General features: G+C 44.5%; 1 long non-coding RNA gene across 1 annotated transcript; it reads left to right on the top strand.

The window, feature by feature from the left end:
- The first annotated feature begins 71,547 nt into the window (after positions 1–71,547).
- On the top strand, positions 71,548–269,055 carry LOC146870425 (uncharacterized). Its single transcript, XR_014959387.1, has 3 exons — positions 71,548–71,692; positions 267,603–267,974; positions 268,710–269,055. It is a non-coding gene; the product is annotated as an uncharacterized LOC146870425 (long non-coding RNA).
- The last annotated feature ends 19,303 nt before the right edge of the window (positions 269,056–288,358 follow it).

The following is a 288,358-nucleotide window of genomic DNA, read 5'->3' as shown; positions in this document are numbered from 1 at the left end:
ATGCGAGTGTACGGTCCGTACCACTACGGGTACGCATACGCGTGCAGACCCATAGTGATAGTAAGAGTAGATGCGAGTGTACGGTCCGTACCACTACGGGTACGCATACGCGTGCAGACCCATAGTGATAGTAAGAGTAGATGCGAGTGTACGGTCCGTACCACTACGGGTACGCATACGCGTGCAGACCCATAGTGATGGAGAGCGTAGATGCGAGTGTACGGTCCGTACCACTACGGGTACGCATACGCGTGCAGACCCATAGTGATGGAGAGCGTAGGCATGCATGTACGGGCCGTTGCCATGCATTTGGGGTGCCCTAGGGCCCCCACACGCACCGTACCTGTGTGTGATGCTCCAAATTACATAGGGGACAAGTATTAAGGCCGACATGCATGCTGGTTGTCATGGAGACCAAGTTCAAAATTCGAAATTGTTCTGGAAGGTGCACAGCAGAAGTCAGTTGGAATTTGTCTACTTTGTTGCAATGTGTTTGTGGGGCTGACATCATGCAGGAGAATGAAACCGATAGAGAACCCACAGACTGCTAGGTTTGAAGGGATTGGTGGAAACATAGGATGCAAATGTGAGTGACCAATCTCTCTGTACTCCTGTGCATGAGACTGGGCAGAAGGGCACATATAAGGCAGCCATGTCCCATGAGGGAGCACTTGCCTGCACATCTTTGCATTCGTCGACCCAGCTGCTGCTACTGATTCCCTGGAACCATGTCAAGGGCTGTGGAGAGGACACAGCCATTCACCCTGGAGGAGAACATGGCTCTGCTGGATGTGATCCTCCCACAGTACTCCATGCTGTATGGGCGACCAGGGTATCAGGTGAGTGCATAGGCCACTGCCACAGACTGTCCCTATGTGGTGACTGTGACTTCTGCCATTGCGTCCAGGTGTAACACACATGCCATGTACTGTCGGGGGGGTCCCAGGGGTGGGGGCCTATCACTCCCAGCAGTGCCCTGAGACAGGAGGGGTGGGGGCCTATCACTCCTAGCAGTGCCCTGAGACAGGAGGGGTGGGGGCCTATCACTCCCAGCAGTGCCCTGAGACAGGAGGGGTGGGGGCCTATCACTCACAGCAGTGCCCTGAGACAGGAGGGGTGGGGGCCTATCACTCCTAGCAGTGCCCTGAGACAGGAGGGGTGGGGGCCTATCACTCCCAGCAGTGCCCTGAGACAGGAGGGGTGGGGGCCTATCACTCACAGCAGTGCCCTGAGACAGGAGGGGTGGGGGCCTATCACTCACAGCAGTGCCCTGAGACAGGAGGGGTGGGGGCCTATCACTCACAGCAGTGCCCTGAGACAGGAGGGGTGGGTGTGATGCACAGTGTGAGCCTTGATCATTGATTGTGACATTGCCATCATTCCACCTGTGTACCCACTGTGGCACGTAGTGCTTTTTCCCTCACCAGGGGATGATGTCCCTATGACAAAGGTGCAATGCGTTGGCTGCATGACATGCCTTGTTGTAACCAGCTAATTTGTACCCATATGTCTCTCTGTGACATGTGGCTGGTGTATTGATGTGGTGTCACTTGTTCCTCCTCACAGGTAGGCGCCACTGCCAAGGAGCAGATCTGGCTGACCGCCGTCAGTGCCGTGAGGGGTGTGGATGGTCGGAGGCGGAGCCTGCCCCAGGTGAGGAAACGCTGGCAGGATATCCGGTGCTGGACGCGGAGGATTGCACGGCTCCTGCTGGGGGACTCACCTGAGAGCCACAAGAACCGCGGCCGCCGCCGTCTGAGCCACCTCCACAGGCGTGTGCTGCCGGTGGTCTTTCCAGACCTGGAGAGGCGCTTACAGGTGATGCAGCAGCCGGAAGGGGGTAGGTACATGTGTGTTTGTTGTGTGTCACCGGCATTTGTAAGGGCACAGTAGCATGAATTCACTGGCAGGGTTTAAAGGTGCTGTGCAGATCCTGTTTGCCCCAGTATAGCGCTGTGCCCCTGCCACACTTCCCCTCCTTGCAATGTGTTCCCTGGTCTGTGTGTAGTCACTCCTTCACAGGGTAATGTAGGCTGGCGCTTTGTCCACGGGAACAATGACTGTAGCATCATGTGTGGGGGTGGTGTGTAACAGGTTGTGGGACCTTGCCTGTGCACTGTCAAGTTCACTGCATGTGGGTTCCATGTCAGTTGGCACTGATGCTGACTCCAGACATGGGAGTTGGTCTCTCATGTGTCATGCCTTACAGCGCGCATGTCCCATGTAGTGGCCTGTGACATGATGTGCATGAGTGTGCGATACACATAGTGCAGGGATGGTGACGTGTGTTGCAGTCATTACCATTCAGTAGCATGTAGTTGCGTGCCCACTACTGTCCCCTGGGGCACCTTTTCCTCAGTGGTGTATGTGTCATCATAAACGTGGCCACTGTCAGTGTCTACAGCGTAAGTTGTGCTCTGTGCCATTGTCCCCTGTCACCATGTATATAGACGTGCTATTTTGTACAGGTGTCCACTGTGCAGCCTGACCTGATTGTCCTTCTTCATACTCACAGTTGCCAGTGCCTGTGTGTCTTGTTATACTCATCTGAGGATGGGCACTGGTACCTCATTATTTGTACAGGCGCACCTTGGCTGTTTGGCGTCCAATCTTGCTTTTTGCCTGCCCCTGTGTGTATCACCCAGACTATGAGATGTTGGTGCCACCTGTGTCTCAACAATTTGCCTCGTGTAGGGTCTTGTTGGGGCGGGCAATGCCTATGTGTTAAATCCTGATTACCACTTGCTGGGTCTGGGCAGTGTGTGATGTGTCTGGACACACACGCAATGTGCAGTGACCGAGTCATGTTGTGCATGTTTTCAGCATTACCTATGCAGCATGTGTCTCAAGTTCATGGATATGGTCCCTGGTCATCGGTATTTTCGCCAACGCTGTGTGGTGCAGATGCAGTGCTGGATTGTCCCCAGGGCCTTGGTGCTATGTCAGACTCCTTTTCCTGTGTTTAGCTATTGTCTCATGCTCTCCATGGTATTTCAGTGGCATGGTGGCTCAACCAACTGTGTGTTTCATGCCCTACATCGGTACCCTGTTCAGTAGATGTTAGGGATCTTCCTTTTCAGGCCATGCAATGTTACCTATGTAGATTGGACTCATGTGACAGATGTGTACAGGTGTCTGATTAATTTCTGTCTCTCCACCCTGCCCACAGCATCGTCGGGGGACACAGAGGGAGACATGGACACAGACCAGGCGGAGGGACCGAGCACCAGTGCCAGCCGTGACATCGGGTCTGGCACATCGAGTGGGACAGAGGCGGAGGAGAGTGTGGCCGAGGACCTGTCGACTGGCACATCAGACTACGAAGCTGACAGGTCCGGGGACGATGTCTCCGAGTGGGCGGAGGCTGCACCAGCAGCTGACAGCGGAACAACACCTCGCACCGCCCCCTCAGTTTCCACCAGCCGCCTCCCACTTGCTCGTGTCCCTTCCCAGCGTGCCCGGTCACAGCATGTCTCCTTCCTGCCAGGCACCGCACCCCCTGCCCCTGTCTCCACTGCTGCCGCCAATGCAGAGTCTGTGGACATCCAGCGGCAACTGCAGGTTGGTCAGGCTGCGATCCTTAATGTCCTCCATGCCCACGGCAAAACCCTCACCAACATCGAGGCTTTCTTGGAGGGCATTCATTCATCGCAGGCTGACCAACGCAACTTGCTGAGGTCCATCGACTCCACACTGACTGCAGCAGTGGGTCTCCTGCAGCGCGACCTCCCCCCACCTACCCCTGCCCCATCCACACTTCCCACTCCCATGCCTGTCACACGTACACCCAGACGTCGGCATGCACCCACATCAACGGACACGGGCACCACACCAGCAGGGAAGGTCCACCGCACTCCTCCTGACACGCACACACAGGGTGAGGTAGGCACACCCACTGGGTCGGGGGGCAAACGTGTGACACGCAGCCATAGTGGGAGTCCGCATTCCACCCAGTCCACTCCCTCCAAATCCCCTCCCCTCAGCTCTCCTGGCCACATCTCCCCCAAGGACTCCTTCATGGCCGCTCTGTCCCTGAGCCCCACAGTTACACCACCACGCAAGCGGTCAAGGAGGTCCCCGGTCAGGGTGGTTGAGTCTCCCCCCCTGTCTACACCCTCCCCCGGTGGCGCTGCGACCCATCCCTCTGACCCCCCCCCTCCTTGGGGCCTGAGGTCCCTTCGGGTGCAGGGGACTCCCTGGAGGACCTTGCAAAGGTGTGTAGTGCCATCCTGGCCTCCGCCTTTGGCACTGACCCACCCCCTGTGGTGGAGTCCTCCATCCCTGCACCCACAACGCCGCCCCTTTGCCCTGATGTCCCTGCGGTGCCTGTTGCTTCCCCCCCCCTGATGCCCTCACCAGTGTGGAAGACGATGCCATTTGACTGTGCAGGCAAGGTAGGGGACACACATCCCACTGTGTCCCCCATCCAGCTGAGAATCATTGACTGCCCTATGGGCTTTGTGAAGATTGAACTGCCTGCGATCCACGGACATTGTGCTCATGCTGAATAAAGCTTAATTTTGTTTTCATTATCACACTACTGCTATGCTGGTATTGGTGTTGGTGGGGCTGCTACATGGTTTTGGGTGGTGTGTAAGGGTTTGGGTGTGTGGGATATGTAGTAGTGTACTGCTCATTGGTGGGACCCTGTGATCTGTGTGCCATCACAAGGTGTTGGCTAACTTTCTTTGTTCATGTAAGCAGTTACTGCATGGTGCACTTGTCCCAGGGTGTATTCCTTCCTCTGTGTACCCAGCTTTCTTCCCTGCAGGGTGTTCCCAATGTTTAGCGCAGAGCTGTGTCTACATGAGCTGTGTGTGTGACGGAGCCCTTCTACTTTGGCCATGCATGCAGGGCCATGTCTCCACCTGCGACAATCGTGGCATCCTTGGTGATCACTGTACTTGTGTGTGGAGTCTGTTGACATGAGTTCATGGGGACATGTTCCCTTGTAGCCAGTATGCATGTGGATAATTCTGGCCTCACACACATGTGTTACACCCCTCCTGTCTCAGGGCACTGCTGGGAGTGATGGGCACCCACCCCTCCTGTCTCAGGGCACTGCTGGGAGGACTCTGCACACACCCCTCCTGTCTCAGGGCACTGCTGGGAGTGATAGGCACCCACCCCTCCTGTCTCAGGGCACTGCTGGGAGGATTCTGCACCCACCCCTCCTGTCTCAGGGCACTGCTGGGAGGACTCCACACCCACCCCTCCTGTGTCAGGGCACTGCTGGGAGGACTCCACACCCACCCCTCCTGTCTCAGGGCACTGCTGGGAGGACTCTGCACCCACCCCTCCTGTGTCAGGGCACTGCTGGGAGGACTCCACACCCACCCCTCCTGTCTCAGGGCACTGCTGGGAGTGATAGGCACCCACCCCTCCTGTCTCAGGGCACTGCTGGGAGGACTCCACACCCACCCCTCCTGTCTCAGGGCACTGCTGGGAGGACTCTGCACCCACCCCTCCTGTTTCAGGGCACTTCTGGGAGGACTCCACACCCACCCCTCCTGTCTCAGGGCACTGCTGGGAGTGATAGGCACCCACCCCTCTTGTCTCAGGGCACTGCTGGGAGGACTCCACACCCACCCCTCCTGTCTCAGGGCACTGCTGGGTGGACTCTGCACACACACCTCCGATTTCAGGATATGTGCGCTTGGCACATACACGGTGGGGGTACGCTCAATGCATTCGAGGTGAGGGTACGAGTCTACTGACACTGGTGTGGTGGGGGTACGCTCCTTGCATTTGCGGGTGTGGGTACGGGTCGTACTTACACTGTTGGCATGGGGGGTACGCTCCTTGCATTTGCGGGTGGGGGTACGGGTCGTACTTACACTGTTGGGCTGGGGGGTACGCTCCTTGCATTCGTGGGTGGGGGTACGGGTCGTACTTACACTGTTGGGCTGGGGGGTACGCTCCTTGCATTTGCGGGTGGGGGTACGGGTCGTACTTACACTGTTGGGCTGGGGGGTACGCTCCTTGCATTTGCGGGTGGGGGTACGGGTCGTACTTACACTGTTGGGCTGGGGGGTACGCTCCTTGCATTTGCGGGTGGGGGTACGGGTCGTACTTACACTGTTGGGCTGGGGGGTACGCTCCTTGCATTTGCGGGTGGGGGTACGGGTCGTACTTACACTGTTGGGCTGGGGGGTACGCTCCTTGCATTCGCGGGTGGGGGTACGGGTCGTACTTACACTGTTGGGCTGGGGGGTACGCTCCTTGCATTTGCGGGTGGAGGTACGGGTCGTACTTACACTGTTGGGCTGGGGGGTACGCTCCTTGCATTCGTGGGTGGGGGTACGGGTCGTACTTACACTGTTGGGCTGGGGGGACGCTCCTTGCATTCGTGGGTGGGGGTTCGAGTCGTACTTACACTGTTGGCATGGGGGTACGCTCCATGCATACGCGGGTGAGGGTACGGGTCGGACTTACACTGTTGGGGTGGGGGTACGCTCCGTCCGTCCGCGGGTGGGGTACGGGTCGTACTGACACTGTTGGCATGGGGGTACGCTCCTTGCATACGCGGGTGGGGGTACGGGTCGTACTTACACTGTTGGGCTGGGGGGTACGCTCCTTGCATTCGTGGGTGGGGGTTCGAGTCGTACTTACACTGTTGGCATGGGGGGTACGCTCCATGCATACGCGGGTGAGGGTACGGGTCGGACTTACACTGTTGGGGTGGGGGTACGCTCCGTCCGTCCGCGGGTGGGGGTACAGGTCGTACTGACACTGTTGGCATGGGGGGTACGCTCCTTGCATACGCGGGTGGGGGTACGGGTCGTACTTACACTGTTGGGCTGGGGGGTACGCTCCTTGCATTCGTGGGTGGGGGTTCGAGTCGTACTTACACTGTTGGCATGGGGGGTACGCTGCATGCATACGCGGGTGAGGGTACGGGTCGAACTTACACTGTTGGGGTGGGGGTACGCTCCATGCCTACGCGGGTGGGGGTACGGGTCGTACTTGCACTGTTGGGCTGGGGGGTACGCTCCTTGCATACGGGGTGGGGGTAGGGTCCATACATATCCGTCCCCACGCTATGTGATGTTTGTGCGGCCCGTACCCAGGCCTTTGCCACGTGGGTGCGATCCGTCCCGCCATTGTTGGGGTGACGTGTGTGGGCGTGGTCCGACTCGTACCCACGCTCTTCAAGCGTGGGTACGGGACGTACCTGTCTGGTTGTGTTGCCGGTTCGCGTGGTGACGGACTTCCGTTGTGGCGGTCGCTGGCTTATCAGGACACGCCCCCACCCCCTCGTGGTGACCAGGGCATGGGAGTCAGGTATGTCCAGGCCATGTGTGGTGTGTGACTTATGTGGTTGTTTTGTGGCCTGCCCTGGTCGTGCCACCCCCACCCCACCCCACTTTCCCCCTCCCTTAGTTATTCTGACCTTCTGCGGCGTCTGCGTCGTAACCTGTAGAGGAGGTGTACTGCTATGAGGGCAGGGATGACTCGTAGGTTCGGGTCCATGTCTGTCCGTCGCGTACTGGTACTCCTTGCTCGCGTCGTCCTGTCGCGTACGGGTCCTCCTTGATCGCGTCGTCCTGTCGCGTACGGGTCCTCCTTGGTGGCGTCGTCCTGTGTGTCCGTCACGTACTGGTCCTCCTTGTTCGCGGCGTCGTCTGTCCGTCGCGTACTGGTGGTCCTTGTTCGCGTCGTCCTGATTTCCCGGCAGTTTTTGGCTGCCGCAAAATATTCACCGTGCGGGGTGACGTCGGTGCGAATCGTGATTCCTGGGTCGTGAATGGCTGGCTGCGAGCGTCCCGACGTCAGGTCGGCGCTTTCCCGGATCGCATTGGTAGGTGTTTTTTGTTCGGTCGGGCTTTTTTACGACTCGTACGGTAATGGTGTACCCGTGCGAATCGTAATTCCTTGTTTGTAAAAATTGACGACCGGGTACGCGTCGGGCGGAGATTATGCTCCGTCCGACGGTTCGTACCCGGTTTTTGCCGGATCGTGATCGGCACCATAATCTTGATCCCACTCTAACATAGTTATTTTTATGACTATCCTAGATTCTGTGGAGTAATGGGTCAGTCTTTACTGCCATGCACAGCCCCCCGACAAAATGCTCGATGTCATAAGGGATGCTTCTTTTGGGGTTGAACGACTGTTTACTCAAAAAAGACTTCTTCCCCATTGGAACCTTAAAGCGACATAAAATCTTCTCCTCTGCTGCTTTCTGTACCATCACATCTCAATCATCCCAAAACAGCCTAGGAACATTGTATGGGAGATTTTGGATAATAGACCTCGGTGCTGCGTCTAACTTCCAGGATTTCATCAAAAAGAAAGCAACATCCAGAAATGGATGCCCCCGCAGTCAAAGTAGCAGGCCATAAAGTACCAAGCAATACCTCTGAAAGAAATTGCCAAAATTCCAATTTGTGCAAGAATACAAGTTGGATCATCATTTGCTTGTATACGGTCAAATTATAGCTTGCTTGGCATAGCTGCATATGAAGTCACTCCAATAGCAAAATGTGCAGTGAAATATAATTTCTTAAATGCAGCTTCTGTCTTTCTGTCCACAATATCTGGCGGTGTGGTGCCTTCGGATGCAAAATTAAATGTGGATGCCTATATAGTTATCACCTTGGAGGTTTGTGGGAATTCTTAACAAAAACCGTGCAAGAGATCGCTTTTATTTAAAAAATTCGGAATGGAAGCCTTATTCATGTCCTTCCATTCCTTCATATCTTGTCCCATGGGACATCATGAAAGGTTAACTCATCAGCCTGTACCCCACTGTATTTGCAATAAAAGCTGTCTATTTCTTGAGGTTTCGCCTAAAAGTCCGTGGATTCTCTAATATTTGCATGGAGACCTCGCACATATTTTGCCCTCTGATCAGACTCTAGAGCATCATTTTGATCCTCTTCTTGTCTCTTGGCTCTGGGTTCCACTAAGGCAGAGTCTACTGCACCCTCTTTATCAAGGGCTGGAGGACAGATCTGGAGATTTTCCTCCTGAGAAGGCTACAAGTCATTTGTTTCTCTGTAGCCTTTTGTGACTCCATAGCAGCTGTACAGCATATCAGCAGTATAAGATCACAAGATGTGCTATAGCATTGTCCTTTCTACAAGGCTATAGGCAGGGAAAGTATCACTCCTGCGAGGCAAACATGCAAAGCCGGATGCCTCCCCTCCGCCACTGTGTTCAGAAACGCTGGCGCGTGGTGAGGACACCACACAGGCTTCTTCAGTGCTGACCGCTGATACCAAGGAAGCTCCTACCCCGGCACATGTGTGGGAAGCTTATCGGCAGCTGGCGGAAATGCAAAAGAAATCAAGTTATGCATAACGCCCGCACTGTGCCCATTCCAGGATGGCAGGCATTTTTATGTATCTGTATTACCAAACACAGCCAACAGTCGTTGTATTGTGTGGTCATTGTTGGCCGCAGTTTATTACTTATTACATACCTCATACATATAAAAAGACCCCTGGACACTTTTTTGTGGCCAAGGTCTCCTTGTCAGGCTCTGGCGTTCATTATGGCGCCGGCCCTCGATGCCCCCTTCACAGACGGCTTCTGCTAGTAAGAACGTGGAAACTTTAAAGTCTTACCTCTGTCGGAGAAAAAAACGAACAGGAGGGGGAATTTAAGGATGGAGGTTCTTCTACCTTACTATAGAGATAGAAAAAGGGCTAAAGAAAACGTGGAAGTGTATCCAAGTACATGGAAACCCTCTATCAGGAGGCAGAAACTCCTCACAATGTACGGAATGGGACGAGGAGGACAAGGCGAGGCGGTCATTTTGTACACCCCTGCTAATCAGGGGTGTAAGTGTAATGTTGAGTTGCGTCAAAGCAGTGAGAAGGCGATGAAGCTATCAACGTTTTAATAAAGTTTAGTCTAAAGAAAGGGCTGCTAGAAACCCAATTTATCAAAAAATGCCAAAGGGCTCTCATTTCAACTGAATGATGTTTTAGGAGAATTTAGATAACAGTTTTTTAAATGTTATTATTTATGTGGACATTGTAGTTTTGTGCTTTTAAATTCACAGGACGACTGCTAAAAACTGCCAACCGGTTACCTCTTAATTATCCGGCCCTTGAGAGGTGATTTGTTGTAGGCTGACCTGAGAAGAATGAGTGGGTGAGTGAATCAGTGACATTTGCTAAAGCCTTAAGCCACAAGCCTTCAAACCTACCGGATTTTCCCGGGTCCTGGCTCCTGAGCAGGCCATTGTTGACGGGGTGTCAGCGCTGTGTGTTTCTCCCGCCGCCGGACACCGCTATCGGCCGCAGGTGGGGGAACTACAGCTCCCGTGGGCCCCTGTGGTTCAGCCTAATTCCGCCCGCCAGCGCGCCCGGAGGCGCTTCAAAAGCATCGGCTCCCTCGGTGGAGCGGGGGACATTTGCTAAAGCCTTAAGCCACAAGCCTTCAAACCTACCGGATTTTCCCGGGTCCTGGCTCCTGAGCAGGCCATTGTTGACGGGGTGTCAGCACTGTGTGTTTCTCACGCCACCGGACAACGCTATCGGCCGCATTTGGGGGAACTACAGCTCCCGTGGGCCCCTGCGGTACAGCCTACTTCCGCCCACCAGCGCGCCCGGAGGCGCTTCAAAAGCATCAGCTCCCTCCGCGTCACGGGACGCGCGTGGGCGGCGCCGGGCTGAGCCCGGGCAGAGGGCGGGCCGTCTGTGGCCGTCGGGGGCCGGAGGAGGCCGGGCTGGGCCACCCCTTTTGGTTACCACATCCACATCTGGAGCACTGACAGTGAGTCATGATAGATTGAATTAGGACTGTAAAAACTAACACATATCTCTTCATTGTGAGACTCTGCCATTTGTTACGGCACCGTGCCAGTATTGTATTGTGCGCATGCTGTGATAGGGGAGGAGGGGTTAAAACTGCATCTATTCCAGGCTGGGTGTAGTGAAGGTCAGGACTAGCGTGGGGTGAATAAGTACCATTACGACATTCTCAAGGGCAGTGACTAACTGTTGTTGGGAGTATGACAGGCAAAACGGTCACACGCTCGACAAGAGCAAAGCTCAACACTTCCTCTGTTCCCCAGGCGCATAAAGCTGACACTAGTTCACCTTTCCCTGCAATTATGCAGCCTACAGCTATTGATCGTATGCTCAAAAGAGCACTAGGGGTCGTGTCCAGCGAAATTGAGCGTACAGAGAGACGTCTGTCCCTAACTCCAGTATTTGACCCACTTGTCGCTACCCAAGATCAGGACCAGGAGGTTGAGTTAATTACATCGCCCAGCCCCTCAGAGCCTAGCGAGCAGGATATCCAGTGTGCCCAACAGACCACCATAAAGAATAGGGAGGACTTAGTCGCAGCCAAAAGCGTCACAGGCGGCCTAAAGAAGTGAAGGACTAAAAATAGCATAGTGACTTCCTCCCACCCTGCGAGTAGAAACTACACTGGGGTAGAGTGAGCAGTACAGACATCTTATCGAGTAGACCCACCAATATGGTTGACCCAAATCACGTCAGATTTACAAGCTCACCTAGAAACATTTATTGTAAATCAGATGAAGCCACTGGCAAGCAGGTTGGATAAAATCCTGAGCGAATTAAAAAATAGGGAGAAAAAAGGTACCCTAGTAGGGGAATCAAGTAATTCGTTTAGTACCTCAGTTACTAACCTAGTGCCCCAAAGGGAGAGGAACATCAGTAATACAGGAGATGCACAATCAAAAACTATACAGACCCACAAAGTCCCGGCTCCCCAGTTACAAGTGGACAAGCCCACTAACCAAATTGATAGAGGATCACACACATTTAATGGTCCAGGTGTGCAACAACTGGATAAGCGATCCCAACTACCGGCTGATCCCAATGTAAGAACAGTACGCAATGTAGAGAGGGCCACCACAATAAACCCTACCAAGGCCCTACCCACTGTATATTTACCTCCTGAGTCATGCCCATTGGTGGTAGTTTTTGCTGGGGTCCCCGACTTAAAACACGAGCAGAGAGAAACACATCAGGAGTTAAATAATAAACTCATTCATTGGTTGACCCAAAATAGACCATTAGCAGATAACAAAGATGGGGAAATCCTTCTGGTTAGAAGAGTGAATTGGATAGGAATCAGACCCAAAAACATCGTAGGTAATTGTATTATTGCCAATTTCAGGGATAGTGGGGTTGTTGAGCATATCCTCAGACAGTGGACAATTACTCGTGTTTGCGCTATAAGGCCTCTGTCACTTAATTATTTCTACCCAAGGCAGCACGAAACACATGATGGACAGTACAACACCTGGAGAAGTTGGGAGGGATTAAATCTGTACCCAAACAGGACCCCAAATGGCACACGAGGAATGGCAGGGATATGGGAAGGGGGACCCCCATGCTGGGTAAATAGGTTCAGCCCACTAAGGTCTCTAGAGGAGACTGATTGACTAATCGCCCCACACACCCCGGAAAAGCAGGCCGATAGAGAATATAAGAATCTTGACTGGGATGTACTGATTGGGGGAGGCCCGAAAAACAGAGGGGGGACACCACTCACACACTCCTTGGACAAAGAGGATAGACAGTCGACATCAGGGGAGCGTAGGTGCAGGAGCCTAGTAAAGACTCCAGAAGCCTCTAACTCCATCGCTAAGGGACAACTGCAAGTAATCTTAGGGACAGGATCTATAGCCCCAGTTTCAATATTACAGGGTAGGGAACCGCAGAGGCCACACGCTAGGAACCAAGATGGGTTGGTTAACATCTCTCAAGGTATGACTGGGCCAGGGAAAGTTAACACAGCGGAAGAGGGACTGAGAACTATTTCCTGGAACATAGCTGGTCTTGCAAGCAAATTTGACAATGAGGACTGGCGGCAATACATGGCCCATTTCCACATAATTTGCTTGCAAGAAACCTGGGTAACGGACAACACCCACTTTCACATGGCTGGGTATAAATGCTTTTTCATCCCAGCTCAGAAAACCACTTCAGGTAGAGCCAAGGGTGGATTATCCATGTATGTAGATTTAAATATACAAGGGAAATGGTCCAGTGTGGACTGGTTCGCATGGAACCTCCAGGCACTGAGGTTTAGGAGTAAAGGGTTAAGGCTTGTGTTGTTTAACGTGTATAACACAGGTCTTCCCGGAGATGATATTCCAATTCTGGGGGAATTAGATTCTAGACTGAGCCAAGAGCTTGCGCCTGTTAACGGGGCCCAGGCCTCACTGATATTAGTAGTGGGTGATTTGAACTGCCACTTATGCCCCCTGTTGTTTCCGATCAATGTGAATTGGTCACAATGCCCAGTGATAAAAGGTCCTCATTTTATTCACTCATCGAGTGGCACAGACTCTGGCAAGCTCCTTCAATTTTATGACCTGGAACACACGGTTGACATGATACCTCTGGGGCCAGAGGGCACACTCCCTCCCACTTTTAAAGGGAGAGGGTGTTCTTCCTACATAGATTATATTCTTGCTTCCAGGTGCTTAAAGAACCGGATCACTGAAGTAGGAATTGAGTGGAGCCCTTTCAGTGACCACAATCCCTTGATAATTGAGTTTTTGTACCTGGCGAAACAAAAGACCAATTTAGCTGGGGGCATTACCGAGAGAGTGGCGGACCAAGGCAGAAGACTTAGGTGGGCGAAATTAGACGGGGAAAGATTTTACCGGTCCCTAATGGAAAAAGCTAAATCACTCATTGATGAGTGCTTAGATCTCTCTGTTGAAGGGGCCCGACTAACAAACACATTTGGCCAAATAACTAGCCTGGTGGAGGGGCTATTGTGGACCAAGGCCCCAAAGAAAACCAACTCGAATACTCCGAGATGGTTCGATGGGGACTGTACACGAGCCTTGAGGGAGCTAAAAAAAGCCCTTAGCAGTAAACCTAGGGACACAGCAAATGTCACCATGTGTAGACTAAAATATAGGAAGGAACTGAAGAGAAGGAAAGCAGCACTGCAGGGGGAAGCGTGGGCGGCCTTGAGGGAGGCCTCCGAAAAAAGGGATATCACAGAATTCTGGAGATTAATAAATACCCCTTGTTTTCAAGATAACAACGCCCCCGAGATAGGCACAAACATCTTGCCGGAACAGTGGACAGCCCACTTTGAGGGCCTGTACAACCATGGGGCGGAAGATCGGTCAGAGGAGATGGGGGTGGTTACTCAGGGACAGGTACTGGAGTTTACCTTAGAAGAAATTGTTGTGGGCATTGAGGGACTAACTAAAAATGAATGTCTGACAGAATATCGACAGACAGAAAATCGACCTACAAAAATATCGACACAAAAATATCGATGACAAGAATATCGAGATCCTATCTACAACATGGTAAGTACAAAAATATCGAAAATAAAATATATAGAATGTCAAAAATATCGTTATTTAGAATATAAAGTATTTTTTAGTTAAAAAAAAAAGTAAAATAAACCAAATAATACTTATAAATAAAATAAACATAATTAAATATATGTTATGTTTAAAATTAATAATTAATATATATAATGTAATAAAACATTAATTGAACATATACATATAATATATAATATATATACTTACTTAATAATACATTTTAATAATTATTTTAATAACTTATAACTTGTTAAAAATTATTATAAATTACAAATACATCATACACATAAAACAATGACATGAACAAAAATTAAATAATTATATATAACACATTAAAAAAATTACATTTAATTTGAATATTGTTAAAATTAATTATATATTACATTAGCTAAAATAATACAAAAAATATTAAATAGCACCGACAATCGAACTACTACTTCAGCTCCAAAAAAAAACAGTAAAGAAAATGTTGGATAGCGTAGAGCTAAAAATTACTATTTCCACTCCAGGGAGTGTAACAATAGGGAAAGTGTTGGATAGCGTAGGGGTAAAAATTACTATTCCCACTCCAGAGAGTGTAACAGTAGGGAAAGTGTTGGATAGCGGAGGGGTAAAAATTACTATTCCAACTCCAGAGAGTGCAACAGTAGGGAAAGTGTTGGATAGCGTAGGGGTAAAAATTACTATTCCAACTCCACAGAGTGCAACAGTAGGGAAAGTGTTGGATAGCGTAGGGGTAAAAATTACTATTCCCACTCCAGAGAGTGCAACAGTAGGGAAAGTGTTGGATAGCGTAGGGGTAAAAATTACTATTCCCACTCCACAGAGTGCAACAGTAGGGAAAGTGTTGGATAGCGTAGGGGTAAAAATTACTATTCCAACTCCACAGAGTGCAACAGTAGGGAAAGTGTTGGATAGTGTAGGGGTAAAAATTACTATTCCAAAACCACAGAGTGCAACAGTAGGGAAAGTGTTGGATAGCGAAGGGGTAAAAATTACTATTCCAACTCCAGAGGGTGCAACAGTAGGGAAAGTGTTGGATAGCGTAGAAGTTAAAAATAACATAGTTATAAATAAAATAATTATTTAAAATAATTAGTGATTTAATTATTAAATAACTCAAAATTATTTACAAATACCAATAAATAATTATTACAAACATAACTACCAAAGAATAATTAATTAACAATACATTAATAATAAATACCAATAAATAATAATTAATAAATATTAATTACCAAATCATAAATATTAAACGATAAAATATTTTTCATAACCAAAAACACATGAATTATTAAAAAGTAAATACCAATTAAAATATATTTAACCATTTAAAAAAATATATACCGCAAAATAATAATTATGAAACATTAATTACCAATTAAAAAATATTGAACTATTAAATATTTTTCATACGCCAAAATATTAAATATTACACATTAATTACCAATTAATAATTACTTATTAATATATTAATTAGAAATATCAATGCATAATATTTAATTATATTTAATTCACAATTAATGATTAATCAACAATTAATTATTTTTCATAACCAAAATATTATAATTTAAAATATTTACCAATTAATAATTATTGTCCAATTAATTAATTATCAATACCCAACAACTAATTTAATAATTACTTAATTAGATTTCAATTACTTCCAACACTATTCCCCTATAAACGCACCACACACTCCACTAATAAAATAATACACTTAACATAATTATCAATTAATCAACTAATTAAAACTAATTGCCAATTAATAAACATTAATTACCAATTAATACTTAATTAACAATAATATAATTATCAATACCAATAAATGAAAATAAATTATTAATTAATTACAATTAAATTACTTCCCACCCTATTCCCCTATTAACCCACAACCCGCTACAGAACTTAAACGCAAACATTTATTAAAATCAATTTATAATTCCTAAAAATGTATAATTAATTCCATATAATTAAATTACTTCCCACCCTATTCCCCTATAAACCCACAACCCGCTACAGAACTTAAACGCAAAAATTAATTAAAATTAATTTATAATTCCTAAAAATGTATAATTAATTCCATATAATTAAATTACTTCCCACCCTATTCCCCTATAAACCCACAACCCGCTACGGTACTAAAACACAAAATTGACTTAAAAAACCATTGTTAACATATAAAAATTGTATACATAAATGTTAAAACCAGTAGAACACTTAACTAAAAACATATAACACATACATATTAAATACATAATAAAATACATAACAATAATATAAATATCGATATTAGTAACATCAATATTAGTAAAATCGATATATTTGATGTCGATATTACTAACTTCGATATTACTAACATCGATATTAAAATACTTACCTTAGGATCGATATTCTGTCCATAGATATTATTGACATCGATATTCTGTCCCTTCGATATTTAAAACTCGATATTTGTGTAGGTAGATATTTTAGTTTCGATATTTTGGCTGCTCACCACTAAAAATAAATCCCCGGGCCCAGATGGGACCCCACCGGACTTGTTCCTGAGTAATGTGGAGTTATGGGCCCCTATTTTAACCAGAGTTATAAATGCGGCCATTAGGGTTGGTCTGCCCCGTTCCTGGTGGTTGGCTATTATAGTACCTATTTTTAAAAAGTGCAACAGAGATCATTCCCAATGTTATCGTCCAATCTCTCTGATAGATGTTACAGCTAAAATCCTAGGGAGAGCAATACTGAATCGGCTGACTGAATGGGCCGAGGACAATAAAATTATCTTGGATGCTCAGTACAGTTTTAGGAGCGGAAGGTCTACCAGCGACCAATGCTTGAACCTCTATATGTTGGTCGCTAAGTATATTAAAACCAGCAACAAAGCCATTTACCTGGGGTTCATGGACTTGGCCGCTGCATTCGACCACGTTAATAGGAACAAGCTTTGGGCTATGATGAATCACCTGGGAATTGATCCAGGTTTAATCTGTACCCTGAGGGAACTGCACAGAGAGACCTATGCCAGAGTACACTACAATAAGGAAGGGGGGTTGACTGACTCTTTTAGATGTACAAGCGGTGTGAGGCAGGGTTGCATACTTGCCCCTTTCTTATTCTCGTTATACATCAACAATTTAGAACAGTCCCTGACCAACTTAAAAACAGATTGCCCAAGGGTGGGGACACGCAATATCCCGGTGCTACTATACGCAGACGATGCGGTTCTCTTGGCGCGAACCCCTAAAAGCTTGCAGATTCTAATTGATGGGTTTGTTAAATTCATGGACGTGCTAGACCTGTCTGTCAATTTAAAAAAATCTTATGTAATGACGGCAGGTCACAACCAACGGACCAGCTTCTGATATAGAATTGGAAATCACACACTAGAAAGGGTGCAATCTTTCTCGTACCTAGGCTTGCTCTTTGATGAGTCACTGAAATTTACCCCTTTGGTACAGGAAAGGTGTGGTAAATTGGTGGCCTCAACTGGAGCCATAGCGGGTTACGGGAGGAGAGTCGGCCGTTGGTGTCCGGAACAAACAATGAACCTTTATGGCTCAATGTGTTGTTCCAAAGCCATGTACGGCTCAGAAGTGTGGGGTTTTACAAATCTTGACTCACTGCAAAGGGAGGAAAACACATTTTTTCGTTCAATACTGAAAGTTCCCAATTGCACCCCAGCTGTCATAGTACACAGTGAATTAAGAAGACCTTACATAGAGGATATGATAAAATTTAGACCAATTCTGGCCTGGCTCAAAATTTGGACAAACCCTGAAGCTGCGTTGAGTAGGCAGATCCTTAAAGATTGCCTTGGAAGAGATAGAAGCCTGAACATCCCATGGCTTAACTACGTAAAAACCGGCCTGGAAAATATAGGCTGTAAGGAGTTTTACTCAAACCCTTCAGTGATCACAACACAGGATAAGCTTAAAATCAAGAGAATTTTCCTTGACCAAAGATCGACTGTCAGAACCACAGTAGAAGGGGCCAAACGATCAGTGAGTGCTTACAGCAGACTTGAAACCACTGAAGGGATGGAACTGTACCTTTGTGTTATGTATAATGCCCAAGAAAGGTTTTTAATGTCACGTTTTAGGCTCAATTTTGTATCATATTTGTTAGCTGACCCAGCTGGCTTTAGTCAATCAATTGAGCAGAAGGGTGCCTGCGGCTGCGACAATAGGTCTCCGCAGGACACCCTTCATTTTGTACTCCTATGTCCTTTTTATGCAACACCAAGACGTAGATTTTTTAATGAATTTTTTTTTAAAAAAGGCCAGGTTTACTCGAGCCAAAGATGCATTGACCTTCCTACAAAGGGCCAGTGACCCGTTAACACTGTGTTCTGTTATAAGTTTCTTGAAATTTGCACTAAGATTAAGGGTAACCAGAGGTTTGAATCATTTGTGAACTTGGCAGGCCTCCCCACCCGCTATTCCCATTAAGCTACCAAAGTGGATTTGCTGTGAATAATGAATTTTTTTTATGCATATAGATTCAGTCAATGTTCTTGTATGATGATTTAATATTTTTTTAACTGTATATAATGTGTACTCTTTTATGATGGTTTTTAACCACCTAATAAAGAATTACTGAACTGAACTGAGTGAATCAGTGAGGTACAGATTGTGTAATTGGAAATATGAACGACTCACCTGGGGACTTGATGTTTACGTGATCGAGCTTCATCTGAGTAAGTGGGTGACTGAATGAGTAATAGGCAAAAAAAAACCTTGGGCAGATTTACAAGCCCCTTGCGCCACTTTTGCGTCACTTTTCCCATGTTAAAAATGACACAAAAGTCACGCAAGGGGCTTGTAAATCTGCCCCCTTGAATTTATGACGTAGGTTGCCGATAGAGTAAAAAACAATAAAACATTTCTTCTCATTTCTCCCAGTGGTGGGAGGTTTGTTATGCGGTTGTGTGGAATGTAGTAAACAGAGAGGGCATATTTTATGATGCTCCGAGAACAATGCGCGGCTTGCTGCTGTCTCAATAAGGCGATGCGTGAACGAATAATGCCGAATAATGAACCCTGCTTCTCGTTCTCGCGTGAGATATAAAAGTGGATTTTTTTATTTTCAATGTCAGCAAATGAGTGAATAACTGCTTAGTTTTACGTGGCAAGGCACAGGAAGAGCTATGTGACCCCGGATCGGATTTTCCACAGTGAACATGTTAGTGATAAATAAAATATGGAGGAATGTTAAGATTTCATGTTTGACTGGCGCGATCGTCGCCAGGGCTGCATTTTAATTCTCGTTTCAGAGCGCACACTTTTTCCACATAGAATTAGCCTAAAAAATATTTCCGGTGCTCTATCTAATTCTATTATTATTCCTATGTGTTTTTGCAGTTCTAGAAGGAACTAATACAGGTAAACTGAAGGTACCGAAGTGCAGAGTAAAAGCTACAACGTAATAACTGGAAATCAAAGGCACATGGAAAGCAATGAATTACTGCACAGCATGGTTGGATACAGCGTAGAACATATACTTCATATGATAGTCAGGCAAAGGAAATCTGATAACCCAGTACTCTCCTTTAGAGTTCATTTAGAAAATGGTTTTATGTAAGCTAAACAATATTGTAAAAAAATCTTTTTATTTCACTGAAAATAGCATTCAATATTAATGGTCAGGAACCAAATTACATCATCTAGGCAACAGTGTAAAATGTAGAAAATTCTATTTTGCGCCATCTTCAATTCTTGCATATTTGGAACATTGAAAACCGGTTAAGCTTTAATCCATACTGTAGAAAAAAAAGTTTTGAAACAACTGCAAGAAAACAAACAATCACTACCTTTTAAATCATTTCTTATACTGGTGCCAAGTCTCATTTTAGGCCTGTCATATTTGCGTTATAATTGATAGATGCTGAGCACTCCGTTTATCTAGTAGGTGACACACATCCCCTTTTCCTGTAGGGTTGTTGCATCTCATTTTAAGTATCACCTTCAGCTGTCTATTGTCAAAGACCAAGAACACACTACAATATATATTTATATATCAATTACGAATGTTCCCAGCCTTCCTTCCATTTGAGATGTCATCAGTGGTGTCATGAGTGATGTCTCTGACCATGTCATGAGTGATGTAATATGTGACGTCATCACCAGTGCATTGCGGGCGCGCGAGTTATAGTTAGCTGAACTAACTATAACGGGGGAATTTCTATGGTTTTGTAAGAGTGAAATGTCGAACTAACTATATCGCCCCTGAAACCTATGTTTTTTTCAGTGAATTTCTAAGGTTTTTTAAATGCTAATTTCTAACTATAACGTGTCTGAAACCTATGGTTTTTTCAGTGAATATATATATATTTATTATACTATGTATACATGTGAAAATGTCTCGGTCTGCCTGTTTGCCTCGGTGGCACAGAAAAAATGGGTGGAACTGATGTCAGCACGCCAACAAGGTCCTCTTATGGCTCCGATGACGTCATACGGTGTCGCAAGCGGAGCTGTGCTATTATGACGTCCTTGTCGACGTGGGAGAGCTAGGAAAGAATTTCCGTGGAATGCTGGTGCAGGGGATATTCACCTAAGTGTTCAGGCTAGTCCTTTGGGAGCAACTGTTTATGTTGCCACTCCAGAAACCGAAACCAGTGATCTGAGGGCAGAGTCCCTGCAGATGGCACATGAGGTGGGGTGCCTAGTCGTGTGCACCAGCGGGCCAGCCAAGTGACAAGCACCACAACCCACAAAAAAGGTAACGAGGGCACTGAATAACTCAGGCTCTTCTCTTTGTATCTGGCAGAACCAACAAAGTTAAAATGCCCTAGTACCAAAATGTAGAATTAGTGCTACAACGGTCTTCAAGAGGACCTACGATGCCGCTTCTGCCTCCCGTACCCTGGAGGCGGCACATGGGTCACGCGGTACGGTCATACTGCGGTTGGACGCACACTCATTGACTTCTCATGACACTGCTTCCCACTTCAGGGAGGACGCTTTCCATTAGCTAAGTTCTGATGACGTGTCGTGCCGGCCCCGTCCAACAACAGAACTCCTTTAGATACAAACAGACTCTTCCACTTTCTCACCGGAAGTGAAACCAGGCCACGCGGACACTTTCACAATACAACAGCTGGGAATGCACTTTTCGGTAAAAAAAACACATTCCTTCCTCCTAATTAATCAAATAAACGTCTCACTGAAGAACAGGGGCCAGCTTCGATCGGTAAACAGCCGTTACAATGACTTTTTTACTTCGTGATACCATTACAACGCATGCATTACCACGCATGCGTTGTACATCGCGAAGTCATGCATGCCTTTACAACAAATGACAACAATTTACAAAAAAGGTATGTATGGTAAATGACCATGCGTTCTAAAAAACATGTAGATGATCCACGTTGTTGTAAGAAAACAGAGGCTGTTCCGTTTCCTCACAACGACGTGCACCGCCCCTCAGAGACGACGTGAAGCAGGAACCACGAGTAGAGAGGAACCATGAGGAGTGAGAGGTAAGGGGGATAGGGCATGGGGTGTTTTTTTTTCTAGGGTTTAGGGTAGTGCAGTGGTGTTTGGGTAGTGTAGGGGCTCGTGCTGAAGGTAGTGTTTTAGGGTTTAGGGTAGTGCAGTGGTGTTTGGGCAGTGTAGGGGGTTGTGTTGGGGTGGTGTTCTAGAGTTTAGGTCAGTGCAGTAGTGTAGGGGGTCATGCTGGGGTAGTGTTTTAGGGTTTAGGGTAGTGCAGTGGTGTATGGGTAGTGTAGGGGGTCATGCTGGGGTAGTGGTTTAGGGTTTAGGGTAGTACAGTGGTGTTTGAGTAGTGTAGGGGGTCATGCTGGTGGTAGTGTTTTAGGGTTTAGGGTAGTGCAGTGGTGTTTGTGTAGTGTAGGGGGTCGTGCTGGGGGTAGTGTTTTATGTTTTAGGGTCGTGCAGTGGTGTTTGGGTAGTGTAGGGGGTCGTGCTGGGGTAGATTTAGGGTTTAGGGTAGTGCAGTGGTGTTTGCGTAGTGTAGGGAGTCGTGCTGGGGCAGTGTTTTAGGGTTTAGGGTAGTTCTGTGGTGTTTGTATAGTGTAGGGGGTTGTGCTGGGGGTAGTGTTTTAGGGTTTATGGTAGTGCAGTGGTGTTTGGGTAGTGCAGGGGGTAGTGCTGTGGTAGTGTTTTAGGGTTTAGGGTAGTGTAGTGGTGTTTGTGTAGTGTAGGGGGTAGTGCTGAGGGTAGTGTTTTCTGGTTTAGGGTAGTGCAGTGGTGTTTGTGTAGTGTAGGGGGTAGTGTTTTCAGGGTTTAGGGTAGTGCAGTGGTGTTTGTGTACTGTAGGGGGTTGTGCTGGGTTCTAGTGTTTTAGGGTTTAGGGTAGTGCAGTGGTGTTTGTGTAGTGTAGTGGGTAGTGCTGGGGGTAGATTTAGGGTTTAGGGTAGTGCAGTGGTGTTTGGGTAGTGTAGGGAGTCGTGCTGGTGGTACTGTTTTAGGGTTTAGGGTAGTACAGGTATTTTTGGGTAGTGTAGGGTGTCGTGCTGGGGGCAGTGTTTTAGGGTTTAGGGTAGTGCAGTGGTGTTTGGGTAGTGGAGGGGTTAGTGTTTTAGCGTTTAGGGTAGTGCGCCCAACCAGCCATAATATCCGTGAACAAAGGGGATCCTGACTCTTTTGAATGCTCTGCCAATTGAATAATTTGGGTCAAGACCTATCAATTCCTTTCTTGGGATCCCTCATATACTTGGAGAAAAAGGTACATATTTTCTCATCAATTTCAGGCATGTGTGCCACCTTCCCCTTTAGTGAAGGCCTGGGCATTCTCCCCTCAACCTATTCCTGACCTCCCTTTCAAGGGGTTGATGGATTTTCCCCACCACATACTCTGCGACTTTGGTGTCAGGGGTCCACTCCGCCGACCTAGGATGGTAAATTTGGGTAGGCTCGAACATATCTGAGTGGACCCCGTTTCCAACCCGGGACTGAGAGGAGTGGGACTCTGAAAGTCAGGGACACCCCGAGTCCTTATCCTCATCGGAGGAGAAATCGTCCTCCGATACACCCTCTCCCTCTAAGGGAAACCCCCCGTCGGGGTCTAAAATAGTGGTGACAGCGTCGCAATTTTCTCTGGACTCCTTCTCTTCCCGGCAGGGTGCATGTTTTAGCGTTCGCGCATTCTTGAGGAAGGTCTCCGTAAGTTTATCAAATCCTTCCAAGTGCCCCGCGTTATGCTTAACAGCCCTTTTATTCCCCATCTGGGAGCTACTGGGAACCGCCACAACCAGATCTGGGTCACTGAACACCCCAGGGATGCTTTTCGCCAGCTTTTGAACCTGATCCCTAAGAGGAGCCAGCACCCTAGAAATAGCCAGAGAGAGGGCTTGGTCCACTGCTGGAGGGAGAAGTTGGGGGGACATTCCTCCACTACCTGGTAGGGGGAGTAAAAAGGGTCTTCTGGAGAAGACATCATAGCAGAGGGTGTGAGCACAGAACAAATGCCCTTAAAATCCTTAAGGCAGCCCCCTTGCCGGTGCTCCAACAGCTGGGCTTTCCCCGAAGCTGTTATAAGAATAGACTGAGGCGCAATACCAATTACCACGACCAGGTGGCGCCGATCACTAATGTGGCTGTGTGGGGATGACACCGCATAGCGGTGTCAAAATTAGGTGAGGGTTGGTCGGGAATCAAGCGGATACTAAAGGAGTGACCGGATTCCCAAACGCGCGTAAAGACCAGCGGGAGCGCTCGACAGATCTGCCTCGCTCGGACCAGACGCGCCTGACAGGATCTCACCGCGCGCAGAGAGCACAGTGGGAGAAACTGCGGAGGGGGAGAACGCTGTCGGGCAAGAGCCTGCTGCGTAGGGAATATGAAACAATACCGAGGGAATAATGCTAATAACATGCACAATAAACCGCTATACAAACAGCAACAACGTCAGATTAAGCTAAGAATGTAAGGAATGCACTTAACTGACGAGCAGTGAAGAAAGAGGAAGCGGAAGGGACGTCACAATATTATATACGATGGACTGTGATATGATTGGACTATAGTTGCCTTGGAGACTACCCCTCTAATGGTTCATGGGTTGTGTAGTCTTTTGTTTAATGATTGTTGTGTTACGTTTTCTTTGAGTAAGGAAAGATATGCATAATCCTCGCCTCCGTCCTGCCATAGAATTCATTAAACTTTATTCGATCTGATTTAGAAACATAGATCATAAAAGTGTACTTAAAAACACTAAATCCTCTTTCCTAATACAACACAGTGAGAATTAATTAAAACCAGTAGGTAAAAACGGGTGTTACAAAGCCCGGTTCAGAGAAACTTCAGGTTAACAGAATCGTACAGTTCAATGTTTCGCAAGATCACTCTTATGTACTTCATGCAAAATACGCAATATGGGGCCCAAGTAAGATGTAACGCTCCAATACCTGACCAGACTGCACTATATAAAACTGCAGAAAAACTAAAAATAAAAACTGTTTTGCACACTTCTGTCATTGGGCTATATGTGGGCTACATCTGGGTGATATTTGTGCTACATTTGGGTCTTTTTTCTCTGGTGGCCATCTTGGGAGACTTATTTGTTATGAAGTTTCCTAATTTCCTCATATACTGCAGTCTCCTCAGTAGGAAATGCTTTCAGTTTTTTACTTTGATTCCATCAAGAAGGCATTCAGATATGTCAGGAGTGCAGTTCCTCTAGGAGAGGGGGGGGGTTAAGAGAGGGGGGAGAGCGATTAGTCTCTATAGAATGCCCTCACACACCTAGCAAGGTGTCATGCTTCATCATAGGGCTGTGCTCCTCGTCGGGCCGGCGCTGCAATGCCCGACGGGCTCCCGCGAAGGGGCTCTTTATCGGAGATCTTTTTAGAGACAGCCATATAGGTGGGTGGGGGTAGGTGCAACAAGTGTAGTGAGTGATAGTGAGGTGAGTTAAAATAGGTATGGTATTGCCAATCGATGAACCATTTTATTCTGGTGGTATACCAGCCTAAGTAAAATCGGTGACCCCCGAGGGATTATAATGCTCCCTAGGGAAGTAGAGAGGTCGACATTGTTCTCGATACCTTGGAGCACTGTGCAGGACCTCATTAAAAAGCTCTTGGTTCCTCCCTTTTTGAAGCATTCAGATATGTCACACATTTGCCATAAATTCAGAATGTTAACACTCTGGTTGTTCATTAGATCACTGTAGTAAAGCTACTGCTCACCAGGGAGTTAACTGGAAGTCTACAGCTGGTATTGAAAGTGATTGTTTCAGTCTGCATGTCAGAATTTTCTAATGAAATAGAAGAGGATTTGAGATCACAGTAGAACACAATGGCATCAACTGACAGGCTGCTCCTGTTGAAATATCACAGGAAGACATTTGAGATCACACTTGAAACATGTCCTAATTTTTCTTGCTACAGCACTAACCATAATTTCTATGACAAAATGAACCCCATCATTTTGTTGCTTTTTAAATTAAATGTTTTAAGTGTTACCAGTTTATTCCAATCAAGATGGTTTCAGGTGTGCCATACTTTTGTCATAAGTAAGGCTGTTAGCGCTCTAGTTGTTCTTTAGAACACTCTCGGAAGCTACAGTAGAACACAAAGGCATCAACTGACAGGCTTCTCCTGTTGAAATATAACAGGAAGATATTAGAGAGCTCACATAAAACGTCCTAATTTTTCTTTCTTCAGCACTAACCATAATTTCTATGACAAAATGAACCCCCTCATTTTGTTCCTTTTTAAATTAAATGATTTAAGAATTACCAGTTTATTCCAATCAAGATGGCTTCAGGTGTGCCATAATGTTGTCATAAGTAAGACTGTTAGCGCTCTAGTTGTTCTTTAGAACACTCTGGGAAGCTGCAGTAGAACACAAAGGCATCAACTGACAGGCTGCTCCTGTTGAAATATAACAGGAAGATATTTGAGATCACACTTGAAACATGTCCTATTTTTTCTTTCTACAGCACTAACCATAATTTCTATGACAAAATAAACACCGTTATTTTGATCTTTTTTAAATTAAATGTTTTAAGTGTTACCAGTTTATTCCAATCAAGATGGCTTCAGGTGTGCCATACCTTTGTCATAAGTAAGGCTGTTAGCGCTCTAGTTGTTCTTTAGAACACTCTGGGAAGCTGCAGTAGAACACAAAGGAATCAACTGACAGTCTCTACCCTTGTTGGATGTACATGATTTACTGAGAATGACAGACTTCATTCTCACATGACTGAGAAAGATAATGTGAATTTACAGAAAATATGCTCTCATTGTAGCTTCAGTTTTCTCTCAAACATGATTCATGATATCCCAGCAGAAGGTTTTTCACAGGGTAAAATCACCTTAGAACACACCACAATTCCTGAAATTAGTATGGTATCATCAACAAATGAATTCTAATATAACTAAAGTCTGTTATCACCCTTAATAGTTCTCCTTTTGGTAACTCTCAAAATCTTCGATTCACTACAATGCATTTCAATGGGGTACTATCATGTATATTGGTCCCAAGATGGCTGCCAGCAATTCCAGGATGAAGTGCTGACAGCCAATCAGATCTCACGATGAGATGTGTCGTTAGGCTCCGCCCAGATATTGAAACATTTTCTTTTTCTAATTTCTCATGAACTACTGAACGGATTTGCACCATTTAACAAAAAGGGATCTTTCTGAGCCAGGGGCTACCTTTTCACCAAATTTGGTGTAATTCCGTTCAGCAGTTCGGGCTGTAACCGTGTCTAAAGTTTCCTATGGGAATTAACATGGAGTAAACACGTTTTTGGACCCCCCCTTTTTTCTCGGCCCCCGCTTGCTGAATCACTCCGAAACTTTTAAGATAGGAGCTAACCAGAGTGCCCCACGAGTTTTTAAAATTTCGCGAAGATTCGTCAACCGACACCAAAGTTATTGGGAAAAGAATGTTACGATTTTCCTATGGATAATAGGTCCTAACTATAACTACATACTGGCGACCACCAGTAGGATATATATATATATATATATATTCACTGAAAAAACCATAGGTTTCACACATGTTATAGTTAGCTGGACATTTCACTCGTAAAAATGAAATTCCCCCGTTATAGTTAGTTCAGCTAACTATAACTCGCGCGCCCGCAATCCACTGCTGATGACGTCACATATTACATCACTCATGACATGGTCAGTGACATCACTCATGACATCACTGATGACATCTCAAATGACATCACTGATGACATCACTGATTACATCATCCATGTGATAAATTACCACATCTTCTCACACCCTAATATAACCTTTGATACACCGACTCAAAATTTAAGAGTTCCATTCTCAAAACCATACATACTGCAATACCAATAACTACATACCCACTTATTAACTCTTAGGTCTACATACACCTCCACTCATTCACCTGTACAGTCACTCATACTTACAGTCACTCCATACAAAACTATCATATGCATTTATACACCTATATAGATACTCACACACTACCAATCATCCATAGAGGTACTCTCACACCTATTCAGTCATGCAAATAATCACACTCCCATTTACTCACCTATGCGGTTATACACACTCAAGTTCACTTACTCATAAAAATAGTATCACATTCTTACGCTCTTATAGAATCATTGATACAAGCACACACTCATCCATACAGTCACTCTCACAATCACACACTCTCACATCTACCCACTTATATACTCTTACACGCATATATACTGCCTTTCACATACGTAGTTAATCACAAATGTACCACTGAGATATACATTCAATCCCTAACACACCCATACATACACTCACTCAACCATAGTCATCACAGATGCACTCTTAAAACCATGCACCCATAGAATCACCCACTCACACATCTATGCATAGAGTCACACACACCCTACCCACACAAACACTCAGGAACCCATACAGATACTGAGACAAGCAATCAATAACTCATATAGACACTTATATAGGTATTCACAAAACCATGCCGCCACTTATACACTAACATACAGACACATACAAACATTTACACAGTTTAGTCACTAGTCTGCAGTAAGATACAGATTTAATGACTCACTTATAGAGTCAGTTACACACCAAAGAAAATCATACATTTACACACTTGTACACCCACTCATTCTTCAACAGGCCTTTCCCTATATATATTAAACATATTAAAATTGTTCAGAAACACATACTCAATGGATAATGTCATCAGTGATGTCATCAGTGATGTCATTTGAGATGTCATCAGTGATGTCATGAGTGATGTCACTGATCATGTCATGAGTGATGTAATATGTGACGTCATCAGCAGTGGATTGCGGGCGCGCGAGTTATAGATAGCTGAACTAACTATAACGGGGAAATTTCATTGGTTTTTTACGAATGAAATGTCCAGCTAACTATAACATGTGTGAAACCTATGGTTTTTTCAGTGAAAATATATATATATATATATACATTCCAAACACAAAAGAAGGAGCACTCTGCGGGTTCAATTGATCCAGTTTATTGCACCAGAGACGCGTTTCAGCAAACATGCCTTTTTTAATGCGAATGCGCAAAGAAAAAATGGTAATCGCCTGACCAGCTTTTAAATCTGTCTTTGCGTACTCTCATTGGGAGATGAGTGGTAGCTAGAGAGAGCAAACTTTTAATTCACCATGGAGCTTTTCCAACAGTGTGTGGCCATCATTGCATGTGTTAAATTCCATGTCTTTAATTGGTTAGTGACGGGTCCCGTGAGAAAGGAGCAGCTGCTCCGAAACGCGTCGGGCGATTTTGCCATTTAACTAATAAACTACTTGAATCATGCTGGCGGATCTGGGCTCGGTTATTCTTGGTGAGGAACACAATACCGAGGAGTGTAGTTTATATTTGAGGTTCGCTACCTCAACCGAAAGCCGCCACTTAAGAGGCAGAGGAATCGCGAATAAAAAAAATGTATATATATGAATTTCGAACCAGTACTCCTTCCACTTCCACCAGAGAACCCCCGGCGGCGAAGAGAGAGACACGAACCACTTCTGATTTCAGGCAAGATGTTTTAATTCACCAAACAGCAGTCGACAGATGACGCGTTTCGGGCTCAGGCGCCCTTGTTCACATAAAGGCTGTGTGTAATAGATGCCATTTTTAAATAAAATGCCCTTCCCACTAAGGTCACATGTTCACAGAACAAACCAACGGACATAGCAGAAAGACTTAATGGTGTGTTATGCATCACTGTACTAACGCTGTTCCATCAGAACTAAATTCATTGTTCAAAAAAAGTTTTGATGCTGAAACTACAAAATATATACATTGAGGAATTCATTTGTAATATTAGGGCGTTAGTGGTTATGAAATTATAATTAGTATAATTTCAAAAGTACTTAATGCAACAATAGCATTAAACCAGCATTCCAGGATAAATCCAAATACACCAAAAAACACTGCTATAGTTCACTTATAACTGCTTAAATGCATGTTGTTGTACTTCGAGTAGTGACTTCTGTGACAAAAAGGGAAGAAGGGATATATACAAGGCTAAGTGCATGAAGAAGCTGCATGATTAGATTTCTCTGCAGAACATAGATACCCAGTGTAAATAATAAGTTACGTGAAAAATGTGTTAAACCAAGTGAAAAGATACAATAGTATCCATCACCATAACCTCGACTAATACGAGACATGATACAGTATCTCTACCATAGTGACAAAAAGTGAGGTGAAAAGAATATATAAAAAATAGGTTATCATAATTCATATACCCAAGGACAATTTATGTCTGTAATATGGTCATGAATATGACTAGACACATTTAATAAATCGGAAGATATTAACACGATTTACTTTAAGAAATACATTCAATTTCCAATCCAAATGATGCACAGTATATTACACACAACGTATGGGGGCTGCACACAGAGTATCGATTTACAGGCATGTGTACATGTCTTCGGTGTTGTTCAAACCGTTAGGGCACTTGCTATCGAAGTTTAGTATAAATTTGGTCTCTAATCTTCTCAGCGAGGCTTCTCGGTTACCCCCTCTACGTGGTTTGGGAACTGCTGATACCACGAAGTATTTCAAACAAGATAAGTTGTTATTATGTACTTGTTTGAAGTGGCGTGCCACTGGGTAATTAGGATCACTATGAAGGATGGCACGGAGATGTTGGAGTATTCTCTCGTGTACCTGTAACTTCGTGCTCCCAATGTAATTTAGCCCACAAGTACAGGTAAGAACATATACTGCAAAATCGGTTTTGCAGTTATAGTTACCTATTATCTTGTGAGGTGTGGGGCTAAATGGGGTGTTATATTCAGTGGTGCTGATCCCAAACTTACACGCCCGGCACGAGGAGCATTTGAAAAAGCCATCTTTGGGTTTTAACCAAATAGAGCTAGTTTTGATTTCGGGGCTCGTTGGATCTAATTCCGCTCCCATGGTTCTACCTCTACTGAATGTTATAGTAGGGCTGGAAGGTAAGCTGGTTTTTAGAACTGGATCAGTAAGAACTATTCTCCAGTTCTTGTTAATGATGGATCTAATTTTGCGCTCGTTCTCACTAAAGGCTGTGATTAGTCTTGGACATTGGACCTGTTCAGCTACCCCCGATGTTCTAGATAGAACCGCAAGATCATGTGATGCAGGTTCTGTGTTGTCAGGATCAGGTAGCAAGCTATCTCTAGATCTAATGGAAGCCTTAGCTAAGGCAGATGTTACCATTTTGTCCGAGTAGCCTCTAGCCTTCATGCGACGCATGGATTCTGCTGCACAGATATTGAATTCAGCTTCCGTGCTGCATATCCGCTTCAGGCGTAGCATTTCCCCATAGGGGATACTGGCTATCAAGTGTCTGGGATGGGCACTGGTGGCATGAAGTGTGACATTTCCAGCCGTGGGCTTTCTAAATAATGTACTTTCTATTCTGCCATTGGCTATATATAGCTTAACATCAAGAAATTCCAAATGGGAATTACTAATGTGGTGGGTAAAGTGGAGATTCACATTGTTGTTATTGATGTTATTGATGAATTCCACCGCCTTATCTTTGCTGCCCTTCCACACCATGAAAATATCATCGATAAATCTATAATAGTGCATGATATTTTCCTCAAAAATTGCAGAATAGTCTTTTTTAAGTACCTGCTCCTCCCACCAGCCTACGTGCAAGCACGCATAGCTGGGGGAGAAGCAAGCTCCCATGGCCACACCCCTTAGTTGTTTAAACAACTCCTTTCCAAAAAGAAAGAAGTTGTTATGGAGACACCAACGCATCATGCTGGCTATAGCTTTGTTGTGCTGGTAAAATTCGCACGGTCTTAGGTTCAAAAAGAATTTGACAGCTGACAGTCCTGCCTGATGGTCTATGCTGGTGTACAATGATTCAATGTCTAAAGAGATTAAATACATCCCTTCTGACCATTGAATGTTCCTAATTTTACCGAGGAAGTCACCAGTGTCTTTGACATAGCTAGGCAGTGTGGTTACATGGTTTTGCAGAAAGAAATCTATATATTGGCCAACCTGTTCCGCTGCGCTGCCTATAGCAGAAATGATTGGCCTGCCTGGAGTGGGAAGAACACACTTATGCACTTTCGGTATTAAATAAAATACAGGTGTGATAGGGGTTTCATTGTGCATAAATTTGAACTCATCATTGGAGATAAGGCCATCACTACGTAATTGAGATAACAGTTTCTTTAATGAATCTGTAGCCTGCTTGTATTTTTTGGTGTTAGATGGTTCATAACAGTCAGTGTTACCAAGCTGGCGTTTAGCATCCTTGATGTAGTCTCCCGGGGCCAGATAACTGGATTGCCTCCTTTGTCTGATTTTTTTATGATGATTTCATTGTTTTTTCCCAATTTTTGCATGAGATTGGCATAGTCCCTTTTCTTTCTTTCAACCTGTTTCCTTTGTTTGAATTTCTCAGACTGTACTTGCTTGTTCAATTTTTTAATGTCTTCGACCACACAGTCGTGGAACGTGTCCAAAGCATCCCTCGGCATCATGGGGATATATTTGGATTTTTTCTTGAAAGGGCTGAGCCCAGCACCTTTCTGTAGCAAATTGATGTTACTCATTCTTCTTTGTGTGGATGGGTCACATTCGTTGTCACTGTCCTCTGCTTCGGCAGTGTTCAAATCATGAAGGTCTAGGTACAGAGGGATATCTGCTGCTCTGATTCCTAGGCTGTCAACATGAGTAGCTCCATCCTGTCGTGACTCCCCGTCTTTGTCTTTGACGGTTTTCAGGAGAAAATGCTTTTTTAATTTTAGTTTTCTCACGAACTTAAAGACATCGATTCTTGTGGAGCTGTAATTAAAAATGTGGCCAGGACAGAAATTAAGACCCAAGGACAACAGTCTTTTTTCAGCTTCGGACAGCGGTACATTGGACAAGTTGATGATAGTTTTGTCCATGTCTACTTCCTCTTTGTCCAATTGCTTTTCTTTTTGTTTTTTCCTTTTTTGTTTGTTGGCTTTTCTTCTTTCCTTTCTTCGTCTGTTTTTCCTTGTGTTTTTTGCTGTGGTCTGTTCTCCTTTCTCGGTCTCAAGGACCTCAGTCTCTCTGCTACTAAAAAATCCAATTCCTCTCCTGCATCAAGTACAATTGCGGGTGTAGGTCTCTCTCCGCTCTCTATGCTTGATTCACTGGATATGGAAATAGTGTCAGAGCTGATACTTTCAGCTGCTGCTCCTCCAATTGCTGCAGATTTTTGTGTGTTTTGCTCTGCACTACTTTTGCCCTTTTGTTCTCCGAATTTCCTGCGGTTTTCATTGTTGTACTTTCGGGCAAAAGTGAAAATCTGCCCGTTGTTGTAGTCTGCTTCATCCCTGGCAAACTTATGCGCTTTGCGTTGTTTGATTTTCTCCTCATGCTTGCGCAGTCTTTCTTCGATAGCAGTTCTTGCTGTTCTGATGTAATCAACCTTGGCAGACTTTTTCAGCTCTTCCTCAATATATATATATATATATATATATATACATATATTACCTACTGGCGGTCGCCAGTAGGTAGTTATAGTTAGGACCCCTTTTCCATAGGAAAACCGCAACATTCTATTTTGATTAACTTTGGCGCCGGTTGACGAATCCTCGCGAATTTCTCAAAATAGGTGGGGCGCTACGCTCCGCTCCTACCCTGAAAGTCTCGGGGGGATTCGTCAAGCGGGGGCTGAGATAAAAGGGGTGTCCCAAAACACGTTTTCCCCATGCATTTTTCCATAGGACCTTTAGAACGAGCTACAGCCCGAACGGCTGAACAGAATTACTAGAAATTTGGCAGAGAGGTAGTCCTCAGGTCAAGGAAGTGCCTTTTGTAGGTTTGGTGTAAATCTGTTCAGTAGATTCTGAGAAAATAGCCTTTAAATCAATATATATATCTGAGCCCGCTTACGGTACGCTTACCGTAAGCTTACCGTACGCGTACGGTGGCGTGCGTGAGCGCGATTCTGATTGGCTCTTAGATCTTAGTAAACATTCGAATCGGCCGAAACCAGGAAGCGGCGGCCGCCATTTTGTGTATTTCACTCTGAAAAAAAAGAGTGAAAACAAGAAAAGGGGGCAATGAGGAGAGTTACAGACCCCCTAACATTTGTAAGGGGGTCAAAGAAGGACAGAAAAGTACAAAAAAAACATTTATTGATTTTTAAAAAAATCGCGGGGTACGCGTACGGTAAGCTAACCGTACGCGTACGGTAGAAAAAAAAAATAAAAAGAAATAAAATTCAGATTTAAGTGTTTAGATATTAGGGGGCTCTAAAAAGAGCCGTTGTGTTTTTGAAGTGATTTTTTAGTGGTACCTACAAGTAAGTACCGATGCAGAGTCTAAGGTTCAAAAGGAAGACTCTGTTCCCTTCATCATTGAAGTGCACACCATCTCCTCTATAAATGTCTTGCATGTCATAACGCAAGTTGTTGTGGTAAATGGCACCCATACCATAGTCACGGAGGAAAGCAGAAACAGATTTGTTGACGTGCTTTCTTGCTTTGTCAATCTGCGGACAGAAATGATTGGACCAGTTCCATTTTTGCCTTTGGCATATGTTGGAAAACACAAAGGCAGTTTTAGGGAAAAGTGAAAACAGTTGTGCAAAGGTGTCCTTCATAAGCATTTCCAGACCTACCCCAGTCAAAGTGCCTAGGTCATTGCCACCACAGTGCACTATTATGAGGTCAGGGTGTTGGATTTGCATGAAGGATTTCACCAATGGCATCAACTGGTGCCACTTTAACCCTCTCTGACCAATCCATTTAATGTCTACATTTGGCAAAGCAAGGTCTCTCACCATATCTGTTTTCTCTGCAAACTTTTCACTCCAGAAGACATAGCTGTGCCCTACAATCCACACTGTGAACATCTTCAAAGGAGGACTGGATGCACTCAGGAGGTGTCTTTCAGTAGAATGGCAATATGAAAAGAAAGACAGTTTGGAAATGGAGGCATACATATTTTTTTCAAAACAAAAAGAACTGATTGGCTGTTTCATACCATTCTAGAATAAAAACTAGGCTGTATGTGTAAAATAATAGAAGCATGTTTTGTATTGGTACAGAAAAATATGTTACCAAAGAACAGTACTATGGATTTGCTGTTAGGTTTGAAAAGTCAAGCACTCTTGCTCTGTGGAATTGAAACATTGTGTGGCGAACTTCTGACCTAACTCCACACAGCAGTGTTCCATGAGCTGTTGCTATGGTAGCAGGCAGAAGTCAATTTGGGGGAAGGGTACTAGGCAGAAGTCAAGTTGGGGGCAGGGTACTTTTGGAAAAGGGTTGGTTTTCAACCAATAGAAATGTGTGATTACATTTGAAAAAAAGGGGGAAGCACTGAGAATTGAAACTTACATGTATATGTGTGGAAAAATAGAGGGAAAGTTTGCCATTATCTGGTTCTGCTGAGAGGAGAGAGGTGAACACAACAGAGATCCTGGCTCTGATAATCTGCTGTTTGAGTGCCACATTTCTTTCACAACTAATTAATTTTAAAGGTGAGGATAGAGTTTGAGAGGAGATGTATATGGTAAATTAAGAAATGAATAATAGAAATGGAAATTCTTTTTGTTGAAGTTGTGTTTATTATTTTCTGTTTTGGGAGAAATTTAAATGTGAGGAACATGTAAAATAATATGGACTATGTTTTCACGATAAATTAAGGTGTAAAAAATAAAAAAAAAGTACGCGCACCGTACGCGTACGGTAAAAAAAAAAAAAAAAAAGTTTTTAAAAACATATATAAAAAATAGATGAAAGGTAAGGTTGGCTCTTAAAAGAGCCGTTGTGTTCATGCAGGGACAGAGGAAAGAAAGATTGGGAATATTAGACGGTACGACAAGTGTGCTGATCTATTTTACTGTTCACTAGGGAAACACTGGTCTCCCTATAAGTAATTAGATAGTGACAAGTGGCGCACCGTACTTCAACCCTCGCAAACCGAGGGTTAATTTCCAGAGGGCCAGCAAAAGGAGATGCTCCCCCCACAGATGAAGGGCTCACCTGACCTGCAGAAGAAGGAGTCAGCTCTGCAGATGATGGTCCAGGCTGAGCTGCTGTGGATGTACTTGCTTGTCTTTCTGAAGAGTTACCTCCAAAAAGATGACCATGTGTCCTTTTGTGTACATCCTTGAGGTGTCTCTTCATGGTGTGATTCCCAAAGGAATACTTCCTGTCAGGATTACCTCTAGAAAGTACACGCTGACACAGCCTGCAAGTTACTAAGGGTGCATTCACCTTTTGCTGGCCTTCAGGAAAAGTAAAATAATCCCATACATAAGAGGGCTTTTGTTTCCTCGATCTCTGCCTCAAGACAGTGCTGCTAGTGCTAGCCTCACTCTCAGAAGAGCTCTGCTGTTCTGCCATCGTATCCCAAAGACAAACCAGCTCCTTCTCCTAAGGGATCACAAGCAGAAATGAGGGGAATGGGTGTGGTGTAGGAGAGTTCTAGAACTGAAAGTAGTTTCAACCAATCAAAAGTTGTGTTTCATGATCACATGACCTACCGTACGCTTACGGTACGCTTACGGTACGCTTACGGCAAAAGTGCGCATGCGCGTAAAAAAGACACGCGCTTGCGCGCATGCGCATAACAGACACTACCCGACACTTCCGCGTAACGTGCGCGTGTAGCGCACACGCGTACGCGTCCCACGCGGAGTACGCGCGGCTACGCAAATTGCGTAACTATACGCAAGCAGCGTGGATAAATTACGGACGTAGCGTAAACCGTACGCTTACCGTGAGCTTACGGTACGCGTACTAAAAAAATAATAAAAAAAATAGAAAAAAAGTACTGCAAATAAATTTTACATGTTTATTTTAAAAAAAATATAAAAAACAAACATATTAAAGAATTTTAAAAATTTAACAATAGTCTTTATAAAAGGTAAGAAAAATAAAATAAAAATATGTTAAAAAAAATAGAAGAAAAAAAAAACAATTAGCATTTAAAAAACCTTGCAAATTCACTGAAAAAACCATGGGTTTCACACACGTTATAGTTAGGACTTAGCATTTAAAAAACCATAGAAATTCAGTGAAAAAACCATAGGTTTCTCACACGTTATAGTTAGGAATTAGCATTTAAAAAACCTTAGAAATTCAGTGAAAAAACCATAGGTTTCACACATGTTATAGTTAGCTGGACATTTTACTCGTAAAAAACCAATGAAATTCCCCCGTTATAGTTAGTTCAGCTAACTATAACTCGCGCGCCCGCAATGCACTGCTGATGACGTCACATATTACATCACTCATGACATGGTCAGTAACATCACTCATGACATCACTGATGACATCTCAAATGACATCACTGATGACCTCACTGATGACATCATCCTTGTGATAGAGTGTCAGACCTCCTCTTCCCCTAATAAAACCTTTGATACACACAATCAAAAATAGAGACTAAAATTTACAAAACAATGGACATACCAATAACAGTTACAACACCCTCTTCAGTAATTCTAAGATCCACATACACATCCACTCATTCACCAACAGTCCAATACAGTCACTCATACATGTACTCACTTATCATATGTACTCATACACCTATACATCCTATTACACAACGCCACTCATCCATAGAGCTACTCACACACATAGTCACTCATGCCAATAAAGAATCAAACATCCATTTACTTGCATATACAGTTAAACACACACCACCACACTTACTTCTACGGAAACTTACACATACTTAGTCTTTTTAACAATCACTTATAGAAACACATACTTATTCATACAGGAACTCTTTCAATCTCTCACTCTCACATATACTCACATATATAAACCAATAGTCACATATACTAGTTTTAAACATATGTAGTTACTCATAAAGACACTATTGAGACAGTCATTCACTCACTAACACACCCATGCACACACTCATCCACCCATGCAGTCCTGCACACATGCTCTGTTCAACACATACAAACAGTGAGTCACTCATTCATGCACCTATGCACTACGTCATACCCCCCACCGAACCATGCAGACACTCATACTGATACTCAAAAAACCAACTAATAACCTATATAGACACCCATGTAGCTACTCTCCAACCCATGCAGCCACTTATACACAAAGTGAGAGACTGATACAGATATCTATATATTTAAACATTACTCACTAAGCCATGTATTCACTATGATACACTTAATCAGTCAGTTACACAATCAATTTTTCAAAAAGAAATCATCCATTTAGACAGTAATATACCCATTTATTCTTCCATCGACCTTGAGATATACATATGTAAAACATATTTAATTTTCAGAAAAATACACATTCACTGGATGATGTCATCAGTGAGGTCATCAGTGATGTCATTTGAGATGTCATCAGTGATGTCATGAGTGATGTCACTGACCATGTCATGAGTGATGTAATATGTGACGTCATCAGCAGTGCATTGCGGGCGCGCGAGTTATAGTTAGCTGAACTAACTATAACGGGGGAATTTCATTGTTTTTTTACGAGTAAAATGTCCAGATAACTATAACATGTGTGAAACCTATGGTTTTTTCACTGAATATATATATATATATATCTATATATACTCAGAAGGTTTTGAACTTCAGAAATGAAGGGGTATTTGTACCTGAAAATCACCAATTGCACTAGAATATGGCGGTATTTTATTAAGCATTTTGTTACCTTATGTATACCAGCTGGTATTTGAACCGGTTTTTACTCCATCCTATGCTGTTTTTTGCACTTAATTTGCCAGTTTGCACATATGCTCTTCTTTGCACAAATAGTAGGAATTGTTATTACATCAGATGTGTGAAGTTTCATGTCCTGCACAACATTGACACATTGTAAAAATTTGGACGCATTAGTATATGTGCTCTTTGGCTGAGAAACATTGTGAAACGAGCTTGTATCAGCGCTGTTAATAAGATGAATTGATACAGTTTAATGCTATATAATCATGATTGATAAATGTACCTTTGCGTTTCTGACGAGGAAATGTAGAAAGAATATAATGCTTTGTCAGTACTGTTTCTATGTTTGTGACTTTGACGATGTACGTCACGCATTTGTGCCCACACTGTACCTTTAAATTTAGTTCAAGCCTCCCCGTTTGTTAAGTGAACAAGGACACAGCCCAGTGTCCGAAACGCGTCTGAGGCAGCACCTTTTGGTACACATGAAATAAAGAAAATCCTGGCAACAGCAGAGCAAAGTGTTTGTGTTCCTGTCTTCGGTGCGATGATGCACTAGGGAAAAGCGGAATTGAGATATATATATATATATATATATATTCAGTGAAAAAACCATAGGTTTCACACACGTTATAGTTAGGAATTAGCATTTAAAAAACCTTAGAAATTCAGTGAAAAAAACCATAGGTTTCACACATGTTATAGTTAGCTGGACATTTTACTCGTAAAAAACCATTGAAATTGCCCCGTTATAGTTAGTTCAGCTAACTATAACTCGCGCGCCCGCAATGCACTGCTGATGACGTTACATATTACATCACTCATGACATGGTCAGTGACATCACTCATGACATCACTGATGACATCTCAAATGACATCACTGATGACATCATCCTTGTGATAGAGTGGCAGACCTCCTCTCACCCTAATATAACCTTTGATACACACATACAAAAATAGAGACTAAAATTTACAAAAGAATGGACATACCAATAACAGTTACAACAACCTCTTCAGTAATTCTAAGATCCACATACACATCCATTCATTCACCAACAGTTCAATACAGTCACTCATACATGTACTCACTTATCATATGTACTCATACACCTATACATCCTGTTACACAATGCCACTTATCCATAGAGCTACTCACACACATAGTCACCCATGCTAATAAAGAATAAAACATACATTTACTTTCATATACAGTTATTAACACACCACCACACTTACTTCTACGGAAACTTACACATACTTAGTCTTTTAAACAATCACTTATAGAAACACATACTTATTCATACAGGAACTCTTCCAATGTCTCACTCTCACATATACTCACTTATTTACACCAATAGTCACATATACTAGTTTAAAACATATGTAGTTACTCATAAAGACACTATTGAGACAGTCATTCACTCACTAACACACCCATACACACACTCATCCACCCATGCAGTCCTGCACACATGCTCTGATCAACACATACAAACAGTGAGTCAATCATTCATGCACCTATGCACTACGTAATACCCCCCACCGAACCATGCAGACACTCAGACTGATACTCAAAAAACCAACTAATATGCTATATAGACACCCATGTAGATACTCACCAACCCATGCAGCCACTTATACACAAAGTGAGAGACTGATACATATATTTATATATTTAAACATTACTCACTAAGCCATGTATTCACTATGATACACTTAATCAGTCAGTTACACAATCAATTTTTCAATAAGAAATCATCCATTTAGACAGTAATATACCCATTTATTCTTTCATCGACCTTGAGATATACATATATAAAACATATTTAATTTTCAGAAAAACACACATTCACTGGATGATGTCATCAGTGATGTCATTTGAGATGTCATCAGTGATGTCATGAGTGATGTCACTGACCATGTCATGAGTGATGTAATATGTGACGTCATCAGCAGTGCATTGCGGGCGCGCGAGTTATAGTTAGCTGAACTAACTATAACGGGGCAATTTCAATGGTTTTTTACGAGTAAAATGTCCAGCTAACTATAACATGTGTGAAACCTATGGTTTTTTTCACTGAATTTCTAAGGTTTTTTAAATGCTAATTCCTAACTATAACGTGTGTGAAACCTATGGTTTTTTCACTGAATTTCTAAGGTTTTTTAAATGCTAAGTCCTAACTATAACGTGTGTGAAACCCATGTTTTTTTCAGTGAATTTGCAAGGTTTTTTAAATGCTAATTTTTTTTTTTTCTTCTACTTTTTCTAACATATTTTTCTTTTAATTTTCTTACCTTTTATAAAGACTATGATTAAATTTTTAAAATTCTTTAATATGTTTTTTTTAATATATTTTTTAAAATAAACATGTAAAATTTATTAGCAGTACTATTTTTCTATTTTTTTTATTATTTTTTTAGTACGCGTACCGTAAGCTTACGGTAAGCGTACGGTTTACGCAACGCCCGTAATTTCCCTACGCTGCTTGCGTATAGTTACGCAATTTGCGTAGCCGCGCGTACTCCGCGTGGGACGCGTACGCGTGTACGCTACACGCGCACGTTACGCGGAAGTGTCGGGGAGTGACTGTTATGCGCATGCGCGCAAGCGCGTGTCTTTTTTACGCGCATGCGCACTTTTGCCGTAAGCGTACCGTAAGCGTACCGTAAGCGTACGGTAGGTCATGTGATCATGAAACACAACTTTTGATTGGTTGAAACTACTTTCAGTTCTAGAACTCTCCTACACCACACCCATTCCCCTCATTTCTGCTTGTGATCCCTTAGGAGAAGGAGCTGGGTTGTCTTTGTGATACGATGGCAGAACAGCAGAGCTCTTCTGAGAGTGAGGCTAGCACTAGCAGCACTGTCTTGAGGCAGAGAGCGAGGAAACAAAAGCCCTCTTATGTATGGGATTATTTTACTTTTCCTGAAGGCCAGCAAAAGGTGAATGCACCCTTAGTAACTTGCAAGCTGTGTAAGCGTGTACTTTCTAGAGGTAATCCTGACAGGAAGTATTCCTTTGGGAATCATACCATGAAGAGACACCTCCAGGATGTACACAGAAGGACACATGGTCATCGTTTTGGAGGTAACTCTTCAGAAAGACAAGCAAGTACATCCACAGCAGCTCAGCCTGGACCATCATCTGCAGAGCTGACTCCTTCTTCTGCAGGTCAGGTGAGCCCTTCATCTGTGGGGGGAGAATCTCCTTTTGCTGGCCCTCTGGAAATGAACCCTCAATTTCGAAGGGTTGATATTCGATGCACCTTTTGTCAAGATCTAATTTGCCATAGGGAGACCAGTGTTTCCCTAGTGAACAACAAAATAGATCAGCACATTTGTCGCTTTGAATAATTTTCCCATGCTTTCTTTCCTCTGTCCCTGCATGAACACAACGGTTCTTTTAAGAGCCAACCTTATCTTTCATCTTTTCTTACATATGTTTTTAAAAACTTTTTTTTTTTTTTTTTACCGTACGCGTACGGTGCGCGTACTTTTTTTTTTTTTTTTTTTTTTTAAAACACTAAAAATCAATTATCACATTACAAGGTCCTTGAGAGACTACAATTATTATTATTGACTTACCATACCCACTCAAAAAAATATTTATTCATTTGTTTTTTAAATTTCTTTGCCAATTTGAATGCACACTTACTGCTCTTTTTTTTTGGCAAGTGATAATCACTTTTACAGACTGACACATTATGAATCCACTGTTCAGATTTTTTTAAATGCCCATGTCCAGACTGCTTTTTCAGACCAGCACCATTTGTAACCTGGGTGACTGCCTACACTCCTACAAGGGCAACCAGCCTTACTGATGCTGAATGTATTTGCATTACTGACTGAAACCTCAAACCCCACTCGCTTGTGAATACTGTGCATGATTCCACATGGTAAGCAGCTGGGTGTGTGCTAAGAGTCTGCTTCTGCACCAAAAAATGGCTCCCCCTTTCCATCTAATGCAACTGTGAAATCACCAGAGCAATACACAATAAATCTCTGCCTGTAATTCCTATTTGCACACAGAGTCATGTTTTCACATTAGTCACAAAACGAAATTTCTTTGCCAATTTGAAAGCACACTTACTGCTCTTTTTTTTTGGGCAAGTGAAAATCACTTTTACAGACTGACACATTATTAAACCACTTTTTTGATTTTCTTAAATGCACATGTCCAAACTTCTTTTTCAGACCACCACCATGTGTAACCTGGGTGCCTGCCTACACTCCAGCAAGGGCAACCAGCCTTAGTGATGCTGAATGTATTTGCATTACAGACTGAAACCTGAAAACCCCACTCGCTTGTAAATACTGTGCATGATTATACATGGCAAGCAGATGGGTGTGTGCTAAGAGTCTGCTTCTTCCCCCAAAAAATCGCTCCCCCTTTTTCCTGCTAATGCAACTGTGAAATCACCAGAAAAAAACGCAATAAATCTCTGCCTATAATTCCTCTTTGCACACAGAGTCATGTTTTCACATTAGTCCCAAAACGAAATTTCTTTGCCAATTTGAAAGCACACTTACTGCTCTTTTTTTTTGGGCAAGTGAAAATCACTTTTACAGACTGACACATTATTAAACCACTTTTTTGATTTTCTTAAATGCACATGTCCAAACTTCTTTTTCAGACCACCACCATGTGTAACCTGGGTGCCTGCCTACACTCCAGCAAGGGCAACCAGCCTTAGTGATGCTGAATGTATTTGCATTACAGACTGAAACCTGAAAACCCCACTCTCTTGTAAATACTGTGCATGATTATACATGGCAAGCAGATGGGTGTGTGCTAAGAGTCTGCTTCTTCCCCCAAAAAATCGCTCCCCCTTTTTCCTACTAATGCAACTGTGAAATCACCAGAAAAAAACGCAATAAATCTCTGCCTATAATTCCTCTTTGCACACAGAGTCATGTTTTCACATTAGTCCTAAAACGAAATTTCTTTGCCAATTTGAAAGCACACTTACTGCTCTTTTTTTTTGGCAAGTGAAAATCACTTTTACAGACTGACACATTATAAAACCACTTTTTTGATTTTCTTAAATGCACATGTCCAAACTGCTTTTTCAGACCACCACCATGTGTAACCTGGGTGGCTGCCTACACTCCAGCAAGGGCAACCAGCCTTAGTGATGCTGAATGTATTTGCATTACAGACTGAAACCTGAAAACCCCACTCGCTTGTAAATACTGTGCATGATTATGTTATGTTATGTTATGTTATTTGTACACTTCTATAGCGCACGGCCACTCCACTGGAGTATCCCGGCGCTTTAACGAAGACTCCCAACCGAAGATGGGGAAAAACATAACACCAAAAGGGCATACAAACACAGAAACAGCATCAAGATTACGGGAAGAGCAAAGTCTTAAGAGCCTTGCGGAAAGACAGAAGACTAGAAGTCTGTCTTAGAGAGATTGGAAGATCATTCCAGGCATGAGGGGCTAAGTGACGAAAAGACCGTCCTCCTGCTCTTGCTCGTTTGATAGTGGGAACACTCATCTTTGATAAGGACGAGGATCTAAGAGATCTGGGAGGGGTATACCAAGACAGTCGTTTGGAGATATATTTGGGGCCTATGCCATGCAAGGCCTTGAAAGTCGTGGTCAGAGTTTTAAATAGAATCCTTTTTGCAACTGGGAGCCAATGCAATGTGGCAAGAAGATCCGTGGCTCTGACTTTCCTTGGAAGACCAAAAATGGCTCGGGCTGCAGAATTCTGGGCGATTTGCAGACGCCTGACCAAATATTTGGGAAGTCCCAGAAACAGAATGTTTGCATAATCCAGCCTGGAGCAGATCAGTGCCTGGACAATAATTTTTCTGTGCTGGATAGAGACTAGAGGGAGAAATTTGCGAAGCATCCGCAGGATGCCGAAACATTTCCCAGTAAGAGATGAAATATGTGGTCCGAAAGATAGCTTGTTGTCAATCACCACTCCCAAATTTTTGGCTTTCACAGACGAGCTAGTGGGAGGAGACATATCTTTCGGCCACCAGGTTTTCCAATCGGGTTCAGATGTACAGCCAAAGAAGAGCAGCTCCAACTTGTCGGCGTTGCACTTCAGCCCATGGCGTCCAAACCACTCAAAGACAGCACTCAAACATCCGTTGACCTGGACACTATCAAACTGACCATCCCTGTTACTTACAAAGAGGAGCTGGGTATCGTCAGCATAGCTGACAATCCGGGCGCCAAAAGCCTCCGCTGTCACCGCCAGGGGGGCCATAAAGATGTTGAACAGGAGGGGGCTCAAGATGGAACCTTGAGGGACCCCCACTTCAAGTGGTGACATTTCAGCAGAGAAGGGTGGCGCCCAGATTGTCTGCCGGCGGTCGGCTAAGAAGGATTTAAGCCAATTCCACACCGTTCCCCGCAGACCAAAGTCCCAGAGTCTGGAGAGAAGAAGTGCGTGGGGAACGGTGTCGAACGCCGCCGACAGGTCCAGCATAATCAGTACCACTTTTTTACCAACATCCAACTCCTCCCTGATGGCATCTGTGACTTCAAGGAGCGCGGTCTCCGTGCTGAAATTTGCACGGAAACCAGATTGAGTATTATGCAACAGACCCCTTTCCTCAATAAAATTGGAAATAGATCTGTGAGCAAACCTTTCAGTCACTTTCGCCAGAGCAGGGAGTAAGGAGATGGGTCTGTAATTTGCATAGACTGCAGGGTCGAGCGCAGGTTTTTTTATAAGTGGCAAGATCATGGCACTCTTCCAAGCTTTGGGAACTACCCCGGAAGAGAGTGACAGATTCAAAATGGGATTAATCAAATCATTAAGAACAGGTGCCATATTTGCTAGACACTTGGCAGGGCAAGGATCCTGTGGAGATCCGGATTTGAGACTTGTCAGAATAGCAAGAGAGCTCTCATGATCTAATAGGGGAAAATTAGACAGAAAGGGGCCATGATCTGGCAAGGGACACCCCAGACTTGTCGTATGCTGCTGGAAAGTGGCCTGGAGAGATGATTGAATAGAGGTGGTTTTCTGTACAAAATAGACAGCTAATTCCTTCAACCAAATTTCAGAGTGAGCATGGATCGGAGTATAAGCAGAGGGGGAGGTGAAATCTTTAACCACCCTGAAAATTTCCTTGCAAGAATGCTCCGCTTCATTTATTCTAGATTCCAGATAGGATTTTTTACCATCCCAAATTAATTTATGGTAGGCTCGAGTCAGCGTCTTAAATTTTTGCCTCTCAGAAAGATCATAGGATCGCCTCCATGCTCTTTCTGCTTTCTTAAGATCTTGTCGTGCTTTTTTTAGATGAGGGGTAAACCAAGGGGCAGATGTTCTCTTATCTGCAGAGTTTTGTTTCATGGCCGGAACCAAGCTCTCTAGACGGTCTGTGAACCAATTATGGAAGAGATCACTGTACTCCTCTACATTGTCAGAGGTGGGACACGGGAAGTTAGTTAGAACATTTGATAGCATCTCTGTAGTAAGAAGATGGAAAGATTTAGAGAGATGCTTTAGCGACCCTACTGGTTTAGACCGTGATGGAACCATGACAGAGATGGAAAAAGTGATGAGAAAATGATCTGACCACAAAACTGGCATGGGAGGGTCAACACAGATAGGAGAAGTAGAAAAAATCTGGTCGAGCGTGTGGCCTTTATTATGAGACGGTCCTGCCACATAAGGAGATAGGCCAAACACGGAAGTAATATCTAACAGTTTTAGAGTGTCCGGATCCGAGCTATTATCCATATGGATATTTAAGTCACCTAATAAAAAGCAATGATTGGACCTAAGGCATGGTATTGATAGGGCTGCCTGTAGTTCTTCCAAAAACAGCCCCACCGAACCTGGTGATCTATAGACCAGGATACCAGTACAGGCCTGGGAAGATGAGAGCTGGAGAGTAAAGCCTAATGCTTCGCAGCCCTGTATATTATCTACTGAGAAAGTATGGCATACAATATTCTTATTAACTATAATAGCCACTCCACCACCTCTACCAGATGACCTATCTTTCCTATAGATGTTATAGGCAGAAGGTACGGCATTTGCCAAATCGGGTGAGGAAGATTCGGACAGCCAAGTTTCCGTAAGGAACAGACAGGATATCTTAGAATCCTGTAACATATTCCAAATGTCTAGAGCGTGGCCGGGTAGAGATCTAGTATTCAGTAGTAAACATTTATGCAGAATAGGTGGGCTGACCTGTGTAAAAGAATTCCGAGCAGGAAGGCGCCAGCCACAAGTACTACACCCTGTCTTCAAAGCCCGCCCTCCCGGGAAAACATGATGGCAGTGACCACACGGGGGGCGGAAGGAGCGTAGCTCGAGGCTGGAATACCTGAGTATACAGCGACACATAGTGCCACTGGCACAAATAGAGGGTATATACGTAGACCGTCCGGCACCGTCCGCCTCCGTGCCGCGGACTGGCGCAGACTGGCTACTCTTTGGCGCCTCTTCGGCGCGTATTCGGCGCTACCGCTGCGCTAGTCTGTGAGGGGTCTTATAGATTAGGTGAGGGTGGAGACTAGTCCGCTGACCTCTCCAAGATGGCTGACCAGGATGGAACAGCCAGGAACCAGGAAGTGATGACGCTCCAAAGCTCCCTCCACGACAATCAGCACAGAAGCTGTGGTGGACCGGGGAGTAGCGAGCAAACTGCAAGTATGGGCAGAGCAAAAGTTTTCTAAAACACAGTATTACATTTAAAGCACACAATCAATAAATCACGCTCGAAAATGTTTTAAAATCCTAAGAGATCAATAAAATGCTATAAGTTGTTTGTAGTAATTCTAGTGCGAGTATAGCGCTGGTAAAAGTGTAGCGCTGGCGCTGCAAACTTCGTTTAATCAATGATTGCGCGCGTGAGACTCCCGCCCTCAAATATATTATACATGGCAAGCAGATGGGTGTGTGCTAAGAGTCTGCTTCTTCCCCCCAAAAATCGCTCCCCCTTTTTCCTACTAATGCAACTGTGAAATCACCAGAAAAAAACGCAATAAATCTCTGCCTATAATTCCTCTTTGCACACAGAGTCATGTTTTCACATTAGTCCCAAAACGAAATTTCTTTGCCAATTTGAAAGCACACTTACTGCTCTTTTTTTTTTGGCAAGTGATAATCACTTTTACAGACTGACACATTATGAAACCACTTTTTTGATTTTCTTAAATGCACATGTCCAAACTGCTTTTTCAGACCACCACCATGTGTAACCTGGGTGGCTGCCTACATTCCAGCAAGGGCAACCAGCCTTAGTGATGCTGAATGTATTTGCATTACTGAGTCCAACCTCAAACCCTTAAACTATTCTTTTTTTTTCCAGTACACCTTAATTTATCGTGAAAACATAGTCCATATTATTTTACATGTTCCTCACATTTAAATTTCTCCCAAAACAGAAAATAATAAACACAACTTCAACAAAAAGAATTGCTTTTCTATTATTCATTTCTTAATTTACCATATACATCCCCTCTCAAACTCTAAACTCACCTTTAAAATTAGTTAGTTGTGAAAGAAATGTGGCACTCAAACAGCAGATTATCAGAGCCAGGATCTCTGTTGTGTTCACCTCTCTCCTCTCAGCAGAACCAGATAATGGCAAACTTTCCCTCTATTTTTCCACACATATACATGTAAGTTTCAAATCTCAGTGCTTCCCCCTTTTTTTCAAATGTAATCACACATTTCTATTGGTTGAAAACCAACCCTTTTCCAAAAGTACCCTGCCCCCAACTTGACTTCTGCCTAGTACCCTTCCCCCAACTTGACTTCTGCCTGCTACCATAGCAACAGCTCATGGAACACTGCTGTGTGGAGTTAGGTCAGAAGTTCGCCACACAATGTTTCAATTCCACAGAGCAAGAGTGCTTGACTTTTCAAACCTAACAGCAAATCCATAGTACTGTTCTTTGGTTACACATTTTTTTGTACCAATACAAAACATGCTTCTATTAATTTACACATACAGCCTAGTTTTTATTCTAGAATGGTATGAAACAGCCAATCAGTTCTTTTTGTTTTGAAAAAAATATGTATGCCTCCATTTCCAAACTGTCTTTCTTTTCATATTGCCATTCTACTGAAAGACACCTCCTGAGTGCATCCAGTTCTCCTTTGAAGATGTTCACAGTGTGGATTGTAGGGCACAGTTATGTCTTCTGGAGTGAAAAGTATGCAGAGAAAACAGATATGGTGAGAGACCTTGCTTTGCCAAATGTAGACATTAAATGGATTGGTCAGAGAGGGTTAAAGTGGCACCAATTGATGCCATTGGTGAAATCCTTCATGCAAATCCAACACCCTGACCTCATAATAGTGCACTGTGGTGGCAATGACCTAGGCACTTTGACTGGGGTAGGTCTGGAAATGCTTATGAAGGACACCTTTACACAACTGTTTTCACTTTTCCCTAAAACTGCCTTTGTGTTTTCCAACATATGCCAAAGGCAAAAATGGAACTGGTCCAATCATTTCTGTCCGCAGATTGACAAAGCAAGAAAGCACGTCAACAAATCTGTTTCTGCTTTCCTCCGTGACTATGGTATGGGTGCCATTTACCACAACAACTTGCGTTATGACATGCAAGACATTTATAGAGGAGATGGTGTGCACTTCAATGATGAAGGGAACAGAGTCTTCCTTTTGAACCTTAGACTCTGCATCGGTACTTACTTGTAGGTACCACTAAAAAAATGACTTCATAAACACAACAGCTCTTTTTAGAGCTCCCTAATATCTAAACTCTTAATTCTGCATTTCATTTTTTTATTTTTTTATTTTTTTACCGTACGCTTACCGTAAGCTTACCGTACGCGTACCCCGTGATTTTTTAAAAAATCAATAAATGTTTTTTTTGTACTTTACAGTCCTTCTTTGTCCCCCTCACAAATGTAAGGGGGTCTGTAACTCTCCTCTTTGCCCCCTTTTCTTGTTTTCACTCTTTTTTTCAGAGTGAAATACACAAAATGGCGGCCGCCGCTTCCTGGTTTCGGCCGATTCGTATGTTTACTAAGATCTAAGAGCCAATCAGAATCGCGCTCGCGCACGCCACCGTACGCGTACGGTAAGCGTACGGTAAGCGTACCGTAAGCGGGCTCAGATATATATATTGATTTAAAGGCTATTTTCTCAGAATCTACTGAACAGATTTACACCAAACCTACAAAAGGCACTTCCTTGACCTAGGGACTACCTCTCTGCCAAATTTCGAGTAATTCTGTTCAGCCGTTCGGGCTGTAGCTCGTTCTAAAGGTCCTATGGAAAAATGCATGGGAAAAACGCGTTTTGGGACCCCCCTTTTATCTCAGCCCCCGCTTGACGGCTCCCCCCGAGACTTTCAGGGTAGGAGCGGAGCGTAGCGCCCCACCTATTTTGAGAAATTTGCGAGGATTCGTCGACCGGCGCCAAAGTTATTCCAAATAGAATGTTGCGGATTTCCTATGGAAAAGGGGTCCTAACTATAACTACCTACTGGCGACCGCCAGTAGTTAATATATATATATATATATATTAACTGAAAAAAACATAGGTTTCATGCACGTTATAGTTAGGAATTGGCATTTAAAAAACCTTAGAAATTCACAGAAAAAACCATAGGTTTCAGGGGCGTTATAGTTCGCTGGACATTTCCCTCACCTCATACAAAACCCTAGAAATTTCCCCGTTATAGTTAGTTCAGCTAACTATAACTCACGCCCCCGCAATGCACTGCTGATGATGTCACATATTACATCACTCATGACATGGTCAGTGACATCACTGATGACATCTCAAATGACATCACTGATGACATCACTGATGATGTCATCCAGTGAGTGTGTGTTTCTGTAAAGTTTAAATAAGTTTAATATACATAGGGAAAGGCCTATGGAAGAATGAGTGGGTGTATAAGTGTGTGAATGGATGAATGGTGACTGACTCTATAAGTGAGTCATTAAACGTATCTTACTGCAGACTAGTGACTAAACTGTGTGAATGTCTGTATCTGTCTGTCTGTCTGTTGGTGTATAAGTGGCTGCATGGTTTTGTGAATAGCTATATGAGTGTCTATATGAGTTATTGATTGGTTGTCTGAGTATCTGTATGGGTGCCTGAGTGTTTGTGTGGGTGGGGTGTGTGTGACTCTGTGTATAGATGTGTGAGTGGGTGATTCTATGGGTGCATGGTTTTAAGAGTGCATCTGTGATGGACTGTATGGTTGAGTGAGTGTATGTATGGGTGTGTTAGTGAGTGAATGTATATCTCAGTGGTACATGTGTGAGTAACTGCATATGTGAAAGGCAGTATATATGTGTGTCAGAGTATATAACTGGCTATATGTGAGAGTGTGTGATTATGAGAGTGGCTGTATGGATGAGTATGTGCTTGTATCAGTAATTGTATAAGAGTGTAAGAATGTGGTAGTATTTTTATGAGTAAGTGATCTTGTGTGTATAACTGTATAGGTGAGTAAATGGGAGTGTGATTAATTATTTGCATGACTGATTAGGTGTGTGAGTACCTCTATGGATGATTGGCGGTGTGTGAGTGTCTATATAGGTGTATAAATGCATATGATAGTCCTGTAAGTGACTGTAAGTATGAGTGACTGTACAGGTGAGTGAGTGGATGTGTGTGTAGACCTAAGAGTCAATGAGTGGGTATGTAGTTATTGGTATTAGAGTATCTATGGTTTTGAGAATGGCTGTCTGAAATTTTGAGTTTTTGAGGTTTCCCTGCTCTCTCTTTCAAAATCCAAACGAAGTTTGCTATGGGAGGGTGGGGGACTCCCGCCCTCTCATAGCAAACAACAGTGTCCTGGGGGTGGACACCCCAGGACACTGTAGGAGCCGGCCCTGGGGGGTGGCGGTCCCCAGGGCCGTCAAGGGCTCCAGGAGGGGGGCCACACAGCCCCCTCCCCCATTCATTTTGAAAGATTTTGCTCCCGGGATTTTGCCCCCCCAGGGGCTAATAATTAGCGAAGCGCGGAAGCCCACGCTTCGGGGTTTTTTTTTCTGTCCAGATCCGCGCACCCTGCGCACATTTTGCCGTTTAAAAAAAAAAACGGGGCCCTCTAAGCAACACTAGAGGATCAGAGTCTTTCTACCCTGCCCCCTTTACATATTTCACACACTTATTTCCCTTACTTAATCAACCTCGCTTCAACCGAGGCACAAAATGGCTGCCAACAGTTCCTGGTTTCGAATGTAGACAGACACTTGACAGCCAATTAGCATTCAGCGCATGATCGGGAGGGTGCGCGCTCGGTTCGCAGAGGGTGCGCTTAGGGTGCGCATAGGGGGCGCGGATCTTCCGAGGCCATAGATATATCTATCTTTTTTCCTCTAATTTTCTCAGGAACTACTGAACAGATTTACACCATTTATGCAAAAGGCACGAGTCTGAACTGAAGACTACCTCTTTGCCAAATTTGGTGCAATTCCGTTCAGCAGTTCGGGCTGTAGCTGCTTCAACAGGTCCTATGGGAAATTGCATTGGGAAAACGCGTTTTGGGACCCCCCTTTTTTCTCGGCCCCCGCTTGATGAATCAACACGAAACTTTCAGGATGGGAGCAGACCAGAACTGGCCAAAAGTTTGGAAAATTTTGCGAAGATTCGTCAACCGACGCCAAACTTATTGGGAATAGAATGTTGCGGATTTTCTATGGAAAATAGGTCCTAACTATAGCTACCTACTTGCAACCGCCAGTAGGTAATATATATATATATATATATATATATATATATATTATCTACTGGCGGTCGCCAGTAGATAGTTATAGTTAGGACCACGTTTCCATAGGAAATCCGCAACATTCTATTTTGAATAACTTTGGCGCCGGTCGATGAATCCTCGCGAATTTCTCAAAATAGGTGGGGCGCTACGCTCCGCTCCTACCCTGAAAGTCTCGGGGGGATTCGTCAAGCGGGGGCTGAGATAAAAGGGGGGTCCCAAAACGCGTTTTTCCCATGCATTTTTCCATAGGACCTTTAGACAGAGCTACAGCCCGAACGGCTGAACAGAATTACTAGAAATTTGGCAGAGAGGTAGTCCCTAGGTCAAGGAAGTGCCTTTTGTAGGTTTGGTGTAAATCTGTTCAGTAGATCCTGAGAAAATAGCATTTAAAAGCATATATATATGTGGGCGGAGCCTAACCACACATCTCATCCTGAGATCTGATTGGCTGTCAGCACTTCATCCAAGAAGTGTTGGCAGCCATCTTGGGACCAATATACATGATAGCACCTCATTAAAAAGCATTGCAGTTAATAGAAGGTTTTAAGACTTTAGTTACATTATAAATCATTTGTTGATGGTACCATACTCATTTTAGGAATTGTGGTATGTTCTAAGGTGATTTCACCATGTGAAAAAGCCTTCTGCTGGGATATCATGATTGAGAGAAAAATATTTTCTCATGCTTTTACCACAGAGGTTTGGAAGGTGATCTTATAGGCTAAACTGAGAGCTTATTTTCTGTAAATTCACATTATCTTTCTCAGTCATGTGAGAATGAAGTCTGACATTCTCAGTAAAACATGTACATCCAACAAGGGCAGAGACTGTCAGTTGATTCCTTTGTGTTCTACTGCAGCTTCCCAGAGTGTTCCAAAGAACTACTAGAGCGCTAACAGTCCTACTTATGATAAACGTATGGCACACCTGAAGCCATCTTGCTTGGATTAAAGTGGTAACTCTTAAAACATTTAATTTAAAAAGGAACAAAATGAGGGGGTTCATTTTTCAATAAAAAGTATGATTAGTGCTGCAGAAAGAAAAATTAGGGCACATTTTGAGTGACTTCTCAAATCCTCTTCTATTTCATTAAAAAATTCTGACATGCAGACTGAAACATGCACTTTCAATACCAGCAGCAGTTTTCCCTGGTGAGCAGTAGCTTTACTACAGTGATCTAATGAGCAAAAAGAATGCTAACATTCTGAATTTATGGCAAATGTGTGACACATCTGAATGCCTTCTTGATGGAATCAAAGTAAAAAACTGAAAGTATTTCCTACTGAGGAGACTGCAGTAAATGAGGAAATTAGGAAACTTCATAACAAATAAGTCTCCCAAGATGGCCACCAGAGACAAAAGAGCCCAAATGTAGCCCAAATATCACCCAGATGTAGCCCAAGTATAGCCCAATGACAGAATGTCCCAGAATGTTCTTAAAAACAACTAGAGCGCTTACTGTCTTCATTATGACAAAAGTATGGCACACCTGAAGCCATCTTGATTGGAATAAACTGGTAACACTTAAAACATTTAATTTAAAAAGGAACACAATGAGGAGGTTCATTTTGCCATAGAAATTATGATTAAAGCTGAAGAAAGAAAATGAGGGCACATTTTGAGTGACTTCTCAAATCCTCTTCTATTTCATTAAAAAAATTCTGACATGCAGACTGAAACATGCACTTTTAATACCAGGAGCAGACTTCCATGGTGCAGTAGTTTTACTACAATGATCTAATGAGCAACTAGAGTGCTAACATTCAGAATTTATGGCAAATGTGTGACATATCTGAATACCTTCATGATGGAATCAAAGTAAAAAACTGAAAGCATTTCCTACTGAGGAGACTGCAGTACATGAGGAAATTAGGAAACTTCATAACAAATAAATCTCCCAAGATGGCCACCGGAGACAAAAGAGCCCAAATGTAGCCCAAAATCACCCAGATGTAGCCCAAATATAGCCCAATGACAGAAGTGTGCAAAACACTTATTATTTTGTGTTTTTGCAGTGTTATATAGTGCAGACTTGTCAGGTATTGGAGTGCTTTACATGAGCATTGGTTACATCACACAAGAACACATTCATTTTGGTTGTAGACATGGGGAAACTAAGTGATTTGACCAGAATCACAGAATGTCGAGCTGAAGCAGAAACTTCAACCTGGTTCCCCAGTTGCAAAGTCTGCAGTTCTGGAAGTAACACCACATCATCTCCCCTAAGTGCAACATTTAATCAAGTGGTCAACTGGATAAAAAAACATAAAGATAACAAATAATTTAAAAGTGCTTTGTCGCTATTTGAAAACTCAGAAAATATGTCCTTATTTTAGCCTTTTAGAGCACTAACCATAATTTTGATGCCAATAAGACCCTCTCATATATGTAATTTCTAAAGGAAATGCTCTAGGTATTACAGTTTTGATTACATCAAGATGATGTCAGGCGTTCCACACTTTTGTGATAAATATAGAATGTTAGCAATCTAGTTGTTCATTAGGATACTGTTGAGAGGCAGAGGCCAGGGGCACGGACTCTGAAAATTGAAGGCAGGTAGGAGGGTGCAAAGGCAACAATTTAACCACACTGAGCAGGCAGGAAGGGCCGTGGAAGCACAACAGACTATGGAGGGCAGTGGAAAGGGGGGCAGGGGCAACAAACCAACAATACAGGACTTGCAAGAGAGGCTGTTGGAGGCAAGATCTATTACGGGTCAAGGAAGCTAGGGGCGGTCCCCAGATCCCCGGGAGCCACCACAGAACTGAGCAGGAGAGTGAGTCAGGGACAAAAGGGGCACCTTAATTTGAGCCGGGGTGCCTAGGAACGCTTGCTCCAAAAATGAAGAAAACAGACATATGAGACATGGAATTGGAGGCAGAATACAATGGCAGTTTAATGAGAAGATGCAACTTCAAAGAAACCGCAGAATAGAGACATAAAGTACAAAATACAGAATCCAGATAATCATACAGCTGTCATGATATTCTCTGTATCTCAATTAATGTACTGACAGAGAGAGAGAGAAAACACATCTATAAATGCATCATGAGAAACAAGTTACACCAAGGAAAATGTTACCTAGGAACACTCACGTTTACTCTTAGAGCAAGCATTCCTGCAATTACAATACAAAATCTTTTAAATGCTAAAGTAAAGAGAACAATGGTTAAACATAACATGACATTTCATATAGGTAAAATAGAATAAGATACTTCAAGCAAAGCAGAGCAAGACATTTTAAGCAAAGGAAGACAAGAGCTCCCAGCTCTTGGGGAAAACCTGCACTGCCTGTTAACCTACATACAGACGGCGAGGTAGTCCGTCGATATCTGTGGGTGCTCCCTTTTTATATCATTTTGTGGGCTCCTTTGCACGCTACATCTACCTACGTATGCTACCCAAAAGCTTCGTCTGCAGATTTTACCAGACATTTCGTCATTTACCCACTTAATGCTGACAATGGACTGGGTGAAAAGGTCAGTCTCTCAGGCCAATCGCTTATCGTAAGTTCCATAGAGCAAGCAGAAAATAATGGGTATTGTACGGGAATTCAATATATTCATGTATAAAATCTCCTCAGTTCTCCTAACCTGACGCTCTGCGGTTGCCACTTCCTTAAAAGCGGGAAACCTGCCCAGGAAGCAAGTACCAGTCCAGGATGCAGCCTACTGTATGTCGACAGCTTCAGGGGGATGTTGAACTTTGATACCGAGCACGGAGCACTCGGGTAGGGTGGGGGCTACTGGTTTGGAGCAGAAGGCCTCGCAGACCTGCCTTCAGACTGCTATACACTAAAATTGCAGAGCTATGGTCAATTTAACAAAGAGGCCTACATATTGAACAGAAGGGCCTACACAGGGGTTTTATACTGGCTGAGTGGTAAGGATGTCTCAGGATAATTATATAGCAACACAGGACCCGCTGGTCAATTTAATACGGCCTACAAATGCAGCTGGCAGGGCAAGGACAAGGGTCTCATACTTCAGGTGTGGACAGAACGGGCCAGGGGCCCCCTGTGATACAAAATCTACCCTCCTTCAAGCCTGTGGCAATGTAATAGACCATTGTGGGCAGAAGGAAGAGGCAATGGTAGTACAACCATACATGCCAACAGACCCGATTCAGCCAGGAAACGTCCAATGTTTTTAAGCTCAAATGGGCTTTATTTGATCTGTCTCCTGTCTACAATATCCTCTTTTTCAATGTAACTCAAAGGGGAAAATCAATACCCCAGTTTTTTTTCAAAATCTCCCTCTTACCAAGTTCAAAATGTTCGCAAGTATGGTACATTGGATCATGGAAGGAAATGGGATAGGGACATGGACTTGGATAACAGAGGACAGGAGGGACATGGAGAGGTGCACCAAACTGACCCTGCAGGGCAGGCATCAGGGTTTGCAGCAGCACAATACACCACACGGGAGTGCAGCACAACAATCCATAGAAAGCAAGAGGGAGGGGACAGGACTATGCACATGGACAACAGAGAACAGAGGGGCAAGAGGCAATGGTAGCTAGCTGACCATAATGGACAGACAGGAGAGAAAGCTGCAGCATAACAGACCATAAAGGGCAGGAGGGACGGATCAGGGGCATTACAATGGAACAGACAAGCCAGGAGGGAGGGAGTAGGGCTGGGGGCAAGGGGGCAGGGCAGGAGCAGCAAGATAGCCATGGAGGTCAGGCAGGATGGGCACTAGAAGCAAGACACACCATGAAGAGCAACAGTGAGACTGTGATGGCATACACACAGACCATGGAGGGAAGGTGGGAGGGGGTCAGGGGCAGCTAACTGACCACACAGGGAAGGTGGGAGGGGCCATGGCAGCACAGAAGACCATGCATGGCAAGTGGGAGGGTTAGTGGCAGCACAATGGCTATGATGGGCAAGAAAGAGGGTGGAGGGGCATGCACAAAGGACGATGGAGGATAGAAGGGAGGGTCAGGACCTGTGCACAGACAAGAAAGTTCAGGGGAAGGGACCTCACAACAGACCACACGGGGCAGGCAGGAGGAGCAGCTGCAGCACAACAGACCAGGGAGGGCAGAAGGATGTGGCAGTACAATGGACCATGTAGGACAGGAGGAAGAGGATAGGGGCATGGCATGTGGACAGGCAGGGTGGAGGTGACAGGGACAGGTTACAGTCATCTGACAATGCTAGGCAGGTGGGAGGGGAGTGGCAGCTCAACAGAACACTCAGAGTAGATAGGAGTGGCAGGTCCATGGGACATGGTGGGCAAAAAGGATGGAGCAGGGGCATGCACAAAGACATCGGAGGGCAGGGGGAAGGAGAATAGGGGCAGCAAGCTAAGCACAGAGTTTAAGCAGGAGGTCAATGATGGGGCATAGAATTGGGCAATGGAGGGCAGGAGGAGTGGACTGGTGCATCATACTGAGGGCAGTGGCAGCACATCAGACAATGCATGGCAGGAGGGAGGAGGCTAGTCCATGGATTCACACAACAGAGGATAGGGAGGAAGGGGATGGGGCAGCAAGCTAACTGTTCAGAGAAGGCGGGTATTAGGAACTTTATTGTTTTTAAAACATTGTGTCTGTGCGAACTACTTAAAATATGAACAAGTATGCAGCATAATCTCACTTTTATTCAGGAAGAAGAGGACGTTTGTGACTGTGACTCCGGGCTCACTTGGCAGAAACACCCCCTGACCCTCCACCCCGTATCGCAAAATGTAATGCCCGTGAAAAGGGTAGGTGAACACAGTGTTATATAGAACATAGTCCTGAGAGCACGATTGAAAATGAAAACTAGATATAGTGTATGGTATAAACTATGCACCAAAAAGTGTGATATAAGATGAACCAGGCGTGAAATATAATATGCAATACATTGTGCGCAATGACAGATTCATTGGAGTGCGCGAGATAGCACAGGCACTAGCGCGTGCTATGCGATATGCGCCTTGGAGTGTAATATGCACAGGGCAGTGTTGTGTAACCTAACTAGTCTCTAAAGTTGTAATATAAAATATGTGCTGGGGAGTGTAAGGTTGCATATGCACTGTGAGAAAGATATGGATCCCAGATTGTAATATGTATGGCATAGCGCTGTGCTTTATAACATAGGCTCTGTGGCGCTTACTGGAGGTACCTAGTGGTATAGTTTGACCCTAGGGACCCTTAGGATTCAAGGGGACTTAATCTCTCAACTTAGAACAGCCACAGGGCGCATTTACACAGTGGTGAAGGGAGGGGACGGGGCCTGAGGTGACATGTGCAAACACGCACTATGGCACGTTTTAAATTGGGGATATAATTTCCCTTCAATACTGAGGGCCCCTGGGGGCTAACTAGCCCACCAAGTGCTTCCAGTAAGCGCCACTGAGCTGCATTGCAGAGAGGTGGTCCAGGCCGTGCCACTTTTTACACCTCTCTGCAACGCAGCTCTGTGGCACTTACTGGAGGTACCTAGTGGGCTAGTTGGACCCCAGGGACCCTCAGGATTCAAATGAACTTAATCTCCCAACTAAAAACGGACACAGGGCGTGTTTACACAGTGGTGAAGGGAGGGGACGGGGCCTGAGTTAACGTGTGCAAAAACGCCCTGTGGCCTGTTTTAAGAGGTAGTTTTAATCCCCATGCCCTCTTATATACTAGGGGCTTACAGAGGAGGTCATGCTAATCACAGGGGGACCCCAACGCATAATGTTCCCTAGTGTATGTAGGTGTTTTCACTGTATTCTAAGTGTCTTTTAACATAGCACTGGCTCTAGGACTGGTTAGTCAGGCTCAGTTACCACCAGTATCCGTCTGAAAAAGTTGAGGGTACAGGATGATTTTGCAACAAGGCTTCTTTCTGCTCTTCTTTTTGTTCTTTCTGCACGTTATCCTTCTTCCTGCACTTATCTTCGTATTTGAGGACTTCTGTTGCTTCTTTCTGCACTTCTTTTGTTTCTTTCTGTGCATTTTTCTTCTTTCTTCACATGTCCTATCTCTGTAGGCATAGTTAGAAATTAGCATTTAAAAAACCTTTGAAATTCACAGAAAAAACCATAGGTTTCAGGCACGTTATAGTTAGGAATTAGCATTTAAAAAACCTCAGAAATTCACTGAAAAAACCATAGGTTTCAGGGGTGTTATAGTTAGCTGGACTTTTCACTTGTACAAAACCATTGAAATTCCCCCGTTATAGTTAGTTCAGCTAACTATAACTCGGGCGCCCACAATGCACTGCTGATGACGTCACATATTACATCACTCATGACATGGTCAGTGACATCACTCATGACATCACTGATGACATCTCAAATGACATCACTGATGACATCACTGATGACATCATCCTTGTGATAGAGTGGCAGACCTCCTCTCACCCTAATATAACCTTTGATACACACATTCAAAAATAGAGACTAAAATTTTCAAAACAATGGACATACCAATACCAGTTACAACAACCTCTTCAGTAATTCTAAGATCCACATACACATCCACTCATTCACCAACAGTCCTATACAGTCACTCATACATGTACTCACTCATCATATGTACTCATACACCTATACATCCTGTTACACAATGCCACTCATCCATAGAGTTACTCACACACATAGTCACTCATGCTAATAAAGAATCAAACATACATTTACTTGCATATACAGTTATACACACACCACCATACTTACTTCTACGGAAACTTACACATACTTAGTCTTTTAAACAATCACTTATAGAAACACATACTTATTCATACAGGAACTCTTTCAATCTCTCACTCTCACATATACTCACATATATACACCAATAGTCACATATACTAGTTTAAAACATATGTAGTTACTCATAAAGACACTACTGAGACAGTCATTCACTCACTAACACACCCATACACACACTCATCCACCCATACAGTCCTGCACACATGCTGTGTTCAACACATACATACAGTGAGTCACTCATTCATGCACCTATGCACTACGTAATACCCCCCACCGAACCATGCAGACACTCAGACTGATACTCAAAAAACCAACTAATAACCTATATAGACACCCATGTAGCTACTCACCAACCCATGCAGCCACTTATACACAAAGTGAGAGACTGATACAGATATTTACATATTTAAACATTACTCACTAAGCCATGTATTCACTATGATACACTTAATCAGTCAGTTACACAATCAATTTTTCAAAAACAAATCATCCATTTAGACACTTATATACCCATTTATTCTTCCATCGACCTTGAGATATACATATATAAAACATATTTAATTTTCAGAAAAACACACATTCACTGGATGATGTCATCAGTGATGTCATCAGTGATGTCATTTGAGATGTCATGAGTGATGTCATGAGTGATGTCACTGACCATGTCATGAGTGATGTAATATGTGACGTCATCAGCAGTGCATTGTGGGCGCCCGAGTTATAGTTAGCTGAACTAACTATAACGGGGGAATTTCAATGGTTTTGTACAAGTGAAAAGTCCAGCTAACTATAACACCCCTGAAACCTATGGTTTTTTCAGTGAATATATATATATATATATATATATTCACTGAAAAAACCATAGGTTTCAGGCACATTATAGTTAGGAATTAGCATGTAAAAAACCTTAGAAATTCACTGAAAAAAACCATAGGTTTCAGGGGCATTATAGTTAGCTGGACTTTTCACTCGTACAAAACCATTGAAATTCCCCCGTTATAGTTAGTTCAGCTAACTATAACTCGCGCTCCCGCAATGCACTGCTAATGACGTCACATATTGCATCACTCATGACATGGTCAGTGACATCACTCATGACATCACTGATGACATCTCAAATGACATCACTGATGACATCACTGATGACATCATCCAGTGAATGTGTGTTTTTCTGAAAATTACATATGTTTTATATATGTATATCTCAAGGTCGATGGAAGAATAAATGGGTATATAAGTGTCTAAATGGATGATTTGTTTTTGAAAAATTGATTGTATAACTGACTGATTAAGTGTATCTTAGTGAATACATGGCTTAGTGAGTAATATTTAAATATGTAAATATCTGTATCAGTCTCTCACTTTGTGTATAAGTGGCTGCATGGGTTGGTGAGTAGCTACATGAGTGTCTATATAGGTTATTAGTTGTTTTTTTGAGTATCAGTATGAGTGTCTGAGTGTCTATGGTTCGGTGGGGGGTATTACGTAGTGCATATGTGCACGAATGAGTGACTCACTGTATGTGTTAAAGACAGCATGTGTGCAGGACTGTATGGGTGGATGAGTGTGTGCATGGGTGTGTTAGTGAGAGAATGACTGTCTCAATAGTGTCTTTATGAGTAACTACATATGTTTTAAACTAGTATATCTGACTATTGGTGTATATGTGAGAGTGAGAGATTGAAAGAGTTCCTGTATGAATAAGTATGTGTTTCTATAAGTGATTGTTTAACGGACTAAGTATGTGTATTTCTGTAGAAGTAAGTGTGGTGGTGTGTGTATAGCTGTATATGCAAGTAAATGGATGTTTGATTCTTTATTAGCATGAGTGACTATGTGTGTGAGTAACTCTGGATGAGTGGCGTTGTGTAACAGGATGTATAGGTGTATAAGTACATATGATGAGTGAGTACATGTATGAGTGACTGTATAGTACTGTTGGTGAATGAGTGGATGTGTATGTGGATCTTATAATTACTGAATAGGTTGTTGTAACTGGTATTGGTATGTACATTGTTTTGAAAATTTTAGTTTCTATTTTTGAATGTGTGTACCAAAGGTTATATTAGGGGGAGTGGAGGTCTGCCACTCTATCACAAGGATGATGTCATCAGTGATGTCATTTGAGATGTCATCAGTGATGTCATGAGTGATGTCACGGACCATGTCATGAGTGTTGTAATATGTGACGTCATCAGCAGTGCATTGCGGGCGCGCGAGTTATAGTTAGCTGAACTAACTATAACGGGGAAATTTCAATGGTTTTGTACGAGTGAAAAGTCCAGCTAACTATAACGCCCCTGAAACCTATGGTTTTTTCAGTGAATTTCTAAAGTTTTTTAAATGCTAATTCCTAACTATAATGTGCCTGAAACCTATGGTTTTTTCAGTTAATTTCAAAGGTTTTTTAAATGCTAATTTCTAACTATGCCTACAGAGATAGGACATGTGAAGAAAGAAGAAAAACGCACAGAAAGAAAAAAAAGAAATGCAGAAAGAAGCAACAGAAGTCCTCAAAGACGAAGAAAAGTGCAGGAAGAAGGATAACGTGCAGAAAGAACAAACAGAAGAGCAGAAAGAAGCCTTGTTGCAAAATCATCCTGTACCCTCACATTTTTCAGACGGATACTGGTGGTAACTGAGTTTGACTAACCAATCCTAGAGCCAGTGCTATGTTAAAAGACACACAGAATACAGTGAAAACACCTACATACACTAGGGAACACTATGCGTTGGGGTCCCCCTGTGATTAGCATGACTTCCTCTTTAAGCCCCTAGTATATAATAGGGAAGGGGATTAAAACTACCTCTTAAAACGCGCCAAAGGGCGTGTTTGCACATGTCACCTCAGGCCCCGTCCCCTCCCTTCCCCACTGTGTAAACACACCCTGTGGCAGTTTTAAGTTGGGAGATTAAGTCCCCTTGAATCCTGAGGGTCCCTAGGGTCCAACTAGACAACTAGGTACCTCAAGTAAGTGCCACAGAGCTGCGTTGCAGAGAGATGTAAAAAGGGGCATGGCCTAGACCACCTCTCTGCAACGCAGCGCAGTGGCGCTTACTGGAAGCACTTGGTGGGCTAGTTGGCCCCCAGGGTCCCTCAGGATTGAAGGGGAATTATGTCCCCAACTTAAAACATGCCACAGGGCTTGTTTGCACACGTTAACTCAGGCTCCGTCCCCTCCCTTCACCACTGTGTAAACACGCCATGTGACCATTTTTAGTTGGGAGATTAAGTTCATTTAAATCCTGAGGGTCCCTCGGGTCCAACTAGCCCACTAGGTACCTCCAGTAAGTGCCACAGAGCTGCGTTGCAGAGAGGTGTAAAAAGTGGCATGGCCTGGACCACCTCTCTGCAACGCAGCTCAGTGGTGCTTACTGGAAGCACCTGGTGGGCTAGATAGCCCCCAGGGGCCCTCAGGATTGAAGGGGAATTATTTCCCCAACTTAAAACGCGCCATAGGGCGTGTTTGCACACGTCACCTCAGGTCCCGTCCCCTCCCTTCCCCACTGTATAAACACGACCTGTGGCTGTTTTTTAAGTTGGGAGATTAAGTCCCCTTGAATCCTGAGGGACCCTAGGGGCAAAATAGCCCACTAGGTACGTCCAGTAAGCGCCATTGCAGAGAGGTGTAAAAAGGGGCATGGCCTGCACCACCTCTCTGCAACGCAGACCAGTGCCGCTTACTGGAAGCACCTGGTGGGCTAATTGGCCCCCAGGGTCCCTCAGGATTGAAAGGGAATAATTTCCCCAACTTAAAACGCGCCACAGGGCGTGCTTGCACACGTCACCTCAGGCCCCGTCCCCTCCCTTCACTACTGTGTAAACGTGCCCTGTGGCTGTTCTAAGTTGAGAGATTAAGTCCCCTTGAATCCTAAGGGTCCCTAGGGTCAAACTAGCCCACTATGTACATCAAGTAAGCGCCACAGAGCTGCGTTGCATAGAGGTGTAAAAAGGAGCGTGGCCTCAGAACACCTGTCTGCAACGCAGCTCCCTGGCTCACACTGGAGATACCTGTTGGGCTAGTTGGCCCTCAGGGACCCTCAGCATTGAAGGGGAATTAATTCCCCAACTTACAACTGGCCAGGGGGCACGTTTGCAGAGTGCTGCAAGGAGGGGGCGTGGCCTCCGGCACGATGTCGGTCTTTTATTTATTTATTTTTTTAAAGGAGGAGGGCTGTGTGGCCCCCCTTCTTTTTCTAATTTATTGGCCCTGGGGACCCCATCCCCCAGGGCCGGCACCCTATTTTTTTTGTTGAAAAAAATTAATTTGGCCCTCCCAAGGAGGCCTTAATCGGCCCCGAGGACCCCAACCCCCGGGTCATGGTCTTTTTTTTTTTATTCTTTAGGAGGGGGGCTGCGTTGCCCCCCTCCTCAGGCCACTTATGGCCCCGGGGACCCCATCCCCAGGGGCTGGCCTTTGTTTTTTTTAAATATATTTATAGAAACACTAGGACATGCTGGACAAACCTTATGTACCTATCACCATGACGATTTGCGTGATATTCATTAAAAGGCGACTATGCATACAATGAATCCACGTGGAATGTACTTACACCGCTAGTGAAGCTCTGACGTGTCTGACGCCCTACCGTGCCTAATCCCGGCACCCCCGTCGGTGGGTACTCTCCAAGTAGACACCCTTGTCGTTTATTTATACAAACATGGGTAGCTATTGACGGGCACATTTAATACACACGCACACCAAGCCATTCAAAGGGGATTTGACAAAAATTCGACCAAACTATGCAAGAAACCCCCGTCATGGTTAATAAAACACACATCCACCACCGGATGTGTAATACTTTTTATTTTACTCTCTGGAAAGGAGACGAACCTCACTTGAGAGTCACAGCGTGCTCCTGGCTGAGCCCAATGCTGTGTTACACCCACCAGTGCCCGCCGAGTACCACACACCTCTGTGTTGTATTTCACCAGCTAGTGCGTATGCTATGACACTCTCTAGCCCATGTGCACTGTAACACCACCCCGTGAATATGTCATGCCACACTTGCCTTCACACGGGTTATATTGCCCCATCTAACATGCCTTCCTCGATGCCTATGTTATAACGCACAGCGCTATGCCATACATATTACAATCTGGGATCCATATCTTTGTCACAGTGCATATGCAATGTTACACTCCCCAGCACATATTTTATATTACAACTTTAGAGACTAGTTAAGTTACACAACACTGCCCTGTGCATATTACACTCCAAGGCTCATATCGCATAGCACGCGCTAGTGCCTGTGCTATCTCGTGCTCTACAATGAATCTGTCATTGCGCACAATGTATTGCATATTATATTTCACGCCCCGGTTCATCTTTTATCACACTTTTTGGTGCATAGTTTATACCATATACTATATCTAGTTTTCATTTTCAAACGTGCTCTCAGGACTATGTTCTATATCACACTGCGTCCACCTACCCTTTTCACGGGCATTACATTTTGCGATGGGGGGTGGAGGGTCAGGAGGTGTATCTGCTAAGTGAGCCGGAGTCACGTCACAAACGTCCTCTTCTTCCTGAATAAAAGTGAGATTATGCTGCATACTTGTTCATATTTTAAGTAGTTCGCACAGACACACATTTTAAAAACAATAAAGTTCCTAATACCCCGCTTCTCTGAACAGTTAGCTTGCTGCCCCATCCACCTCCTCCCTATCCTCTGTTGTCTGAATCCATGGACTAGCCTCCTCCCTCCTGCCATGCATGGTCTGATGTGCTGCCACTGCCCTCCATTTAGCATGATGTACCAGTCCACTCCTCCTGCCCTCCATTGCCCAATTATATGGCCCATCATTGACCTCCTGCTTAGCCTCTGTGCTTAGCTTGCTGCCCCTATTCTCCTTCCCCCTGCCCTCCGATGTCTTTGTGCTTGCCCCTGCTCCCTCCTTTTTGCCCACCATGTTCCATGGACCTGCCACTCCTATCTACTCTGAGTGTTCTGTTTAGCTGCCACTCCCCTCCCACCTGCCTAGCATTGTCAGATGACTGTAACCTGTCCCTGCCACCTCCACCATGCCTGTCCACATGCCATTCCCTTCCTTCTGTCCTCCATGGTCCATTTTACTGCCACTCCCTTCTGCCCTCCCTTGTCTGTTGTGCTGCAACTGCTCCTCCTGCCTGCCCCGCGTGGTCTGTTGTGAGGCCCCTTCCCCTGAACTCTCTTGTCTGTGCCCAGGTCCTGACCCTCCCTTCTATACTCCATGGTCCTTTGTGCATGCCCCTGCACCCTCCTTCTTGCCCATCATAGCCATTGTGCTGCTACTAACCCACCTGCTTGCCATGCATGGTCTTCTGTGCTGCCATGGCCCCTCCCACCTTCCCTGTGTGGTCAGCTAGCTGCCGCTGATCCCCTCCCACCTTCCCTCCATGGTCTGTGTGTACGCCATCATAGTCTCATTGTTGCTCTCCATGGTGTGTCTTGTTTCTAGTGCCCATCCTGCCTGACCTCCATGGTCATCTTTCGGCTCCTGCCCTGCCCCCTTGCCCCCAGCCCTCTGTTTCCATGTGCAGACCCCTATTCCCTCCCTCCAGGCTTGTCTGTTCCATTGTAATGCCACTGATCCATCCCTCCTGCCCTTTATGGTCTGTTATGCTGCAGCTTTCTCTCCTGCCTGTCCATTATGGTCAGCTAGCTACCATTGCCTCTTTCCCCTCTGTTCTCTGTTGTCCATGTGCATGGTCCTGTCCCCTCCCTATTGCTTTCTATGGATTGTTGTGCTGCACTCCCGTCCCGCATGCCCTGTGTGGTGTATTGTGCTGCTGCAAACCCTGATGCCTGCCCTGTAGGGTCAGTTTGGTGCACCTTGTAATAAAGTAAATCCACACCAGATGAAGATATGTGGTGAGAGGTATTTATTACAGCCTCAACCAACAGCCAGCATATCAACTGTCATCATAGAACCCTCACATGACAGAACCTCAGAACAAGCTGGTTCCATGCCTAGTGTTCTGGCATGGAGCCATGTTACATCATTACACTTCTTCCTCTTTACATTAGAACAAAAGTAACATGAGAACAATAAACACATTTGAACAACAAGAAAAAGAAGGTAGAAAGAACTACACAAAATCACGTAAATGCAAAGGAAACCTGCGTGTTCTGACACCCCTACAAGTACTATCAGACCTTACATCAATGTCTGAGGGAAAACGATAAGAAGTATCATCCCTCCTGTCGGCCACACCACACCCCCGAAAATGTGCTACACGACTATGATTCCAGATGCGACCATCATCCGTCTTGACAGCATTTTTAAACAGCTTAATGATAGTTTTTGGAGAGGTATATTTTGACCAATTTTGACACCCAACAGGAGCTTTGACCTTTACTTTATCTCCAACCTCAAAATTTGTAACTTTCGCATTATTCCTTCTATCAACATAAATCTTCCTTTTGTTTTGCAGAGACACTTCTTTGTCTCTCCATTCCCCAATACCATTGTTTTTCAAACCCTTCCCAGCAACCATCCAGCCAGGACACAAACAAGTATTTGGAGACCTTCCCTGAGCAGTTCAAAAGGAGTCTTCCCCGTTGATGCATGAGGAGTGTACCTGTAGGCTGTTATACGACACTGCAGTTCTTTTCTCCAATCTAAACAGTTTACCTTTGCTAATTGTATACTCTCCTTTAAAGTCCTGTTAAATCTCTCCAAAGCACCATTCGCCTCTGGATGATATAATGCAATTTTTTTATGTTCAATTCCACATTTTACAAAATACTCCTCAATCTGAGCAGAACAGAACTGCGGACCATTGTCAGAAAGAATAGAGTTAGGAAAACTCTTGCGTTTGAACACAGATTCTAAAAAACTGATCACAGAAAGAGAAGTGATCTCTCTCACCAAACTCACCTCCACCCATCGTGAATACAAATCCAGCAACACCAACAGGTAAGGAGTCCGATGTTCTCCATGCAATGGTCCCACAATATCGATAGCTAATTCATCCCATGGACTTTTTGGTAAACTTCTACAAACCATAGGTGAATATCTTGGTTTGAGCACCTTATCACTAGCTTGACAAGGTGTACACTCCCTAACAGTACGTTCCACCATCAAATCTAATCCAGGCCACCAGAAATCCTGTCGGATGTGCTCTTTGGTTTTAGAAATGCCCAAATGCCCTTCATGAGCCATGTTCACGATGACTTCTCTCAAACTCAATGGGGGAATCATTCTTGTGCCCCTCATTAGAACCCCATCAACAACAGCTAACTCATTCGCAACTAAGGACCAAGGTTTAACCAGACTTCGAGACTTATGCTGTTCCAAAAGAGACATCACAGAACACAATTCACTATCCTTTTGCAACTCATCCCTCCATTCATCTTCCTTTACAGCCCCCAGCATAACGTCACAAACTCTTATGCCACACTCAGCATCACACTGATCATTTTCATCCTGAGATTTATCATTCTCTACCACCTCCACCAATCTCGACAGACAGTCTGCCGTTACATTTGCCTTTCCTGGAATGTATTCAAACATGAAGTTATACTCCTGTAAGGAAATGACCCATCTCCTGATCCTCGAGAAAATTGAGTCCAAACCCTTCTTCTCAAAAATTTCTTTCAGGGGTTTATGATCAGACCTGACAACGAGAGAAGATCCCCACACGAACTTTCTGAACTTGTTTATGGCCCAGAAAATTGCCAACGCTTTCTTCTCTATAACAGAATAACCTATCTCCGCACCTTTCAAACATCTTGAAGCACAAGCTATTAGCACCTCTTGGCCCTTCCTGATCTGAAAGAGAAGAGCACCCAGCCCCTTTATACTCGCATCAGTAGCAATGAAAGTGGGATTCCCAGGTACAAAAGCTTGTAAGTTTGGTGCATTCCTGAGATCATTTTTTACTTGTTTAAACTCAGTACCACACTCTTCCGTCCAAACAAACTCTGCATTCTTACACATCAACTTTCTTAGATTTACTGTCTTATCTGCAAAATTTCGTATAAATTTGTTATAAAATTCTGCCATACCTAAGAATGAAGAAACCTCATCTTTTGTACACGGTTCTTTTAACATTTCAAGAGTGTCCACCAAATCCTTTTTTGGACTTACCCCCTGCCGTGAAATATGATGACCCAAATAGTCCAGTTCAGTGACTCCAAATTTACATTTGCTTCGCCTAAGAGATAACCCAGCATCAAGCATCCTTTTAAGCACAGCATGTACCCTCTCATCATGTTCTCTCACGTCTCTCCCACATATTAATACATCATCCTGGTAGCACTTTACGCCTGAAATGCCTTTAAAAAGATCTTCCATAATCCTCTGGAATACAGAGGCCGCAGAAACAAGCCCAAACGGCATACGCAAAAACTTGAAGGCCCCCATTGGTGTAATGAAAGCTGTTAATTCTTGACACTCTTTACTCAACGGAACCTGATGGTATGCTGATGCCATATCCAGAGTGGTAAAATAACCAGCACCATCCAACGATGATACTAATTCCTCAATATTGGGAAGTGGGAACTTGTCAACCACTACTTCTTTATTTAAGGCACGAAGATCCACACATAAACGGATTTCATTATTTGGTTTACGTGCCACAACAATGGGAGCTAACCACTCCGTTGCCTCTACAGGCTGTATAACACCAGTGGACAACAATTTCTCTATCTCTTTTTGTACAGCATCTTGGATACAAATGGGAATGCGTCTAACTTTTGCCACAACTGGTACTGCACCCTGTTTCAACTTAATATGGTGATTGTACCCCTTTAAACACCCCAAGGTGTCACTGAACAATTCACCAAACGCTCTCACAAACTTGTTTTCGTCACCCTCAATAGATTGTACCTGAACAGATGGATGTGCATTAGGATTGAGAATGACACCCAAACGAGCTTGATGACTCCAGCTCAACAAATTATCACCCCTCTCAGCAACATAAATCCTAGCATCAGTGAACCTACCATTGTACTCAATGCAGTCATCAAAATAACCTAATAACTTAATTGGCAACCCACCATAACTCGTAGGTTTAATATTAGGTTTGGACAGTTTCTTCCTTCCTTGAAAATTCTTCATAAAAAGATCCTTTGAGAGAAACGTGATGTGAGAGCATGAATCAAATTTCATTTTGACTCTAACATCCCCCACCAAAACCCACTCAGAGGGATGTTCCACCTCACTCTCACTAACTTGAAAACTGACTTCCTTTATTTCTGATCTTGAATCTCTCCTATTCCTCATCCTACAATTTTTTCCAAAATGTCCTCTTTTTCCACATACATTGCAAGTAACCCTATTAGCAGGACACTCACTTGCATTAGTCATGTGTCCAAATCTTCCACATCTGTAGCAATTTCCCTGAAAAGGTGTTGCAAACCTCCTATTCCCTTGTGTCTTTCCTGCGTTTTTTTCTATTACAACACCTTTCTCGCAGACACCCTCATAATTTTTTTCCCTCTCATCTTTTTGTATGGCTCGACACTCCACTTCTTGTGCTTTTACACTGACCTTGTCTTCTTCATGTTCTTTACTTAGTTCTCCAACACACTTTAACATATGCTCTACCCTTTTTGCAATACTAATAACCTCATCCAACGGTGGCTCGTCCTTTAGCCAGAGTTCTTCCCTCACTTTATCACTGCAACACCTCAGCACAAACTGATCTCTAATCCTTTCCTCTACCAACGCCCCAAATTTACAACTTGAAGCCAACTTCCGCAAAGCCGTAATATATTCTTCCACACTCTCCTCTTTTCTTTGCTCCCGCAAACCAAAATGGTACCTTTCCATAATAGTACTAATCTTTGGCAAGTAATGTAAATCTAGTTGTCTTGCACATATTTCATAATCATTCAACCCCCTCTGATCATTTTGCGACCAAGGAGGTAGATTTTCCAACACCTCTTGTCCTTCACCCCCTAAACAATGTAACAAAAGTGCCTGCTTCCTTTCACCACTCAAATTCGTTCCACACACCCTGGCATAATTTTCAAAAATCTTTTTCCATTTCTTCCACTTAATAACCGGTTCTCCTGGATCTGACAAGAAAAACGGCGGCGCGGTAACATTCTGCATACTCACAAGAGGTGTAAATCACTACTTCCCCACAACCCAACTAGTTGCTAAAAGTGCTTAAAGTCCAAAAGATGTGTCAGTCATCATATGTCCCAGCACGATACCGCTATATCAAACACGTTTGTTGATGGTGTGTTTGTCACTGCAGATGACCTTTTCAGTTTAATTCAATTTACAACGCTCAAATACTTGTATTCCACAAGTGTAATCAACTTTCAAAAGAAACGTTTATTCCCCTGACCACCAACCAATATAGTGATCCTTATCCAGTCTCCGTCCAATTCTCAACTTCCAATAGACCGTCGATGATCTTCTTCGATGTCCTCCAACACTTGTGCTGCAAAAAAGAATTTAAAAAAAAAAAAAAATATATAAGAAAAAATTCCTTCTTCCTCATCTAAGATGGCCGCCACAAAACATTTGGTCTATTTTCTTCAGGCAGTTGGGCTTGCTTTCTCTTTGAGCAATCTCGGATCGTTTTCCTCACTCAAAATGGCCGCAACCAAACTCTTCCTCATCTAAGATGGCCGCCACGAAACATTTGGTCCATTTTCTTCAGGCAGTTGGGCTTGCTTCCTCTTTGAGCAATCTCGGATCGTTTTCCTCACTCAAAATGGCCGCAACCAAACATCTGGTCTATTTTCTTTAGTTAGTCTGGCTTGTTCTTCTCCTTTCACCACACTCAAGATGGCCGCCAACCTTTCCCACAGCCTTCAGTCCTTTTTCAATTGCTCACTGACCTTCAGACGTCATGAAGCATAGAGAGACCACTTTGATCCTCAGTACCTGCTCAAACAGCTTTCCACAAGGCTCTTACAACCGCAATTTCCCACTTTTCACTGCTTGAACATGCTTCAAAATGCTCGATCCTCATCCAGCACGTCTCTGTAAGTTATCACCTTTTTTTCTCTTTAATAATCCAAGCTCTTCCTTCTTTGTTGTTGTTGAGGCTGTCCCTTCCTCTGGGTTCTTTTCTCCGCCCAAACGTCGCCAGTGTAATAAAGTAAATTCACACCAGATGAAGATATGTGGTGGAAGGTATTTATTACAGCCTCAACCAACAGCCAGCATATCAACTGTCATCATAGAACCCTCACATGACAGAACCTCAGAACAAGCTGGTTCCATGCCTAGTGTTCTGGCATGGAGCCATGTTACTTCATTACACACCTCTCCATGGGGGGTATTTTAGCTTTTTAAAACTTGTTATTGCGCCAATCAGTTGTTTACTTACTTCCGCGTACTTGCACTCGCCACCTTCACGCTCCCAATACGAAGGGTAGCGTCATAGCTGTTGCTGCTGTCTGCGCACGCGCCACGCACCTCCGCTATTTTAGGAGCGAGGTCGCGGCCGCGCAGCAGCACCCTTGAGGTCAGGAACTGTTACCTGCCACAACTATTTTGCATTGCCTAAATTTGTTTTAATTTTGTCTTAATCTTCAATTGTGGGGCTAAGGAGCTGTGTGTTATGCTCCTGGGGGGTATTTTAGCTTTTTAAAACTTGTTATTGCGCCAATCAGTTGTTTACTTACTTCCGCGTACTTGCACTCGCCACCTTCATGCTCCCAATACGAAGGGTAGCGTCATAGCTGTTGCTGCTGTCTGCGCACGCGCCACGCACCTCCGCTATTTTAGGAGCGAGGTCGCGGCCGCGCAGCAGCACCCTTGAGGTCAGGAACTGGTACCTGCCACAACTATTTTGCATTGCCTAAATTTGTTTTAATTTTGTCTTAATCTTCACTTGTGGGGCTAAGGAGCTGTGTCTTATGCTCCTGGGGGGTATTTTAGCTTTTTAAAACTTGTTATTGCGCCAATCAGTTGTTTACTTACTTCCGCGTACTTGCACTCGCCACCTTCACGCTCCCAATACGAAGGGTAGCGTCATAGCTGTTGCTGCTGTCTGCGCACGCGCCACGCACCTCCGCTATTTTAGGAGCGAGGTCGCGGCCGCGCAGCAGCACCCTTGAGGTCAGGAACTGTTACCTGCCACAACTATTTTGCATTGCCTAAATTTGTTTTAATTTTGTCTTGATCTTCACTTGTGGGGCTAAGGAGCTGTGTGTTATGCTCCTGGGGGGTATTTTAGCTTTTTAAAACTTGTTATTGCGCCAATCAGTTGTTTACTTACGTCCGCGTACTTGCACTCGCCACCTTCACGCTCCCAATACGAAGGGTAGCGTCATAGCTGTTGCTGCTGTCTGCGCACGCGCCACGCACCTCCGCTATTTTAGGAGCGAGGTCGCGGCCGCGCAGCAGCACCCTTGAGGTCAGGAACTGTTACCTGCCACAACTATTTTGCATTGCCTAAATTTGTTTTAATTTTGTCTTAATCTTCACTTGTGGGGCTAAGGAGCTGTGTGTTATGCTCCTGGGGGGTATTTTAGCTTTTTAAAACTTGTTATTGCGCCAATCAGTTGTTTACTTACTTCCGCGTACTTGCACTCGCCACCTTCACGCTCCCAATACGAAGGGTAGCGTCATAGCTGTTGCTGCTGTCTGCGCACGCGCCACGCACCTCCGCTATTTCAAGAACGATGTCGCGGCCGTGCAGCGGACGCGCCGAAGGCGCACCTAAGGCAAGCCTGTCTGCGCCCGTCCGCGGCCGGCCGGGGCCCGGGGCCTGTTACTCTGCCCAACTTATATCCTACTCTCCTAGGGACTTAATCTCCCTACACATATCCCGGCCGCTGGCCGCTACTAGTCAGTTAAAACTTAAACAACTTGGCATTCTACAAGCCCGCAGGACTTTCCCTGAGTTCCGGACCCTGCCATCTTCCCTTGTTTCTGGACATATAGTTACTTCCCCTCCCTCCTTATCCCTGCCTGCTCAGGCTCCTGCCAACATGGAATTAGCAATTATATATCTTAACACTCGGTCGTTAGTCCGTCATCAACTTGCCATATGCCACCTTCTGGACGTAGACCGACCAGATATCCTACTTATAACTGAGACTTGGCTGAACGAGGATTCCTCCCCTGACATTTTGGCAGCCATTCCACCTGGGTATTATATTCTTCAAGCCAACCGCCCAGCTGGGAAACCGGGTGGCGGCGTTGCCGCCATTATTAAACTTCCCCTTAGGTTTACCTCCCTTTCCCTACCCGATAACCCTCAGGTCGACTACCTAGTTATTCGTTTTGAATCCTCGGTGTCTCCTCTTACCTTGGTATACCGCCCCCCCCAACCTATGCCAAATTTTTCTTTGCCCGTTGGCGACTTACTCTCCCAGCTTATTATCAACTATTCCAAACTTCTGGTTCTGGGAGATTTCAACTACTGGCCATCAGACGCCTCTGAATGCTCTTCCTCTCTGGCTTTTACCGACCTATTAACTGGGCTCAACGGCCTCCAACATATCCATATGGCTACTCACTCTAAGGGCCACACTCTTGATCAAGTGTGGACCTATAATCTAGGTATTAAGTCGCCTTCCCGCAGCCGAGGCCTAGCCTCTTGGCCCGCAATTGGAATAAAGCAAACCTTGACTCATTTTTTACATCTCTAACATCCTCGGCTCTGCCCAGTTCCGGCTCCATAGACTCCCAAGAAGTCGCACTTGCTAAATGGCTGGAGTCCGCCAGCGATAAGGTTGCCCCCCTTAAGATAATTAGAACTAAGCGTCCCCAAGACGCACATCGATGGTTCTCGGACAGCCTCAAATCTCTAAAATTGGGACTCCGCCAAGCCGAGCGCCGTTGGCGCAGAAACTACGATCACTCAGAAAAGCTACAATTCCTAAAACTCTCCGGCGAATATAAACAGGCCATTTCAGCTGCAAAAAAGGCCTACTTTTCTACCAAAATTCTTAACTCTGCACAAAAATCAAAAGAAATTTTTGCTATTGTGGAGGAGCTCTCACATCCTGATAGGGTGACCCTCAAACCCCTCCCATCTCAGGCTCTCTGTGATTCCCTCGATCAATTTTTTATTGATAAAATCTGTAAAATCAAACACAGTATCCTCTCTGGATCCCCGGTGATGTTCCCTACTGATATCACTCCCTTTTCTAATCCCCACTCCCTTACTCAGTTTCCCCCTATACTAGAATGCGACTTTCTTTCCTTGCTTAACAAAGTCTCATCTGGCTCTCCCATCGATTGCTGCCCTCCTGCGATCCTCCATGCTGCCTTTTCGGCTTGCCCCACCCCTCCACTAGCCCTCCTGAACAACTCTCTTCTGTTCGGTGAGGTGCCTAGTCAGTTTAAGAATGCTGAGGTGGTTCCTGTATTAAAAAAACCTAATGCCGACCCTACAGTTATGGGCAATTTTCGCCCTATTTCCCTTCTCCCTTACTTGAGTAAGGTACTTGAGACTCACGTGACTGGAGTCCTCACCTCTTTTATTGAAGAGTCTAACTTCTTAGACACCCAGCAAGCCGGGTTTAGACCTGCTCACTCGACGGAAGCAGTTATACTCTCTGTCATGGAGGAACTCCGTAGAGGTGCCGACTCTAATACCAGTCAAGCCCTGATCCTCCTAGACCTTTCGGCGGCCTTTGACACGGTCGACCATACCATCTTGGCCGACCGTGTCAAAGAGGCAGGTATCAGTGGGACGGCCCTTAGTTGGGTCCGCTCCTTTCTGACGATCCGCCATCAATCTGTGCGGCTCTCCCAGTTTTCGGCTGACAAAATGCGGCTTACTTGCGGCGTTCCACAGGGCTCGTCTTTGTCACCACTTTTATTCAATTTGTATCTTACTCCTCTCATTCGCTCCCTCCGGGGAAGGAATGTCACTGCATTTAATTATGCAGATGACATTCAGCTTGTTTTCAACCTTGACTCATCTGACGAAGCGATTCAAGATTTCCAACTCACCCTCTGTCATATCAGTGATTGGATGGGTGCTCACCACCTCAAGCTTAACCCCGACAAGACTGAGCTTGTTCTTGTCGGAGGCCCATCCAACCCCTGGAACTCGACGTTTTGGCCCCCTTCTCTGGGTCTCTCTCCCCGCCCGGTTGACAAGGTGAAAAGTCTGGGAGTCTACATTTCCCACGATCTCTCTATGAAACACCAGGTCAGTGCCACTGTGTCTTCTTGCTTCTTCCAGCTTAGGAAGATTCGGAAAATAGCCAATTTTTTGACCACCGAGGCCCTCACCCTGGCACTACTGGCATTAGTCATTTCCCGAATTGACTATGCCAATGTTCTGTATGTAGGCATCCCACAGTATCAAATTAAAAGACTACAGCCGATACAGAATCAGGCTGCTCGCCTGATCTATCACTGCCCCAAACATTCTCACGTCCACTCTCTGCTCAAAGCCTTGCACTGGCACCCTCTATCGGAGCGTTGCAAGTTTAAACGTGGCTGTCTGATTCATAAATCTTTGGCCGGTATTAGTCCTTCTTTTATTTCTACTCTCTTGCATCCCTATGTTCCCTCTAGGCACCTTCGCTCCTCTCATCACGCGCTCCTCCAGACGCCTAGGTTTAGGCGCAAAAAACACGGTGGCCTCAGATTCTCCTTTCTAGCTCCCTCCTTCTGGAATTCACTCCCGTTGGATATCAGACTTTCTCCTTCTCACCCTCACTTTAGGCCCCTTCTCAAAACCCATCTCTTTCACTTTATTTATACATAAGCACTCTTCTTTCTTTTTCTGCCTCTTCTCAAGTAAGTGCTTAGCGCCAAGAAACCGTCCGGTGTAAGTTGCGCTCTATAAGAATTTTTTACATTACATTACATTACATTACATTACATCCATGTCCCTCCTGTCCTCTGTTATCCGAGTCCATGTCCCTACCCCAATTCCTCCTGCCTACCATGATCCAATGTACCATACTTGCGAACATTTTGACCTTGGTAAGAGGGAGATTTTGAAAAAAAACTGGGGTATTGATTTTCCCCCTTGAGTTACATTGAAAAAGAGAAATTTGTAGACAGGAGACAGATCAAACAAAGCCCATTTGAGCTTAAAAACATTGGATGTTTCCTGGCTCAAACGGGTCTGTTAGCATGTATGGCTGTACTACAACTGCCTCTTCCTTCTGCCCACAATGGTCTATTATATTGCCATAGCCTCTCTTGCCAGTCCTGTATTGTTGAATTGTTGCCCCTGCCCCCCTTTCCACTGCCCTCCATAGTCTGTTGTGCTGCCACTGCCCTTCCTGCCTGCCCAGTGTGGTCAAATTGTTGCCTCTGCACTCTCCTACATGCCTTCAATTTTCAGAGTCCGTGCTCCTGGCCTCTGCCTCTCAACAGTATCCCAATGAACAACTAGATTGCTAACATTCTATATTTATTACAAAAGCGTGGAACGCCTGACGTCATCTTGATGTAATCAAAACTGTAATACCTAGAGCATTTCCTTTAGAAATTACATATATTAGAGGGTCTTATTTGCATCAAAATTATGGTTAGTGCTCTAAAAAACTGAAATGAGGACATCTTTTCTGAGTTTTCAAATAGCGACATGAACTTTTAAATTATTTGTAATATTTATGTATTTTTATCCAGTTGACCACTTGATTAAATGTTGCACCTAGGGGAGAGGATGTGGTGTTACTTCCAGAGCTGCAGACTTTGCAACTGGGGAACCAGGTTGGAGTTTCTGTTTCAGCTCAACATTCTGTGATTCTGGTCAAATCACTTAATCTCCCCATGCCTACAACCAAAATGAATTTGATCCTGTGTGATGTAACCAATGCTCATGTAAAGCACTCCAATACCTGACAAGTCTGCACTATATAAAACTGCAAATACGCAAAAAAAAAGTGTTTTGCACACTTCTGTCATTGGGCTACATGTGGGCTACATCCGGGTGATATTTGTGCTGCATTTGGGCTCTTTTGTCTCTGGTGGCCATCTTGAGAGATTTATTTGTTATGAAGTTTCCTAATTTCCTCATTTACTGCAATCTCCTCAGTAGGAAATACTTTACTTCCGTCAAGAAGGTATTCAGTTATGTCACACATTTGCCATAAATTCTGAATGTTAGCACTCTAGTTGCTCATTAGATCACTGTAGTAAAGCTACTGCTCACCATGGAAGTCTGCTGCTGGTATTAAAAGTGCATGTTTCAGTCTGCATATCAACATTTTTTAATGAAATAGAAAAGGATTTGAGAAGTCACTCAAAATGTGCCCTAATTTTTCTTTCTTCAGCACTAATCATAATTTCTATGGCAAAATGAACCCCCTCATTGTGTTCCTTTTTAAATTAAATGTTTTAAGTGTTACCGGTTTATTCCAATCAAGATGGCTTCAGGTGTGCCATACTTTTGTCATAAGTAAGACAGTAAGCGCTCTAGTTGTTCTTAAGAACACTCTGGGACATTCTGTCATTGCGCTATACTAAGGCTACATCTGGGTGATATTTGGGCTACATTTGGGCTCTTTTGTCTCTGGTGGCCATCTTGGGAGATTTATTTGTTATGAAGTTTCCTAATTTCCTCATTTACTGCAGTCTCCTCAGTAGGAAATACATTCAGTTTTTTACTTTGGTTCCATCAAGAAGGCATTCAGATTTGTCACACATTTGTCATAAATTCTGAATGTTAACACTCTAGTTGCTCATTAGATCACTGTAGTAAAGCTACTGATCACCAGGGAAGTCTGCTGCTGGTATTCAAAGTGCATGTTTCAGTCTGCATGTCAGAATTTTTTTATGAAATAGAAGAGGATTTGAGAAGTCAAAATGTGCCCTTATTTTTCTTCTTGCAGCACTAATCATAATTTCTGTGGCAAAATGAACCCCCTCATTTTGTTCCTTTGTAAATTAAATGTTTTAAGTGTTACCACTTTATTCCAATCAAGATGGCTTCAGGTGTGCCATACTTTTGTCATAAGTAAGACTGTTAGCGCTCTAGTTGTTCGTTAGAACACTCTGGGACATTCTGTCATTGGGCTATACTTGGGCTACATCTGGGTGATATTTGGGCTACATTTGGGCTCTTTTGTCTCTGGTGGCAATTTTGGGAGACCTATTTGTTATGAAGTTTCCTAATTTCCTCATTTACTACAGTCTCCTCAGTAGGAAATACTTTCAGATTTTTACTTTGATTCCATCAAGAAGGCATTCAGATGTGTCACACATTTGCCATAAATTCAGAATGTTAGCACTCTAGCTGCTTATTAGATCACTGTAGTAAAGCTACTGCTCACCAGGGAAGTCTGCTGCTAGTATTGATAGTGCATGTTTCAGTCTGAAAGTCATAATTGTTTTATGAAATAGAAGAGGATTTGAGAAGTCACTCAAAATGTGCCCTAATTTTTCTTCCTGCAGCACTAATCATACTTTCTATGGCAAAATGAACCCCCTCATTTTGTTCCTTGTTAAATTAAATGTTTTAAGAGTTACCACTTTAATCCAGTCAAGATGGCTTCAGGTGTGCAATACGTTTGTCATAAGTAGGACTGTTAGCGCTCTAGTTGTTCTTTAGAACACTCTGGGAAGCTGCAGTAGAACACAAAGTAATCAACTGACAGTCTCTGCCCTTGTTGGATGTACATGTTTTACTGAGAACGTCAGACTTCATTCTCACATGACTGAGAAAGATAATATGAATTTACAGAAAATATTCTCTCAGTTTAGCTTATAGATCACCTTCCAAACCTCTGTGGGAAAAGCATGAGGAAATAGTTTTCTCTCAAACATGATTCATGATATCACAGCAGAAGGCTTTTTTACATGGTAAAATCACCTTAGAACACACCACAATTCCTAAAATGAGTATGGTACCATCAACAAATGATTTATAATGTAACTAAAGTCTTAACACCTTCTATTAACTGCAATGCTTTTTTAATGAGGTGCTATCATGTATATTGGTCGCAAGATGGCTGCCAATACTTCTTGGATGAAGTACTGACAGCCAATCAGATCTCACGATGAGATGTGTGGTTAGGCTCCGCCCAGATATATCTATCTTTTTAACTCTAATTTTCTCAGGAACTACTGAACAGATTTACACCATTTAAGCAAAAGGCACGAGTCTGAACTGAGGACTACCTCTTTGCCAAATTTGGTGTAATTCCGTTCAGCAGTTCAGGCTGTAGCTGCGTCAACATGTCCTATGGGAAAATGCATGTGGAAAACGGGTTTTGGGACCCCCCTTTTTTCTCGGCCTCCGCTTGACGTATCACTGTGAAATTTTCAGGATAGGAGCAGACCAAAGCTGGACAAAAGGTTGGAAAATTTCTCGAAGATTCGTCAATCGGCGCCAACGTTATTCCAAATAGAATGATGTGGATTTCCTATGGAAAATAGGTCCTAACTATAACTACCTACTGGCGACTGCCAGTAGGTAATATATATATATATACATATATATATATTCACTGAAAAAAACATAAGTTTCACACATGTTATAGTTAGCTGGACATTTTACTGAAAAAAAACCAATGAAATTCCCCCGTTATAGTTAGTGCAGGCAACTATAACTCACGCGACCGCAATCCTCTGCTGATGCTAATACTGTATTTAGACACTTTTTTGCCCATGTCTTCTTCCATTAAATTTTAGCTATACATATATTACAAATATTTTTTTTTCATAAAGACACATATGTCATCAGCAGAGGATTGCGGTCGCGTGAGTTATAGTTGCCTGCACTAACTATAACGGGGGAATTTCATTGGTTTTTTATCAGTAAAATGTCCAGCTAACTATAACATGTGTGAAACCTATGGTTTTTTCAGTGAATTTGCAAGGTTTTTTAAATGCTAATTCCTAACTATAACGTGTGTGAAACCTATGGTTTTTCAGTGAATTTGTACGGTTTTTTAAATGCTAAGTTACTTTACGCCATTCGTGGCGTGCGCGCCCACTTAACACAGTTCGTTCCGTGCGCGCACGGTGCGCTTCGCGCACCGTGCGCGCACAGTGAGCACGCGGTGCGCGCGCCCACTTTACGCAGTTAGTGCCGTGCATGCGCGGTGCGCTACGCGCACCGCGTGCCCACGTTAAGCTTACCGTAAGCGCACGGTAAGCGCACCGTAAGCTGCCTCAGATATATATATTGATTTAAATGCTATTTTCTCAGGATCTACTGAACAGATTTACACCAGACCTACAAAATGCACTTCCTTGACCTGAGGACTACCTCTCTGCCAAATTTCAAGTAACTCTGTTCGGCCATTCGGGCTGTAGCTGTGTCTAAAGGTCCTATGGAAAAATGCATGGGAAAAACGCGTTTTGGGACCCCCCTTTTTTCTCAGCCCCCGCTTGACGAATCCCCTCGAGACTTTCAGGGTAGGAGCGGAGTGTAGCGCCCCACCTATTTTGAAAATTTCGCGAGGATTCGTCGACCGGCGCCAAAGTTATTCCAAATAGAATGTTGCGGATTTCCTATGGAAACAGGGTCCTAACTATAACTATCTACTGGCGACCGCCAGTAGATAATATATATATATATATTCACTGAAAAAACCATAGGTTTCAGGGGTGTTATAGTTAGCTGGACTTTTCACTTGTACAAAACCATTGAAATTCCCCCGTTATAGTTAGTTCAGCTAACTATAACTCGCGCGCCCGCAATGCACTGCTGATGACGTCACATATTACATCACTCATGACATGGTCAGTGACATCACTCATGACATCACTGATGACATCTCAAATGACATCACTGATGACATCACTGATGACATCATCCAGTGAATGTGTGTTATTCTGAAAATTAAATATGTTTTATATATGTATATCTCAAGGTCGATGGAAGAATAAATGGGTATATAAGTGTCTAAATGGATGATTTGTTTTTGAAAAATTGATTGTGTAACTGACTGATTAAGTGTATCATAGTGAATACATGGCTTAGTGAGTAATGTTTAAATATGTAAATATCTGTATCAGTCTCTCACTTTGTGTATAAGTGGCTGCATGGGTTGGTGAGTAGCTACATGGGTGTCTATATAGGTTATTAGTTGGTTTTTTGAGTATCAGTCTGAGTGTCTGCATGGTTCGGTGGGGGTATTACGTAGTGCATAGGTGCATGAATGAGTGACTCACTGTTTGTATGTGTTGAACACAGTATGTGTGCAGGACTGTATGGGTGGATGAGTGTGTGTATGGGTGTGTTAGTGAGTGAATGACTGTCTCAATAGTGTCTTTATGAGTAACTACATATGTTTTAAACTAGTATATGTGACTATTGGTGTATATATGTGAGTATATGTGAGAGTGAGAGATTGAAAGAGTTCCTGTATGAATAAGTATGTGTTTCTATAAGTGATTGTTTAAAAGACTAAGTATGTGTAAGTTTCCGTAGAAGTAAGTGTGGTGGTGTGTGTATAACTGTATATGCAAGTAAATGTATGTTTGATTCTTTATTAGCATGAGTGACTATGTGTGTGAGTAACTATGGATGAGTGGCATTGTGTAACAGGATGTATAGGTGTATGAGTACATATGATGAGTGAGTACATGTATGAGTGACTGTATTGGACTGTTGGTGAATGAGTGGATGTGTATGTGGATCTTAGAATTACTGAAGAGGTTGTTGTAACTGGTATTGGTATGTCCATTGTTTTGAAAATTTTAGTCTCTATTTTTGAATGTGTGTATCAAAGGTTATATTAGGGTGAGAGGAGGTCTGCCACTCTATCACAAGGATGATGTCATCAGTGATGTCATCAGTGATGTCATTTGAGATGTCATCAGTGATGTCATGAGTGATGTCACTGACCATGTCATGAGTGATGTAATATGTGACGTCATCAGCAGTGCATTGCGGGCGCGCGAGTTATAGTTAGCTGAACTAACTATAACGGGGGAATTTCAATGGTTTTGTACAAGTGAAAAGTCCAGCTAACTATAACACCCCTGAAACCTATGGTTTTTTCAGTGAATTTCTGAGGTTTTTTAAATGCTAATTCCTAACTATAACGTGCCTGAAACCTATGGTTTTTTCTGTTAATTTCAAAGGTTTTTTAAATGCTAATTTCTAACTATGCCTACAGAGATAGGACATGTGAAGAAAGAAGAAAAAATGCACAGAAAGAAACAAAAGAAGTGCAGAAAGAAGCAACAGAAGTCCTCAAATACGAAGATAAGTGCAGGAAGAAGGATAACGTGCAGAAAGCACAAAAAGAAGAGCAGAAAGAAGCCTTGTTGCAAAATCATCCTGTACCCTCAACTTTTTCAGACGGATACTGGTGGTAACTGAGTCTGACTAACCAGTCCTAGAGCCAGTGCTATGTTAAAAGACACTTAGAATACAGTGAAAACACCTACATACACTAGGGAACATTATGCGTTGGGGTCCCCCTGTGATTAGCCTTACCTCCTCTATAAGCCCCTAGTATATAATAGGGCATGGGGATTAAAACTACCTCTTAAAACAGGCCACAGGGCGTTTTTGCACACGTTAACTCAGGCCCCGTCCCCTCCTTTCACCATTGTGTAAACACGCCCTGTGTCCGTTTTTAGTTGGGAGATTAAGTTCATTTGAGTCCTGAGGGTCCCTAGGGTCCAACTAGCCCACTAGGTACCTCCAGTAAGTGCCACAGAGCTGCGTTGCAGAGAGGTGTAAAAAGTGGCACGGCCTGGACCACCTCTCTGCAATGCAGCTCAGTGGCGCTTACTGGAAGCACTTGGTGGGCTAGTTAGCCCCCAGGGGCCCTCAGTATTGAAGGGAAATTATATCCCCAATTTAAAACGTGCCATGGTGCGTGTTTGCACACGTCACCTCAGGCCGCGTCCCCTCCCTTCACCACTGTGTAAACGCGCCCTGTGGCTGTTCTAAGTTGAGAGATTAAGTCCCCTTGAATCCTAAGGGTCCCTAGGGTCACACTAGACCACTAGGTACCTCCAGTAAGCGCCACAGAGCTGCGTTGCAGAGAGGTGTAAAAAGGGGCTTGGCCTCAGAACACCTGTCTGCAGCGCAGCTCCCTGGCGCATACTGGAGATGCCTGTTGGGGGCGCGTTTGCAGAGTGCTGCATGGAGGGGGCATGGCCTCCGGCACGATGCCAGTCTTTTATTTATTTTATTTTTTTAAGAAGGGGGGCTGTGTGGTTCCCCTTCTTATTCTAATTTATTGGCCCTGATGACCCCATCCCCCAGGGCCTGTCTCCTAATTATATTTTTTTGACCCCAATCCCCAGGGCCGGCCACTGTTTTTTATTATTTTTAAAAAATATATATTTATAGACACACCTAGGACATGCTGGACAAACCGTACGTACCTATCACCATGACGATTTGCGTGATATTCATTAAAAGGCGACTATGCATGCAATTAATCCACGTGGAATGTATTTACACCACTAGTGAAGCTCTGACATGTCTGATGCTCTACCGTGCCTAATCCCGGTAGACACCCTTGTCGTTTATTTATACAAACATGGGTAGCTATTGACGGGCACATTTAATACACATGCACACCAAGCTATTCAAAGGGGATTCGACAAAAATTCGACCAAAACTATGCAAGAAACCCCCCTCACAGTTAATAAAACACACATCCACTGCCGGATGTGTAATACTTTTTATTTTACTCTCTGGAAAGGGGACGAACATCACTTGCGAGTCACAGCGCGCTCCTGACAGAGCCCAATGCTGTGTTACACCCACCATTGCCTGCCGAGTGCCACACACCTCTGTATTGTATTCCACTAGCTAGTGCATATGCTATGACACTCTCTAGCCCATGTGCACTGTAACACCACCCCGTGAAAATGTCATGCCACACTTGTCTTCGCACGGGTTATATTGCCCCATCTAACGTGCCTTCCTCGATGCCCATGTTATAACGCACAGTGCTATGCCATACATATTACAATTTGGGATCCATATCTTTGTCACAGTGCATATGCAACGTTACACTCCCCAGCACATATTTTATATTACAACTTTAGAGACTAGTTAGGTTACACAACACTGCCCTGTGCATATTACACTCCAAGGCGCATATCGCATAGCACACGCTAGTGCCTGTGCTATCTCGCGCTCTCCAATGAATCTGTCATTGCGCACAATGTATTGCATATTATATTTCACGCCTGGTTCATCTTATATCACACTTTTTGGTGCATAGTTTATACCATACACTATATCTAGTTTTCATTTTCAATCGTGCTCTCAGGACTATGTTCTATATAACACTGTGTTCACCTACCCTTTTCACGGGCATTACATTTTGCGATAGGGGGTGGAGGGTCAGGGGGTGTTTTTGCCAAGTGAGCCCGGAGTCACAGTCACTAACGTCTTCTTCTTCCTGAATAAAAGTGAGATTATGCTGCATACTTGTTCATATTTTAAGTAGTTTGCACAGACAAAATGTTTTAAAAACAATAAAGTTTCTAATACCCGCCTTCTCTGAACAGTTAGCTTGCTGCCCCATCCCCCTCCTCCCTATCCTCTGTTGTGTGAATCCATGGACTAGCCTCCTCCCTCCTGCCATGCATGGTCTGATGTGCTGCCACTGCCCTCAATTTAGTATGATGTACCAGTCCACTCCTCCTGCCCTCCATTGCCCAATTCTATGCCCCATCATTGACCTCCTGCTTAAACTCTGTGCTTAGCTTGCTGCCCCTATTCTCCTTCCCCCTGCCCTCCGATGTCTTTGTGCATGCCCCTGCTCCATCCTTTTTGCCCACCATGTCCCATGGACCTGCCACTCCTATCTACTCTGAGTGTTCTGTTGAGCTGCCACTCCCCTCCCACCTGCCTAGCATTGTCAGATGACTGTAACCTGTCCCTGCCACCTCCACCCTGCCTGTCCACATGCCATGCCTCTATCCTCTTCCTCCTGTCCTACATGGTCCATTGTACTGCCACACCCTTCTGCCCTCCCTAGTCTGTTGTGCTGCAACTGCTCCTCCTGCCTGCCCCGTGTGGTCTGTTGTGAGGCCCCTTCCCCTGAACTTTCTTGTCTGTGCACAGGTCCTGACCCTCCCTTCTATCCTCCATCGTCCTTTGTGCATGCCCCTGCACCCTCCTTCTTGCCCATCATAGCCATTGTGCTGCCACTAACCCTCCCACTTGCCATGCATGGTATTCTGTGCTGCCATGGCCCCTCCCACCTTCCCTGTGTGGTCAGTTAGCTGCCCCTGACCCCCTCCCACCTTCGTCTGTGTGTATGCCATCACAGTCTCACTGTTGCTCTTCATGTTGTGTCTTGCTTCTAGTGCCCATCCTGCCTGACCTCCATGGCCATCTTGCTGCTCCTGCCCTGCCCCCTTGCCCCCAGCCCTCTGTTTACATGTGCAGACCCCTACTCCCTCCCTCCTGGCTTGTCTGTTCCATTGTAATGCCCCTGATCCGTCCCTCCTGCCCTTTATGGTCTGTTATGCTGCAGCCTTCTCTCCTGTCTGTCCATTATGGTCAGCTAGCTACCATTGCCTCTTGCCCCTCTGTTCTCTGTTGTCCATGTGCATGGTCCTGTCCCCTCCCTCTTGCTTTCTATGGATTGTTGTGCTGCACTCCCGTCCTGCATGCCCTGTGTGGTGTATTGTGCTGCTGCAAACCCTGATGCCTGCCCTGCAGGGTCAGTTTGGTGCACCTCTCCATGTCTCTCCTGTCCTCTGTTATCCAAGTCCATGTCCCTATCCCATTTCCTTCCATGATCCAATGTACCATACTTGCGAACATTTTGAACTTGGTAAGAGGGAGATTTTGAAAAAAAACTGGGGTATTGATTTTCCCCTTTGAGTTACATTGAAAAAGAGGATATTGTAGACAGGAGACAGATCAAATAAAGCCCATTTGAGCTTAAAAACATTGGACGTTTCCTGGCTGAATCGGGTCTGTTGGCATGTATGGTTGTACTACCATTGCCTCTTCCTTCTGCCCACAATGGTCTATTACATTGCCACAGCCTTGAAGGAGGGTAGATTTTGTATCACAGGGGGCCCCTGGCCCGTTCTGTCCACACCTGAAGTATGAGACCCTTGTCCTTGCCCTGCCAGCCGCATTTGTGGGCCGTATTAAATTGACCAGCGGGTCCTGTGTTGCTATATAATTATCCTGAGACATCCTTACCACTCAGCCAGCATAAAACCCCTGTGTAGGCCCTTCTGTTCAATATGTAGGCCTCTTTGTTAAATTGACCATAGCTCTGCAATTTTAGTGTATAGCAGTCTGAAGGCAGGTCTGCGAGGCCTTCTGCTCCAAACTAGTAGCCCCCACCCTACCCGAGTGCTCCGTGCTCGGTATCAAAGTTCAACATCCCCCTGAAGCTGTCGACATACAGTAGGCTGCATCCTGGACTGGTACTTGCTTCCTGGGCAGGTTTCCCGCTTTTAAGGAAGTGGCAACCGCAGAGCGTCAAGTTAGGAGAACTGAGGAGATTTTATACATGAATATATTGAATTCCTGTACAATACCCATTATTTTCTGCTTGCTCTATGGAACTTACGATAAGCGATTGGCCTGAGAGACTGACCTTTTCACCCAGTCCATTGTCAGCATTAAGTGGGTAAATGACGAAATGTCTGGTAAAATCTGCAGACGAAGCTTTTGGGTAGCATACGTAGGTAGATGTAGCGTGCAAAGGAGCCCACAAAATGATATAAAAAGGGAGCACCCACAGATATCGACGGACAACCTCGCCATCTGTATGTAGGTTAACAGGCTGTGCAGGTTTTCCCCAAGAACTGGGAGCTCTTGTCTTCCTTTGCTTAAAATGTCTTGCTCGGCTTTGCTTGAAGTATCTTATTCTATTTTACCTATATGAAATGTCATGTTATGTTTAACCATTGTTCTCTTTACTTTTGCATTTAAAAGATGTTGTATTGTAATTGCAGGAATGCTTGCTCTAAGAGTAAATGTGAGTGTCCCTAGGTAACATTTTCCTTGGTGTAACTTGTTTCTCATGATGCATTTATAGATGTGTTTTCTCTCTCTCTCTGTCAGTCCATTAATTGAGATACAGAGAATATCATGACAGCTGTATGATTATCTGGATTCTGTATTTTGTACTTTAGGTCTCTATTCTGCGGTTTCTTTGAAGTTGCATCTTCTCATTAAACTGCCATTGTATTCTGCCTCCAATTCCATGTCTCATATGTCTGTTTTCTTCATTTTTGGAGCAAGCGTTCCTAGGCACCCCGGCTCAAATTAAGGTGCCCCTTTTGTCCCTGACTCACTCTCCTGCTCAGTTCTGTGGTGGCTCCCGGGGCTCTGGGGACCGCCCCTAGCTTCCTTGACCCGTAATAGATCTTCCCTCCAACAGCCTCTCTTGCAAGTCCTGTATTGTTGGTTTGTTGCCCCTGCCCCCCTTTCCACTGCCCTCCATAGTCTGTTGTGCTTCCACGGCCCTTCCTGCCTGCTCAGTGTGGTTAAATTGTTGCCTTTGCACCCTCCTACCTGCCTTCAATTTTCAGAGTCCGTGCCCCTGGCCTCTGCCTCTCAACAGTATCCTAATGAACAACTAGATTGCTAACATTCTATATTTATTACAAAAGTGTGGAGCGCCTGACATCATCTTGATGTAATCAAAACTAATACCTAGAGCATTCCTTTAGAAATTACATATATGAGAGGGTCTTATTGGCATCAAAATTATGGTTAGTGCTCTAAAAGACTAAAATAAGGACATATTTTCTGAGTTTTATAGCGACAAAGCACTTTTAAATTATTTGTTATCTTTATGTTTTTTTATCTAGTTGACAACTTGATTAAATGTTGCACTTAGGGGAGAGGATGTGGTGTTACTTCCAGAACTGCAGACTTTGCAACTGGGGAACCAGGTTGAAGTTTCTGCTTCAGCTCGACATTCTGTGATTCTGGTCAAATCACTTAGTCTCCCCATGTCTACAACCAAAATGAATTTGTTCTTGTGTGATGTAACCAATGCTCATGTAAAGCACTCCAATACCTGACAAGTCTGCACTATATAACACTGCAAAAACACAAAATAATAAGTGTTTTGCACACTTCTGTCATTGGGCTATATTTGGGCTATATCTGGGTGATTTTGGGCTACATTTGAGCTCTTTTGTCTCCGGTGGCCATCTTGGGAGATTTATTTGTTATGAAGTTTCCTAATTTCCTCATGTACTGCAGTCTCCTCAGTCGGAAATGCTTTCAGTTTTTTACTTTGATTCCATCATGAAGGTATTCAGATATGTCACACATTTGCCATGAATTCTGAATGTTAGCACTCTAGTTGCTCATTAGATCACTGTAGTAAAACTACTGCTCACCATGGAAGTCTGCTCCTGGTATTAAAAGTGCATGTTTCAGTCTGCATGTCAGAATTTTTTAATGAAATAGAAGAGGATTTGAGAAGTCACTCAAAATGTGCCCTCATTTTCTTTCTTCAGCATTAATCATAATTTCTATGGCAAAATGAACCCCCTCATTGTGTTCCTTTTTAAATTAAATGTTTTAAGTGTTACCAGTTTATTCCAATCAAGATGGCTTCAGGTGTGCCATACTTTTGTCATAATGAAGACAGTAAGTGCTCTAGTTGTTTTTAAGAACATTCTTGGACATTCTGTCATTGGGCTATACTTGGGCTACATCTGGGTGATATTTGGGCTACATTTGGGCTCTTTTGTCTCTGGTGGCCATCTTGGGAGACTTATTTGTTATGAAGTTTCCTAATTTCCTCATTTACTGCAGTCTCCTCAGTAGGAAATACTTTCAGTTTTTTACTTTGATTCCATCAAGAAGGCATTCAAATGTGTCACACATTTGCCATAAAATCAGAATGTTAGCACTCTTTTTGCTCATTAGATCACTGTAGTAAAGCTACTGCTCACCAGGGAAAACTGCTGCTGGTATTGAAAGTGCATGTTTCAGTCTGCATGCCAGGATTTGAGAAGTCACTCAAAATGTGCCCTAATTTTTCTTTATGCAGCACTAATCATACTTTTTATGGAAAAATGAACCACCTCATTTTGTTCCTTTTTAAATTAAATGTTTTAAGAGTTACCACTTTAATCCAAGCAAGATGGCTTCAGGTGTGCCATACATTTATCATAAGTAGGACGGTTAGCGCTCTAGTAGTTCTTTAGAACACTCTGGAAAGCTGCAGTAGAACACAAAGGAATCAACTGACAGTCTCTGCCCTTGTTGGATGTACATGTTTTACTGAGAATGTCAGACTTCATTCTCACATGACTGAGAAAGATAATGTGAATTTACAGAAAATAAGCTCTCAGTTTAGCTTATAGATCACCTTCCAAACCTCTGTGGTAAAAGCATGAGAAAATATTTTTCTCTCAATCATGATATCCCAGCAGAAGGCTTTTTCACATGGTAAACACCTTAGAACATACCACAATTCCTAAAATGAGTATGGTACCATCAACAAATGATTTATAATGTAACTAAAGTCTTAAAATCTTCTATTAACTGCAATGCTTTTTAATGAGGTGCTATCATGTATATTGGTCCCAAGATGGCTGCCAACACTTCTTGGATGAAGTGCTGACAGCCAATCAGATCTCAGGATGAGATGTGTGGTTAGGCTCCGCCCACATATATATATTGATTTAAATGCTATTTTCTCAGGAACTACTGAACAGATTTACACCAGACCTACAAAAGGCACTTCCTTGACCTGAGGACTACCTCTCTGCCAAATTTCAAGTAACTCTGTTCAGCCGTTCGGGCTGTAGCTGTGTCTAAAGGTCCTATGGAAAAATGCATGGGAAAAACGCGTTTTGGGACCCCCCTTTTTTCTCAGCCCCAGCTTGACGAATCCCCCCGAGACTTTCAGGGTAGGAGCGGAGCGTAGCGCCCCACCTATTTTGAAAATTTCGCGAGGATTCATCGACCGGCGCCAAAGTTATTCCAAATAGAATGTTGCGGATTTCCTATGGAAACAGGGTCCTAACTATAACTATCTACTGGCGACCGCCAGTAGATAATATATATATATATATATATATATTATTAGTTATAGTTAGGACCGTGTTTCCATAGGAAATCTGCAACATTCTATTTTGAATAACTTTGGCGCAGATTGACGAATCCTGGTGAAATGTTCAAAATAGGTGGGGTGCTCCGCTCCGCTCCGTCCCTGAAAGTCTTGGGGGGGTTCGTCAAGCGGGGGCTGAGAAAAAGGGGGGGTCCCAAAACGCGTTTTCCCCATGCATTTTTCCATAGGACCTTTAGTCCAAGCTGCAGCCCGAACGGCTGAACAGAATTACTTGAAATTTGGCAAAGAGGTAGTCCTCAGGTCAGGGATGTGCCTTTTGTAGGTCTGGTGTAAATGTGTTCAGGTTTTGCTGAGAAAATAGCATTTAAATCAATATATATATCTATAGGCGCGCTCCGAGCGCTTACAGTAAGCTTACCGTACGCGCACGCTGCCATGCGCGAGCACAATTCTGATTGGTGGTTACATGACTGTAAACATTCGAATCGGTCGAAATCAGGAAGTGTCGGCCTCCATTTTGTGTGTCTCACACTGATAAAAAAAAGGAGGAGAACGTGGAAAGGGGGAAACGAAGAGAGTTGCAGACCCCCTAGCGTTTGTCAGGGGGTCCAAGAAGGCCATAAAAGTATGAAAAATACATTTAAATGTTTTTTTTTTTTAAATTGCGGGGTGCGCGTACGGTAAGCTTACCGTACGCGTACGGTAGAAAAAAAAAAAGAAAAAAAAAATGTAAGTGTTTAGATATTAGGGGACTCTAAAAAGAGCCGTTGTGTTCATTGAGTGTTTTTTGGTACCTACAAGTAAGTACCGATGCAGAGTCTAAAGTTCAAGAGGAAGACTCTGTTCCCTTCATCATTGAAATGTACACCGTCTCCTCTATAAATGTCTTGCATGTTGTAACGCAAGTTGTTGTGGTATATAGAACCCATACCATAGTCTCTGAGGAAAGCAGAAACAGATTTGTTGACGTGCTTTCTTGCTTTGTCAATCTGCAGACAAAATTGGTTGGACCAGTTCCACTTTTGCCTTTGGCATATGTTAGAATATACAAAGGCAGAATGAGGAAAAAGCGACATCAATTGCACAAAGGTGTCCTTAATAAGCATTTCCAGACCTACACCAGTTAAAGTGCCTAGGTCATTTCCACCACAGTGCACAATAATAAGGTTAGGCTGTGGGAGATGTAGAAAGGTTTTCACCAAAGGCATTAATTGGTGCCACTTTAACCCTCTCTGACCAATCCATTTAATGTCTACATTTGGCAAAAGCAAGGTCTCTCACCATACCTCTTTTTTCTGCAAATTTTTCACTCCAGAAGACATAGCTGTGACCTACAATCCACACTGTGAACATCTTTCAAGGAGATCTGGATGCACTCTGAAGGTGTCTTTCAGTAGAATGGCAATATGAAATGAAAGACAGTTTGAAAATGGAGGCATACATATTTTCTAAAAATAAAAAGAACTCATTGGCTGTTTCACACCATTCTACACTAAAAACTAGGCTGTATGTGTTCATTTTTAGAAGCATGTTTTGTATTGGTTCAGAAAATTGTGTTCCCACAGAAGAATAGTTTGGATTTGCTGTTAGGTTGGACAGGTGAAGCACTCTTGGTCTTTCGATTTGAAACATTGTGTGGTGAACTTCTGACCTCTCTCCTCACAGCAGTGTTCCATGAGCTGTTGCTATGGTAGCAGGCAGAAGTCAAGTTGGGGGAAGGGTACATTTGGAAAAGTGTTGAAGTTTTCAACCAATAGAAATGTATGATTTCATTTGAAAAAAAGTTGGAAGCACAGAGATTTGTAATTAACATGTATATGTGTGAAAAAAGAGAGGGAAACATTGCCATTAATTGGTTCTGCTCAGAGGAGAGAGGTGTACAGCTCCGATATTCTGACTCTGATAGTCTGCTGTTTGAGTGCCACATTTCTTTCTCAACTAACTAATTTTAAAGGTGAGTTATGAGTTTGAGAGGGGATGTATGTGGTGATTTTTGCATGAGTCTGTGAGCACAGAGGAATTGCTGTCAGAGATGTATTTCGTGTCTCTCTGGTTCTTTTGAGAAGTAACCATGCATATGTCTCTTGCAACTGAAAATACACAGTCTGCATAAGCAGACTGTTAGCACACACCCAGCAGTTTATCCTGTAGAATCATGCTGAGTATTCACAAGTGACTGGTGTTTCATGGAAGCAGTGAGTAACGCTAATACATTCAACATCACTAAGGCTGATTTCTTTTGCTGGAGTGTAGTCATTCACCAAGGTCACACATGTTCATGGTCTGAAAAAGCTGTTTGCACATGTGCTGTTTAAAGGTGTCTGAAAACTGTAATCAAAATGTATGCGACTGTTAGAGTAATTAACGCTTGCAGGAAAAAACAGTACTAAGTGTGCTTAGAAATTGGCAAACAAATTTCATTTTCTGCCTAAAAACACAGAAGACAGTAGTTAGTGTGCTTTGAAATTGGCAAGCAAAATTCATTTTCTGCGTAAAATCACAGCATGAGTCTTTGAGCACAGAGCAATTACTGTCAGAGATGTATTTCGTGTCTCTTTGGTTCTTTTGGGAAGTAACCATGCATATGTCTCTTGCAACTGAAAATACACAGTCTGCATAAGCAGACTGTTAGCACACACCCAGCAGTTTATCCTGTAGAATCATGCTGAGTATTCACAAGTGACTGGTGTTTCAGGTAGCAGTGAGTAACGCTAATACATTCAACATCACTAAGGCTGATTTCTTTTGCTGGAGTGTAGTCAGTCACCAAGGTCACACATGTTCATGGTCTGAAAAAGCTGTTTGCACATGTGCTGTTTTCTGTGTCTGAAAACTGTAATGACAATGTATGCGACTGTTAGAGTAATTAACGCTTGCAGGAAAAAACAGTACTAAGTGTGCTTAGAAATTGGCAAGAAAATTTCATTTTCTGCCTAAAAACACAGAAAACAGTAGTAATTGTGCTTTGAAATTGGCAAGCAAATTTCATTTTCTGCGTAAAATCACAGCATGAGTCTGTGAGCACAGAGGAATTGCTGTCAGAGATGTATTTCGTGTCTCTCTGGTTCTTTTGAGAAGTAACTATGCATATGTCTCTTGCAACTGAAAATACACAGTCTGCATAAGCAGACTGTTAGCACACACCCAGCAGTTTATCCTGTAGAATCATGCTGAGTATTCACAAGTGACTGGTGTTTCAGGTAGCAGTGAGTAACGCTAATACATTCAACATCACTAAGGCTGATTTCTTTTGCTGGAGTGTAGTCAGTCACCAAGGTCACACATGTTCATGGTCTGAAAAAGCTGTTTGCACATGTGCTGTTTAAAGGTGTCTGAAAACTGTAATGAAAATGTATGCGACTGTTAGAGTAATTAACGCGTGCAGGAAAAAACAGTAGTAAGTGTGCTTAGAAATTGGCAAGCAAATTTCATTTTCTGCCTAAAAACACAGAAGACAGTAGTAAGTGTGCTTTGAAATTGGCAAGCAAATTTCATTTTCTGCGTAAAATCACAGCATGAGTCTGTGAGCACAGAGCAATTACTGTCAGACACTGTGTAATGATTCTGAATTGGTTTTAAAGCAACGTTTGCCTTTTGATTTAGCAAATTCCTATTTAATTTTTCTGAAATCAAAATTTTAGACAGAAATTTCAACATCTGTAGAAAACATTATTCCAATTTAATTGGATTACCATCGGAAATGTCATCAAAAATTATTATAAAAATTACCTTTGGCCTTACGGAAAGGTAATAATTTGCATTGTGGACTTCTTTGACACAAATAATTTTGGTGATTATGCTTATGCAACAGAATTTTCAGACGATATTTACTGAAATTAGTTATTGTTCTTACGTGAGATTTATATTGCAAATGTTTCATTTCTATTACGGTATGTTTTAGTGAGAAGAGATTCTGGGCTTTTTTAAACAATCTTTCTGATTGTTTTTTTTTTTGCCCGCTGTTAAGTGATGAATGCAATTGCTTTTACGATTTACAGTAAAATGCAATATATTCTGAAAACAGCAAAAAAAGGGCAAAAAAAGTTTGTTGAAATATAAAAATATGTGCACTGTATTCTAAAATGTATTGTTAAATATTAATACCTTTTTCTTTTTTTACAGATTGAGAAAGGAAAAATATGAAAAATAAACTTCTTTATAGAAAGTTAAATAAATCACTTATTTTTCTTAAAATTATTTTTATTGTCAGGTAAGTGTGAAATTTCTGAAATTATCACACATTTACTTTAATGCTCACTTTTTTTCACTACTCTTTTCTATGCTTTTCTCATTTTTGTAGTAGTCCCTCATGGACCTTGTAGGCTGATTAAAAATGTTGTGTTTTTAAAAAAAAAAAAATAATTGCACACGGTAAAAAAAATAAAATAAAAAAAAGTCATTTAAATTTTTTTTAAAAAAGTTAAGAGGTAAGGTTGGCTCTTAAAAGAACCGTTGTGTTCATAAAGGGAAAGAGGAAAGAAAGAATGGAAATACTAACAAGGACCACAGATGTGCTGGTCTATCCTATTGTTTATGAGGGAAACACTGGTCTCCGCATGAACAATAAGGCCATGACATGTTGTGCACCTCATTGCAACCCTCCCAAAACGAGGGTTTATATCCAGAGGACCAGAAAAGGGTGATGCTCCCACCGCAGAGGAAGGGCTCAGCTGAGCTGCCGAAGATGTACTCGGCTGAGCTTCTGCAGGTGTGCTTGGGTGACTTACTGGAGATGTTTCTCCAGTATGTCTAGCATAAGTCCTGGGATGTTTATCCTTAATGTGTCTAACCATAGAGTGATTTCCAAAGGAATACTTCTTCCTTGGATTCCCTCCAGATAAGACACGCTCACAAAGTGAGCAGGTGACTAAAGGAGCATTTACCTTTTTCTGCCCCTCTGGATAGGTGAAATATTCCCATACAAAAGAAGTATTTTGTTTCCTCCTTCTCTCTCTGATGATGCTGCTACCAGGCTCGCTCTCAGAAGAGGTCTGCTGTTCTGCCATCGTATCACAAAGACAACTCAGCTCCTTCTCCTAAGGGATCACAAGCAGAAACGAGGGGAATGGGTGTGGTGTAGGAAGGTTCTAGAACTGAAAGTAGTTTTAACAAATCAAAAGTGTTGTTTCTTGATCACATGACAAACCGTGCACGTACGTTACGCTTACGGAGCGCTTACGGAGCGCTTACAGTAAAAGTACGCATGCGCGTATAAAAGACATGCGCACGCGCGCATGTGCATAACAGGCACGCTCCAACACTTCCACGTAACGTGCGCGCGCGCGTACGCGTGTAACGTATGCGCTTACACGTCGCGTACGCAGTACGGACGTCTACGCAAATTGCGTAACCATACGCAAACAGAGTGGAAATATTACGTACATAAAGCAAAACGTGCGCTTACGGTAAGCTTACCGTACGAGCACAGAAAAAAAAAAAATTATAAAAAAGATTCACTATGTTATACTACTATATCTTACCTGTTGGGTTAAAAAAAGATGATAAATTAAATATTGCAGAATTTATTAAATGTTACCATAGTGTTTAAAGGGAATAGAAAGTAAAAAAAAAAGATGTAAAAAACCTTGCAAAGATAAAAAATAAAAATGTTTCACAAACGTTAAATATAAGAATTAGCATTTAAAAAAACCATACAAATTCACTGAAAAAACCATGGGTTTCACACACGTTATAGTTAGGAATTAGCATTTAAAAAACCTTGCAAATTCAGTGAAAAAACCATAGGTTTCACAGACGTTATAGTTAGCTGGACATTTCACTCGTAAAAAACCAATGAAATTCCCCCTTTATATACGTGACATATTCACGGGGGGGTGTTACAGTGCACATGGGCTAGAGAGTGTCATAGCATATGCACTAGCTAGTGGAATACAACACAGAGGTGTGTGTCACTCAGCATTCAATGGTGGGTGTAACACAGCATTGGGCTCTGCCAGGAGCGCGCTGTGACTCTCAAGTGATGTTCATCCCCTTTTCAGAGAGTAAAATAAAAAGTATTACACATCCGGCAGTGGATGTGTGTTTTATTAACCGTGAGGGGGGTTTCTTGCATAGTTTTGGCCGAATTTTTGTCGAATCCCCTTTGAATGGCTTGGTGTGCATGTGTATTAAATGTGCCCGTCAATAGCTACCCATGTTTGTATAAATAAACGACAAGGGTGTCTACCGGGATTATGCACGGTAGGGCATCAGACATGTCAGAGCTTCACTAGTGGTGTAAATACATTCCACGTGGATTCATTGTATGCATAGCCGCCTTTTAATGAATATCACGCAAATCGTCATGGTGATAGGTACGTACGGTTTGTCCAGCATTTCCTAGGTGTGTCTATAAATATATATTTTTTAAAAATAATAAAAAACAGTGGCCGGCCCTGGGGATTGGGGTAAAAAAAATATAATTAGGAGACAGGCCCTGGGGGATGGGGTCATCAGGGCCAATAAATTAGAATAAGAAGGGGAACCACACAGCCCCCCTTCTTAAAAAATAAAATAAATAAAAGACTGGCATCGTGCCGGAGGCCACGCCCCCTCCTTGCAGCACTCTGCAAACGCGCCCCCTGGTGAGTTGTAAGTTGGGGAATTAATTCCTCTTCAATACTGAGGGTCCCTGAGGGCCAACTAGCCCAACAGGCATCTCCAGTATGCACCAGGGAGCTGCGCTGCAGACAGGTGTTCTGAGGCCAAGCCCCTTTTTACACCTCTCTGCAACGCAGCTCTGTGGCGCTTACTGGAGGTACCTAGTGGTGTAGTTTGACCCTATGGACCCTTAGGATTCAAGGGGACTCAATCTCTCAACTTAGAACAGCCACAGGGCGCGTTTTCACAGTGAGGAAGGGAGGGGACGGGGCCTGAGGTGACGTGTGCAAACATGCACTATGGCACGTTTTAAATTGGGGATATCATTTTCCTTCAATACTGTGGGCCCCTGGGGGCTAACTAGCCCACCAAGTGCTTCCAGTAAGCGCCACTGAGCTGCATTGCCGAGAGGTGGTCCAGGCCGTGCCACTTTTTACACCTCTCTGCAACGCAGCTCTTTGGCACTTACTGGAGGTACCTAGTGGGCTAGTTAGACCCTAGGGACCCTCAGGATTCAAATGAACTTAATCTCCCAACTAAAAACGGACACAGGGCGTGTTTACACAGTGGTGAAGGGAGGGGACGGGGCCTGAGTTAACGTGTGCAAAAACGCCCTGTGGCCAGTTTTAAGAGGTAGTTTTAATCCCCCTGCCCTATTATACACTAGGGGCTTACAGAGGAGGTCATGCTAATCACAGGGGGACCCCAACGCATAATGTTCCCTAGTGTATGTAGGTGTTTTCACTGTATTCTAAGTGTCTTTTAACATAGCACTGTCTCTAGGACTGGTTAGTCAGACTCAGTCACCACCAGTATCCGTCTGAAAAAGTTGAGGGTTCAGGATGATTTTGCAACAAGGCATCTTTCTGCTCTTCTTTTTGTTCTTTCTGTACGTTATCCTTCTTCCTGCACTTTTGTTCGTCTTTGAGGACTTCTGTTGCTTCTTTCTGCACTTCTTTTTTTCTTTCTGTGCATTTTTTCTTCTTTCTTCACATGTCCTATCTCTGTAGGCATAGTTAGAAATTAGCATTTAAAAAACCTTTGAAATTCACAGAAAAAACCATAGGTTTTAGGCACGTTATAGTTAGGAATTAGCATTTAAAAAACCTCAGAAATTCACTGAAAAAACCATAGGTTTCAGGGGTGTTATAGTTAGCTGGACTTTTCACTTGTACAAAACCATTGAAATTCCCCCGTTATAGTTAGTTCAGCTAACTATAACTCGCGCGCCCGCAATGCACTGCTGATGACGTCACATATTACATCACTCATGACATGGTCAGTGACATCACTCATGACATCACTGATGACATCTCAAATGACATCAGTGATGACATCACTGATGACATCATCCTTGTGATAGAGTGGCAGACCTCCTCTCACCCTAATATAACCTTTGATACACACATTCAAAAATAGAGACTAAACTTTTCAAAACAATGGACATACCAATACCAGTTACAAAAACCTCTTCAGTAATTCTAAGATCCACATACACATCCACTCATTCACCAACAGTCCTATACAGTCACTCATACATGTATTCACTCATCATATGTACTCATACACCTATACATCCTGTTACACAATGCCACTCATCCATAGAGTTACTCACACATATAGTCACTCATGCTAATAAAGAATCAAACATACATTTATTTGCATATACAGTTATACACACACCACCACACTTACTTCTACGGAAACTTACACATACTTAGTCTTTTAAACAATCACTTATAGAAACACATACTTATTCATACAGGAACTCTTTCAATCTCTCACTCTCACATATACTCACTTATATACACCAATAGTCACATATACTAGTTTAAACATATGTAGTTACTCATAAAGACACTATTGAGACAGTCATTCACTCACTAACACACCCATACACACACTCATCCACCCATACAGTCCTGCGCACATGCTGTCTTCAACACATACAAAGAGTGAGTCACTCATTCATGCACCTATGCACTACGTAATACCCCCACCGAACCATGCAGACACTCAGACTGATACTCAAAAAACCAACTAATAACCTATATAGACACCCATGTAGCTACTCACCAACCCATGCAGCCACTTATACACAAAGTGAGAGACTGAAACAGATATTTACATATTTAAACATTACTCACTAAGTCATGTATTCACTATGATACACTTAATCAGTCAGTTACACAATCAATTTTTCAAAAGCAAATCATCCATTTAGACACTTATATACCCATGTATTCTTCCATCGACCTTGAGATATACATATATAAAACATATTTAATTTTCAGAAAAACACACATTCACTGGATGATGTCATCAGTGATGTCATTTGAGATGTCATCAGTGATGTCATGAGTGATGTCACTGACCATGTCATGAGTGATGTAATATGTGACGTCATCAGCAGTGCATTGCGGGCGCGCAAGTTATAGTTAGCTGAACTAACTATAACGGGGGAATTTCAATGGTTTTGTACAAGTGAAAAGTCTAGCTAACTATAACACCCCTGAAACCTATGGTTTTTTCAGTGAATTTCTGAGGTCTTTTAAATGCTAATTCCTAACTATAACGTGCCTAAAACTTATGTTTTTTTCTGTGAATATATATATATATATATATATATATATATATATATATATATATATATATATGTATGGAAAGAGCAAGGGGCTGACTCAAAGCTGTGTGCATGTGTATATGTATATATATATATATTCACTGAAAAAACCATAGGTTTCACACACATTATAGTTAGGAATTAGCATTTAAAAAACCTTGCAAATTCAGTGAAAAAACCATAGGTTTCACACACGTTATAGTTAGCTGGACATTTCACTCGTAAAAAACCAATGAAATTTCCCCGTTATTGTTAGTTAAGCTAACTATAACTCGCGCGCCCGCAATGCACTGCTGATGACGTCACATATTACATCACTCATGACATGGTCAGTGACATTGTGGTAAATAATTTAATTACCGGAACTTAATTTGATGCGGAAAATCTATAATAATAGCTCAGTAAAATAAGAGGCAGAATCCGTGGTATTAGAGGTTCGGAACGGGCTTTATTCCAAAATCAATTCGAATTGAGGACTCCATATTCCATCACCACGAAGGTTCAGGAAGTGAAGGACCCTACTTTATTGACAAGTAATCATTTTTATACAATAGGCATTACAGTGAAACAGATGCCGTAGGCGTAACAGTTGATAACAAAGATAAGAACATACATGCGTAACTAAAGTGGGTGTAACTAAAGAACGTCATCAGGTATGATGTCATAAATGGGTGGTTCCATGAAAGAATTTCGCAATGTCAGCAGAAATACTTGGCAGAGATGCGCGCGCAGCAGCATGACGTGTGATTGACGTGCAACTAGGGGATGAAGGGGACTTGACATTTAGCTCTACATGTGGAGACAGAAGTCTGGGGTTATGTCAACCTAATCCCAAATCATATCTAATATCCTATGTTTAAAGAACTGTGTTATCCAGAAAGAAAGGTCTCTTAGGATAGAATCTTATTCTATACTGACTATACTGTCCGTTAGTGCGTGTACAAGCGTCTAAGTGTCTACACTAGATGCGAGGGCAGAAATCTTCCATAGTAATAGGACTATGAATTACTTGCATGAAGACAGAGAAGCCGGGCCCTTTGCTCGGTAGCTGGGAGAATGTTTACTTAAACTACTAGACAGGAATGTATTGGATAGGGAGCGGAGCAAAGCAGATAATCTTGAAGGTGAAATACAGTTTTTGGCAGGCAACAGGCTGGAGTCAGGCACCGTTAGCCGCGCAGGGAGTAGGACAAAGTTCATGGGTACAGATGCGAGCTCAGACTGGAGCTTTCAGAGGCAGAAGGCAGAAAAGACTTGATGGCAGAATCAGGGCCTACTCGTCTGAACTGTAAAATGGGATAAGTGAACCATATAAAGCCGGTGGCCTTTCATACTTAGGAATAGAATATCCGGCCCATTCATGGCGGATCTGAAAGAGGACATGTTGACGGTGGACGCACATGTGTTTGCGTCTTCATAACTGGAACTGGAGGAAACATACATGTACTTATGGTTTATACATGAAACCGTTGGGGTCCAAGATAGGGGACATAACTGACCATAAAAATCCATATTTCCACATTCCCTCCTTGTCCCCTACTTGCCCTTAAGAGATATCAATCTTCATCAATCCGTTGATCTGTTCATATAGCATCATTTGTTCTTCTTTCTTCTTCCGGAATCTTGAATGAAAACTTGGATGTGGGATACACGAGGTGGCACACAGACCACAAATCGCTGGTCCACATTGTAGGCATAAGCAGCAACTGAATAGTATGAGAAAGCCAATACCTAGGAAGGATAGGACCCTCCATCCAAAGGTAGATAATACACTCCAAAACCAACTGGACCAAGTCCAGGTGCCTGGATTCTGGTGTATCTGGCTTACAATCTTATGAAGGCGAGTTATGGCTTTATATACAGATGGCGAATTTTCTGGTATGAAAATGCAACAGCTTGATCCGATGACCCTACAAGCTCCGCCCCTATCGGCCAGGATGACGTCAAGGACAAGACGATTTTGAAGCACAACAATCCGCATAGCAGACTGCTCTTCTGTTAAATTGCCTAAGGCGGAAATAGTTTCGTTCACTACTGCTTCAAGGGTTCTGGTTAATCTACGTATCAGCTTACTATTGGTAACTGTACCTATATAGGGAAAGAGACCTTTATTGAAATCTGTGTATTTTTCCCATGCTGTCTCAGTGTAATCGACTATTGGGAGATCTCTCCGTTCTCTATTGTGTACTAAATGAGTATTTCTATGATAATCAGGAGGAGCTAGGAAAACAGGTGGCAAAAGGAATCCAATGTAGCAGGTACCATCCCAATCTAGAGGCAAACGTATATATGCAGTCTGACCACATACAAAGTAGGAATGGCGAGAAGCTCTAAATGTAGACTTGCCTTGATCACTGAATTCTATTACAGTGGTGCATTTACTGTGGCCCATGTGTATAGAGCCATTCTTTTTTATACATAATTCACCTTTAACTGGAAATACTGACATAGCGGGCAAAATTGGTGCAGCTTCGGATTCGACATTCAGGATCATGAGATTAAGCGTGAAATTACCTAATCCATATACTTCATTTTCTAGATCAGTTCCTGTTCTTTTGGGAAGTCCCTTCTTGTCAGGGTAGCAGACTTTAAGTAAAACTAAGTTCAGGTTTCCCCATACCCAGTTGTCTTGATAAACTGCGGAATTCGAATCTTGGGAATTAATTAGACTAAACCATGCTCCACAGGAGCCATTGTGTGTGAACGGGTATGGGAAGAGAGGCAGAATTCCTTTATAGTTCTGATAGGGAGGGAGTCGGCCACATATCCAACAATTTGTAGCATTGCTAACCTGATGGGAATGATGTAACATACTAATAAAAGTGTTATTGCGCAGCGCAAATCTATATGACAACTCATGCGGGGGAAGTTCACTAAAAGAATGTTCAGCAGTAACATTATGAACATGTTTAGAAATAGGATAATATATGTGCAACAATATACTTGCAGCTATTATTAAAAGACATAAGAAAAACAAAATTAATAACGTCACTGTGCAATGACTACGCAGTGATTTATAGTACGCATGTTGTTTCATTCGCTTCCTTCTCTATTCAGGTCTAGGGGATTCATGTCAGGGACAAATTCGACCGATTCACCTTGGAGAGGACTTAAACAATCAAATTGTCTGACTTGGTAGACCTTAATTTTAGTCTGTATTGTTCTTTGTCATTCAGTTCAACCAAAGGAAGCTTTGAGTCAATCGGTGAAGACACGCAAGGTGTGTCATTTACATCGGACGGTAGTCCATGAAATTTCTTGATATGACTTGAATGTATCCAGCCTTTTCGACCTTCGATCTTCACGGCTGTCCTCGTTGTTAACAGTACGAGTTGAGGCGATCTCCACCTAGGATCCAGCTGAGACTTCCGGTCAAAGTTCCTCACTAACACCAGGTCCCCTGGAATTACGTCATGGGGTTTCACCTCGGTGTTGTCGGGAAAAGCTGCAGCTACCTGTGAATGACAAGATTGTAGTGCAGACATCAAGGAAGCCAAGTAATCTGTCAGCATGTTACAGTCAATATCAGTTATTTTTCGTGGTATAGGCGTCCCCCACATATTTGGTGGTCTACCAAAGACCACCTCATAAGGGGATAGCCCTGTTCGAGAGTGCGCTACCATTCTCATGTAAAAGAGTGCAACTGGTAAGGCTACTACCCAGTCAACACCTTTCTCTCTACATATTTTGGACAATCTAATTTTCAGAGTTTGATTATGTCGTTCCACGAGACCTGCTGCCTCGGGGTGTCGGACACAGTGAAATCTCCACTGATAGCCTAACAAAAGTGAAACGTGTTTCATTAGTTCGGAGGAGAACGGCTGGCCGTTATCTGAGTAGACAACACGTGGTAAACCGTATCGTGGGAAGAATTCTCGAACCAACTGTTTGGCAGTAGTCGGGGCAGTGTAATCTGAAACCGGGTATGCCTCTGTCCAACGGGAAAGAGCACAGACAACTACGAGAACATATTTGAATCCTCGACATCGTTCCATCTGGATATAATCCATCTGGAGGACTTCAAAAGAGTGATCAGGAGGCTGAAATCCACCCTGTTCTACGGGAATGCTTTTACCTGGGTTAAACTGACAACAGATCATACAGGTACGGACTTTTTGTTTAGCTGCTGCTCGTAAATGTTTGTTGAACCAAATGTGTTGAATGCTGTCTAGCATAGCTTTTTCTCCTAGGTGCGCTGGACTATGTACAGTGTTAATGATAACTTGGACCATTGAATCAGGAAGGAACCACACAGATTTTTCCTTCGTCATCCATCCTTGATCCGTTTGGGTCCCTCCTAATTCAGTCCATTTCTTTATTTCATCTGGTGTAGCATGTGTCTGTATGTCACTTACGTCAAGAGCGGGATCCTTAACCGTCATGCAATGTGTTGGTGTCGGAACTATTGTCTTTGTCATGTCAGATGTGTGGGTTTGAGCAGTCTGTTTAGCTGTTCTGTCAGCCAAATCATTGCCTTGGGAAATGATATCAGTAACTTTCGTATGAGCTTTACATTTCATAATTGATATTGCAGTGGGTAGATGTATTGCATCTAATAAGGCATGAATGAGGGGTCCGTGCTGAATGTGGGTACCGTGAGAAGTTAAATAACCTCTCTCTCGCCACAGCACGCCGAAGTCATGTACAACTCCGAATGCATAACGTGAATCAGTGTATATGTTGACTTTTTTATTCGTAGCTTGAATACAGGCTTGTGTCAGAGCGACGAGCTCTGCTACTTGAGCGGACAAGGTATTTATGCGATTTGTTTCAATAACTTCAGTATCTGTTGTGACTGCATACGCGGCCACTAACTCTCCTGTACTTGTTCTCATACATGACCCATCTACATACAACGTCAGGTCTGGATCTGACAATGGGACGTCTGTCAAGTCTTGTCTAGGTTTCGTCGTGATAGTGATAACTTCAATACAATCATGTGCAAGTGGGTCTGTTCCGTTTACTGGTAACAGTGTGGCAGGATTCAATGTACTACAACGTCTGATTTCTATATGTGGCTGAAACAATGTTAATTCGTAACCAGTGAGTCGTGCTATAGTCAAGTGTTGTGTCTGTGTGCGGTTCAAGAGAACCTCTACTGCATGTGGTACTTGTACTGTCAATTGGTGTCCTAACACTATGGCATCGCTTTGTCTGATTGCTAAAGCTGTTGCTGCCACTGATTTCAGGCACGCAGGCAGAGCCTGAGCTACGGGATCTAATGTACTAGAAAAATAAGCACACGGTTTGTGTGATCCTGCTTGTTCCTGTGTGAGTACTGATAAAGCAGTACCTTCGCGTTCTGTAACAAAGAGTGTAAAATGTTTATAGTAACATGGTGTTGCTAAAACGGGTGCTTGACATAAAGCTTTCTTTAGGCTTTCAAAAGCTTGTGTATGTTCCTGTGTCCAAGGGAGGACAGTCGATGTGGCTGCCTCCTGTGTTGTCAACTGAATGAGTGGTTTTGCTAGAAATGCATACTGAGGGATCCACTGCCTACAATATGAAGTGAGGCCTATAAAAGCCCGCACCTCCTTTTGTGTCTTGGGTATTGGCATGTTAGCAATTAACTGGATGCGATCTGGTGTAAGCTGCCTTCCCTCCTTGGACAGCGAGTGACCAAGGTAAACAACTCGCTGGACACAGAATTGCAGCTTAGAAGGGGACACCTTGTGCCCCTTTTCGGCCAAAAATTGTAAAACCGTCAGTGAGGCTTTTTCACATTCAGGTTCGCTTCTAGCGGTGATCAGCAGATCATCGACATATTGAAGCAGGGCAGTGTTGACTGGCATGTGTATACTGTCAAGTTCTCGTTTCAGTGCTTGGCTATAGATGCTGGGGCTTTCTGTGAATCCTTGGGGTGCGCGTGTGAATTTAAAGCTTCGTCCATTTAAACTAAATCCGAACAAGTATTGGCTTTCCGGATCTATTGGGACGCTGAAAAAGGCATTCTTGAGATCAATTACAGTAAAGAAAGTTGCTTCGGAATCAATAGCTGTCAGTAATGAAGAAATGTCTGGAACTACGGGGTATTGTGGTACAATACATTTATTTAATTCGCGCAGATCAATAACCAATCGATATACTGGCGGGGCCTTTGGATCAGTTTGTTTAAGAATCGGAATTATCGGTGAATTACATACATTGGAGTCTGTTTCCACAACCACTCCTTGGGTAATAAGTTCGTCAATGATTTGCAGTAAAGCCACTACAGCATCTGGTGGTAACTTGTATTGTCGCATTCGTGGTAGTACCACTCCTGCCTTTAGTGTGACTCGATATGGTGTAATGTTCATGCAACCAACATCTGTAGGGCCTTGTGCCCATAAATGTGTGGGTAAAGTCTGCAGTCGGTGATCCATGTCTCGGGACACATAGTGCCCTTTGAAATCACGTAAAAACAATCTTACTCCTTCCGGAGAACAACATATTATAGCTCCTAGAGCTTTCAAAGTTTTTATACCTAACAAGTTTTCTGGGCATGATTTAGTAAGCAATAAATCTGTAGTTCGTGTCAAAGGACCAATCGTAAGGGGAAGAGGCTGTGATACTTCGTTAACGATAGGTTTTCCTGAAAAGCCAAGGGAAATATTCTGTGAGCCTGAGAGGGGTGCCCCTGGAACTTCACTACGTTTTATTGTTGTTCGGCTTGCCCCTGTATCAAGTAAAAATTTTCTATCTTGGCCTAATAGTTCACTGTGTACATAAGGTCCTTCTTGATCTACAGGGACCTCAATAAGGGGTAAGCCAACTTCCCTCTCTAGGCTGTTTCATGAGTATCGTTGATAATCAGGATAGTCATACTGTGCGGTCTGATACATCTGTCGGGTTGTTGTTTGTGTGGCAGCAATAGGCTGCGGTGGTGGAGCTGGCAGAGACTGTTGCGGAGCTGGCATGGACTGTGCATGCTGCGGAGCTCCTTGTTGGTTCTGATCCTGTCTAAGTGGCCGTGGTCTTTCTTTTGTATTACCTATGGCGATATTATGTTTTAAAACTGGACAATCGTGTACATAATGACCTGGCTGTTTACAATAGTTGCATGTCCCTTTTACAGGACCAGGTGCAACACTGGACTGTGTCATACCCTTTTTATGACCGTCAGCTGGAACTGTCTGGGAAACTAGCATTTTCATTTTCGTGTCTTTCATGCGTCTTTGTTCATGTTCTTGTTCCTCTCTAATTCTATTGTGATGGTACTGTAGCATTTGTAACATTTGTGACGGAGTGTTACCTTGCCAGGTACTCTCGAATTTCAATACTCTATTCTTAACTTGGGGCAAAGAATTTTCAACTAACTTTGTCCCAAACAGATGTGGATACGATTCGCTGCTTGCTTTTATTCCACTATTTATACCAAAACATTTTTCGAATCGGGCATAGAAATCACTAGTGTCCTCATCGTGCTTTTGTTTACAGGCTGAGATTGCACCCCAGTCTTCCTTTTTCGTAGTTAATAAACGTGGCAGTACCTGTACTAGTAAACCTGGTAGTGTTTTGGTCTTTTCCCCAAGCCCTGCACCTGGACCTCAAGCTTTTTCTTCGTTTTCTAATGCTGTCCAATCTATTTTCTGGTCTCCCACCTCCCAATCCTTTTCCTTGAGTTTTTCATAAATGCCCGCAGGCATTAATACCTTCAATATTGTCATAATGTCGGGGTAGGTATATTCTCCCATGAGTAACATGTCTTTAATTTCTCGGTGGAAACCCGCTGGGTCTTTGTCATGACTGGGTACCACCTTCTTCATTTCCAATAGTTCTATTTTAGATATGGGTGTGTATACAAACACACGTTTAAACTGATTGTCCTCACCTTTTATCGGGTGGACTTCGCGTAAGGGATTCTGTCTATCCATATAATACGTCGTTCTTTCCTTGATGGGCAGTGAAACATGTTCGGGACATACAAAAAGAATGTACTGCTTTCTGGATTCTAGTATTTCTCTAATTAGCTCAGTACCTGAACCTCTCCATTTATTCGTGAGTAATTTAGTCAATATATCAGGCAAGGGACCAGGGTCGGAGTGTTGGCTTTTATATAATATAAGGAGTTGTTGAATCATATAGATACCAGCTAAACGCTGTTCATCTGGGGCGAGGTTCAAAAACGTGTGTGCTAATGTATCATCACTATATTTTCCGGGACTATCAACCCAATGAACGGCTGACCTGGCTAATTCTTGTTCGTCCATAGAATCGAGTATATGATAACCCCTTCGTTCTCTGAGTAGGTTGTCAGCGGCTTGGAACGAATGTTCGGGGGACCTTATATTTATTATAGGAGTTTGGAAATTTCTGCTATTATCTGGACGTACCGGACGTATCGGATCAGTGAAGCATCTAGTATTATTGCAAGATCTTCCTCTACCTACATAGGCCATGGTTTCTAACTGTCCTGTGGGTAGTTCTAATTCTTCCTCGTCTTCGGTTTGTTCAGGTTCGTCTACTGCTAATCTTTCTTCGTGTATTCGTTCTATTTCTTTGCGGATCTTTCGGCACATAGCTACTATACATGATCGTTTATCATGTCTCCCCTCTGATATATTCTGACTCCATGTGGTAAGAATTTGCATTTCTTTCGGATTTACCCCTGGTTGGTCTTGATTTCTGATCACACAATTTATGAGGAAACGTAACAGTTCCCCCTGTATTTCCACTTTTTGGTACTCCATGGCTCTGTTAATACTCTCAGCATCTCGCCCTGACTGAACAAAGTGATATATATTTTCTAAGTGTGTAGTCATTCCTGGTAGCTTCCCTAAATATATTGCAGCTCGTCGGATACGTAATGATGCTAGCATCATTTCGTCCCCTTTTCCGGGCACAGGGTCATATCTACAATCTATTAGAAGTTCCTTGAGCGTGTTGGGAGTTACTAGTTTGGGCGTACGTTGGTGGGCTAATTCTTGAAAGGAAAGTTTATTTACTCTGGGTGGCGTGGAAAAAATGTTTGATGTACCTCCGGTAGCCCCACCTGGGGTGCTGGATGTGAAAGGATTCGTCGAACGTGATATAGCAACTATAGGTGTGGATACAGATGTCGAAGCAGATGTGCTTGCCTGAACTTGTGTCGGAGTTTGCTGTTGCGGAGGTACAGACGGAAGAGGGTCTTGGCGTTGAACCCCCTCTGCAGGCGGTCTATGTGGCGCAGCATTAGCATACTCGGGAGCTGCGTCGTCTAAATAAGAGGAAAGAAAAACATCTTCTGCGGTTCTGGGATGCCCTTTGGGATGTACTTTTATCGGAAACAATGGGGGTGGCAAGTCTTTTGGTATCTCCGGAGTAGCCTTAGGTAATCCTTCGGCCAGGAGAGGATACATACCATTCATAAGGGCATTTCGTTGTCTGTCTACTTGTTCTGTTTTTACTCGAGTACCTTCTTCAATTAATATATTTTCTCGAACTTTATTTAAATTCTCCTTACTCTTCTCTTCCTGTCTACGTGCTTTTTCTGTACGTCTATACGATTCTTTATGCCATAATTCAATGGCGTCTTTCTGTGATTGTCTAGCTTTCTTTTTCCATAATTCTTCCTCTACTTTCACGATGCAATCTGCATCCCAGGTCCCAGCTGCGGGCCACCTCTGACTTTCTGGTAATTCCTTGGTGTAGTCTACCCATAAATCAAGAAATAATATGGCGTCTAGGCCATGTTTATGATACATGAAGTACCCTGGAGTGTCCCTAGGAGGAATGGGAACAGCTTCTTCGAGTACCCCTTTTCTAGTTTTGATCTGTCTTAATTTCAAAAAGAGCGGCATTTTGAGAACTGATCTGATCTGATACCTAATTTTGAACACGTTTAATACAACGAAACACAATAATGAACAGTCATTCACACCACAATATGCAGAACGTATTTAAAACATTTAACATTTAACATTTAATGAACAACAATGATGGCCGTTCACTAAGCATAATACTCGATACTAACTAGATAATTCTGACTTCATATACTAGACATACTTGATGTACTGCTAAACAGTACAGATACACTGCTGAAACAGTGCAGACCGGATTTGTGTACCCAAACCCGTCTTGACCGGCACAACCTATGTGCACGTCAGAACGCCTCCCTGACAATGGTACTCACCGGGTAGCTCGGAACGGAAGGCCTCGGAACTGAACTGAACTGGACTCGGACCGGACTGGACTCGACTCGATACTTCGGAACTTCGGAACTGGTGGGCCTCTGTATACCTCGGATCTTGCTCTCTCAGCTAGGCTCTGGTCGGGATACTTCGCACTTCTCACCGCCTCGTCTGGGTGTTGATCGCAGCCTCAGTTACCCCCGCTCGGCAGGAGGGAGATACAGGAAATCCTGTGGGTACGCGTTGTTGTCCGTCCAGCTGTGACAGGAGACCGGGCCTGCAACGCACCTCCGGCGCGTGAGATGAGAAAGTGTCCCTATTCGGGCGCCATATATGTGGTAAATAATTTAATTACCGGAACTTAATTTGATGCGGAAAATCTATAATAATAGCTCAGTAAAATAAGAGGCAGAATCCGTGGTATTAGAGGTTCGGAACAGGCTTTATTCCAAAATCAATTCGAATTGAGGACTCCATATTCCATCACCACGAAGGTTCAGGAAGTGAAGGACCCTACTTTATTGACAAGTAATCATTTTTATACAATAGGCATTACAGTGAAACAGATGCCGGAGGCGTAACAGTTGATAACAAAGATAAGAACATACATGCGTAACTAAAGTGGGTGTAACTAAAGAACGTCATCAGGTATGATGTCATAAATGGGTGGTTCCATGAAAGAATTTCGCAATGTCAGCAGAAATACTTGGCAGAGATGCGCGCGCAGCAGCATGACGTGTGATTGACGTGCAACTAGGGGATGAAGGGGACTTGACATTTAGCTCTACATGTGGAGACAGAAGTCTGGGGTTATGTCAACCTAATCCCAAATCATATCTAATATCCTATGTTTAAAGAACTGTGTTATCCAGAAAGAAAGGTCTCTTAGGATAGAATCTTATTCTATACTGACTATACTGTCCGTTAGTGCGTGTACAAGCGTCTAAGTGTCTACACTAGATGCGAGGGCAGAAATCTTCCATAGTAATAGGGCTATGAATTACTTGCATGAAGACAGAGAAGCCGGGCCCTTTGCTCGGTAGCTGGGAGAATGTTTACTTAAACTACTAGACAGGAATGTATTGGATAGGGAGCGGAGCAAAGCAGATAATCTTGAAGGTGAAATACAGTTTTTGGCAGGCAACAGGCTGGAGTCAGGCACCGTTAGCCGCGCAGGGAGTAGGACAAAGTTCATGGGTACAGATGCGAGCTCAGACTGGAGCTTTCAGAGGCAGAAGGCAGAAAAGACTTGATGGCAGAATCAGGGCCTACTCGTCTGAACTGTAAAATGGGATAAGTGAACCATATAAAGCCGGTGGCCTTTCATACTTAGGAATAGAATATCCGGCCCATTCATGGCGGATCTGAAAGAGGACATGTTGACGGTGGACGCACATGTGTTTGCGTCTTCATAACTGGAACTGGAGGAAACATACATGTACTTATGGTTTATACATGAAACCGTTGGGGTCCAAGATAGGGGACATAACTGACCATAAAAATCCATATTTCCACAACATTACTCATGACATCACTGATGACATCTCAAATGACATCACTGATGACATCACTGATGACATCATCCAGTGAATGTGTGTTTTTCTGAAAATTAAATATGTTTTATATATGTATATCTCAAGGTCGATGGAAGAATAAATGAGTATATAAGTGTCTAAATGGATGATTTGTTTTTGAAAAATTGATTGTATTACTGACTGATTAAGTGTATCTTATTGAATACATGGCTAAGTGAGTAATGTTTAAATGTGTAAATACCTGTATCAGTCTCTCACTTTGTGTATAAGTGGCTGCATGGGTTGGTGAGCAGCAACATGAGTGTCTATATAGGTTATTAGTTGTTTTTTTGAGTATCAGTATGAGTGTCTGAGTGTCTGTATGGTTCAGTGGGGGGTATTACGTAGTGCATAAGTGCATGAATGAGTGACTCACTGTTTGTATGTGTTGAAGACAGCATATGTGCAGGACTGTATGGGTGGATGAGTGTGTGTATTTGTGTGTTAGTGAGTGAATGGCTGTCTCAATAGTGTCTTTATGAGTAACTACATATGTTTTAAACTAGTATATGTGACTATTGGTGTATATAAGTGAGTGTATGTGAGAGTGAGAGATTGAAAGAGTTCCTTTATGAATAAGTATGTGTTTCTATAAGTGATTGTTTAAAAGACTAAGTATGTGTAAGTTTCCATAGAAGTAAGTGTGGTGGTGTGTGTATAACTGTATATGCAAATAAATGTATGTTTGATTCTTTATTAGCATGAGTAACTATGTGTGTGAGTAACTCTATGGATGAGAGGCATTGTGTTACAGGATGTATAGGTGTATGAGTACATATGATGTGTGAGTACACGAATGAGTGACTGTACAGGACTGTTGGTGAATGAGTGGATGTTTATGTGGATCTTAGAATTATTGAAGAGGTTGTTGTAATTGGTATTGGTATGTCCATTTTTTTGAAAATTTCAGTCTCTATTTTTGAATGTGTGTATCAAAGGTTATATTAGGGTGAGAGGAGGTCTGCCACTCTATCACATGGATGATGTCATCAGTGATGTCATCAGTGATGTCATGAGTGATGTCACTGACCATGTCATGAGTGATGTAATATGTGACGTCATCAGCAGTGCATTGCGGGCGCGCAAGTTATAGTTAGCTTAACTAACTATAACGGGGAAATTTCATTGGTTTTTTACGAGTGAAATGTCCAGCTAACTATAATGTGTGTGAAACCTATGGTTTTTTCACTGACTTTGCAAGGTTTTTTAAATGCTAATTCCTAACTATAACGTGTGTGAAACCTATGGTTTTTTCAGTGAATTTGCAAGGTTTTTTAAATGCTAATTCCTAACTATAACATGTGTGAAACCTATGGTTTTTTCAGTGAATTTGCAAGGTTTTTTAAATGCTAATTTCTAACTATAACGTGTGTGAAACCCATGGTTTTTTCAGTGAATTTGTATGGTTTTTTAAATGCTAATTCTTACCTATAACATATGTGATTCCCATATTTTTTTTTATTGATTTTGTATGATTTTTTTATTATAAATTCTTATATTAAATGTGTTTTTTTTTTAAAAAAAACAAGTTTTTTTTTAACTTTTTATTCTCTTAAAACACTATGTTTTTTTTAAAAAAATCTGCAATATATCAATTTTTCTCTTTTTTTTTTTTACCAAACAGGTAAGATATATTAGTATAACATAGAAATATATATATATATTTTTTTTTTAGTGCGCGTACGGTAACCGTACGGTAAGCGTACGGTTTACGCAATGTCCGTAATTTATCTACTCTGTTTGCGTATAGTTACGCAATTTGCGTAGCCGCACGTACTGTGCGTGGGGCGCGTAGGCGTGTACGCTACACGCGCACGTTACGCGGAAGTGTTGTGGGGTGACTGTTTTGCGCATGCGCGCGAGTGCATGTCTTTTTTACGCGCATGCGTACTTTTACCGTAGGCGCACCGTAAGCGCACCGTAAGCGTAACGTACGCGCACGGTGGGTCATGTGATCATGAAACACAACTTTTGATTGGTTGAAACTACTTTCAGTTCTAGAACTCTCCTACACCACACCCATTCCCCTCATTTCTGTTTGTGATCCCTTAGGAGAAGGAGCTGACTTGTCTTTGTGATACGATGGCAGACCAGCACTCTTCTACTGAGAGTGAGGCTAGCAGCACCACCATCAGGCAGAGAAAGAGGAAACAGAAGAGCTCTTTCATATGGGAGTATTTCAGTTTTCCAGAGGGTGAGAAAAAAGTCAATGCTGCTTTGGTGACTTGCAAGCTGTGCCAGCGTGTACTTTCGAGAGGTAATCCCAACAAGAAGTATTCCTTCGGGAATCACACTATGTTGAGACACCTTGAGGATGTGCATCCTAGGACACATGCACGACATACTAGAGGCAACCCTTCAGTAAGTCGAGCAAGCACATCCACAGCAGCTCAGCCGAGTCCTTCTTCGGAAGCTCAGCTGAGCCCTTCATCAGTGGGGGCAGATTCACCTTTTTCTGATCCTCTGGAAACGAACCCTCGGTTTGGTAGGGTTACTATGCGGTGTTCATTTTACCATGATCTAATTGTTCATAGGGAGACCAGTGTTCCCCTCATTAACAACAAAATAGACCAGCACAAATGTCCAACCAGCTAATGTTCCCATACTTCCTTTCCTCTGTCCCTGCATGAACACAACGGCTCTTTTAAGAGCCAACCTGAATTAATAACTAAATGCTAAAAATCTTTTTGAGATAAAGTGGAAGAAAGAGACCTTCTAATTTCTCAGTTACCTGTCCCACCCAACAATTTAATTTTTAATTAAAATGTAATTGAAATTACTTGAAAAAATGGTTGGTTTTTTTTGAAAATTTTCTTTCACAATCTGAAAAAAAAGAAAAAAGTATTAATATTTAATAAATCAATATATAACACAGTACACGTATTGACATATTTTTCCCCAAAAATGTTTTGCCTTTTTTTTGCTGTTTTCAGAATATATTGCATTTCACTATAAATTGTGAAAGCAATTGTATTCATCATTTAACAGCGGGCAAAAAAAAAATACCAATCTCAAAGATTGTTTTAAAAAAGCCCACAATCTCTTTTTACTTAAACATAACATTATAGAAATGCATAATATTCTAAAAAAATATCATCTAATATCAATACTTATTTCTTTAAAATACCGTCTGACATTTTTGTTTCAGAAGTATAATCACAAAAATATATCTCAAAAAACTCCACAATACATCTGGTTCCATTTCCTTTAGGCCAAATAGTAATTTTAAAATTCTTTTTTGATTAAATTTCCAATGGTAATCCAATAAAATTCTAAAGTTTAAATTGTACAGATCTCACCGATTCTCTGTAACATTTTGGTTTCCGAAAGATTAATTAATAATTAAATAAGTCCACAATACAATTGTTTACCTTTCCTCATGGCCAAATAGTAATTTTAAAAATCTTTTTTGAATAAATTTCCAATGACAATCCAATAACATTCCAAAATTTAAATTGTGCAGATGTTACCGATTTTGTCTAAATTTTTGGTTTTCCAAAGTTTCATTAAAAATTTAAAAAGTCCACATTACAATTGGTTACCTTTCCATTAGGCCAAATGATAATTTGAAAAATCATTTTTTTTGAAAATTCCAATGGTAATCCAATAAAATGGTAAAATTGTTTTGTACAGATCTTGCCAAGTCTCTCTAAAATTTAGGTTTCAGGAAGATTAGATAGGAATTTGCTAAATCAAAAGGCAAACGTTGCTTGAAAATCAATTGGGAATCATTACACAGTGTCCAGCCTTTTTCACATTTAAGATAAACTGTGTAATGTCCAGAAGTAACAGTAGGTCCTTCATGGAAAATTATTGCAACTGTTACAAAAGTTTTTCCTGAAATTGATAATTGCTGTCCTGTAAACTTCTTTATTAAAGTATCCAATTTTGAACCATCAGCTTCACATCGTTGCATCATTAAAATTACATATTGTCCGTATTCCTTTAAAATTAACTTTGAAAACATTTCAGATTGACACTCACCGCATTCTATGTTATGATTAGCATCTTTAACTAATTTAGCAAAAGTGACTGTTTTACTTTCTGGCAATGTTAAATAAATAAACCTTTCAGAATCAACATTAGACCCACATGTATTGTAACAGTTTTCACAACTATGTTCCCATTTATAAGAGACACCAAACATATTTTCAATGGGAACCCCTTCTTCTTCCAGTACCTGAAGAAAAAACATCAAGAATTCCTGTGCGTCTTGCTGTACATTTTGAGAAAACTGTGTTCATCCTGAACATACATCTAAAAGTTTTCTAATTTCAGTAGCACTTTCTATTTGAGTTTTATCATTACTCAGCTTTTGAAAAAGGAGACTCAACTCAGAACAGAATCTTTTTCTCTGATTTACTATTATCTGCTCTTGCACACTTTCCAGATAAAATGCAACCTTCAGCACTACATTAGCGTAGCAGTTGACACCAGAGCTATTTTCAAAATGACATCCTACAACCTCTTCTTCATTTTCCTTTTTCTTTTTGCTTGCAATTACATCACTCCTCTTTTTTTTCCTCCTCTCTACATCTTCATTACAGATATTCTCATTTCTCCTTTTACGAGAAACTACACGTTTCTCCGACACAGGATACAGACCTAAATGAGGAGCATAGGTTCTTCTTAATCTATTATACTCCTTTACACAATTTGTATCAGCACTAACTTTTGAGTCATCAAAGTCTATCATGAATAAACCAGATAATGTTTTCACTCGTGACAAAGCTACATAAGCCATACCTTCTTTGAACACAGTTGAACCAATGTTCACAAAAGCACAATCTACAGTCAATCCTTGAGACTTGTGAATAGTTACAGCATATGCTAGCGAAAACGGAAACTGCTTCCTACGTACATATAAGTCTTTCACAAGCATGAAATGAACTGAACAATGACAAATGTCTTTAACTTCTTCTATCTGATCAAATTTTATTTTTAAACATTCAATTCCATCTTTTTTCTGATAATTAATAAAACCCACAACTCTTCCCATAGCTCCATTAACTAAACCTTTTTCAACATCCAAATTTCTCCTTAAAAATACTCTACAGTTCATGCAAACATATAGATTTTTTTCTATCCAGCTGTTTTGGAAATGTTCTTCTCTAGTGAATCCAATTTATTTTTCAGTGTGCCTGTTAATGTGATAGTAATTCTTCCATCCTCAATTTTGTCCACTGCTTCCAATTTCCTGATATCTTCCTTTTCCAATTTTAAAAGCTCCTCATTGAATATTGAGCATTCACGTAGAGTTGGCATTAAGCAGATGACACTTTTCTTTTCTGCAATGTTCTTGTATATCTTCTCTGCAACTATTTCTTCCTTTGGAAATAAATTATGTAGCAGCCGACTCTGTAATGCTTTTTTGCCAACTTCTGTGAGTAGTCCAATTCTGATATCTTTCAGAATACTTCCATATTCTTCATCGTTTGCTTGCCTCATATTAGTAGTAAGTTCCTTGTACTCAAAGAAGGACCAAATATTTGCATTACCGATGCTTCCCAATGACTTCTTTGTGTCTTCATGTGTCACAGTATTAAACACTGGTTGTCCTTTAACTGGAGTAAGCTGTAGAAGATCCCCAGAAACTATGACATGTTTTCCACCAAATAACACGTCATAGTCTGTCCTTAGAATTTGCTGCATTCTTAAATGCACAAAGGCAAGCATTAAGTTTGATACCATGCTCACCTCATCAATAATGAGAACTTGCATCTTCTTCAATACTCTTGAAACTTCCAAGCATGCTTCTCCAGTTAGCTTGTTGTATTGTATTTTGTTCTCATGCTCCACTGGTAACATTAGCAAACGATGTAAGGTGATTCCTTTTATGTTATATGCTGCTAACCCAGTTGGAGCAGTAACCACACAAGGCAAAGTAGAATCCGTTTTTTGCTGTAGGTAGCTTCTGATGACTTTTATTAGGAAACTTTTTCCAGTTCCAGCTTGTCCGCTTACATACATCCTGATTGGATGAAATGATGTGCATGAGCACTCTTTTTTTTCATGTAGAAATCCGTGATCAATTTTGCTTCTGATCTCTTCATAAATTTGTTGCTGCTCTTCATTCAGTTGTCTTTCCAAATTTTGTAAGTCTATAAATTCTTCTTGAGCTTGATTCATAGCCGTTTCCACTTCATTCATGGCTATTGATGCTTCATTTTCAACGATTGGTTGTCCTAGGGGATCTTGACTGAGTGTTCCTGAACTTTGGCTGTCTTGAGAACTGTCTCTAGCTACTTCAGCTGCAATTGTAGTTTCCTGTTCAATTTCTTCATTTAACATTTGCAGATAAGTTGAGAATGTACTGCATTGTATGCTGTCTTTGCAAGCATTAAAAGAATCTTCATAGCTTTGAAATTCTCCCAGTAGTTCATCCTCTGTACGCCATGGTTTAAACAGCTGTAAAAGAGCCAAGTAGTAAAATTCCTTTTTGTCAGTAGTGTCGCAACTCAGCTTCCTGTGATTTATCAAACTTCCTTTTGTTTGCTTCACCAAACATCCTTCCTCACCAATGACTTTATATTTTCCATTGTTGATGTCTTCTGCGGCTTTCCGTGAATAAATGTAGTTCTGCAGCACTTCATAGAGACACATGTTCTCCAGATGATGACTTCTTTTTGGATAATATGTGTCCAACATGTTTGATTTCAAAATATCTGTACTTTCTGGGTCATTCTCGGCCAAATATTCAATTTCTCCAACAGATTTCAGTACCCGATTTCTCATTGATGCAAGGCCTAAACTTGCCCAAATTATTCTTCTTGATTTCGAGTAGAGACTTGCAGAAGATAACCTATCTGAACATTCGTAGGATCCAATTTCTCGATGCGATAACATCTTTAAACTGAAACTGTACAGCTTCTTACTGACAGTCTTCTCGTGAGAAATCTCTTCCCACATTTCTTTCAATTCAGTTTTTTCAGATTTAGTAATGTAAGACGTTACATATCGAGCAACAGCAATGGAATTGTCAGCTACATACTGTATATCCATGTTAGCATTCCACATGGATAAAATGACTGGGTTGTAGTCATTTATATTTTTTGATTCTTCTTTTCTTTTTAGGTTGTAGGTATTCTTAGGTGATTTTCTTGTGATAGTATGTCTCACAGATGACATAAAACTGTTTACTCTTCCATTTGAAAGAACAGGTCTAGGAAATCCAAATCGACATTTAGTGTAGTATTTATCTTTGCTCTTGTATTTCCGTCGACAGTATTTTCCACACCGATGACTTTGGAAACGTAAAACTTGCTCATTTAACTTTTTCTCTTCTGTGCTTTTTGTTATAGCACATGTTGCATATTCTTCAATGTAAGATAACACTGCTTCATCAGTATCTGTTCCAAACTTTGAGGCATCCTTGATCCACAACAGCATATGAATATGAGGAGCACCTCTTGCCTGGTACTCTTTTCTCCAAAAGAAATCCACTACTTCTCCAAGAGGTGGATTTTTTTTATTGCAGATGAAGGACATCATAGCCTCAAATCTATGATTGAAATATCTGCAAACATTAACCGGATCCAATGAGCACAGTTCTCCTGCTGTCTTGTATTCGATGTTTTTAATGTTTGAATTTGCCTCTCGTAGAAAATCCAGTAAATCATCCCAAGCGTACTCAGCACAGCTTAGGGTAAGGAACCATGTTGGTGTTCCTAAATTCCCTAACATGCATTTTAATTCACCATGGCGTCGGTACCAATATTCATTTGTCCCACGCTGACAAGCCATCAGATTGATCAGTTGTGTTTCCAAATGATCATCTCGGTGCTGCACTTTCTCCATAAAATCCTTAGCAGACACATTTTGTAAATGTCCTCCACTTTTTAAAATGTGATTTACTGCATAAGATAGTGCAGACAAGTCGCTTTCAAATAAAAGATGGAACAAATAAGGAATACTTTGTCGAAATCTGGGATCTTCTGCATATAGTCTTGTAGTCCGATACTCAGAAGCTGGAATCTGTTCTGGACGTTCATCGTATCGTCCTCCTTTTCCTTTAGGAAACAGCTGGGGAAAACATCGAGCTTCCAAGCTCTCCTCCCATACACTCACGGGAGTTCCTTTTGCTTTCTTCATCTGAAACAGATCAATATTGTCTCCCATAACTTCTTTTGAATGTAGAGGATGTATGCTAAAATGTTCATAAATTTCTTCTTCCTTTGACTTGTCCACTTTTTCAATTTGTCCAGTTGGTGTTTCTGTGTCTTCTTGTAAATCTTCTTCTTCTTCTTCTATATAAATTGATTCATACCATTTGTTATTCCTTTTCAAATACAAATTTGCTCTTTGTACTTTCCGTACATCTACCAGCTCCTGCCAAATCTTCTTATTCTTTGTAGGTACACCATTAACCAGAATAACTAATGGTTCAGTTTCCAAAGTATCTGCATCAATAGTTTCCATATTTTTTTTCAACTCCAAGGGCAAATACACCACTCTACCTTTTAAACCTCTCAGTAAATCTGAAGGAGGTAATTTACCAGTTTTGGGCTCCATACGTACTATGGTCTGGAACGGATGAACACATTGAATAAGTATAGACTCATATGTATTTAATTCAGAAAAATCGGCAGGAATAACATCCAATTCTAAATTATTATGTACAGCTCTGGTTGGCATTCTATTTTCCTCTAACTTGTTGTAACAGTATTTACAAATACGCTGATCTCCACCCAATTCAAAACAATTTTCAAGAAATATATATGTGGCAAAATCCTTCCACTTATAATTATCTTCATTTTCACTCTTTCTGTAGAGATCAACATTCCTAGTTTGTTTTCTATAATGAGTTCAGCGGCAACAAATACAAGTTATATTTGGTCTTTCATTAGAGATTATTGCAAATTTTGTTATGTGATCATTAAATGTTTTACTTACAGAGGGTTCTACATTCTCTTCCACTTCTTCCTCATTTACTGTGTCCTTTTCTGCACTGTCTTGTTCAGGACCAAAGTAACAAAACTGAATTTCATCAATAACCTTCTCTACATCTGATACCGATCCACGGAACAGAGCCCTATTCAATTCATCTAACTTTATTGCTGGACTTTTAGCAAAATACAACCGTCTCACAAACTTTCTCATTTCAGTATGATGAACAGCCAGCATCCTAAAATGATGGAAAACACTATTACACACTTTTCTAGATAGACAAGCCAGAGAATGACCCTGGAAACCAGTATTCTCTCTCACTCTGCATGGATCTAGACTTTGAAGCACCTTAATCTTCTGTTTTACACTTTTTTTACTATATTCTCTTAGAAACTCACGAAATTTATCAATAGATTCCTGACGCACAGTGCAAATACTACTACAATTCCAAGTGTACACTGGGGCTTTAGGACGTCTCCCCATAGCCTCATCCGCCATCACTTGTACCTCATCTCTTGGAACCATTATCTCCTTCTCCATTATGCAACCATTTTTCACTTCATAAGCACGACCTCTGGTGTCAACTGCATGCAGCAAACTATTACTTTGAAAATAACTCTCTTCATTAAAAAAAGGTTCACTACTTGAACTATGCATTCATTCTCCTAAAAACACTTTACAAAAGTTTGTTCTTTTCACTACTCTTTTCCTTTTGCTTTGTGATTTCAGTACATTAACCATTTTATCTAATGTACGCATCCTATTCAAAATTAAAATGAATAGTTTCCTTTTTAATTCTAATGCCTTTGCTGCAATGGTTTCAATTTCTTTTTTTCTCTTGTAATATTTTGCCTTTTTCTTATATTTCTTCACATCCTTTATCAAATTGGACATAACTCTTCTCTGAAACATTTTTCTACGTATCTCTTTAAACGCTGTTTTTCTGTTTAAGTTAATCTTTGTTATTGCAGAAGGTATATTTGCATTAACTAAATTCTCAATTTTTTCCTGTTCTTTTCTATTGAAAACATTCTTTCCAGTACAGACATTTTGTACATTTTTCCATTTTTTGAAGATGTTCTTTAAAAAATCTTTTGTCTGCTTACCAGAAGACTTTCTCTTTTTCCCAACATGAGCATCTCCAACTAACTTAGGTCCTCCAGTTGTCTTCAAATATAGTTTTTTTTGTGGTTTTTCCTTACTCTGGATTTTGTAGGCATCTTAAATTTTGTTCACTGCTCTTCAGCAATACCTGAAAAAAACTAAAAAAAAATTCCTTTTTTATATTTCAATATATTACTACATTTTTTATGATCTTTTCAAATCTTAAAATACTAAGTACCCCTTTCCTAGAAGTGAAAATCACAATAACACCTTCACAAATTAAATATCTAAAAACAATTCCTGTGTGCACACAGAGTCATGCTTTGAAATTAGGCAGAAAACGAAATTTCTTTGCCAATTGGAAAGCACACATTCTACTACTTTTTTGGCAAGTGATAAGTACTTTTACAGTCTGACACATTTTGAATCCACTTTTCAGATTCTGATAAAAGCACATGTCCAAACTGCTTTTTGAGACCAGCACCATGTGTAACCTGGGTGACTGACTACACTCCAGCAAGGGCAACCAGCCTTAGTGATGCTGAATGTATTTGCATTACTGACTGCAACCTCAAACCCCACTCGGTTGTGAATACTGTGCATGATTCCACAGGATAAGCAGCTGGTTGTGTGCTAAGAGTCTGCTTCTGCATAAAAAAATAACACCCCCTTTCCATCTAATGCAAATGTAAAATCACCAGAGCAATACCAAACAGCTTTCTGAGACCAGCAACATGTGTAACCTGGGTGACTGACTACACTCCAGCAAGGGCAACCAGCATTAGTGATGCTGAATGTATTTGCATTACTAAGTGGAACCTCAAACCCCACTCGGTTGTGAATACTGTGCATGATTCCACCGGATAAGCAGCTGGGTGTGTGCTAAAAGTCTGCTTCTGCATAAAAAAATAGCTCCCCCTTTACATCTAATGCAAATGTTAAATCACCAGAGCATAACGCAATAAATCTCTGCCTGTAATTCCTCTTTGCACACAGAGTCATGTTTTCATATTAGTCTGAAAACGTAATTTCTTTGCCAATTTGAAACCACACTTACTACTCTTTTTTGGCAAGTAATACATACTTTTACAGTCTGACACATTTTAAATCCACTTTTCAGATTCTTAAAAAAGCACATGTCCAAACAACATTTTCAGACCAGCAACATGTGTAACCTGGGTGACTGAGTACACTCCAGCAAGGGCAACCAGCCTTAGTGATGCTGAATGTATTTGCATTACTGAGTGCAACCTCAAACCCCACTCGGTTGTGAATACTGTGCATGATTCCACAGGATAAGCAGCTGGGTGTGTGCTAAGAGTCTGCTTCTGCATAAAAAAAATGCTCCCCCTTTACATCTAATGCAAATGTAAAATCACCAGAGCAATACGCAATAAATCTCTGCCTGTAATTCCTATTTGCACACAGAGTCATGTTTTCATATTAGTCTGAAAACGTAATTTCTTTGCCAATTTGAAATCACACTTACTACTCTTTTTTTTGGCAAGTGATAAATACTTTTACAGTCTGACACATTTTAAATCCACTTTTCAGATTCTTAAAAAAGCACATGTCCAAACAACATTTTCAGACCAGCAACATGTGTAACCTGGGTGACTGAGTACACTCCAGCAAGGGCAACCAGCCTTAGTGGTGCTGAATGTATTTGCATTACTGACTGCAACCTCAAACCCCACTCGGTTGTGAATACTGTGCATGATTCCACAGGATAAGCAGCTGGCTGTGTGCTAAGAGTCTGCTTCTGCATAAAAAAATACCTCCCCCTTTCCATCTAATGCAAATGTAAAATCACCAGAGCAATACCAAACAGCTTTCTGAGACCAGCAACATGTGTAGCCTGGGTGACTGACTACACTCCAGCAAGGGCAACCAGCCTGCCTGATGCTGAATGTATTTGCATTACTGAGTGCAACCTCAAACCCTTAAAGTATTCCTTATTTATACCAGTACACCTTAATTTATTGTGAAAACATAGTCCATATTATTTTACATGTTCCTCACATTTAAATTTCTCCCAAAACAGAAAATGATAAACACAACTTCAACAAAAGGAATTCCAATTCTATTATTCATTTCTTAATTTACCATATACATCCCCTCTCAAACTCTAAACTCACCTTTAAAATTAGTTAGCTGTGAAAGAAATGTGGCACTCAAACAGCAGATTATCAGAGCCAGGATCTCTGTTCTGTACACCTCTCTCCTCTCAGCAGAACCAGATAATGGCAATGTTTCCCTCTCTTTTTCCACACATATACATGTTAATTTCAAATCTCAGTGCTTCCCCCTTTTTTTCAAATGTAATCACACATTTCTATTGGTTGAAAACCAACCCTTTTCAAAAAGTACCCTTCCCCCAACTTGACTTCTGCCTAGTACCCTTCCCCCAACTTGACTTCTGCCTGCTACCATAGCAACAGCTCATGGAACACTGCTGTGTGGTGTCAGGTCAGAAGTTCAGCAGACAATGTTTCATTTTCAAAGTGCAAGAGTGCTTGACTTTTCAAACCTAACAGCAAATCCATAGTACTGTTCTTTGGTAACACATTTTTCTGTACCAATACAAAACATGCTTCTATAAATTTACACATACAGCCTAGTTTTTATTGTAGAATGGTATGAAACAGCCAATCAGTTTTAAAAAAAAAATATATATGTATGCCTCCATTTCCAAACTGTCTTTCATTTCTTTTTACCATTCTACTGAATTACACCTCCTGAGTGCATCCAGTTCTCCTTTGAAGATGTTCACAGTGTGGATTGTAGGGCACAGCTATGTCTTCTGGAGTGAAAAGTATGCAGAGAAAACAGGTATGGTGAGAGACCTTGCTTTGCCAAATGTAGACATTAAATGGATTGGTCAGAGAGGGTTAAAGTGGCACCAATTGATGCCATTGGTGAAATCCTTCATGCAAATCCAACACCCTGACCTCATAATAGTGCACTGTGGTGGCAATGACCTAGGCTCTTTGACTGGGGTAGGTCTGGAAATGCTTATGAAGGAGACCTTTGCACAACTGTTTTCACTTTTCCCTAAAACTGCCTTTGTGTTTTCTAACATATGCCAAAGGCAAAAATGGAACTGGTCCAATCATTTCTGTCCACAGATTGACAAAGCAAGAAAGCATGTCAACAAATCTGTTTCTGCTTTCCTCCGAGACTATGGTATGGGTTCCATTTACCACAACAACTTGCGTTACGACATGCAAGACATTTATAGAGGAGATGGTGTACACTTCAATGATGAAGGGAACAGAGTCTTCCTCTTGAACCTTAGACTCTGCATCGGTACTTACTTGTAGGTACCACTAAAAAATCACTTCATAAACACAACGGCTCTTTTTAGAGCCCCCTAATATCTAAACACTTAAATCTGCATTTCATTTCTTTTTTTATTTTTTTTCTACCGTACACGTACGGTAAGCTTACCGTAAGCTTACCGTACGCGTACCCCACGATTTTTTTTAAAATTAATAAATGGTTTTTTTGTACTTTTCTGTCCTTCTTTGACCCCCTTTCAAATGTTATGGGGTCTGTAACTCTATTCCTTGCCCCCTTTTCAAGTTATCACTCTTTTTTTTCTGAGTGAAACACACAAAATGGCGCCCGCCGCTTCCTGGTTTCGACCGATTCGAATGTTTACTAAGATCTAACAGCCAATCAGAATCGCGCTCGCGCACGTCACCGTACGCGTACGGTAAGCGCAACGTAAGCGCACCGTAAGCGCACCGTAAGCTGGCTCAGATATATATATTGATTTAAAGGCTATTTTCTCAGAATCTACTGAACAGATTTACACCAAACCTACAAAAGGCACTTCCTTGACCTGAGGACTACCTCTCTGCCAAATTTCATTTAACTCTGTTCAGCCGTTCGGGCTGTAGCTGTGTATAAAGGTCCTATGTAAAAATGCATGGGAAAAACGTGTTTTGGGACCCCCCTTTTATCTCAGCCCCCGCTTGACGAATCCCCCCGAGACTTTCAGGGTAGGAGCGGAGCGTAGCGCCCCACCTATTTTGAAAATTTTGCGAGGATTCGTCGCCCGGCGCCAAAGTTATTCAAAATAGAATGTTGCGGTTTTCCTATGGTAAGAGGGTCCTAACTATAACTACCTACTGGCGACCGCCAGTAGGTAATATATATAAATACATATATATATATGAACCAACAATAATGTCCCCCTCTTTTTTAGGAACAATTAAGGAGCACTCATGGGTTTTGTAATGCTTTCTTAAATTCACCCAGCATGACGCGTTTCGTCTGGCACGACTTTATCAAATGCTGCTCAGTGATCAAAAAAGTCTCTGGAATTGCGATATTTAAAAGCCTCATTAAGCCCCGCCTGCACAGTGTATTGGGCAGTCTTTGTATAGCCGCCATCTTTCAGTCTGTGACCTTGCATTTACGTTCTATATTAGTATTAATAATCACAATAAGCATTCTTCCTCGTAAGCTTCCATTTAGTAATGGGAAACAAGGTCCATGACTCCTTGATCGTACTGTCTCACTGTGCATTAGATCACGGAGCCTCAATGTTGTTTTGTACAAGCCCTTCGTCAGCCGCTTTTCCGATGGTTTTTCTTCTGTGCCTGAGAGCATGGATTCTCGTAATCAGTGCTCTTCCATGTAGTCATGAGCCAATGCAGTATTGGCAGGTACATTAGTTGAGGCCGCGGTGGTTCTGGCAGATCACGATAAAATTCCAAACAAATTGCCACAAATCCGCCGAACTCCTTGTGTGATGGGTGCTCCTTCGTGCAAGTGGCATGCACGTAACAATGAACCAACAACAATGTCCCCCCTCTTTTTTAGGAACAATTAAGGAGCACTCATGGGTTTTGTAATGCTTTCTTTAATTCACCCAGCATGATGCGTTTCGTCTGGCACGACTTTCTCAAATGCTGCTCAGTGATCAAGAAAGTCACTGGCATTGCGATATTTAAAAGCCTCATTAAGCCCCGCCTGCACAGTGTATTGGGCAGTGTTTGTATAGCCGCCATCTTGGAGTCTGTGACCTTGCATTTACGTTCTATAGTAGTATTAATAATCACAATAAGCATTCTTTCTCGTAAGCTTCCATTTAGTAATGGGAAACAAGGTCCATGACTTCTTGATCGTACTGTCTCACTGTGCATTAGATCACGGAGCCTCAATGTTGATTTGTACAAGCCCTTCGTCAGCCGCTTTTCCGATGGTTTTTCTTCTGTGCCTGAGAGCATGGATTCTCGTAATCAGTGTTCTTCCATTTAGTCATGAGCCAATGCAGTATTGGCAGGTACATTAGTTGTGGCCGCGGTGGTTCTGGCAGATCACGATAAAATTCCAAACAAATTGCCACAAATCCGCCGAACTCCTTGTGTGACGAGTGCTCCTTCGTGCAAGTGGCATGCACGTAACAATGAACCAACAACAATGTCCCCCTCTTTTTTAGGAACAATTAAGGAGCACTCATGGGTTTTGTAATGCTTTCTTTATTTCACCCAGCATGATGCGTTTCGTCTGGCACGACTTTCTCAAATGCTGCTCAGTGATCAAGAAAGTCTCTGGCATTGCGATATTGAAAAGCCTCATTAAGCCCCGCCTGCACAGTGTATTGGGCAGTGTTTGTATAGCCACCATCTTGGAGTCTGTGACCTTGCATTTACGTTCTATAGTAGTATTAATAATCACAATAAGCATTCTTCCTCGTAAGCTTCCATTTAGTAATGTGAAACAAGGTCCATGACTCCTTGATCGTACTGTCTCACTGTGCATTAGATCACGGTGCCTCAATGTTGTTTTGTACAAGCCCTTCGTCAGCCGCTTTTCCGATGGTTTTTCTTCTGTGCCTGAGAGCATGGATTCTCGTAATCAGTGCTCTTCCATGTAGTCATGAGCCAATGCAGTATTGGCAGGTACATTAGTTGTGGCCGTGGTGGTTCTGGCAGATCACGATAAAATTCCAAACAAATTGCCACAAATCCGCCGAACTCCTTGTGTGACGGTTACTCCTTCGTGCAAGTAGCATGCACGTAACAATGAACCAACAACAATGTCCCCCTCTTTTTTAGGAACAATTAAGGAGCAGTCATGGGTTTTGTAATGCTTTCTTTAATTCACCCAGCATGACGCGTTTCGTCTGGCACGACTTTCTCAAATGCTGCTCAGTGATCAAGAAAGTCTCTGGCATTGCGATATTTAAAAGCCTCATTAAGCCCCGCCTGCACAGTGTATTGGGCAGTGTTTATATAGCCGCCATCTTGGAGTCTGTGACCTTGCATTTACGTTCTATAGTAGTATTAATAATCACAATAAGCATTCTTTCTCGTAAGCTTCCATTTAGTAATGGGAAACAAGGTCCATGACTCCTATATATATATATACACACAGCTTTGATTCAGCCCCTTGCTCTTTCCACGCTAGCATTTCAAGGGACTACTTTTTTTTTCTTTTAGTATGCTATGGGAATGCATATGTGCTGCTTCCCCTTTCACACTCCAACCTCACTGCTCTCCAATACTTCCTTGTCCGTCTTCTCGTTCCATTCCTTAACAATGAACAGCTTGTCTGCTCTGTAGAAACCTGTTACCTAGCAGATGTCGAACACTTCCCCCAATGTGGTGCTGCCTACCAGGCATGCATAAAGGAGCAAGTACATCACCCTGACAACCTGTCCTTTTTTTCTGCGTTGCAGTGCTCTTTACCTAGCGTGGTGGGTTAAGTTGGATTTCCTTACTTTTTGTTCTTTGTGACTTGCTTTAGCAGTCACGCTGCTTTATTTGGCTGGCTGGTACTCCCTGCTCAGCGGGTGTTGGTCTTCTCTACGGGCCACGGCAGGGAGCATCCTGTGGCTCGGTCATTGCTACTGCTTTCTTCCTTGTGGTACCCGCCCGCATAGGCTGTTTCTATGGTTACCATTAAAGTTAATGGGGTTACCCTGTATTCCTCAGAACCTGGGTTTCTCTGATATAAGCTACAATGTATTCGGTCAGTGATCCAATTGCGTAGGGTGATCAAGGCTTGATCTAACATTCCAACAGAACAATTCTTGAACTGGACTATTGTGACGAAAAGGACCGACAGTTGTTTATAATTATACATCTTTTTGTTGATTTGTTTTTTTGTTCTATATAATACACTTCTGCACTTCATGTCACGTAGCTCACTAAGTCATGGTTCTATGGTTTATGTATCTATGAAGACCATTAATGAATGAAATCGTATCTTTCCAAAGAAATTTTGAACTTGAATATACAAATTGAATAATCACTTTGTGTGGTGTGTCGTTTTACATTTCTTGACAATAATGAGCGGTAATGTATTGATTACTATATAGTACTGTTCAGGAATTGTTCTGTTGGAATTTTAGGTCAAGCCTTGATCACACTAAGTAAAGAACACATTGTAATTTTTATGATTGCGGGCGCTACCTGCATATCGGAGTCTAATTCCTGAGGTCGGGTGCCGCAAGGATTTAATTTCCATTGTGGTGACTGCGATCATGGTGCCTGTTGCTTCTGGCCCTGCGGGGGTTCCCACTGTGGATGCACTGCACCTCCTGATCAATTAGGCTGTTGAGGCTGCGTTCAGGGCTAGGGAGGCTGAGGGTCCTCTGCTAAGGTTCCACACCCTGTTCCCCTGGCTGATTTTGTTGATCCTGAAGAGGAAGATGGCAGGAGGGGTCACATTGTGCAGGGATCTGAGCTCTCTGACTTATTTAACCATGTGAGGAATAATCTGGGTTTTCCTTCGCCTATGGTGAATAACTTGGAGGATGATTTCTTTACCCAGAATCACCAACTTGATCCTGACTCTTTGCCTTTGCACTGTGCTGTCCACAAGGATCTGGCCCATGAATGGTGAGATGTGGATAAATATGCTTTTCCTTGCTGTTTGGGTAAACGTTACATGGGAGGATTTCATAATAGTTTACTTAGTCTATCAAGGTAGATAATTTGATGACTGGCGTTTCTTCACAGAGAATGGTTCTTTCCGATGACACCCTTTCTTCCAAACCCATAGATACAAAGATGGAGGATGATGTGAAGAGGTCATATACCACCCTCAATGTTTCCATTAGGGCTGCGGCCTACACCACTTATATGGTTCAGTCCCTCTTTGAGGTTTTCCAGGCTTTGGCTCTTCAGTTGGGTGACGGAGGGGATATTTCCTCTCTGTTGGCTCTCATTGAACTACAGGTGTGTTACCTGTCTGATATATATCCTTCGATACCTTATGTGCAGCAGGTGCTGCCTCAGGGGCTTCCATTGCTGCCATATATGGATGCAGTCTTGGAAGACAGAGGCATCACAGAAGTCTATCCTTCTCGAATTGACATTTGAGAGTTCTATTTTGTTTGGCCCCCAGCTGAAGGAACTGATAAAGCAGTCTGCGGAGAATCAGAACTGGTGGCTCCTGTTCAACCTTCTTCTAGGGGTCGGGGTTTTGGTTATAACCATGCTCAACAGTCCTTTCATGGCATGCGATCGTGTATGGGGGACCCCTGGAGGAGACAAGTCTCGGTCCCAGTCAGATGGTGCTTTCTCTGCTGCTTCTCCAAAGCAGTGACTATCCAACTTTTCCAGTTAGGGCTCACCTGTGCTTCTTTGGTCAGTCCTGGGTGGTTCGGACGGTGACCTCAGGTTATTGAATTGAATTTCCATCTCGCCCTGCTCTGGTGTTCAGAGACACCCCTCTGTCAAGGGATTCCCAGCGGTAGCTGGCCTTGCTGGAAGGCATTCGGCTTCTCTTGGAGAAGGTGCTGATTGTGGAGGTTCCACCTCTGGAGCAGGGCTTGGAGTCTTACTCCATCCTTTTTCTGGTTTCCAAGAAGGATACTACAGACTTGCACCCCATGTTACATCTAAAGAGGTGAATTTCTACATTTCTCATCTTTGTTTCAAGAGGGTGACTTTGCAGTTGATCCTTCAGCTGGGGCACCAATGATGCTTCCTCACCTCCCTCGCCCTGATGGACACCTACCGGCATGCTCCCCTTCATCTGATGGATCAGCAGTTTTTGTGCTTTGCGGTGGGCTCCTGGCACTTCCAGTTCCAGGTGCTTCCTTTTGGCATTTCATTGGTGCCAAGGGTTTTTACGAACCTCTTACCCCCCACCTGATGGGTATTCTCTATTCACAGGACATTCAGGTTTTTCCTAACTTTGATGGTTGGCTGATTGTCGCTCCTTCTTTCTATCAGGCCACAGAAGATGTTCATCAGGTCGGTCTTCTGCTGGATTCTTTTGGTTTCCTCATCAACCACAGGAAGCCCTCCCTTCAGCCCTCTTACTCTCTGAAGTTCCTCAGGGCGTCTACTGGATAGATCTGGGGATGGTGTTCTTGTCTTCCGAAATACAATCAACTCTGTTCCAGCTTATCTCTTGGGTCCTGTCCCAGTCTTAGGTGTTGCCAGGCCAATGCGGAGTAAGGGGTAGATAGTCTCCACACTGCATGTCCTCCCCAGGTCCCATCTCCACTGGTATCACCTCTTGTATCACATTCTGCGCCAATGGGATCCTGCTTCTCAGATCTATGAGGCTCTCATTCCTGTGTCTCTGTAAATGTGGGAGCTTCTTCAATGGTGGTTGTCCCCTCACAATCTCTAGGGATTTCTATCTTCTTCCTCCTCCTGCCTTGGTGGTCTTGTTGACCAATGCCAGTGCCATGGGGTGGGGTGCATTTCTAAGGGATGCCAAGGCCCAGGACTGTCTCGAGGCTCTCCAGTCCTCAAACTGGCGAGAATTGATGGCAGTCTTGCAGGCCCTTCTTTGATTTGCTCCCCTCCTGTGGGATCAAGCTGTTTGCATGCAGACCGACAACCAGGTCGTTCGTACCTATGTCAGCAGGCGGGGGGCATGGGCAGGTCTCTGTTTCTCCTTTCGCAGAGGATCCGTCCTCGGGGAAACGAGAAACCGTTTATCTTTCGGGTAAGGAGAATGGGCTTGTGGATTTGTTGAGCCAGCTGTTTCACTCATCAGTGACTATGTGTCTGCCTCCCCTTATTTCTGCAGATATTCTCCAGGTTTAGCCTTTCTTGGCTGGATCTGTTTGCCTCAGAGGAGTCAGCTCTTCTTCTGCATTTTTGCAGCCTGTATCCGTCGAGGTTGGCCTGGACGATAGATGCTTTAGCCATCCCGTGGACCAAGGGTCTTCTGTTTGCCCCCACACCCTTCCCTTGATTGCTTGGGTCCTCAGGAAGATTCGGCTGGATCTGGCAGAGGTTCTTTTGGTTGTTCTTGAGTGGTGCCTGAGGCCCTGGTTCCCCCTTCTCCTGGATTTGGCGGTGTCACCATTGGAAGTTTCCCCTGTACCCATCTCACCTGTGTGCTCCTCTTCTTAGCTCATCCTCTCTCCTTTTCCTCCAGCTGGGGGTCTGGCACTTGAGAGGATGAATTTGTTGGATCAGGGGTGTTCACTTGAGGTGGCTCAGAGCATCCAAATGTTTTGCAAGCCTTCAACACTGAAGTCTTATGATCAACATTGGAAGCATTTTGACTCCTGGTGTCATGGGAAGGGTCTGTCGTCTTTTTCCTGATATTCACCAACAAATAATGGTTTGGCTTGCGTGGAAGATCAGGAACTCAATTGTATTCACACCAGCCATTCCAAATCCAGAAATAACATAGTGTCTGTTATAGGAAGAGGGCACATGTAAGTTTGTCTTATGCTTGGAGCAGTAGTGTAGCTGCACTCAGCGGAAACCAAGCTGAGTGTCCATTTCTTGTAACAGAATATATCCATTTTTTACTGTGCATATTGCATATATGCTGTAGAAATTGCCATTAGATTTGGATGAAGTCTGTGTGTGTCCACATGATAAGAGCCCTGCAAAATGTATTGACATTGCATATATATGCTGTAATTGTCTCACAAGACAGTTCAAGACATCAAATCTTAAAGTAAAATATTCAATCCCATGCACTGAGATTAATGCCTCTTGTGTAAGATGAATTCAGCCAAATGGTGAAAAAAGCATTTTCATGACAGCAAAGGACTCTTTAATTCTATGCTCAATTGCATTAAAAAATCTATTGATTTTTATCACGATCCAAACAAAAGTATTTTTCCCGTCCTCAACTGAAGACATTTCCACTCTTGGAGCAACAGCTTCACCTAATTAGTACCTAAATACAGAGATCAACACCTAAAGGTTTAACAATGAAATTTTGAAAAACCATCTGCCGATGTGCTGTACTTTTAATACCATGTCTTGAGGAAAAATGTATGTATTTGAGATGCAAAATGTTTCTTTCTTGAAATCTGTAAATTTTGCAGTAGATGGATGAGTATTGGCAAGTGTAGTAAATCCAAAAATTACATGGACAATGTCATAGAGACAAAAACAAAAACATATAATTCCATAATTCGAGTAGCCTTGCACATAGCTTAATTCTTAAGGTGTATCAATTGATACTTGGCAGTGGTGTGACAGTAAGTTCTCTGGAAAGTTAGATGTTAGACATTAAGGGGCATATTATCAAGGGATGTATTGCCGCTTTTTTGGCACATAGTGCCGAAAAAGCGGCAATTTTATTATCGCACAATTTACAAGGACTCTGTACCATGCAGTAGCATGAGTTTCCTTGCGATAGCAGCCGTTTTTCCCCCCACTTTGCATGTCAGCGATAGACATCGCTAATGACATGCAAAGTGGGCGTACCTTAGAAATACTACATGACAAACCCTCCCTACCACAGCTTCGCATTATTTACAACGCTGCACCGGTTCCGCAAAGCGATGTCAATAGTAGCGCTAAGCCCCCTTTTTCGCAGGTATTTAACTCCTGCTAATAATCTGACTTAACCATACTAACAATGGGAGGTGGATTGGAAGGTTAAGTCAACATCTCCCGATTACCAAGCATTTCATTAGCGCAGTTCCCATATCGCTGGATTACGTACGCTAATGATGCTTTTCGCCGTCTATCGCAGGATTTTACATCGCATGTGAGAAAAGCGTTGCTAATACAACGCTAACAAGGCGATGTAATCCGGCGATAGATGGCGATAATGAAAAACGCGCTAAGCACGTTCTGCGATAATTATCGTGGGCTGCTGTTAATATGCCCCTTAGTTACGAGTTGGCAGAGGTATGCAACCTGTCCAAGCAGGAGCCACAATCTTCATCAGAGTAAGTCACAGCTCATCCTAAATTATCCTGTGCTCACCCTCTAGTAGTTTGGGCTAGAGCAGTCAGGTTTAATTTAAAGAGGCACTGTGTAAAGTATTTGTGCAGCACTTCAAACAGTAACACAGCCAAAACCCATAAAAATACTCCACACCAGGTTAGAAAAATAAAACTAAATTTTATAAATAAACAAAAATCCCATAAGCAGAAGTAGAGATATGAATTTTTAAAAATTAAATGTGAAAATAGTGCTTAGAAGAAAAGAGTGAATATTTGGGATATCTGATTGCGCTAGACCAGGACAAAGTCAAAAGTTCGGTCAACCGCAATGGAACGTGGGTGAGATACAGAGACACCACAAGGCCTGCTGAACAAAAATACATTGATCCTAGTCAAAACAGCAAAGATGCAGGGTTCTGCCGAGCAATGCCTCGGTATCGATCTCGGAGTCAAGGTGAATCATCAAATTTTTCCACGCATCGATGGTGATGCACCAGTTCCAAAGACGAAGCACCAGGTCTGAGATGTGTTGGTTCTCCATGCAGTCGAGAGGTTGCGTCGATCGTCTCTCTGCAGTGGCGGCAATGCAGCGGCGGTGATGCGGTACATCCGATGCCGCAGGTCTAATGACCTGTTCCTGCAAGAGTGACAATACATCGATTCTTCTCTAACAGCAGAGGATGCTTTGCTTCTACAGGGCAAGTACCTGGGTCCAATTCCAATGGGCTAGGCACATGAGCAGGGTGGAAAACTGTTATGTCCCGAGTCCAGTTGTGTAACACAGGCCCCCGCAGCCCCTTTGGTGCGGGGGGACGCCAAGGCTTCAGGGGCCCCCGTAGCACAGTACTCTGGCCGAGCCTGATTCCAGAGGGGGCCCCTCAATGTACCTTGCAGGGGGCCACCTCCACTTTCATTACATCAGTCCCTGAGTCTTTAAATCAAGAGGCTAGTCAGCTAGCGCTTGGAGTCACTCTGGGTTGAAGTCCTCCAGATCAGCAGTCCAGCAGAGTGGCAGTCCTGAAGCACAGCAGTTATTCTACCTGGCAGAGTGGTTTCAGGTCCAGAAATATACTGAGTTGGTAGTGCCAGAGGTCCAGTACTTGCAGCCATTTGTGCCTTTGAATTGGGGGTGACTTCAAAGAAAGGCTTTGAAGTTACCAGAGGTCCTCCTTTCCTGCACTGACTCCAGACTCACTACAGGGGGGCATGCAGCACTTTGTGTTTGGGCAGGACACAGCCTATTCAGGTGTAAGCGTGAGGCTGTGCCCGGCTTCTCCCTCCCATCCTCCCAGGAAGATCCATTGAGTCTCACCCAAGTTCCCCTTGTGTGTGACTGTCTAGAGGGAATAACCAAAGTCCAACTGAATGCACAGGCTCTGCAATGGCAGACCTGAGACATGTTTAAGGGCTAAATGAGTGGGTGGCACAAGCAGTGGAGGATTGGTAGTGTACACTGACCATCAGTGTTAGAAATTGGGTTCTGGTTGGCAGCGGTATGTACCCTGTCCAAGCAGGAATCTCAATCCGAATCAGGGTAAGTCATAACACACCTTAAATTATCCTGTGCTCAGTCTCTGGTAGCTTGGCATAGAGCAGTCAGGTTTAACTTAAGAGGCATTGTGTAAAGTATTTGTGCAACACTTCAAACAGTAACACAATGCAAACACCACAAAATGACTCCACCCCAGGTAAGAATAATATAACTCAATATTTTAAACAAAACAAGACCAGAACAACAAAAATCCATTACATAGATGTTGAGATATGGATTTGTAAAGATTAACTGTGAAAATAGAGCTTACAAGACAAGCAATGAGCACCAAGTTGGAATTTCTGGGTGCGCTGGACTAGGGCAAAGTCAAAAGTTCAGGCCAACTGTGATAGAGTGCCGGCCACATCAGGGAACTCACAAGGCCCGCTGAACAAAAGTACCTTGACCCTTGTCACAACAGCGAAGATGGGGGGTGCAGATGAGAGATGTGTCAGTATCTATCCCGCAGTCAAGGTGATGCATCCATTTCCTCCATGCAATGATCGTGATGCCCTGGTTCTGAAGATGATGCAGTGATGTTATGGTTCCAAAGCCAATGGGCCTGGTTTCTCCACGCAGTCAAGGGGATGCCTTGATCAGCTCTCTGCAGTGGCGGCGATGTGGTGGTTCTGATGCGGAGGTACCGATGGCGATGATCCTATTCAGAGTGCCATACAACAGTCCTGGTCCCGCAACAGCTACAATATGTTGATTCTAATCTTGAAGCAGAGGATGTTTTGGTTCTACTGGGGCAAGTACCTGTGACCAATTCCAATGGGCCAGGCACACGAGCAGGGTCGAAGACTGTTACATACCTGAGTCTTCAAATAAAGATGCTAGTCAGCTAGCCCTTGGAGTCACTCTGGGTTTAAGTGATGGAGATCTAGTCTTTATCCAGGCAGAGAGAGCAGCAGTCAGCAGGGCAGCACAGCAAGGCAACAGTCTTTCAGAGCAGCAGTCCAGTAGAGCGGTAGTCCTTAAGAACAGCAGATCATCTTCCTGGCAGAGTGGCTTCAGGTCCAGAAGTATACTGAGTTGGTAGTGCCAGAGGCCCAGCACTTATACCCAGTTCTGCCTTTGAAGTGGGGGTGGCTTCAAAGAAGGGTTTTGAAGTGCACAGAGGTCTGTCCTTCCTGCCCTGGCTCCAGCCACACTAAAAGTGGGTATGCAGCCTTTTATGTATAATTCAGGTGTAAGTGTAAGGCTGTGCTAGGAAGATCCATCGTATCACACCTAAGTACACTCTGTGTGTGACTGTCTAGAGGGAATACACAAAGTCCAGCTGTCACCCACCTCAGAATGATCAGAGACAGGTTGCAGGCACAAAAGGGCTAAGAGCAGGAAAGTGCCAACTTTCTAAAAGTGGCATTTTCAAAGTAATAAGAAATGTAACTTTACCATTAAAGAGGATTTAACAATACAAGTCCATAGGTGTAAAACTTGACAGATCTACTCTCTCTCAATCAGGAGATGGAGCTTTATTAAGTTTAAGAAGGAATCCCCAATGTTATCCTCAGAGAGGGGTAGGCCTCAGAGTAGTGAAAAACAAATGTGGGTGTTTATAACTACCAGGACAGGTAAAACTTAAAAATACATATCCTAGCTTTTGATTATGTAGCCCCCTTCCCTATGGGCTACCTAGGGCCTACCTTAATGGTGATTTACATGTTTAAGGCTTGACAAGGGTTTTTCAATGCACAGTTGGCATGGTAGTGTAAACTGCACACACAGGCTCTACAATGGCAGATCTGAAACATGTTTAAAGGCTACTTGAGAGGGTGGCACAAGCAGCGTGGCAATCCCACTAGTAGCATTTAATTTACAGGCTCTGAGCACATTTAGTGCACTTTACTTGGGGCTTATAAGTAAATAAAATTTGCCAATTGCAGATACATCAATCAAACCATATTTAGGGAGCGCATGCACATTAGCAATAGTTAGCAGTGGCAAAGTTCTCAGAGGCCTAAAGCCAACACAAAATGGAATCAGCAAAATATGAGGCAAAAAGTATTACTGTAAATCGATGGTGCTCCTGTCCTGCCTCTGATTTGCTTCCTTCACTTAACTTAGAGTTGGGAGAAGCAGTGGGTTTATAGTAGCCCTGGCCGGAGCTGGCGTAGTGCCTCTATGCGTAGCTCCACGGAGTTTGGAAAAATCTATAAAAAGGTATAAATAAGGCACTTACCTGTGTTTCTGCTGCCTCCCATACCTCGCCACCTTCCTTCCTGCTCCTCTCGTGTCCTCAATGTCTTTCTTAAAAAAAAAACACTACGTTGTAATGCTTGCGTGTATGCATGCGCACTCACAAGACGTACAACGTAGTGTTTTTTTTAAGAAGGACGTCGAGGATGCAAGAGTAGCAAGAAGGAGAGTGGTGAGGCACAGGAGGCTGCAGAAATGCAGGTAAGTGCCTTACTTATACCTTTGTAAAGCATTTGGGAGGAGGGAGGAAGCTGCTAACTCTGCTCCGCCACAGAGGCGGAGTTTTGCCTACCTCTGCGTCGCCGCAGAGTTACCCGCCCAGAGTTAGTCTATAGTGGTGGAATTGTTAATGACTACTATGGCATAAACCTTTGACCAGAGATTCCATCACCCATTGATCTATCAGGTCCAAGTGAGGGTCGTCCCCCCTAACGTATGGCGAGGCGACTGTCACTGGTTTTCACTACATGGGGTCACCATGCAGTTAAAACGGTTAATGGCCTCATTATTTTTGTTTTCAAGAAACAAAGTCCAGATTCATGAGTATGATTTTTGAAAACACAAAAAACTTACATTTATACATGTTGCCCGTTTGGGAAAGTTCAGTGCTTTCAGTAGAATATCCACATCAACATCTCCACTGAAAGAGCAGAGCTCAACATCTGCCTAGATGGGATCAGTACATTTGATAGTTGGTTCTCTGTCAGAGGAGCGGATATCATCACCTCAACATTCCCTGTGGGCCAGCAGGCTACTTGCAAGGATTTCAGTGAGTCCATTAGTTTCTGTCTCTAGATCTGCTACCATCAGAGAGGTACCTCCTTAAACTCTAAACAGACATTTATCAGAAGAGCTCAGAAAATCATTCTTTTGTATCCAATATATAAATTCCTGCTATACTTTTATCCTTCGCTACCTGGATCGGAACTTGGCAACTGCAACTGCAACTGTAACTCTTTAAACCAAAGTAACACTTTTATTACTGCATCATAAAGTGAATCTTTTATGTTTCTGCAGGAATTATCTTCTTGTAATAGTAGGTATTTGTTGCTCAAGCATTTCTAAATGAAATCCTTTGTAAACAGCATTTTACAGGGATCATGGAGAGTGTAGAGACTACTCAGAAACTCACAGAGATTTGTACCTCTACCCATGATGTCAGTAGATTCATTAGTCTACTCAGCCATTAGACACGATGAAGCATATAAAGTGATTAAAGGTGTTGAAATCAAAATGAAATGTAAGTAAAATGCATTACTTTGTGCGCACAAAAGAGCAATAACATTAATGGTAATATTGTATTATAAAGTCAATGGGTCCAACTGTTGCAATGGAAAACAACTATCCCCACTTAAGTCTATTGAAAACGTTGCCATTACAGAAAACCTCTAAGTATCAATTTGGATACATTTAGAAGCACTGGGATGAATGAATAGACTGGGCCATCCTTTATTAGACAGGCCTAAAGGGTGTGCAGTCAGACCTAAAATTCTCTTTCACACTTCACTCAGGTCTTTTTGGCAGCAGTGGCTTCAAGGTTGGATTGGGTGAGGGTCACTGCCACTGCGCGTCGAGGGAGCAGCCCTTGACCCTGTTTCAGACCAGGTCACTCCCCCGCCGCATCAGCACACCCTGCTGGTGCTGTGTCCCTGCCCCTCACTACTGCTGCTACTGCTGGAAGTTCGAGGCCCTCCTCCACTCGCAGGCCCCCGCCTGCGCCTCATCCCTGGTGGCCCAGTGGTGGGCTGTAAGTATTGTAAGTATTGCTCTGCCTGTTTCTGTCTGCTTTCTCTTTTTTTGCTCATTTGTGCTTGCTCTGTCCATCCGATTATCTTCTGTCTGCTTTCACTCTCTCTGCTCATCTGTGCTTGTTTTCTGTCCATCTGATTGCGTTGTGTCCCTGTCTACCTCGCTTTCTTTCGGTTTCAGTAATCCCCCGTTGTGCTGCCTCTGCTCCCCTCTGCTTCCCCCCCTGAGTGAATAAAGTTGCCTCCTTGTCTTTTTTGCTTTTTTCGCCGTCCTTTCCTCCTTTCCCCGCCGCCTGCTTCCCGCTCTTTCCTGCCGCTGCGTCCCCTGCGGCCCCGCCCCCCTCATTCCCATTGGCTCCCGCCACCTGCCTCCCAGCTGCTCCTCCCTCCCTCCACCCCTTCTTAATGCAGGCCGCTGCGTGGCGAGGGAGCAGCCCTTGACCCTGTTTCAGGCCAGGCCACTCCCCCGCCGCATCAGCACACCCTGCTGGTGCCGCGTCCCTGCCCCTCGTTACTGCTGCTACTGCTGGAAGTTCGAGGCCCACCTCCACCCGCAGGCTCCCGCCTGCGCCTCATCCCTGGTGGCCCAGTGGTGGGCTGTAAGTATTGTAAGTATTGCTCTGCCTGTTTCTGTCTGCTTGCTCTCTTTTTATGCTCATTTGTGCTTGCTCTGTCCATCCGATTGTGTTCTGTCTGCTTTCACTCTCTCTGCTCATCTGTGCTTGTTTTCTGTCCATCTGATTGCGTTGTGTCCCTGTCTACCTCGCTTTCTTTCTGTTTTCCGTGATCCCCGTTGTGCTGCCTCTGATCCCCTCTGCTTCCCCCCCTTAGTGAATAAAGTTGCCTTCTTGTCTTTTTTGCTTTTTTTGCCCTCCTTTCCCCGCCGCCCGCTTCCCGCTCTTTCCCGCCGCTGTGTCCCCTGCGGCCCCGCCCCCGCCCTCCCATTGGCTCCCGCAACCCGCCTCCCAGCTGCTCCTCCCTCCCTCCATCCCTTCTTAATGCAGACCGCTGCACGGCGAGGGAGTAGCCCTTGACCCTGTTTCAGGCCAGGCCGCTCCCCCGCCGCATCAGCACACCCTGCTGGTGCTGTGTCCCTGCCCCTCGCTACTGCTGCTACTGCTGCTACTGCTGCTACTGCTGCTACTGCTGGAAGTTCGAGGCCCTCCTCCACCCGCAGGCTCCCGCCTTTGCCTCATCCCTGGTGGCCCAGTGGTGGGCTGTAAGTATTGTAAGTATTGCTCTGCCTGTTTCTGTCTGCTTTCTCTCTTTTTTTGCTCATTTGTGCTTGCTCTGTCCATCCGATTGTGTTCTGTCTGCTTTCACTCTCTCTGCTCATCTGTGCTTGTTTTCTGTCCATCTGATTGCGTTGTGTCCCTTTCTACCTCGCTTTCTTTCCGTTTTCCATGATCTCCCGTTGTGCTGCCTCTGCTCCCCTCTGCTTCCCCCCGAGTGAATAAAGTTGCCTCCTTGTCTTTTTGCTTTTTTCAGCGTCCTTTTCTCCTTTCCCTGCCACTGCGTCCCCTGTGGCCCCGCCCCCTCCCTCCCATTGGCTCCCTCTACCTGCCTCCCAACTGCTCCTCCCTCCCTCCACCCTTTCTTAATGCAGGCCGCTGCGCGGCGGCACCACTGGCGCGCCGGAGGCGCACCAGAGGCAAGGCCGTCTGCACCCGTCCGCGCCTGGACCGCGCCCAGCACCAGAACCCCTGGCCCCTGACAGGCTCACCACACATGACAGACCTTCGACGCCGCCACCCTCCTCGCACTCAACACCGCCCGCTCGACTGCCTGCTACCAAGCCACCCCAAAGCTCACTCACGGACCATTCTCCTGCCAAAACTGCTGCTACACCAGGACCCGAACCACCGCCTCCCACACCTGCCCAGGAAACAACAACAACCTCAAGTGCATCCTACTCAACACCCGCTCCATACACAAGCACGCCATCAAGCTCTGGGACCTCCTCGACTCAACAGCCCCGGACGTCCCGTTCCTGACAGAAACCTGGATGAATGCCTTCTCAGCCCCTGACATCGCCATTGCCATCCCGGACGGCTACAAAATCATCCGGAGGGACCGTACCAACAAGCCCGGAGGAGTAATCGCCATCGTCCACAGGAACACCCTCAGAGTCATGTCCAGCACCGAAGAAACTCTCAGCACCACCGAGCACCTACACTTCCAGATCCACACTGACCCCAAGACCACCCTCAGAGGAACACTCATCTACAGACCACCGGGTCCACCCCCACAATTCAACAAATCCATCGCCGACTTCGTCAGCACACACGCCCTCGCCACCACAGACTACATCCTCCTGGGGGACCTGAACTTCCACCTGGAGAACAACAACGACAACACCACCACCACCCTGCTTGACAACCTCTCCAACTTCGGACTGAAGCAACTAGTGAACACCCCGACTCACCATGCAGGCCACACGCTGGACCCCATCTTCTCCGCCAGCACCAACGTCATGGTCAGCCACACCACCACTCTCCACTGGACCGACCACCGATGCATCCACTTCTCCTACAAGAAACTCACTGCACACATCCAACCGCTGCAGATCCCCCAAAGATGCTGGAGCAAAGTCACCACTGACCAGCTGACCGCCGCCCTTGCCCAGGGCCCCCCGGCCAACGCCTCGGACACCAACACCGCCGCCCGAAACCTCACACAGTGGATCAGCAACTGTGCCGACACCCTCGCCCCTATCAGGAACCCTCCGAACAAGCACAACAGCAGGAGAACCACCTGGTTCACCACAGACCTCAAGGACTCAAAAAAAAAACGCCGAACTCTAGAACGGACTGCGGAAAACCTCGAGGCCCTAAAGACCGCAACACATTCAAACACCACCAGCTCATCCGCATCGCCAAGAGAACGGCCTTCAGAGAGCGCATAGACAACAACGCACAGAACAGCAAGGAGCTCTTCAGCATCGTGAAGGAACTCTCCAACCAAAGCTCCAACTCCAACGACATCCCCCCTTCACTGGCCCTCTGCGACTCCCTTGCAGCCTTCTTCCACCGCAAGATCGCCGGCATACACGACAGCTTCGCAAACCAGACGCCTCCACCAGCTGCAGAACCAACGCCCACCACCGCCCTCCTCAGTCGCTGGATCCCTGTCACCCAGATCATGAACACCATCCACTCCGGCTCTCCATCCGACCCCTGCCCTCACCACATCTTCAACAAAGCAGACACCATCAACGCACCCCACCTCTGAGACATCTTCAACAGCTCCTTCGAATCTGCCACCTTCCCTGAGAGTTGGAAACACGCTGAAATCAATGCCCTCCTTAAGAAGCCGACAGCAGACCCCAAGGACCTCAAGAATTTCCGGCCCATCTCCCTGCTCCCCTTCCCGGCGAAGGTCACCGAGAAAGCAGTCAACAAGCAACTGACCAACTTCCTCGAAACCAACAGCTCCCTCGACCCGTCCCAGTCTGGCTTCCACAGCAACCACAGCACTGAGACCGCCCTCATCGCTGCCACCGACGACATCAGAACCCTGCTCGACAACAAAGAAACTGCAGCCCTTATCCTCCTAGACCTCTCAGCTGCCTTCGACACGGTCTGCCACCGCACCCTAAAAACACGTCTCCACAACACAGGGATCAAGGGAAAGGCCCTGGACTGGATCTCCTCCTTCCTCACTGACAGAACCCAGAGAGTCTGTCTTCCCCCGTTCCACTCAGAGGCCACCAAGATCATCTGCGGCGTACCCCAAGGCTCATCACTCAGCCTGACACTCTTCAACATCTACATTAGCCCCCTCACCGACATCGTCTGCTCACACAACCTCAACATCATCTCCTACGCCGACGACACCCAGCTGATCCTCTCCCTGACCAGAGACCCAGTCACAGCCAAATCCAACTTCCAAGAAGGAATGAGGGCTGTCGCTGAATGGATGAAGAACAGCCGCCTGAAACTGAACATAGACAAGACAGAGGTCCTCATCCTCCGACCATCCCCCTCCACCTGGAACGACTCCTGATGGTCCGCCGCCCTGGGCACAGCACCGACACCCACCGACCACGCACGCAACTAGGGTTCGTCCTGGACTCATCGCTCACTATGACCAAGTCAACGCCATCTCCTCCTCCTGCTTCAACACCCTCCGCATGCTATGAAAGATCTTCAAATGGATCCCCACGGAAACAAGAAGGACTGTCACCCAAGCCTTCGACACAAGCCGGCTCGACTATGGCAACGCACTCTATGCAGGGACAACGGCCAAGCTTCAGAAAAGACTGCAACGCATACAGAATGCCTCCGCACGCCTCATCCTGGACATACCCCGCCACAGCCACATCACCACCCACCTGAAAGATCTGCACTGGCTCCCCGTCAACAAGAGGATCACATTCAAGCTCATCACCCACGCACACAAAGCGCTCCACAACGCCGGACCCAAATACCTCAACAAACGCCTCTCATTCTACGCCCCGACTCGCCAACTCCGCTCAGCCAGCCTCGCCCTCGCCACCGTACCACGCACCAGAAGAACAACAACAGGCGGCAGATCTTTCTCCTACCTCACCGCCAAGACCTGGAACTCCCTCCCCACCCACCTCCGACTGACCAAAGACCATATCACCTTCAGGAGACACCTCAAGACCTGGCTGTTCGAGCAGTAGCAGCACCCCCCCCACCCTCAGCACTTGAAACCCTCGCGGGTGAGTAGTGTGCTCTATAAATGTACTGATTGATTGATTGATTAATTGAGGGTGCACGAATTGATGTAAGCTGAGGGGTGGGTCCCTGTGAAGAAAGAAATATATATTGTTTATTAGTCAATTATCGTAAACACAGCACAAAACACAGTACAAAGCAGTTAAAAATTATGAATACAAAAAAAAGAGTCTAAAAGGTCACCATATATCTACGTCAGCCATTAAACATCATATTAATGGACATTTTACATTTCCTTTCAACCCTTCCTAACTATAGAGATAAAAATGCCAAATATAGATAATAAAAATCTCGAGATGAGTTGATCAAGCTAATCCTAGTTGTAGTAAAGTAAACATTTGCAGAACTGCCAATTATCATTCTCTTAAATACACCGCTGTAGATGGTAAAGTGCCTGTGTGCAAATTCAAGGACTGGGTGTGGGTGATATGCTATGTGGACAATGGTTTTCAGCCAAATAATGTACCTATATACGAGACTGTACTTTATTAAAGTGCCAATGTGCAAGACAACAGTGCCAGGTTAAGCAAATTATTGCCGTAGCAAGATGGGATAGGGAACAGCCACTATGGGGGACCCTAGTAGCCTGTCCTTGCAGTTTACCTGCTCATGTGAATTTGCCTAAAAATTACAGGATTGTCACGGCCGAAAATCAGGTTCCAGCCGCCCCCCCCAAGCTCACTCAGTACTCAATATTAATCAGATTTTCAACTTTTTTAAAAAAATAGCCAAAAACTGCACTAGTCCAATGTTCAACCTTGTATTGATTGGGTCCATTGACTCCACAATTGAAGTCCTAGAGGATCTCATTACCCGGTCAAGAAATTCTCAGCTTAATAGGCTTTTATGTTGGTCAATCAGCATTGTGCAGATGCATATTTGGTGGAGCAAAGTCTCAATCTTCAGATGACACAAACAAAAGGTCCGGACTTCGGGTAGGCTGCCTATTCTCCATTTTGCCATGAGGTCTAGTGTGGATATCTCTCCAAATCTGAGGACCAGAAATGACTTTTTAACCTTTAGGTCATAAGGTGCTGCAAGCAGGAGAGATTCCCTTGGGATTGAAAAAGATTCCAGCACTGGACACCGGTGACGACGTTTGGACAGCATTTCCTTATCTGTGGACCAGCTTTGTAATCTGGTCAACTTATTTACCACTTTCTTAAATGTTTGTCCAGTGATCTTAGAGTTCCAAAGTTCGCCCAACTCCAATGACCTGATACTATTATCAAGATGTTTCTTGTGGGAGCTGTTTACCTGTTGTACATTAAGCTCAGACCAGACTAGATTTGCAAAGGTGTTATCGGATGTTGCACACAGTTTATGACACAGCTTTATAAAGGCCGCTGGCCTGGCAAGTGACTGTTTTGTAAGTGAAAATTCCAACCGGAGTTGAGCGGGCGAGGCAGACCTAGGTAGCCTGAAGGTTTGTTCATAGACTCTAATTAACAGTTTGTCAAGCAGAGGAGCCTCATCACCTAGCATTATTTCTGATCCATATGCGAGGGTTGGCAACAATTTGGCTTTCGTAACTGCTCCCATATATTTTAGATCATAACCTTTGATGGATCTAGCCACTGTTGAGAATCCATAATTGATGGCCTGGGCTTTTGCCCTAATCACCTTTTTCTGAGATGCAAAAGTGCCATTTGCATCTATTTTGACCCTTAAATGTACGTAGGTGGCAACTTCATCAATTTTATTTCGATTAAGATGCCATTTTTTACTTTTGTTTGGCCCCGATTGCAAGCCATCACACTAGTTTTTCTTTTATAGTTTACTTCCAGGCCATTCCTTTCTGTTTATGTACCAAGGGAATTAAGCAACCTTTGGAGGCCTATTCAAGTGTTACTAAACAACAGTAGATCATCAGAATATACAATGTGAGACATTGGTCGTCCTCCAACGCTCCGTATGTGAGCTATCTACACATCTAGCTCTGCTGGGAGATCTGCCAAATAGAAATTTAAAAGAAGGGGTGCTAGCACGCAGCCCTGTGTTTCTCCAGTTATTGTTTGTACTTTCTTTGATGCATGCATGCCATCACCAAGTTTTATCTTGACCCATGTATCCGAATAAACCAGCCTGATTGCACAAAGGATGTTTGGTGGGCTGGCCCATCGCCGAAGTTTGGCCCATAGCTTGTTCCGAGGCACACAATCAAAAGCTGCCTTGAAGTCTACAGAACACATGTAGAGAGATGTTCCTGAGGCCTTTGCTCTGTTTGTGATTAGGCTTAGGGCCATGAGGTTCGTTAGAGTGCTATGACCCCTTGAAAAGCTAGTTTGATTTAAAAGGATTTTTCCATTTTCATACGACCAAGATTCCAAATCATGTAAGAGAAGCATGGAGAAAAAGTTCAGTTCACCATCCATCAGTGCAATTAGCCTGTAGTTCCTAGGGAAACTTGCCTGACCCTTTTTAAAAATGGGGTGAAGTATTGAACCCCTCCTGCTATAAGGCATAATGTCGTTTTCCATAATGTAATTGAACATTGACGCCATGAAGCCTGCCCAGTGAGATATAAAGTGCTTAAACAGAACCCAATTGGGCTGGGGGCGCATTCAGACCAAGATTTTTTAATGACACTCTCAACATCCGCCGATATCATTAACAGTTGTGCAACTTTGTCTTTTTCGGTGAAAAGAGGACTAGTTGTAACCATTGAATCTTCCTCAAAATGTAATTCCAGTTATTATACACATTCTGTCTCGCTAATGTTCATGTTGTTTGCCGCTAAAGGGCCTTTCCCGCTCCTATTGATTACTCACCAGAATCTTTTTGAATAATTTGTTTTAGCTTTGAGCTGCTGGGCCCATAATTTTCTTGTTTCACTTGTTTATGTGCCCAGATATCTTTTTTAAGGTTCCGTCTCTCATTGCAAAATTGTTGCAGTGATTCAAAATGTACTGGATTTTGATGTAATTGTCAGAAGAGTTTGCCTACTTTCCTTCCTACAGGCATAGTTGTCGTTTTAGTGAGGACAAGTCAAAATCCCTTATTATTGCTGTACTCTTTCTGACTTTTGGTCATGTTGTCAGAGAGTGTTTCCCACACCACTATTGGATTATGGCGTGTTAGGGCTAGGTCCTGAAAGCTTGCAACTGCTTCCTCAGCTATGAAGTTAACGGAGCATGAGGTCCATTTCAGACGTTTAAGATTTTCGGTGCAAGTCTGCCCCTGCAACTTGCCTTGTGTTTAGACGTGATTACGTTCACCATGATAATCTGAGGATTATGGTCACTCTCTACGCGTTGGACTATACTATAATTGCAAACCAGTTTATATAAGAACATTGAAACTATTGTATAATTTAAGATTCGGCGTATTGTAGGAGAGTAGGATCTGCTTCACATGGGTACCCCCACTTTTTGCTGGTGTTTCACTGTTTTTCGTCCTTAGTCTGGCTGTGGCCCTGCTAATCAGGCCCACAGCCTAGCTGCTTCCTCTCTAAAATGGTTTCCATGTACATTAGGTAAATATCTAATTGGATTCTGGAGTGCCTTATAAGCCCCTAGTATATGGTATACTATGTACCTATGGCATAGGTACCTCAGAGGTCTACCAGGGGCTAAAGCATGTATTATGCCACCCCTGGGAAGCACTCCAAAATGGCACCACTGGTCTGCTACTGCAGCCTGGGTAAGGGTGTGCTTGCACCCCTTACAGTGGTATAGGCTACCTATATCCACATATATATACAGACACATATAAACCTATAAGTCACTCCTATGGCAGGCCTTGACAATCCTGAAGGCAGAGTGCTTGGTTTTGTGTGAGAGAGTGCCCAAGCATGAGCTGAGCCCCTCTGCAGCTTTCGGAAATACTTCCTTATGGCTGTTCTGTGATACAGCCCTACCATATACTCTTAAGTGCATTATAACCTCGCGGTAAATGCTAACTTTGGAATGGCTGCATCAAAACATGTCGTGTTTGGTGTCAAACGCTTTGGAATACTACCACCCCACCAGTTCTGGCGGCGGGGGTAGCATTCCACCCGTCTAGAGGGAAAGACATGTTCACACTGGTCAAACCCGGTAGGACTTTCCTGAGCCCTGGTATCACAAAATGGATGCCTCTGCCACAGACATGGGTCTGGCCTCCTGCTGCTGACCGAAACTCCGGCAGGGGAGGCCTGGACAATAGGTTTCCTGTCGAAGGGAGGTGTAACCACCTCCCCAGACAGGCAAATGTGTATTGGGGCTGGGCGGGAGCACTCTCTGGTGCTTTGAAGCCCTGCACTGGGGGCACGTTTGCTGTCCCTGTGCATAGTCCAGTTCAAACCGGTTGCAGGGGCTACCTGCCCCTGCTCTGGTGCGAAACTGGACAAAGGAAATGGGTGTAACCCCTCTTTCCAGGCCCACCCATAGGTGGGGCCTTAGAGTTAGTCCATCCCCTAAACTTAGTATAAGCATAGGAATCCAGTCCCTAGGACTTTAGATTAGCCTGGACGAAACTCTGCAACATATATCCTGGACCTTCGACTTTCTATTTCGACTAGAAGATGGAAGACATCTCCGTTGGAGTCAAGGAGTGACTCCCCTGCTTGGCAGGCACCAAAGAAGCAACTGTCTGGTCTGCAATTCCGAAGCTCCCGCTGGATGCCGAAGTTTCTGCAGCACCAGAGGTAGATTTACTGACTTCCCCGAGGCTACCCTGAGTCCACAGCAAAGGTGAGGCCCGTGGCTATCGTCGGTGACGAGGAACCGTGACCCCTAAGCACCGCATACTATTGCTGGTATCAACTTCCTGTTTATCCTTGAAGTTCTGCTTTGGGCTCTGAGTAGCCCCAGCCTTGAGCATTGACTGCACCAAAGATCTCTGACCTTCACTCCACGAGTGACCCGTGGGCCAGGTTCCAGTGCGACCACTCGAGGCTCCTTCGCGATCGTTAGCCCGTTGGCTAGTGGGTCCCCATGAAGGCAACTCCTCTTCTGCTTGGGCTTCCCTGGTTGCTCCAGACGTGCCCTGACTTACCCTCGCTGGGTGAGTCCCTCAGATCTTGCTGGTTTGAACCGACGTCCTCCTTCTCTTTCTACGAGACTTGCCATTGCCAAGGCTTGTTGGGTCCAATCTGGTCGCTGACACCGCAGCACTCGACAGACTTTGTGGGTCAGCTCGAATCCGGCTAGTGGACTTCGTTGACGCCTCCAGGACCTCGTGGCTGAAGAGTCAAGACACCCATCAACTCACCTGAAGCACCCGACATCTGTGGGCATTGGTACATCCTGCCCTCGGTCACTGGCAAGTGACCCGACTCTGTCCCCTCTGCTTTCAGGTTCCTTCCATCCTAGATCCAGGCTTGGATCTCTTCGGACACATCTCCTCTTCAAGGCAGCAGCAGTTCTTCGCCAGCCTACATAGTAATCGATGACGCGACCCGACACCAAAAGACACCTATGCACCCGGCTTCCCTGGGTGAGGTAACTCGAGTACTCCGGTGCTCCCGTGGGTGCTAGGCCCAGAACTTCTTAAGTCCAAAAGGGTTTGGTCCTGAATCGATTCTAAGTGTCTCTAATCTTTAAATTTCCAACCACGACATTGCCCTTAGAAGCTAACAGGAACCCGCGGATGTGTTTACACATCGCACACAGTCCCCGTGGGTCCCCTGTGTCACTACCTTGGGTGGTTCCTTGGGGTCCCAGCGATTCTACAGGCTCTAGGCCTTGTGTCTAGTTCAGTCGTGGTTCTTATACCATTTTTTTGGTATATGGTTTGGTACGCCCCTAGGGCCCAAACGTGTATTTATGCTATTACTGTTGATTGCTAACTTGTAAATTAAGTACTTCGAACTCCAGTCTCATAAAGAGACTAGAGGGGTGTGTTTTATCCTAAATACATATATTTTGAATATATACCTGGCGTGGTTGTCCTTTCATTTGACCATTCAAGAGATTATAGACTGGTAAAACAAGCTGCTTTACATTCCTTCAAGACGTAGCCTGAAGGCTGCTCTCCATAGCTACCACTAGGATAGCTTTCAATAAAGGTTGTCTTTAACCAATTGTCAGGTCTGATCAGATTTTCCCTGGTTCAGTGCAAAAATGTCCAGATCATATGTTTGGGAGGGTATTCAGGCTAGCGCTTTCACCCTTTACATGGAGAGAATTGGTGGCAAGACTCTTCATCAGGCAGGGAACACCCAACATGGAGAACAGGCACTGGGAGTTAGCGTTCTAGTGTTTTTCCTCCCTTCATTCAGCCTGACAGCCGCTCTGTTCTTGCTCGCGCGCTTCAGCAGCTCTGTGCACTTCAACTGTCATATTTTCAGAGGAGGCTGGTTCTGAACTGCGCTCCTCAGTGACTAAATGTTTCTCTTCAGTAAATTGCATTTTTTCTGAGTTCCAGTAAGCAGTGAGGTGTTCGAGGCTTTTGAAGCATCGCAGAGTCGAGTTACCGCTGGTGAGGTTACTTATTTCGTGAAGTAGTTTGAATTCAGCGCCAGTCCTTGCGTAGACATTTCCATAGGGGCAGTTTTCTTCAGAAGGATACCAGTTAATTAAAAGAGTAGCGCTCAGACTGATTTTATGGAACGGTCCAGCTAATGACTGCTTATCTTTTATCACAAGAAGGACAGAATCGCCAATAATAAAAAGGGGCAACATTTCTAATTATTGACTCGCTGTGCTCCAGAGCCAAGGAAAGGACGGAGACGAACAAAGACTTTAAAGTTTGTTTAGAAGTGTATTACTTGCTAACTCCTCTACATTAGTTTCTTGCCTGAACTATTGAATAAGAGTGTACTACCAGATTTGCTGCATTTAAACCCCTGCAAAATTATATCTGCAAACAGAGTAATTCTACAACCATCGCAACTTGAATGTATGTAGAAATATATATATATATATTATACTTACCAACCTCAAAGGCTACATCCATTTCAATAGGAATACCTAAAAAAGAAGGAGAAAGACAGTTTAATCATTTGGATTATATCAACAGGACAATTCAAATGTTTATTTACTGAACTCCAGAAAGAAAGTGCTGCATTAGATTTCTAACTGAATAGAGAGAGGTTAAATCCACTATCAGACAGGTAAATGAGATGTTTAATGTGATGTTTATTTATTAGGTTCTCTGAGGGGTTCAGGACGTAGTAATTCTGTGCTTGTCATTACAGGTGCAGATATTCCCCTGAGGGATAGCAGCAAAGGCACCAGAGTGACAGTCTCTCTTGTTATTTTCCCATTCCCCTTTCCCCCCCGTTTCTGAGTTCAGAGAGTATTCTGGTTCAGAGGTGTCGGGGAGTTGGGAACTATACACCAACAGAACTTCAGCCCTTCTGCTCCTGTGGATTCACCAGACTCAGGTACCGATTCTTGACACCAATTCACCATAAGGGGTTGTTTGGACTGATACAAGGTGTCCACTAGAACTAGTGGACAGCATATATCAGGCCACCTTCTCACACGTATTGCCCTAGACTCTTGTCCAGACAGGAGAGATGTCAGCTGGCTTCCAACAATTCAAAGCCAGCAGGCCCATTAGCTCACAGGCCTTTATAAGCTCTTACCGGAGTTTATCCTTCTGGATTTTCAGTGGCATTGCTAGCTCAGGGAGGGGTCAAACTTCATATGTATGTTCCTCTGATGGCTGGTGGAATAAATTAAGATTAAAATCTCCCGCGACTAGCCAGTGTGACATGTGATGAATTTCTTTCAGTTGAGATAGCTGGGCTGCCATTCTTCTAGATGAGACCACTCTTTTCTTTAAATTGATGTATATGTTTATAAGAAGGATCGATGCGATTCTTTACGATTATTAGCCCAACCCTCCATTTTCAATGCCAGCATGTTTGGGTCATTCACATACACTTCTGTGGTTTTGCTCGCTAGATTAGTGTTGATGTAAATTGCCAGGCCGCCTTTCTCTCTTCCATAGGCACTCCTTTCTGCCGGTTTTATATACTCTTTGTATCCGATGAGGGGGACACTATTTTGCACCCATGTCTCTTGAAACATTAGGATGTCAAATTAACCCAGAAATCCTGTAAGCACTGGATCCATGGCTTTTGTCTGTAAGCTGCTAATATTCCTAGAGCAGACTGAAAGGCCACCCTGATCCATTACTAGTAGCCGCCCCTCCACTCAATCCTGATTACTCCCAGTTCAAAATAGGGCTCTCGGTAGCTAACCCCAATGGTTTTGATGCACATTATTTGTAAACAGTCTTCGCTGCAGCCTGAATCTTTTTCTTTGGTTACTTTAACTACAACCTTTGTAAAATCCAAGTTCTTTTTGTGCTGTGCCAAGAGGGAGGGCACACCACTTGCTCCTCTTAATACTGACAAGTTGGTCGCTGGTTGGTCGTCTAGTGATGGCTCTGTTAGGAGCACATAGGGTAGCAAATCCCCTGGAAATTGATTACTTCAATACCCTAGGCTTTTAAGTGCTTCCTCTTTTCCATGATCTGGGCCAGAAGCACCGAAGAAGGAAAGGTAACCAGGGTAGGATTTGTGTGCTGACGCACTCTTGCTGGCATGAACTTAATTGAAGAAATTTCGTCGGACTTAGCATGCTTCATTTCTGACATGGCTTTGATCAACTTTAGGATGCTTGAATGATTTATAACATCTTGGGAGCCTCTCAATTTAAATTCCAGGATCCATAGCAGCTTCTGCCCAGTGTTGTTTGGACCACAGGGACGATCGCTAATACTAGAAGGATCTCTTTATGTCACTAGGTTATGATCAGTGGTTGCTTCATTTTCTGCCAGCACTTGAGGTTCCAGGAGGCTCTGTTCTTCTATAGACTGGGTTTGAGTTTCCTCCACCTTAAGCACTTTGACTAGCAAATTCTCAGGCCTCAGTGTGGGAGCCTGTAGGGTAATTTGTTGCTCACCAAATGTTCTCACGTTCAGCGGACTACCTATCCCAGGGGGCACGCTGTATGTGGTAAGAATTGCCTTCAATTCTACGGGAGATGTTGGTTTGTTGCGTGCAGTATCACGAGCGGGTCCAGAATCAGTGCTAAGTGCATTCAGGTCTGCAGGGGCTTTCCAAGGACGGTCAAGTTCCTCCTGTTGGAATGTTAATGAGGGAAGACTGATCTCTGTATGACCAGGGTAGATTGTTTTCCATCTTTTCTACTTTGCACGCTTTTTTCCCTTTTATTTAGACGTACAAACATGGGGTTTTGTCCTCGTGTTGCCAACATCAGGAGACTCGTATTGGAGCCTAAATTGGATTTCTATATTTTGCTCTTCAATTTCTTTGCATTCTCGATCTGCCAGCACTTTATTGAGGTCTCCTTGACCCCCAGGCATTGCTATCTTCAATCTGTTTAATTCCACTCTTGATGTAGACCCGGACCTCGGGGCTTAGGCTGTTTTTAACTTCTACCAGGATTTCTTCCATAATTAACAGAAGTTGCACTAGTTTGTCTACTACCGCTTTGCAGGAACAAATTGTAAACTCATTAAGGTGATTTGAATAGACCCTTGTAACTAGGGCATTTAGCTTTTGAGGTTTCTCATCAATTCCTGACACGAAGATTGCCATGGTGTTATGGAAATCCACCTGAATGTCCATTTTGTTAGAATGATGAGTTAGGGCCAATACTGTTGCTTGTACTGAGTTCAGTATGGCAGACCACAACTTGGGAGAGTTGTCACCAAGTTCAACTGTCTGCACTTTTTTATATTAGTTCTTCTTCAACAATAGCTCCCTGAGTGTCCGTGTTGGGCAAGTCTGTCAGAATGGGGTACACATCAGTATTTGGCTTAAATTCGGGAAATGCTTAAAACTTAGGTATACCTTCCTGTACACGTCCCTCCGGACCTACTGTTACCATACTGAGAAGCTCCACCTCTTTGGGCTCATGACCGAATGACCAGCTATGTAATAGTACATTTTGGGAAGTCGATAAATTGAGAGATGGGCGGGAACAGGAGGAACTTTCCAGCTCTGGCCTAGAGCAGTTCTTCTCCTTCTCTGGTGAAGACTTATTGTTCATAGTTGGTTTCAGAGTACCGTCATGTTTACCTATCTGCCAAAAGTAATCTGCTATTTTGGGATTTTTAGGCTGATCCACTGATTCTCTATCTTCTTTATTCTTATCTTTCACTATAAGTTGGAATGTCTCCAAGTTGCCAACACAGGTGGGACTGGGCTGGCCTCTAGCTCCAAGTCTGGCTCCAAGTCATATGTGGGACTGTTAGACCTCAGGGCGGAGGGGTGACCAACGCCAGCTCCACTTGTTTTACCTTGTGGTCTCCGTTTTACAGTTGGAACTCCTTGTGTAAATTCTCTCTCCCTCTTCCTTTTGGTGGGAGCTTGTCCCTTGCCTCAACTCAACTAGATCTCATCCTTGTAGTTTTGTTCTGGGTGGTTTTAAATTGGGTAATGGCCACCACCTAGCTGTAGTGGCTGGGGTGGCTGGTTTGGCTGGTGTAGTAGCTACCCGGTCTGGGTATCCTAATAGTTTTTACCCCCACTGCCCATTTTGACAGATTAATTGCAAGGCGTCTGTTATTTCCCCACCTCACACCTTGTGTGTCACTCTATCTCAGAGGAGAAGTGGCTACTTCAGGCAGTTATGAGGAGATTCCACTGTCCTTTTTTAATCTTTTCCTTGGTCTTGGTCCTTAACTGGAGAAGTATCTCCTCCTGTCCTGTCCTGATTTGCAGAACTAGATTAAATAGTCTGGGGTGGCTGGGGGGAGCTGAAGAAAACCGAAAGTAGCACCATCAACACGCTGCTTTGCTGCATCACCTCCACTAACCGTTGTCACTGGTTTTATCCCAGGGCCCAGGCTCTGAGAGGAGGGAGGTGAAGGGGGCAAAGTACAGGAGATGTATAGGGAATGGTAAGCAGAGGGGAGGGAAGGCAATGAAGGAAAGCTATAATGCGGAGACGCTGGCCAAGTGGGAGCTCACCAGTGCCCCCGCAAGCTGCAGCTAGACCTAACTGGGCCGCTTCCACAGGGACCTGGTCTCGCACTCAGCAGCAGAGCACTAAGGCTGCCATGCTCAGGAGTGCTCTGGTTCACTCACCCCCTGGCCTCCGGGCTTGCTCCTCGACAAGCGACAATCAATGAGGTGAGGGTCAGAGGGGTGAGGGCGTCTCGAGAGGGCTGCTGACCTACAATGTCCCCCGCGGTGTTCCCCATTCCCCTCACGCTCCAGGCGGCGGGCGAGAGCTGCAGCTTCTGCTTGCTGTCCCCTGCAACTGACACGCCACGACTGACCATGTCTCGGTCTCAGGCTCAAGCAATCGATCCTCCAAATTGTGGTCACTGTAAAGCATTACTTTGTGTCCACAAAAGAGCAATACAATTAATGGCAATATTGTATTATAAAGTCAATGGGGTCAACTGTTGCAATGGAAAACACCCAGCCCCACTTAAGTCTATAGAAAACTTTGCCAATACAGAAAGTCTCTTATATCACTTTGGATCCATTTAGAAGCACTGTGATGAATGGAAAGACTGGGTCATCGTTTATTAGACCAGCCTAGAGGGTGTGCGGTCTGACCTAAAATTCTCTTTCACACTTCACCCAGATCTTTTTAGCAGCAGTGGCTTCAAGGTTGGATTGGGTGAGGGTGCACAAATTGATATAACCTGAGGGGAGGATCACTGTGGGAGTCATAGTGCAAAACCTTAACTGGCATGGACAAGATCTAAACAAGTGACAGAAACCTTTGTGAGCCAACCACAGGCATGCATTCAGAAGATTCTGGGTGATATCCTTGGAGCTCATAACTCTTCAGTAGATTAGAGACATATGATATTGCTACAAAAAGGTCCAAAGCCATGGCATGTGGGTGCCTTCAGTAAAAAGTCTATGTGCCCAAAAAGTTTTTTACACCACTCAATTCCATCTGCATTAGATTAGCTAAGGCTGATGTTCATCAGTTTTGTGGAATCAAAATCCCACAGTTGGGGGTTTGGGAAATTTGGCAAGAAGGGTAAGGGTCTCCACTCTATGATTTAATAATAAACCAGTTGGTCACCTTCCCGAATGAGAAAACCTAGGTCTTTGCTGATGATAAATGCCAGTGTGCTGTATTATTATCAGGAAGCGTTTCAATTTTTAATTGAGATGGAGGACATCGAGGTCTTTTATGCCTTAACTAACTATTTTGTCATTGTAATAGCTCCAAGGAAAAAGCAGTCTAATATAGAGGTAGCACATCATTAGAATAATAATGGATTTACACATCTCCCCTCAGACAAGACTCAATTGTATGAATTAATCTCTAAGAAATTACGAAACTCTATTTAATCTATGTGTATTCTTTTACAGATTAAACCTGCTAATTGAGGACTGTTTTATGGTTTTATGATGTATTTTCATGTCAATTTCAATATGAAATGTAGTTTTAAAGATTTCTTATCTCAAGTATGAGAATGTACAATCATTGGGTGGTTTTATGGTTTCTTAATATATGAACCGAATAAAGAATTTTGAAAAGAATTGACTATTCAATACCTAGCATGAATCATGGTTCTTTGAAAAAAGGTGTGCACTTCTCATAACAGCAAGGAGACTCATGAGTTATCCATATCAAATAAAAATACGATTCAAGGGGCTAATTGTAGTAATTTATTGATTTAATAAATTGATTATCCAATCTCCTCTAGGCTGAAGCATGTCTTGTGATTACTATTGCTTCATCAGGGTCAAACATATACCATACATTTGACCGATCACTTAGAAATATGTCTTTACATTCCTTCCATGTGAATTTTTTTGAAATTCTTAGTTGTGTAATTCGAATCTGTTCTGTTTCTGCAGTAGTTGGCATAGTGCCTCTTGGTGATCGGTCTCTAATACCTTAAAAGTAGTTACTAGAGACTGATCCCAGAGAGGCTCTATGCTGGCTATTGGTGTCTAAATCAAATCCTTTCTGTTTCTGCCGTAACTGGCATAGTGCTTCTCTGTGATCGGTGTCTAGTAGCTAGAAAGTACTTCAAACTAGTTACTAGACACCGACCACAGAGGGGCACTATGCTGGTTCCTGCAGAAACAAAAAGGATTTGAATTACCCTTGTGTGATCAGGTGTAGGATATATGTTTGGCCTTGATATAGAGATAGTAATTGAGAAACATGTGTTGGCCTAGAGGAGATCAGATAATCAATATAATAAATAAAAAAATACTACAATTAGCCCCTCACATCGCCTTCTGTTCTGATATGAAGGTGTCCCATCCCAGAAGGGCATGCTGGTATATGCTTGAGGGAGCTGGACAGGAGAAGAGTGGTTGCCGGCTATTGAGTATTAGACTGACAATTTAGCCTCTAAGAGTGATGTTGAGAAAACATATTATTTTGTTGGGTGGATTTTAGACTGCCACAAGCAATAATGTCACTATTCTAGTTAGGTCCAGTAAAAGCTACAATAGTTTAAACCTGAGCTCTGCTCCTTGCAGCTGAGACACAAAGCAGACAGATTTAACTATGAAAATGTGTAAAGCACTATGAAGTTCACCAGCTCAGTGGCAGTGGGTATCCATCCTTATTTAATTTGACTTGAATCAACGTAGTCTTCCTAATGACTCCAACCAAGGGGCTGGTCTGCGATATCCGTAATGTGTCGGTCACATTACATACCACGGACCCGGTTGTGGAACTCCACGGAACGTGGCTGAGTTTTTTGGTCACTGTGCAGAGATTCACTACGCTGAACTCCGGCCAGGTCTAACCATATATTAGGGATTTAAAGGTAAGTTAAATATACCTATTAGGAGTACAACCAATGTCAACATGTTTTAGGGGTCAGAGAACATGCATTGGGGCCTGGTTAGCAGCATAAGTCGAAAAAGAGACATTTTCCTACAGTGATCGTTTCTGGCTTTCTGACTCTACTTGTCTACCTAGAATCTACAGCTACCAGAGAGAGCACTCAGGTGTTTTCCTGTGTGTGACTCTAAATGGTCTGGCACCAGGTAAAGTTGCACATTGTACTTGAGGGTAAATCAGGGAACTTCAGTTTGTGAAAGGTCATTAAGCAACTAAGAATAGCGCATCTGCTCCTTTTCCAGGGAATCAGAAACTCCACTGCTCCAAAAACTGCTCCTAAATTATTTACAGAGATTATATGTGCAAGGGCCTTTTCCTGCTAGGTATTGCAGCACAGAGGAAGGTTCAGATATGTTGCATATTTCTCCGACACTTGTTCATAAGCATGCATACAAAGGCTGATAGGATGTTGTGTTAAGAATACATGTGTTGGCTCTGTGGATTTCTGATAAATATATACTTCACTGCAACACAAAGTGGCGAGGCCTCAATCATTTACCAGCCAAGGTGGCTAGAACTAGACCTTCTGATGTGTTTGACTGATGGAGACTGTTGTCTTTCACTTGGCCTGATGCTGTGTTTGTTGCTGAGCACGATTTAGTACCAATTTTAGCTGTTGTGAAGAAGCAGCACCATGCTGGTAAAAGGTGTGACGTTTATGGTGGATCCTGGTGGCACACTATGGAGATGTGTTTTTGCTCAGTTGCCTATGTTCAATTAAATGCTTTGTGGCATACAACTTCTTGTTCCAGGTCATAGCACACTTTATGAAGAGAGATTTCGACAGGTTTTTTCATGATATGCTTGTCAACGTTTCAAGTACTCAGCATGAGTGGAAGTCAGGTGTGTGACCTTCCCTTCACCTGGTTGCACTGTTCAGTTGGTGCATGTGTGGAGACTGACAACCAGTCTCCATTGTGTTTGCAGTGCATGAACGCCTTGGTCAGTCAAGGTCAATGCACTGTCATTTGCTCACTCCTCTTGCTCATCAATGTTTGATAGGAAGTCTCATCTGTGGTGTTGGTATGTCTCCTTAGTCTTCCCTTGTTTGGGGCTGTCTTTGAGCTTGTGTCTGTATTTGTGTAAGTGGGCTGATGAAAGTATAGCAATAACAAAAGGACTGTTCTTCAAAGAAAGGAGTTGCTACAGAGAAAAGACCTTCTGTTTCTTAGCTCATACTCATGAGATTTTAGTAGAGATTTTTTTAAGAGCGATTCCATGCATGGTGCCTATCTGAGCAGACACCAGAAAGATTAGTAATGAATTTTACCTATCACAAGTTTAAACACATCCTTGCCACCTCTTCTGACATCATCAAGGTGCTTCTGATCCTATTAGAACATTTTCTGAATCAGCATAAAAAGCCTGCCATTGCCAACAGCCAGTCAAATGCATTATCTGAAACAAGCCTCAAACATGGTATGATCATCACGTGATGTATGAAGAAAAATGCTTCCACATTTTTCAGCGTCATCAAGAATCTTAAACTCCTAGGTCTTTCTAAACCTTTTTCTATTTCTTTTTTTTGTTTTAATCTGTTTTTATTAATTTTTCAAAAACACAAGTACAGGAATTCGGTTCACTGACGTATGAGTTCCCCTGTTGAAACAGCATTATATAGCGCACATGATAGGAACATAGTTGGGTCGCAGCATGGAAACTCCACCCAGTTGTACGGAACCCCTAAGGAAGTACAGATCTTAAACATTGGTATGTGCGGCCCATTATTCATGAGCACGTCAGGATATCCCGTTGAGTCCCTCAGCCGAATCCATATCTACTTTCAAGAAACAATAATGAAACAAACATATAAAACCTCAACCACCTCAAAATTAGACCAGCTCCGTTGTTCATATCACCGTCTCTGCCCCCGTATATTCCCCCTCTCCCCTGGTGATGTACAGTGAGTAAGGTGCGGCACATAATCGATTGTTTAGCTGCGTATTCCCACATCGCTCAATCTAGGTGTAAGTCATATGTGGAACCCTACGAGGTCACTCAGATGGATCTCCTGTTGCCCGTCTTGGCGTCAACCCCCCCTGCCTGCTCATCCCTCCCCTCTCCCTCCTCAACATGTCTGAGCGCCTGAAGTAGCTCCTCCCTCTGTGCGGCTATGGTCATCTTCCTCAACCCTAGTGTCTCCTCCCGTCTGATGGCAGTCCCCTCTGCTCCGGCCCATGCAGCAAGTGAGTGCCTCCATGCTTGTGGATGAGGCGTATCTTGCGCCTTCCACCTCCTGGTGATGAGGCTCTTTGCGACCGCGAGCCCTAAATCCAGAAACCTAGACGTCACCTTAGTTGTCTGCGTCCTGCGAAAGTGGTGCAGTAGGTAGACCACCCAGTCAAAAGATATATCCCGTCCCGTTATAGTGTGCAAGGAGTCATGGATTGTACGCCAGTAGGAATGTAATTTGCAGCAGCCCCACAGCATGTGTATGAGATCAGCCCCCTATTCAGCGCACCTAGGACACCTTGAGTCCGTGTGACGGAAATAGCTGTTAAGAACCGCGGGGGTGAGATATGCCCTATGTATGATGAATAATTGTATCTGTTGGAGGCGCATATTTCTAGGTATACGCACCGGGCCTTTCAATATGCGTTCCCAGTCTTTATCTGTCAGCTGCCTCCCCAGGTCCACTTCCCATTTGTGCCTGAGCGGCTCTAGGGTAATCGCCGTGTGTATCCTCAACGACGCTGCAAACCATCTAATCAGATGGCGGCCTCGTCCCAGGACGTGCCAGTACTGTATAGTAAGGTGCTGGCTGGGCTCCGCGACCATGGCTCCCCACCCAGCAACCAAAGTCCTAACTAATTAGTGATAAGTCAGGAATTGTCCCGGTGGTAGTCCCCCCTCCTCCACAAGTAAGTCACACGAAAGGAGCACTCCGTCCCGGTACAGATCTCCTAGGGTCTGAATATCTGCCTCTCGCCACTGTGTGAGCGCGAGGGAGGTAAGCGGCCCCGTCCCACTGGGGGTGCCCTCTAATGGCAGCGCTGGCGCATACGGGAGCACGTGCCGAGTAAGGAATAGGCTCCTGCGGAAACAGCGATACGCCACAGCAAGGAGGAGCAGGGCTGAGATTGCACTCCTGGAGGCTGGATGGAAGAGCACCAACAACTGCTCAAGTGAGTATGGCGGGCCCACGGACGCAGTGTCCTCGCGACCCCTATCCGCGAACCAGCGCGCTATCCACTGCAGCTGGGCCGCTAGGTAATAATGCTCGAAACAGGGTATGGCCAAACCTCCCTGGTCCGTAGGGAGGTAGAGTTTCTTGAGCGACATCCTGTGCCGGCTATTCCCCCAGATGAAGTCCCTAAGAAGTTGTGACAACTTAGTGAAGAAGGCTGCTGGGACGTAAAGAGGTAGGTTAGCGAAATAGTATAGAAGCCGCGGGAGGATCACCATTTTGGACAGTGCCACTCTACCTGTGAACGTGAGCGGCAGCGCGTTCCAGAAGCGTACCTGGGATTTAATGGCCATGAAGGCCTTACCCAGATTGCAATCTAGTAGGTCCGCCGGTTGACGGTAAATGCGACGTCCCAGATACCTGAAGGTGTCACCCCTCCACTGTACTCTGGTGCCATTTAAGATGTATCCAGGGTCCTGTCGCCCCTCGCCAAACGCGTAGAGGCAAGATTTACTTGCGTTCACCCGGAGTCCCGAGAGGGCAGTAAAGCCACGCAGAATATGAGCCAGCTGAGCTGGGATGTCATTGACGTCTCTTACGTATACCAACAGGTCGTCTGCATAGAGTGACACCTGATGGACGGCGTCCCCCAGTGGTATGCCAGCCCCCATCCGTTCTCGTATAGTCGCTGCCAGGGGCTCCATCGCCAGGGCGAACAGGAGCGGCGACAGTGGGCATCCCTGTCGGGTTCCCCTACAGATCGGTATGGCGTCGGATATATACGGTCTCAGTCGCACCCGCACTGTAGGATCTTTATAGAGGAGACCCACCATTTGCAGAAACCCCAAGCCAAGGTCGTATCTCAGCAGAAGCGCCGAGAGATACCGCCATTCCAGGCAATCAAAGGCCTTTTCCAGATCAAATATTAGGCAGCCCGCCCTAGGCCACTCCCGTGTACTGTCTGCCGCCACCCTAAAAAAATCTCCTCAGGTTCAAGGACGTACTGCGCTTTGGCACAAACCCATTCTGGTCTTTGTGGACTAAGTGCGAAACCACTGGCGTCAAACGCTCCGCCAACACCTTGGCTAGGATCTTCCAGTCAGTGTTAAGGAGCGCTAGCGGGCAGTAAGAGCCTAGGTCCGTAGGGTCCCAATCTGACTTGGGTAGAGACACCAAATAGGCTTCACGCATCGAGGTAGGTAGTGCACCCGCCTCAACCGCCGCCCTATATACCTTGAGGAGGTGCGGCACCAGATGTTCTCGGTAGGTTTTATAGAACTCCGTAGGTAGCCCGTCTGGGCCCGGAGTTTTCCCCGATGCCATGGAGGATACAGCTTCCCCTATCTCCTCCAACGTAAGAGGACAGTTGAGGACCTCCACATGTTCTGCAGTGACCATAGACAGTTGTGCCTGTCCAATAAACCGCTCGAGATCGTCTCCCGAACAGTGACCTCGCGCACAACTGTGTGTAGTGATCTGCCATGACCCTATGAATTTCCCGTTGGGTGCACCGGAGCTCTCTCTCCGGCGTGCGTATCGCCGCGATCGGGATTCGGGTGGTTTCCTGTTTTAAGAGCCAGGCAAGCAGCCGGCCTGCCCTGTCAGCCGAGGCGGGTTTATGCGGGCCAAGTGTGCCGCATAATTCAGACACCTCAGGCGCTCCAGGAGTTCAGCGTGATTGGTGCGCAGATCTGCCAGCTGCTGTGCTCGTTCACCGCCCCCCTCCCCCTCCCGCTCATACCGCTGCAGCCGGGATTCGAGACGGGTAAGCGACCCCGCTAATTGTCTCCGCATATTCCACGTGGTTCCTAAACAATGACCTCGAATCACTACTTTAAGCGCGTCCCATTCCACCCTTGCATCGCTCGCTGTGTCCTCATTGAGTTCGTAATAGGAGAGGAGAGCGTTTTCCACTGAGGAGCGAAATTCCGGATCCTCTAGCGCAGTAGGTTGGAGTCGCCACGTGGGTATGGGAGGACGACCCGCCTCCCAGCTAAATTGAAGCCACAGGGGGTTATGATCAGAGTGCGTGCGCCCCAAATATTCTGCGTTCGCCACTAGCGGCAGCAGCGCCGGGGATCCCACTATCCTGTCTAAACACACGTGTCGATCATGTGTTGTGGAGCACCCCCCACTGTGAAAGCCAGTCAACCAATGCACGGGCCATGGAAGCAGCAGACGTCGCACGGAGCAGAGGGAACGACCTGTCCAGGTGCACATCTAGGACAGAGTTAAAATCCCCTCCAATCAGCCAGGGGAGTCCAGCGTACGGCGTCAACGCCAGTGACAGTCGTGCGAGGAAGGGTATTTGGTCGACATTCGGAGCATAGATCGAGGCCAGTAGCATAGGTTGGCCATTCAGCATTCCCCGTACCAGTGTGTACCTACCTTCAGTGTCCACAGACACGTCTTCGCTAACGAACGGAACGCCCGCTCTGACCCACCCAAGGGTACCCCTGGCGTGTGCCGAGTACACTGTACCGTACACCTGGCCTCTCCAGCGCCTTCGCAACTTCTCTAACTCGGACTGTGTCATGTGCGTCTCTTGTAGCAGTGCGATGCCAGCTGAGTGTCGCTGTAGATAGGCGAAAATGGAATACCTCCGCGTGGGAGTGTGCATGCCCCGTATGTTCCACGTAAGAATATTAACGCGTGTCATAGCTCAGCTGTGTTGTGATTGGGGAGACCGGGCTCGGGGCTTGTGGCAGCCGGCATGCGCTGTAGTAAAGGAAGGGAGCTGTGGTCTGAGGTAACAATATCAACATAACAATAGCAATTGCTTAACGGCTGGGGCGAACCTTGCAAGTGTGTCCGTCCAAACTTACGTAACCCTACGCAGATGAAAACTAGGTCAGGGTGTGACCTGGGGGGAGTAGCGTGTGGATGAAAGCTCGCCATCGCTGTCCCCGTGTGTCTTCCAAGTGTGGTGCACCGCAAAGAAGTGTTACCCAGTGGTGTGTGGTGCAACCAGTGAGGCACAGGCAATGTCCCCGGGAACCACTCCCGTCTACTGTTCCCCCCTGGGAAGACCCGACATGGGCAAGCGGCTGTGATCGCAACAATTCCCCCTCCCAGATCGGTAGGTCTGCTAGGCTAGATCCAGGACCCAGTCTCTCCCTCTTCCCCACCCATGTGCATCAGCCAACTTCAAGATACTTGCACGAGCGATAGTCCCCAGGCCATCTCTCAGTCCAGGATACCATCTGCAGTATGTGGGGTAACCACCGGCCCACCGAAATCTTCAGAGTGTGTAGTCGACGGTGACGGTGACCTGCTCACCAGCACCTCGGGCCGCTCCTCCATATCCAATGAGTCTACCTGACTCGGACTGGCAAGTGTCGTGACCGCCTGCAGTACATTTTGACGCTCCTGCCGCATTTTCTCCGGCGTTGGGGCTGCTGACCGCACCAGCATCTCGCGTGTTGGTCTGCGCCGTTTGCGATGCCCGTCTCTCCTACTTGGGCGGGCTCCGTCTCCTGGGTCAGCCGGTCTCAGCCCCGTCCATAGTCCTTTCTCCTCTAGCCAGTTCCAGACTTCCCCAGGGGAGTCAAAATAATGAGTCTTCCCTTTATCCACCACACGCATCTTAGCAGGGAACAGCAGCGAGTACGGCAACACCAGTTCACAAAGTTGGCGTTTCACTGCCATGTAATTATTTCTGCGGCGCTGCACCAGCGCGGTGTAGTCCGGGAAAAGCATCACTTGACTGCCGCTCACGGAGAGACCACTCAGATTACGAACTTCTCTGAGAATGGCGTCCCTGTCTCTGTAATTCAGCAGCTTGAACAGGAATGGGCACGGCCGGGCTCCTGGTGGTGGCTTTTGGGCAGGCACACGATGAGCTCTTTCCACCGCAAAGTGGGTTGACAGCTTACCTGGTGGCATGACTGTGCGTAGCCAGTCCTCCACGTACTGCTCCGGGTTTCGCCCCTCCTGTCCCTCCGGCAGGCCCACGGCGCAAACATTATTGCGATGGGAGCGCCCTTCTGCATCTTCCGCCCTGTCCTCTAGGGCGTGGATACGATCCAACATGTCTTGTAGAGCAGCAGCGTGACTGCGAGTCACTGGCTGTAGTTCTGTCAGTGTTTGCCCTTGGGTGGCGAGCGTGTCCGCCATTTTACGGTGGTCCGCGTGGAGGAGCGTAAAGTCGGAAGTGACTTTATCTATGCGGTTCTCCAGTGACGTCCTACTGTGCTCCAGAGTTGTCCCAATTCTCTCCACTGCAGCCAGCACAGAATCCATCTTGGCCGCCAGCGCCGCAGACGATGTTGATCCCTCTTCCATCCCTTCTTGATGGCGGGTGCGATCAGAAGTCGGTGCCTGCAGCGGGCCCTGCTGCAGCCTGGCGCGCATGCGGCCCATCACCAGCTGATGCACCGTGGGCATCCGCCACCAATCGCCAGAAGACTAGGTGCACCCGCGACGTCCTCTCGCCTACCGCCCCAGGACAGTGGCAGCCGGTCTGTAGTTGATGTTCGCTTAGCCAGCGCCCCCAGTGAGGGCTCTCAGGTTCCGTCGTCACAGAAAATTCCGCACGTGTCCAGCCACAGGCAGAATCTGCCAGTGGAGCCCACGACAGGTTCTAGAGGCTGGCCGGCACTCACCTGCGCTGCCCGACACTGCCCTCCGCGTCTGCAGTGTATAGCAGGCGCGGGCGTTTCCTCATTCGGGGACCACGATCCAGCCCCCCTGCTCGTCTTCCACAGTATTGCACCCGGCAGGAGCCAGACGGGGCAGCACACCTCGGTGCTCAAGGGGCAACTGCACCCCGAGGCGGCAGGCAGCGGCCAGGCAGGAGCTCCCCAGCTGGAGGCAGTGGCAACCCCCCACGGGGCAGATCTCCAAATATAGCCTCGCCCTCCACCGACTTCTCTTCACCTTCAGCCTCCCATGGTAGCACGGACAGCAGCTCCCATCGCAGGCTCAGCGCTCGCGGCATCGCACCGGGACAACAGTAACCGCTACCCAGCGGTCCCCGCCGACTCCCTCTTCCAGCCTGAGGCGCTGTGACGGCGGGCCCACCACTATATATGTTCCACGATGACGAAGGTCTTCGGGCTCCCCACTCAGCCCTGCTTCCCGCGCTGCACTCAGCTGGCAGCGCTGGGCATTCGTGGGGGGTTACCTCTACCCGTTCCTTCTCTCACGGCAAAGGGGTCCTCTGCGGCCTCTCCTGCCACGATCCAACTGCCTCCGGGTCGTCCTGCGGCCTTGTCCGTGTCCTGCAACCCGTGGCGCCCCGCGTTGTGCAACCCCAGCAGGCAGGTCGCAAAATGGCCGCCGCCGCCCGGGTCCCGCGCCTTCCAACGGCTCCCAGCGCCAGTCCAATGTATTCGGCACCCAGCAGTCCGCGAGTGCGCAGATTTCTTCAGCTCCCAGCAGGCGTCCGTCGCTAATCACCACCGCAGATCACAATGCACGAGTGCGCCGCTCACCGGGCTGGCCTCCAAGTCTCCATTCATCGGGGCACCCCCCACAGCGGCAGTTCGTCGCAGGGCGCTGCCCAGCGCCCCCAGCGCCTCAATGTCAGTGCGCCCGCAGCCTCTTCCACCGCATCCACGCTGCAGCATTTGCCTCCGGGGGGATCTCCCTTGCCAGCCACTCGCCCTCGTACAGTACCTCCGCCCTGCATCTATCGCCGGCCACCGCAGCTCCGAGAGCGAGCCCCGCGGCCCTCCCGGCTCACCGCCACTCCGGGCCAGTCGTCTCCGACACTCCGCAGCCCGCTCTCCGTCACCACAGCGCTCCGGAGCTCGCCGGCACCCCCGTCGCCCCTCAGCACCTTGCCGCCGGTATTTGGAACAAAGGCAGCACCTCAGGATCTCCGGTGACAGGATAACTCGGGGAGAAGGTAGCGGAGCTCTACAAGGTTGCGTCCGCCATTGTGGCTCATTAGCCAACCCCCCCGTCTTTCTAAACCTTTATTCATGGATATTGTACCAACAACTCAAATGTTGCCACACACAAATATCAGTACCACAATATTGTTGTCCAAAATATCAAAAATACCTTGAAATTATGTAAAATGTCAAAACCATCAAAAATCAAACTATTTTTATAATAATACTCCTATATTTATATTTACAACATAAACATATCGACAAACTATAATATCAACAACAAAAAACATAAAAATACATGTAAATAGTTATTTACATGTATTATTAATACAGTTAATAATAAAACAATTAACAAATTCAACCTAACTAGCAACCACTTCAAAATGTACGCTAGAAAATTAAAACAATCAACCATATCTCACAAACAATGATCAAACCATTATAAGAGAATGAAGCTTTTTTTTATTAACTCTGTGCCTCCACCAAAATAAGAAAAGTCCCTCTGCCCAAGCATTTACAAACCACTATAAAAGACTTGTAAATAAAAAACATTTTTCCTAACTAGCTAGATTCCAACTCCCTCAAACTAATGCTAACAAATTAAGAAAATAATGAATGCATGCATCTCTGTCCTTTTGCTAATATCGCAGACCTGCCATGAAGACAAACACAAAGCAAAACCAAATACAAAAAGGCAAAAAAATATAGCAACCAACCGAAAAAAAGACTGCTTTGACATGTAAGTATTAAACAAACAGCTTTAACTAAATGATTTCAATAATCAGTGAAACACACAAAACAATATAGATAATGTTGTTTATATTTTTTAATCTAACACGGAGTACAACATATCTGAATAAGGAATATACACTGTTTCTCACAAAGGAACCCCCCTGCTTACATACGTAGACTAAATCTACAGCAAAGAATGTAGCCCCTGGGAATGCACTGAATACTGCTCTAATAGTTGTGATATGAGGGCAATTACTGTACATTTCAAAGAATCATAGAGCAGAATACTCTGTCAAATATTGCAGAAATAGAGGTTAGAAATATACTTCAAGAACTCAAGGATGCTTCCACAAGCTCTACCGCTCCAAGTGTAACAGTACTAAAAGAGCACGCCCACAAAATCTCCATCCACCGCATAGCACAACTTCCAACTGTGCTTAACAAAAATAAAATCTACAAACAGACACTCTGACTAAATAACACATCCAACCCTAAAACCTTTGCACAGCTAGATGTTCCAAACAACCTATTAATGATCCACACAAAGAGAACTTTGCACTATATACCAATAAAAAAATATATATTTTTTTAATGTTTTCTACAAAACAAAACCTGCAAACAGTAAAACAATGTCCCCTAAGGTTAATGGATGGAACATTAATGACATGTCCATCACCCTTCTACTAATTATATTTTGATGACTTATCCAACTTTATTGGATTACATTTCCTGATTTTAGAACTGCGGAGCCAAGTTTGCATCTTGGCATTGGTTCAACATCTTGTAATTCTGGGCAAATCACTATATCTGCCTACTAAAAAATCAATTCATTCTTATATAATGCAACTGGTGATCATGTGAAGAGCTCTAATACCTTCAGGTCAAGATTGTGCTAAATAAAACTGCACATATATATATATATATATATATATATATATATATTCACTGAAAAAACCATAGGTTTCACACATGTTATAGTTAGCGGAAATTTTACTGATAAAAAACCAATGAAATTCCCCCGTTATAGTTAGTGCAGGCAACTATAACTCACGCGACCGCAGTCCTCTGCTGATGCTAATACTGTATTTAGACACTTATTTGCCCATGTCTTCTTCCATACATTTTTAGCTATACATATATTACAAATATTTTTTTTTCATAAAGACACATATGTCAGCAGCAGAAGATTGCGGTCGCGTGAGTTATAGTTGCCTGCACTAACTATAACGGGGGAATTTCATTGGTTTTTTATCAGTAAAATTTCCGCTAACTATAACATGTGTGAAACCTATGGTTTTTTCAGTGAATTTGCAAGGTTTTTTAAATGCTAATTCCTAACTATAACGTGTGTGAAACCTATGGTTTTTTCAGTGAATTTGTACGGTTTTTTAAATGCTAAGTTACTTTACGCCATTCGTGGCGTGCGCGCCCACTTAACGCAGTTCGTTCCGTGCGCGCACGGTGCGCTTCGCGCACCGTGCGCGCACAGTGAGCACGCGGTGCGCTTCGTGCACCGCGCGCCCACTTTACACAGTTAGTGCCGTGCACGCACGGTGGGCACGCGGTGCGATGACAAAGCAAGAAAGCACGTCAACAAATCTGTTTCTGCTTTCCTCCGTGACTATGGTATGGGTGCCATTTACCACAACAACTTGCGTTATGACATGCAAGACATTTATAGAGGAGATGGTGTGCACTTCAATGATGAAGGGAACAGAGTCTTCCTCTTGAACCTTAGACTCTGCATCGGTACTTACTTGTAGGTACCACTAAAAAATCATTTCATAAACACAACGGCTCTTTTTAGAGCCCCCTAATATCTAAACACTTAAATCTGATTTTCATTTTTTTTTTTTTTTTTTTCTACCGTACGCTTACCGTAAGCTTACCGTACGCGTACCCCGTGATTTTTTTTAAAATCAATAAATGTTTTCTTTGTACTTTACAGTCCTTCTTTGACCCCCTCACAAATGTAAGGGGGTCTGTAACTCTCCTCATTGCCCCCTTTTCTTGTTTTCACTCTTTTTTTTCTGAGTGAAATACACAAAATGGCGGCCGCCGCTTCCTGGTTTCGGCCGATTCGAATGTTTACTAAGATCTAAGAGCCAATCAGAATCGCGCTCGCGCACGCCACCGTACGCTTACGGTAAGCGTACGGTAAGCGTACCGTAAGCGGGCTCAGATATATATATTGATTTAAAGGCTATTTTCTCAGAATCTACTGAACAGATTTACACCAAACCTACAAAAGGCACTTCCTTGACCTAGGGACTACCTCTCTGCCAAATTTCGAGTAATTCTGTTCAGCCGTTCGGGCTGTAGCTCGTTCTAAAGGTCCTATGGAAAAATGCATGGGGAAAACGCGTTTTGGGACCCCCCTTTTATCTCAGCCCCCGCTTGACGGATCCCCACGAGACTTTCAGGGTAGGAGCGGAGCGTAGCGCCCCACCTATTTTGAGAAATTCGCGAGGATTCATCGACCGGCGCCAAAGTTATTCAAAATAGAATGTTGAGGTTTTCCTATGGAAAAGGGGTCCTAACTATAACTACCTACTGGCGACCGCCAGTAGGTAATATATATATATATATATATATATATATATTCACTGAAAAAACCAAAGGTTTCACACACGTTATAGTTAGGAATTAGCATTTTAAAAACCTTGCAAATTCACTGAAAAAACCATAGGTTTCACACATGTTATAGTTAGCTGGACATTTCACTCGTGAAAAACCAATGAAATTCCCCCGTTATAGTTAGTTCAGCTAACTATAACTCGCGCCCCCGCAATGCACTGCTGATGACGTCACATAATACATCACTCATGACATGGTCAGTGACATCACTCATGACATCACAGATGACATCTCAAATGATATCACTGATGACATCATCAAGTGAATGTGTGTTTTTCTGAAAATTAAATATGTTTTATATATGTATATCTCACGGACGATGGAAGAATAAATGGGTATATAAGTGTCTAAATGGATGATTTCTTTTTGAAAAATTGATTGTATAACTGACTGATTAAGTGTATCTTAGTGAATACATGGCTTACTGAGTAATGTTTAAATATGTAAATATCTTTATCAGTCTCTCACTTTGTGTATAAGTGGCTGCATGGGTTGGTGAGTAGCTACATGGGTGTTTATATATGTTATTAGTTGTTTTTTTAGTATTATTGTGAGTGTGTGTATGGTTCGGTGGGGGGTATTACGTACTGAATAGGTACATGAATGAGTGACTCACTGTTTGTATGTGTTGAAGACAGCATGTCTGCAGGACTGTATGGGTGGATGAGTGTGTGCATGGGTGTGTTAGTGAGTGAATGACTGTCTCAATAGTGTCTCTATGAGTAACTGCATATGTTTTAAACTAGTATATGTGACTTTTGGTGTATATAACTGAGTATATGTGAGAGTGAACGATTGAAAGAGTTCCTGTATGAATAAGTATGTGTTTCTATAAGTGATTGTTTAAAAGACTAAGTATGTGTAAGTTCCCGTAGAAGTAAGTGTGGTGGTGTGTGTATAAATGTATATGCAAGTAAATGTATGTTTCTTTCTTTATTTTCATGAGTGACTATGTGTGTCAGTAACTCTGTGGATGAGTGGCATTGTGTAACAGGATGTATAGGTGTATGAGTACATATGATGATTGAGTACATGTATGAGTGACTGTATAGGACTGTTGGTGAATAAGTGGATGTGTATGTGGATCTTAGAATTACTGAAGAGGTTGTTGTAACTGGTATTGGTATGTCCATTTTTTTGAAAATTTTAGTCTCTATTTTTGAATGTGTGTATCAAAGGTTATATTAGGGTGAGAGGAGGTCTGCCACTCTGTCACAAGGATGATGTCATCAGTGATGTCATTTGAGATGTCATCAGTGATGTCATGAGTGATGTCACTGACCATGTCATGAGTGATGTAATATGTGACGTCATCAGCAGTGCATTGCGGGGGCGCGAGTTATAGTTAGCTGAACTAACTATAACGGGGGAATTTCATTGGTTTTTCACGAGTGAAATGTCCAGCTAACTATAACATGTGTGAAACCTATGGTTTTTTCAGTGAATTTGCAAGGTTTTTAAAATGCTAATTCCTAACTATAACGTGTGTGAAACCTTTGGTTTTTTCAGTGAATTTGTACGTTTTTTTAAATGCTAATTTAACGGAAACTGCTTCCTACGTACATATAAGTCTTTCACAAGCATGAAACGAACTGAACAACGACAAATGTCTTTAACTTCTTCTATCTGATCAAATTTTATTTTTAAACATTCAATTCCATCTTTTTTCTGGTAATTAATAAAACCCACAACTCTTCCCATAGCTCCATTCACTAAACCTTTTTCTACATCCATATTTCTCCTTAAAATCACTCGACAATTCATGCAAACATATAGATTTTTTTTTAATCCAGCTGTTTTGGAAATATTCTTCTCTAGTGAATCCAATTTATTTTTCAGTTTGCATGTTAATGTAAAAGTAATTCTTTCATGCTGAATTTTGTCCTCTGCTTCCATTTTCTTAATCTCTTCCTTTTCCAATTTCAAAAGTTCCTCATTGAATATTGAGCACTCACGTAGTGTTGGCATTAAGCAGATTACAGTATTTTTTTCTGCAATGTTCTGGTATATTTTCTCTGCAACTATTTCTTCATTTGGAAATAAGTTATGTAGCAACCGACTCTGTAATGCTTTTTTGCCAACTTCTGTGAGTAGTCCAATTCTGATATCTTTCAGAATACTTGCATAATCTTCGTCGTTTGCTTGTCTCATATTGGTAGTGAGTTCTTTGTACTCAAAGAACGACCAAATATTCGCATTACCAATGCTTCCTAATGACTTCTTCGTGTCTTCATGTGTCACAGTATTAAACACTGGTTGTCCTTTAACTGGAGTAAGCTGCAGAAGATCCCCAAAAACTATGACATGTTTTCCTCCAAATAACACGTCATAGTCTCTCTTAAGAATTTGTTGCATTCTTAAATGCACAAAGGCAAGCATTAAATTTGAAACCATGCTCACCTCATCAATAATGAGAACTTGCATCTTCTTCAACACTCTTGAAACTTCGAGGCATGCTTCTCCAGTTAGCTTGTGGTATTCTATTTTGTTCTCATGCTCCACTGGTAACATTAGCAAGCGATGTAAGGTAATTCCTTTTATGTTATAGGCTGCTAACCCAGTTGGAGCAGTTACCACACAAGACAAATTTGAAGCTGTTTTTTGCTGTAGGTAGCTTCTGATGACTTTTATTAAGAAACGTTTACCAGTTCCAGCTTGTCCACTCACATACATCCTGATTGGTTCAAATGATGTGCATGAGCACTCTTTCTTTTCATGTAGTAATCCATGATTAACTTTTTGTGATGACTTCTTCATAAATTTCTTTTTGTTCTTCATTTAGTTGTTGTTCCAGATTTAGTAAGTCGATTGAATCTTCCTGTGCTTGATTCATAGCCATTTCTACTTCAGTCATGGCTACTGCAGCTTCATTTTCTATGATTGGTTGTCCTAGGGGATCTTGACTAAGTGTTACTGAACTTTGGCTGTCTTGAGAACTGTCTCTAGCTACTTCAGCTGCAATTTTTGCTTCCTGTTCATTTTCTTCATTTAACATGTGGACATAAGTTGTGAAAGTACTGCATTCTATACTGTCTTTGCTAGCATTAAAAGAATCTTCATAGCTTTGAAATTCTCCCAGTAGTTCGTCCTCTGAACGCCATGGTTTAAACAGCTGTAAAAGAGCCAAGTAGTAAAATTCCTTTTTGTCAGTAGTTTCGCAACTGAGCTTCCTGTGATTTATCAAACTTCCTTTTGTATGCTTCACTAAACATCCTTCCTCACCAATGACTTTATATTTTCCATTGTTGATGTCTTCTGTGGCTTTCCGTGAATAAATGTAGTTCTGCAGCACTTCATAGAGACACATGTTCTCAAGATGATGACTTCTCTTTGGGTAATATGTGTCCAACATGTTTGATTTAAAAATATCTGTACTTTCTGGGTCATTCTCGGCCAAATATTCAATTTCTCCAACAGATTTCAGTACCCGATTTCTCATTCCTGCAAGGCCTTAGCCTACCCAAATTATTCTTCTGGATTTTGAGTAAAGACTTGCAGATGATAACCTATCTGAGCATTCGTAGGATCCAATTTCTCGATGCGATAACATCTTTAAACTGAAACTGTACAGCTTCTTACTGACAGTCTTCTCGTGAGAAATCTCTTCCCACATTTCCTTCAATTCTGTTTTCTCAGATTTAGTGATGTAAGATGTCACATACCGAGCAACAGCAATAGAATTGTCTGCCACATACTGAATATCCATGTTAGCATTCCACATGGATAAAATGACTGGGTTGAAGTCATTTATAAATTTTGACTCTTCATTTCTTTTTAGGTTGTAGGTATTTTTGGGAGATTTTCTGGTTATAGTATGTCGCACAGCTGACATAAAACTGTTGACTCTTCCTTTTGAAAGAAAAGGTCTAGGAAATCCAAATCGACACTTTGTGTAGAATTTATCTTTCGTCTTGTACTTCCGTCGACAGTATTTTCCACACCGATGACTTTGGAGACGTAAACTTTTTCTCTTCTGTGCTTTTAGGTATAGCACATGTTGCATATTCTTCAATGAAAGATAACACTGCTTCATCAGTATCTGTTCCAAACTTTGGGGCATCCTTGATCCACAACAGCATATGAATATGAGGAGCACCTCTTGCCTGGTACTCTTTTCTCCAAAAGAAATCCACTACTTCTCCAAGAGGTGGATTTTTTTTATTGCAGATGAAGGACATCATAGCCTCAAATCTATGATTGAAATATCTGCAAACATTAACTGGATCCAATGAGCACAGTTCTCCAGCTGTCTTGTATTCAATGTTTTTAATGTTTGAATTTGCCTCTCTTAGAAAATCCAGTAAATCATCCCAAGCGTACTCGGCACAGCTTAGGGTTAGAAACCATGTAGGAGTTCCTAAATTCCGTAACATGCATTTTAATTCACCATGGCGTCGGTACCAATATTCATTTGTCCCACGCTGACAAGCCATCAGATTGATCAGTTGTGTTTCCAAATGATCATCTCGGTGCTGCACTTTCTCCATAAAATCCTCAGCAGACACATTTTGTAAATGTACTCCACTTTTTAAAATGTGATTTACTGCATAAGATAATGCAGACAAGTCACTTTCAAATAAAAGATGGAACAAATAAGGAATACTTTGACGAAATCTTGGATCTTCTGCATATAGTCTTGTAGTCCAAAACTCAGAAGCTGGAATCTGTTCTGGACGTTCATCGTATCGTCCTCCTTTTCCTGTAGGAAACAGCTGGGGAAAACATCGAGCTTCCAAGCTCTCCTCTCATACACTCACGGGAGTTCCTTTTGCTTTCTTCATTTGAAACAGATCAATAGTGTCTCCCATAACTTCTTTTGAATGAAGAGGATGTATGCTAAAATGTTCATAAATTTCTTCTTCCTTTGACTTGTCCACTTTTTTCAATTTGACCAGTTGGTGTTTCTGTGTCTTCTTGTAAATCTTCTTCTTCTTCTTCTATATAAATTGATTCATACCATTATTTTTTTTCAAATACAAATTTGCTCTTTGTACTTTTCGTACATCCACCAGCTCTTGCCAAATCTTCTTATTCTTTGTAGGTACACCATTAACCAAAATTACTAATGGTTCAGTTTCCAAAGTATCTGCATCAATAGTTTCCATATTTTTTTTCAAATCCAAGGGCAAATACACCACTCTTCCTTTTAAACCTCTCAGTAAATCAGAAGGAGGTAATTTACCAGTTTTGGGCTCCATACGTACTATGGTCTGGAACGGATGAACGCATTGAATGAGTATAGACTCATATGTATTTAATTCAGAAAGTTCGGCAGGAATAGCATCCAATTCTAAATTATTATGTACAGCTCTGGTCGGCATTCTATTTTCTTCTAACTTATTATAACAGTATTTACAAATACGCTGATCTTCACCCAATTCAAAACAATTTTCAAGAAATATATATGTTGCAAAATCCTTCCACTTATAATTATCTCAATTTTCACTTTTTTTATACAGATCAACACTCCTTGTTTGACTTTTATAATGACTTCTGCGGCAACAAATACAAGTAATATTTGGTCTTTCATTAGAGGTGATAGTAAATTTTGTCAGTTCATCCTCAAAATTTTTAGTAACAATGAGTTCTACATTCTGTTCCTCATTTTCCTCATTTACTGTGTCCTTTTCTGCACTTTCTTGTTCTGGACCAAAGTAACAAAACTGAATCTCATCAGTAACCTTCACTACATCTGATACAGATCCACGGAACAGAGCATTATTCAACTCATTCAACTTTACTGCTGGACTTTTAGCAAAATACAATGTTCTCACAAACTTTCTCATTTCAGTATGATGAACAGCCAGCATCCTAAAATGATGAAAAACACTTTTACACACTTTTCTAGATAGACAAGCCAGAGAATGTCCCTGCAAACCAGTATTTTCTCTCACTCTGCATGGATCTAGTGTTTGAAGCACCTTCATCTTCTGTTTTACACTCTTTTTACTATATTCTCTTAGAAAGTCACGTAATTTATCAATAGATTCCTGACGCACAGTACAAATACTACTACAGTTCCAAGTGTACACTGGGGCTTTTGGACGTCTCCCCATAGCCTCAGCAGCCATTACTTCTTCCTCATTTCTTGGGACCATTTTCTCTTTTTGCATCACACAACCATCCTTAACTTCATATGCTCTACCATTGGTGTCAACTGCATGCAACAAACTATTACTTTGAAGATAACTCTCTTCATTAAAAAATGGTTCAATACTTGAACTGTGTTTCCATTCTCCCAAGAACACTTTACAAAAGTTACTTTTTTTCACTTCTCTTTTCCTTTTGCTTTGTGACTTCATTGCATTCACTAATTTTTCTAATCTACGCATCCTATTCAAAATTAGAATAAAAAGTTTTCTTTTTATTTCCAAAGCCTTACTTACAATATTTTCTATAATTTTTTTTTCTTAATAAATTTTGTTTTTTTTCTTATATTTTTTCACATCCTTTAGCAAATTTAACATCACTCTTCTATGAAACATTTTTCGACGAATGTTTTTAAAATCTAATTTTCGTGTTAAATCAGTTTGACATACTTCTGATTGTACATTAGCTTTTTTTTTTTGCTGTTGACTGTGTTGTTGCTTTGTACATAAAACTCTCTTTGTTTTACAGTTATTTTTGCCATTTTTTTGTTTTTTGAAAATCTTTTTTAAGAAATCTCTGCTCTGCTTACCAGTAGACTTTTTCTTTTTGCCATCACTAGCTTCTCCTGCTATTTTTTTTTCCCAGTTTTGTCCAGATATACTTGTTGTTGCTTTTCTTTCCTTTTTCTTGTCCTTAAAGGCATTTTTTTTTCACTGTTGATCAGCAATACCTGCAAGGAACTAAAAAAAAATCATTTTTGTAATTATAATTCATTAAAATATTTTTTTTTACTTTTCATTTATTTCAAATGTTTTTCCATTTGTCTCTCATTTTAGATTTACTAATTTGTGCACAGTACTAACCACCACAGTTGAAAAAAAACAAACTGCCCCTTTCCTGCAAGTGCATTTTTTAACAGAACAACTGCAACACAAATTATATCTGTGGCCACAATTCCTGTGCGCACACAGTCTCATGGAGTGCTTCTAAGCAGAAAACAGAATTTGATTTGCAAATTCAAAGCACATTTACTACTCTGGTAGATCAAGTGATAATTGCTGTTACAGCCTTACACATTTTACCTGGAAAATCACAGAGGCAGAAAAGAGCACATTTCCTAACAGCTACTTCATACCATAAGTATCTGCAACCTGGGTGAGTGTTTAGAGTAGAGCAAAGAAAATGAGGCCTTGGTGACGTTGAATGTGTTTGCATTACACACAGACCTGAGTAGTACGCATGGGAGTGTTGGAGAAGCTGCTGCGTGTGTCCCAAGAGTGTGTTTCTGCAGACTATGTATTGTCAGCTGCAAGAGACATGAGCAAGGAGATTTCCAGAACTGCATGAAGACTACAGGGATGTACGTAACAGTGCATGTGTGCTAAGAGATAATTTGTGTAAACACAACAGGCTGCCCCTTTCCTGGGACTGCAATTCTTACTGAACAACAACTTCACAAACTAAATCTCTGCCCACAATTCCTGTGCGCACACAGACTCATGCTATGTTTTTTGGAACAAAACAGTGTCCCTGAATAGTACCAAATTACTGTTACAGCCTGACACATTTCCCTTATCATTTACAGAAGCAAAAAACAGCACATGTCCTAACAGCTCCTTAAGACCATGACCATGTGTTACAGGGTGAGTGATTACACTAGATCAATTTAAATGAGGTCTTGGTGACGTTGAATGTGTTTGCATTACAAAGTGCTATCTGAAACAGCACACAGAGCTGAGTACTACACATGGGAGTGTTGGAGAAGCTGCTGCGTGTGTGCCAAGAGTGTGTTTCTGAAGACTGTGTATTGTCTGGTGCAAGACAGATGAGCAAAGAGACTTCCAGAACTGCATGAAGACTGCAGGGATGTATGTAACAGTGCATGTGTGCTAAGGGATAATTTGTGTAAACACAACAGGCTGCCCCTTTCCTGGGACTGCAATTCTTACTGAACAACAACTTCACAAATCAAATCTCTGCCCACAATTCCTGTGCACACACAGACTCATGCCATCATTTTAGGCACTTAACACAGGCTGCCCCTTTCCTGGGACTGCAATTCTTACTGAACAACAACTTCATAAATTAAATCTCTGCCCACAATTCCTGTGTGCACACAGAGTCATATCGTCATTTTAGGCACATAACACAGGCTGCCCCTTTCCTGGGACTGCATTTCCTACTGAACAACATCTTCACAAATTAAATCTCTGCCCACAATTCCTGTGCGCACACAGACTCATGCCATCATTTTACACACATAACACAGGCTGCCCCTTTCTTGGGACTGCATTTCTTAGTGAACAACAAATTCATAAATTAAATCTCTGCCCACAATTCCTGTGTGCACACAGACTCATGCCATCTTTTTACGCACATAACACAGGCTGCCCCTTTCCTGGGACTGCAATTCTTACTGAACAACAACTTCACAAATTAAATCTCTGCCCACATTTCCTGTGCGCACACAGACTCATGCTATGTTTTTTGGAACAAAACAGTGTCCCTGAATAGTACCAAATTACTGTTACTGCCTGACACATTTCCCATATCATTTACAGAAGCAGAAAACAGCACATGTCCTAACAGCTCCTTAAGACCATGACCATGTGTTACAGGGTGAGTGATTAGACTAGATCAATTTAAATGAGGCCTTGGTGACGTTGAATGTGTTTGCATTACACAGTGCTATCTGAAACAGCACACAGAGCTGAGTACTACACATGAGAGTGTTGGAGAAGCTGCTGCATGTGTGCCAAGAGTGAGTTTCTGAAGACTGTGTATTGTCTGGTGCAAGACAGATGAGCAAAGAGACTTCCAGAACTGCATGAAGACTGCAGGGATGTATGTAACAGTGCATGTGTGCTAAGGGATAATTTGTGTAAACACAACAGGCTGCCCCTTTCCTGGGACTGCAATTCTTACTGAACAACAACTTCACAAATTAAATCTCTGCCCACAATTCCTGTGCACACACAGACTCATGCCATCATTTTAGGCACACAACACAGGCTGCCCCTTTCCTGGGACTGCAATTCGTACTGAACAACAACTTCATATATTAAATCTCTGCCCACATTTCCTGTGTGCACACAGACTCATGCCATCATTTTACACACATAACACAGGCTGCCCCTTTCCTGGGACTGCATTTCTTAGTGAACAACAAATTCATAAATTAAATCTCTGCCCACAATTCCTGTGTGCACACAGACTCATGCCATCTTTTTACGCACATAACACAGGCTGCCCCTTTCCTGGGACTGCATTTCTTACTGAACAACATCTTCACAAATTAAATCTCTGCCCACAATTCCTGTGCGTACACAGACTCATGCTATGTTTTTTGGAACAAAACAGTGTCCCTGAATAGTACCAAATTACTGTTACTGCCTGACACATTTCCCATATCATTTACAGAAGCAGAAAACAGCACATGTCCTAACAGCTCCTTAAGACCATGACCATGTGTTACAGGGTGAGTGATTAGACTAGATCAATTTAAATGAGGCCTTGGTGACGTTGAATGTGTTTGCATTACACAGTGCTATCTGAAACAGCACACAGAGCTGAGTACTACACATGAGAGTGTTGGAGAAGCTGCTGCGTGTGTGCCAAGAGTGTGTTTCTGAAGACTGTGTATTGTCTGGTGCAAGACAGATGAGCAAAGAGACTTCCAGAACTGCATGAAGACTGCAGGGATGTATGTAACAGTGCATGTGTGCTAAGGGATAATTTGTGTAAACACAACAGGCTGCCCCTTTCCTGGGACTGCAATTCTTACTGAACAACAACTTCACAAATTAAATCTCTGCCCACAATTCCTGTGCACACACAGACTCATGCCATCATTTTAGGCACTTAACACAGGCTGCCCCTTTCCTGGGACTGCAATTCTTACTGAACAACAACTTCATAAATTAAATCTCTGCCCACAATTCCTGTGTGCACACAGAGTCATATCGTCATTTTAGGCACATAACACAGGCTGCCCCTTTCCTGGGACTGCATTTCTTACTGAACAACAACTTCATATATTAAATCTCTGCCCACATTTCCTGTGTGCACACAGAGTCATGCCATCATTTTAGGCACTTAACACAGGCTGCCCCTTTCCAGGGACTGCATTTCTTACTGAACAACAACTTCATAAATTAAATCTCTGCCCACATTTCCTGTGTGCACACAGAGTCATGCCATCATTTTAGGCACATAACACAGGCTGCCCCTTTCCTGGAACTGCATTTCTTACTGAACAACATCTTCACAAATTAAATCTCTGCCCACAATTCCTGTGTGCACACAGACTCATGCCATCATTTTAAGCACATAACACAGGCTGCCCCTTTCCTAGGACTGCATTTCTTACTGAACAACAACTTCACAAATTGAATCTCAGACAACAATTCCTATGTACACACAGACTCATGCTGTGTTGGTAGGCACAAAACACAGGCTGCCTCTTTCCTGGGTTATCAATTCTTACAGAACTAATGCTTTTTTCAAATGTGCTGCCATTTGCCTCTCTTTTCTTTCAAAGTGATTTCTGCTAAATGCTAACCATCACAATTAAAAAGAAGCTGTCCTTTTCTTTCAACTGCAAGTCTTACTTTTCAACAGCAACACAAATTAAATCTCTGTCAACAATTCTTCTCTGCACACAGACTCATGGTTTGATGGTAGGCACAAAACAGTATTCCTCATTGTTACCAGTACACATTAACTTATGGTGAAAACATACTCCATAATATTTTACATATTCAAGACAGTTAAATATCTCCCAAAACAGAAAATGTAAATCACAACTTTAAACAAATAATCACAATTCTTTTTTTTATATCTAAATTAACCACAAACACCCCCTCTCAAACTCATAACTCACCTTTAAAATTAGTTAGTTGTGAAAGAAATGTGGCAGTCACACAGCAGTTTATCAGACCAGAATCTCTGAGCTGAACACCTCTCTCCTCTCAGCAGAACCAGTTAATCGCACAGTTTCCCTCTCTTTTTTCACACATATACATGTTAATTTCAAATCTCAGTGCTTCCCACATTTTTTCAAATGAAACCACACATTTCTATTGGTTGAAAACTTCAACCCCTTTCCAAATGTACACTTCCCCCAACTTGACTTCTGCCTGCTACCATAGCAACAGGTCATGGAACACAGGTGTGAGCAGAGAGGTCAGAAGTTCAGCAGACAATGTTTCATTTCCAAAGAGCAAGAGTGCTTGACTTTTCAAACCTAACAGCAAATCCAAACTAATGTTCTTTGTTCACACATTTTTCTGAACCAATACAAAACATGCTTTTTAAAATTTAAACATACAGCCTCGTTTTTAGTGTAGAATGGTTTGAAACAGCCAATGAGTTCTTTTTATAAAAAAAAGTATGTGTGCCCCCATTTTTCAACTGTCTTTCATTTCTTTTTGCCTTTCTACTGAAAGACACCTTCTGAGTGCATCCAGATCTCCTTTGAAGATGTTCACAGTGTGGATTGTAGGTCACAGCTATGTCTTCTGGAGTGAAAAATTTGCAGAAAAAAGAGGTATGGTGAGAGACCTTGTTTTGCCAAATGTAGACATTAAATGGATTGGTCAGAGAGGGTTAAAGTGGCACCAATTAATGCCTTTGGTGAAAACCTTTCTACATCTCCCACAGCCTAACCTTATTACTGTGCACTGTGGTGGAAATGACCTAGGCACTTTAACTGGAGTAGGTCTGGAAATGCTTATTAAGGACACCTTTGTGCAATTGATGTCGCTTTTTCCACAAACTGCCTTTGTATATTCTAACATATGCCAAAGGCAAAAGTGGAACTGGTCCAACCAATTTTGTCCGCAGATTGACAAAGCAAGGAAGCACGTCAACAAATCTATTTCTGCTTTCCTCAGAGACTATGGTATGGGTTCTATATACCACAACAACTTGCGTTACAACATGCAAGGCATTTATAGAGGAGACGGTGTACACTTCAATGATGAAGGGAACAGAGTCTTCCTCTTGAACTTTAGACTCTGCATCGGTACTTACTTGTAGGTACCAAAAAACACACAATAAACACAAGGGCTCTTTTTAGAGCCACCTTATATCTTTTTACTTAATTGCGAATTTTTTTAATTTTTTTTGTTTTTAAACTATATTTTTTTACAAAATATAAATCTTTTTTTTTGCCCTACAAGGTCCTACTGTGACCCCCTTACAATGCCTAGTGGGTCAATATCTCCCCACTCTGCCCCCTTTTCAAGTTCTCCCCCTTTGTTTTTCACCCCCTCTTTATGCGAGAGACAAAATGGCGGCCGCCGCTTCCTGATTTCCACCGATTCGAATGTTTACTGACATCTGACAACCAATCAGAAGTGCGCTCGCGATCGGCAAGGTACGCGCACAGGACTTGCTCAGTGCGCGCACGCTGCGCGCTTACAGATATATATATTGATTTAATTCTAATTTCTCAGGAAATACTGAACAGATTTACACCAAACCTGCACAAGGCACTTCATGGACCTTATGGCTACCTCTCTGCCAAATTTCACATAATTCTGTTCAGCCGTTCGGGCTGTAGCTGCGACTAAAGTCCCTATGGAAAAATGCATGGGGAAAACGCGTTTTGGGACCCCCCTTTTTTCTCGGCCCCCACTTTATGAATCACCCCGAGACTTTCAGGGTAGGAGCTGAACGGAGCGCCCCATTAGTTTTAAAAATTTCGCGAGGATTCGTCGACCGGCGCCAAAGTTATTCAAAATAGAATTTTGAGATTTCTTATGGAAACACGGTCCTAACTATAATTACCTACTGGCGACCGCCAGTAGGTAATATATATATATATATATTCACTGAATAAACCATAGGTTTCAGGGGCGTTAAAGTTAGCTGGACTTTTCACTCGTACAAAACCACTGAAATTCCCCCGTTATAACTATAACTCGCGCGCCCGCAATGCACTGCTGATGACGTCACATATTACATCACTCATGACATGATCAGTGACATCACTCATGACATCACTGATGACATCTCAAATGACATCACTGATGACATCACTGATGACATCATCCAGTGAATGTGTGTTTTTCTGAAAATTACATACGTTTTATATATGTATATCTCAAGGTCGATGGAAGAATAAATGGGTATATAAGTGTCTAAATGGATGATTTGTTGATAACTGACTGATTAAGTGTATCTTAGTGAATACATGGCTTAGTGAGTAATGTTTAAATATGTAAATATCTGTATCAGTCTCTCACTTTGTGTATAAGTGGTTGCATGGGTTGGTGAGTAGCTACATGAGTGTCTATATAGGTTATTAGTTGTTTTTTTGAGTATCAGTATGAGTGTCTGAGTGTCTGTATGGTTCGGTGGGGGGTATTACGTAGTGCATAGGTGCATGAATGAGTGAATCACTGTTTGTATGTGTTGAAGACAGCATGTGTGCAGGACTGTATGGGTGGATGAGTGTGTGCATGGGTGTGTTAGTGAGTGAATGACTGTCTCAATAGTGTCTTTGTGAGTAACTACATATGTTTTAAACTAGTATATGTGACTATTGGTGTATATAAGTGAGTATATGTGAGAGTGAGAGATTGAAAGAGTTCCTGTGTGAATAAGTATGTGTTTCTATAAGTGATTGTTTAAAAGACTAAGTATGTGTAAGTTTCTGTAGAAGTAAGTGTGGTGGTGTGTGTATAACTGTATATGCAAGTAAATGGATGTTTGATTCTTTATTAGAATGAGTGACAATGTGTGTGAGTAACTCTATGGATGAGTGGCATTGTGTAACAGGATGTATAGGTGTATGAGTACATATGATGAGTGAGTACATGTATGAGTGACTGTATAGGACTGTTGGTGAATGAGTGGATGTGTGTGTGGATCTTAGAATTACGGAATAGGTTTTTGTAACTGATATTGGTATGTCCATTGTTTTGAAAATTTTAGTTTCTGTTTTTGAATGTGTGTATCAAAGGTCATATTAGGGGGAGAGGAGGTCTGCCACTCTATCACAAGGATGATGTCATCAGTGATGTCATTTGAGATGTCATCAGTGATGTCATCAGGGATGTCACTGATCATGTCATGAGTGATGTAATATGTGATGTCATCAGCAGTGCATTGCGGTAGCGCGAGTTATAGTTAGCTGAACTAACTATAACGGGGGAATTTCAATGGTTTTGTACGAGTGAAAAGTCCAGCTAACTATAACGCCCCTGAAACCTATGGTTTATTCAGTGAATTTCTAAGGTTTTTTAAATGCTAATTCCTAACTATAACATGCCTGAAACCTATGGTTTTTTCAGTGAATTTCAAAGGTTTTTTAAATGCTAATTTCTAACTATGCCTACATAGATAGGACATGTGAAGAAAGAAGCAAAAACGCACCGAAAGAAAAAAAAGAAATGCAGAAAGAAGCAACAGAAGTCCTCAGAGACGAAGAAAAGGGCAGGAAGAAGGATAACGTGCAGAAAGAACAAACAGAAGAGCAGAAAGAAGCCTTGTTGCAAAATCATCCTGTACCCTCAACTTTTTCAGACGGATACTGGTGGTAACTGAGTCTGACTAACCAGTCCTGGAGCCAGTGCTATGTTAAAAGACACTCAGAATACAGTGAAAACACCTACATACACTAGGGAACACTATGCGTTGGGGTCCCCCTGTGATCAGCATGGCCTCCTCTGTAAGCCCCTAGTATATAATAGGGCAGTGGATTAAAACTACCTCTTAAAACGCGCCACAGGGCGTGTTTGCACACGTCACCTCAGGCCCCGTCCCCTCACTTCCCCACTGTGTAAACACACCCTGTGGCCGTTTTAAGTTGGGAGATTAAGTCCCCTTGAATCCCGGGGGTCCCTAGGGTCCAACTAGACCACTAGGTACCTCCAGTAAGTGCCACAGAGCCGCGTTGCAGAGAGATGTAAAAAGGGGCATGGCCTAGACCACCTCTCTGCAACGCAGCGCAGTGGCGATTACTGGAAGCACCTGGTGGGATAGTTGGCCCCCAGAGTCCCTCAGGATTGAAGGGGAATTATTTCCCCAACTTAAAACGCTCCACAGGGCTTGTTTGCACATGTTAACTCAGGCCCCGTCCCCTCCCTCCACCGCTGTGTAAACACGCCCTGTGGCCATTTTCAGTTGGGAGATTAAGTTAATTTGAATCCTGAGGGTCCCTAGGGTCCAACTAGCCCACTAGGTACCTCCAGTAAGCGCCACAGAGCTGCGTTGCAGAGAGGTGTAAAAAGTGGCATGGCCTGCACCACCTCTCTGCAACGCAGAGCAGTGGCGCTTACTGGAAGCACCTGGTGGACTAGTTGGCCCCCAGGGTCCCTCAGGATTGAAAGGGAATTATTTCCCCAACTTAAAACGCGCCACAGGGCGTGTTTGCAGACGTCACCTCAGGCCCCATCCCCTCCCTTTACCACTGTGTAAATGTGCCCTGTGGCCGTTCTAAGTTGAGAGATTAAGTCCCCTTGAATCCTAAGGGTCCCTAGGGTCAAACTAGCCCACTAGGTACCTCCAGTAAGCGCCACAGAGCTGCGTTGCATAGAGGTGTAAAAAGGGGCGTGGCCTCAAAACACCTGTCTGCAACGCAGCTCCCTGGTGCATACTGGAGATACCTGTTGGGCTAGTTGGCCCTCAGGAACCCTCAGTATTGAAGGGGAATTAATTCCCCAACTTACAACTGGCCAGGGGGCGCGTTTGCAGAGTGCTGCAAGGAGGGGGCGTGGCCTCCGGCGCGATGCCGGTCTTTTATTTATTTTATTTTTTTTAAAAGGAGGGCTGTGGGGCCTACCTTCTTTTTCTAATTTACTGGCCCTGGGGACCCCATCCCCCAGGGCCTGCACCCTATTTTTTTTTGTTGAAAAAAATACATTTGGCCCTCTCAAGGCCTTAATCGGCCCTGGGGACCCCAACCCCCGGGTCATGACCTTTTTTAAAAAAAAATCTTTAGGAGGGGGCTGCGTTGCCCCCCTCCTGAGGCCACTTATGGCCCCGGGGACCCCATCCCCCGGGGCCGGCCTTTGTTTTTTATTATGTAAAACAAATACATATTTATAGAAACACCTAGGACATGCTGGAAAAACCGTATATACCTATCACCATGACGATTTGCGTGATATTCATTAAAAGGCGACTATGCATAGAATGAATCCACATGGAATGTATTTACACCGCTAGTGAAGCTCTGACGTGTCTGACGCCCTACCGTGCCTAATCTCGGCACCCCCGCCGGTGGGTACTCTCCAAGTAGACACCCTTGTCGTTTATTTATACAAACATGGGTAGCTATTGACAGACACATTTAATATACACGCACACCAAGCCATTCAAAGGGGAATCGACAAAAATTCGACCAAACTATGCAAGAAATCCTCCTCACGGTTAATAAAACACACATCCACCGCCGGATGTGTAATACTTTTTATTTTACTCTCTGGAAAGGAGACGAACCTCACTTGAGAGTCACAGCGTGCTCCTGGCTGAGCCCAATGCTATGTTACACCCACCAGTGCCCGCCGAGTGCCTCACACCTCTGTGTTGTATTCCACCAGCTGGTGCATATGCTATGACACTCTCTAGCCCATGTGCACTGTAACACCACCCCGTGAATATGTCATGCCACACTTGCCTTCGCACGGGTTATATTGCCCCATCTAGCGTGCCTTCCTCGATGACTACGTTATAACGTACAGCGCTATGCCATACATATTACAATCTGGGATCCATATCTTTGTCACAGTGCATATGCAACGTTACACTCCCCAGCACATATTTTATATTACAACTTTAGAGACTAGTTAGGTTACACAACACTGCCCTGTGCATATTACACTCCAAAGCGCATATCGCATAGCACACGCTAGTGCCTGTGCTATCTCGCGCTCTCCAATTAATCTGTCATTGCGCACAATGTATTGCATATTATATTACACACCCCGGTTCATCTTATATCACACTTTTTGGTGCCTAGTTTATGCCATATACTATATCTAGTTTTCATTTTCAATCGTGCTCTCAGGACTATGTTCTATATAACACTGCGTCCACCTACCCTTTTCACGGGCATTACATTTTGCGATGGGGGGTGTAGGGTCAGGGGGTGTTTCTGCCGAGTGAGCACGGAGTCACAGTCACAAATGTCCTCTTCTTCCTGAATGAAAGTGAGATTATGCTGCATACTTGTTCATATTTTAAGTATTTTGCACAGACACACATTTTAAAAACAATAAAGTTCCTAATACCCACCTTCGCTGAACAGTTAGCTTGCTGCCCCATCCACCTCCTCCCTATCCTCTGTTGTCTGAATCCATGGACTAGCCTCCTCCCTCCTGCCATGCATGGTCTGATGTGCTGCTGCTGGAGCGGTTTATGCAAAATTTTTGTATACCCATCCCATTTTGCATGTCGTTTTATTAATTAGATGAATTAATTAATCATAATCGTACTAATGGTTTGGAGTGATGTGGAAATAACTAATCAACCTTATTAATGACCGAAATACACGTGGGATTTGCATCTGCATGGCCTAATTAATGACGTGAACTAAATTTCGTACGCATATTAATGATAGATAATTAGAACATTGCAAGATATATGTCGCTTTGGTGATGAAATTGTGATTCGTGCTTTATTTAGTAAGTATAAACCGCATTGAGTGTTGCTTTTGGCTAGATAAATACACACACATATGGGTATTAGCGAGGGAACAACATTTAATTAGTCATTTCTATATATTAATTACGTTTTTGTGTTTCTTTGCTTAAGTTGACTATTCTGGCCTATCAAATGATGGCTGCTTTTGGTGCCTAACCCAACTGCCGACGCTGAACCAGGCTTGGTTGAAGTGCGCCTGCGCTAAAAGATGAGCAACAATGGCCCTGTCTTGACCCCAGGCAAGCTGTACTTATCAAGGCCACTGGGAAAGGTGCCAGCGCTACAGACAAAAGGCTTTATTAAAGAACCGGAACCAGCAAGTATGCTGACAACATGGACTAAACCTTATGGGAACGGAGAGGTTGACCCCTGATCAGCCAATCAGAACAGTTTAAAACTCAATATTGTTACATTTTGCTATTGAAATTATTATAACACCCATAGAATAGAGAGGTTGGAGGGTCGCTCCTTCGATTTCCTAATGATATGCTGACGAAGAGGACGGTGACACTGCAGGACAGCTGTTAGCCTGAATCTTTGACGGACTGAATTAATGCCCAAAATCCTGATGAACTTAACCTGCTAAATTGATGGGCATAGATTTGCGAGATTGCCAGATTTGACATAGAGGACGACTTTAGCCAGAATAGGTAAATATGAATGGCAACTTGATCAAATGAATGATTTAATCTGCAATATTAATATAAATTTGGATTTGAACGTCTACAGAAATGAGTTGGGTTGTTTATTCATTGAAATGTGTTAATGAAAAGGTTAATTAGAGTATTAGAAATTCACTTAAATCTACAACTAACTGATCCATCCCGGTCATGAGGGGAATACCAAATGTAGAATCTAGGGCCTAATGAGTATAAGAAGGGTTTGTAGGTTTGTTGATCATTAGGGTAAAGTAATATCTTCCTCCCTCATTATCCAGCACTTGGAAGGATAATCGCCTCTCGTACGGACTGATGGTGAGTGTGTGTTGGTGTTATGGGCCCCACCAGCGAATGTATGGATAGTGTGCGTGTGTGCGATCTTTTGGTCCGCAACGGTAGGGAGGGATTTTGCACTCCGCGCTGGAGCACTGCCACTGCCCTCCATTTAGCATGATGTACCAGTTCACTCCTCCTGCCCTCCATTGCCCAATTCTATGGCCCATCATTGACCTCCTGATTAGCCTCTGTGCTTAGCTTGCTGCCCCTATTCTCCTTTCCCCTGCCCTCCGATGTCTTTGTGCATGCCCCTGCTCCATCCTTTTTGCCCACCATGTTCCATGGACCTGCCACTCCTATCTACTCTGAGGGTTCTGTTGAGCTGCCACTCCCCTCCCACCTGCCTAGCATTGTCAGATGACTGTAACCTGTCCCTGCCACCTCCACCCTGCCTGTCCACATGCCATGCCCCTATCCCCTTCCTCCTGTCCTCCATGGTCCATTTTGCTGCCACACCCTTCTGCCCTCCCTGTTCTGTTGTGCTGCAACTGCTCCTCCTGCCTGCCCGCGCGGTCTGTTGTGAGGCCCCTTCCCCTGAACTCTCTTCTCTGTGCCTAGGTCCTGACCCTCCCTTCTATCCTCCATGGTCCTTTGTGCATGCCCCTGCACCCTCCTTCTTGCCCATCATAGCCATTGTGCTGCCACTAACCCTCCCGCTTGCCATGCATGGTCGTCTGTGCTGCCATGGCCCCTCCCACCTTCCCTGTGTGGTCAGCTAGCTGCCCCTGACCCCCTCCCACCTTCCCTCCATTGTCTGTGTGTATGCCATCATAGTATCATTGTTGCTCCCCACGGTGTGTTTTGTTTCTAGTGCCCAACCTGCCTGACCTCCATGGTCATCTTGCTGCTCCTGCCTTACCCCCTTGCCCCCAGCCCTCTGTTTCCATGTGCAGACCCCTATTCCCTTCCTCCTGGCTTGTCTGTTCCATTGTAATGCCCCTGATCCGATCCCTCCTGCCCTTAATGGTCTGTTATGCTGCAGCTTTCTCTCCTGTCTGCCCATTATGGTCAGCTAGCTACCATTGCCTCTTTCCCCTCTGTTCTCTGTTGTCCATGTGCATGGTCCTGTCCCCTCCCTATTGCTTTCTATGGATTGTTGTGCTGCACTCCTGTCCCGCATGCGCTGTGTGGTGTATTGTGCTGCTGCCAACCCTGATGCCTGCCCTGTAGGGTCAGTTTGGTGCACCTCTCCATGTACCTCCTGTCCTCTGTTATCCGAGTCCATGTCCCTACCCCAATTCCTCCTCCCTACCATGATCCAATGTACCATACTTGCGAACATTTTGAACTTGGTAAGAGGGAGATTTTGAAAAAAAACTGGGGTATTGAATTTCCCCTTTGAGTTACATTGAAAAAGAGGAGATTGTAGACAGGAGAGAGATCAAATAAAACCCATTTGAGCTTAAAAACATTGGACGTTTCCTGGCTGAAACGGGTCTGTTGGCTTGTATGGTTGTACTACCATTGCCTCTTCCTTCTGCCCACAATGGTGTATTATATTGCCACAGCCTCTCTTGCCAGTCCTGTATTGTTGGTTTGTTACCCCTGCCCCCCTTTCCACTGCCCTCCATAGTCTGTTGTACTGTCACTGCCCTTCCTGCCTGCCCAGTGTGGTCAAATTGTTGCATCTGCACTCTCCTACCTGCCTTTAATTTTCAGAGTCCGTGCCCCTGGCCTTTGCCTCTCAACAGTATCCCAATGAACAACTAGATTGCTAACATTCTATATTTATTACAAAAGTGTGGAACGCCTGGCGTCATCTTGATGTAATCAAAACTGTAATACCTAGAGTATTTCCTTTAGAAATTACATATATGAGAGGGTCTTATTTGCATCAAAATTATGGTTAGTGCTCTAAAAAACTAAAATTAGGACATATTTTCTGAGTTTTCAAATAGCGACAAAGAACTTTTACATTATTTGTATTCTTTATGTTTTTTTATCCAGTTGACCACTTGATTAAATGTTGCACCTAGGGGAGAGGATGTGGTGTTACTTCCAGAGCTGCAGACTTTGCAACTGGGGAACCAGGTTGGAGTTTCTGCTTCAGCTCAACATTCTGTGATTCTGGTCAAATCACTTAATCTCCCCATGTCTACAACCAAAATGAATTTGGTCTTGTGTGATGTAACCAATGCTCATGTAAAGCACTCCAATACCTGACAAGTCTGCACTATATAAAACTGCAAATGCTCAAAAAATAAGTGTTTTGCACACTTCTGTCATTGGGCTACATGTGGGCTACATCTGGGTGATATTTGTGCTGCATTTGGGCTCTTTTGTCTCTGGTGGCCATCTTGGGAGATTTATTTGTTATGAAGTTTCCTAATTTCCTCATTTACTGCAGTCTCCTCAGTAGGAAATGCTTTCAGTTTTTTACTTTGATTCCATCAAGAAGGTATTCAGATATGTCACACATTTGCCATAAATTCTGAATGTTAGCACTCTAGTTGCTCATTAGATCACTGTAGTAAAGCTACTGCTCACCACGGACGTCTGCTGCTGGTATTAAAAGTGCATGTTTCAGTCTGCATATCAAAAGTTTTTAATGAAATAGAAGAGGATTTGAGAAGTCACGCAAAATGAGCCCTAATTTTTCTTTCTTCAGCACTAATCATAATTTCTATGGCAAAATGAATCCCCTCATTGTGTTCCTTTTTAAATTAAATGTTTTCAGTGTTACCAGTTTTTTTCAATCATGATGGCTTCAGGTGTTCCATACTTTTGTCATAAGCAAGACAGTAAGCGCTCTAGTTGTTCTTAAGAACACTCTGGGACATTCCGTCATTGGGTTATACTTGGGCTACATCTGGGTGATATTGGGGCTACATTTGGGCTCTTTTGTTTCTGGTGGCCATCTTGGGAGATTTATTTGTTATGAAGTTTCCTAATTTCCTCATTTACTGCAGTCTCCTCAGTGGGAATACTTTCAGTTTTTTACTTTGGTTCCATCAAGAAGGCATTCAGATGTGTCACACATTTGCTATAAATTCTGAATGTTAGCACTCTAGTTGCTCATTAGATCACTGTAGTAAAGCTACTGCTCACCAGGGAAGTCTGCTGCTGGTATTCAAAGTGCATGTTTCAGTCTGCATGTCAGAATTTTTTTATGAAATAGAAGAGGATTGAGAAGTCAAAATGTGCCCTAATTTTTCTTTCTACAGCACTAATCATAATTTCTATGGCAAAATGAACCCCCTCATTTTGTTCCTTTGTAAATTAAATGTTTTAAGTGTTACCACTTTATTCCAATCAAGATGGCTTCAGGTGTGCCATACTTTTGTCATAAGTAAGACTGTTAGCGCTCTAGTTGTTCGTTCGAACACTCTGGGACATTCTGTAATTGGGCTATACTTGGGCTACATCTGGGTGATATTTGGGCTACATTTGGGCTCTTTTGTCTCTGGTGGCCATTTTGGGAGACTTATTTGTTATGATGCTTCCTAATTTCCTCATTTACTACAGTCTCCTCAGTAGGAAATACTTTCAGTTTTTTACTTTGATTCCATCAAGAAGGCATTCAGATGTGTCACACATTTGCCATTCATTCAGAATGTTAGCACTCTAGTTGCTTATTAGATCACTGTAGTAAAGCTACTGCTCACCAGGGAAGTCTGCTGCTGGTATTGCAAGTGCATGTTTCAGTCTGCATGTCAGAATTTTTTAATGAAATAGAAGAGGATTTGAGAAGTCACTCAAAATGTGCCCTAATTTTTCTTTCTGCAGCACTAATCATACTTTCTATGGCAAAATGAGTTACCACTTTATTCCAACCAAGATGGCTTCAGGTGTGCTATACGTTTGTCATAAGTAGGACTGTTAGCGCTCTAGTTGTTCTTTAGAACACTCTGGGAAGCTGCAGTAGAACACAAAGGAATCAACTGACAGTCTCTGCCCTTTTTGGATGTACACGTTTTACTGAGAATGTCAGACTTCATTCTCACATGACTGAGAAAGATAATGTGAATTTACAGAAAATATGCTCTCAGTTTAGCTTATAGATCACCTTCCAAACCTCTGTGGGAAAAGCATGAGAAAATAGTTTTCTCTCAAACATGATTCATGATATCACAGCAGAAGGCTTTTTCACATGGTAAAATCACCTTAGAACACACCACAATTCCTAAAATGAGTATGGTACCATCAACAAATGATTTATAATGTAACTAAAGTCTTAAAACCTTATATTAACTGAAATGCTTTTTAAAGAGGTGCTATCATGTCATGTATATTGGTCCCAAGATGGCTGCCAACACTTCTTGGATGAAGTGCTGACAGCCAATCAGATCTCACGATGAGATGTGTGGTTAGGCTCTGCCCAGATATATATGTGATTTTACTTTTGATTTTCTCAGGAACTGCTGAACGGATTTACACCATATATGCAAAAGGCACATGCCTGACCTGAGGACTACCTCTTTGCCAAATTTCAAGTAATTCTGTTCAGCCGTTCGGGCTGTACCTTCGACTAAAGGTCCTATGGGAAAATGCACGGGGAAAACGCGTTTTGGGACCCCCCTTTTTTCTCGGCCCCTGCTTGACGAATCACCCTGAGACTTTCAGGGTAGGAGCTAAGCGGAGCGCCCCATTAGTTTTGAAAATTTCACGAAGATAAGTCAACCGGCACCAAAGTTATTCAAAATAGAATTTTCAGATTTCCTATGGGAACTCGGTCCTAACTATAACTATCTACTGGCGACCGCCAGTAGATAATATATATACCATTCATGGATAACTGCATCACAATAATATACTATTGCTATACCACCCAATAAATCACCAATTAAGAAGTGTTTAATGAAATAAATGATAAATACACCAACTATGCACCCAGCAAAATAATCATATATTTGCTTTGATATGCAGACTATTCAAAGTGTATCCAAATACTCGAAGATAAAGGTGCTATATCTTTTATAATAGAGCCATATGGTACCACCTACACAAATGCACCAGAAGTATTAAATATGCCACAAAAAGCACATTCCAATTCAAAATTAAAACATGATTTGAGCTAGCATGTGTTTCAGCTAAAGAAGTGAAAGATATTAGGATCTGTTAAAAGATTATACATTTTACAAAGAAAATGAAGACAAAGTAACTGCACTCCTATATCACTCTGAGGACACCTATTTTGGTTCCCTTCACTGCTTTGGAAACAGAGTGAGACATGCTCCATATTAATTTGTTGTTTAACATATACAAAAGCACCCTAAACAAAGAATACAAAATGAACAATAGAGCAGAAGGGTGACACAACTAATTTCAAGCCACAAACGGCAGACACCATCCAACCATATACCAGTTCAATGAACTACTGCAAAAATAACACTGCACCAAAACCGTAAGAATCCAACATCCTCATCAGGAACATTAAAACCAAGAGTAACCACATGCATGACATTGTTTATAAAGTGGTAAACCGATACAAAGAATTCCACCCCTAGATTACTCAGACTCCATAGCATATACACTACTAAACAACTAAAGTACACCAACAAAATAAAAATTTAAATTTCAGAGGAGTCACCAAATCATATTTTACTAAACCAAACATTAAGCAGTAAACACATGATAAAGAAAATAGTTAAAAAATCATAAGTAAACAAATATATTTAAACACAATCATGTAATACAACATATATTAATATAAAACAATCCCACCCACAAATACAAATAAATGTAAATAATGCTCACTATTTTGTAGCAGTAGGATGCCTAGATAATATCATATACAAAAGTAATCCACAAAAGGTAACCACAGAATGCAAAAATCAATCGAAAATAAATTTAATAAATGTCTAAAAATTACTGCATTCAAAAATATATCCTTAATGCACTTGAAAAAATTACAAACATTCCTAAAAAAATAAACTGTAACAAATGGAAAAAAACAGAACTATGTAGTAAAAAAAAATGTAAATGAGATATTAAAATATGTCTTGAAGACCAAAATAAAAAAACAACACAAATAAAAAAAATTGTCAAAGGAAAGCACCTTCCTTCCAGCAAAATAAAAAGCTAAGAAATACATCCTTCCCAACATAACCACAAATACCTATTGCATAGAGCAATAAAATGACATACACATAAGCAACATTTGATGAACATAGCACATATAATAAATACATCATAAACTACAACCCATCACAAAAACCATCACAACCATACAAACCTAGCAACTACCTTAACAGCAACCAAAACAACAGTAACTTAACAAGACACACTAATGTAACACATATAATCTGTTTTTAAACATTTACATGCTTTACATGCACCTACCAAATACTGCTATATCAAACTACATTTACATTCTGCACTGTGAAATAAATGCCACTCTTTACATTAAAAACATATTTAATTGCACTGCAATGTACTTATTAACACTAACTGCTAACAATGAAGTTAAAAAGAAATACTAAATCTCAAAAAGTCTTGCCTTTCCCGATGACATGGTCACTCACCCCTGAACGGGAGTGCTCCAAACTCGAAATAAGGGGAAAAGAACTAAAATGGCATAAATGCATTAAAACATGGCAGCTGCATAGAAATAAAAAATGAACCAAGCATCCATAGAAATCAATGGAAATATAATATAACAAAATACATATATTTCTTTAAAAATGTACTTAAATACAAAAAATGGAAAACATGTTTAAAATAAACATAAAATTCTATTTTTTAATAAAAGAAATGCAAAATATATGTAAATTGCATGTGTGAAAACATCAATTTTTTGTGTGTAGCATAATTACAATTTGAAAACTGTGCACAAGGAATTACAAAATATATATAATTAAAACATTCTTTACAATTCTGTTAAAATGGAATTTAAAAAAAAAACTACATGTGAAAAGTTTATGTGTAAATAAAATAAAAATGTTATGATGGTTAAATGTTCTCAATAATATTATTAAACAATCAAATGTTATAAATGTTTTCACAATGCTTATCTGTATATTTTGTTATTTTAAATCATACGTAAGTACATAAACAATAAATCAAAAATGCATACGAAAAATGCTCTATAGTTTAAAAAAAATACAAAGTGAGAACACAGGATTTATTTTTTTACTGTAAATAAAATAAACATTATATTCCATGATATAAATTATACATTGTATAACTTCATATGTTACAACAAAAAACTGCTTATAAAATAAATAACAATTAAAACAAAAAGAAATGTAAGTACATCTATAAAACATAAAATACTAAACCACTGTTAGTCACATACAAAATCTCACAACAATCCACATATCCAATTAGACTAAAAGACTTTCACACTTCTTCTAATTAACACAATACAAAAAACACAACATAATTATAGCTCAAAATTAGGACTTCCCAACTTACAAGTTATGTATTCTCACTCTAGTATAACGTGCATTGGATAAAAAATTCTATATTGAGAGGATTGTTAAATATTTTACCCAATGCAGGTTATACATTGGAGTAGGTGTTGGACACTGAGGGGTTTAGCTTGACTGTTCCAACCCCCAATCTAAGCTGCATTGGGGAAAGTGATGGACATTTAGGTGCCGATTCCGATAAGTTAAAAATAATTTGCGTACGACCCGTATCCGTATTTGTTTACGTACGAGTCGTAGAAGCACCATACAAACGGCCAAGTACGATTCGTCCGTGAAAAATAACTACGAATAGCGTCGGGAAAAGTCTACGAGAGTGCGTTGGAAAGTGTTCACGTCCGAATATCGTCGGGAAAAGTGTACGAGAGTGAGCCGGACATGTTTACGTGCAAATCGTAAAACACAAGTCCGAGTGTGCAAGTACGATCCCGACCGTCCGTCCGAATACACAATCGCACGTAAAAAGGCCTGTACGGAGCCAACGCAGTAGCACACATGTACATGGGTAAACTCATACCCGTGTACGAGCTGTACAGCCCCCCCTCCCCCAAATATGTCAGCACCGTACACCACCCTGTCCGCACTGTACCCCAGCCCCGCAACTGTACGCGCCGTACCCCCATGTATGCGCCTTACCCCCCCTGTCCGCACTGTACCCCAGCCCTGCACCTGTACGCGCCGTACCCCCCATGTACACGCCGTACCCCCCCTGTAGGTGCATCACCCCCACATGTACGCGCTGTACCTCTGCATGTACATGCCGTACCCCAGGGCTGCACGTGTACGCACCGTACCCCCACTGCATGTACGCGCCTTACCCCCCATGTATGCGCCGTACCTCCGCATGTACGCGCCGTACCCCAGGGCCGCACATGTATGCACCGTACCCCCACCGCATGTACGCGCCTTACCCCCCCCCATGTAGGTGCCGTACCTCCGCATGTACGCGCCGTACCCCAGGGCCGCACCTGTACGCACCATACCCCCACCGCATGTACGCGCCCTCCCCATGTACGTGCCCCCCCACCCATGTACGCACCTTCCCCCCATGTACGTGCCGTACCTCCGCATATACGCACCGTACCCCAGGGCTGCACGTGTACGCACCGAACCCCCACCGCATGTACGCGCCGAACTCCAACACCGTACCCCAGCACCCTCACCCAGCATTGCGTATGTACGGATCGTACCTACGCGTAAATGACTCTTACACAACCAGGACACTGTAAAACAGCACAAGGAGGGTCAATTCGACTCGCACAACACCACAAAACACTTCTACATGACAAAATACATCTCAATGACTGACCTGGCACATCCAAACAGGCAAACAGAGGCCCCAAATCACAACCACCACTTATAACACACCCACCAAAATTAAAACACAGCCACACCCAAAAATGGACCAATAAAAAGGGCCCACACCCACAACCCATGAGCCTTTGCAACAGAGCTACTGCTGCCAGACCCCACTGAGAAACAACTCCACATAGAAACTAATCCACATCACTCATACCTCCACTACACCTTCACTCACACACCTTCACACAACCTCCTCCACAAACATCCCCCTCTTCACATTCACACACACACCGTCACATTCACACCCACACACCCACAACCATCCACACCCACACCCACACCCCACACCATGCCCACAGACAAGAATCCAAAGTTCACAACGGCGGAGCTGGACCTCCTTGTCAACGAAGTCATCAGAGTCGAGCCACAGCTGTTTGGAACATTGGTCAGACAGACCAGCATAGCTGAAAAATCTGCCATGTGGCAGAGGATTGTCGACAAGGTGAATGCTGTTGCGCCCATCCGAAGGACCAGGCATGAATGCCAAGCCAGGTGGTACGATCTGCGCAGGGCGGTCAAGAGGAAAATGAATGAAGAATATGCCCAGACTAACATCACTGGAGGTGGGCCACCCCGCAGACCCGTACACTGCCATCCCTGGGAGGAGAAGGTGATGGCCCTGCTACCGCCGGTGGGAGTACACGGAGTCGAAGGAGTCGCAGAGCCTGGTGAGTACACAAACAACTTACGTAACATGGGGGCAATGGGGTCCACACCACATATACACCAAATGCACGCAACTTCACCCAAGCACTCACCGCAAACAACCACACTAAAAAACCACTCTCATGCCACTAACGTCACCATGCACCCTTCACAAATCAAGGCAAGGCCATGTCCAAGCCTACAATCTCAAACACAAGACTGGATGTCCGGGAGGCTGGGAGTGTGGGCCCCACACAACACATTGTGAAAATGAAACGCAGACACCAATGCCCTCAGCCCATATGGCATAGGTACATAACCATGCACAATGCACAGGGACTGGCAAAGTACTGACAAGGTAGATGACACTTGGCCCTGCTGTATGCAGCACAAGGCCCTCCTGGGACCACTGTACACTCAAACACCAACTCCACAAGCACAGGTATCTAGCACAGGAACTCACACTCACTGTCATGCCAGCATGCACCATGAGGGGACAGACACATCACCTGGGAGACCCAATGACAACTCACACTACACACAACAGCAGGTCCGGTCACAACCCCCCCTAACACAAGCACACACACCCGGGGCAGGCAACGGATTTACACACTCCCACAATGGACATGTGACACAACAAGACTGATCCAGAGCCAAATAAGCATCAGAGCAAACAATCTACAGGTCAAACACTCAGGAGAACATCTCAATCTGTCCCCCACAACATACCCATCCCCAAGTGGACATTGAGACGAATGCTAGGCACATCCAACTACCTGGAGGAAATGTGTCAACTTGAATATGTATGAAACATAGATGTCGCATGAAACACCATTAACATTGTCTCTCTCTCACACACAGGGCAACGTCGTCGATCTCCCCCCAACACTGGGGGGGAAGAATCACAGTCCCAGCCACCGCGTAAAGACGATCCCACCGGCAGCGACGACTCTCACCACTCCGTGGATGACCCAGACCAACCTGGACCCTCTGGTGCCCAAGCCCCTGCAGCACCTGCGTCAGGTACATCTGTGCCAACCCCCCCCATTCCTGCCACATCCCAGGACACACCCAGGAGCCCTGCTCACACTGAACAACAGAGACAGTCGCACCCAGGAGGAGGCAGGCAACCCTGCAAATGCCATCCCTCAGGGGTCCCGTAGACCCGATGTGCCCACACGGGCAGGCCAGGCTCAAGTGGGCAGGGGTGGTGGGAGTGGAGGCAGGCGGAGGCGCGTACCTGACCAGCCAGCTCAGGACACTGGTATGTCACACATACGCAACATCCTGGACTCATACCGGCGTGATACCAGAGGCATCAACCAGGTCGTGTCAAGACTCTCCGAGATGCAGGGGACCCTCGATGACATTAAGAACCTGCAGGTCGAGCATCATGCCAGTCATCAACAACACCAAGGACGGATGGAGGCAAGACTGGCTGAGCTCCTGGCGGTGCACAGGGACGTGAGCCAATCACTCCGTCAGATCGCCCAAAGCCTGGCAAACCCTCCCTGTGCCACCAGGCGTAGACCAGCACCAGACACAGGGAGGGAGGAGGAGGAGGATTCATCTGACGGAGCATCGCCAGCATCGTCAAGGCCTGCATCTGAGGGTCCACAGAGGAAGGTGGGTCGTCCATGGAATAGACCGTGAGAGTCAGCGGACCATCCCCATCTCCCAGGTCACCTGGCCTGGCACCTGGCCCTCTGGCGCAACAGCAGCACCTCATCCAATGACATTCTCTGCCATATGGACTTGCTGGTCACAGTCTGACCAATGATGACCAACACTGTGCTCTGGACTCTGATGACTTCCAATGCCAAGGATACCATCTCCCCCTGTGAACTTTGGATTCTATTCCCCTGGGACAGCACCCAATTGCATCTACCAAACCACTTACCCCACCATAAATAAATATTTCACTTTGGACATGAGACGTTCCTGTCATTTTGCATCATTCAACGACATATGTGTGTGGAAATGTCAAACTATGGCTGAGTGTTGAACCAACTCCAGCCATCCATACCCTGGGATCAGAGTCTGGTACAGGACACACATGGGTCCCAAGGTATCATTCAATGTAGGCATGGAGCACAACACTCACCTGTGATGGCCTCTGGCTGCTGAGGGGGGGCTTGCTAAACTGTGCGGAGAGACCTATTTGGGAGATCATCATCAAGGCGTAGAGGTCATGGCTCATGTGGAGGTTCCCGGGGAGGGAGTCCCAGGTATGTGTGGCCAGGTGGGAGAACAATGTCCTGTATGCTGGAGTACGGTGGATGTGAAGAACTGTGGCCAGGGCAAGGTTGGATGCACGGAGATGGCCCAACGGAATCTAGGATGACAGACGTACAAGGTTGGTTGGGGTCGGGGTTGTGGACTGCCTCCTGAGTGTGGGTGGGGAGTGTGGAGGTTACCCTGCAGCAGACAGTGATCCATTGCAGCTATCCATGGTGGACGGTGAGGTGGCTGGGGCGCAGGGTGTTGAATCTGAGGTGTGCAGATGCCCCCTGGAAGTGGACCAGTTTCCTGGAAGTTTGGATGTACTTGCTCCGTAGAGGGCAGGGCAGTATTTGACACAGATGTTGTCATGGACATGGGGGATGGTCTGTCTTATCTTGGAGTGGATCTATCTGTGGATCATGTGCATAATGCAGAGGGCATTGCAGCATGAGGTACAGATGCTGTGGTCTAGCATGGCATATGTGAGCGAGCCAAACATGATGCACACCATCTTGTGTGTGTGGCCACTGGGTGCTTGTGCAGGGCTCTTGCGGGTGGGACACAGGCACTTGACCCAGCTGGAAGGGGACAATCCTCAGATGTTCACCTCAGTCCTGTACAAGTCCAGCCTCAGGTGGCTCGTGTGCAGCCATTCATCAATAGATCTCATGCATACTTGAATGATGGAACTGCCAATGTCTGTGTCTTTGTTGAGGGTGAGGAGCACCTGGCTGTCAATGGCATACGAGCTGATGATGAGGTGCTGTGCACATGTGATGGTGGAGAGGGGGGTCCTGGACACTCTGTAGATTGACATGCTGAGAGATGATACCTGTGCCATGTCCCAGACGATGACACCATACTACATGCTGAAGCCTTGAGTCCCACTCCCATGCCCTTGCTGGGCTACAGATCCGGTGGGGAGTATTAGGGACGTGACCTGGTTGGTGTGACAGGGCCTGGAAGGCAGAGCAGTGCAGTGTAGGCAGTTGGAGTTGCACACTCAGCATGCAAAGGTGTCGTGTGTGTGTCCAGGGTATATCTGACAGCAGGCGTTAGATGTGCGGATGGACATAGCTCGGAGTGTGGCTGATACATCAGACTGTAGTGTGATGTGGGTAATGCAAGGACAGGATGGTGGTGCAATGTGCACCTTGCATGTGCTGATGGTCCAGCCTTTGGCACCGCGTGGCGGCAACAGTGGCATAGACAAGCTGAGGACAGCAAAATGAATGGGTGGAGGGAGGAAGTGAGGAGCATCCTGGAGGCGTGTGTGTTGCCAAATCTGGATACTCTGTTGGCCCTTGCTGCAGGGGCCGCAGCAGCAGGCGGCATCTCCTTGCAAAATGACAGAATTTGCACACATAGACTAGGATGTCAGAAGGACAACTGCAACAGGCGCGTGTGTAAAGTAAGGAGTGTCCAGTGTCACATGGCACACCCAGAGACAATGCATGCACAATCACCAAAGAAGCATGACACCGGATCAGGAAACTGAAGGCTGACCTGCGCACAGGAGACACACCCTCAGCAGCTGTTGATGGCCCATTGTGTGGACCAACATGCCAAAAAACATACACGACCATGTACTTCATGCCCAATAGGGAGCCTAACCCATGAGCAACTGCATGCATGTTGCTAAACTACACATGGACTCCTATGCATAATCTTCCACAACTATGCCAGATAGGCCGCATGCAAAGTGGCAAGAGACCTGATTGACAGAGATGAGGCACCTTGGAGTGTGACGAACACCTTTATTACTCAGCCTCACACTAAGGGAAATGCATCAATTGGAACAGACTCACAGGTCATTTGGCTGACCATGTGTGACCTACACTGGACACCCCCTTCAACACACAGATGTGTAAATCCTACTGAGCTGGCACACAAGTGAAGGGGTTGAGCCTAACACCTCTTGCTGCACACGGAGAGTCTACAATTCCCCATTGAGCCTCATATGGGGAAGTCCCACACTATGTCCACCATTAGCATCCCATATGTTCCTTGAAGACGTTATACACACATTGATGCCTTCATCAGAATCCACACACCATTACAGATGACTGTCAGGAAGGGTGACCATCAATTCATGGGAGCCATGCAACATGTCATGTGGCCCATGGTGAGTCGACATGTATGCATGGTAACACAACATGCACAGGAGCAGTCCCCACATATCACAAACACGTACCACCCACAAAATGCCTTGCTGCACTCCTTACCCCAAATGACTTTTCACCATGTCTGTGCATGTAACTCTGATCCAGCACACGTTGCAATACTCATGAGGAATAGCAGGAGGGCAATGATGACATGAGCAGATGACAGCCGCAAGAACCTGGGGAGGACAGACACACAACAATTCAGCGAAGAGCTAGTAATCCGCAGACATGTACAAGTACTCTACAGGAATGATGTTGTCACCATGCCCTTAACAAATTTAGTGTCCCAGCTAATATGTGTGGAATGACATCATCACTTGAATGACACATCAGAACACACCTCCAAGTCACTTAGTACACAGTCAGCTCGACACACACATTGCAACACATGCCACACAAGGCTCAAAGCGTGCACACTCAGACACAGGGACTCACCATCATGAGAAGAAATTGCGGATAAGCTGACTCCGGATGTCCTCATCCTCATCCTCATCCTCACTTGCCCTGTGCCCGAGCCCTTCATCCTCCACGGGTGGATGATCCTGCTCATCCGGATCAAGGATGATTGGCACGGCCTTCTCCACTGCCATGTTGTGCAGCATGCAGCACACAATGAAGATTTTGCAGACCTTCACCGGGGCATATGGGAGGGTGCCGCCGGTCTTGTAGAGGCACCGGAATCTGCTCTTCAGGAGTCCAAATGTCCTCTCAATCACGCGCCTCGTCTGCCCATGGGTGTCATTGTACCGGTGTTCTGCAGCTGTTCTGGGGTTGCGGAGAGGCGTCATCAGCCATGGCATGTTGGGATAGCCAGAGTCCCCTACATGGAAACATCATGTGAAGAAGTGGGTCAGGAGATGCCGTAAGATACAGAGTATACCCACCATCAAGACATGCTTGTTCCGCGTGCAGCTGCAGCATCATTTCTGGCACCCTGCTACGCCTCATGATGTATGCATCGTATGCGGTCCCTGGAAACCGTGCACAGACATGGGAAATCAGCATGTTAGCAAGACACACCACAAGGGCATTAATGGAGTGGTAATGTTTTCTGTTTCTATAGGCTACCTCCAGTGCCTGTGGTGGTACCAAAGCCACATGTGTCCCATCTATGGCCCCAATTACATGAGGCATCCCTCCCAGGGCATAGAGCTCACCCTTGACACCTGTCAACTGCTCACGAGTGGGAAAATGGATGAATTCATCCAGGTGCACCAACATGGCTTCTATAACATCATGCAGGACACGGCTGAACATTGTCTAGGACATGCCACCGACATCAGCTATGGTCAATTGAAACGTGCCGGTGGCAAAAAAATGTAGGGCTGCCATCACCTTCACCTTGGGGGTCAGAGCTGTAGGATACCTGTGTTGTGGTTGGAGGTGTGGTGCGAGCCGGCGGGTAAAGTCCTCTATTAACTCTTGCGAGAAGCGGTATCTGCGTATGCAGTCATGTTCACGCATGGCATCCAGGTCTGGCATTCGTCTGGGGAGAGGCGGTGCCCTGCAGAGATTTGGAAGGAATAACGAAGAGTGAGTACATTACCACACCAATGTCACTGAGGTGAGCACATGTTCAACAGCTAATACACATCTGCCTAATACAGAGTCTGTGCTGTGCAATACATCCAGGACACGTGGGCCAGCCAGGTGATACTCCTACGAAGAGCCAGCCACAATAGTTGCATGGCAATGTTGACGTGACATGCCATGAAATAGCTGTTGGCCAGTGTAAGTGACAAGCCAGACACATTACATGAGTGACAGACATCCACATATCAGCATTTGAAGGATGTCATCTCATACAGACAGCTGGCGGGAGTCTAGACGCACAGGTCACATGTTATCTGGAAATGGACAGATGACACACATTTCCATTAAGGGGTCCATGTTAAAAACTGATGTCACAGACATTGAGACAACGCCGATATTGCCTCATGTCAGGAAGTCATCTTCGAACCATCATGACACATGTAACGTGTGAGTCCACATGTGGCATGGTGTGCGTATATGTGTGTCATGCACATATGCACACATACACATGTTGGATGCTGCACCAGCAGATGGAGTTGACAGAACACCAACGGAAAGCTCATGGGAACACATGACACACACATGACATAGTCACATCGTGGCACACTGGGAGTCACATGTGAGGTGTAATTATCCATGTACCTGCCATCAGGGGACAGTTGCGGGTGTTGCTGACTGTGCCATACCAGTGATGCAGTGCTTGACATGTGTGTCGCACATGCACACATGTGCAAAGTGTGAAGGGGAAGTGTGCCACGTAGTGCCCCATCACACATGACATGTTTAAACAGCTCATCACACATCTATTGTGCCACAACATGAGGAGACATGTTCCACATCACTGCCTGACACACCTAGGGCCTGCACATGAAGGACTGCACTGACAATGACTTGATGTACAGCCTTGTGCGTGTCTGACACCTCCATTCCTTTTGTGTGCGCCTATCACCAGTGTAAGCAGTGAAACGCAGTACACACGCTCTGAGGGCGTGTGTAGGGCCCGTACTCACGCGTGTACGGGCCGTACACACATGAGTACGTGCCTATCACTATAGTTGGGGGTACCGTAGGGCCTAGTGATACGGCACGTACTCACGCGTGTACGGGCCGCACACGCATGAGTACGTGCCTATCACTAGACCCTACGGTACCCCCAACGATAGTGATAGGCACGTACTCACGCGTGTACGGCCCGTACACGCGTGAGTACGTGCCGTATCACTAGGCCCTACGGTACCCCCAACGATAGTGATATGCACGTACTCACGCGTGTACGGCCCGTACACGTGTGAGTACGTGTCGTATCACTAGGCCCTACGGTACCCCCAACGATAGTGATAGGCACATACTCACGCGTGTACAGCCCGTACACGCGTGAGTACGGCCCGTATCACTGTAGTTGGGGGTACCGTAGGGCCTAGTGATACGGCACGTACTCACGCGTGTACGACCCGTACACGCGTGAGTACGTGCCTATCACTATAGTTGGGGGTACCATAGGGCCTAGTGATACGGCACATACTCACACGTGTACAGGCCGTACATGCGTGAGTACGTGCCTATCACTATAGTTGGGGGTACTGTAGGGCCTAGTGTTACGGCATGTACTCACGCGTGTACTGGCCGTACATGCATGAGTACGTGCTTATCACTATCGTTGGGGGTACCGTAGGGCCTAGTGATACGGCACGTACTCACGCATGTACGGGCCATACACGCGTGAGTACGTGCCTATCACTATCGTTGGGGGTACCGTAGGGCCTAGTGATACGGCACGTACTCACGCATGTACGGGCCGTATACGCATGAGTACGGCCCGTATCACTGTAGTGATGGTGCCCTAGGGGTACGTGTGAAAAGCGCCGTACCTGTGTGGGGATTTAAGATTTACAATGGGGACACATGAGGGACAAGTATTAGGGCCTAAATGCATGCTGGTTGTCATGGATACCGAGTTTCAAGTTCAAAATTTTACATCATGTGATCTGGAAAAATCAGTTGGCCACATTTAACATTGTTGCAAAGTGGTTGTTGACTTGACATGATGCTGCAAAATCGAAAGATGCAAAGGCTGTCACTGGTGTATATGGATTGGAGGAAACGTAGGATGCAAATGAGTCTGACCAATCACTCTGTACTCCTGTAAATGAAATAGGCCAGCAAGGCAGATATAAGGCAGGCAGAACCCATGAGAGGGCACTTGCCTGCACAACATGTCAGTCGATACCACTGCTGCTGTATTGTCTCCCTCTGGCACCATGTCAAGGACTGTGGAGAGGGCCCAGCCTTTCACCCAGGAGGAGAACAAGGCCCTGCTGGATGTGATCCTCCCACAGTACCCCATGCTGTATGGTCGACCAGGGGAGCAGGTGAGTGCTGACTCCAGTACCTTTGCCTGTGCACCTTTATTGTGTCTGTCACTTCTGGCATTGTGGCCAGGTGTGACAGACATGCAATGTTGGGTGGAGTGGGTCCCGGGGGGGGGGGGATGGCTTATGTCTCTCATGCAGGGCTTGATGTAGTTCATGTGTGCGCTCCTCATTTGCATTGTGCTTACTGTGACATTCACTGCATAGTGCATGGCACATTCCGCCAGTCAAATCCTCTTGGACATTCTTGTTCTATTGTCCTGCTGTGATTCAGTGGTCACTCCGGTGTGACAGGGGACTGCACCCACAGATGTGTGTGAGAGTTAAGTGGAGCTGTGGTGAGAGTGGTGAGAGTGTCCAAATGATGTGTACGCCCCCTGGACATTGATGTGTGTGAATGTTTCTTGTCATGTGGATGAGTGTCTATGTGGAGTGTTGCACCACAGCTGCATGGAGGAGGCAACTGCTCAATCCATCTGATGTGTGAAGTAAGCCGTGCTGTGTGTCTGACTTGCTGAGCTAGCCCCACACCTGTGACCCCCCCCCTGGCAAGTGGAACATGTGCAGAGTGAGGTTTGCATCCGCTGTTGCCAATGGCAGGTGATTGATGTGTGCCTGTGTGTGTCTGTGTACTCTGCTGAGGTTTCGTCAGTGGCCTGGGGCATGTGACTGCTTTGCGTTGCTGTCCATCAGCCTTGTGTTGCTTGGGATGCACAGTGTGTGCCATGATCAGGGATTGGTTTGCACCCCTCATGCCACCTGTGTACTTACTATGCCATGTAGTGCATTGCTGCGTCCCCAGTGGAAATAGTCCCTATGACTAAGGTGCTATTACTTGCCAGCATACTATGCCCTGTTCTACAAATCTAAGATGTTCAACTGTGTGTCTCTGTGACATGGTGCAGGTGTAGTGATGTTGTCCCACTTTGTCATCCACACAGGTATCCCCCTACCACAAGGGGAAGATCTGGAAGGACGCCGTCAAGGCCGAGCAATCGGCGGAGGGTCGCAGTCGGCGCCTACCACAAGTGAGGAAGAGATGGCAGGACATCCGGTGCTGGACCCGGAGGATCGCCCGGGTCATGCTGAAGGAGGAGGCTCCTCGCAAGCATGGCGGGCGCCCGCCCCTGACCCACCAGATGCGGCGTGTCCTGGCGGTGGTCTTCCCTGACCTGGATAGGCGGATACAGGAGTTACAGCAGCAGGAAGGGGGTAGGTACATGTGTGTTTGTTGTGTGTCGCCAGCTTTTGTTGCTGCTCAGTCGCCAGGAGCCACTGCTAGGGTATATATGTGCAGTGCATATCCTGTTCCCCCACAGTCAACCTGTGCTGTTCTTTCTCCCTTCCCCTCCTTGACATGTGTTACCTGGTCTGTGTGTTATCACTATTGCACATGGTCATCTAGGCTGCCAGTTTATCAAGGTGCACACTGCTTTCAGCATCATGTGTGGGGGTGGTCTGCCTGTGCCCTGTCCTGTACAGTCATTAGGGGGTGCATATTTATTGCCACTGATGCTGAGTCCCAACATAGGAGTGTGAGGTTTCAAATGAACAGACTTGCTGCATGCATTACCAATGTTGTGGCCTCAGACATGATGTGCATGAGTGGGATATATTCATAGTGCCGGGACGGTTGCTCCTGTAACAGTCAGCTCATTCCAGGACCATGGAGCAGTGTGCACACTACAGTCCCCTGTCACAGCCTGCCCTCCTACTCATGTGTGTCATCCAACACTGTGCACATTCACTGTGGGTTCATAATGGCTCTGCCTCTGTGGCATTGTTCCCTGGCCTAGGTAGTAGTTTTCACATGTGTGATACATTTGCCCACTGGACAGGGATACAGCAGTTTGCTTGTGCATACTCACACTGGGCAGTGCCTGTGTAGCTATTCACAACAATCTGTTGATGTTTGTTTGTGACCAATATGTTTTGCCAGCCCTACAAGGTGATGTCATGTTAATGAAGCTAGTTTTCAAGCACAGTTATTGTAACCCTGAATAAGAGCTTTCACTTCTTAATTGGTATCAGTCACATTGACTCAGGTATGGGTGGGTGTGCGCGGGAGGGGCGTACATGTTCAACCCTGATGTTTCATTGCCAGTTCTGACTTGTGTGTGATGATTCGCAGTACAGAAAGTCATCGTGCAGTGCCCCCGTGATGTTGGCCAGTGCTTGCTGTTGGTGCTTCATTGCCTGTGTCAGTTCTTGGCAATCATGTATCCTGCTTGGACATTTTATGCACCTGTGTGTGGTTCAGAATCAGATGCTACACAGTTGTGACTTTGTGTGCTGACATCTGTGGGTATATTCTGCCTTGCCATGAGGGGGAACCCACAGTACAGCTAGGCTTTTTTGCTAAACAATTGCAGGCCCATTAGCTTATGCATTGTCCTGGGTGTGGACATGTGTGCCACTCCAGATGACAGTCAGTAGGTCATATGTGTAGCCAACTGTGTGATCAGGTGACGGATAGCCATGTGACAAATGACATTATTCAAGTTGTTACTCTGGGAAAATGTCCATTGGCACTCACTACACCTGTCAACATGTCTCAATGTTTCATATGCTTGACCTTGTTGTTTGGTTGTGAAGGACAATGATGTGCCTGCATGACAGATGTCTCCCAAGGAAGTGCACAAGACACCACCTTTACACTTTCCAGGGACACGCTGGCACATTTTAAAGTAAGGCACAGTTTGAACAACAACTTGTTTGGAGTTCATACATATACATGTTCCCACAGTGTGCTAGCATTTGGGTTAGTCCTTGGTTGTTGCTGATACCAACTTACGAGTGTCAAGTCATCCAGCCACTCTGGTGCCATGTATATGTACTTACTGCTACGCCATTTCTGCCTAACAGTGGCTGATTTGAATGAGTCTGGCAGCTCAGACAATGACTGTGTACATGTAGTTTGGTGTGCACCTCCTTGTGTGACTTCTGCTATACAGACACATGTGTGTTGTGTTCACAGTGTGCCACATTCACACATGCTAGACATGTCCATTTTGTAAAGGGTTGTGATTCTCCAGGAGTCACAATGTATTTATTTGGGGTGTCAAAAGTACTCACAGGTCTCTGAGTGTGGGGACACCTTCTGCATTGGCATGTGGTATTTGGCTTGGGTGCGACAATACTGTTTGTTTCCCAGTGAACAAGAGGTGGCAAGCCTTCATAGTCTTGCTGTGCTCAACTGATCCCAGACACTAGCTTCTCATGATCTTGTGATTTCAAGTTATTTGCTGTTGTGTCCTAATTTTCATTGTTTGCAAGTGGCATGGTGCGTCAACCAACTGGGGAGTGCAGGGCTTACATATGTGGGGAGTATCCTAGATGTTACTCCTGATGCCTTTCCTGATATGCACTGTTGCCTATTTTGTTTGGACTCATGTGTCAGATGTATACAGGTGACTGATTTTGTCTTGTCTCTTCACCTTGCCCACAGCATCATCGGAGGACACCGAGGGAGACACCGGCACGGATGTGGAGGAGGGATCGAGCAGTGGTGCCACCACTGCTGTGGAGTCAGTGGAATCTAGTGGCACAGAGGGCGAGGGGAGTGAGGCGGAGGACCTGCCCAGTACCAACACAGACTACGAGGCAGACGGGTCCGAGGCTGAGCTCCCAGAGGGGGCGGAGGCTGCTCCCACAGCTGAAAGCAGCAGTACATCTCTCGCCGCCCCCTCCATTCCCATCACCGCCCTCCCACTTGCTCGGGTCCCTTCTGTCTGTGCTAGGCCACACTGTGTCTCCTTCGTGCCAGGCACCGCACCCCCTGCCCCTGTCCCCCCTGCTGCCCTCACTGCCGAGTCTGTGGACATTCAGCGGCAGTTGCAAGTTGGGCAGATATCGCTCCTGACTGTCCTCCATGGCCACACCAGACTGCTAACCCAGATTGTGTCGTACATGGAGGGCATGTCATCAGCGATGTCTGACCAACGGATGTTGCTGAGGTCACTGGACTCGTCACTGACGGCAGTAGCGAGTCACCTGCAGCGCTGCCTCCCCCCCTACCCCTGGCCCATCCACAAGTCCAACACCCATGCCTGTCCCAAGCACACCCAGACATCCACACAAACGCACCCCACCAGACACAAGCAGCACACCACCGCGTAAGGGCAAGCGCACACCTCCTGACACGCACACTCAGGGGGTAGCAGGCACACCCTCTGGGTCTGGGGCACACAGGCAGGCACGCAGCCACAGTCCTCATCCACATGACTCACTCCCCAGTCCCTCCGATGTCACTCCCCTTGGCTCCCCTGCCCCAGATTCGGAGAAGGAGGCCTACTTTGCTAGGCTGGGCCTCAGCCCCACTAGTTCACCTGGACGCAAACGGTCACGGCACTCCACCGGTAGGGGAGTTAAGTCCCCCAGCCCGTCCACCATCTCCCCCAGTAGCGCTGCAACCCATCCCTCTGACCCCCCCGTCCTTGGGGCCTGTTGTTTCTCCGGGTGCAGGGGAGACGCTTGAAGAACTGGCAGAAGTGTGCGCGCTGAGCTCGCCTCTACCTTTGGCGCTGCCCCACCCCCTGTGGTGGAGTCGTCCGTCCCTGCACCCACAACACCTACCCTTCCCCCTCCTGTCCCTGCGGTGCCTGTTCCTTCCCCACATGATGCCCCCCCCCAGTCGACGACACAGTCTTGTGATGTGCAGGCAAGCTAGGGGAGACGCATGGCCATGTGTCCCCCCCAAGGACTGATGATATGGACTGGCCATTGGCCTTTGTGAATAGTCTTGTTTACACATTATTATTTTCATGCTGAATAAAGCATTTTCTTTTTAGTTGGAAAAGTCTTGCATTTCAGGTATTGATGTTGATGCTGATGCTACAGGAGTTGGGGTTGTGGGCATGTGTTATGTTTCACGGAAATGTTGTAGTCTGCTGCTCATGGGGTGGAACCTGGTATCTGCGTGCCATCACATGATCTCTGCAAAGATTCTTTGTTGTGTATGCTCTTTGTGTTTGGAGACATTGTCCCAAGGGGTGTTCCTTCCTCTGTGGCACCTGCCATCTCCCCTGCAGAGAGTTGCACAATTGTTGTGTTGCCCTGTGTCTACATGTCCTTTGTTGGTGATGGATCCCTTCAACTCTGGCCATGCCTGCTCAGCAATGTCTCCGGCTGCATCGTCTGTGCCATCCTTGGTACTCACTGTACTTGTGTATAGAGTATTTTGCCATGCAGAAAGTATTGGGACCCCCTTTGTACAGATTAATTTTCAAACAGGTCAGGGAGAAAAGGGGAAAATGAAACCAATCTAACAAATAATACTCCCTCTTGACCTATGTAACAATTTCCTAAATATGAGCTAGCACACAAAAAACACCAAATTGTATTCTTTATATTTTTATTTATCGTATTTTTATATTTTCATTTTTTCTTTATAAAAATATAATCAATTTTGAACAAATAAATCATTTTTTCATAAATAACATCATCACTATACTTTACACATTATTCATGTCCGTTCATTAATACAAAGGTATTATTCCAATTCATGACAAAAAACCAAACAAAGCCCAGGGAGAAAAACACTGCACATACAAACTCTTCATTCATACAAACACATACCAGACATTACTTGCACATATATATTAGTAGTTTTCCCACTTAGCACACAATGAGTGATAAGGTAATCCTGATGGCCTCCAAGAGGGACCTACTACAAAGATTTGTAGGATCTACAGGGAGATTTTGTCAACGCGTTTCGGTGGGAAACGTGAGAACCACCTTCTTCAGGACCAGCAACTTCTCTTAGCTCAAGTTCTCAAAACCTGGGGTATCCTAAAAAAAACTAATTTTTACATACATATAAAAAACTTAGTCACTAACCTCTAAACATTATTATTGGCAATACTGTGTGCTATAACACAAGACACCGGTTGGGCCAATTTATACAACTGAGCATCAAAGTAAGAAAGAAAAAGAGGAAAAACTCTGAAAAAAACAGAGATAGTTTGAGAGGGCCAACACGCATAATGGTGCAATTTAAAATATTATTTCTAATCAAAGCAAGTTACCTTTGGCTGAGATTATAAGGACAAGATGTGAGTGGAAATAATCCCTATAGTACTCTACTCTACTCTGACCAGAAAGGTATAAATCCAAACAAAGAAATACTGTTTTTTGTAGTAGTCCTTTCAATAAGGCAAAGAAGGATACTTACTGTTTAGGGGAACAATATCGACCTACAAAGCCTGCTGTTTGTGCTGTAAAATGTAATCACAGTATAATTTCTTCCTTTTCTCTTTTTTTATCTGTTTGTCTGTAGATGTCCTAATAAAGTTTAAAGCAGAAAAAACCTAAATCAAGATTATTGCATTTTCTAATTGTCACTCCCAGTTCCCTATTTAGGTATGTCTAAATCTTTTTATTATATCCGCATAGTGTTTACATACCAATAATGTTAGACTCCAAGTCCCACTAAGTGTAGTGTGAAGCTAGGGTACATCCAACAATAATTCCGTAGTGCTCCATATATCTGTGTGAGGAAGTTAAAATATACTGCATCATAGTCTGTCTCCTATTTACAAATTGCTGCATACTATCACCAGATTCTAATGATTGTAAATACCTTTAAGAAATAAATTGATTAAAGATCACCAGGGTATTTCTTTTCCATCCAAAACCAGATATAGGTAGAATCCCAAAAATACAGAGACACGCTGTTGTAATTCTTTATGGTGTCCCTATGACAAAAGAGATACAAAAAGACAACCAAAAGGATAAAAGTCAATTAATCTTAATAACCCATATATAGAGTCTATGTCCCAAAACACGGGACCAATAGTAAAATCAACGGACACCGAAGATCATACCTATGCATTACTTGAATAGTAAAGACGAATATAAAGAGGTATATCAAACACAACCTTTTCTTTAAGAGCAAATACACATTAGATAGGAACCGTCCCTGTAATCTAGCTTACACAGGGGAGACAGCACGTGAGTTTAGGGTACGCTTTAGCGAGCATAAATCTGCGATCCGTACCTGTAAGGCCTCTGCTCCTCTTGTCCAACACTTTTGTACTCAACATCACACTGAACAAGACATTAAATGGTGTATTTTGGAGAAAGTGAAAGGCCAAGTAGGGGTTCCTATGGAAACCCTGCGCAAAAGGAGAGAGACCTTCTGGATCTTTACTTTTGACAGTGTGAAACATGGCCTTAATGAGGAAATTCAATGGAATATTACCCGATCTTGGTAAATGTTTATGTAGATATTCTCCTCTTCAACCCTGGACACTAGGTCTTTCTTTATCTATTGGTTTCTGATATATTCTGTTAAGAATCTGATTGAGGGATCTACCATTAGTATCTATATAACCTGGACAACCCACGGTCACCTGTTCATGAGATTTGGGGCTAACTGTAATTATTACTTGATATTCTCCCTATATATCTAATTATGAATAGCTCTAATGAGTTTTCTAAATGAGCTAAAATTTCTTTGTGTTGGGCTTCTCTAGGGGGGTTTTTGGAATTCATATCTCAGGACAATATGTCGACTCATTTATGGATCTGATTGTTCGTATTAATCGTCTTTGAAAAGAATGTTCACTGGGCTACAGTGTCTGCCTATAAGAAAGTCCAACTTATTATATTAAAAAAGATTTTTTCCTCTTTCTTTGTTCTTTCTGAGCGAGTATATGGATTATCGACTCAGATGGAGACACACATATATATAGCTGGGTGTATATTATGGTGTTGAGTTTTGGCTGTAATTAAGTGGCTTGATGTGGATAGTTCCTGGCGCACATGATTGTGTCAAGAAAAATCATGCGCTTATTCAAAAGATTCTCCATATTTTGTTCACAGACTCTATAAACAGATGACCGCACATAGACTACTTGCATATGGCAGTAATGGAAATCGTTAGCCTTGAGTCGCTCCCTTTCGTGACAGATCGTACATGCCCTAATTAGTATGGTATAGCTGGTTGAGTTATACATACCTCCTCGGGTTATGTATTTTAGATAGAAGTCTCTTTGGGAACTTAGAAATGAGGCTCGATGGCTTGTATTATGCTTTTCCAAGATGGCGCCCTGCAATAGCGGTACTTTGTTAGTCCCTTTTTCCCTATCTTGGATGACCTGATATACGCCACTACAAGATGGCGCTGACGAAAAAATAACATTCTGTAATTGAGAACCGTTCCGCCATGAAGTCATGGCTTGTATGTAGACCTTTTTCGCTTAATAGAGGTATGTTATTACTATTTATTTTTAGAAAACCTCGGTTTTGGATGGTCTGCAATTTAGATCGGGCTACTGTGGCTTTCTGTTGATATGATATTAGAGCATATATTATACCTTTCAAAGATGGCGCTCCGATTAGCGTAAATCTGTTAGTCCTTTCTTAGTGACTGCTTTACTCACAGGTGATACGGTTTAGACAATCTTGGTAGATTGATTACGGAGGGAGGAGTATAAGTAGAGACACGCATTTGGGTCAAGGCTCACTTGCTGACGGCAGGACGATCTGAGGACGCCTACGTGCTATTGAAGGACTTTGATGTTTCGAGCGCTGGTGAGTTAGGAGGAAAAGGCTTAAACTGTTGTTTAAACTGGGGTAATCTGGATCTTTTTGCTCCTTTATTTCTTGTCAGTATTCCAATTTAGCGCTTACTTCACCCTTAACCTATGGCTAGTTGGATATCTAGTGTCATTTAAAGATTAAGTATTGTAATTTACCACGAAGCGAAGGTGGGCGTAGATCTATACAGAATAGTTGTAAAATTCCGGTTCCTATCTAATGTGTATTTGCTCTTAAAGAAAAGGTTGTGTTTGATATACCTCTTTATATTCGTCTTTACTATTCAAGTAATGCATAGGTATGATCTTTGGTGTCCGTTGATTTTACTATTGGTCCCGTGTTTTGGGACATAGATTCTATATATGGGTTATTAAGATTAATTGACTTTTATCCTTTTGGTTGTCTTTTTGTATCTCTTTTGTCATAGGGACACCATAAAGAATTACAACAGCGTGTCTCTGTATTTTTGGGATTCTACCTATATCTGGTTTTGGATGGAAAAGAAATACCCTGGTGATCTTTAATCAATTTATTTCTTAAAGGTATTTACAATCATTTGAATCTGGTGATAGTATGCAGCAATTTGTAAATAGGAGACAGACTATGATGCAGTATATTTTAACTTCCTCACACAGATATATGGAGCACTACGGAATTATTGTTGGATGTACCCTAGCCTCACACTACACTTAGTGGGACTTGGAGTCTAACATTATTGGTATGTAAACACAATGCGGATATAATAAAAAGATTTAGACATACCTAAATAGGGAACTGGGAGTGACAATTAGAAAATGCAATAATCTTGATTTAGGTTTTTTCTGCTTTAAACTTTATTAGGACATCTACAGACAAACAGATAAAAAAAGAGAAAAGGAAGAAATTATACTGTGATTACATTTTACAGCACAAACAGCAGGCTTTGTAGGTCGATATTGTTCCCCTAAACAGTAAGTATCCTTCTTTGCCTTATTGAAAGGACTACTACAAAAAACAGTATTTCTTTGTTTGGATTTATACCTTTCTGGTCAGAGTAGAGTAGAGTACTATAGGGATTATTTCCACTCACATCTTGTCCTTATAATCTCAGCCAAAGGTAACTTGCTTTGATTAGAAATAATATGTTAATTTGCACCATTATGCGTGTTGGCCCTCTCAAACTATCTCTGTTTTTTTCAGAGTTTTTCCTCTTTTTCTTTTTTACTTTGATGCTCAGTTGTATAAATTGGCCCAACCGGTGTCTTGTGTTATAGCACACAGTATTGCCAATAATAATGTTTAGAGGTTAGTGACTAATTTTTTATATGTATGTAAAAATTTGTTTTTTTTAGGATACCCCAGGTTTTGAGAACTTGCGCTAAGAGAAGTAGCTGGTCCTGAAGAAGGTGGTTCTCACGTTTCCTTTTACCACAGAAACGCGTTGACCAAATCTTCCTGTAGATCCTACAAATCTTTGTAGCAGCTCCCTCTTGGAGGCCATCAGGATTACCTTATCACTCATTGTGTGCTAAGTGGGAAAACTACTAATGTATATTTGCAAGGAATGTCTGGTATGTGTTTGTATGAATGAAGAGTTTGTATGTGCAGTGTTCTTCTCCCTGGGCTTTGTTTGGTTTTTTGTCATGAATTGGAATAATACCTTTGTATTAATGAACGGACATGAATAATGTGTAAAGTATAGTGATGATGTTATTTATGAAAAATTGATTTATTTGTTCAAAATTGATTATATTTTTATAAAGAAAAAATTAAAATATAAAAATACGATAAATAAAAATATAAAGAATACAATTTGGTGTTTTTTGTGTGCTAGCTAATATTTGGGAAATTGTTACATAGGTCAAGAGGGAGTATTATTTGTTAGATTGGTTTCATTTTCCCCTTTTCTCCCTGACCTGTTGGAAAATTAATCTGTACAAAGGGGGTCCCAATACTTTCTGCATTGCAATCACGGTTCTTTAACTGTGGGATTAGAGTGCCCATGTTTGGGTTTTTCTATAATTTTTTATTGTATGACACCCTGATTGGACCAATATATACAGTAGTTGGCTAGGTAAGAGTATATATTAAAAAAATTCTTTTGTATTATTCACATTTTTCTTCTTGCACCTTGGCTTGGTGGAGGCTATTCTTTTTGAAACTTTTCTCTGAATGGAGGGCCTTAAAACCTTTGGATTTTCTGATGATGATTTCACTGCACTGATTGGTAGGGCAATTACAGGTGATAATGTGACTTCTATACAATCTAGTGATAGTGGAGAATGGAAGAACCTACTAAATCTAAGAAAGAAACTTAAACGTATGGAGTCGCATGCTCACTATATGCTCGAATACTTACGATCAGGAGTGATTCCTTCTGGTTTAAGGGTACGGAATGTCCCTGCACTGTTTGTAGAAGTCCGTAAGTTCCTGGAGCGGTGGTCCCTTATTGCGAACCGCTGCTCCAGGGACTGGATGATTCTTATAATAGAAACCACCAGAGAAATGATGGAGGTCCTGAGTAAGGAAATTACATCATTGGAAGAAAAACTGAATACTTCCACGGCACTAGAGGAAGCAAAAGCTAGATTGGAAAAAATTAACACCAATATGAAGGACTTTGAGATATATTTGAATAATAAAAAAAATGATAAATTAAGAAAAGATATCAGATGGTACCCACAGGAAAAAGCATATCCATACCTTCGCCCCACTTATTATCAGGACTCAAATTACAATCAAGACTATCCAGGCAGGAATAACAATTATCAAAGAAAAACGCAGAATTTTTCTGAAACGTTTTCGTCGGATTCTGACAATGAGGCTAGACAAGATTTAGATGAGGCACAATATGATTTTCACCCCCGTAGAGGTAGACAGATGGGAATACAGTCATACCGGGGACAGACACCTTTTTTATCACGGGGTCAATATCGAGGAAGAAACAAGAGATGGGTATCGGACAGAGGAGACCAACAACCAATGGCCCCTCAACATCAGCAGCCATATTTGAAAACCCGGAACCAACAATATTGGCGCCAATAGTCAGTATGGGGGAATGTCGAAAGAAAGATGATGTGCTACCCATCTTTAATCTATCATCGGCCAGTCTTAATACAGAAGAATGTTCTGTTTTAAGTCGAGGCTTATCCTTTGTCCCGTCCACATGACCAAATCTGTTCAAACTACATGAGGACTTATACACCTTCTTCAGGAAGGTTAGATTGAAGAAATACTTCCTGGATCGACCATCAGAAATCAATAATGAGAACCAGTCGAAGTGTAAACCTCCATCTCAATTCACTCCGACTTTGGAGATGGTTGGCCCAGAAGTACAGATTTTTTAACAGAATGTCATAAAGGAGGTTACCAAACTAACCAAACATCTACCATATGTAAGAAACAATCTGTCCCCTATTGAAAATAATGCCTTGCAGAAGATCAAATCTAACAACAATCTTATTGTGAAACCATGTGACAAAGGTGGTGGAATAGTCGTTATGGATAAGAAAGAGTATAATGATAAAATCCTTAATATGTTAGCTGTCCCCCAACATTATAAAAAATCGCATCCCAGAGAGCTTCTCCATTTGAAAAAGACAATTCAAGAATTAACAACTAGAGCATTGGAGGTTGGTGACATCTGTCAGCAGGAATACCTGTTTCTAAATAAAACTTGTCCAAAGACTGCTGCTATTTATGGGCTCCCCAAAACTCATAAGGATATTCATAATCCACCTATGCGGCCTATTATATCAACTATAGGCTCTAGCACTGAACCACTCTCTAAGTATGTGGACTCATTCCTTTGTCCTCTCACCCAGACGTATGCGTCCATTGTTCGCGACACTGGAGATGTCATCAGCAAACTTGAGGGTAGACCAGTCAACCCCATGACTGAAATCCTAGTAACGCTTGACATTGAGGCTTTGTACACCAACATACCTCAATGTCAAGCGTTGCAATCTGTCACCTCTTTACATCAGAGGTTCCCTGAGGACAGACCAGATGACTTCATTTTAAATTGTTTGGAGATTGTTCTTTTGAATAATTTTTTTGAATTTAATGGTTCCCTATACCAACGAGTTAAGGGCACCAGCATGGGGGCTTCGGTTGCTCCAAGTGTTGCCAATACTTATATGGGTGAATGGGAAATCAAGCATGTGTTCAATGAGGCGGCCCCCTTCTCTGACAATGTAGAGAGTTGGAGACGCTTCATTGACGACAATTTTTTTTATTTGGAAGGGTGACAACGAATCTCTGAATGAATACATCTTACGGTTAAATGCAAGTGATGATAATTTGAATTTCACAGTGAAGAGTAGTGTCCACTCTGTGGAATTCCTGGACGTCCTGATTTCGGGATTTAACAATATCCTAGAGGTCAGTCTATTCAGGAAACCCACTGCAAAAAACACCATCCTACAGTACCATAGCTATCACCCTAACATCCAAAAGGACTCTATTCCATTTGGAGAGTTCCTACGGGTAAGAAGAAATTGTACAAATATGTTGGACTTTCACACTCATGGTGATGCCCTTAGATTAAGACTCTTAGCAAGAGGTTATCCAAAGAGATTAGTACATTACGCATACAAGAGGGCTAAGTATTATAATCGTGATGCCTTATTGGAGGGAACGAAACGCACTTCTAAAGAACAAGTGGTATGTGTGATTAATCACTCCCCCTTGAATTTCAAGATTAAAAACATCATCCAGAAAAACTGGAAAATCTTGAATACTGACACTAATGAAACCCAGCTAGAGCAACCTTTGGTAGCTTACCGCAGAAATCGCAATCTTCGCGACATATTAGTACATACACGATCAAGCTTAAACAATACTGTGCGTCAAACTACCTTAACGGGTTTACCAGCCATAATGGGAAATCATACCTGTGGCTCCTGTCACGCTTGCAACACTGCTTTAGTTACAGATGTACTTGTGTACCAGGGATATACTGCCAAACTGAAAGATCTCACAAACTGTAGAAGTCGTAACGTCATCTATATCCTCCTATGTCCCTGTAATCTAGCTTACATAGGGGAGACAGCACATGAGTTTAGGGTACGCTTTAGCGAGCATAAATCTGCGATCCGTACCTGTAAGGCCTCTGCTCCTCTTGTACAACACTTTTGTACTCAACATCACACTGAACAAGACATTAAATGGTGTATTTTGGAGAAAGTGAAAGGCCAAGTAGGGGTTCCTATGGAAACCCTGCGCAAAAGGAGAGAGACCTTCTGGATCTTTACTTTTGACAGTGTGAAACATGGCCTTAATGAGGAAATTCAATCGAATATTACCCGATCTTGGTAAATGTTTATGTAGATATTCTCCTCTTCAACCCTGGACACTAGGTCTTTCTTTATCTATTGGTTTCTGATATATTCTGTTAAGAATCTGATTGAGGGATCTACCATTAGTATCTATATAACCTGGACAACGCACGGTCACCTGTTCATGAGATTTGGGGCTAACTGTAATTATTACTTGATATTCTCCCTATATGTCTAATTATGAATAGCTCTAATGAGTTTTCTAAATGAGCTAAAATTTCTTTATGTTGGGCTTCTCTAGGGGGGTTTTTGGAATTCATATCTCAGGACAATATGTCGACTCATTTATGGATCTGATTGTTCGTATTAATAGTCTTTGAAAACAATGTTCACTGGGCTACAGTGTCTGCCTATAAGAAAGTCCAACTTATTATATTAAAAAAGATTTTTTCCTCTTTCTTTGTTCTTTCTGAGCGAGTATATGGATTATCGACTCAGATGGAGACACACATATATATAGCTGGGTGTATATTATGGTGTTGAGTTTTGGCTGTAATTAAGTGGCTTGATGTGGATAGTTCCTGTCGCACATGATTGTGTCAAGAAAAATCATGCGCTTATTCAAAAGATTCTCCATATTTTGTTCACAGACTCTATAAACAGATGACCGCACATAGACTACTTGCATATGGCAGTAATGGAAATCGTTAGCCTTGAGTCGCTCCCTTTCGTGACAGATCGTACATGCCCTAATTAGTATGGTATAGCTGGTTGAGTTATACATACCTCCTCGGGTTATGTATTTTAGATAGAAGTCTCTTTGGGAACTTAGAAATGAGGCTCGATGGCTTGTATTATGCTTTTCCAAGATGGCGCCCTGCAATAGCGGTACTTTGTTAGTCCCTTTTTCCCTATCTTGGATGACCTGATATACGCCACTACAAGATGGCGCTGACGAAAAAATAACATTCTGTAATTGAGAACCGTTCTGCCATGAAGTCATGGCTTGTATGTAGACCTTTTTCGCTTAATAGAGGTATGTTATTACTATTTATTTTTAGAAAACCTCGGTTTTGGATGGTCTGCAATTTAGATCGGGCTACTGTGGCTTTCTGTTGATATGATATTAGAGCATATATTATACCTTTCAAAGATGGCGCTCCGATTAGCGTAAATCTGTTAGTCCTTTCTTAGTGACTGCTTTACTCACAGGTGATACGGTTTAGACAATCTTGGTAGATTGATTACGGAGGGAGGAGTATAAGTAGAGACACGCATTTGGGTCAAGGCTCACTTGCTGACGGCAGGACGATCTGAGGACGCCTACGTGCTATTGAAGGACTTTGATGTTTCGAGCGCTGGTGAGTTAGGAGGAAAAGGCTTAAACTGTTGTTTAAACTGGGGTCATCTGGATCTTTTTGCTCCTTTATTTCTTGTCAGTATTCCAATTTAGTGCTTACTTCACCCTTAACCTATGGCTAGTTGGATATCTAGTGGCATTTAAAGATTAAGCATTGTAATTTACCACGAAGCGAAGGTGGGCGTAGATCTATACAGAATAGTGGTAAAATTCTGGTTCCTATCTAATGTGTATTTGCTCTTAAAGAAAAGGTTGTGTTTGATATACCTCTTTATATTCGTCTTTACTATTCAAGTAACGCATAGGTATGATCTTCGGTGTCCATTGATTTTACTATTGGTCCCGTGTTTTGGGACTTAGACTCTATATATGGGTTATTAAGATTAATTGACTTTTATCCTTTTGGTTGTCTTTTTGTATCTCTTTTGTCATAGGGACACCATAAAGAATTACAACAGCGTGTCTCTGTATTTTGGGGATTCTACCTATATCTGGTTTTGGATGGAAAAGAAATACCCTGGTGATCTTTAATCAATTTATTTCTTAAAGGTATTTACAATCATTTGAATGTGGTGATAGTATGCAGCAATTTGTAAATAGGAGACAGACTATGATGCAGTATATTTTAACTTCCTCACACAGATATATGGAGCACTACGGAATTATTGTTGGATGTACCCTAGCCTCACACTCCACTTAGTGGGACTTGGAGTCTAACATTATTGGTATGTAAACACTATGCGGATATAATAAAAAGATTTAGACATACCTAAAGAGGGAACTGGGAGTGACAATTAGAAAATGCAATAATCTCGATTTAGGTTTTTTCTGTTTTAAACTTTATTAGGACATCTACAGACAAACAGATAAAAAAAGAGAAAAGGAAGAAATTATACTGTGATTACGTTTTACAGCACAAACAGCAGGCTTTGTAGGTCGATATTGTTCCCCTAAACAGTAAGTATCCTTCTTTGCCTTATTGAAAGGACTACTACAAAAAACAGTATTTCTTTGTTTGGATTTATACCTTTCTGGTCAGAGTAGAGTAGAGTACTATAGGGATTATTTCCACTCACATCTTGTCCTTATAATCTCAGCCAAAGGTAACTTGCTTTGATTAGAAATATTATTTTAAATTGCACCATTATGCGTGTTGGCCCTCTCAAACTATCTCTGTTTTTTTCAGAGTTTTTCCTCTTTTTCTTTCTTACTTTGATGCTCAGTTGTATAAATTGGCCCAACCGGTGTCTTGTGTTATAGCACACAGTATTGCCAATAATAATGTTTAGAGGTTAGTGACTAATTTTTTATATGTATGTAAAAATTTGTTTTTTTTAGGATACCCCAGGTTTTGAGAACTTGCGCTAAGAGAAGTAGCTGGTCCTGAAGAAGGTGGTTCTCACGTTTCCTTTTACCACCGAAACGCGTTGACCAAATCTCCCTGTAGATCCTACAAATCTTTGTAGCAGCTCCCTCTTGGAGGCCATCAGGATTACCTTATCACTCATTGTGTGCTAAGTGGGAAAATTACTAATATATATGTGCAAGGAATGTCTGGTATGTGTTTGTATGAATGAAGAGTTTGTATGTGCAGTGTTCTTCTCCCTGGGCTTTGTTTGGTTTTTTGTCATGAATTGTAATAATACCTGTGTATTAATGAACGGACATGAATAATGTGTTAAGTATAGTAATGATGTTATTTATGAAAAATTGATTTATTTGTTCAAAATTGATTATATTTTTATAAAGAAAAAATTAAAATATAAAAATACGATAAATAAAAATATAAAGAATACAACTTGGTGTTTTTTGTGTGCTAGCTCATGTTTAGGAAATTGTTCCATAGGTCAAGAGGGAGTATTATTTGTTAGATTGGAGTATTTTGCCATGCCTTCATGGATAAATGGTCCCTTTTCCGCACAATTCATGTGTGTAATCCCAGCCTAGTACACATATGGTACTTGTTCTGCTGGGTATTTGAACACCTGACTCACAATTGTGGCCATTGCATCTGTGGGAACTCCACCCTATTCCTTCCATGACAGACACCATCTTGGTGGCTAGCCTAGCACCTGAACATTCCTATCAGTCCTGGGATGTGCGTGACAGTGTGTGTTCTCTTTGGCTCTCTTAGTTTGTTAGGCAGTGACATGACTATACAGTCTTGTGGCATGATCTCAGTGTGTGTATTGTGCTGCATCTGCCAGGGGTGGGTATGCATGTGTTATTTGTCCTCACACCCACATATGGTGTGTCATGCAGTGGGGGTAAGACCTCCTTCCTCCTGGGAGTGGGACACTGCTGTCAGTGATGTGTTGTTATGGCACTATCATCATTGTCCTAAGTTAGGGATACGTACATTCACCCATGGAGCTGTGGTCATCTGATAATGATGTACACCCCCCCATGTCTCTGTCCACTGCTGGGAGTCCTCTGCACCCACCCCTCATTTGTCTGGGCACTGCTGGGAGTGATAGGCACCCACCCCTCATATGTCTGTCCACTGCTGGGAGTCCTCTGCACCCACCCCTCATATGTCTGGGCACTGCTGGGAGTGATAGGCACCCACCCCTCATATGTCTGTCCACTGCTGGGAGTCCTCTGCACCCACCCCTCATATGTCTGGGCACTGCTGGGAGTGATAGGCATCCACCCCTCATATGTCTGGGCACTGCTGGGAGTGATAGGCACCCACCCCTCATATGTCTGGGCACTGCTGGGAGTGATAGGCACCCACCCCTCATTTGTCTGGGCACTGCTGGGGGTCCTCTGCACCCACCCCTCATATGTCTGGGCACTGCTGGGAGTCATAGGCACCCACCCCTCATATGTCTGGGCACTGCTGGGAGTGATAGGCACCCACCCCTCATTTGTCTGGGCACTGCTGGGAGTGATAGGCACCCACCCCTCATATGTCTGGGCACTGCTGGGAGTCCTCTGCACCCACCCCTCATTTGTCTGGGCACTTCTGGGAGTGATAGGCACCCAACCCTCATATGTCTGGGCACTGCTGGGAGTCCTCTACACCCACCCCTCATATGTCTGGGCACTGCTGGGAGTGATAGGCACCCACCCCTCATATATCTGGGCACTGCTGGGGGTCCTCTGCACCCACCCCTCATATGTCTGGGCACTGCTGGGAGTGATAGGCACCCACCCCTCATATGTCTGGACACTGCTGGGAGTCCTCTGCACCCACCCCTCATATGTCTGGGCACTGCTGGGAGTGATAGGGACCCACCCCTCATATGTCTGGGCACTGCTGGGGGTCTTCTGCACCCACCCCTCATATGTCTGGGCACTGCTGGGTGTCCTCTGCACCCACCCCTCATATGTCTGGCCACTGCTGGGAGCGATAGGCACCCACCCCGCATATGTGTGGGCACTGCTGGGAGTGATAGTCACCCACCCCTCATATGTCTGGGCACTGCTGGGAGTGATAGGCACCCACCCCTCATTTGTCTGGGCACTGCTGGGAGTGATAGGCACCCGCCCCTCATATGTGTGGGCACTGCTGGGAGTCCTCTGCACCCACCCCTCATATGTCTGGACACTGCTGGGAGTGATAGGCACCCACCCCTCATATATCTGGGCACTGCTGGGAGTGATAGGCACCCACCCCTCATTTGTCTGGGCACTGCTGGGAGTGATAGGCACCCACCCCTCATATGTCTGGGCACTGATGGGAGTCCTCTGCACCCACCCCTCATATGTCTGGGCACTGCTAGGAGTGATAGGCACCCACCCCTCATATGTCTGGGCACTGCTGGGGGTCCTCTGCACCCACCCCTCATATGTCTGGGCACTGCTGGGAGTGATAGGCACCCACCCCTCATTTGTCAGGGCACTGCTGGGAGTGAGTGGCACCCACCCCTCATATGTATGGGCACTGCTGGGAGTCCTCTGCACCCACCCCTCATATGTCTGGGCACTGCTGGGAGTGATAGGCACCCACCCCTCATATGTCTGGGCACTGCTGGGGGTCCTCTGCACCCACCCCTCATATGTCTGGGCACTGCTGGGAGTGATAGGCACCCACCCCTCATATGTCTGGGCACTGCTGGGAGTCCTCTGCACCCACCCCTCATATGTCTGGGGACTGCTGGGAGTCCTCTGCACCCACCCCTCATATGTCTGGGCACTGCTGGGAGTGATAGGCACCCACCCCTCATATATCTGGGCACTGCTGGGGGTCCTCTGCATCCACCCCTCATATGTCTGGGCACTGCTGGGAGTGATAGGCACCCACCCCTCATATGTCTGGGCACTGCTGGGAGTCCTCTGCACCCACCCCTCATATGGCTGGGCACTGCTGGGAGTGATAGGCACCCTCCCCTCATATGTCTGGGCACTGCTGGGAGTCCTCTGCACCCACCCCTCATATATCTGGCCACTTCTGGGAGTGATAGGCACCCACCCCTCATATGTCTGGGCACCGCTGGGAGTGATAGGCACCCACCCCTCATATGTCTGGGCACTGCTGGGTGTCCTCTGCACCCACCCTCATATGTCTGGGGACTGCTGGGAGTGATAGGCACCCACCCCTCATATGTCTGGGCACTGCTGGGAGTCCTCTGCACCCACCCTCATATGTCTGGCCACTGCTGGGAGTGATAGGCACCCACCCCTCATATGTCTGGGCACCGCTGGGAGTGATAGGCACCCACCCCTCATATGTCTGGGCAATGCTGGGAGTGATGGGCACCCACCCCTCATTTGTCTGGGCACTGCTGGGAGTGATAGGCACCCGCCCCTCATATGTCTGGGCACTGCTGGGAGTCCTCTGCACCCACCCCTCATATGTCTGGGCACTGCTGGGAGTGATAGGCACCCACCCCTCATATGTCTGGGCACTGCTGGGAGTGATAGGCACCCACCCCTCATTTGTCTGGGCTCTGCTGGGAGTGAAAGGCACCCGCACCTCATATGTCTGGGCACTGCTGGGAGTCCTCTGCACCCACCCCTCATATGTCTGGGCACTGCTGGGAGTGATAGGCACCCACCCCTCATATATCTGGGCACTGCTGGGAGTGATAGGCACCCACCCCTCATTTGTCTGGGCACTGCTGGGAGTGATATAAGCACCCACCCCTCATATGTCTGGGCACTGATGGGAGTCCTCTGCACCCACCCCTCATATGTCTGGGCACTGCTAGGAGTGATAGGCACCCACCTCTCATATGTCTGGGCACTGCTAGGGGTCCTCTGCACCCACCCCTCATATGTCTGGGCACTGCTGGGAGTGATAGGCACCCACCCCTCATATGTCTGGGCACTGCTGGGAGTGATAGGCACCCACCCCTCATATGTCTGGGCACAGATGGGAGTGATAGGCACCCATCCCTCATATGTCTGTCCACTGCTGGGAGTCCTCTGCACCCACCCCTCATATGTCTGGGCACTGCTGGGAATCCTCTACACCCACCCCTCATATGTCTGCGCACTGCTGGGAGTGATAGGCACCCACCCCTCATATGTCTGGGCACTGCTGGGAGTGATAGGTACCCACCCCTCATATGTCGGGGCACTGCTGGGAGTCCTCTGCATCCACCCCTCATATGTTTGGGCACTGCTGGAAGTGATAGGCACCCTCCCCTCATATGTCTGGGCACTGCTGGGGGTCCTCTGCACCCACCCCCTCATATGTCTGGGCACTGCTGGGAGTGATAGGCACCCACCCCTCATATGTCTGGGTACTGCAGGGAGTGATAGGCACCCACCCCTCATTTGTCTGGGCACTGCTGGGAGTGATAGGCACCCACCCCTCATATGTCTGGGCACTGCTGGGAGTCCTCTGCACCCACCCCTCATATGTCTGGGCACTGCTGGGAGTGATAGGCACCCACCCCTCATATGTCTGGGCACTGCTGGGGGTCCTCAGCACCCACCCCTCATATGTCTGGGCACTGCTGACAGTGATAGGCACCCACCCCTCATATATCTGGGCACTGCTGGAAGTCCTCTGCACCCACCCCTCATATGTCTGGGCACTGCTAGGGGTCCTCTGCACCCACCCCTCATATGTCTGGGCACTGCTGGGAGTGATAGGCACCCACCCCTCATATGTCTGGGCACTGCTGGGAGTGATAGGCACCCACCCCTCATATGTCTGTCCACTGCTGGGAGTCCTCTGCACCCACCCCTCATATGTCTGGGCACTGCTGGGAGTCCTCTACACCCACCCCTCATATGTCTGGTCACTGCTGGGAGTGATAGGCACCCACCCCTCATATGTCTGGGCCCTGCTGGGAGTGATAGGCACCCACTCCTCATTTGTCTGGGCCCTGCTGGGAGTGATAGGTACCCACCCCTCATATGTCTGGGCACTGCTGGGAGTCCTCTGCACCCACCCCTCATATGTTTGGGCACTGCTGGGAGTGATAGGCACCCACCCCTCATATGTCTGGGCACTGCTGGGGGTCCTCTGCACCCACCCCCTCATATGTCTGGGCACTGCTGGGAGTGATAGGCACCCACCCCTCATATGTCTGGGTACTGCTGGGAGTGATAGGCACCCACCCCTCATTTTTCTGGGCACTGCTGGGAGTGATAGGCACCCACACCTCATATGTTTGGGCACTGCTGGGAGTCCTCTGCACCCACCCCTCATATGTCTGGGCACTGCTGGGAGTGATAGGCGCCCACCCCTCATATGTCTGGGCACTGCTGGGGGTCCTCAGCACCCACCCCTCATATGTCTGGGCACTGCTGACAGTGATAGGCACCCACCCCTCATATATCTGGGCACTGCTGGAAGTCCTCTGCACCCGCCTCTCATATGTCTGGGCACTGCTGGGAGTCCTCTGCACCCACCCCTCATATGTCTGGGCACTGCTGGGAGTGATAGGCACCCACCCCTCATATGTCTGGGCACTGCTGGGAGTGATAGGCACCCACCCCTCATTTGTCTGGGCACTACTGGGAGTGAAAGGCACCCGCACCTCATATGTCTGGGCACTGCTGGGAGTCCTCTGCACCCACCCCTCATATGTCTGGGCACTGCTGGGAGTGATAGGCACCCACCCCTCATATATCTGGGCACTGCTGGGAGTGATAGGCACCCACCCCTCATTTGTCTGGGCACTGCTGGGAGTGATATAAGCACCCACCCCTCATATGTCTGGGCACTGATGGGAGTCCTCTGCACCCACCCCTCATATGTCTGGGCACTGCTAGGAGTGATAGGCACCCACCTCTCATATGTCTGGGCACTGCTAGGGGTCCTCTGCACCCACCCCTCATATGTCTGGGCACTGCTGGGAGTGATAGGCACCCACCCCTCATATGTCTGGGCACAGATGGGAGTGATAGGCACCCATCCCTCATATGTCTGTCCACTGCTGGGAGTCCTCTGCACCCACCCCTCATATGTCTGGGCACTGCTGGGAATCCTCTACACCCACCCCTCATATGTCTGGGCACTGCTGGGAGTGATAGGCACCCACCCCTCATATGTCTGGGCACTGCTGGGAGTGATAGGCACCCACCCCTCATTTGTCTGGGCCCTGCTGGGAGTGATAGGTACCCACCCCTCATATGTCTGGGCACTGCTGGGAGTCCTCTGCACCCACCCCTCATATGTTTGGGCACTGCTGGGAGTGATAGGCACCCACCCCTCATATGTCTGGGCACTGCTGGGGGTCCTCTACACCCACCCCCTCATATGTCTGGGCACTGCTGGGAGTGATAGGCACCCACCCCTCATATGTCTGGGTACTGCAGGGAGTGATAGGCACCCACCCCTCATTTGTCTGGGCACTGCTGGGAGTGATAGGCACCCACCCCTCATATATCTGGGCACTGCTGGGAGTCCTCTGCACCCACCCCTCATATGTCTGGGCACTGCTGGGAGTGATAGGCACCCACCCCTCATATGTCTGGGCACTGCTGGGGGTCCTCAGCACCCACCCCTCATATGTCTGGGCACTGCTGACAGTGATAGGCACCCACCCCTCATATATCTGGGCACTGCTGGAAGTCCTCTGCACCCACCCCTCATATGTCTGGGCACTGCTAGGGGTCCTCTGCACCCACCCCTCATATGTCTGGGCACTGCTGGGAGTGATAGGCACCCACCCCTCATATGTCTGGGCACTGCTGGGAGTCCTCTGCACCCACCCCTCATTTGTCTGGGCACTGCTGGGAGTGATAGGCACCCACCCCTCATATGTCTGGGCACTGATGGGAGTCCTCTGCACCCACCCCTCATATGTCTGGTCTGCTGGGAGTGATAGGCACCCACCCCTCATATGTCTGGGCACTGCTGGGGGTCCTCTGCACCCACCCCTCATATGTCTGGGCACTGCTGGGAATCCTCTACACCCACCCCTCATATGTCTGGGCACTGCTGGGAGTGATAGGCACCCACCCCTCATATGTCTGGGCACTGCTGGGAGTGATAGGCACCCACCCCTCATTTGTCTGGGCCCTGCTGGGAGTGATAGGTACCCACCCCTCATATGTCTGGGCACTGCTGGGAGTCCTCTGCACCCACCCCTCATATGTTTGGGCACTGCTGGGAGTGATAGGCACCCACCCCTCATATGTCTGGGCACTGCTGGGGGTCCTCTACACCCACCCCCTCATATGTCTGGGCACTGCTGGGAGTGATAGGCACCCACCCCTCATATGTCTGGGTACTGCAGGGAGTGATAGGCACCCACCCCTCATTTGTCTGGGCACTGCTGGGAGTGATAGGCACCCACCCCTCATATATCTGGGCACTGCTGGGAGTCCTCTGCACCCACCCCTCATATGTCTGGGCACTGCTGGGAGTGATAGGCACCCACCCCTCATATGTCTGGGCACTGCTGGGGGTCCTCAGCACCCACCCCTCATATGTCTGGGCACTGCTGACAGTGATAGGCACCCACCCCTCATATATCTGGGCACTGCTGGAAGTCCTCTGCACCCACCCCTCATATGTCTGGGCACTGCTAGGGGTCCTCTGCACCCACCCCTCATATGTCTGGGCACTGCTGGGAGTGATAGGCACCCACCCCTCATATGTCTGGGCACTGCTGGGAGTCCTCTGCACCCACCCCTCATTTGTCTGGGCACTGCTGGGAGTGATAGGCACCCACCCCTCATATGTCTGGGCACTGATGGGAGTCCTCTGCACCCACCCCTCATATGTCTGGGCTGCTGGGAGTGATAGGCACCCACCCCTCATATGTCTGGGCACTGCTGGGGGTCCTCTGCACCCACCCCTCATATGTCTGCGCACTGCTGAGAGTGATAGGCACCCACCCCTCATATGTCTGGGCACTGCTGGGAGTCCTCTGCACCCACCCCTCATATGTCTGGCCACTGCTGGGAGTGATAGGCACCCAACCCTCATATGTCTGGGCACTGCTGGGGGTCCTCTGCACCCACCCCTCATATGTTTGGGCACTGCTGGGAGTCCTCTGCATTCACCCCTCATATGTCTGGGCACTGCAGGGAGTGATAGGCACCCACCCCTCATATGTCTGGCCACTGCTGGGAGTGATAGGCACCCACCCCTCATATGTCTGAGCACTGCTGGGAGTCCTCTGCACCCACCCCTCATATGTCTGGGCACTGCTGGGAGTGATATTCACCCACCCCTCATATGTCTGGGTACTGCTGGGAGTGATAGGCACCCACCCCTCATTTGTCTGGGCACTGCTGGGAGTCCTCTGCACCCCCCCTCATATGTCTGGGCACTGCTGGGAGTGATATGCACCCACCCCTCATATGTCTGGGCACTGCTGGGAGTGATAGGCACCCACCCCTCATATGTCTGGCCACTGCTGGGAGTGATAGGCACCCACCCCTCATATGTCTGGGCACTGCTGGGAGTGATAGGCACCCACCCCTCATATGTCTGGGCACTGCTGGGAGTCCTCTGCACCCCCCCTCATATGTCTGGGCACTGCTGGGAGTGATATGCACCCACCCCTCATATGTCTGGGCACTGCTGGGAGTGATAGGCACCCACCCCTCATTTGTCTGGGCACTGCTGGGAGTGATAGGCACCCACCCCTCATATGTCTGGGCACTGCTGGGAGTCCTCTGCACCCACTCCTCATATGTCTGGGCACTGCTGGGAGTGATAGGCACCCACCCCTCATATGTCTGGGCACTGCTGGGAGTGATAGGCACCCACCCACCCACTTGTGCCCTTGCTGTGGTACACTGCTGTCCTGGGCATACACCACCCCCAATTTACAGCTGATGTGCTGCACCAAGCCATACACCTACATCCGTGGCGTGTGCATGCCTTGTATCCCTCATGTATTGGGGCTGTAGGTTTACGCATGCACGGACCCTACCCACGCTCTGGGGGCGTGGGTACGGTCCGTACACGCATACCCCTACATCACCACTGCAATGGTGGTACGGCCCGTACCCACGCTCTGCAGAGCGTGGGTACGGGCCGTACCACCATTGTGGTGGTGACGTTGGGGTACGTGTGGTACGGCCCGTACCCATGCTCTGGGGGCGTGGGTACGGGCCGTACCACCATAGTGGCGGTGACGTAGGGGTACGCGTGGTATGGCCCATATCCACGCTCTGGGGAGCGTGGGTACGGGCCGTACCACCATTGTAGTGGTGATGTAGGGGTACGCATGTACGGACCGTACCCACGCTCTAGGGGCGTGGGTATGGTCCGTACACACGTACCCCTACATCACCACTGCAATGGTGGTACGGCCCGAACCCACGCTCTGGAGAGCATGAGTACGGGCCGTACCACCTTTGTGGCGGTGACATAGGGGTACGTGTGGTACGGCCCGTACCCATGCTCTGGGGGCGTGGGTACGGGCTGTACCACCATTGTGGTGGTGACGTAGGGGTACGCATGGTACGGCCCGTACCCACGCTCTGGGGACATGGGTAAGGGCCGTACTACCATAGTGACGGTGACGTAGGGGTACGCGTGGTACGGCCCGTACCCACGCTCTGGGGGCGTGGGTACGGTCCGTACACGCGTACCCCTACATCACCACTACAATGGTGGTACGGCCCGTACCCACGCTCTGGGGGTCGTGGGTACGGTCTGTACCCACGCTCTGAGGGGCGTGGGTACATCCCATACCAACATTGTGGTGGTGACGGGTACGCGTCCACATCCACTTCCGTTGTGGCGGGACGTGGGATTGGTGGACACGTCCCCCGAAGTGACCAGACCATGGAGGTAATTAATGTGCAGGACGTATTAGTATTTTGTGGGGTGTGGGTTATGTTTCCTGCCCCTTGCACACACCCCCCCTTGGCCCCTGGGGGTTGTTCTGACCTTCTGCGGCGCCTGCGTCGGTTTCTGAACATGAGGTCGTAGGCTATGAGGGCCGGGATGACGCGTAGGTTGGGTTCATCGCTGTCCGTCGCGTACCGGTGCTCCTTCTTCGCGTCGTCCTCAATTTCCCCGCAGTTTTTGGCTCCCATAAAAAATGCTGCGTGCGGAGTGACATCGGCACAAATCGTACTTGCTGGTCCGTAGAACGCTGCCTGACTCCGTCCGGACGTCGCGTATGCGCCGTCCAGAATCAGATTTGTATGTATTTTTTTGCCGGTCGGTGTTTTTTACGACTCGTACGGAAATGCTATTTCTGAGTGAATCGTACTTGCGAGTTTGTAAGGTGTTTTACCCGGGTACGAGTCGGACGGAAAAAACGCTCCATACGACCATTCGTACCCGGGTTTACCGGATCGGAATCGGCACCTTAAGGGTTAAGATTGACTATTCCCACTCCAATCAAAGCTATGTTGTTGGATGTGTTGGACAATAAGGGATTTATATTCAGTATTCGCTCTCCAACTAACCTACACTTGGGAAACTGAGGGGTTTAGCTTCACTGTCCTCACACCAATCCAAGGTACACTAGGGAAAGTGTCTGACATTAAGGGTTATATATTTTCTATTTCCACTCCAGTCTAAGCTACGTTAGGGAAAGTGTTGGGCAAGGAAGGGTTTAGATTTACTATTCTCACTTCAATCTAAGGTACATGAGGGAAATAGTTGGACATTAAGGTGTTAAAATGTACTATTCCCACTCAAATTTAAGCTACATTTAGGAAAGTGTTTGGCATTAAGGGGTTTCTATTGCTATTCACCTTCCAATCAAAGCCACGTTGGGTAAAGTGTTGGCTATTAAGAGCTTTAGATTTACTATTCCCACTCCAACCTAAACTGCATTGGGGAAAGTGTTGGATGCTCAGGGATTTCACTTTACTATTCCCACACCAATCTAAGCTACATTGAGGAAAGTGCTGTATATTTAAATGTTAAAATGTACTATTGTATTGTGTTGGAAATTAAGAGGTTTAGATTTTGTATTCTCATTTCAATTAAGTTACTTTGGGGAAAGTGTTGGACACTGAGGGGTTAGATTTGGTAATGCCACTCCAATCTGAGCTGCGCTGGGGAAAGTGTTGGTCATTAAGTGGTTTAGATTTACTATTGTTAGACAAAACGAAAATATAAAATAAGTAACATAAACAACCCACCGTAAACATAAAACAAAAAAGTCCAATATAATAAACAACATATAAAGTTAACCTTTAAAAATTTTAAGATAAATTAAATTCTGCATTAAAACCAGACTAGCATAAAATTAATTAATTAGTTCTAATAAATACATGAAAGAATATATGTAACAAAGGGCCTGATTTAGAATTTGGTGGATGGGATACTCAGACCCAAATACGGACATCCCATCTGCTATATTACAGGTACCACATAATGTGCCATATAATGTAATGCGCTCATAATACAGTGGGTGGGATATCTCCCACGTTTGTGACAAAGGAAGTGAACAAGCAGAAAATTCCACAAACATAATTGCTGTGCTTGTTTCACAATGTAGAAGCAAATGGATTGCTTCTGTTTAACATAATGGTCAGGAACAGCAAATGTGACAAATGGATATACATTTCTTTTGCAACAAAAATATATTTCCTGACAGAAAAAATAATATTCTGCTTCTGTTGTTCATACTTTGAATTACAGAGATGCATCCCACTTGTCCAAAAGCAAGCCACATGCTTTGTGTGATTTACAGACATTTCCAAGTGCATTTTACACCATGTATAAATTATTTACGATGCAGATAGAAATGTTTGTCCATCAACCCGGTGTACATTATGCATGAATAAATACGTGCACTTTGCACCTGCCACATTTTACACGTGAAAGAAAACTTTTTGCCAATATATCCCTTTATGGGTCCAGTTCATATTCCAGCAGGAACACATTTGTGACAATTTCCAAGCTAGAAAAGGTCGAAAAGAGGTTTGTCAGTGTTTATAGGCTGACGTTTTAGAAGTGCACACAAACTCACAAGGCTAATTACGCCTTGCAATAACCACTTCCCACCACTTGCATTAGATATATAATTGATAATTACCCTTTCATGAACAAGAAGAAGGTACAAGTCTATCTGTTTTCAGGTGTAAGCATATATTTAAGGCCAAATATGATTTGGGAATTGGAGTCAGGGTCCACAGGAAAGTACTGCATTTTCAGTAAGGAGGCAGGGATTTGGCAGACAGGAGCCAGTAGCAGTCCAGTCCAGAGCTTCAAAAAACATCTACTTTTACCAATACCAGGCTTCTCTAACCAGTAGCTTGTGAGCTACTGGTAGGTCTCCAGTTACCTGGAAGTAGCTTACCAGTGTGCAGCCTAACCTACTAATGTAGAAGCTTGGTTGAATTAATATATGTATCCCAAAATCGAAAAGTGTGCATTTGAGATGAAAATATGGGTAGTTGCAGAACTAATACACTCAGTTCATGTTTGGAGAAAATGGGCTTGATTTTCAAAATATATTTCAAGTGGATATTTGGCTGATAAATGATGAGCCATTGGGGACACATAGCTACAATTATCATCTGGGTGCCTGGGGCATTGAAACTATGGCTGTCATGTATTAACCCTGTAGTTGCATTGCAAATTGATAAGCCATTTTCACTTTACTGCTGGCAACCTTTACCTCATGCACCTAGGTAATCACTGCTGGTAATCTTGCTTGGTGTGGCTACTAATGTTATCTTGTCTGTCGCGGTGACCATTACCACACTAATAATATTAGTAACTGTGAGAATTTGGATTGTTGGTTTGGTGCAAGTTTGATTTTTCTAATAGTAATTTTATGACTGTGGAGACTCAGCACATAAAAAGATAGGCTTCTCCTATCTTTTTATGTCAGAGTCTCAGCAGTGGTAAAATTACTATTAGTACATTTAAACTTGTATTTCGTGAATACCAAAACAAACAGGAAAGTTACACAAATGTTTAATTTTACCTTTGTGAATCAGGCCCCTTGAGTTTAGTTATAAAGTAATTTAGTGTTCTTGTGTGTGATTTATATATCTGCATTAGGAATGCTACTTGTATACAATAGTCTGTGTCAATCACTCTTATGGAGCTCATATGAAGATTAAATAAACCGAGGTACATACGACTAAAAGTAAAACCACACAAATACATATGGTAATTCCTTGCCTCCATTCTCTGTATATTGCTACATTATTTGGCACTAATTACTTTCAGTGACTTTCTTGCAAATATTTGTGTAATAACATTTAAATGTCATGTTGTTTCTTTGATATTACAGTCAGCAGAATGTAAATATAGTGACGCACAAAAAGATATATATCAAGAAACATAGTCTTCATATTCCTTTCATTTCTATCATGCATTGGAACTGAGGTCAGGGTGAGGGTTTGTGAGAACACATTTTAGGCTCAGTCATGATTAAAACCAGTAAGTCAAAATGTACAGATGCAGCTAGCAGTGTTTTGAAAGGACCACAAAAATCAAGTTACAATTTCTCCCACAAACAGCCTAGGACTTTGAGAGGTGAAAAGGGAGGTTTTCCAGCTCTTTCAGTTCTATTACAAGTACTGCATTACCCCCAGGTCCCTCCGTCCTCGACACCGTCATGGACTAGTGAGATGTAACTATCTCGCTGACAGAAAAAGAACGAAGGAATGCTGGACCTACCCTTCCCCCTCCCACTGGGAGTACATAAGGAGTACCGTCCCAGCATTCCTCCTGTTCTTTTTCTGTCATCCTGACGGTGTAAGAGGACGCGGCAGGAGCGGGGGCGCTCCTGCCTTCTTTCTGGATTTATCGTTGTGGCCGCTTGTTCTTACCTGGTGCCGGCGGCCCTTCCTTGTTGGCCTCTCCCTCCCTGCTGGGCTTGGGGGGAGTGGCGCGGGCCTCTCCATTTCCTAGTTCCACGCGGCGGTGTAATACCGCGTTGGTTTCTTCTTGGCCCGATGGCCGCCTCTCCTGGCCTGCTGGGCTTGCTAGGGGGCGCGGCCGTGATGCTCCTCTGGATTGGTTGGAGCTCCTTCCCCGGCCGGAAGTCGTCATGCCTGACTTCCGGTTTTTGATCGTGGGGACGGAAGTCAGGCGCCTCGAGGTTACCGGCTTGGGAGACTCGTTATAACGAGCGTTTGGGGTGAGTACCGCATAGCGGTTGTTATCTCTGGCGTTTTTGCTGTGTTTGGTGTATTCTTTACGATGGGAAAGCATTCCAGGAAAAGACATCACCGGGAGAGGTCTTCCTCTTCTTCTAGTGATTCCAGGTCTCCCTCTCCTGCCAGGTCCAGGCGCCGTGATGCTGGTGCTGATGCGCATATTAAGCGCTTAATCAGGGAAACCTTGACTGAGATGGGTGATGTTGGTTCCCGTCGCAAGTGTCCTGCTCCTGTTTCTTCAGCTTCTAGTGGCGATGAGTCTGCTGGACATTTGGGGGATGACGAGTTGAAGGGCAAATATGTGGACAAGGATACTATGACTGTTCTTGTGCAGCATGTTAAAGAGAACATGGGGTTCCCTGACGGAGACGCGCCTAGTACCTCTAGGGGCCCTTTGTTGCGTCAATTTCAGAGTGCTGCCACTGTCGATGTGCCTGTCCATCCCTTCATCAAAGATGTTTTGAAGCGCGAGTGGGCTGATCCTGATCGCATTTTGATTCCTCGATTCATGACGAAACTCTATCCTCTGCAGGATATGGCCACTGAACTGCCTGATTCAATTCCTATTGACTCGTTTGTGGCTAGTTTGGTGGGGCATACTTCCCTTGCTGAAGATGCTGTTCTGAAGGATCCGGTTGACAAGAAGGCGGATGTGGCGCTCCGTAAGGTGTATTCTGGCTCCCACCTGGCCTTGAGGGCAGGCATCTACGGGACTTATGTGTCGCAGTCCCTGTTGTCTGACCTGAAGTCTCTCTATCAGTCTATGGATAATGCCACGGACTGTTCTGGCTTGCTGGAGCAAATTGAGCGTCAGGTGGAGCTTCTGTCTGATGTCTCCTTTGACGTTGTGCGTGCTTCTGCTCTGTCCGGGGGGGCTTGTGTGGCTGCTCGTCGCAGTCTTGTCCTCAAGGACTGGAAGACTGACTCTGCGCAGAAGGCATGCGCTTTGAGGTTGCCCTTTCAGGGTACGATGTTGTTTGGAGGAGAGTTGGAGACGAAATTGCACAAGTTGTTTAAAGAAAAGAAACATTCTTCCTCTTTTAAAGTCTCTACTACTGCTCCTGTCCCTTCTAAACCCAAATCTTTCTTTCGCCCTGCTTCTCGTAGGCAGTTTGTGAGAGGCCAGGGTAGGTTTGCTTCTGGCCGTGGTCGGGACCGTAAGGGTAAGTCCCCTCCTCCTGCCAAGCCGCGTTCCTGACTCTTTGGCGGTGGTTCCCGGGTTGTTGGTTGGAGGGCGGCTGCACTTCTTCCTGGATGCCTGGGTTCAGTCGTGTTCCGACGTCTGGGTGTTGGACATCATTCGCCAGGGTTATGTCCTGGAATTTACGGCACCTCCACCAGACTCGGGTGTTCGGCCGACTCCTTGGCCTTCGAGTCGTGTGAAGCGGTCCCATCTTTCTCTCGGGATTCTGGACCTTCTTCGGAAGGGTGCCATTCAGGAGGTTCCTCCGTTGGAGATGGGGTTGGGTTTCTATTCCCTGGTCTTTCTGGTTCCAAAGAACACGGGGGGTTTCCGCTTGATTTTGGATCTGCGGGTCATGAACAAATGGGTGGCCAGGATTCCTTTCCGCATGGAGACCTTGCAGAGGGTGATTCCATTAGTGCTGCCGGGTCACTTCATGTGTACCCTCGATCTTCAGGATGCGTATTACCATGTCGCGGTCCATCCTCGATCCCGCAGGTTTCTACGGTTTTGTGTTCAGGGGCGTCATTACCAGTTCATGGTGTTGCCTTTCGGTCTCCGGTCGGCGCCAAGGGTGTTTACAAAGGTGGTGGCGCCTTTGGTCGCGTGGCTTCATCTCCAAGGGGTGATGGTGTACCCCTATTTAGACGACTGGTTGATCCATGCTCCATCTCGGGTCCTGTTGCTGGAGGCCAGGGAGGTGGTGTGCTCGGCGTTGCGGGCCCATGGGTTTCTGATCAACTTGCCCAAATGTCAGCTGACGCCGTCGCAGGACATGGTTTTCATTGGGGCCCGCTTCCGTTCGGATCTGAACCGTGTGTTCCTCCCCGAGCCTCGGGTTTTGACATTGGTGTCCCTTGCTCGTCGTTTCCGGGTGGGGGGTGCTTTTCCGGTGCGCCTTTGGTTGCGTCTTATGGGTCTGATGGCGGCGACAGTTTTCACGGTGGCCTGGGCTCGTTTTCATCTGCGCCCCCTTTGGGTGTACCTCCTGTCTCTCTGGGATCCCCTGTCCCGCGACATGGACGTTCTTATTCCTGTGTCTCCGGTGGTCCTCCCGGTTCTTCTTTGGTGGTCTGTGAGGGATCATCTGTCTTTGGGTCTGCCCCTGCAGTCTTCTCCTTCTCTGGTCTTGACATCGGATGCCAGCGCCTTGGGTTGGGGGGCGACCTTGGAATCTCACTCCCTTCAGGGTCGTTGGTCCCTCCTGGAGAGCCGCCGGTCGTCCAACTGGAGAGAACTCACGGCGGTGTCCCGAGCTGTGATGGGTTTTCGGGCTCTGTTGCTCGGTCGGAACGTGTTGGTGCGGTCCGACAACATGGTGACGGTGGCTTATCTGAATCATCAAGGGGGGATTCGTTCGGCTTCCTTGAATGCGATAGTGGTGCCCCTGTTTTGTTGGGCGGAGGGCCATCTGCTGTCTCTGACGGCGGTTCATCTTCGGGGAGTGGACAACTTTGTGGCGGATGCCCTGAGTCGGTGCTTTCCGGACTCTCTGGAGTTGTCTCTCACCCCGGTTGCGTTTCGGCTTGTGTGCGGGAGGTTTGGGCGTCCCTTTCTGGACCTCTTTGCCTCCCGGCACAATGCTCAGCTCCCTCGGTTTTGCTCCCGGTTTCTGCAGGAGGGTTGCTGGGGGGTGGACGCTCTGTCTCTCCCGTGGCCGTCGCGTCTCCTCTATGCCTTCCCCCCCCTGGCTCTGGTTCCCAGGTTTCTGGCCCGTTTGTGTCAGGAGGATCGGGAGGTGGTGGCGGTCCTGCCGTTTTGGCCTCGGAGGTCTTGGTTTCCGACGGTGCGTCTTTTGGCGGTGCAGGGTCCCTGGTTTCTTCCCCTGTCTCCGTCTCCACTTCGGTCTTCCCCGTCCCTGTCGCTTCTCCGGTTGCGGTTGTCGGTGTGGAAGTTGAAAGGCAGGGTTGGAGACGGTGCGGTTTCCCGGAACATTTAGCGGTGGCTCTTCAGCGTTCCCGGCGGCCTTCCACCCTTAAGGCTTATGATAGGCATTGGGGTAATTTTGACCGTTGGTGTTCGACGTTGGGGGTCTCCCCTTTGTTCTGTTCCTTGCAGGTTGTCCTTCAGTTTTTGTGGGAAGGTTTCGAGAAGGGTTTGGCTGTGTCTACTCTGCGGGCACAGTGGGCCGCTGTTCGGGCTTTTCGTTCCCCGTGGGGGAACCTTTCGGATATTGAGGACTTGGTTTCTCGTCTTCTTCGCAGTTTTACTGTTTCTCGGCCTGTTCCTCGTCCTTCTTTTCCCCTGTGGGATTTGCCTTTGGTCCTGCGAGTTTTAGTCGGTCCTCCTTTTGAACCTTTGGATGTGGTGGACTTAAAATTTCTGACTCTCAAGGTGGTTTTTCTGGTGGCGGTCACCTCTGCTCGTCGTCTTGGGGAGTTGGGAGCCTTGATGGCTCGGCCTCCTTTTCTTTCCTTCACGGAGGAGGGTGTGGTGCTCCGACTGGATTCTTCTTTTGTACCGAAGGTTTCTTCGCAATTTCACAGGTGTCAGGAGTTGGTTTTGCCTGCCCTGGGCTCTGTTTTGGATTCTCCTGGTGGTCCCCAGTGGTCTTTGTTGGATGTGTGCAGGGCTTTGCGCATTTATCTGGACCGTACGGCGGTTTTTCGCAAATCGGACTCCCTTTTTGTCTCCTTTGGTGCGGCTTCCCTTGGGAGTAAGGCTTCTTCTGTGTCCATCGGCCGTTGGCTGAAGCAAGTCATTTCCTTGGCCTACTCTCTGTCTGGTTCTCCTCCTCCTCTGGGGGTTCAGGGTCGTTCTACGAGAGGGGTGGCTGCTTCTTGGGCGGAGGTTCAGGGTGTTCCTCTCTCTGAGATTTGTAGGGCTGCCACGTGGGCCTCTTCCAATACTTTCATCAGGCATTATCGCCTTCTCAATCTGTTGGGGGATGATGGAGGTTTTGCATTGGGGGTGTTGAGCTCTGTTCGCTCCTGATTGTTTTTCTGCTTTATTTCCAATAAATCTCTGGGTTTGTTTGCTATCCTGGTGGTTTGTTGTGTTTTCTAGTATGAATGCCGGGGTTTGCTTTGGTATTTCTCACTAGTCCATGACGGTGTCGAGGACGGAGGGACCTGGGGGTAATGTCCTATTACTTACCGGTAATCTTCATTACTCCGGGTCCCGTAGTCCTCGACACCGTCATGACTTCCCTCCCTCCCTCCCTGTCTGCCGGCCTTCATTATGGCTTGGTATTTCAGGAGGAATGCTGGGACGGTACTCCTTATGTACTCCCAGTGGGAGGGGGAAGGGTAGGTCCAGCATTCCTTCGTTCTTTTTCTGTCAGCGAGATAGTTACATCTCACTAGTCCATGACGGTGTCGAGGACTACGGGACCCGGAGTAATGAAGATTACCGGTAAGTAATAGGACATTGCTGTCAACATTAGACATGTTCTACAGAGATGGTTTCTTTCCTGGCTCTTCAGTACGCTCTTGACATTGGTAATGTTCCTTTTTCAGGTGCCACTTGTGACCTAACACAAACACCCTCTGCTATGGGATCACTTTTTAAATGATTTATCATATGATCCGTCATTTTAAATTTTTTTGCTTTCTGAAATTCTGTCTACATCAAATCTCTCTATAGCAAAAACACATATTGTAATTTCTCCTCCTTGAAAGAATAGCATAGAAAGAATCCTGCATTTCACTGTAATGTGCATGCTCAGAGGGATGATCACTGCAAGAGTTGAAATGAGCCCCAATTCCAAAATCAAAACAACTAATCGTGCTGGGAAAGAATGGATGGAACTGATAAACCAACACCAGCGATATCACATCACCTTCCTCAAAGATGCTCAGAAACTGAGTAAATACTCTGGTACCCTCAGTAGCAGGTTTTGAGTCCTGAAAGAACTAGGGGATTACAGAGACCCAGTAGAAAGTTAGATGGAGAGGATCTAAGAAACATCTACCTACCAGGAGGTGCTTGGTCCCTAAAAACACCAGCATTAAGAATGGCTCTCTATGAGACTCTCCACAAAATCAAAAGAGAAAGGAAAAGAAATCTACATTCAAAACCAGCCAAACAAGAGCAGAAAGCTAAATGTGAATACGCCAAAACCAACTAAGAAGCAACGAGAAGCTTAAGAGCAGACAAGTGAAAAAATAATCAATAGTCTTGCCACAGAAGGCCCAGGAAGCAGCAAGCCATGGAAACTTGCAAGAATCTTTGACATTACAAGGAAACTCTCTGGCAGATACAGCAATCAAGAAAGACCTATTAAAGGCAAAGCTGGTAAGACAATCATGGGTAACAACAGCCAACAACGAAGCTGGATGGAGCATTTTGAAGAGCTGCTGAACCAGCCTGTGCACAGTTTCCACCATACAGCAAGCTGACAAGGACTTGACAACCGACTGCAACAGACCAATCATGGAAAAAAAAGGCAAACCATGAAACATCTGAGAAATGGAAGGCAGCAGGACCTGACAAAATTCCTGCAGAGACACTGAAGGAAGACATTGAAACATCAGTAGACATGCTCTACCCCATTTTTGGAAGGATCTTGGAAGAGGAAATGGCGCCCTCAGACTGGAAGGAGAGATATCTTCTCAAGGTCCCAACGAAAGGTGATCTGAATAACTTCTCAAACTACATAGGGATAGCTCTTCTAGCAACCCCAGGCAAAGTTTTCAACAGAGTCACCGGAACAGAATGAAGGAACAAGTTGATGCTCAGTAGTGAGACCAGCAAGCTAGCTTTCGCAAAGATAGATGCTCCACAGACCAGATTGCAACACTACATGTCATCATTGACCAGTCTGTGGAATGGAACTCCCCCATCTATGTCAACTTCATCGAGTACGAGAATGCATTCAACAGCGTGGACATTGAAACCATTTGGAAATTCCTCTGCCACTATGGTGTGCCAGATAAACTTGTAAGAATCATCAGTCACTCTTACGATGGAATGACCTGCAAGACAGTCCATGGAGACAACTCATAGAGGCCTTCCAAGTGAGGACCGGAGTCCACCAGGGTTGTTTGCTCTCCCCTTGCTCTTCCATCTGACCATAGACTGGATCATGAAGACATACATAGCAAGGAGAAGAAATGGGATCCAGTGGACACCTCAGATGCAGCTCAGCAACCTGGTCTTTGCAGATGACCTGGCCCTACTCTCCCATACCCATCTGCACATGTAAGAGAAGACCGACAATTTGTCAGCCGCATCAGCACGACTTGGCCTCAACACCCGCAGTAAAAAAAACGAAATCCTGAAGGTTAAAACGGCCAGCACAAAGCAGTCGGATTTAATTTGAGGCAATGTGTAAAGTACTTATGCAGCACACAAACAGTAATAAAGTAAAAATAGAACTCAAGTAAAATACCAAACCAATTTACAAAAACATAGAGTCATTTTTAATAACTAAATTGAAATCAGAAAGACAAAAATCCAACAAATAGAATCAGAGTTATGCAACCTCAAGGTTTTAAGTAAATATAGCGCTTTAGAGCGAAAGGCACCACTTGCTATCATCTTATTGTGCTAGACCGGGTGAATGTCACAAGTTCAGGCCAACTGCGATGTAGGGCAGGGCAGACACAGGGACCAGGTTAGACCCACTGACAGAGTTACTTTCTCAAAGTACAATGTGAAGAGTTATGTTTGCATTGGAGGAGGCAGCGAGAGCAGGATGGGTTGTCTTCATTGTAGCGTAATGAGCCAGTCAAGCATCGTGGGCTGTTGTTGCTGGAGCTTCCCATTGGCGGTCACTGCCAGATGATGTTGCTGTAATGTAAAGTGCAGATCTCATGTTGCAGTCATCATCGACGGTCACTGTAGTGCGAAGAACAGGTTTGCACTAGAACTTCGCATTGACATTCATCGCGGGTGGCAGAGACTTGGAACGAAGGGGTCTGTTCGTGGTCGTGATTTCACCCTTTTTCTTGGGCGGTGTTCCAACTCATACTGCCTATGGTCTAGGACCAGGGGGGCAACTCTTAGGGATCGGGGACTTATTCCAGGAGAGGCCAGCAGGCCTCAAGCAGGTCCAGTTGCAGGTCCTATTGCAGTAGGTCAGCTGGGCAATTGCAGGGAGGCCTCTGGAGCTTGTTCTGTTCCTACAGCTCAGGAGGTCAGCCAGATGAAATTTGGAGTCACACAGGTTAGCCTGGGATGAAGGTAAGTAGGTCCAGTCTTCCTCCTCAGAGAGCAAGGCAGTCCTCAAGCAGCAGGACAGATCTCTGATGGCAGGGCAGTACTTCTCCTGTAATGTCTACAGTTCCAGAAGTGTGGTGATGAGTGGCTCTTGAAGTCCAATATTGATACCTGGTGCCAGCTTTTGAAGTGGGTGGATTCACTATACTACCCCCACATCTGTCTCTGATCGTTCCTTCCCCTGTCAAGGATCCAAAAAGTGTGGAGTGACAAAAGACAGGGCAGGCATGGTGCCAGATTCCTTTGCTGTGCAGGAGGTCAAACCCTTTGAAATGTAATTGAAATGTAATCAAAAAAGGCAAATTGAAAAGGCAAAAAGGAAATGAGACCTTTTATGAAGTGGAGGTTTGAGGAAAATATGAGGAGTGAAAATGACGGCAGGGAGGGTGGAGTTTTTTGTGTGTTTGATGTCTTGTAGAGAAATGTTACTTAAGTTGTTTTGCTGCTCGGGGGAATCCCTTATGGAAAGCGAGCTATGGAGGTAGTAAAATGCAGAACATGTTATGGTTAAGCTAAAGTCGTACCAGCACAAGGTTAGTTTTGGATAAATGCCCCTGCTCGGCTCTTGATTTATGGGCTAGGGTTTTCCTTTTCAGCAGCATTTATTTGCCTTCTCAGTTTACCTCCCATTTATTGGCAACGTTATATTTTGTTCTGAATAGACCAAGAAGCAGTTGTTTGGCAGAGAAACACCGGACGTATGCACAAGATGTGACGTGTTCATATTCTGGGTGTCTCTTATCCCACGAGTACGGGAGACACGGAACGGTATGGAACAGCCAGGACTGTCCTGCTGAGTGTTTGGATTTAACTGGGTCAGTCCTCACTTTATAAGCAGCGTCAGTCTTGCTGTCCAATTTCCACAGGCGTGACCCTCCATTCATTTCTCAGCCTTCCCACAATGCATTCGGTATCTTAAATAAACAAACACATCTCAGCCATGCATCCAGATGCATCCTGATCCAATCTGGGCCCCTCCGAGGAATCACAGAGAATTGCACTCAAGTTATTCAGATAAGGCGCGGCACCCGGCGGTTCATTACTGCCTTCACGACGCAAGCAATGAGACAATCTCATTGCCAGGGCTTTGCAGCCGCTGTCTGGGTCTGAGCTGTTGTTCTGCGTGATTGTGCACCCAGCCGTAGATGATTAATGTTCTGTTTTTGGATTAGGAACAAACTCTGAGCCTCATGGACCACTGGCCTGAGCCTGATTAGCAGCTGCACTAGCCCAGTAAGTCTTGCTATCAATGATGGAGAGCGGGAGTACAACAATGGATCAGGGATTTGTGTGGTGGGGAGAGGAGAAATTATTTTGTCCACCTTGTAACAGCAATTCAAAGACCACTCAACCTTGACACGCTAAGTTTTTTTCCCAGTTTTCGATTTTTAATTTGTATTTCTATTGTGCATGAGAATCTCAGAGAGTTGCGCCTGACTTATAACTTATAATGAAGATGGTACAACTTTAGTTGCCAATAGATGGTAGCCTTGAGATTCCTTGTTAAATAATGCATGATTGAAGTGGTTCCCCAGTCACAGAGCAACATGACAAAGTCATCATATGATTTTTCTATTGACTATACCCATTAGTTGATGAGAAGTAGGAGTCCAATGTTGAGTGTAGTGAGAGGCCATGGTTAAAGAGAGGTGAAGGCTTAAATATGTAATACTGCCAGTCTCCTGTTCCCTTCATATTGGTAATTATTTCCTACTGCTCTTGGAATTCTGATTCAGGTGTAAATACATTTAAGACCTAAAAGGGATTAGCATAAGCCACATAATGAGGGGCTTCAGCTGTTTTCGAATGTTTTTGAGGTCCATAGTTAATGAGTACATTGATTAGTGGTTGGATATTTGTGACTGTCCTCCTGATTCACCCAAGTTTCTAATTAAATGTTTGGCATTTACATACAATTCTGCCTTTACATTGTTTAAAACCCGATGTTCGCCAAACTCCTACATTTTTAAGGACCTGCATGCATAGGATTAGGAGTTGTTTAAAACAATTGTTTTCATTTTTCCTTTACATGAAAAATAACTTTTCATGACAATCTTGTCTTTCCACATCTAGCCAGTGAAAATGTGAATACTCATGCTCCTCCCCACACTCAGTAATAGAGTGTTGCTCTGTGATGCTGCATATGCAGTTTAGCCATTTCTACATCCCATGAATGACTAATGTTTGCTCTTACTCAATGTATTCTTATGTTTTTGATCAAATATAATCAATGTATTGTTATTCATTGTCTCGAAGATGAAAAACCAAGTTTGCTTTTGCTAGGAATTCAAGTTAATTGCCTGCAGCTCACACATAATGCAAACACTGAGAAACTATGTTCACATTATTACCACACCACTTACAGTTCCTTCATCAAAGCTTACATTTGAAAATGCTCATAACTGTCGCTATGGCGATAGAAATGTTTTTGAATATTCACCAAGTTAAGTTTTTGTGGGTGTTAGAAGTGTGAGTCTCTAGTTAGCAGTAGTATGCACCAGCCGTTGGCTGCGCAGGTAACATTGATGGGGCGGTGGGGCCGGGTTGGGGAGGATTTCGAGGGATGATGTAGAGGGAAAAATTAAATATATAATACATTTTTCCTTGGCATCGTCCCTCAAAATCCCCCCACCCACACAGCCCCACCTCCCCACCGCTGTTACCTGCACAGACCGCGGCTGGTATGCACCCTGTCGAAGTTGGGTCCTTCTTGTCCGCATAAGGAAGTTACACGCCCAAGATAACCCCTGCTCACCCTCTTGGTAGATTGGCACAAGCAGTCAGGCTTATCTCAGAGGCAATGTGTAAAGTATTTTCTCAAAGTGAAAACACAAAAAATAGACATCACACCAGCTGAGAAAAATAAATCATCTTTATCTAAACTAAACAAGACCAAAACTAAAAAATCCAACATACAAAACTCAAAATATCACTGTTTTAAGGTTTAAGCAATTGTTTTCTTAGAACTCTGTGGATGCAGTGATTTTAGCACAAAAAATACCCTTGATGTGTCAAAATCCACAAGGAAAAAACAGCAGCAGAGGAGAGAAGCGTCGGGAAACACAGTGATGAGTTGGTTCTTGAGTCCCTGAGGAAGCGATGCGTCAGTTCTGCTGCATGCAGGAGAGGAGTTGTTTCAGTTCCGGACTGCAAAGAGAGGCTATTTGTCGAAATCCAAAGCCAGTTCTTCTCTGTGTGTAATGCTCTGGAAAACTTGGCATGCAGGTGCGTTGAGGGAAATCCTGGCCCGCTGGAGTTGAGGTAGCAACACAGGCGCTGGGTCGATTCTTCCAGCCGCAGATGGGTGATGCGCCAATTCTTTCAGCCGCACAGCAGGGCCTGCGGTGAAGTCGGAGCAGGGGTCTCGATCATTGGAGACTCAGTGCTCTGGACTCAGGCTGCAGTGGTTTCCTCAGCCGCAGACAGGTGCTCCATCAATTTCTTTGACAGCATGGCAGCAGTGCTTCGAAATTTCTCAAGCACAGGTGAAGTCTTTGATGACCCTGAGACTTCTTAACAGGAGGCAAGCACACATAAGTCCTTGGAGAATCTTCTCAAGCAGAATACAAGCAGCAAAGTCCAGTCTTTGTCCTTTCTATGACAGAAGCAGCCACTGCAGGCCAACCCTACAAAGCAACACAACAAAGGGGCAGTACTCCTCCTGACAGCACTCCAGCTCTTCCTCTTGGCAGATTCTCCTCTTAATCCAGAAGTGTTCTAAAAGTCCGGGGTTTTAGGTTCAATACTTATACCTCTTTTGGCCTTTGAAGTAGGCAATCTTCAAAGGATAGTCTTTGTAGTGCACAAGTTCTGCCATGTCATGTCTTGGCTCCATAGACACTCCAGGGGGTGGAGACAGCACTGCAAGAGCCCAGGCATGGCCCTATTCAGGTGTCAGTGACACCTCCTCCCACCACTCTAACTCAGGAAGGCCCATCAGGATATGCAGGGCACACCTTAGCTCCCTTTCAGCGGCAGCTGGCTCAGGTAAGTGCAATGGAGCAAGGTGGGAGAGCAGGGAAATCAACAGATGACAGAATAGGTATAATTAAATAAATAATACCTATTATGTCATCTGTCAAATTCCCCCCGCCCCACCGCGCTGACCTGAGCCGGCCACCGCTGCTCCCTTGGTGTGACTGTCTAGAGTGAATGCACAAAAAAAACAGTTGTCAGTCTAAACCAGACATTGGTTCCACAGGCAGACAGGGGCACAGGATGGTAAAGCAAGAAAATGCCCACTAAAAGTGGCATTTTCAAACACACAATTTAAAAACTACCTTCTCAGCTCAGAAAGGTGTGTTTTTAAAACCTGAGTTCAGGGAAACCAAACTCCAAATCTCTATGTCTTCCCAATTGTAAGTTACACTTGATACAAGGTCACAAGGCAGTTCAAATGTTAACCTATGGGAGAGATAGTCCTTGAAATAGTGAAACATGGAATTTGCAGTATTTCACTATCAGGACATGTATAACATATCAGTACATGTTCTAATTTTCACATACAGTGCACCCTGCCCATTGGGCTAACTTGTGCATACCTTGGGGGTGCCTTGCATGTAGAAGAGGGGAAGTTTTGGCCCTGGCAAGTGAGTGCACTTGCCAAATCAACATGGCAGTTTAAAACTGCACTCACAGACACTGCAATGGCAGGTCAGAGGCAAGTTTACAGGGCTACTCAGGTGGTTGGCACAATCACTGCTGCAGGCCCACTAGTCACATTTGATTTACAGGCCCTGGGCACACACAGTTCACTTTTGCTAGTGACTTACCAGGAAATCAAGTATGCCAATCATGGATAGCAAATCATAATCACAATTTACACAGGGAGCACTTGCACTTTAGCACTGATCAGCAGTGGCAAAGTGCCCAGAGTACATAAACCAGCAAAAGAAAAGTCGAGCACACTGTCAAAATACAGGAGGTTGAGGCAAAAAGGCTGGGGAAACCACACCAAGAATCCCAGGTTTAACATGTTCCGCTCCAGCTGAAAGTAGGGAGAATTACCCAACCTCCTGGGAGTTCTCATCACTAAGGTGGAAGAATCTGGACAGATCATCAACATTGGAGTGGTCTGTACCAGGGCGGTGTTCCTGTCTGAACCCGGAAGTGAGTCTAAAAAAAGCAGGGTCTTAGCTTCTTCAGCGCCCAGACCACAGCAAAAGCTTCTCTCTCAATTGCGCTCCACCCATGTTCCCGGGGAAGTAACCTCCTGCTAATGAAGGCTACAGCTTGGTCTAGGCCCTCTTTGTTTAGCTGTGCTAGAACTGCCCCCACACCATGCTCTGAAGCGTCTGTTTACACAACTAATTCCTTGAAGAAGTTGGGCACCTCCAGCACAGGTTACCTTCAGGGCATTAAAAGCGGCCTGACAAGTCTTGGTCCATATCACTTTCCTGGGATGCTTCCTGGAAGTCAGCTCAGTCAAGGGGGAAACAATTGTGCCATACCCCTTATCAAATCTTCTGTGATAACCGGTGAGACTTAAAATCCTCTCACCTCTGTCTGGGTCTTGGGGGGCTCCCAAACCAGAATAATTTCAACCTTGGGTGGTAGGAGCTCCACCTGGCCACTCCCTACCTGGTGTCCAAAGTACACAACAGACCCCTGCCCTATCTGGCACTTACTGACCTTGATAGTGAGGCCTGCCTTCTGCAGGGCCTTCAACACTTTCCAGAGGTGGTAAAAGAGATCTTCCCAACTGGAACTGAACACTGCAATGTCATCCATCGAGGTGACACTGAAACACTAAGGCGCAGCCAAAACCTGGTTGATCAACTTCTGTAATGTGGCAGGGGCATTCTTCAATACGACCGGCGTGACACAGTACTGAAAGTGCCCCTCAGGTGTTGAGAGCACTGACCTCTCTTTGGCCGCATTGGTCAAGGCAATTTTCTAGGACCCAGACATCAAGTCAAACGTACTGAGGAACTTGGTCGCTCTTAGTCGATCCATGAGTCAGTCTTAGTGATGGTTTTGAGCCCACGGTAGTCCACACAGAACTGCAGTTCAGGTGAGGCACCGAGTGCAGCAGCCTTTGGGACAAAGACTACCTGCCTGGCCAAAGGATTGTTGAAGGGTTCTATCACCCCTAACGCTAGCATCTTGGAAACCTCTTTTATTGATGCTGGCTTTGACCTTTTCAGTCAACTTGTAAATGTTATGCTTTACAAGTGGACTATCCCCAGAATCCAGTTCATGGGTACAGCAATGGGTCACCCCTGGGGTCAAGTAAAACAGAGAAGCACACTGTACCATCATCTGGCAATAGTCACTCTGCCGTTCCATGGACAGTGTTGTGGAGAGGTTCACATCATCCACAGGCCCATCCTGCTCCTTGGAAGACAGGAGGTCAGGAAGAGACTCACTAGTAGCATTTGATTTACAGGTCCTGTGCACACACATTGCACTTTACCAGGGACTTACCAGTAAATCAAATATGCCAATCATGGATAACCAATCATAATCACAGTTTTCACTGGGAGCACTTGCACTTTAGCACACATCAGCAGTGATAAAGTGCCCAGAGTACATAAATCAGCAACAATGAAGTCCAGCACACAGTCAAAAATACAGGAAGTAGAGACACAAATACTTGGGAAACCATGCCAAGGATGATAGGTTTAACAGTGGGTTTTGTGCTAATTTTCACTGTGTTTTCCTAACAAACCCAATTACTCTTTTCTGGGGTGTCACTAACAACTGCATTTCTAGCTGCCGTATACAACAGTGGAATTCTTCAGGTTATTTCAGTTTCAACAACAGTAGGTGCAGAGTTTTAGATTTTCTATGGATTAATTGTGCTCACTCATGGAAAATCTTCATGAAATAGGCTCAGTAACCTGTATGTTTTTTAAATATTTACATATTTCTTTTTTAAACATAGCAATTGCATGTTTTCCAGGACATCAATAATACAAATGAGTTCTCAGCTTCTGCTGATTATTAAGATGAGTAGATTGGCTGTTAAGAAAACCATGCAGACATTTCTTCAATATTTCATATACTATATGCTAATTTAGTAAAATGATAATATCACTGTTTAGGTCAGGTCAATAAACTGCAAAAGGACACCTTCAAGACTGCCATTGCAACTTTCTTCTGTGGTATGCCTAGAAACAGGAGCTTTGTGTGATAGAAAATAGGTTTTGACATTAACTGAGTAACCTATAAGTAGTGCCTGCAGGGCCTAGTTGTATAATATGCAAATCTGAGACATATCTAATATTTGGATTATTATGTCTTTGCAGTGATGGGATACAAAAATCGTTTTACTGTTTATGGAAAAGTAGCTTTCATTATGGTGAAATGGTACCAGGGGCGGCCTTAGGCATGTGCAAGCTGTGCACCTGAAGAGGGCCACCAAACCCCAGGGGCCACCACGAGGAATCGGATACAATACATATTCGTGGCGGCCCCTGGCAGGGATTTGGCGCATGAACGACTGAGGCGTGCTAAATCTAATGTGATGCACGCTGAATGGTTGTTCTTATACTCTTTTCCTTTCTAACCCAGTCTCGTCTTTGTGTGGGGTCGGCCTTGTTTCGGGCTCTTCTGGTAGGTCTTGTGCTTGTTAAGAACTTTTTTTCCAGGAGAATCGAGCTTGTTTTAATAGTCCAGATCTGGCACCTCCGGAGGCTCGCATGCGCACGCATGCGCAGTGCCCGCGAGTCCTGCAGCGAAGGGGTTACAGAAGCACCATGCATCACTGGCGGCAGGAGGGGTGGCAGCACCCGTGCCCGGCGTGCAGCGAGCAGCACCGAGACCGGCCGAGGCCATGCACCGGCGCGCCTAGAGACCCTGGGCAAGAAAGACCGCCTTGCAGAGGATAGCATGCCAGTGTGCAACCTTTGGTGCCAGCTGCGAGGTGAGCAGCCCGAGGGTCAGGGCATGGGGAGGAGGAGTGAGGAGGTCAGCGTGTGCCACTGCAGAGTGAACCCGAGGGAAGGTGAGCCATTGGACGAGGGTGTGGGGAGCCCTGGGGAGGAGGGCAGATCAGGCATAGGAATGTATCCCAGCCCGTGGGGGTGAGGAGCCGGGGGCGTGGGGAAGGTTGGGTGAGGATGTTATTGTAGATGGTGTGTGCTTTGGGTCTGGGTGGAGGTAAGCCATGTGAGATGGCGAGCTGGAGGTATTCTGGTGGTCATGGGAAGGGAGGGCATGATGAATCGTGAGAGAGAGCCTCTCTCTCACGATTCATCTCTGAGAGGTCGCGGGTCGGAGAGGTGGTCACTGTGCGCCAGGGGTAGGGAGTCGTACAGATCGGCGCTGTATGTTGAGGGAAATGTGAGTCAGGAGTGCAGGGGCGGTGTTTACTTGTGGCTGAGGGGAGGCATGGTGACTTTTGGAGGTGTAACTTGGGAGGCACGGTCGTATTGGGGAGAAGAGGAGAGCAGGGTACGAGGTGTTAGACGTAATGTTAAGGATTCATTAAAATGATTACAATTACTTATCAACAATCATGAAAACAGAGTATGAAGCTGATACTTGTGATCTAATGAGTGGATCTGCCTGCACACATCTTTTAAAACATCGAGTGTTCGAATGTACTTGGCATTTGGATATGTCTGCTTATATGGTGTTGAGGCAGACATGAAATGCAAGCACCTATGGATGGACGCCTGGAATTAGATGGCAGTGCCTACCCATGTTAACTCAATCTAATGCCCTTTTGCAGAGACCTTGGTAGGAAACTGGCTTCTTGATCATTTCTTTAATTACATTCCAGTGCTTGTTATGTGACTAGCAGAGAAAACTAGTTTAACTAGTCCTCAGTTTGCAATTGGTGAAGCAGCCTTCTCTGTCCATACTAGGGGCATAGTTACCATTGGTTCAGCAAGTACAGTGGTACTGAGACCCAAAACCCTCAGGGGCCCATTGAACCCTGATAATTGCTATATTTTACTTCCTGAGCAGCAACCAAAGGGGCCATTTTCCTTGCTTATGCCACGGCCCATGGGGTCGTTGGTACGCTGTGCTAGTGATTCGTAAGTCTGCTTGAAAGTTGTCTCCTGACTGGATGTTCCTTGCACATTAATTTTGCTTCAGTGAACCTCTAGTGCCTTTTCATAGCCTTAGGACTCACTGTAATTAATCCTTGTTTAATAGGTGCTCTGTAAAGCGAGCAGAACTGGTTGCTGGAATATGGCACTATACAAGAAACCTTAATTAAATATATTGTATTTTGTCTTTTGACAATGTGGTAAAGTGGACGAGTCTTTGGTTACCTGTAGGCTGTCTTCAGGATCAGTTAGTGACGTACTGAGACAGGTCTCTGTGTGCCATGATTTCAAGGTAGCTTACTCTCTTCCTGCTAAGGTCACTTCCCAAATAGATCATGAACTATTCTCCAGGCTCTACTGTTCTCAGTGGACTGATAAAACAGACCTTGTATGCCAAGTCACATGATCTACCCTATAGTTTTATAACACTCTTCAAAAAAACCTTCCATATGTGGCTAGTCCTCATAATGTGTCATACATGTAGTGGGAAGGGTAATTACTATCAATCAGTCAGGGTTTGTAAAGCTCAGCTGCTTCACACATAAGGGTCTCGAGGCGGTGTGGGATTCATGCTGCTGGATCATGCTGCTTGTTGGTTGAACAGCGAGGTCTTGTGGTCCTTCCTGAACTGCTGGAGCGATGGTGAGGCTCTGAGGTGCAGGGGAGGGTTTTCAGGTCTTCACTGCCAGGTGGGAGAAGTAGCGGCCTCCACTGTTTTATCAGCGGCTGCATTGTGTGGCTGCTAGGGAGATGGTTCTGGAACATATTTTCCTGGTAGGTTGGTGGAAATTCACTCGTTCATTAAGGTATGCTGGTCCTTCATTGTGTAGTCCAGGGAAGACATGGCTTGGCAGTTCGGGCTGGACTGTTCCCATGAGGCACAGGGTCAAGGCTGATTTGCATATGGCCATGTCTGAACTGGGGTGGTGTGGTGAGCAAAAAAACGATGGATTTAGGCCCAGATCTCTGTACTGGGGTGAATGTATGACATTGTTCTGCATTCTGTCCATCAACTGTTGTTTTTGCAAGAAAATAAAAATTACACATCAAAATCTTTCAGCAGCCGCCACTGCTGATTGTCTTCTTTTTTTCCCTACCCACTGCTAGCCTCGCCCGCTGCATTGCAAGCAAAATGAAGAGAATTCGAGTACCCAAATCTGGTTATTCAAAACGAAAGAGAAAGGTGGCTCAGCAGGCTTTCGTAGTGTCACAGTAAGGAGCAATCCTGAACTTTATCACCCAAGGGAAACCTAAAGATGGAGAATCCTCTGGCCAGAGTACTGCTGATGCACTAGGTAAAACAGGCGCTGACGACCATAAAGAAGAACAAAAAAATGATGATATCCATGAGCAGAATGATACTCATGAGCAGACCAATGAAAATGAACAAGGTGACTCTGAAATTGATACAAACATGCAGCAATTACCAACTCAGGATGAGGATTATTACAAAAGACCCTCAGACAGAGAAACTGAAACATCATTCATCGGTCCATCAACATCTGGCATTCTGAAGGAGGTTCAGACGGATGATGCTGGTATTGAAAAGGAAGCCAAAGAGCAAGACCATGTTACAGACCCGTGTTCTGAATATGATTTATGTGATTGGAGGGATCCTACTTTGTGGCCGAACTCTTTTACGGACGCGCAACTTGTTTTTCTTGTTGAAAGGGGTCCCTCCAGAGACCCAGATTCTAAAACAAAGTATCCAAGTGATGAGCACTCAAAAAGTAAACGTCGTTTTTCTGTTACCATGTTACTGGTCATCTAACGCCTTTTCTGGACGTTTTATTAAAACACCTTCCTGAGCTCCGCCCCGCCCGGACCCCCTCTTCCGGGGCCCCCTACCTGCGCTCCCTGCACAGGGCCACCATGAGCCTAGAGCCGCCCCTGATGGTACTCAGGGGCGTAGCTTGGTTAGTAAGATTGGGGCGAGCTTCAGATTTTCTGACAATTAGGCTGACTTATAATGTGTATATACATTATAACACAAGCAGGGTGAATGTTAGGGGCCTAAGGGTCAGTAAAAAGGCAGAGGAATGTGGATTAGTTGGAATGCCAAGAGAGAAAAACAATATTTTATAACATAATCTGTATTTTCAAAGTCTTTAAAGAAAGAGAGGGAGAGAGTGGGTGAGTATGGGTTTTTGTCTGTGTGTATGTTAAAAGTCCTGGTGAAATCTGACATCTCACCATACTCAACTGAAAGCCCCTGTACCCAACTATTTATCAGAAAATACATTTATTAGGGAGGTGTAACACCCAAAACACCCCCCTTAAGCCGCACCCCTTATGGTACTCATGAATTAAAGTCACAATCCATCCATTTGCAGACTTAATCCATGTACTGTTATAAAATGTTAATACTAATCTAATTCAGTGTTGAAAATAGATTAAAAGTATGCCTGTGGATGTATTTATAAAAGTGTGTGTTTCTCTGAAAGAAGGTGTGGATAGCAGCTAAACCAGTTTTGATTAGGCTTTCCTTTTTTCCATGACAAGGATTCGCTTTGATGAAGTATGGATAAACCCTTACTGATGGTAAACAATAGGCTTGATTTTGTGGCAGGACCAGAGGGAGGAGTTGAGTAAAGCTTATTCCATTAATGCTGGTCTTTGAATGTGGAAAGGATCAGAAAAAGGCAACACAGGGCGAGGCTGGACAGTTGCATCATGGACAATAAGAAGCTTCTTTGACTGAGTGAGGCCTTTGATGGTGGGCTATTGGTAGCCAGCCTAGCTCTAACAACAGGAGTAGAGAACCTGGCCTTTCAACCAGTGCCTATGCAAGACTTACAAGCTCCACACATTGGACCTGGAGTCCATCCATTTTGATGGACCCGCAGAGCAAGGATTCATGTAATTGCTTAGCAGAAACCCCTAGAAAGCACTGAAAAGGTTTGTGCATGATAATTGTCTTAGAATTGGATCCAGAGATGCAGTGGCGGCTCGCACTGGCAATGCTGTGGGGCGGTGAAGCGGGCGGGGGAGGAGCCGGGTGGGGTGTATTGGAGTACGACATACAAAGGGAAAGTGGAATAGAAATAAAAACATAAATAAAACCACTTAACTTGCGCTGGCCGCATCGCTGACACGGTGGCCACCCACACGGCCCCTCCCCTGCCCCGCCTATCCGCCCCACAGCATTACCTGTGCGAGCCGCCACTGCAGAGATGTCACTAATCACTGGTTGGTGTGGCCTAAAGGTAAAGCTGTCCATCACAACTACTCCTAAACACATTTGGACAGTGTAAGTACGGAAAATGAATAACTTGTTTTGTGTCTGCCTGATGGTCTTCTCTTTCTTGTACTCTAGCACTGGAAATGCTCTCAGGGGTAATACCAACTGGCTGAGATGGGCTAAAGAAGAACATCTTGTAAAAAGAGCCATTTCCACCCAACAGTGGGCACTAGGAATATTACTTGAGTCCTGGCTCGCGTGAAGGATTGAGCTTGCATCCCACTGCTGAATCGTGACGTGGAGACTATAAGCCTTCAAAGGTGTTATCTGGTAGAAGTTATATAGGATCTGGAGAAATTGGAGCTCATGCATATATCCAGAATCAGGGGTAGAGAGGTCTATCTCCACCTTTTAGCTGCGGCTGGAGTTTCCCGGTAGAGTTCCAGGAAAACTGGAAGCGTTTGTTTACATAGCCTGAAAGACAATTGACTCTGCCAGAACGAGCATTTTATGACACTTTTTCTTCGTTTGTTTATGATGCCAGAGTGGATGGCAGAAGTCACTTTGGTAATGCACATAAATTATCTTTGCCCTCTGCAGCCCCAACGGCTCTTGTGGGTGTTTATTGTTAAACTTTTCTTCAAAGATTCATCGCTCCCGGTCCTCCTACTGATTTGTGGTGGTTTTGGACGTGTTTCAATCACTATTTCTAACTTAATATGCCTGGTATTTTTATTGACTGGTTTCTTGGCTTTAATTGTGTTTGGGTAATGCTTAAATACTTACCTCACCCATCTCTGAGGGAAGGATGTTGCTTTGTGCAATATCTGTGAGTTTTTTTATTGATATGTGTTTTACAGATCAAGATACTGATTAGCTAACTTTGTTGGAGGGCACACCTGGTCCTTCCTTTAGTTGTTATAGCAGAATCTCACACTGTCATTGTGAAGTAATGCAATGTCCAATTAGAATGGATGTGACATTTACGCAAAATCGAGAAAATGCTTTGGAGTGTAAAAACCGACATCATTGTTCACTGTCATCAAAGTGAACCTGATTTGTGCCACAGGTCTGTTCATTGATTTTTTTCCGACAGTAACAGCCAGTAGAGTAGTGCAAGAAATGCTATTTATAACTAACAAAGCCCATTGCTTAAATGCCACACTGAAGTTGTGTTATAATCCTGCACTGTGTTATGTTGCTGATGCGTTCCGAAGACATTTTTGGGGTGAAAAATTATAAAAGGTAGGCTCAACACACAAGGGTTTTTACCAATATAGATATAATATTTGTACTGTGCAAAAAAGATCTATTTATTATTCAAAGGTCCATATCGTGATCCAAAGAATGCTAATTAATGGACATGTTGAAGGCAGCACTCTGTAGAAACAGTTCGTAATGAATGAGTATGCTAGAATTTCTGGCCTCATAAGTTTACATTTAGATGTAGAGAAGAGAACACTGCAAGGAGCGTCAATGTAAAATACACTCTCACTTTGGAAGCCCGCAATAAACTACTTCTGTAAAATGTACGGGCAGGAGCGGGCCATCAATCGGTTCCAGATCATCCTGGTGGTTTAAGGAAAGGTGTTACTACAAAGGAAATATAAACATGTGCAAATAGCTGTTAAAATAATAAGACCAATAAGAAGTTGTATATAGCACATCATACCACACTTCTGACATTTTTAAGCGCTGCAGTTAACAGATATTTAATTACCGCAGTATCTAAGTTAAAGGAACAGAATAGAAATACACATGAGAATATGTAACGTGCGCAGATGTCCATGAACACTACCAGGAGACTAGTGGATCTCTGAAAACTCCGAACTGATCCGGGGTCGTTCGTAAGTATTTTCTGACTTTTCACAGCAAGCTTTGTGATACAGGCCCAGTTAGTTGACAATAAAGATGTGTCCCTGCAAGGTCGAGGTACAAAAGGCAAGTAAGTATAGACTCTCTACACCTAACTTTCCATATATGCACCTTGAAGAATGTGCAGTTAAGTATGGTAAATCTATACTGCCTCTATATGCACTTAGCTTTCTATATTTTGTCCCTCAATATTCTTTCCACCATATTAGCGTATCTCGTTAGTCCTAGTCTCGATATTTCGTAGCACAATCGACAATAGAGAATCTACTGTCGTTGTTAAAGAATTTTTTTTTTTTAAACGCCTGGACAAAGCATTAAAGGCCAGATGTAGGGCACTTTTTTCCGCTCGCAAACAGATCAGCCCGCTTGCGACTGCAAAAAAGGGTCCTGGCATTTACAAATGCTATTTTGCGTGTCACTGACTCGAAAAATAGCGTTTGCGACTCTTGCTATTAGGAGGGGGAGTCCCTTACTAATAGCGAGTCTCAATCCCATGTACTATTGTTTTGCGACCGCATTTTCAGCCGCAAAACACTTGCAGTTTACCACCTACTTCTAGTAGGTGTTAAACCACTTCCAAACGGGAAGGGGTCCCAAGGGGACCCCATCACCTTTTTGAGTGAGTGCAAAAAATCTTTTTAAGAGCAGGGACAACTGCCTGCCATAAAACAATGAAACTGAAAAGTTTCATATTTCTTTTTTAAATGCATCCCGTTTTCCTTTAAGGAAAACAGGCTGCATTTAAAAAAAAAACTGCTTTATTTAAAAACCAATGACATACATGGTGGTCTTCTGATCCCAGCAGGCCACCATCCCTGGGAGTGCTTGCCATTCCCAATGGGGTCGCAAATTGCGCCTGCCTCATGAATATTAACGAGGCGTGAAATTTGCGACCACATTGGGAATCGCTAACAGTGTCTGAGATACTGTTGTACATTCACTTTCGAGAGTCGCAAATTGCGAGTCACGATTCGACGCAATTTGTGACGCGCAAAAGTGAATGGTTGTACATCTGGCCCTAAATTATATAGCTAATTTATTATTACATGCAATAATTCTAAACTGCTATATGAAAAGTAACTTAACGCATTACAGTTTTACAATAGAAGATCCTGCAGATCAAACCTGCAAAGCAAATTTAAATGAAAACTGCTGTTCAGCCACCCCCAACCTTCCAGTGTAATTCAGTGAGTGAGACGTGACTCCGGGGTTACACACTGAAATCAGCGCAGGCCAGAAACTGTCTGCTCCACTTACTGCAAACTCGTTTGATTTCAGACAATGAAAACAAGTCACCATGTTACACAAAACTAATTGGTAGATTATCCTTCAGGAACTAGAATGAGCTGTCTAGAATGTCTCTGATGTTGACCAATTTACTTAATCTAACGTGTAATCACAGACTAAACCCTTTCCCTTTCCCTGAGGGATCGACAATGGAAGGAGAAAATGAAGAGAGGGACATCTATAGATGGAGAAGTACTGACACAGGACTCCATTCAAATAATAAACACAGGGCTAATGCTCGAAAGCCATACCTGTGCCTGTAGTACAGTATGGCAGTGCGAAGGCAAGACAGGCAACAGCTATTAACTCCTGTCACAAACACATCATGGCATCGATGTAAGCGCCGCTCGTGATTTATGGCACCACAGAATGTGCTCTTGTACACAAAAAACAGGGAAAGGAGGAAATTAGCATATTTTGTCAGAACAGAAATATCACGTTGGAAAAACGCAAGATTTTCTAAAAATGCCCTCACCCACTAGTAGTGGCATGCTTCATCATAGGGCTGCTACAACATCCCTGCGCAGACTAACGCCTTGGATGGAGCAAAGGATGGAGGGGATACAATACATTCATGCATACAGTGTTCCACTCGACAGAACAAAAAAACAACAAAGGAGAGATTTATCTCAGGAATGGCCTAAACAATCTTTATTCTTGGACGGACTCCCAGGATAGAATAAAAAAGTTTACAAATGGGGATGAAAAAGGGGTAATTAGTGACCCTTCTTTTCTCCTTCCGGCTCTTTCATCTACATGTTTCAACTGTTATCAATCACCCTCAAGGGGTCGTTCGCCCTAAGTACTTTTTTAGGAGCACAGGGGGGAGGAGGAGAATTTGTAGACCCCTCAACAACAAGAGGACACTTATGACCCCACACCTCCAAACCGTATGGATGAAATCCCCTACCTCCACCTGACATCACTGGCCTAAGGGGGTGGCATCTGTCTTTATATATACCACAACATGGTTTTGGTGAAGTACATAAGATGTAGGTAATTTACTTGAATAAGCCCTGTTGCATCACAAAATGACGATCTCTTTGGGTGCCATAAGGACCATTTGTCACTCTCTTCCCTCCTTGGACTAAGGGCAGTCTTTCAGGCCATTGTAGGTGCAGAAGATATGTCAGTAGTATGCGTGACCAACGTTCTATAAGCTCTCAACATTTTCCTATTTAGTAAGTGGAGCTTGGTGAATATAGTTTATAGTTGTTTGAACCCAAATAGAACCTCAAGAAAAGTAAGATGTGAAAACAGTGCATATCTGACCTGCAAGTAATGAGAGGGAGGAGCCAAATTATTTTTGCAGGTCCACAGAAGACTTCATCTAGTTGTTTGAGATCCCTCTCCAGAAATTCACAGGACACCCCAATCCTCAAATCCCATCAATGTTGTATCTTGGAGCAGATGTGTCTGCATTCAGCGAGGGCTTTCAACTTTGCCAGCCTCCTTGGCCAGTCCATCATGTGCTGGAAATGCCTTCAAATCTCGAGGACATCTTTGGTGGTTGGGAATGCCATTTGTCATGTTCCCAACATACAGAAGAGACATAGATGGTGCCAGGGCACTGTCCATAACTTCCTCCTTTATGCTATGCCACAACTGTGCTTAAAATCTAATTATTAATTACCACAAGATGAGAGACTGGAAAGTAGGGCAGAAAGTCAGCCATTTCTAGATCCTCATCAAAGGACTGGTTTACAGTCGGAGATCTGGTTATTGCAGATACATTTTCTAATCATTGAAGAAATGTGGTTGGATTCTTGACTCACATTAACCACCAACACTTGTGATTTGCTATTACTCGTGAAGATCCCTAAGGATCTAAGCACATAATGTCAGCATCATTTGTGTGTCAGGTCCACTCTTCCATCACTCCGGCCCCTTGAATTGAGGTCACGCTAGATTTAATCCAATACACATGCAGCCCTGTATGAACACCAGAATCAGTCAAAATGTAATCTGCTCATGGGCCCAATTGAGCTGTTGGCTTTGGTTTAGGTTAAGTCATCAGTCTATAGTGACTTTATGGAGCCATCTAAAGCCTGTAATACCATCACATGCAGAGATCTTCTCTATTCGGGGCTCTACTGCAAGTGCCAACAAAAAGGGCAACAGTGGACAGGACTGCCAGGTGTCACGCCTAATGGTGAAGTGCTACTTTAGCCCTGTTTACTCCCACAGGTACTCCTATTCCAAGTGGGTGTGCATCATGAATAAAGGGCCTAGATTTGTTAATTCAAGGAGAAGGAGTCAATATTGCCAGTCCAGGTACTTAAAGTGTTTTTCAAAATCTGTTAGAAGTAATGCAAGAGCTTGCTGGCAGAATCCAGTGCATTATTGAGGAATTGGAAATGTTGTTGAGTAGATCTTTGAGGACTAAAACCAGCGTGATTGCATTGAACAAGGGAGCTATTTAGATGGGAATGTTCCCTGCAGGGTATATGCCCTGAGTGCCTAAATGTATGGATATCTGATATCTTTACTTTTATTTTGGCTGTAATGTCATGCTAACTTAACATTTGCACAGAGGTGTAGGCCTAAGTCTGACTATGTGAGGTTCTAGACCTGACTTGTGACTTGGGGGGCACACCAAGCTTGCTCTAATTATGGGCACAGGACTGCTGTGCTTGTCCTGGGTATTACACATAAAGCTGTGGTGACAACATGTTTTTAGAAGTGAGCTGTAGTCAGACCAGACCTTTTAATCTGTGTCACATGGAGTGAGGCCAATAGGCCCAATGGTGTAAAGTTCTCTTGCATCTATGCCCAGACCTTGTTCAGGCATTCTGTATGTATGTAAAGTGCAAGCACATGTGCCATCTGTATAACACATGGGTGGTCATGAATGGTGTGTGTGAATAAGAATGAGTACATGAGTCTAAATGAGAATTTTGGATGCGCCTATCCTAGGATAGCACAAGATGGATGGTGGAAACAAGATCTTCGGATTCTTCTTCTTGCGCACCACCATAGCCTTACTCCTGCAGCTTTTAAACCTGCAGGCAGACCTGGCAAAATATACCTTTTGTTTAGAGGGATTCCTCCTTTAGAATATTAAGTAAGGTACTACTAAGTAGGCTTTGTAGCCCACAAGATAGGGTGCTTGGCATTTAAAAGTGGAACATGAAAACATTTAATGTCTGCATGTTTGCACTTTCCTACAGGACTATTTTCACTGTTAGGGCTGGTTCTATAAAGAAAAAGCTAAAGTATAGTTAATATGTTAATTCACTAGCAGGGCAGCCTATAAGTGTTCAGAAACTTTACTAGATTAAAGGGATCAGTCGAGGGGGACCTGTACTTTTACAGTACAGTGATAAAAGAGGAAAGGGGTCTTTTGATCCCAAACCAGACTTTAGCCTCCTGACTTTAGTTTCAATGGCAGAGGGAGCTGATCCTAGAACCAGCTTGAGGTGGTGAGTGGGAAGGAATCACTCATTATCTTTCTCTAGGGACAGAAAGATTTTGCCATGTCAGATTTTAGTGAAAAATTCACACCAAGGGATAGTTCACATTAAGGCAAACAGGAAATGGTAGAAAAGTGGGAATGTTCGTCCTTGGGAAGTGTTTGGTCATTGAGTGTCCAGGAGCCAGCCTCACCCACTGGTTAGTTAACAGAACAAAAGTAGAACCTAAGAACCTAACCCCAAGCTACTTAGAATACCTTTTGGTTCTGTGGCAGAATCAGACTGAACCTGCAGTTTGTAACCTGTGAGCAAATATGAAGGGCTCGACCTGCTCTCACTTGTACCCAGAACTAATAAGAGGGCTCCAGGGTTCAGATTGCTGGTGTTAGACCTGGCACCATTGGCGTGGGTCTCCCCTGCATTTTTGCCGTTGCCACCTGTGTTTGTGCGGTGTGTTGGACTCCGTTTTGCTGGTCTAGATGCTTTGGGCAATTTGCCACTGCTATTCAGTGCCAAAGTGCAAGTGCTCCCTTTGTAATTGTTGTTATGGATTGGTGATTCCATGATTGGCACATTTGATTTACTTGTCAGACCCTAGTATAGTGTGCTGTGTGTGACAGGGCCTCTAAATGAAAAGCTGCTAGTGGGCTGCAGTACTGATCGTGCCACCCACAGAGGCAGCCTGTAAAATGTAACTCTGGCAGAGTTGCAGAGCCAGTATGCAGTCTGGGACTGCCATGTGGACTTGGCAAGTGCACACAATTGCCAGTCCCTAAACCTTCCCTTTTCTACATGTTATTCACCCCTAAGGTAGGCTCAGGGTACCCCTGTGGGCAGGGTGCATTGTATGTGAAAGGTAGGACATGCCCTGATGTGTGTGGCATGTCCTGATAGTGAAATACTGCCAATTGCATTTTTCACAATTGCAAGGTTACCTGTTCTCATAGGACAGAAGGGGGAGTTTTGTTCATAACATCTTATAAACATAACTGGCCCAGGGAACAAGGTAGAGAAATAAAGTTTAGTATGCCTAAACTCAGAATATTAAAATGTATCTTTTAGTAAGGGTGATTTTTACATTCTGTGTTTGAAAATACCACTTTTAGAAAGTAGATATTATCTTGCCTAACCATCCAGTAGGCCTCTGCTAGGTTTGTGTATTGCATGTCTGGCTTTTAGATGACAGGGGCTGGAGAGGGGCAGCAGCTCCCGAAGTCTGATGAGTCAGGGCTGGGCTGAATAGACTTGGGCTGCAGTTAGAGTAGGGGGTGGAGATTTCCTTTCACCTGAATGGGCCTGGTCTGCCTTCAACAATGCTGTCTCCACCTCCTTCCAGGAAGCTGCACCAGTGAGGACAGAACTGGTTATGGCTGGGTACAGATACTCTCTGCCTTCAGAGAACAAAGGATTTTTGTGTAAAAAAAGAGGGGCCCAGACCTTTAGATCACTTCTAGGAAATCAAGAGGAACCTTTGCTAAGGAGAAGAGCCAGAGAAGCTGAGGAGGAATACTACCTCTGTGCTGGTTGCTGTCTGGGGTTGGCCTGCAGTGGCTACTTGCTGCCAAGGAAAGAAGAAAGGACTTTGCTGCCTCCTTTGTCCCATTGCTTGAAGAGAAGATCTCCAAGGGCTTGAACTGAGCTTGTCCCCTGTTCTAGAGGTCTCAGGAACAACAAAGACCTCACCGTGTCTGTGGGCACCATCTCTGATCGTCTCCACAGAAGAAAAAGGGGTAACCGATTCTGTCATCGAGTCCGTCGCAGGATTCCGTGTTTTGAAAGCACCGCCGAGAGCAATGCCTCACTTCGCAACGCAACCTTGGTCTAACCGTCTCCATCAACGAGCCACTGCTTGCACCGCGTCCTGAGGGCACCGCACTCCGCAACGCTTCGCTACACGCTGCAAGGACATCACTGACTCCGTCACTGCCCGTCCCGAACATCGATTGACTCCGTCGCCGCACCGTGACCTGCCAGCACTGCCGCGAGCACCATCTCACCCTTCAACACAAGCCCTGATATCACCGACTCCGGCGAGGAGGTGCTGCCTGCACGCATTGTGAGGACACTAGCCACCGCAATGCTCCGCTTCACAACGCAACCGCGATGTTTTCCCTGACTGACTCGTACCGAAGTGTTGGTCCCAACGAGAAAGGTGCTGTGTCCGAGTCTGTCAACGCTTTAGCTGGCCCGTATCGACGTGGTCAGCTGGAATTGTTAGATTCTGTTGTATTCAGTATCGCGGTAGCCCCAGGCGGAGCTACCGAGTCGAAAGAACTGTGTTTTATTGATTTTCCTGCAATTTAGAGGTTATTTTGCACAAGTACTATTTTTCAGGAGTATTGTATGTTGGATTTTTATCATATTTGGTCTTGTTGGTTTAGATAAAGATTTACTATTTTTCTAAACTGATGTGGTGTCCATTTGTAGTGTTTGCACTGTATTACTGTATGTGTTCACAAATGCTTTACACACTGCCTCTGAGATGAGCCTGTCCGCTCTTGCCAAGCTTCGAAGGGGGTGAGCAGGGGTTATTTTAGGAGTGTATCCCCCTGACCCTGACAGAAGTACCTACCACTGCCAACTAGAGACCCCATTTCTAACAGCTGGCCTCTTCTGTGGCTACAAGGACATAACAAGCTGTAATAGAACTTTTCACAGGATGTTCGCTGTAGTCATGGATGGGGCCTGCAACTGCATGATCTTCGGTGCATCAGACATGGGCTGCAACTGCAGTGATCATCATGGGCCAAATGGGGCCTCACTTATGCGAGCACGGAAATCTCATATACATTTTAAACATATATGCACTTCAAATTTATTAAGCAAACTTCCAAATTTCCACAGCTCGCCAGGTCAAAGAATCTTTGCCACTGTATTTGAATAGAGTACAACCGAAAAATTTCTCTAAAGTAAACATAGACTTCCACATTAGATGTTCAGACAATAATAAGAGGGTTGGTGAACTTTTTAAAAGTGTATTTCCTCTTCAAGAAATGAGTCTGTATTTTTGACTTTTTATTCAAGTTAGGCAAATAAATCAATTTTCCCAAATTTTCGAGAAGGTTTGGTTAGAACAAGCATACAAAATAACAGCGTGTTCCATAAAGAATTAGTCCCTATCCTCATCTAAACGACCGAATCTATCCTAGCAAGGACTCAGAAACATTTCCTTTTGGAAAAGAGCAAGTAACAGCTGCAGTATCCACCGTTAAAAGAGTAAAGGAATTAATCACAGCACTAGCTATGATCGGCATAAGATAGAAACTCTCCTCACAAATGATAAGGAAAACAAAGAAATCACTGTTAGCAGTAGCTTATGGCAATTCAGGTTAGCACAACAAAGTGCTAAGGGACATGGCAGGGTAGGGGTGCATAGAATGCCTTAACTTTCTATCTGAGAACACATACTATTTAGAATGCACAAAACATGTTGCAAAAACAAATGGTTATGTCATCAATAGCCAATGAAGAAGGATCTGTCAATGGTCCGTCGTTTTAACCCTCAATTCCCACAGTAAACGTCCACATGGACATGTGCAGGCACATGCATCAAGCTAAAATGTGCTCGCTAAAATAACGAATAGCTATTTGCGAGCGCATTTCAACATTTTCAAATGCATCAACAAAATATAGCAAAATCGCAATTTTAAAGCATCGCTAAAATCGGGAAACAAGAAATAGCGAATCCTTATTAGCGATGAAAAAAATACGATAGCAAATAAGGAATCGCTAAAATAAATCTCAATACTATGCCTGTAAAATCGCAAATAGCAGATTAAGGGGAATCACAAGCAGGTGGTAAAAAAATAAAATCTCATCAGCTGCAAACCATCAGAAGGCTATTTAAACTGACCATTGAGGCAATAAAGGCTTTTCACAATGGCAGCACTCTACGTGTTTGCGAGGAGGATGAGGATCCATGCAGCAGACCAGGCCAGAAGGAGAATACAGGAGAGGCTATTCCGCCTGTGCATCACTTTGTTGGGATAAACTCCTGAGGACATATATGATAAGTACTGGCTGAACGCTGCAATGATACTTACTTAATAGCCGAATTGGAACCACTAATGCAGCGCCAGACAATTAGGGCCCATGCAATCCCTACCCATGTCCATGTGCTATGTTGCCAGCACATACTTGCATCAGGAAGTTTCCAGGGGGTAGTGGCAGTAGCTGGAGGGGTATCACAAATCTCCCTTTCACGGTTCTTCAAATCCTTCCTGGCTGCCATGATGACTATGATCCACAACTACAACCCAACAGGAATTGAACCAAACAAAACTCGACTTCTACCAAGTAGCCCAGTTCCCTCATGTGATCGGATGCATAGATTGCACCCACGTAGCCATATGTCCCCCAGCAGACAATGAGTATATCTTCCGGAACAAGAATTCGTATCACTCAATCAATGTTCAAGCAGTGTGCAATGGGAAAAACATCATATCCGACATTGTAGCGCAATACCCTGGGAGCACCCATGATTCATACATCTTTCGACATAGTGGCATTCACACACGTCTGCTCAGGGGGCAATTTGGCGAAGGACACTTGCTAGTTAAGACAATATACTCATTCACATGACTAAAGTATGATATGGCAATGCATACCTGACATTAACACATTGCTTACTACCCTGTAGGTGACAGTGCATACGCTGTGAAGAACTATATCATGACTCCATACTTGAACCCAGCCTCCCCACAAGAGCAGAGGTACAACGCAGCACAAATCAGGACACGTAATGTGATCGAACGGACATTTGGATTGCTCAAAAGTCGCTTCCGCATCCTGCACAAAACTGGTGGAGTGATGCTGAACCAGCCGGAAACCTGCTGTAGGATAGTGGCTGCATGCGCAATGTTGTATAATATAGCAACAAAGAGAGGCATACCCATAGAGGTGTCCGACATTGAGGACAAACAGCACCCGGTTCACCCACGACAGGCGCATTTGGCAAGCTCAGTGGAAGGGCAAAGGAAACGTGCAGACATCACCCAACATTATTTCTGAGGTATGAAATGATGAGACACAACACTTAAATTCTTGAACTGTAAAGTATTTACTTGCACGTGAACAGGTAGTGGTGTTTAGCTAAACATAGATGGTGCTTAATAGCACATTAACTGCATGCTCAAAGCACAAATGAAATGCATGTTGGACTTCATACTCAGTCACTATGAATGTCTTGGACATGGTTACGTCACCATGGAAAAAAGTCCAGAGGTATAAATCTGTTTAGTGCTTCCTCCCACACACACCCAGACGTCTTTCACCTACATCTGCATCATCACTCATGGGTGCAACGGTAGGTGTTGTTCTACGGGTACTGCACCTCCTGCCAGTGCTGACTGGCGCAGACATGCTGCTAATGCTGGATGCCTCCTCACTACCCTCTTCCCCTGTAACATTGCTGAGCCCACCAGTACCAGCCTGGAGCTGTTCAACGGCAGTGGTAATTTGGCCAAGTGCCCTGGCCACATCCCCACAACAATGGGCCATATCTATTTGCATTGCCACCGACCTACGTGACAGCAGTGCAGTGGCATTACATAACTTGTTGTTTGACCTGGTATAGCCAGCCAAGCGCATCATGAACTGGCGATGCCTCCTCCTCTGTGTGTTGTGTCCCTCCTGCATCACACGACCCAGCTCCGGCATTGTTGCATTTGTCTGTCTGTTGCCTTCCACAACTGCTTGAGTCAGTTCCCTCACACAATATGTTCTTATTCATTTTTGTCATTTGCAGATTGCACCCTCATCATCTGGGACTCCACGCAACCCCACACATTTGGAGTCGGTGCCTCCCGTGCTTCTATGATGGCCCTTGACCTGCGTCTTCGTCTCATCCGGACCTGTGCCTGAGGTGTAGTGGTGGGCCTCACACTAGGCTGGCTTGCCTCAGGGGCTCTTTCAGGATCCTGATCGGTCTCCATTGTCTGCAGAGTTCTGACTGTGGCCCTGTGTCTTGGGGGTGCCTGGGATGTGCTTGGTGGTGTCACAGGTGTCACCATGGCAGTCTCTGCAGTAGCCTGTGTGCTCTCTCCACATTCACTGTCATCAGTGTCTACTTCTTCAGCATCTGTGGTGTGAAAGAGTGCAATATTAATTTGTGTTGGTGCTAATGGTTTGCCACATTAAAATTACTTTACTCTTAAGATCTCACTGTCTGTAATCACTGACTGTAATGCAGTTTTGGAAATATTGGCTCACAATGTTGATTTTGACTACCAATGTGGCTAAGCAGCCTACGACTCCCATAATGCATTTGGGTCTCTATGTAAAATGTGGACTGGAGTTAATTACTGAAAATGTGGCTTTTAATTACAGATTATGCACAATTACTATGTACATTGATGTGTATATTTGGGGAACAGCCATTACAACGCGGTTTTTACCACGCGCAGCTTTTACATCGCATGCGTTACAACGCATGCGATGTTACAACGCAATGCCATTACAACGCAAGTCTTTACATCGACTTGCGCTAGATGGCGTGCTAACATTACAACGGCACAGACTGCAGCATGGGCTGAATGACTTCCTGGTTGTGAGGACATCAGCCTGCTCCCAATGCGACTCGGTAAAATTGCGAACTCGCAATTTGCGATCTTGCAAATTGCGATCTCTAAATTTGCGATCTCGCAAATTGCGATCTCGAAAGTTGTATGTTTTACTGTATTAGCTATTCTTTATGTTGAAATCGCTAATATAGTTATCGATTTTTACTGATTCTTTAATTTCTCGCTATCTGCATCATGCGTAGGTAATAGCGATTCCTTATTTGCGAGTCCCTAAAAATCGCAAATAAGGAATCTCTATTTATTTGCTTGATGCATATGCCTGGTAGTTATTTGAATGTGACTACAGCCTATTGCAAAAAATATATAGCTAGGCAGGTTCTCATGAGAACCTTTGCAAGCATACTCTGCTAGCTGTAACAATGGTCTGCTCTATAAAATAAAACAATACAATCTAGCATGTCCTGGTTAGATCATGGAATTTAAACCCACAAAAAGCATTTTTATAATTAATATACTTATTTACTATAAGCATATGGCAGAGGAAACAATCTAAAATAAAAGGAAGTCATATGGTGTAAGGAAGGAAACAAATACATTTTACAAAAAGCTATTTTCTTTTTTAAGTGATAGGAAAGAATCAAGAAAATATTGAGGCCTATCATTGAAAGAATGATAGAAATGGGAGCTTTCTGCAGAAATAAGTAGCATTTTCATTTTTTGCACGTTTAATAAAAGCATATTTTCTAGCCACTATTTCGAATTGCGTTTTCTATGTCACTGTTAAAGTACATTTCTAACTTTTTATGAGGTTACATTTTCGTAAAAATGTTCAACTTCCACAATCCCACGTCTGATGATTTTATTAATCATCACATGTCTATTTTCCTCATGTGAGTCTATTTCAAAGTGCACTTTCTCATCGGTTGTCTCGTCTTTTCTTTGCAAACCCCATAATCAATGAATCATCAAACACAGTTCCTATCATACCATTTCTTTTTCCTTCTTTCCTTTCTTTTGCTAAAAAAGTATTTACGGCCCAAGAATAGTGCATAAAAAAATAATAAACAAAGCCTCACTATTACTTTTGGCGTTAGAATAGCTTTCAATATACACTTTGCTGCTGTTGAAAACCGATTTTCAATTGTGACAATTCCTTTTCCAAAATTTTCAAACTAACTTGGTGTTTCCAATTTACTTAATTCAGGTTCTAAACCTGAGATATTCTTTACAAAGTCTTCTGTTTCCCACACTCGTCAGGTATGTATGTACAGCAATGAGTTAATTTAAACATTCTGCAGACTCCACCCTTTTCTGAAAGTAAGATGTCTAATGCAAGCCGGCCATGTAAAGCCATTGACTATATCGCAAATTGTTCTGCATTAATTACAAGTAAAGCTCCAGATGTGTTAGTTGTCATTTTGTTGACAACTGTTGATAACTTTCTAATCTTTTCACCATTTAAGATGATGCCTACAGGTGGAATGAAAACTCCACAAATATTTCCTACTAGTCCTGTTCCTGTTTTTATATTGCATTTCTTTCTTTGTGCGGGTGTTAATGTTAATGTATCTAAGCTCCTCACATGGTAGATCTTTGGAATTTGTATGCCTAAATAGTTCAGTCAGCTAGCAGTAAGAAGTTAGCGTTTTTTCCACAAATGTAATAGACCCCTGGAATAGCATTCTCGTCTCCCTGTAAAATCTGTCAATATTCCCATGTTGACTCGGAGCTGTGTTAACAGCTACTAATCCCTACATGTCTAGCCATTTTGGGTGTATGTCTTCTGTGGACACATATTTTCCCTTTGTGTTGGCTGTCAAGTCTCAGTTTAGGTTAAGCCATCTTCTTTCTAATCTCGTTTTCTTCCTTCTTTCAGGCATTCTTTAAATCAATGCCCTGTTTGTCAGTTTTTTGTGTCACGTTAGTGTGTCTCTCTTCTAAAGCAATTATATAAGCCTTCTGTATTAGTCGCATTAAACAGGTTAAATTGTTTTTGTAAGCCTTCACACTATATATGGGTCCATAGGGGAAAGAAATAATACCAAGCTGTATCCATCCCCTTTGCTTGTCTGTGTAAATTCATGTTCTCTATTAGTGAAACTCTGGAAAGTATTAGATCATAATTAGAATAGAAATCCTCAAAATGTCCTCTCCTATAAACTAATGACCATATGATGCTGCAAGAAATTGCATAAGATAAAGGCATATGATAATAGGTAACTTCTTCTGAAACTGATATAGGTAAGTGTTCACATACATACAATTCCTTGCATCCATAGGGTTAGTGCATTCTTGTACTAACCTGGAATAAATATTAGTGGAATAATCATTTTAATTATAGCTTACAAAGGAGTAACCAAAGGTGTCCTCTCTAGTATTGTATATAGGTGAATTAGTAATGTTCTTTGCTGTAGAGTTTGACTCAGGCGCTACAGAAAATATTAATAGTACTATAGTGATAGTTATTACTGTTATTACAAAAATTTAACCCCTGATATATTTACACTTATTTCTAATGCAACACATTTCTCTGAGTCAGCTCAAAACACTTATTTCAATAGCTTAAAAGCAAGTAGTAATGTTTAGTAATTAGCTTCTTTAGTATGGTTATTTATCTTTTTTTCTCAACAGTCAAGCTTCAAACCAGACAATCCTTAAACGTACTCTGTGTTCTTCTACAATGGTGACCCTGTTCTTCTGTAACTTTCATCTCAGCTTAGGTGGATCTTCTGTAAAACAAAGAACTAAAACAACAAATATCTAATAGGCACAGTTCAATTTCTTTCTTCAAATCCATTTGGTTTCAAGTGTTCTTTTCCATCAATCTCGCTTTCTCTTTTTCAGGGAGGTTCAAATAGTTCAATGTTTATGTTGCACAAATCTTCCAATGTGAAATTCAAAGCACTGTTTACAAAGTATGACCATTTATGCTCTGAATATCTGTGACAAGACACTCGTACTCTTTTTGAGCTTCTTAGGTTTTACTGATTTAGATCTAGCCTATCTTCAACACTAGCCGCAGCCTATTTGAAATTCGAGCTTTTGAAGAACTTCTCCTCAGATTTTTATTTTGATAGCTTTGCATCCAATCTGCTTGTCAATTGATTCATCTTGTTTCAGTGTTGGTTCCTTTGCCTGAATCTTCTTGTCATAGTACCAAATCGGTGGTACCTTCTCTCTGTGTCTCGATCTCTGCTTGTCTGTTTGAGATCTCAGTGCCACTCTGTGTTATTTAAGATACTTGCACTTGACATACCTTCAACGGTTCTTTACTCCTCCCTTCTTCCAGTGGCTGGACTGACACTTGCACTGTTTTCCAGAGTGGTGGTGCAACCACCAAAGTTCTTCACTCAGACTCATAGACCAAAGGCACTTCTTCTGGATTGCTCACTCTTTTTGTGTGCGAGGCATTAATCCAACTCGGGCTCCAGCACACTTAACAGCAGTAAGTGTAGTGAGGATCACCTGAAAGGGCCCTTTCCATCTGGGTTCAAGACAAGTCTTCCAAACGAGGCTCTTGATCACAATCCAGCTACCCGAATTGAGGCTGTGGTACTGTTCTTGATGAGGGTCATGAGTGGCAGCTGAGACCTGATGAGAGACAGACTGAACCACATCAGTATCAGCAGAATAGGAAGGCAATCTCACAGCGCTGCCCATCAGTTTTTCATGGGTGGTAACACCATCTTCTTGTCAGATGTACGCCAGATACTCATCAGCACCAATGGCAAAGTATATGGCCATTTCAGAGAAGTTGAAGTACAGACCTTGGCCAATCTAGACTTGATAGTATCGTTCATTTGCTCAACAATACCAGATGCACCTGGTCTGTAACTGCAATGTAATCTTTGTTCAATCTGTAAGGCTATGCAGATCATCTTCATCACTTCATTGTTGGAGTGTGTTCCTGTATCTTATTCAAGAGAATTCGGAGTAAGACTGTCGCTTCTTCAAGTTGGGTAGGCTTCTATTCATCTTGAGAAGATGCACACAATCCCCAGGATATGTCTCAGCCCATTATGTACAGGCATATCAATAAATCCATCTGTATCTAGTTGAATGGGACACCTGATCTTCCTAGCCTTGTTAAAGTGACATGTGTTTGTTTCCCTACGTTTAGCTGTTGATAGGTTACACACCAATGGCAAATCTCTTCCGACAACTTTCTGAATCTGGGGCTGTGCCAACTCTGCCTAAAAAGTCTCACCATTGTGTTTCTCCCTAAATGTATGTAGTCATGGGAATATTATGTCATCGGAAACAGCAAGTTACCTGGTAAGACCAGTCTCCCATCTTCTGACATCCAGATGTCATTTGCATTATTCTCACATCCTGCTTTTATCCAACAATTCTGTTCTGCTTCTGCCACATTTTCCTTCACCCGTTTCAATTCATCCCACATGCCAGTAACTTTATTCAACATTGCAAAAGAACTCTCCTCTTCAGATTCACATGTGAAATTTTCATTAAAGCAATAATATGTGGCTACTGAGAAAGTGTATCAATTGCCCATGGCAATGTATCCGCTTCCTCCTTGAAGTGCTAAGGACTTTACCACAGCAATTTTGCCTGGTAATTGAAGAGCATCCAACAGGTCCTTGACATAGGTTCCAGTTTCGATAGGGCTATTTGAAGATGTAAGAAAGCCCCTCTATGACCACAATTGTCAGAAATCATGAATGACACCAAAATCATACTGGCTCTGAATATTAGGGGCGGGCGGAATTTGCGTAGTCGTGCTATGCAAAGCTCCGCAAAATGGTAAAAATCTCTGCGACCACGCAGAAATTCCACGAACATGCGGAATTGCTTGTTCGCGATCCTTTTTTCCTGTTTGTGAACGCTGTTTGCGTTCTCGGGGGGGAGGGGAATACCTCACGAACACGCATATTTAGAGCGCAAACAAGCAAAAAATTCCGCGAAGCTGAGGAACGCAGAATTTTGGACAATTCCGCGTTCTCCGCGAAATGTGAAATTGCCCACATTCCGCAAGCGTAACGGAATTTACCACTCAGGCCTAGTGAATATGGTGACTCTCATTCGAGCAGTTAAACTTCAAACTCTAGTAAGAGCAATCAGTTTAGCAACTTGGGCAGAAAAATGCTTTTGAAGCAATGAAGCTTCGAATACATTCTCTATAGTACGCACCGTACATGCTGCTCTGAGTGTACCATCATTTCCTCTCAAGCATAAGCCATCTAGGTATAGCTTATTATCAGGCTCAATCAGGGATTTGCCCTTAATGTCAGGGCATTACTTCCACTGTCTCTGGTGACACTTTCCTAGCTCCTTTCACAATAATGTGTCCAAGATATTGAACCTCTTTTCGACAATACTGAAGTTTCCCTGGAGACACTTTGGGGCCTATTAAGATGGTGGGCGGACTTTGTCCACCCGCCAATGTATCGGGAAATGGGACCACCTGCCATTGTCGCGTCGGTCCCGCAAGTGGCATTAGGATGCGCCTGCCAGACTGGCGGGCGCATCCCGCATTTCAAACATTGCAGCGGGCAGCAGCACCCGCCGCAATGTGTAAAATGCATGTTGTGCAACGTGACAGGCACTGCGCGGTGCCTGCCACCTTGTGCATGCAAATGCAGGGGGGTACTGCAACCCCCACCCCCGAACACCCTGGGGGCCCGCAACAGGCCCACAAAGACAAAACCGCATGCCTTTCCATGGAGGAGTCTCTGCATGGAAAGGCCGTTCTCCGCCATGATGATACACCATATTCCTGTGCTTTTCCGCCCGGTAGGCAATCGGGCAGATTTCCTACTGTCAGACGGTGTTCCTGTCCACCGGGGTCCCCCCCGCCATTGTAATGTGGCCAGGGGAAAAGTAATGCGGGCGGTAGATTTTGGCGGGCGGATCGTCACCACCATACAGGCGGTGGCGATCCGCCCACTATAATAATGATCCCCTTTGTGTCCATTCTCAGCCAGGTGATTCAAGAGTGCAGTAGTGTCATGTTTTCATGCATCTCGCGTTTCTGATGCTACAAGCAGATAATCTATCTATTGCACAAGGTTTGAGCTACTGTCTATCTGTAGGGTTTCTTCATTTCTTTCAGGATTTGATAAAAATGGATGGATTCTCTGTTAACCCTTGTGGGACACATCAACATTTTTATATCTTCTGCTGAAATATAAAAGGAAAATAGAAATTGACATTTTTTTGTACAATAGAACTGAGAAGAAAGCCTGGCACAAGTCAATGACTGTAAACCACTTTGCAGTATAGGGGATTTGCAAGAATATGGTAGCTGGATTCGGTACCACAGGACAAGTGAGCACTACTATTTCATTTACTTCTCACAAATCTTGAACTATCCTGAATTTACCATTGGGGTTCTGAGAACCCATAATTGGAGAGTTAAATGGACTTAAAAATTAGTTCCTTCTTTTTTCCAGCATGTCATCTATCAGTGGCTGTATTCCTGCAGTCATCTCCGGGGGTCAAATGATATGGAAGTGTTTTAGGATAGGAAGCATTTGGTTTCACAGTGATTCAGACTATTTCTACAAATTTAATTAGTCCGAAGTCTTTCCCCGTAAAATCCCAAAGTTCTGCATTCAGTATTTCTTTCAAGTCTTCAGGTAATTCATCAATAGTTAGCAAAGGGTATTTTCCTGTCTCAGCCTCTTGTTTGCTTCATTTAATATCTACATCCTCATCATGTGTCTGAAACACCACACCATCTGGCTTACTATAGATATTGAAATTTAGTTAGCAAAACAAATCAGTTCCCAATAGGTTCACAGGACTTGATTCACAAATCCCAAATTGGAGCTTTTCTTTATATTAGCCTATTTTTACTGGAACCTTTTCAGAAACTGGATTTTGTATTTGTTTATAAGTTACTCCTACAACTTGGATAGTTTTCCCTGAGAGAGGTAAGTCTGGGACTTCCACTGTTCTGTGGATCTGGTAGTACCAGTGTCAATAAGAAATGAGACGGGTTGGCCATAGACTTTTGCATCTACATATGGGCCACCTAATCTACCTCTAAGACTGCACCAAAGACGCAATCTTCTTTCCATCTCAGAATTTTCTTAACTGAAACCATCAGTTTAAAATTGCCCAAATAGCTGGAATTGTAGCAATGCATTCTGGTTTGGATTTCGAAATTGTGGCATGGCTTTCTAAAATGGGTTGATCTTCATGTTTGGCATTTGATTAAGATTAGATCGAGGGTTCTCGTTTGTGCAGGTGTAACAAGCATCATTGGAGCCTGTTCCTGCATCTGCAGTTTCTGTGAGGGCACATTTTGTGTTCGCATACCTTGCTGCATTTGTATATTTTCTCCAGCATTGTCAGAATTATATCAACATTCCCTCTTCCAATGTCCAACTCAATGATGATGATACAAGCTGTAATATTTTTCATAGCAGCAATATCTGATCCCGATCCCGCACCTAAAGGAACACCTCTACCTCTTCCCTGTGACATATTCATTCCTCCTTGACTTCCCTGTAAACCAGAATGCGGCACAGTAATTCCCTGCATGCTTCCTTGATTCCCTCCAAAGAAGGGTTCTGAAAACCTTTCTGAGCCAGATTGATTTGTGCTAACATGAATTTTTATTTGATCCTTTTCTGCCTCATGTCTAACTCATTGCTACAGTATTTTGCATATTTCAGGATTTTGTTGAGTTACTTAGTTTGCCAAAAGATCACACTTTGTATTATGTGCAAACAGCTCTCTGTCTTCAGCCATAGAACAAAGTGGGATATGAAAATCCTCATATCCTCCTCCTCAGGATATTCCTGTCTGTCGTGCTGCTGAAATACCCGAACACATCTCTCATAATACTCATGTACAGTCTCCTTTCGCTCCTAGGGGATTCTTTTAATTTTAATCCATTCCATATCTTTCTGAGGTACTCTGCCTTTCAAAAAGGTCATTACTACCTCATACTTCTCCATCAACGTAGAAGACAGCACATTTGTCCCAGCCACTCTCACTGGTTCCTCTTCAGGCCACTGTAATGCAGTCTTACATTCAGCTAAAAAATCAGCAGGCACTACAGTACCAAAAAAAGCGTATTCAAATCGGTACAAAATACCATTGAAAATGTTATGAACCTTTCCACTTGTGCGTACCACTGCACTGGTTTGTCTCTCAATTTGGAACAACTATTTTTGAATGCTGCTGTTAGAAATGGGGGTCTCTAGTTGGCAGAGGTAAGTACCTTTGACCAAATAGGGACCCTTACTTCTAGTCAAGGTAAGGGGGAAACACACTGTTGATAACCCCTGCTCACTCCCTTGGTAGCTTGGCACGAGCAGACAGGCTTATCCCCAAGGCAATGTGTAAAGTATTTGCAGCAAAACCCACAGTAACACAGTGAAACACCACAAAGGAGCACCACACAGGTATTTATAAAAAAAATAGGATTCTTTAAATAAATTTAGGCATGACCAACAATGACAAAAATACCAACATACACTATTAAGCTTTTCTTTTGGAATGTTCTTTTGTAGAGTTCTTGTCACAAACAAAACGGATAGTTTCTGTTTCTCTCGGGGCTACTCGCTCTTTTAGCTGGGACGATAAAGCAAGTAATATGCCCCCAAAAGATGCGGTAGGAAAAATACGCAGGCTCCGTGGAGCGGACCGCAACCTCCAATTATGCTGACACGGCCCGGGCGGAGTTATCGATGTGCAGGCCGGCTCGCAGGTCTACCACTGATGCGAGCCGCACCTCTCACTTGGGCAAAATTATCAAATGCGCAGGCCGGCTCGCAGGTCTACCGCTAATGCAAGCCGCACCTCTTACTTGGGCACAGTTATCAAATGCGCAGGCCGGCTCGCAGGGCTACCGCTGATGCGAGCCTTACTTCTTTGATGATTCCTTCGCCATCGCCTGGACTCGACACGGCTTCACTTCTCAATGCGGAGAAGACAGCGGTTCCGGTCCCAACGCAACTTCTCCTCCGGACTCGGGCCGAAGCGTTGAACGTCAGGCACGCAGTACTTGGATGATCATGCTGCTAGCTCCTACGACGGCCACAGGGCTGGGCAGACGATATGCAGACACACGCGCGCTGATCCTCCGAGGCCTCTCGGTGTAGATTGGTGCATGTGCAGGCACAGGCACACAGCGGGGAGGCTCAGAATATCCTGATCTTCAAGTAACACAGCAGGCTTCACGTAGATTGCAGTTTGGGGTCCAGGCACGCGCACCCAGACAGATCTGGTCGATTTTGGAAACTTTTATATCCCTGTGTTTCTCAAACAGAAGGCCAGCTCTTCTCAGGCCCTTGGAGGCAGTTTAACTTCAGAGGTACAAAGCACACAGCACAGTTCTTCTTCAAGTAGGGGGACACAGCACACAGCAGAAAGTCCCTCAGTCCTCTTCCTCAGCACAAACAGCAACTGCAGGTCAGCCCCCAGACACACAGCAATGGCAGCACTTTTCCTCAGTCTTCTTCAGCTGTTCTCTTTGGCAGGGATTCCTTCTTGATCACAAAGTTTCCTAGTCTAAAGTTCAGGGGTTTCAGCTCTGATATTTATACCCCAAAAGTCTTTGTTCTTCATGTGTGAGGGGTCCTGGACCCAGTCCAAACCAGTTCTGGGTGCACTCTGACAGTGTACATCTTCTTCCTTTGTGAGTGTGGGCCAGGGCCATCGGACACACTGCAGGGGGTGGAGCCAGCATTGTGGAAGGCAGGAACAGCCCTATTCAGGCCCAGGTGCTACTCCTCCCACCACTCCCAATGCAGACAGGTCTATTCAGCCTAGTGCTGACTCACCCAGCCTCCTGGAACCGCCCCAGCTCCTGTCACTCTCAAACCAGACAGTCAATTCACAAACAGGCAGAGGCACACAGAAAGGTTGAACAAGAATATAGACACTTTCTAAAAGTGCTATTTCCAAACACTGAAATTAAAAAACCATCCTCCCTACAAGATGTGTTATTAAATTCTGAGTTCAGGAATACCAGATTCCAAATTTCTATCTTGCTTCTATGGGTAGATATGCAGGTAAACATGTTACATAGCATTCCCCATTCTGTCCTATGGGGCAAGATAGCCTTTCAATAGTGAAAAACAAAATTGGCAGTATTTCGCCATCAGGACATGTTATCCACACTAGTACATGTCCTACCTTTCACATACACTGCACCCTGCCCAGGGGGGTAGCTTGGGCCTACCATAGGGGTGTCCTATGTGTAAGAAAAAAGGAAGGGTCAGGCCTGACTAGTGTGGACACTGGCCTGGTCAACATGGCAGTTAACAAACTGCACACAGGTACTGTGGTGGCAGGCCTGAGACACCATCTTAGGGCTACTCCTGTGGGTGGCACAATCAGTGCTACAGGCCCACTCGTAGCTTTTGAATCACCAGCCCCGGCACACTCATTGTAATTTACTAGGGACCTACTGATTAAACAAATATGCCAATCATGGATAACCAATCACAATTACAATTTAACCAGGGAGCACTTGCACTTTAGCACTGATCAGCAGTGGTAAAGTGCCCCAAGCATCTAAACCAGCAAAAACGAAATTCAGCACAGTGTTAAAAATACAGGAGGTAGAGGCAAAAAGTCAGGGGAAACCATGCCAAGGATACCAGGTCTAACAGCTGCCCAATCACCAAGTAACATGTATATACGTTCATCTTGCAATTTGTCTAAGTGGGTAAACTGTCACTTCTCCCTCACTTCCCTTAGTTTGCTTTCCTGTAATAGCTGCTTCCCTCTTTTTCTTTTCATATTTCTTAATTCATTTGGTTTCTAACATTTTATTTTCACTCCACCAGCGAATGCACTTGACCAATTCTATAATATGCTAAAGCAGTCCTTTAATCCTCATGTCCTCAAAGGCTGGGTCATCCAATTGAACCCTATAGCGTCTGTGTAGATACACATTTTTTGTAAGATCTTTTTCATATTTTTGAACCAGTTTAGTAAATTTGTCATGAACTAAGGATGCCCTTCTAATTACCTCTTTGCACAGATACATTAAATCTTTCTTTTGGTACTGTTTTATGTGCTAAAATTTCAAACATCCCCTTATTATTTCCTCAAGTTCAACTTTCAATTGCGAGACATTTATGGTATTCTCTTTTTCAACCTCTCATCTCTTTGGTGTTCCTGCACTCTCTGCATTACAGGTCCTGCTGTTTCTTTACACCAGGCTGGAATAAATCTCTACTCAGTCTCAACTATTTATTCTGATGACATCGGGGCTGTCAGTACTAACATCCCTCAATCAATGAGTACTTGAACTGTTAGTGGTGGCTCCTACTCAACTATCTGTGAGTTCTGGGAAGTCAGGACAGATCCTAAAGTGGCTAAGCCTCAGGTAACTAGTTGAGTCTCAGGTCTTTTGGAGAAGCACTTGCTACATTAACAACAAGTACTGGTGCTAAACAGGTTTTTGCAGCTGTAGTAGTCACCACTGGAACGGCAACTTGGGATCGAGCTACTACTGGTGAGGTAATCTGCAATATTTATAGGGGTCATTCAAATGGGGTTACACCTTTCTGTACCAGAGCAGTTGGCACTATTGAACTAATACTAGTGCCTGGTTCACTCTGTTCTGCAGGGATTACATGTGGTGGAGGTCTCAAAGTCAACATTTGTTGCAATATTTCATATCCTGAATCCGTATCTGACTCATTCCCTTCTTTCTAAAGAAATCTTTGTCCTTCCCTTTCTTAGTAGTCTCTGAGTTAAGCACTGGATATAATCTAGGCCCTCTGTAATAGCTTTTCTCCATCTACACTGCTCTTCATCCCATCGGGCATTCACATAATTTTTGACTGCTCTATTAGTCCTCCTCTGGTATTTTTCCTGCTCTTTTTCCCTGGACTCACTCTCTCTCAAGCATTGCATTCTTCATATTGAATGGGTCTAGGTGGTGGCTTTATTTCAACAATTTTCCTTTCAAATGATCAAGAATCTGAGGGTCCTATTACGATGTCGGGCGGACTTGCATCCGCCAGACACAGTCTCAGGAGTGTGCCTGGCCAGTCTCCGGTCAGCGGTCCTGACCTCCTCGTTATGGTGTGACCAAACATTGTTCGGTCACGTTCTGACATTTCCCTATGGGAGCAGGTGTGATGGCCATAAACAGGCAGTGGTACATGCTTTAGTAGGGAATTGGGTGGTGGTGTTAATCCCTGTACCTGTGGCAGACACCTCAAGTTGCCTGCCACGGGGTGCAGTGATTATGCCCCCTCAGCCCCAAACCAGAGGCAGCAGAGGCTAGGGGGCCCTGTGAGTGGACCCCATACTCGCTCTCTGACAGGCTTTACATGTCAGAAAGCCCGACATGGAAAGCCTGCCTGAGACCGAGGATCATAATTCCAAGGGATTATAGGCCCACCTCCGACCAGCCGACAGGTTCCTTGAGCCTGTCAGATGCAAGCCAGAATGACTGGCCGGTTTAATTTCCCACCGCTGTTATTGTAATGCGGCGGTCTGAAATTAAACCAAGATGCGGCCCGGAAAGGCTCTGACCAACAGTCAGAGCTTTTCTGGGCTGCATCATAATCATCCCCTTAGTGTTAAATGTCCTGTATCTAGATAAACTCGAAGCTCCCTCCTTCTCAGTTATTCGAATCTATTGGCAAAGCCAATGACATGTGCTTAAACCAAGCTCAGTAGTTATAATGTATGCAGGTGTCCCCTCAAGAGGCACCTCTTCACCTTTTTGCATACTGGAATAGTAACATCCCCTCTTACCAAATTCTTAAAATCTTTAAAACATTTCCTGGTTGCAGGTCAATTTGTTTAAACTGAAAGTTATGGTTTTGTTCCGTATACGTCAATTCTCTGTTAAACCAATTGAATTCCAGTCATAATTTTCACAGTTCTTGACAACAAATCAAATACAGTAATCTCTTTTAGGGGATCCACTCCAAGCACAGAACTGCAATGTCACCAACCATTCACAGCTCAAAGGCAAACCAACCGACTTATCCCAGAGCGAAACTCTATGACACACAACCTCACTCCTCACAGCAATTCACTCTCCTTTACAATTTTGTTTATACTGGCACAACTATAATTAGCGATATTTAAAACACCTTCTTGTTTGCTCTACTAAAGAAATAAAGTTTCCCACACAATCAAGAAAATTTGTAATAATCGCAAGTCAAATCCCAACCAGCGTGCAATCACCCCTATCAATGCAGTTTCCCCCGTTTGCGCAATTAGGTTCCATTAACACCGATCAATGTTAATCAATCGCAACAACTTAATAACCCAATATCACTGGTATAGGTGATAGTACATCTGACACCACACCTTATAATCGTAAGTTTTCAATTGTTATGTTATCCTGGGATCTTCCAACTTCCACACGTCTGAAATCTTTCAACCACTTATCGACTATTTCTTCTTACCCACTGATTCTAATCATGCATTCTGACCAGAAGAAAGGCAAAATCATAACCACAACTCATTTGTTGTATTAATACTCACACTTTCAAAGCCGCAACCGCCTTTGAGTACCACTTTGTCGGATCTTCAAGTTCTGGACAATGGATTCAGGAAGCTGGAATTTAAAATAAAATGTCTGTGTAATTTTATAACTCTATTCAGGGTGTTAAAATCCTCTGGTACCAGATATGCAAGCGTGGAAATCTCATAAAAACGTCCACATTTCCACTCCTCTTCAGGTTGATTAATCATTGCCACCGTATTAGAATGGAGCACAACCCAAACACATCTCTAAAGTAAACATTGTCTTCAACATTAGGGTGCCGATTCCGATCCGGTAAACAAAATCACCGTACGACTCGTATCCGTATTTTTTTACGTACGAGTCGTACAAGTCCCGTCCAAACGGCGAAGTACGATTCGTACTGTAAAAATACATACGAATCGTATCGGGAAAAGTCTACGAGACGTCCCCGGACAGTTTTACGTATGAGTCGTAGAACTGAAGTCCGAGCGCACAAGTCCGATCCGTACCGGCGTCCCGAATACACAAGCGTATGGAAAATGTCCCGTACGGAGCGAACTTTGTATGACCCTACCCTGGGTACACTCGGGCCCGGGGTACGAGTCATATGGCCCCCCCACCCCACCCGTGTGTCCGCGCCGTACCCCCACCCCAGCACCCACGTATGTACACGCCGTACCCCAGCACCCATGTATGTACGCACCGTCTCCCCACCCCAGCACCCGCGTATGTACGCACCGTACCCCAGCACCCACGTATGTACACGCCGTACCCCCCACCCCAGCACCCGCGCATGTTCGTACCATACCCCCACCCCAGCACCCAGTTATGTACGTGCCGTACCCCCCACCCCAGCACCCGTGTATGTACGCGCCGTACCCCCCACCCCAGCACCTGCGTATGTACGTGCCGTACCCCAGCACCCGCGTATGTACACGCCGTACCCCCCACCCCAGCACCCGCGTATGTACGCCCCGTACCCCCAACCCCACGGCACGTACTTGGACGCACCGTACCCCAACACCGTACCCCAGCATCGCATATGTACGAATCGTACAACACCATTGCATATGTGATCACTGTACAACAACATGGCGTATGTACGCACCTTACATACGCTAAAACGACTCGTACTGAACCAGGACACTGTAAAACAGCACAAGGAGGGTCAATTTGACTCGCACAACCCCACAAAACACGTCTACAGGACAAAAAACATCTAAAAGACTGACCTGGCACATCCAAACAGGCAAACAGAGGCCCAAACTCACAACCACCTCTTATAACACACCTACCAAAAGTTCAAACCCAGCCACACCCACAAATGGACCAATAAAAAGGGCCCACACTCACAAACCATGAGCCTTTGTGACAGACCCACTGCTGACAGACATCACACACAAACAACTGCACCCATACACCTTAACTTACACACCTTCACACAACCTCCTTCACAAATACCCCCTCTACACATACACACACACCTACACATTTACACCCACACACCCACAACCATCCACACCCACACCCCACACCATGCCCACAGACAAGAATCCAAAGTTCACAAGGGAGGAGCTGGACATCCTTGTCAACGAAGTCATCAGAGTCGAGCCACAGCTCTTTGGAACATTGGTCAGACAGACCAGCATAGCCGAAAAAACACGCCTGTGGCAGAGGATCGTCGATCGGGTGAATGCTGTTGCGCCCATCAGAAGGACCAGGAATGAATGCCAAGCCAGGTGGTACGATCTGCGGAGGGCAGTCAAGCGCAAAATGAACGAGGAATACGCCCAGAGTAACATCACAGGAGGTGGGCTGCCCCGCAGACTGGTACATTACCATCCCTGGGAGGAGAAGGTGATGGCCCTGCTTCCGCCGGTGGGAGTACACGGAGTCGAAGGAGTTCGAGAGCCTGGTGAGTACACAAACAACTTACGTAACATGGGGGGAATGGCATCCACACCCCAACTACAACAAATGCACTCACCTACCCCCAAGCCCTCACCGGACACAACCACACTCAAAAACAACGCTCATGCCACTAACATGAGTATGCCCCATTCACAAAGCAAGGTCATGCCATGTCCCAGCCTACACAAACCACAAACCCAAGACAGGATGTCCAGGATGCTGGGAGGGTGGGGCTCACTAAACATATTGTACAACTCAGAAACCAACACCATTGCCCTCAGCCCATATGGCCCAGGCACATACCCATGCACCATGCGCAATGCACAGGGCCTGGCAAAGTACTGACAAGGTAGCTGACACTTGGCCCTGCTGTAGTCAGCACAAGGCCCTCCTGTGACAACTGCAAACTCGAACACAAACACAACAAGCTCAGATATCTAGGACAGGAACTCACACTCACTGACATGGCAGCATGCGCCATGGGGGACAGATACATCACCTGGGAGACCCACTGCCAAATCACACCACACCCACCAGCAGGCACCATCAATCAATCAACAATCGATCAGGGTACTTGTAAGGCACGCTACTTACCTGTCAGGGTCTCAAGGCGCTGAGGGGGAGGGGTTCCACCACTGCTCGAAGAGCCAGGTCTTGAGGAGTCTTCTGAAGGCAAGTAGGTCTTGTGTCAGTCGTAGGTGGGTTGGGAGGGAGTTCCAGGTCTTTGCGGCGAGGTAGGAGAAGGATCTGCTGCAGGCGGGCATATGTTGGATGCGGGGGACAGCTGCGAGGGCGATGATGCCGGAGTGGAGCTGGCGGGTGGGGGTGTAGAAGCTGAGTCTGATGTGCAGGTAGGCTTGTCCGGCGGTGTGGAGTGCCTTGTGTGCGTGGGTGAGGAGCTTAAAGGTGATCCTCTTGTCAATGTGGAGCCAGTGCAGGTCACTCAGGAGGGGGGTGATGTGGCTGTGGCGGGGGGCGTTGACGATCAGTTGTGCGGGGGCGTTTCGGAAGCGTTGTAGCCGCCATTGGTGTTTGGAAGGGAGTCTTGCATAGAGTGCATTGGCGTAGTCCAGTCAGCTGCTGACGAGGTCCTGTGTCACTGTTCTACTTGTTTAGGTCGGGATCCACCAGTAGATCCGGTGGAGCGTGCGTAGGGTGTCGTAGCAGGAGGAGGAGACGGCGTTGACCTGCTTGGACATGGAGAGGGAGGATGCGAGGATCAATCCTAGGTTGCGTGCGTGGTGGGTGGGTGTCTGTGATGTCCCCAGAGCGATCGGCCACCAGGAGTCGTCCCAGGCTGAGGGTGTGGGTCCGAGGATGAGGACCTCATTCTTGTCCAAGTTCTGTTTCAGATGGCCGATACGCATCCAGTCGGCGATGGCCCTCAGACCCTCGTGGATGTTGGTTTTGGCAGTGTGAGGGTCCTTGGTGAGGAAGAGGATGAGCTGGGTGTCGTCGGCATAGGAGATGTTTTTGTGGTTGTGGTGGCGGGCCACTTGTGTGAGGGGGGCCATGTGGATGTTGAACAGCGTCGGGCTGAGGGATGATCACTCACCCCTTACACAAGCACACATCCCCGGGACAGCCAATGGAGTCACCCACTCCCACAATGGACATGTGACACAACAAGATCAAGCCACAGCCAAAAAAGCATCCAAGCCCAAATTCGAAATGTCAAACACCCTGGAGAACATTTCAGTCAGTCCCCTGCAACATACCCATCCACAAGTGAACATTGATGTGAATGCTAGGCACATACAACTACCTGGAGGAACTGTGGCAACTAGAATATGTATGAAACATGGATGTCGCATGAAACAGCATTAACATTGTCTCTCTCTCACACACAGGGCAACGTCAGGGATCGTCCCTCAACAATGGGGGAGAAGTACCACAGTCCCAGGCTCGGGAGGAACCTGATCCCACCGGCAGCGACACCTCACAACACTCAGCGGATGACCCCAACCCACCTGGCCCCTCTGGTGTCCAAGCCCCTGCAGCACCTGCTTCAGGTACATCTGTGCCAACCACCACCCCCATTACTGCCACATCCCAGGAGACACCCAGGAGCCCTGCCCACACTGAACAACTGAGCCTTTCTGACCATGAGGGACAAGGTTCGCCGGGCACCCAGGAGGAGGCAGACAACACCGACACTGCCATCCCTCAGGGGTCCCGTAGACCCGATGTGCCAACAACGGCAGGCCATGCTCGTGTGGGCAGGGGTGGTGGCAGTGGAGGCAGGAGGAGGCGAGAACCTGACCAGACAGCTGAAGGGACCGGTATGTCACACGTACGCAACATCATGGAGGCATACCGGCGTGACACCAGGGCCATCAGTCAGGTAGTGGTGACCCTCACAGACATTAAGAATCAGCAGGCGGAGCAACACGCCAGTCAACAACAACACCAAGGACGGATGGAGGCAAGACTGGCTGAGCTCCTGGCGGTGCAAAGGGACATGAGCCATTCACTCCGTCAGATCGCCGACAACATGGGCAACCCTCCCTGTGATACCAGGCGCAGACCAGCACCAGCCACAGGGAGGGAGGAGGAGGAGGAGGATTCGTCCGACGGAGCCTCCCAAACATCGTCAAGGCCTGCATCTGAGGGTCTCCAGAGGAAGGTGGGTCGTCCACGGAAAAGACCGCGAGAGGCAGCGGACCATCCACATCTCCCAGGTCACCTGGCCTGGCACCTGGCCTTCATGCGCAACAGCAGCACATCATTGACTGACATTCTCTGCCACATGGACTTGCTGGTCACAGTCTGACCAATGATGACCAACACTGGGGTCTGGACTCTGATGATGTCGAATGCCAAGGATCCCATCTCCCCCTGTGAACTTTGGATTCTATGCACCCGGTGGAGCACCTTATTTTTTCTACCAAAACACGCACCCCACCGACAATAAAACTATTTATTTGTCATGAGATGTTGCTGTCATTCTGCATTAGTCCACAACATACGTGTGTGTAAATGTCAAACTATGCCTGAGTGTTGAACTAACTCAAGCCATCCATACCCTGGGATCTGAGTCCGGTACAGGACACACATGGGTCACAATGTATCATCCGATACAGCCTGGGATCCCAATACTCACCCGTGATGGCCTCAAGCTGCTGAAGGGGGGGCTTGAAATACTGTGCGGACACACCAATCAGGAAGAGGATGATGAAGGCCTAGAGGTCATGGCTCATGTGGAGGTACCCGGGGAGGGAGTCCCAGGTATGTTTGTCCAGGCGTGAGAACCATCTCCTTCATGCTGGAGTGTTGTGGATGTGAAGAATGTTGTCCAGGCCAAGTTCGGATGCATAGAGTTGGGCCAACGGAGTCTTGGATGACAGACGTACAAGGTTGATTTGGGGTATCGGGTTGTTGACTGCCTCCTGAGTGTGTGTGAGGAGTGTGAAGGTCATCCTGCAGCACACAGTGATCCCTTGCAGCTATCTCAGGTGGACGGTGATGTTGATGGTGTGCGGGATGTTGAAGCTGAGTTGTGCAGATTCACCCTGGATGTGGACAAGTTTCCTGTGAGTTTGG

The sequence above is a fragment of the Triturus cristatus genome, chromosome 1_1 (assembly GCF_964204655.1).
Source record: "Triturus cristatus chromosome 1_1, aTriCri1.1, whole genome shotgun sequence".
Lineage (NCBI taxonomy): Eukaryota > Metazoa > Chordata > Amphibia > Caudata > Salamandridae > Triturus > Triturus cristatus.
Note: the sequence above shows the minus strand (reverse complement) of the source record. Positions and strands in the feature narration are given on the sequence as shown.